Source organism: Macrotis lagotis, chromosome 6 (assembly GCF_037893015.1).
Source record: "Macrotis lagotis isolate mMagLag1 chromosome 6, bilby.v1.9.chrom.fasta, whole genome shotgun sequence".
Lineage (NCBI taxonomy): Eukaryota > Metazoa > Chordata > Mammalia > Peramelemorphia > Peramelidae > Macrotis > Macrotis lagotis.
The window spans coordinates 96,567,560-96,789,376 of NC_133663.1; the positions used below are offsets into that span (position 1 = coordinate 96,567,560).

Here is a 221,817-nt window from a genome sequence, read left to right on the forward strand (position 1 = left end):
ACACCGCTAGGTAATTATTAAGTGTCTGAGGCTGGATTGAACTCAGATCCTCCTGACTCCAGGGCCAGTGCTCTAACCACCTGACTGCCCTTCCATTCACTTTTTGTCCCACTTTGAGTCACCTACAATTTTGGTTCTTCTGAGATTGTGGTTCTCTCTGATTTGCAATGATATAGCATCACTAAAAGAATATCGGTGTTAAAAGATGCAGAAGTGAAAAGTCTGGGATCAAGAAACCCCCTGCCTATTTTCCCAATGCTATACAGTCTAATTTACTCTCATTATTCAATTCTTGTCCTAATTTTTTTTTATCAGTCTTTAGCAATGTTATGGCTATATCTATCAGTAAATAAGCATTTATACCACACACTATACAAAGCACCATATAAAGACAAGAACCAAATCACTGGTCTCATGGAACTTGAATTCTGTTGGCTAAAACAACAGGTACATGGATATGTAAATATAGAATATATATATATGTATACATGAAACAAATATGTAATAATTTTTGTGAGAGGAAAGGCTCAAGGGACTGGAGGGCATCTGGGATAGGAATGGCTACTTGAATTAAGGTTCAAAAGAAGCTAAGGAATTCTAAGAGATAGAAGCGAGAAGGGAGGATGTTTTAGGGATTTAAAGATAAATTGTGCAAAGCGCTCTCTCTCTCTCTCTCTCTCTCTCTCTCTCTCTCTGTCTCGTGTGTCTCTCCTATGTATAATATATTTATGTCTATATTCTATATACTAGTGGATAAATATAACGGGATGCTCATAATCCAATCAATATATGTTTACTTTTGAATGGATATGGATTTAGTTGAGGAGGTTTTGTAGTATTTCAGAGTTCGGTGAAATTAGTATGATTATCTGTAAGTATGTTAGGAGTTTGGGATACTTCAGGGCTGATAGAGGGAGGGACAAAGGTCTTTTCACTGATTTCCATATCCAATACCTTTATTTGCCCTTTTATTCTTTGGTGGGGGCAGGTACAAGGGGAATAAGTGGTTGCAAATTGTTAGGGGGTATTTAGAAGCATTAAGGATTAGCCTGAACATTAGTATATGTTGCAATGAACTCTTGGAAGCCAGTCTACCCAACAATATCATGACATTAAACATACTATTAAAATTATTTCTATGATCAAAGCAGAATGGTATGATGGATTGCATGCTGGACTTAGAATTTTGAAGATGAGTTCAAATCCTATCTCTGACTCTCATTTAGTTGTGTGATCATAGATGAGTTGCTTAATTTCTCTGATGTACAGATTACTTTTTTTTTTAGGTTTTTGCTAGGCAATGGGGTTAAGTGGCTTGCCCAAGGCCACACAGCTAGGTAATTATTAAGTGTCTGAGACTAGATTTGAACCCAGGTACTCCTGACTCCAGGGCCGGTGCTCTATCCACTGCGCCACCTAGCCACCCCCAGATTACTTTTAAGTTTCAAAATGATGAGGTTAAAGATTCTTGACCACTGATGTACATGTTTCTATGATTGTATCTTTCAAGGAATCCCATAGAATTATCTCATAAAATTAATCCATATGCATAGGAGATAACTTGTTTGTAGTCATTTAGTCATATTTTGTACGATGGTTAATTAAAAAAATTAATAAGCAATAGAAGTAGGGATATCTAACATTATATATACATCTCAATCACTTGTGTAATTGTGAAGTCTGCTGGTTTCTTTCTTACATTTTCATCAAGTTTAACTTTTATAGATAATTTTTCATTAAAGTAGACATTTCATTAAAGTAGACAGAAGAAAGCAGGTTGGCAATTGTATTTCCTTTCCTTTCTTTTTTCTTTCCTTTCTCTTTTCTTTCCTTTTCATTTTTTCTTTTTGTAAAAGTGCATCTGTGTTTTCATCCTTCCTTTTGTAGCCTTCTTCTCTTTGTGCTGCTTTGAAAATTGATCTTTGAGTGACTTGAAAATTGTATCAGTTACTGCAAGGATTTTTTTTTTTTTTTGGTGTACATTTTGGTCAGGTTCAGTTACCCTTCATCACTTCCTCATTTTAAGTGCCATTGTGACTTCTTCAAATAGTAGATGGGTATTGAGTTAATAGAATCAAAATGTGACAGTTCCATTTTTGTTATCAATGAGAATAGAACAGGATATGTGAGTCTATTCCATGTTAAACATTGTTTCCTTCCAATTTCATTTACAAATGCTCTCATTAAGTTCTAGCTTAGTTGGGTTTCTTGTCAAGTTCTGGTAATTTTTCATCCACCTCTTTTCCTTTCTCAGGTATTACTACTCATAATCGTCTGCAATTTTCCTTTGTATTTTTGAATTCTCAACCAGTATCATCCTTTGGCTGCGATATCTCTGGCATATCAAGATTTTTTCTGACAGAAAAGAGTCTCTTCACTATGGTAACTGTTTTGTGTCAGTTAAACTTAGTTAAGCAATTATGTTAGAGTCAAATTCTTTTGTCCTGTTCCCATTTTTTAAGGTCAACAGTTGGCTTAAATAAGTTGGATTGGAATTGATGTGACAGCTCACAGTATTTTCTCATTTTTATTCTTTCTTCTAACTTGATGCTGATTTTTACCTTTTCTCTGACCATCCAAGATCTGATCTCATGCAATATAGAGTTAGTTTGATTTTTTTGTGATGTTATTCAATTGTCTAGAGCCTTCTAATTCTATACAGGAATAGTTTATTTAATATAAAAGTCAGAATATGCTAGACATGGTGAACATTGAAAAACAACAAATAAAAACATTAAATTGATTTCTTAGACAAAATGATTTTATATGATTATAGGAACAACTTCGGAATCAGCTGCCTACATCAGAAAAATGATAAAATTATAATACTTAGAGTTAGGGAGAGAGAGTTATTTATCATGTCATTCCAGCTCTGTCTCTGTTAGCAGGCCGCTTTTTTCATTGAGCTCTTAACTGTGAACATTTCCCAAGAATTATTCTTTAACCTTCACCTTATATGTTTCCAGCTTCTATCTTCTAGGGAAATTTGGTTCAATGAGTTTTTTTAAACAAGAAAGACTTTTATTTATTTTAAATTATTTTTTCAATGAACAAATATTTATTTTCTCTGAATACCAAATATAAGCCGAGATTTATACTAGGAGCTAAGAGGGATATACCAAAAAAAAATTAGCTACAGCCCTTGCCTTCAAGGAACTTATCATCTACTAGTGGGGACTGATATATGCCCACAAATAAATGTAGTTCAAAATAGGATTATCTGGAGCACAGACTATGTGAACTTACTATCATAGGCTTATTTCAGGGACTGGAAAGGCTGACAGAAGGCAGATTGTGTTGGATTTTGGAATGATAAACTAAGATGATTGGACTTCATTAGATAGTCAATGGAGCATCATGGAAGATTTTTAATGATCAGATTTGAGCATTAGGAATTGCTGACAGTGGTGTGAGTATGGATTGGAAGGAGGCAGTCTATAAGTAGGAAGATTAGAGAGAAGGCTAGTGATTATGATAGTTCAGATGAGAAATGAGTATCTAAACTCAGGTGATGGCCAAAATGTAGAATATGTCAGAGGTATTGTGGAATAGTTAATTCTTATGGTTTCAATTGTCCCCCCATGCAGATAATTCCCAAATATCACTCTGACTGATCTCTTTAATCCCACACTCTTATCTCTAACTGCTTTTTGGATAGAGTAATTTGGACGTTTTCAAACCTATAGAGAACCAAACTGGGGCATTTGACCTGGAGTCAGGAAGACTTGAGTGCAAATCAGACTTCAGATACTTGCTACACATGTGACCAAGGGCAAATCATTTTATTGCTGTTTGCCTCCATTTTTATCCGATAAATGAGGATATCATCCCATCTCCCAGAGTTTTTGTGAGAATCAAATGATATGTTTGTAAAACTGCTTAACATAATGCCTGACATATAATAAATGCTATGCATATATTAGTTGTATTGCCTTTATCGTTATAATTTATTACTGCTACTGCTATTGTTATTACCCTAACAAACTGGATTCCTTTTCTGATTTCTCTATCCTTTCAGCAGGCCTTCTTTCTCCTTGTAGGGATTCTAAACTTCGGTGTTTCAAAGGCTGGATCACTTTTAGAGATATTTTAAAAATATTCTCAGCCTAGTATATGTTGAATTAGTTGACCTCTGTGACTTTTTTCCAATTCTGGAATTCTTAAATTCCTTGTTTCATACTTTTTCCTTTCCACCTTTTAGTAAATTAATCACCATGACCTTCTTATATTATTCTATACTTATCAAATACTAAAAAAAGAGAGATGAGCATTTCTATCCATTTACAAAGTAAAAAAGAAAAAAGAATTATACATGAAAATCTCCATTATATATAACTTGTCCTATTAAAAGTATTTAATAAATTCAACATGTTACTTTGTTACTCTGTCTTGAACTTTATTTCTCTTCTCTATTTGCCTTTTTGCCCCTCCAAAAGTTGTGGCATATTTTTAAAAGCTTATAACTTTTATTTTATTGCATTTTAAAATTAACACACATTATATTCTCTCTCTTTAACCTTCCCTTCCCCACTAAGAAAAAAAAAGAACTCTCTTGTAATGAATATGTATAAATCAAGCAAAACAAATCCCATCCTGTCATTTCCATGTCAAAAATGTATCTCATTCTATGTGTAAAATTCATCACTTCTCTGTCATGAGATGAGTGACAGAGATCATCATTAGTCCTCTAATATGATGATTGGAGTTTTCAAGTCTTTCAAGTTTCTTTGTCTTTTGTTGTTGTTTTGAGTACATTCAGTTGTGTCCAACTCTTCATTAGTCCATATGGGATTTTCTTGGCAAAGATAATGAAGTGAGCTGTCAATTCCTTCTCCAGTTCATTTTACAGATGAAAAAACTGAGACAAATGGGGTTTTGACTTGTTCAGAGTCACACAGTTAGTAAGTGGCTGAGGTCATATTTGAACTCAGGTCCTCCAGATCTGGCATTTGATCCATTGTCCCACCTACTTGTCCTTTTTTTGTCTTAACAATGTTGTTATCGTATAGCTTATTCTCTGGTTCTGTTCACTCCACATTAAGATTTTTCCTGAAATTGTCTCTTTTGTCATCTCTTACAGCTCATTTATTTTACATTACATTCATGACCACAATTTGTTTAGTCATCTCCAAATGATGGGAAACAACTCCTTGAAAACAGGGGATTTCCCACCTTTTTTCTTTTGTATTTCCAGTGCTTAATATATTACCTAGTAGTAGGTGCTTAGTAAATGCTTATTGACTGGACTTTCCAGGTTTTTTTGCCACTACATAAAAGAACTACTATACACAGTTTTGTACAGATGGGTCCTTTTTCTCTATTTTGATCTCTTGAAGTATGAGTTTTATAGTGATTTCTTGGTTAAAGAATATGCAGTTTGGTGATTTTTTTTTTGGAGGAGCACTGACCCTTGAGTCACAATGACCTGCATACAAATCTAGCCTCAGCAGCTAGACACTTACTAGCTATGTGACCCTGGGCAAGTGACTTAGCCTTGCCTTTTATTTGGGATCATCTCCAGTAGTCCCAATTCATATCTGGCCACTGGAACTAGATAGCTCTGGGGGAGAAAGTGAGACTGATGACTTTGTACAGCACCCCCTCACTGAAATCCAATTCATATACTTGTCATGGAACCACCTCCCTGATATCATGGTCTTTTTCAAGAATGAAGGACAAACATCTGGAGTCCCCTCATTTTCATCCCTCATTGTGAACAGTTTAGTTTTAGGTCCTCATCACTTTTGTACTTAGCAAATGGCATTACTTTTTCATATTTATTTATTTAAATTTTTATTTTTTATTTTTTTAAAGATTTTATTTATTTTGAGTTTTGCAATTTCTCCCTAATCTTACTTGCCCCCCCGCACCCCCCACAGAAGACAATTTGTCAGTCTTTACATTATTTCCATGGTATATATTGATCCAAATTGAATGTGATGAGAGAGAAATCATATCCTTAAGGAAGAAACACAAAATATGAGACAGCAAGATCAGACAATAAGGTATCAGTTTTCCCCTAAATTAAAGGTAATAGTCCTTGGTCTTTGTGCAAACTCCACAGTTCTTTCTCTGGATACAGATGGTATTCTCCATTGCAGAGAGCTCCAAATTGTCCCTGATTGTTACACTGATGGAATGAGCAAGTCTATCAAGGTTGATCATCGTCCCCACGTTGCTGTTAAGGTGTACAGTGTTTTTCTGGTTCTGCTCATCTCACTCAGCATCACTTCATGCAAATCCCTCCAGGCTTCCCTGAATTCCAGTCCCTCCTGGTTTCTAATAGAACAATAGTGTTCCATGACATATATATATATATATATATATATATATATATATATATATATATATGTATGTATACCATAGTAGTGTTCCATGACATATATTATATATATATAATATATATATACATATATATATTATATATATATATATATATATATATATATATATATACACACCACAGTTTGCTAAGCCATTCCCCAATTGAAGGACATTTACTTGATTTCCAATTCTTTGCCACCACAAACAGGGCTGCCATGAATATTTTTGTACAAGTGATGCTTTTACCCTTTTTCATCAACTCTTCAGGACTGAGTAGTGGTATTGCTGGGTCGAAAGGTATGCACATTTTTGTTGCCCTTTGGGCGTAGTTCCAAATAGCTCTCCAGAAGGGTTGGATGAGTTCACAGCTCCACCAACAATGTAACAGTGCCCCAGATTTCCCATAACCCTTCCAACAATGATCATTATCTTTTCTGGTCATATTGGCCAGTCTGAGAAGTGTGAGGTGGTACCTCAGAGAAGCTTTAGTTTGCATTTCTCTAATAAATAATGATTTGGAGAAGAAAATGGTATTATTCTTAATGCTGGTGCCTGTTTTTTCTCTGATTCTATCGTGCTCCCTGCCTCAATGGCCACCCTTCACAGAGCTCCCAGATTACTTCTCAACCAGTAATGAATGACTCAAACTTTTCCACATTTAATGATGAGAATTTTCCAGTAGGCTAAATAGGATATAGGGAACTTAAAGTGAATTATTGGTTGGGTTAACCTGAAACTCAATCATAAACTCAAACTAGTGAAAACACCTGTCAGGGAAGATTTAAGCCACAAGATCTTTGGGGTTAGTCTTCGTTTTAATAAACAGAGTAGATGAGATGATACATAGAAAACCAGACAGAGCAGTAGTTAGTTCTCTTGGGTCTGCTTGTGGCTTATATGGTTGACAGAGCCTCTGGGTTTGTCCACAGCAGTAGTGCTCATTCCTTCTAACTTCACGCACTGGTACCAGTGGGCATTTCTGACACATGCTAATGAGTTTTTTGAGGTGTAAATGCAAGTGCATTGAATTTTAGCAACTTTTTTTTTAATTCCCTGGCAATCTGAACCTTTCCCTGGAGTTTGAGTCCAATCAGAAGATCCGGTGGAATCTCTGGTGATTTGCTTTCATTGGGTTTGAAGAAGGGACTTTTAACCCATTTGTAGAAATCCTTATGGAAATCCTGATGTCCAGTCCAAAGTCATTTAGTGCTTTTATAACAACAGAGGAAATGATGGGTTAAGTGTAAAATATGAAGACATGGGAAGTCACTGAATCTTCAAAAAGGCTAGTCTGCATGGTTGCTAGAATATTACAAATGACTGGAGTATTTTGACATTTTGCTTCAGATCTGTGACCACTGGGGAGTGATACTTCAATAGCTTTTGTGTATATGAATATGTGGTGTACTTCATATAAAAGAAAAAATTGAGAATATAGTATAATAATAATTTATAAGAATTTTTTTCTTCGGGGAATTAAAAATAATTCTTATGTGCGAGATTACAAATGGCCCCTTTTATGTATATATTATATGTATATATTAAGAGATAAGTTTAAAGAAATTGGGATTGTTGAGCCTGGAGAAGAAAAAGCAAAGTGGTGACTTGATAAATGTCTTCAATTATATGGGTTGCTATGGCCAAAGAATTCATTACCTATGGGTTGGTTCACTGATGATAAGCTTTTTTGTACTTAGTCTGACCCTTGGACAGGAGACCAGAACATATTGTTGCCAGGACACATTGGGTATGACCCAAAATCTTTCCGGCTTGGTAGGATGTGCAAACAGCACACTACCCTTTAAATCTCTATTTAATAAACAAAGTAGATGGAAGTAATATGCAGAAAACCAGGCAGTGCACTTACTCTTCTTGAATCTTGGTAATGCTTGGCACAAAATAAGGGTCTAATAATAAATATTATTTCATTTCCTTCCTTCCTTCCTTCCTTCCTTCCTTCCTTCCTTCCTTCCTTCCTTCCTTCCTTCCTTCCTTCCTTCCTTCCTTCCCTCCCTCCCTCCCTCCCTCCCTCCCTCCCTTCCTTCCTTCCTTCCTTCCTTCCTTCCTTCCTTCCTTCCTTCCTTCCTTCCTTCCTTCCTTCCTTCCTTCCTTCCTTCCTTCCTTCCTTCCTTCCTTCCTTCCCTTCTTTCTTTCCTTCCTTTCTCCCTCCCCCCCTCCCCCAGGTTCTGATAACTTTTTGAGAAAAAAAAAGGTCACCTCCATGCCACTATGAGACGTTGGAATAGGACTTAAGATGATTATTGTTCTTTATGACTAAAGAAGATAAAATCAACTATGCCCACAGAGCTATAAAACCATGCATGTCCTTTGACCTAGCAATGCCACTACTAGGTCTTTATCCCAGAGGAGAGGAAAAACAAAAATGAAAAGAACCTACATGTACAAAGACATTTGTGACAGCTCTTTTCTTTTGGCAAGGAATTGGAAATCGAGGAGATGCCCATCAGTTGGAGAATAACTGAACAAATTATGGTAGATTATGACAGAATGCTATTATACTATAAGAGATTATGAGCAGGATGCTCTTAGAAAAATGTGGAAAGACTTACATGCGTTAGTACAAAGTGAAATACACTTTGTGCAGAATAACAGCAATATTGTAGGATGATCAACTGTGAATCATTTAGTTTAATTTTTTTTTTATTTAAGGCATTGGGCCCAAGGTCACACAGGCAATTATTAAATATCTGAGAACGTATTTGAATCAGGTCCTCCTGACTCCAGGGCCGGTGCTCTATCTACTGCGCCACCTAGCTGCCCCCTCATTTATGACCCAAGAAGACTCTGAAGGACTTATGATAAAGAATGCTATCCATTCCCAGAGAAAGAGCTGTTAGTTTTTTAGAATCAAAGTGAAGCATTTTTTAAAATTTATTTTTCTTGAGGTTTCTTTTTTTAGGGGAGCAGTTTATGTTTTCTTTCACAACATGATTATTATGGAAATTTTTTGTATGACTACACATTTATAACATACTACATATTTATAATATATAACATACTTGCTTTCTCAATGAGGGGTGGTATGTGGGGAGAGAGAAATGGAGAGAATTTAGAAAGTTTTAAAAATGAAGGTTAGGGCAGCTAGGTGGTACAGTAGATGGAACACTGACCCTGGAGTTGAGAGGACCTGAGTTCAAATTTGACCTTAGACACTTAACAATTATCTAGCTGTGTGACCTTGGGCAAGTCACTTAATTCCATTGTCCTAAATAAATAAAAAAATGAAGATTAAAATTGTTTTTACATGTAACTGGGGAAAATACTAAATAAATAAATTTAAAAAAGACCAAATCATCGAATTGAAACTATTTGAGAGCAGTGCCTGAATTCTTGTTTTCCTTTCAATATGCCTGATACATAGAAGACACTTAAAAAAAAAAAGCTTTTGAGTTGAGTTGAAATAGGTTTATTTTAACACAAATTATTATTTTATACCTTGAAGAATATTTTGACATTAGGCTGATAAAACTCTGGAACTGAATATTAAGGGAGGTTGTAGAATCTCTTCAATTCAGTAGATATTAGAAAAGAAGATAGACAACTATCTGACTGGTGAGTTTAGACTTCACGAGAGGCAGTGTTAGCATGGGGACTAGAAAGCCCTGCCTCTGACATATACTGATTCTATGATGCTGGGTAAGTGACTTATTCTCTGAATGTCTTTAGATAATTCAGACTTTTATGTTGTTTGGGGGAAAAGGAAGTGCCTCATAGTGAGCCTTCTATACCAGTCCTTATCTCTATCCCCATCCCTCTCCCCAACAGGGCTATATGAATGGGGAGATTACCTTGTAAACCTTTAAGTGATGGAGAGTTGGAGCTGGATTGCATGAGCCTTTCTGGATTCTGAGTCTCCATGGTCCTCTAAGTGACAATGAAGGGTTCTACTCTGAAATGTTCTACTATGTTTACTCCTTGTAAAAGAATAATTTCCTTGATTCAGAGCTTTTTTTTATCTTCTCAGTAAAACTTTGTATATATATATATATATATATGTGCATTTTTATATATGTATATGCATATACAAATGTATGTATATTTGCCTTCATATCCTTAGGATTTTTCTTTTCCTTGAAGCCTTTTCAAACTACTTAATTTTTTATTTCAAGGAGTATGGGTCATGAAGCCAGGAGAGCCAAGTTGGATTTAGGAAAACTAAAGGGATCCTGTACCCACTTAGTTGCTTGTTCTGAAAGGTGTCAGTTTTTTTTTTCTATAAAGGTGTTGAACCAAGATTCTAGTTCAAACTATCTCTGATCCTAAGAATTTTGGTTTCCAATGGACTCCACCTTAATTCAACCTCAATTTCAGTAAGAGTTGAATGAAATTCTCTCAGTAGGCAGGAGATTTTTCTTTCTCTGCAAAATAACTGGGTTGGATGAAATTCTTCCTAAGTGCCCTCCAAACTTTAACATGACACTTTTCTTGTCTTTCTACCATTTTTAGCTCTTTCTCTTAAAAGCATCCAGATTGCACTTTAAGAGTTACAATCCCATCTTAACTCTTTATTGAATGGGAAGTCATAATTGATCTGATGAAGGCAACTTGCTTGACTTTAAAGAACATTAACTCTGGAGTCAGAGAATCTGGGTTCAAATCCTGTCCCTGAAGCTTGTGACCTTGGGCACATTAAATTAATTTCCTTGGATCCCTTTCCTCATTTGTAAAATAAGTAGTTTGGATCAGATGACATCTGAAATCCTGACATCTCTGAGTCTGTGCTCTTAGGATACTGATCTCTTTGTCAAGGATAATAATTTTACTTGTTCTATGACTCTTCATGACCCCATCTGGGGTTTTCTTAACAAAGATCCTGGAGTGATTTGCCATTTCTGTCTCCAGTTCCTTTTACAGACTAGAAAACTGAGGCAAACAGCATTAAATGACTTGTCTGAGGTCAGATTTGAAGTCATAAAGATGAGTCTTCCTAACTCCAGGGTCAACACTCTATCACTGTGCACATAAAAATTTATCTAGGAAGCTATCAAATGGTTCAATTCTCCAGGGGTGGGGCAAGCTCTCCATCATTAACCATTTGCTTATAACCATTTGGTATCCTTGAAGCTTTGTTTTGCTCCTTATCAGCTGGGTGATATCCTTTCCTAACCCTCCCCCTCCACCTCAATAAGAACTAAATGTATGCTGCCTTACCTGGGTGTGGTGTTTAGTACTTGTCTCAGGTGTGACAATTATTAGTTACAGATTTGGTAGTAGCACATCTTCTACCAGACACTTTCGTACCTGGGAATGATGATGGTGAAGGGAGGATGGGGAATATAAAGATATTGTTCAATCATCTGTGAACCCTGGCAAATGTTGTAACTGGGAAGACTTCTGACTTGGCAGACTATGATTACCAGAATCAGCAGTCCCCTGGATAATCAGAATTTCAAAGGGCACTTTTAAAGATGAGAGGGTTATATGTGAGACAGCTATTAGTGAGGTGTTAAAGCCATTTATCCCCTAAGTGAGGAGTCTAGGAGTTTGGCAGAGAACCAAGGGTTTCACATTTTTCTTTCATTCCTCACAGAAAACAGTAAAACCTAATTTCTTACAGGTAAGGGCAGAAACCCACAGTCCACTTAAGGGTCTAGAGTTCCATACAAAGTTGAATTTTTAAATGTCTAAAATCATAGGATTTAGAGCTGAAAGGGTCTTTAGGGATCATATAATGCATCCCATCACACTGAGAAATAAGAGGCAGCTGGGTGTAGTGGTATTCTAATTGCTGCTACCAGGGAACCTGAGTCTGGTGGATGTCTTGAGTTCAGGTGTTCTGAGCTGCATTTGGCCAAGCCAATTGTGTCTCCAGCTAAGTTCAATATTGCTATGATGAGTCCCAGGAGGGAGAGGAGTAGCAGGTTGTCTAAGAAAGTGCAAATTTACCTGAGTTGGAAAAAGAGTAGGTCAGAGTTCCTGTTAATAAGACTGTGTGATCCCTATATTTCAACCTAGGTAAGATAGGGAGAGAAAGGAAGGAAGAGGGGGCAAGGAAGGAAAGAAGAAAGAAAGAAAGAAAGAAAGAAAGAAAAAGTAAGAAAGCAGGCAGAGGAAAGGAAGAAAAAAGAAATGGAAGAAAGACAAAGAAGACAGAGAAAAGGAAGGAAGAAGGAAAGAGAAAGAAAACAAGACTCAGAAGTTGAAGTCATTTGTTCAAAGCTCCAAAGTTGTAAATGAGCTTGAATTCAAACTGTAGACATCCAAATTAATTTTTCTTTGCATGATGCCTTTTTACAATGGGGTGCAAGTGCTGATTCTGTTAACTTGCTACTACCTCTGGAATCTTGACAAACCACTTAAATTCTTTGGACCTCAATCAAAGATTGTGGGTATGTGTTCACATGTGTGCAAGTGTTAGTGTGTATCCCTAAGGTACTGCTCTGATTTTTATCCCCTGATCCTTTATACTGGAACCTTGATTTTTCATTCCAGCTGTTCTGAAGACTCGTTGCTATTATTTACAAAAGCTCTGCGAAGCAGAGATTTAACTTTCTCCCCATATCCCAGAAGAAAATTCCTAATATGGTAGAAGCAATAATTAATAACTTCTAAATAATATATATATATATGCATAGACTTAGGGTTTTGTACATAAATATTAAATATACAATTCTGAGTTTGTGCCTACCAGAGTGATTTTAGAGTTGGAGGTAAACTTGGAGCTCATTTATTCTGCTCCTTTCTTCAATTTCTCCAAGGTGGACAGATAGCACATATCAGAGCTGAACTTTGAACCTTCTGGCTCAGTCTTATGATATCTTCACAGATTTAGAATGTTATTCTTAATAATGGTTTATTTTTCTCAAACCAAAAAATTTTTATGGAGAGTGGAAAATGGAGAAAATAGTGGCTATATACACAAGTTGAAACTATGAGAGGAAATAAGGCATTTGAAGAACTCTGCACAGCTTTACTTGGAGCAGATGGTAGACTCTTCAAAGACATGTCTTCTTTCTTGAAAATAGTTGAGAATACATATGAAGAGGTATTTGATATTGGATTTTACTATTTCTGGGATGAGTTATATACAGTTGTACTGACCATTGTTTTAGAACCTAGAATAGACACCATATACCTGCTAAATTTAGACAATGAGGTCCTGATATTTAGTATGTATTCCATATGCCCAGGAAAAGATGGGAATATACTGCAACTGCCCAAGTTATATTGGTCATTACTATTTGCAGAATGTATTATGATCACTTCTGTGAATTTTCTTTTACTTCTGGCTTCTTGAAGCCAATAGAAAAGACCAAGGGCAAGAAAATGATTTTTATGAAGTCATGGAACTAGGTATTGATGACACCTTGTAAGAAATTCTTACATCTCTAGGAACGCCTACATGACTTGTAATACAGGTCCTTTACCTCACCCCCTCTCCACTTCTCTTCCCACCTGTAAGTCTTTGTTTTCTCTTTTGAAAATCAACATCTTGGAGAAACTCATCAAAATTTAATGGCAAATATGGAAAGGGAATGATGTATTTTTGGGCCCATTTGATGAGCATTCTAAAAAAACTGTACCTGGGCATAACATCTGAGAAATAGCTTTAGTTACTCTCAGTGTGTATGAGCCCCAAATGGTGCGAATGGTATTTAAAACCACTTAGTCCCCATGCTGTGCCTTCTGTCGAGTGCAATTGCATTATCTAATGAGTAATCAATGTGCAAGTGACACCTGAGGGTACAAATAGCTAATTTTGAACTAAATTTACCTAGTTGTCTATTTCCATAATTTCTCCATTGTGCTTATTCTTCCATAATGATGAAGCAGTGTGAAGCTGTTCTTTTGGAACCCACCTCCACCCCTCCAGTCCCTCCCACTATATGGCATTTTTGGGGACACCAGGTTCTAGGGTTCAGCCCAAACTATAGTATAGTCCAGGTGGAGTTATTTTCCATAGAAGATCATGCTGGATGTCTTAATATAGGCCAATTCAATTCCTTTCAATGCTTTTCTTGGATAGTAGTACATCATTCATCATTGATCCTTGGCTCTTCTTACTTGTACATGAGAATTCTATGTGATGAAAACAAAGGGGAGAGAGTGTGATGTAGTGGACTGAGAACTGGAATCGGTCAGGAAGAACTGGGTTCAAATTTTAACCCTATTATACTGACTGGTAGTTCTAGGTGGGTCTCATCTCTCAGTACTTTAAGCAACTTTCCCAAACTGGAAGTTGCCAACTATAAACTGATTTATACTAGTTGAATTACCACTAATTCTTTATACCAATGAGATCACAACTCTAGTTCAAAAAAACAAAGATTGACAACAGTATATGCAACCTATGAGGAGGGATTTTTTTTAAATCAATATTTCATGGATTGACAAGGCTCAGGAAGGGGACCTGTGATTATTTATCCCTCAAATAGGAGGGTGGGTGGAGAATGAGGATGGCTGTACTTGCTAGAATCAAAGGTTCAATAGATTTTGACTCAGGCTGAAATTGTATCATAAGTTCTGATAAAATATATGGGCAATGGCATACTTTATAATAGGAGTTTTTTATACCCAGAACCTATCAGAAACAGAACAGACATCATTTGGAATAAGAAGTTAAAGGTTTTGAAAGGAAAGGAGGACCATCACCCATGTTCTTGCACAGTTAAATCAAGATTCTGTTGTCTCAAAAATTCAAAAAATTTAAGTTTTCTGGTGTGATCTACTTCCTCAATTACAAATCTTGAATTTCTTCATGGGGATGCAGGAATCAGGGAAAGGATAGGGGATACTACCAGATGGCAAATTCAGTTAGAGAATTTATAGACCTTAAAGTGAATAATGTTGAGTTTGGTCATCAATTAGAAACCACTTTAGAATGCAAGCTCCTTGAAACCAGCCTGCCTTTTCTATTTGCATCCCCAGGCTTTAGCAAAGTGCTTTGCTCATAGGAAATGCTTAATAAATCATTCATTCCATTGGCAAGCTGTCTCATATCTAATTAGCTGCTATGTCACACTGCTTCTACCTCCACAGCATCTTCAACATCTCCCACAGGAAGCAGCTAGGTAGTGTCATAGCGCAGAGTCTGTAAGTTAGGATTCTGAGTTCAAATTCATTTCATGTACTTATTAGTTGTGTGAAATTTGGGTAACTTAACCTCTATATGCCTCACATTCTATAAAATGTGAATAATAGCATCTACTTTGCAATAGTTGTTATAAGGTTAAAATAAAGTATTTATAAAAAACCTTAAAACAATATAAATTTGCTAGATTCTATTCTTATTATTTTCTTATTACCTTCCCCCTTACTGAAGCTCACACATAGCTTGCATCCCACTGCAGGCCAAAATCACTTCTTTTAAGAACCATTGTTAATAGCTTCTTGAATGGTCCCCCTGCTCCTAATCTCCTCTGTCTCTAATCCATTCTTTACAAAGCAGATAAAAAATTTTTTTTTCTTTAGGTACTGAATGCTTTGATCATGGGACTACCCATGTGGATTCCATTGCCTGTCCCTACTAAAAACTCCAGAATAAAACCCAAACTCCTTGGCCTGGTATTTAGGATCCTCCATAATCTGACTCAATTTATGATTTTAGCCACATTTCATATTCATTGCTATTCATGCTGCTATGGAGGGAAAATTAGGCATTTGAGTTTTGTAGTATTGTTGTGAGGGCCATATGAGATAATGTATATAAAGTGCTTTGTAAACCTTAAATGCTATCTAATAGTGAAATTTTATTATTATCTCAGTCTCTGTGCTCTCTTATAGCTCTTAGGACAAGCTGGAGGCTCCTGAAACCATTTTCCATGGAAGATCCATAATTTGCAGAATTTTCATTTCTCACTTGACCAATAATTATCCAGTCTATTGACTTTTAGAGGAAGCTAAAAGGAGCAAAAGAACATAATTGCTCCTTTAGTTTTTCAAATCAGACAAGACCTTGGCAACTGTGATAAAGACAAGTTGCTTTCAGATATGTCTAGCAAGGACTCCAATGATTGAGTCCAGCCAAACACAATGACTGCTGGTCTCCAAATCTGAATTTCTATTTTCTGCATTCATACATTTGAAAAGTCGTACCCCTTGCCTAGAATATACTTCTGTCTCATCTGAACTTTTCAGAATCCTTATTTTCTTAAAAGAGTAGGGCAGTCACTCAGTCAACATGCATTAGTTTAGAATTTACTATGTGCTTAGCACCATGTAAATAATTACTGGGAATACAAAGAAGGGTAAAAACAGTTCCTGCCCTCCAGGAGTTCATATTCTAATAATGGAGAAAACATGCAAAATAGGTGTATCTATTATCTATCTATATCTATCTATCTATCAATCTATATCTATCTATCTATCTATCTATCTATCTATCTATCTATCTATCTATCTATCTGTCTATCTCTCTACCTAGCTACCGAGTTATCTATCTATCTATCTATCTATCTATCTATCTATCTATCTATCTATCTATCTATCTATCCATCTATCCATTCACACACATATGTATATACTTTTTATAGACACATAAACATACAGAGAGTTGTTGAAAGACAATGTCAGAAAGAAAGGCACTAGCTGCTAGTGGGAATAGGGAAGGTCTTCTGTAGAAGGTGAGATTTGACTGAGTCAAAGTAGAAGGTAGAGGCAAAGAGGGAAAACATTCCAGGTATGATTATTAGCCAGTTCAAATGTACAGAGGCTAAAAAGTAGTGTTATCTGTAAGGAAGAGCATGTAGTTCATTGTGACTATTTGTAGAGTGGAAGTCTAGGCTATGAAAAACTTTAAAAGCCAAACAGATAATGTTAGATTTGATCCTGGAGGTAATAGGGAACCACTAGACATGAACTAGACATACACTTTAGAAAAATCACTTTGGCTTAGTGGATGATGGATTGAAGTGAAGAGAAAATTGAAGTAGAAATTAGAAGGTCATTGTAATGATTCAGATAAAAGGTGATGAGGGCCTGAACTAGGGTGGTGTCTGGGAGAGATAGATACTAGAGATGCTGAGAAAAAAGATAGTAAAAGATTCAGCAAATTATTGATATGTGATTGAGTGAGAAAAGGAAATAATGATACTGGGGCTATAAGCCTTGGTGACTGGAAAGATGGAGACAACCTTGACAATAATAGGGAAGTTCAGTTAAGGGGTTGATTTTGGAGGATGGGAAGATAATAACATTTTTTGGACATATTGAGTTTTAGATGCCTATAGGAATTCATTCTGAAATATCCAAAAGACTCTGTGTTGCAGGACTGGATACATAGATCTGGGAATTATTTGCAGAGAAGAGATAATTAAACCTATGGGAACTGATGAGATCACATGAGAATCTGTCCCAGGATAATGCCTCAGGGGATGCCTGAAGTTAGTGGATGTAAACTGGATCCAGCAAAGGATACTGGGGTAGAAGGAGAACCAGAAGAGTAGTACTGTGCAAATCTAGAGAAGAGAAAATTTCCAGGAGGAGATGATAAACAATGCAGAATACTGCAGAGAAGAGGAGAAGAATCAAGTTTGAGAAATAGATATTGATCTGACAATTAAGATATCAGTATTATTGTTGTTGGAGAAGGCAGTTTAGGTTGAATGGTGAGGTCAGAAGCCAGATTGCAGAGGGTGCTACTTTCTCATTGAAACCTTCCCTGATCCATCTAATTAGTTAATTTATCTTCTTTCCTGAAATCCTATTATCTGTGCACATGTTGTGTCCTTTTGATGGAATGTAACTTGACTTTAGGCAGTATCTTATTTATTCCTTTTTATTCCTAGAACTTGGCATAGTATCTTTTAATAGTAGGTGCTCCAAATGAAAAAACAAAAACAACATAGGGAAAGGGTTAGTGTTTCTGTGAAGAAAGGGCACATCTCTCCTCTTTCTATCTGTCTTCCTCTCTTATGTGTATATAAAACCTGGAGGCTAGGGGGTGGACTGTCTTCCCCTCCCATCTCCATCACCTTGAATTCTGTCTTCTCTGAGTTTCCTCAGAAATCTCAGAATATAGATTTCAACTAAACTTCTACTGATTTTGGTATGTGCCTCTCTAGTTGCTGTGTAAGCATATGGAAGCAATATTTATTGGGCATAGGAAAAGTCTCACTGAGAGAGTGTAGGATGCCCAAAGGACTTAGTAGTTCCTAAACAATTAGTATACTCCCCCCTCTCTCTAGTGAGCCCCACCTCTACAGCAATAGCAGATGGCAGGTGGTAAAAGGCTTCGAAGTCATTTGGTCTGGTCCTGCCATAGCAACTGCCGGAGGGAGTCAAAATTCAATAAATCTAGGAGTTTTTTAGAGTTGAACTAATTGAATGTTTGACCAAATATTAGCAAGCTAATTTTTCAGCTGATAATTTTGTATGGCTCACGAATGTTGTTATAAATATTCAATTGGTTCTTCCCTTCTTTAGTGTAACCAATTCAAAACTCCACCCACCCAATGACTAGGACTCTATCCTAGAAGGGACATGAATTTGGGCTTTCTAGAGAAGCAACCCTTCCTCCATTTTATCTTAGTTTTAGGAATCCATATGAGTAGATCTTCAGTTTTATTGTATTATTCTAAGAACTTGAATTGCCACAGATGGATACAAACTTGGGGTTGCTAGGGGGATATCATGGGGATAGCTTTATTATGATTCAAGTCAGTCCCTTGTTGCTTCTCCAGCCCCCCACCCCAGCCTTGTGTACAATATTCTTTTCTGCAAAGGATGATGATGTCCAGTGACTTTATTTTTTAGCTCTAGAAAGTTGGATTCTGGGAAGCTTGACATCTTTCCAAAGGCCAGGGTTCCTCCTTTATGTACAGATGTTGCCAACACTTAGCCCCAGGGGTCCTTTCTCCACAACTACCATCTCTTGCCCCGAAATGTTGCTGCTGCTGCTTCTTGATTTGGTCCAGAAGCTTGAAGTCCAAGGACTTTGCCTACATTTCCTTCTCAGTTCATTTTATAGATGAATAAACTCAGGTAGACAGAGTTAAATGACTTGCCCAGGGTCATACCACTAGTAAGTGTCTGAGGCTAGATTTGAATTCAAGAAGATGTGTCTAGGGCTGACATTCTATTTACTGTTCCACCAGTTGTACCACTCCGTAAAACTCCCCTGATCAACTTTGTTCAAACACAGCTAGAGAAGAGACATCATGAGAAATGTAAAGTTCTAAGTCAAAGGGAAATATAGAACAAAAGGACATAATTACTCCTTCGATTATTCAAATCAGACAAGGTCCTAATGAAGAATAGTTGCTGGTGAATATGTCACATAATGACTCCAGTGATTTATTAGAGACAGAATAGAGCCAGGGAAAAAGAGTCCTGTTTGCAGTCAGGGCATCTGTAAGAAATCTGACTCTTCTCCTTCTGTCTTACTTGTCTACTTAGAGTGGTACAGTGGATAAAGTTCTGGGTCTGGAGTCTGGAATATCTGAGTTCAAATCTAGCCTTGGATACTTGCTGTGTGACCCTGGGAAAATTATTTAACTTCTGTGTGTTTTTTCAATTCTACAATGAGGATGATAACAGCACTTTACCTTCCAGGTATTGTTGTGAGGATCAAGTGAGAAAATATTTATAAAATGCAAAAAAAAAAATGCTTGTTTCTTTTTCCTCGAATCTCCAAACTTAGGGAAGTCACTTCTCTGCTCTGGGCCTCAATTTCCCAATCAGTAAAGTGATGAGTTGGATCATCTTTCAAGTCCCTTCTAATTCAAGTTAGAGGCTGTACTAATTGAATTCCTTAATCACAAAAGGAGTCAAGTAATATTACCACTAGAAGAAGTTTAAAAAAATGGCAAAGCATGAGGTCTAGACTACACTCTCTGATTCCTGTTTTTCCCAAAGCTTATGTTTGTGTTCTAAACTGATAGCAAATTCCATCCATCAAAACTTTATTCTCTCTGGCATTCTGACTTTTGGAGAAATGAAGAAACTAGAAAAGCAAAATAGTCTATTTATTAAATGCAACCACAGTTGGCCAATTAAAACAACAATAGCTATATAAAAACAACTAAAGCCATTGTTAGGGTGAATAACTCAAATATTACAGAATAGCAATGCATAACATGATTTCTTAATTAGAATAGATAGTTTTCCAAGATTCATGAAATTATGATGCAATGTGTGAGTGTATGTGTGATTTATAAGTTTGTATTGGACAGATCCAACAAAATGATGTTTGGGGCACGATTGAGAACCTGAGGTACAAATTTGTAAGGGACCAATAAAAATGATGTTTGTGCAGTATTAGGCTATAACAAAGAAAGAGAATAGGTAAGTTAGTGAGGTGGGTATAAAAAAAATTGGTCAAGGGACCTCATTGACAAGTAGTCAAAATTATAAGTGATTAATCAGAAGGAGGAGAAGATGAAATTATATGGGGTGGGTGATGATTGTAGTTTCTATGTATAGGATGGATGTAAGCACAGAGTTCCCAGAGTTAGGCATACTAGATAGGAGGCAATTTTAGTTGAAGCATGAAATAAGAACTGAGATCCTGGTCCTGTCTTTGGAAACAGAAAGGAAGGAATGTATGTGAGGGGAATTATGGGAAAATAATCAGTAGGACTTAGTGAAAGATTACAATTGGAGGTGAAGAAGCCGAATTACTTCAAAGTGACAAGCCTGAGGGAGTGGCAGGATGGAGCTACGGTTAATGAGGAAATTGGGAGAGGTTGCTGGTTTGGAGGCAAGGAAGTTAAAAACACCAACAATATAAGGGCAGAAACTTATGTTCAAGTCAATTTTTCTGCAAGCACTGGGCTAAAGGAGGCCTTTTCTGTTTATTTGGAAGCTCTGTTAAGAGTAGAATGCATTTCCTTAGAGGTGTAACCAAATCACCCTGAATCAATGTTATGGGACTGATGGTGATTTTTTAAAAATCTGATTCTGGGTTCAACTAATGAAGTTTATAATAGTCTGTAAAATCCAGAGTGGCTTAGATCCAGATTCTGTTAGAAAAGACTTGGTTAAGCTTTGGTCCATGTATCCCTCAGTGAGACCTGAAACAGTTTCTACATCTCCTACCATCTGCAATTTCAACTATCTCCCACCAGCTGAACATGCCTGAAGCCTCCTTCAGTCTTCCTTGAGCTCATCAGCCTCCTTCCAACCCAACTATGGAATTCATAATTGAGCCCAAGAGAGTATAACTTGTTCTCACAGCCTAAGGAGTTAGTACCAGAGACAATCTAATCTATCTGTGGGTAAAAATAAATCTAACTTGTCTTCTTTGCATCCTTAATAGCACCTTGCCTGTTTAACATTACTATGTTAATATGCTTATTGAAGGACCTTTCTCTCTCCTCTTTCTACTTGTCTTTTCTTTCTTACCTCTATTCTCTCTTTCTCTTTCCATTGTTATATCATTTGCTTCCTTCCATATTGATCTTGACTGCTAATTCTGTGGGCACAACTTGGCTTTTTTTTTTAGCAGTCAAAGCTACAGAGGTTGTTTCCTACCAATTGTGTAACCTTGATCTTTTTTTTTTTTTTTTTAGGTTTTTGCAAGGCAAATGGGGTTAAGTGGCTTGTCCAAAGCCACACAGCTAGGTAATCAAGTGTCTGAGGCTGGATTTGAACTCAGGTACTCCTGACTCCAGGGCCGGTGCTCTATCCACTGTGCCACCTAGCTGCCCCTTGATCTTTCTTGAGTCCCAGTTTTGTTACCTATAAAATGGGCATAACTTGAGTTTTGTAGACTATTAAATTATTTGGCTTAATTTTGATTCAGTTTAATTTTATTTCATTTACTTAAAAGTAGTTGAATTGAATAATTGGGTCAAAAACCTAATTTTACTAAATTTTCATATTTCAGTTTATTGTCTTGCCTATTAAAATATGGTTATCATACCCTTTGCTATGCCACATCTGATCAGGAGTGTTTTGGGCAATTATAAACATGCAGATATAGTTTGAGATCCTATCTAGAACCCAGTATCCAGTATTTTCTACCAATAGGCAGGAATCACAAATCAGATATGTAGGATTTTTTAAAAAAATTTGGGCCAGACAGCAAAAATAACAAGTAAAAACCAAATAGTAGAATCATTCTTTGTACTCCATAAACACGAGGGCTACAACTATCCACAGAATGGGAGAAAGACCACAACCCAGACACCTCATGGTCCTAGAAATGGATTGAATCTGTATTTCTCACACAGCTCCATCTCCTGACAACAGACTACATGTAGTTCATTGCTAATCCTTCCTGCCTCAACAACTGCTTTTTGTTTTCTACCTCCTAAGCTGTCCTTTTAGCATTTTTGCTGCTATCATCTTTTACTGGGGCTTCATCTTCAACAGTAGTTACTTTCAAATGTGCCATTGACCTGGCCAACATGCTAGGGGTCTACTCAAGACATTTTTGTTAGCCAGAATCACTGTCACACTAGGCTGGAACTCAAAAGGCAGCTATGAGGCAGCGATAGAACCCTCTCTGGGCTTGATCAGGAAGATCTGACTTCAAATCTCACTTTCAGACACTAGCTGATTCTGAGCAAGTTATTTAATTTCTTCCTCAGTTTCTTCAACTATAAAATGAAGCAAACATTACCTATATCTCTTGGTTGTTATGAGGACCAAATGAGATAAATTTGTAAAGTGCTTTGCAAATCTTAAAGTACTATATAATGTAGATCTTTTTCAACTTTTCTCAGGCTAGAGTGAGCGAATTCCTTTCAATTCTTTTCATGCCCATGATAGAGTAATGGCAGTCTCTTGAAACTTTGATAAGCCTGAAGGAAGCACTTAGGAATCCTTTATTCTTCATTCCTGTTGTTAGAGAGGGTGTTGGGGGGGAGGGGAACCTACCTCAAGTGCAAATAATAAAACTCCTGCTCCCTGTATACAGATACTATATGCAAAATATTTTTTAAAATGCAATACAGAAGTAAATTTTTATTATTGTATCAGACTCTGCTTTTTCTCACAGCTCTTAAGACAAGCCTGAGGCTCCTGAAACCATTTTCCATGGAAGATCCATAACTTGAGGAATTTTCATTTCTCACCTAGGTAATAATTATCCAGTCTACTGACTTTTAAAGAGCTGGGCCAGCTGTATCATTTAGTTTAGTCTGTCAAACAGAGGTACAGTGCCTTTCTTTAAAAGGTATATTTTTAAATAGTTTCACAACCTTTCTTAAAATTTAAATTGTCTTTGTTTTGACATTTGTCATTAAGCTCCAAAATCTATGGTTAGAGAACATAATAATAATAATAATAATAATAATAATAATAATAATAATAAACCCAAACAAATAACTCATATTATATTGGGCTCATTGCTTTCTTAAGGCATTATTTTATTATTTTCACACATGGTATGTTTCTTTTAAAAAATAAGGTGATCAATGTCAGAAACATTTAGTAAGTCTCACCTATCTGCTTTGACTCATGGTGGTTTTTTTTTTTTCCAAAAATTGTTACATATAGTGACAAAGGAGAAACAAGTGTCTTTGTGTAAGTTTAGAAGTTGTAGTAGGAGAATGTTCATGTGTTTTGATTCAAGGGCTTGTCTGGACCCCTTCCACTATGAAAGACAAAAATGAAAAGCCGCTGTTTCCTTTGGTTGAGAACACTCATATTTTAATGGGTATGATGTCATGAATTATTAAACTAGCTTAACTTTAAAGCCTAGCAGAAAGAACACATAGTAAAGAATGACCTTCAGAATCCTGAAAAATGGCAATGTTGACTGTGTGCTAGCAGGCTCAAAGATGGATTTTTACTTTAGTTTATATTTATGCAACTGTGAAACTTGGTCCCCTGTTCCCTGAGAAATCCTTTGTGCAGCAATGTGGAGAAAGTTATTACATTTTAGTACAGAAGAGCTGTAAAGTTTCCTTCCTCACATCTCATGAAAACTATAGTACAAGCAATTTTTGTCCTAGGAGGTGAATGGGTTTTAGAAGTAATATGTAGATTTACACCAAAGACAAAAGGAAACAGTTCCCTTTTGCTTAAATGAAATCACTGCCGGGCTCCTTCATGGGATTCATTCAATAACCTATTTTTTTTGTTAGGACAATAACAGTGTCTGTATATTTCTGATTTAAGGTGAATCAAAGGGAAACTGTGTTCAGGAGGACAAAGATGTTCCGCCAAAGCCAATCTAGCATGACCACATGACGTGCCCAGAGATAACTTTAGGGTTATGAGAGCAGCTGCCTGTGGAGACTGCCAGAGAGGGAGGCAGATGATTCTGGAAGAATATCTTTCCTGATACATTCTCTGGCTACTGGGGTTGTAATTTGTTGCTGAGTAAAATCCTAGAAACCAAAAAAGGATGGATGTGGAGTAAACTGATTAGTTCTATACTATGGGTTGGTTTGATAGGGATCAGAGGAGAAGGTTCAGGTCCTGCTTAGCCACTTGCTACTTGTGGGAAACTCAGGAAAGTCATTTCATACCTTGGTTTTATTGTCTTTAAAATGAAGGGTTTGGACTAGATGACCTCTCGGGTTCATTCCAGCCTGAAATCTATTAAATTATGAGATTGTTGTATCTACCTTTGAAGATAGTAGTTTCTTATCAATTGTGGAACCTTGATCTTTGTTGAGTCCCAGTTTTGTCATCTATAAAATGGGCATAACTTGAGTCTCGTGTGACTATTAAACTATTTATTTTAATTTTTATTCAGTTTAATTTTTCCCATTTGTTTAAAAGAAGTTGAACTGAACAAACTTAAGTCAAAAAACTGTTTTCCTAAATTTTCATATTTAGGCTCATTGTTTTGCTTATTAAAGGCATAGTTACCATATTTTGGGTCAGTTATGTGGCACAGTGGCTACAGAGTTGGGCCTGAAGTCAGGAAGATGAGCCTTCCTAAGTTCAAATCTGGCCTCAGTTACTTACTAGGTATGTGACCCTGGGTAAATCACTTAACCTTGTTTGCCTCAGTTTCCTCATCTGTTGAATGACCTTGAGAAGAAAATAAGAAATCATTATGCTTTCTTTGCAGAGAAAACCCAAAAATAGAGCCATGAAGAGTCAGACATGACTGAAAAAAATGACTGACCCCTACCATGTTTGATTGAAGCATCACAGAATCACATAATCTCACAGATAGAAAGGATTTCAGAGACTATTTAAACAATGATTCTATTTACAATTTACCCAACATATCTAGTTTTTACTTGAAGATCTCCAGTAAAAAAATCCATCTTCTTTCTGTTTGAGAAGCAATCAGGATTAAATGATTTGCCCAAGGTCATATAGCTAATAAATATTTGAGATTAGATTTGAACTCAGGTCTTCCTTACTCCAGGGCTGTTGCTCTATTCACTGTGCTCTCTAACTGCACCAATTTCCCTTTTTCTTCAGGAATTCTATTCTACTTTTGTGTTGTTCTGTTAGGAAGTTCTTCCTTGTCTTAAATCTGTACTTTTTTTTTTTTTTTTGGTTTTTGAAGACAAATGGGGTAAAGTGGCTTGCTCAAGGCCACACAGCTAGGTAATTATTAAATGTCTGAGACCGGATTTGAACCCAGGTACTCCTGACTCCAGGGCTGGACCTTTATCCACTGTGCCACCTAGCTTCCCATTTTTTTCTATCTTTTGCTTCTAATTTCTGCTTTCTAGGACCAAGCAGAACATCTCTACTTCCCCTTCTGTGTGTTAGCTCTTCAAGTGCTTGAATGCCACTCTTAGGTCTTCTCTGAGTTGAACATTCCTGTTTTATCCATCTGACTCTTGAATGGCATGAAATGGGAGACTCTTCACAATCCTTTCCTGTTATTCTTTTTACTTCAATTCAACAAGCATTTGTTTTAAATTTTTTTAGGTGCTGCAGATACAGAGACAAAAATAGACTATCTTTGCCCTCAAGACGCTTATATTTAGCACTGGGGTGAGTGGGAGGGAAGTGCAGAGAACAATATTTATACACCTAAGTCAATTTAAAATAAATACAAATTAATTTTGGCAATGTGTGTGTGTGGGGAATCACTAACATCTAGGGGACTCTGGAAAGGCCTCTTGCGGTATTTGGAGCCCTGAATGGAGCTAGGGTTTCTAAGAGGTAGAAGTGAGGAGGGAAAATTTTGGGGAGACAGTTTGTGAAATGGTATGGTGGCATAAAGCTGGATTTTGTCTATGGGAAACAGCAGGATGTGAGATGTGAGAGAATGGGAGGAGGACTAATGTATAATCAGACCAGAAAGGTAGCCTGGAGCTAGGTGGTAAGGGCTTTTAAATGCCAAAAAGAAGAATTTGTCTATTAGGCAAGAGGTCAGTGAAGCTTCTTGGGAAGGGAGTGGTATGATCAAATTAAAGCCTTAGTTCTATTACTTTGATAGCTCTGTGGAGTGGGAATGAAAAGGGGAATAATTAGAAAGTGATTGCAATAACGATCAGGACCAGAACTAGAATGGTTAGTTATGAATAGAGGGAAGAGGGGTGTGAGGATTGTGGAAGTCAGTAGACTCTATAAGGCTCGTCAGCTTCTTGGATAAGGGGCTGGTGTAAGTGGGAGCAAAGCGTGGGGGATGAGTCATAACAACTTGTGAACTTGGAAGAATGGTGGTGTCTTTGATAAAAATAAGAAAATGAGGAGAATGGGTGGATTCAGTGGAAAAATAATGAGTTCTATTTTGGAAATGTTTTTCTTTTTCAGATTAATTGTCGTCTCACCACACCTCCCCATCTTGTCCTTGTGAGTCTGATTGTTTTGAACCCAAATGTAATTCTTTATATCTTTTCCCATTACACCTCATCTTGGCCCAATGTTCCATCCTGTTAAGATATTATTGCATCCTGACTCTGTCATACAGTGCATTAGTAATAACTTACAGCTTTGTATCATCTGTAAATTTGCTAAGTAAGCTGTCTATACTTTATCCAAGTCATTGATAAAAGTATTAAACAGTACAGGGTCTTAGGCAGATTACCAGTGGCACTTCATTGGAGACCTTTCAAATTGATATTGAGCCATTGATTACTGTTCTTTGGGTTCCAGGTCTAAAGCTAAATGATTACAATCTTATTTACCTCATATCACAAATGCTTGATTCTACTGGCAGAGAAATTCCTTCCTTCCATCTTTCTTTCCTTATCTCCTTCATTCCTTCCTTCTTCCTTCCTTGCCTTTTATCCTTCATTCTTTTCCTTTTTTTCTTCCCTTTTTTCTTTCCCTTTATTCCTTCCTTTTTAGCATCTTCATTTCTTCCTCTCTTTCCTCCTTCCTTCCATCCTTCCTTTTTTCCTTCCTGAGTCTTTCCATCTCAGTCTTTGCCTCTATCTTTCTCTCTTAAGAATCTCCCATTTGGAAGTTGTTGCTAAGGTGAATAGTTTTATTTCTCTTTTACCCTGCTTTTCTTTTATCATTTCTCCTACTGCCTTTTTTTTTTCATACAGAGAGTCTGCAAGAGCTGAGAAAACCGACTTCCTTTGTGATTTTCAAAGATTGAGTTGCTTTGGTCTCTAGGGTAGAGAATATTTTTGTACTAGCCTTTCTTTGCAAAATAATATGTTTGATTGTCTTGAGAAAACAATACCCATTTTCTAACCTTCTTGGGAATATCATTATTTCTTAGAAAAGGAAGTGAAATAATGAAAGTGTATGTAGCAAGTCAAACTGGAGACACTAAAGGAGGAAAATCAGGAGATTCAAAATCAAGGTCAGTCTCCTCTTTTGTTGGATTGCAGCAGGCGTTTAGTGGTAATAAAACCTTTTTTCTGTAGAATACATTTTATATTAAAACTGCAGCAATTTAAATGAGGGATTTTATGCCTGCACGGTCTTTATTGAGCATGAAGGATCCAAAAAAATGCTTTTGGGGATCTTAGAAAATTCTTGAGATTTAAAAAGTGTCTGTGAATGAATCCAGGGTCCTTGCCAGTGAGAGTAAGAAGGCACAGTGGCTAGAGCTATTCCAATGCTGGCAGGTGCAAGGCAGGCTTGCTCAAACAGTAACTTGGTCATGTCATTTAACCTTGGACCCCCCCTGTTATTCTAGTCTTCTGGGTCTCTTGAATAAACACTAAATCTTCCTTGATTGTGTGGCAGCTTTACGATGTGGATTCATGCCTATTTTCAGAGTAGCCTGATAGGCCCTTTAATTGGTGGCTTAAACTGGCTACTAAAAGACTAGTAGACCACTTTATCCCTATCACTGTGATCTAGTAAGCTTCCCTTTTTGTAGCTATACATGGGAGGGCTAAGGACAGACTTTGGTCAGGCAATCCCTTGGAAAATGCTAGGAAAAACAAGATGGCACAGAATAGTTTTGATAGATCACTTAGACATGAATTGATGATTGTGCCTTAGATTTATCGGTCCATATGTCCTTTTGGCCTGGTCACTCAAATCTCACAACTAGCCATGAAACCTCCTCCCTGTTCCTCTCATTCTACATGGAAACTGATATGTCTGAGATTCCAAACTCTAGAAGGCTTTGTTCTTCTGTCCTGCTGTCTTACAATGGGGGAAATGAATTTATGTAGCAGATTTATGAAAATGTGGCTATTTGGAAGAGAAGTTAGAAAAGAAATCTAGTAAGATTTTGAGACATGTTGAAATCAGTATACCAAGGAGGAAACTACTAGAGCTAATCAATCATTAAATATTTATTAAATGCCTACTATGCTAACACTATGCTCAGTATTGGCTTCATTTAGCAATTCCACACCTCTCTTCCCTCACCAGACTTGGATTAAATAAATGGGTCAACTGGTGAATTTAATTTATGTATAATCTGAATGGTTGGAAAAGATTTAGATTTGGATATATGAATTTACTGCTGTTGAAATACAAGATTGTAAAATCAAAGTACAAAATATACAATTTAACAAGAGTAACAATTGAAGCTCCCCAAAGAAATTCTTTGTCTATTATGGGTATTATGGAAAGATGCTGAATTTAGGTTCAGAGGATCTGGATTAGAATTCCAGCTTTATTACTTACTATTGTGTGAGTTTCCTCATTTGTAAAAAAGGAGGGAGTTAGAGTAGATGACCTCCAGGTCTCTTCCAGTTCTCTATCTCCAATGCTAGGAGAATGATTGATTGCATAGGGGGATTGAGTAAAGGTGACAATATGCACTTCAGGAGGTGATATAATAAAAATCTATGAATATTTGATTTTTTAGTTAAGAATTCACATTTATTTTAGAGTACTGGGAGAACTAAAACAGTTTTATTTTTCTTCCCAGGTACTTAATAGTGCCATCCTCTATGTACCCTCCAATTGAGTTTCTACTGCGCTAACCAATGATTTTTTTCCTTTTTTTAATCTTTAAGGCTGCCTAGCTGGAGCACATTAACTTAAATGACTATTTTTCTCCTCATAATGTTATGTAGATCTTAGTCTTTTCTGTATCTTTTTATGACAATGGCAGCATATGGCCCATTGTTACTATCAGATTTAAGTAAGAGGGATGAATTAGTAGTTGAAAGGATGCCATTGCTTCTGGCTCAGCGTCTGCTCTGAGTTCTGAAGCTGGAGGTCTTTGTGGTTTTATTTTTAAGCTAAAAAACTTTGAAATTTTGGTCAATACTTTCTCATTTTTATTTGCAGATTGCACAGACTAATGTTCACTTTGGACTTCTAGAAAACAGATTAGAAGAGCTTTCTCTTTGGTGAGGATAAGGGGACAGATGTTGCTAGCTAACATAATGCTGATGGTATTAGATGGTAAAGGAGAGCTACAAAGGATCCCCAGATGCTAAAGACATGGCCCTTGTGTTTTTGAGGTACATACTTGTGAAAATTTAGGGGAGAACTAGGAGAAATGTAGATAGAAGCAATTGAATTAAAAATAACTCAAATAACTCAAAAATAACTCAAAGAATCAAATTTCAAGACACAGAGGATGTTAGCCTTACCAGATGCAAAAGCTTTTATTTAAAAAATACTTCATGTTCCTTGGGAACAGAATAATGAAATATAATTTTACCAAATACATATACACATACAGGGAAGGAGAAATGCTGAAACAGGAACATGTCGGTATGTTTTATAATTCTGGATTTGTTTTTCAGGCTTTGAATTAATTAGCCACCATGTTGAATTCTAAATGTGATAATTAGGCAAATTAATGCTGCAGTGAAGTTATTAATGAGGCAAAATATGCTAATATGCTTTTGATAAAGAGCTCTTCTCCTGCCTTACCAAGAAACTGGCAAACATCTTTTATTTGGGGCCAGACAGCTTATCTCAAGTGATTTACTAAAAAGGATCTCTGCCTTATGCTTCGAACAAATGTTGTAAATAGGGGTTAATGTCTAAATTTTTGATATGTATAAAACCTTGCCGTGGTGAAGCAATGGCAATGAGGCTATTAGTGTAGCTGGGGCTGCAGCAGCATCAAGGAAGACCAAGGGCTCTTTGGTGACCTTTACCTCCACTATAATGATGGTAAAATGCTGCAGAGTAATACAGTTCCTATTGAAATGATCACTGACTTTTAAAATGCTCAGAACGGAGCCCCAACCTGGCCCACATGTGCCTTTCTTTTCAGCAGACTTAGTGTCTCTTATGGTTTTCAGTTGCTCAAAACTCCTTAGCCCAGAATCATTAGGGAGCCTATTTAGTGGTTTGAAAGTAACATGGCAGAATTCCTCTTTCCGATCTTAACTCTGACTTTTCATCTCTATTATGTATTTTGGAAGGCTCCTTAATGCCAAAGGAGAGACACCATACATCCTGGGATATTAAAGAAGAGATTTATGGTAATGAAAGAACTTTCTCTATGAACATGGGTATTTACTTTTTTTGCTATTGAATACATCACAAGAGTAATGATTAAGGAGTTTTGAATAGTCTGGAACAATATGTACCTGAAAAAATGGTACATTCACCAATCCCTTTCAGACAGATGTATAGAGACCACATGGGCTGAGTGTTTCCAAGCATGGTGGAATACCCCGAAATGAACATTCCATTGACCCTTTCTATTCATATCAGAACTCAACTGGAATTCTCATCTTGGGGTGGGCCTTACTCTATAAAGGTCTAGGATTTCAGATGATGATGATAATAGGTCAACATTTAATAAATTTTAAACTGATCAGAGACTGACTATGAATCAGTGATAAATCTAAAAAAGGGGAGGTGTTATCAACTCTTGCTTCAGGGAGAAGATTTTCTATTTGACCTCTAAATGAGATCATTGTTGCTGTTACTTACATTTGAATATTTAGTTTCTATGGTTAATTTGTCATCCTTAGCCCCATAAAACAGAATTTTCATTTATTGGAAATCAATTAATAGAAAGGTCCTTTCTTGGTCATGGATATAGTTAGGAAGGCATCTGTAACATCAGCTGGATAATTTTTCAGAAGGGAGAGTGGTGATAGGTAAGCATGATTGCTTAAAGGAATTCAAGAGTCAGAGATAGGGACTATTTAGTTTTTCTTATGTTCTCACTGGCTCATAGTAGGTGCTTAATGGAAGATTGCTGATTGATGGCTTAAGATTGCTGCTGTTACCCTTCAAAGTCAAAGAGGAGAACCAAATTTAAATTGTACAAACTCCAGGCTAGATGCTGTATTATCAGCATATACTACAAATGGTTAATTTCTATAGTTGTGAACATACACATGTCCCTTTCGTGAATGCACAAAACTTTTGGTTTTCATATTTGTCATAAAGATCTGGGCGTATTTCTATTAAATTCTAGCTGTGGTTGTCTTAGCTAACCTTTATTTGACCTTGTCCCATATTCCCCCATAGGAAACTTAGTCTTGGATCTCCCCAGTCCCTAACTTCTATCATTGCTGAGATTTTATGTTGTGGTATAGTGGAAAGATCACTGAGTTTAGAATGAGGGGAGATGAGTTTGAATCTGAATTCTATGATTTAAAATCTATTTCTTCTACATTACTACCATCATCTAGTGTTCACTGAAAGCTAACTTTCTCTCAAAGACTCCACAACCTTCAACATATAGAATCAATAGGAGAAACTGGCATTCTCTTTCCTCTTGTCTTCTAAACCTTCTTGGTAATTATCATTTAAAGTTCTCTTTATCTTGTACAGATATTTGGTGGCATCTTCTAAGTCAAATGGATCAACCCTCTTCCCTAGTAGTTTTAGTGATGGATTTATGGTCTTTTCCACCTCAGCCCCTAATCCCATTGTCCATGTAGAAGAATACCTTGTCCCCCACCTACATAGCTTTGGTCTCCATTCTCTCTCTGTCACACAGGGTGGTCATGCTGTAGACCAGAGGTGGGAGACAACTGGCCTGCAGGCTGTATAAAGCCCATGAAATCATTTGGTCCAGTGCTATCATGGCAACCACAGGTGGGATTTGAAATCAATAAATCTAGGACCTTTTTTGGGGGTGAATTATTATTTAAATGTTTGACCAAAGATAGCAGGCTAATTTTCAAGTTGATAATTTTGTATGGCCAGCGAATGATATAAATATCCAATGTTGGCAGAAAAAAAGACCTCTGTCCTAGATCATCCAATTCTTATCCTTACAGAGCCTTTAATTTCTCCAGTCATGTGATTATATTACCTTTTTCCTGTCTTTGTGGGTGTCATTTACTCTCCTACCTTTTCCAATGACCTTAGTACTTGTTTTTTTCACAATATAAATGCATATATCCTCTGGGGGTTGCTTCCTGAAGACTTTCAAAATTCCCACCCCCCATTTCATGGAGACTAGTATAGCCCTTGAGCTATCTCTATAGGGATAACAGCAACTTAATTTCCTATAATACAGTGATGAGGAAACATCTCCTGGTGGATTGTGAAAGAGGACTCTGAAGAGGAGATCCTTCAAAGCATGAGATTTAAAAAGTGGTGTTTAGCATCCGAAATTGGGGGTGAAGGTGAAGGATAAATGGATGAGAGCTGTCATCAGGCTGGAGAATGAGATAACCTGGGTTGGGGTTTATAGTCACAGTATCCTGAATCCCAGCATCTTGCCTGGATAATGGTGATTATAGAGCTAAAATGAGATTGACTCCCAAGTCTGCTTGGGTGACTCCAGGGAATGCTTCCAAGAAGTGGACAGTATTGGTTTCACCATACTTGAACTATAACTTTCAAAGTGACATTCTCCTCCTACTAGGTTGAGGCATCAGAGGAACTAAAGGGGAATTATATTGTAATTCCCCTAGAGGTGTGGGAGATTTGCATTTCTTTGTTTATGGATGCAGAGAACATTTTATTATTTAATTATCTTCCTTTTAATTTACATTCTTTATCATTTTAATTAAATGCTTTGCTTGTGGATTTATTTATAGTAATGGATATATTTATATTACTTTTAAGTTTGCTGAACAGTTTACATGTATTCTTTTGTTTGCAATAACAACATAAAAATAATTTTGTGAGGCAGGTACTACAGGCATTTGCATCTTAATTTTATAGATGAGATGGGACTAGAACCCAGGCCTTCTTGATTTCAAAACATGCCACATTGCCATTTATATGTCTCTAGTATGCCTAATAATGAAGTATCATATTGGATGGTGACTTAGAACATGGCTTATCATTTCTACAGTCCCTACTTAAAACAAGAATAACTAAGGTGAGTATGTATAAGAGAAGATAAGATACTTCTTGATCTCTTCTATCTCCCTTCCCATCTCCCTTCCCTTTCTGATCATACATTTTCTTGAAAGTCTTAATTTCTTAAAAGTGTGTTACAGTTTACTTGTTTCTACTAGATATCTCTCTATTGCCTTTGGGTGACCTGTGACTTTCATTTATTGACGTGTTCCAAGATATGCGACACTTGGTGAATAATTGTGCTAAATAGAAATTTTATTTTGGTGTGTGACTGGGAGCAGTTGAGATCACTAAAATCACTGGACAATTTTTGAAATGCAGTCTAGCATTTCTTTTTATCCTCCTCTTGAATTTCATGTTCAATTTATTGTCCTTATATGCTGTCCCAGATATAGAGCTAATGTGACAGCTCGACCTTTCAAATTCATATCATAATCTAGACAGCAGCAGTTTTCATCCATTTAGTTTTCTCTGTATGGATTGCTAGATTGATTTATTTTGAGTATTCTCAGATCTCAGTGAGGAAATGATCTGTTGTGTTCTAAGGATTGATACAATCTACATTTTATTAGGGCTTCTGGAGTACATCCTTTTTCCATGAGCATGCGGGGCAAGATAACTTTTCTTTCATAAGATATTTAACATCTAGATTTCACTTGCCATTAATAATCAAAGGATGTTCAGTTTAATTCAACAAGTATTTATAAAGTTATTACTCTGTGGTAAACATTGGGTTAGGTACTGGGGTATATAGCAAAACAGTTCCAAACCTCATTGAGTTTATATTATATTGAAAAATAATTATATTTTATTACATTTTATTGTTGACAGCAGTTTTATCTGTGTTCACATTTATCTGTGTATCTTGTATGATTTTACATTGTTGGAATGGAGCCTTTAAAGCTACATTTTGCTCTGAGACAAATGTGCTCGCACGCACACGTGTGTGTGTGTGTGTTCTTAACAAATGGTTGGATTTTGTGTGCTTTGCATTTTTTAAGGTTTTTTTTTTTTGCAAGGCAAATGGGGTTTAAGTGGCTTGCCCAAGGCCACACAGCTAGGTAATTATGAAGTGTCTGAGACCGGATTTGAACCCAGGTACTCCTGACTCCAAGGCCGGTGCTTTATCCACTACACCACCTAGCTTCCCCTTCCTTTGCATTTTTTAGTCAATAATAGGACTGTAAATATGAAGTTTCTAGTAAAAAATAATCTGTGAAAACCTACCTGTTCCCTTTTCATAGCTTCATCAAAGATACCCCTGATACCTGTAAATAAATTATTCTCATAAAGATTTTTCAGAGATGAAAAGGTAGTGATATGAATCAGTTCATCAATCAGTCTTCTTTTTTCCAGTATTAATATAGTTCATGATTTTTTTTTCAATTTTTGGTATTTTCCCTTCCCTGAGATATATTATAAAATAACCACTCCACATTCATGATTGTGTAGTTTGGTCTTATCAGTCTTCCCAACCTTATTTTCCTCAAAGTTTTTTCTATTTCCTTGTTTTGAATATTGAGGTTAGAGATGTTAGGTACAAATATGGTGGTTTTGCTGACATTAGGGATGAAAATAGGTTGTCATGAGCAAATGGACATTTCACTTATGTATATCCTTGGGATGATGTAGTTTTGTTTTCATTCAAGTGTTTTTCAGATATTTTCACCTCAACTGTTCTGTGAGGTAAAATTCACAATCTTTTGTTATCTTCTATTGATTTTGCAAATAAATTTGTATTCTAAATTGTTATTTCCTCTAGCAGATTTCTCTGTTTGATAGGGAGGTCAAATGTTTGTTGGTTAAAATACTTTCTGACTTTTTTGGGTTCCTTTTTGTGGTAACTGATTAATATCAGTTAAATTTTTGCAAGAAATGGTGATAATTAAGGTCAATATCTTTGCCTTTTTCCTTCTTTTTTTTAAATCAATATGTCACGTTGAAGCTGTTGAAATGACATGCATATCTTCTCATCTTTAGTCTTTTTTCTAGTTTGATCATAAGTTTAACCTTTGCTATAATTTCCTGCACATTGACAGCTGTGTCTGAAATTACTTCCATACCAGGCATCAGTTGCTTCCTATCTGTTAAACTATAAATTGATAAAATTTAATTTTATGTGATTTTTATTGCTCCTCAGACCTATTTCTTCTCCTCCTCCTCCCTCCTCCTTCTCCTCCTCCTCCCAAACCTCTTCCCCTCCCCCCTCCCCTTCTTCTACCCCTCCTCCTTTTTCTTCTCCACCTTCTCCTCCTCCTCTTCCTCTTCCTCCCTTTTCTCCCTCTTCTTATTTCTTTACTTCTTTCCTTCCTTCTTTTCTTTTTTTTCTGCCTTCCTTCTTTCCTTCCCTCTCCTCCTTTACCTTTTCTTCCATAAGAGTGATTTATTTTTGTATATCAGGATACATTTTTAAAAAATGATTTAAGATATATTTGTACATTTTGTTTAGATCCAACAGATTCCCAGTAGGCTTATATAAAAAAACTTCTTCCTCACCCTTAAAAAGCAGTTTGCTTAATGATTATTAGAAAGGAGGGATATGTCATTTAACCATGACAGTATGTTGCAAGTATTGACTATTATATTTAGAAGAATTGTATCTATATGGCAGAAACTTGGATTAGATCAACACCTCACACCCTATATACCAAAATAAGATCAAAATGAATACAGGATCTAGACATAAAAAACAATATTATAAGCAAGCTAGGAGATCAAGGAATAGTTTACATGCCAGATCTATGGAAAAGGAAGCAGTTTATGATCAATGAAGAGATGGAGAACACCATTAAAAATAAACTAGACAATCTTGATTACATTAAATTAAAAAGCTTTTGCACAAGGGGAGGCTAGGTGGCACAGTGGATAAAGCACTGGCCCTGGAGTCAGGAGTACCTGAGTTCAAATCGGTCTCAAACACTCAAACACTAGCTGTGTGGCCTTGGGCAAGCCACTTAACCCCATTTGCCTTGCAAAAACCTAAAAAAAAAAAAAGCTTTTGTACAGACAAAACCCTCTGTAACCAAGATAAAAAAAATGTAGTAAATTGGGAAATAATTTTTATGACTAGTATTTCTGACAAAGGACTCATTTCTAAAATAGAGAACTGAGTCATTTAAAAAAAAAGACAAGCCACGCCCCAATTGACAAATGGTCAAAGGATATGCAAAAGCAATTTACAGATGAGGAAATCAAAGTGATCTATAGTCATATGAAAAATTGCTCTGAATCACTAATTATTAGAGAAATGCAAATTAAAACATCTCTGAGATACCATTGCACACCTCTCAGATTGGCCAATATGACCAGAAAGGACAATGATCAGTGTTGAAAGGGATGTGGGAAATCTGGGACACTAATACATTGTTGGTGGGGCTATGAACTCATCCAACCTTTCTGGAGAGCAATTTGGAATTATGCCCAAAAGGCAAAAAAAAATGTGCATACCCTTTGATCCAACAATAAAACTACTGGGTCTATATACTGAAGAGATTATGAAAAAGGGTAAAAACATCACCTGTGCAAAAATATTCATTGCAGCTCTGTTTGTGGTTGGCAGAGAATTGGAAATTGAGTGAATGTCCACCAAATGTGGAATGGCTTAATAAACTGTGGTATATGTATATGATGGAACACAATTGTTCTATAGGAGTTCTATTGTACACCCTAACAGCAAGATGGGAGTGATGATCAACCTTAATGGACTTGCTCATACCAAGAGGGCAACAATCAGGCACAATTTTGGTATATCTGTGACGGAGATGCCATCTGTATCCTGAGAAAGAATTGTGGAGTTTAAACAAAGACTAAAGACTATTAACTTTAATTTTAAAAAAGTTATCTTATCATGTAATTCTGCTATATCTCGTACTTTATGTTTATTCCTTAAAGATATGATTTCTCTCTCATCACATTCAACTTAGATCAGTGCATACCACGGAAACACTATAAAGACTAACAAACTGCCTTCTGTGGGGGGGGAAAGAAGCAATATTAGGGGAAAAATTGTAAAATTCAAAATAAATAAAATCTTTCAAAATAGCCTAAAAAAGAAGTATTGTATCTAGAAGTCTTTATTTAACCTTTATATATTAAATTCACTAACATTATAGTCACTGCGTATTTCTTTTTGGGTTCCACTTTCTTCACTTTATCTCACTTGATGAGAATCTTGTTATGTTTTTCTGCTTCGGCATATTTTCCATTCCTTATGGTACAGTATTATTCAACTTCATTTGTATACCATAATTTATTCAGCCAACCTCCAATCTTTTGACAAATCCAACTTTATTACTGCAAGTAATGCTGTTACTACAAATACTTATGAGTCTTTTCTTACTGTCAATAACTTCTTTGAGGTCTCAGTAGTGGAATCTCTGGTTCAAATTGTATGAACAAATTGGTAACTTTCTTGCATAATCACAAATTCTTTCCCAGTACAGTTAAAACAATTCACAGCTCCATTAGCTGTGAATTTATGCATTTGTCTTCCCACAGTCTATCCAGTAATGACTCTTCTTTTCCTTTACCATCTTTGCTAGATGGGTGGATATGAGGTAATACCTCAGGGTTGTTTAAATTTTCATTTGTCTAATTATTAGTGATTTTGCATTTGTTTTAAAATAGCTCTTTATTGTCTGTATTTCTTTTGAAAATTCTTTTTTATATTCTTTGATCATTTCTTAGTCCACCTCAAAGTCTTCATTCTTCTTGACCTTTGCACTTTTTGATAATGCAAACCAACTCTTCCTCCTTAATGGTCTCTTCTTCAGTGGCTTACATAGTGCTTCCAAGTTTTACTATTTCATGTATGATGATTCTTTGTTAATATTCTTTGCTGGATCATTATCCATCTTTCTTCTCTAATTGGTGATGTTCTCAAAGCCCTGTCCTGGCCCTTGTATTTCCTCTCTCATGCCTTCTAGAAATTATATCTAGGAAGATGATACCCAAATCCATATATTCAGTATTTGTTTCTCTACTGAGCTCTAGCAAGTCCTGTGTTATTAAATGCTTGTTGGAAATCAGCCCAATATACTATCAGCATGTTGAACTCATTAAGTTCAAAATGGAAATAATTATCTTTCCTCCTAAACTTGCCCTACTTCCAGACTTCCTGTTTCTGTTGAAGGTACTATTATCCTTTTTGTCATCCAATTTTATAATGTCAGAGTCATTACAAATGCTGACAGTCAACCCACTCCCCTAATTTCCAAATATAATTAGTTGCCAAGTCTTCTTAATTCTACATCCTTAGCATCTCTCTCACAAGTCCTTTCTTCTTCTTCCTTCATACACCCACCATTCTAGTACAGGACTTCATTAATTGTTACCTGGACTAATGCAACTGATTTCTTTTTTTCTACTCTTTCTCTTCTCTATCTTATTTTATGCATAGCTTCCAAAGTCATCTTCCCCAAACACATTGGGCTATGTCAGTTGTTTATTCAATTGTCTATTCAACCTTTTGCCTCTAGTATATAAACTTCTTGGTTTGGCATTTAAAGTCTTTCAAAGTCTGGCTTTAGCCTATCTTTCCAGATTTAGTCTCACTATTTCCCTTCATATATTCCAGTCAAATTTGATTATTATTTCTCTATTTCATGCCTCTATACTTTTTTTTGGTAAGTTGCTTCTCATCTCATCTCTGCACCCAGGAGTCACTGACCCTCAACTCAAATGCCTCAACTTCTATGGGAAACCTTTTCTTATCACCTTAATTGTCAGTGACTTCTGTCTTCAAATTATCTTATATTTATTTATTCTTATCTGTGTTAGAGATCATCTAGAAGTCTCACAAATCTATTTCATTATTTTTTTCTTCCTAAAATTGGTAGGCATTGAATAATGATAAACCGCAAATGTCACCATAAAAATAAAATATATTTCGGCAGTTAGGTGGCACAATGACTAGAGCACCAGTCCTGGAATCAGGAGGACCTGAGTTCAAATCCAGCTTCAGACACTTAATAATTGCCTAGCTGTATGACCTTGGGCAAGTCTTGAATAAAATAAAATTAAAAAAATAAAATATATTTTAACTACTAAGAATATATGATTTAGGAATTATTCCTGAGTATTCTGTTTATTATGATTATATGATTAAAATGATATTATATTATCAGAGCTGAGATCAAAAATGGAAAAAATAAAAAAGAAAGAATAATGAGAAAAAGACAGAGTATGCAATTGAAATTACTCAATCCTGGATTATTTTCTCAAGTAATTGGCAATAAAAAGTGGGAAATGGACAACAGACATGACATTGAAACTATAATAATTTCCCCGCAGAAATGTAACCAACGTAGATTAATTACCATAAGGAAACCAAAAGAGTCCAGAGATAATCTTAGCAAACATCTGACAATTGCCAAAGAAAGAGAGATGGTTGCCAATGGCAACCCTGAGTTAGAATATAAACTAATTTGTAAATTTTAAAAAAGGATGATGGATGATTATAAGCAGTACTGTCTTATTATAAAGCGTAGAAAATCAGTGGAAGGTAAAACTCATTTGAAGAAAAACTTGGCAACGTATCTAGCTAATCAAAGCCATCCCAAGGGAATCATTCCAAGATGAAAATGAAAGGATTACAAATACAGGAAAAACAAGGAAAAAAAGATTTGCAAAACCATTTTTGCAATTGTTTTTCCATCATGTAATGCAGAACTATCACATTTGCTCAATAAAATCACTGTCCCATGTGTGCTTAAAGAAGAGGTAGAAATGGTAGCTAAAAGAACAAAAAAAGGAAGAGCAGCTAAATTAGACTATATATATATATATATATATATATATATATATATATATGTGTGTGTGTGTGTGTGTGTGTGTGTGTGTGTGTATATATATATATATATATATATATATATATGAAATTCATGATGGAGGATCAGAGTTCTAAAAACAAAGAAGAATCACTATACATGCTATCTAATAGCTGATAATAGATAGATAACATGAATATAGCATTTACCATATACCAGGTGCTTTGCAAATATGATTTCATTTGATCCTTACAATAACCATGGGAGGTGGGTATTATTATACAATTTACAGCTGAGGAAATTGAGGCAAACAAAAGTTAAGTTATTTACCCAAGATCATACAGCTACTAAATGTCTGAGGTCAAATTTGAACTCAGGTCTTCCTAACTTCAGACATGGTGCTCAATCCAATGTGCCACCTAGATACTAAAGACATGAAACAAAACTTAAGACTTTATTCATAATGAAACAAGGTGATTGAGAGAGCATTGACTTATATGCCTACTCTCCCATCTATTCAAAAATTTTATGAGTCATATATATGTATACACACACAAATAAAGGACATTATCAATGAGGGCATTAGTTGATAAAAAAGCAAGGTTTTGCAAGTGATAGTCATAATTAGGTGAAAGATGTGGTGAACACCACATGGTATATTATGGTACTTAACCCTAAGTTAAATTTAAAAAATTGACTTGGTAGAATGAAATTCTGCTTAACAGAGCATTAAAGAATTCTTGGAAAATATAACAGCAGAAATATCCCTATTCAATGACCCTCTGTTAATAAACATCAACCAAGGCATAAAAGGAAGAACATTGTGATAGAACAGATCCAGCACATAGTCCATGTTGATTGTGATGTCCTCTATTTTATTTTGTATATGTCAAACCCCCAAAGATTGCACAGCCTTCTTGGAAAAGATCTGTGATGCCTCAAAGGAATTTGGCCTGTCCACCCACACAGGAGAGACCAAGAAGATGAAGAATGTCTGTTGTCCAGATTTCAATGTGCCTTTGGATAGATATCCATATTGAGCTTGTTCAACAGTATGTATGTCTGGGACAAACAATGCCAATGGACAGTAAGGAGGATGAGAACTGATTCTATTGCTTTTGAGAAACTGTAAGGTTCTTTTATTGATCCCAAACTTCCCATGAAAGAAAAGGTTTGCCTTTTCAATATTAATATTCTAATGGTCCTGCTATATGGCAGTGAGACATCAAACAGTACTGCCTCCAATACTAACCTTATATGGAAAGGAATGGTGAGGTACATGGTGAGGTGTGAGCAACCCATGACAAAATGAACAAGAATAAATGACCTTATCAATGAATTTTCTCATAGGAAGAGAAAGTGGGTTGTAATGTGGAAGAACTCTGAGGAAGAACAGAGTAAAGGGCTTTATCAATGGATTGTATCATAGGAAGAGGAAATGGGTTGGTAATGTGACAAGAGTAAAGCATGACAAGTGGACAACCAAAGTTTTTTTTTTTGTTTTGTTTTTTTTTAGTTTTTGCAAGGCAATGGGGTCAAGTGACTTGCCCAAGGCCACACATCTAGGTCATTATTAAGTGTCTGAAGTCAGATTTGAACTCAGGTACTCCTGACTCCAGAACCTTTGCTCTATCCACTGTGCCACCTAGCCACCCCTACAACCAAAGTTTTTAGTATGCCTTTAACTAACTGTGAGGCAATGCTGAGTAGTGGATGGAGATCTGCCTTTCTCTTCCTCTGACACAATCAAGCCACTCACCCTGACTACTCATCTCTTTAAGTCTCTTTCAAAGAAAGGGCTAACTATTAGAGTGAGTTTTCTCATATGGAGGTTCCCTCTATTACTGAAAATACAAGGATCAATCCCTATGCTGACTATGATTTTATTAGTGGGCGTATTCCCTCCACTGACACAAATAACGAATTCTTTTGGGTACATAGAAACTCTTGAAAGCCAAGCCTATAATGTTTATAGATCTTATAGCTTTGTAATTGTTTCCATGTTATCTCCTTCATTAGAATGAGAACACAGATCATGCTTTGACTTTTTTGGGGAGGAGTGGCACAAAGTGCTTAGAAAATGTTTGCTGATTGAATGGCTGGTCTTCAAGAGTTGCGGTGGGGGCGGCTAGGTGGTGCAGTGGATACTAACACTGGCCCTGGAGTCAGGAGTACCTGAGTTCAAATCTCACCTTAGACACTTAATAATCACCTAGCTGTGTGGCCTTGGGCAAGCCACTTGACCCCATTGCTTAGCAAAAACTAAAAAAAAAAAAAAAAAAGAGTTGCTGTGGTCCAAAAACAATGCATTGTTTCCTGGCCAACCTTCTGGTAGTGAAGTTTTCTGAAGTTAGCTCTGCTGGTCCTGTGTGGACAAGTACACATTCTATCGTTAGGTCTGCCTTTGAAGACTTTCCAGTCAACTGGTTAACTAGCATCAATTAAGGGGCTACAATGTTCTAGATACTGTACTAAGCATTGGGGATGGAAAGGAAGACAAAACCAAAAACAAGTCCTTGCTCTCAAGGAGCTCTCAGTCTAGTTTTATTGGACTGTTCAGACTTCATTTATACTTTTTTGGGGGTACTTTGAAGAACTCAGGAACTCAATGAGTCATCAGAGTAAAACTTTACTGGAGATTGGACTAATATAACCAAATAAAAGCCATTATAAATATGAAGCCAAAGAGATAAGAATCAAAGAGGAAGAACTGCAGTGTTATACTAAGAGAAGATTGATACTTGAAGGAAGGGTTTAGCTAGAAAAGAGAGAGAGAGGGAAGGACACTTTGGGGATGTTGAGATGGAAAAAAAAGTAATATAAATTTTTGAGGTTTGGCTTGGGAAAAGAAATAGGGAATAAAAATCACATTAGGGTACTGACTGTGGTACATAGAGAAGAGGATTTAATATAGAAAATAAGGAATTTATTTCTAGATATGAAGATGATTAAACATTGAATATACAGTGTTTAAGTTGCAACCTTTAGAAAGCACTCCAAGGTCCCCGTGAGGAAGGAAACCGTAAGTTAACTGGAACATTGCTCCTTGTGGAAGAGAGAATGAGGAATAAGGGATTAAATGACTACATATAAATGGTTGTGTTTAGAACAAAATTCTTCCTTTAACTTACATCTGTTTCTTAAAAGATTATTTATTCAAGAGTTTGAAATAGCACTTTTCTTGCATCTGACAAGATAGTCCTATGGTACTGTCATCAGTTTCTGCAGACATGCTCCTTGATACTTCTAGAACTAAGAGCAAAGTATCCAGGAAATCATTGGTCACCTGAATAAGTGAAAAATAAATCAACTTTATATATAAAACATACATCAAATGGGAATTTTATATCTTTTTAATAATAAAAGCAACTTTCATTGTGTAAATGTTTGGGGTTTTCTTCGAAGTGCCCAACCTCCATGGTAAGCTAAGAAGTTACGAAAATGCATTATACCTTTCAGACTTACATTTTTTAAAGGTTTATTCTCTTTGTTTAGGCAATGTTGAAAATGTGTGGCTTAGTTCAAGCGGGACTCTAAGAGAATGTGACTATTTCAATGAAAATTTCTCAATACTTATAGAAAAAAAGAATTCAAAACATATAGCTTATAGAGTTTAGACCAGAAATGTCACCTTGACAGATAAAGGATCATACATATAATGTATTTTTGTTCCCTTCCCTTTCATTCCATTTTCTTTCCTTCTCTTCCCTTCCCTTCCCTTCCCTTCCCTTCTTTCCCTTCTCTTTCTTTCCTTCTTTCCCTTCCATTCTTTTTCCATCCCTTTCCTTTTCCCCTTCCCTTTCCTTTTGTCCCATCCCTTCTTTTCCCTTCCTTGCCATTTCTTTCCTTTCTTTCCTTCATTCTTCCTTCACTTTCTTGTTCTGAAAGTACATTTATATGGAGGAGGGGCTAAAAACTTGAACATTACTCAGGTATGCTGAACTATTGATTCTATTTTTCCTTCCTATACTCTATTGCTTATAATTATCCATTGCCTTCAAAAAGGAAGACACTTAACAAATCTCATTTGAATCAAGTGGAATTATTTTAGTTCTGCTCACTCCACAGTAGCTTCTCTCACCCATTCTTGCAGAGCAATTACCTCTCTTTAATTGGTGGTAAGAATGATAGGTGGCCATGATTCTGGTTCTCTAAGGCCTTACTCTGACGGTGATGTGACCTTGTGTTCTTGGAGGCCATGGCAATATGAGATCTGGTAGCATTTAGCAAACCATTTATCAAAGGTTTCGAGTACAAGTCTGGTGACATTCTGCCTGAGAAACAGCCTTAGCTATCTTTGGAATGGATAAGCACAAGCAGGTTTTTCATCAGGGGATGATTTTTTATGGTAGAAGAACTCTTAGAGGTTGAAAGTATGTCATCAAGTCATTAAAAATACCATCATAGGAGTGTATATTCCTATATGGGGAGAGATAGAATGACATTTTGGATAGAGATATCAATGACATTGGAATTCAGAAGATTCAAGTTCAAGTCTACTTCTGACACATATTTACTATTAGAAAAGTGTCTACTAGTTAGGTAGAACAGTGAACAGAGCTCTGGGCTTGAAGTCAAATCTGGTGTCAAACCTTTACTATCTGTGTGACCCTGGACAAGTCATTAGTTCCTATTTGCCTCAGTTTTTCATCTGTCAAATGAGCTGGAGAAGGAAATGACAAATCATTTCAATATCTCTAGCAGGAAAACCCCAAATGGGACACAAAAATTCTACATGACTGAAATACCTGAACACCAACATTCTACCTAGATGAGATCATGGGTCTGGAGAAGGAATCTTAGGATCAAATGAGTTGATGCATATAAAATACTTTGTAAATTTAAAAGTGCTATGTAAATAGTCAGTTATTAATATTTTCTACTGGAGCCAATGGTTCAAATACACCCTCAGACACTTGGCAGATGTTTGATTTTGAGCAAGCCATGTGACCCCCTTCACTTGTCATTTTCTCATCTGTAAAATGGGGATAAAAATAATAACCTCACAGGGTTTTTATGAGGATCAAAAGAGATAAAGTATATAAAGTGCTTTGCAAACGATAAAACACAATGTAAACGCTAGCTGTTATTAGACATGGCATTATAAACCTGTTAAGGGCTTGGTTGATATTTCTTGGATAATAGTAGTTAGTAGCTAATATTTATGTGGCACTTTAAAGTTTGCAAAGTACATTACATGATAAATCTATGAGATAAAATTTGATGAGATGGCTTAGGAGAGTTGCTTGCTATTGAAGGGGAAAAACATAGGATTTAGAATAGAAATGGAGCAGCCCCACACAAAGGATCATCTTCCTGAGGTAAGATGCAATGGTCAAATAAATGACAGACAAGTCCCAATGTTAAGTAGATGAGAATGGAATTAAATTACCCCAAAACAGTGAAGTGCAATAGAAAGCATTAGATATAGATGTCCAAGGTTTGAATCCTGGTTCTAGATATCCTACCTTTATGATTTTTGAATAAGTTACTTAGTTGCTCCAGGTTTCAGGATTCTTATCTATAAAATAAGGATTTTGTGTAGAATAGAATCTAGTTCAGGAGTGTTTAATTTGGGGTCCATGGGTGAATTTCAGGGGAAGTGTCTGTGAACTTGAATGGAAAAAATCAGCTCTTTATTTTCACAATTTTCACTCTGACTGAAATTTTGCATTTCCTTAAAATTTGAATGTAGACACCAAACCTCATTCAGAGAAGAGTCTATAAGCTTCAACAGATGATGATGATGTTTATCCTTCTCTCAAAGAAGACCATAACAACAGAGAGGAAGTACTGTAACAATATAGAAATTGGATTTGAATGAGGGGATGCTGTGGGAAATCACCAGTCTCACTTTCTTCTCCAGAATCATCTAGGTCTAGTGACTAGAGACTTCAATTGCCTGCCAAAGGGACCCATCTATGGCACAAAACAAGTCAAAAGTATCTGCTCTAGATGAATTCTAAGGTCCCTTTCAACTTCATATTTATGAACCTTTGATTGAAGATTCTTGTCCTCTGTAACTCAATCATTGTGCATCCTTAAAATTTGCTTTATCTCACTTTTTCCCCCTCCAAATACTGGTGAAGCCATTTGGATAACCATCCTCTATCCCCAGGGGAGCTTAGATGAAAGAAGTGGTATTTGTGTTTGGACAGCATCCATCACAGGCTCCTCACTGTAGTTGTGCAGAAATTTCTTCATATTACAAGGATGCCAAGAACCTTTCCATCTTGATGGAGAGAGGAGAAAAAAAACCGATGGTGTTAATGATCATGGTGCCACCTGGCTAATAGATCTCTATGGCCTGAACTCATAACACTGTCAGTGGTACGCTACTAGAATCACAGTGGCAGACTGCAGTGTGATAAGGTGGGCATCAGTTTTGTTGTGTGGTAGACAGCAGAGGGAAAAATACAGGGAACCCAATGAATCCATCTAGACAGTATTCATAGAGCATAGGGAAGTACAATCTATAGGATTGGACAGTAGCTGCTATTACTAGTTTGTCTACCCTGAGAAGTTCTCTGGGATCCTAAGGTTTTTCCTTGATAGTACATGCCAAACTGTATTAGAGCAGATGACTCACTCCTTGACCCATTCCCCAATCACTGATGCAGCAAAGTAAAGCTGTGTAATAGGTCCAGTCTTTCTCAATCTATTTTATGCAGGTGAGCTTTATAATGAAACAAGGCATTTGGAGCCTACTGTTAGGCTATGTTCTCATACTCTGGGAAGTTCTTTCAACTTAACAGGCAGCAGATATTATCAAAAACCCTTGAGATTGCCAGTTAGGAGCAACTGCATATCTATTTTAGATCAGGAAAATTTAACATCTTTATAAACAAACGGCAAGAGGTGATGAAATAACTCTTAAACACAAACTTGAGGATGCTTCCCTCTAAGCCAGGTAGAGACAGTCAGTGGACTCAGATGAAAGACACAGTTTATCTTGGTTAATGTATCTCTACCCCCCCCCCCCCCATGCACCATTTTACACAACTTTGAAAGGCAGATCTGCTCATTATTGTCATTCTGCCACCCGCCTTCGAGGCAATAAAGCCTTGTAAAACTCTGATCTGTCTTCTCTTTTTCAGAATCTTTGTCAGGCGCCTGGCCAAAGGATCTGCTTTGCAAAGTCTCTCCCATACAGTAGAAGAGACCAGATGGCCTGGGAGGCTGGCTGCAGGCCTATTGACTGAATGAGTGAGTTAAAAGTGCCATCCCCTTTGCCCTTACCAACACTCCTGCCCTGTTCCCATTTGTATTTTCATACAGGTGCACCTGATCTGCCAGTACTGTTGATTCCCATGGATTTCTTTGCTCCTTTGCCTATTCCTAACATCCTGTGCTTCCCCTCCCCCTCATGAATCCATGACCAAATGGTCAAACTTGTCTGCTCAAGGCTTTTGATTTTAAAGTGTATGTATTTGTGTTGCAAATCCTCATGGACTACATGGGAAAAGACTTCATTTCAGGGTTACTTGCCAAGTTGTAAAGAGTAAGGACTAAGTTATTTACAAATGATAGAAAAATTCTTATAATGATTGACTGCAAACCAAAAGAGCTTCATCTTGTAGGACTGAGATGGACCTATTTTACTCTCTCTACAGCCACAAGCAATCTTTCTATCCTAAACCACTCCCCTTCTTCCCAGATTTGTGCAATGCATGCTGATTCCTGAGCACAGTGTGAGCAAACAGCCTGGACCAGTCTTTAGGAAGATTTCTTTAGTGCCATCTGCCACCTTTGCAGAGGTCATTGGGATAAACCGATTTGCTAAACAAAATGGTTAACAACTCATGAATAAAACTTTTTTTTCCTCTTTAAATTCCAAAAGGGTTTGGGGCCCAACTTTCCTGAAACTGGGAGCTCTTACCTTCTCTCCCTCCTCCCTAACCACACAACTCACGTACTTTCCTCTTATTCCAGTGGGGGGCAGCTGTAACCTATGCTGGGGGTAGTGATGGGCACCTCTGTTCTGAGTTTCCTTGTGGTCCTGAGGAAGGGAGCCTTTCATCATTGGGTTCTTTTCTTCTTAGTCTCTGATCAGGTAACACTGTTTAGCCAGTCTTTTCAGGAGTGTCCCCAACTCATTTAATAGAATATATTAGAAGAACATTTCAGCAGATGTTCATGTTAAATTAATCGGGGTGGGGGGCAGATAGAGCACTGACCTTGAAGTCAGGAGGGTCCAAGTTCAAATTTGACCTCAAATCCTTGAACTTACTGGAAGTTTGACCTCAGGCAAGTCACTGATTACCTGCCATTTAGGGCCATCTCCAGGGGCCTGATTCATATCTGATCACTGGACCTAGGTGACTCTGAAGGAGAAAGTGAGACTGGTAACTTAGCACCTCCAACCTGACTCACTTGTATGTCATGGCATCTCTCCCTGATTCATTGATCTTCTTCAAGAACAAAGAACAAAACATCATCATCATCATCATCATCATCATCATCATCATCATCATCATCATCATCATCATGTTAACCTAGGACAGATGGACCATTCTGGAAAGGGAAGAAGAGAGGCTAGTTTCTCTTCTGCTTCATTTTTTTCTTCTCTTTCTCTGCACCATTAGGGGTAATCTTGACATTTACCATAATGCTTGGTGTCCTCTGGAGGGTTTTTGGCTGTTGCTGAAATGCCATCTGTTGGAGACTGCACAAGACTACTACTGTTCAAGATTGGTTCTGTATGCTTGAGGTAAACTCTGAAGAAAATCTATTCACTAACAAATTCCCTTCCTTAACACAAAGGTAAACTCTTAAAAACTCACTTTGGAGGCCTCTTAAAAAAAGACAAATTAATTGTTCTTAATCATAAGCCTTTAATCTGAAGAGACCTTCAAGATTTAGAATTGCCATTGAGTTTGCTTTCCCCTACTAAAATCCTGTTTTAGTGTCTTGGTTACACGTCAGGTTCTGAAGGGTTGTGGTGTGGAAGTACAAACTCTGGCAAATTCTGCTAAGGGAGGAAAGGTAATGAGTGTGAATAAACTGACACAACAACTCCCCATACAATGGGGAGAGCAGGGTTTGGAATGAGGAGAAACTTGGCTATAAATCTTAACCACTCAGAATAATAAGCAAATTGCTCAAATTCTTCCAGCCTTTGTTTCCTGATCTATAAAACCAGGTTAATGGTATCTTAAAAGAACTTTTGTAAGAATCAAAAGAGATAGCTTATAAATAAATCTTCAAGTGTTATAGAGATCCCAGCTATTATTATCCTCTGAGATCTAACCTAGCTGGGTCGACAGACAGAGACTCATCACCAGAAGGTGGGCCTCTGGGGAATGTTTTTTTTTTTTTTGGTCACAGAAATTAATGAAGAGCTTATAATAAGGCAAAGAGGAGTTGCCATCTGTGTTGGTAGAAGGAGTATCCATGCCAACAAAATCGCAGATCATTGAAATTTGGGAATAGAGTCAATAATTACTTACATGGTACTTGTTTGAAGATTGGTTTTTTGTTTTGGGGGATTTTTTTGCATTAATATGTGATTTTAAATTTTCAAAGGTACTTTTCCATAAGAAACCTGTGAAGTAGTACTATTTTTTCCTGTTTTATAGGAGAAGAAACTGAGGCCTAGAGAGTTTGGAGGCTTACTTAAGGTAACACAAGTTAAAGTCAGGTCTTGAAGTCAAGGTCTCTTGACTTCAAATTCAATGAACTTTCTATAAAATTGGAAGTTTGGATAGGAACATGTCTTCAGTTGTCAACAACCAAACAATAACAAGCAGATGTCATAGAGAAATGGAAATTGAATGCACTTTATTCTTAAGGAAGTACTGTAGTTTCATATATTATAATCTAACTTCCTCCTCTCCTTTTTTATAGAAATAGTTTTATACACTGAGGCATAGAGAAAAGAGCTTGTTCTTCAACCCTTTTAGTGTTCCAGCCAGAAATGATATATTTGAAAATGGGTTGATTATCTTTTTTTGCTTACCCACTTCCTTTTCTTCATTACTCTCTCTCATTTCTGTTTCATTCCCTTCAACAAACAACAATGCAACTGCAGAAGGCACCATGTTAAGCATTGGGATGCTTAACTGATATTTCTCTCCCCCATTTCCTAGAAGACACCACCTTTCTACTACTCAGTCTTCCCTGTTTTGGTAACCTAATCAGGATTATCTTTTTCTCTGCAGTGCCTCACATTTCAAATAAACCTCTCCTTCCCACCTCATTCCTCCCTTCTTCCCAAAAATACTTTTTCATTGAGTGTGTGTGTGTGTGTGTGGGGGGGTGATGGTCTTTTCACACAAAGCTGTAAATGACTGGCAACCCATTATAGGGTATTTGTATATTGTATATTTAAATAGACATTTATTAAGTACTTACAGTGACAATGTTTTGGAGATAAAATACAGAAATAATGATTTTACATTCTATTGGGGAACATAACTTTTCCATACATATTTCTAGGCTTTGGGTACCTCCTGTATACAGACAGACAACAGGGAACAGCTAGTTGGTTAGTCTGGTCAGCATAAAGAGTGCACAAAGGGTAGTCATTTAAAATAAGACTTGAAAAATTTATATGCATCCAAGTTTGTTAAAGTTTAGATCTACTTTGTATTTTTATGTTATCAACAATAGGGAGTTATTGAAGATTTCTGTTTATCAGGGCATGAATGGTCAGATTTCCTTTTAGAAATATCAGTTTGGCAGCTGTGGTGAAGGAGTTTTTGGAGAGGAGAGATCCTGGAAGCTAGGAGACCAATTAGAAGGCTATTGAAATGATCCCAGTGAGAGGTGATAAAGGCCGTTTGAGAAGAGGGAAGGGAATGGATGAAAGAGATGTTAGGGAAATAAAAGCAATAAAACTTGGCAACTGAATTTCTAATTGGTAGACTTTTAGGCAGTAGAATAAAGTAAAGAATTTTTGAAGTGTGCCTGAGAGTATTTTTCAGCAGGGAAGGCCTTCAACTCTCCAAATCATACAACTTAGGAGATCATCTATGCTGACTTTGCATGTCAAACATTTGTTCAGGCATTTGCCCAGGTTTATGAGGGGGAGGAAAGACTTGGTGCTCAAAGAATACTGTTTTCTTTACATAAAGAGAGGCAGAGAAGTGACCAGCATGCCCCTGAACAGTGATTGGTCTTCTTACAGGCTTCTTTCCCCAAGTTCTAGATCTATTAGTCTACCTGCCACTGCTTGCTAATGACCTTTCATTTACCATTTCTATGTCTCTGCACTTGAAATATTCTCCCTCCTCAATCCTACCTTAGAATTCCCTCTATAACACCCTCTGCTTAAGGTTGTTCCCAGATGCTCTCTTCTGGTCTATGGTTACCTTCCATCTACTCTGTGCATATCTTAGGTGGACATATTGTTAACCAGACCCAAATAGCCTCTAACCTGTGAGTGGCTGGGGTCAAACAGAGCAAGCAAGAGACAGGTTTAATTTCAAAGTGAGAGAAACAGCTTGCAAGCCAGGACTCATGTGCCAGAGTCCCACCCCTAGTGGGGGGACCAGCCTCACTGGATCAAATCTCAGTACTTATGCCAATGGCTACACAGTGAATTGTAGACCTGATAATGAAGGGTTACATGAGACGGGTTTGATTCTTAGCAGGGCTTCACGATCGGAACATGGTGCTTGTCCGATCTCAGAGAACACCTGGTACAGTGATTATGTGACTTTGGTCAAAGCAATGCAGTGATTATGTGATTTTGCCAAAGGATGAGATGATCCAGAGAATTGTTGTTATGCCAAATTCAGGGTACAGCTTGCTCACTTGGCCTCATTTCCTATTATCTTGACAATATTTATCTACATGTTGTTCTCTTTATTAGAATATAGGAAAGAGGGACTGTGTTATTACTTTCCTTTTTAATCTCACTTTCATCTTACTCACTTCTACCATTTTAGTCTTTGCTTCTGGGCTTCTCAGGGAATCAACCAACAAACCAATGAACAATTAAATTAATCAGCCAGCAGCTTTCAAACACTGACTAGGTAGGCACTGGGAAACTGAGGAAACTGAGGCAAATAGGTGACTTATGCTATGTTTGAAGTTAGCTTTGAACTCAAGTTTCCTGACTCCCAGGCCTGGCACTCTATAAACTGTGCCACTCAGTTGCCTTATGATTCCATTTAAGTAGGTACAAAATTTAGGGAAGAGGGATTATACTTGGAATTTCATTGGCCTGGGGTACAACTGAGTGAGTCAATTAACTCCTACAGATACAGTTGGATGGCTTCTTTGAAACATGTCTTCTTAAGGAGTTTCCCTGAGTTCTGAGAGGTTAAATAACTAGTTCAGGGTCACTCCTTCAGAAGGCACGATAGGAGGTCAAGAAGACCAACTCTTTATCCACCATGCCATATACTTTCCCATGTTCAAGATATATACAAAATCAGTTGAAGGCAACTGAGGGTTGGGAAGCACTAGCAGATGAAAGAATGAGGAAGGAAGGAGAACACCTAGTTTTGAAGGAAGTGAGGAATTCTGCCAGGGAGGAGGTAAAAGGAAATGCATTTGGATATCCTGGACAAAAGAATGGAGCTAGGTGTGGAACAGACAGAAGGCAACTTGATTAGGCCATGGATGGTGTCTGTAATAATTCTGGAAAGGTAGGTAGAAACCAAGTTGTCAAAGCCTTGAGCAACCATACGGTAGGTCCTGGAGGTGATGGGGAGCTCTGAAGCTTTTTTGAGCTGGAGAATGATATGATCAGATCTATGCTTTGAGGATGTTCCATTGGCAACTGTGAGGAGGAAGGAGGAAGGAGAACAATGAGAGACCCTAAATTAAAGTTTGCAAAAAGTGATGACCAAGTCAGATAACCTTCTCAGAAAAGGCCCAGGAAACCAGGCCATGCAGAAAAAAGTTGATAGAAGCAGGAAGTTTGAGTTATTTTCTTTCCCCAGTTTAAAGAAATACAGAAAATGAATGTTACCTTAGAGGCCAACAGGTAAATATCTCCTTTCTGCTTTGATAATCCAAATCTACTTAGATAAATATCATTTTCTTTTTTAGTGCAAATTTTCAATTTTACTAGAGTGTGTAACATTCACCAGTTATATAGGACAAACACACACACACATACACACACACATGATATTTATACACACATATATTTGCATATATACACCATTTAACCTCCAAAAATCAGGATGTTTGCAAATGAGTATTCATAATAGTGTTTAATGTACTTCTTTTAATACCCATTATTGACTATCCTATTCCAATTAAATACACATTGACACAGCCTGTGACATTACAATAGCTTGCTTCCTTTCATAATAATTATAGGTCACTATATATGAATTGATTTTATTTTATTTTCCATGGCACTTGGAACCTGCCTTATTTACTATTGAAAATATAAAATTGGAGGGTAGCATAAAGAGTAGAAGAAAGAGGCCCTCAGCTTCTAAGAATGTCTCTTCACTAGAGATTGCTTACCTATCTTGCAGGGAGCTTATTATGAGAAAGGATTTGAAGAATTGCAACTTTAAGCAAGGCAAAGCCCCTGAAAATGAAACACCCCCTGGGGATAATGGTTTGGTTTCCATGCAAATGTCCTAAGTCATAATAACAGCCAGAGATATGTAGAAAATATATGATCCTCCCTCAGACGGGTCTATGGATAGTTGTACTACTGATTTGTCTCCCGAGTTTCTATTATATACCATCTGAGTGGGGTGAAATATACCATATCAACTAAATGAAACACAGGTAGAAACATTATGAGAATTTTCTATTTTGCATAATATCTTTTCTTTTTCCCCAGACAAGATATAGTATATTAAAAAGCCAGCTGACAGATTGCCTATTTGCAAACTATTGCCTTTGTTTTACAGGCTCATTCCCATCTCTCTCCTCTGTTCCTTGTTATTACATAGGTCCAGAATTCTAGAATAAAGAAGGATCTTGAGAAGGGTTCCTCTAGCTAACAAGTAGGATCACAGGAATGGGCTTTATTTTTTGAGGGAAAAGAACAAATGCTATATTATCTGGTAGGGCATTTTATTGTTTTTGATGGGCCAAGTCTAATGCTTGTTTCTCAGATAGAAGCATCTTTAATTCCCAGTAGCTCTGTGTAAGTCTCTATGAAGCCAAAATAACTCAATGTTTAGATTTAAGAAGGAAAAAATCAGTCATATATTTGTTTAGTGTTGTGGGCTCTGTGGCATAAATGTAGTGGGACTTCTTGTTACAGGAAAAAGAAAACAGATGGTGGCATTTGGATAAGTTCCTGGACAGACCGTTATTGCCAATACCAAAGTTTCTCTGAAGCAAAGGGCAGGTTTCCACATTTGCATTTAATTTTCTCCCATAAGTGAAGCAGCACACCACGGCTGGCATGGACTATCCTAGAGAAACCTGATATAGTGGAAAGGGAGCCAGGAGACCCAGATTCTGGGTCTTGTTCTGCCAGTAACTCCCTGCGTGACACTGTGCAATTTGCTTCCACTCTCCAAGTGAAATGAAATGGTTGGACTAGAAGATCCCAGGGGTGCATTTCAACCCTAACATTCTGTGACTTCATGAATTGTGTATAGAACTAATATTGGAATATAACTTAACTACTGGCAGAGAAATTTGTGAAGATAGTAAGACTTGGGATGAGAGAATGGTGGAGAGGAAAGTGCTGGGGCTTCTTCTGTGCAAAGAATATCACATCTGTCAGAACTCTTTATCTACCTGAAAGTCTCAGGCCCATGCCCATTTTGCATTCAGAAGAATGAGGAGCAAGGCATTCTCATGTCATGGCTTGGGAGAGAGAATGTTATATAGAAACAATGTGCCTGTTTGATTTGGAAGGGGATGGAATACTTCCGCAAAGTATACTGGGGAAGCCTCCTCAGAATTAGGAGAAACGGGCCATTTGAGTGTCTCCCTTCATTGTTGATTGGTTAGAGAGAATAGTGCTTTGTAAGCAGAATAAAGTACAGGTGAAGTCTCATCCTAGCATAGGAGATTCTGTTGGGCTGTTCTTCATGGGACAAAGCCTGTAAAAACTAGTTGCTCCAGTGGCACCTGATGTTATACTTACAATTTTAAATTATTTCAATCTCTCTACAAATGCAGACCAAAACATGATTTCTTGGGATAATTCTCTATTCATGTGTACACTCTTACTGCATCTTGCCTTTATATCTTTCCTTTACATGTTATCTTTCCCTAAAAGAATGTAAGCTTCTTGAGGGCAGGACTGTGTTTTTGCACAAAGGACAGAGATAAGCATACAATAAACATTTAATAAATGATCTCTATCATCTATTTATTCATCCATCTTTGCATTTATCCACTTGTCTATCATCTATTTATTCATTTAGCTCTCCATTATCAGCTACCCATCATCTAGTAATTCATCTATCTATCTATCTATCTGTCTATCTCTCTACCTAGCTACTGAGTTATCTATCTATCTATCTATCTATCTATCTATCTATCTATCTATCTATCTATCTATCATCTATCTATCTATCCTGTTTGTTTATCCATTTGTCCATTTTTGATGATAGAATTTTCGTTGGCAGAGAATAAAGTGTATTCTGGAGTGTGATGAGTGGAGACAAAGCAATGTGGTGTGTGTGGCCATTTTGTCTTCAGTATTTGTTCAGGATCTCCTTTTCAAATGCTGTTGTGAATGCAAGTTGTTGTGGCTATCTGTGTTAGTCTGAATTTGGAATTTGTGCATCTCCAGAACTCCCCCACAGTGTTTATAAGAAATGAGAAAATAAGTGATGATGAGATTTGTGGTCAGAGACAGCCTAGAGCTGCCTTTCTAATTTAGAAAGCTGAGCTTATCCTTAATTTCCCATCCCTACAGGAAGATTTCACTTGACCTTTCAATTCTTGCAAGCTATTGCTATGTATTTCTTCAACCTTTCATTGCTAAATTTCAAGAAAGAGTCATCTCAATTCACTGCCTCTACTTCCTTACCACCAATTCACTTTTTAGCTTCTTGCCTGCTGGTTTCTATCTACTCAACTCAAATGTAACTGCTGTCTCAAAAAGATCTCTTAATTTCTAAATCCAATAGTTTTTTTTGGTTGTCCATATCCTCTTTGACTCTTGTAGTTTCTTAATAGTGATGATTAAAGCATTCGTCTGATCATGTTGCCTCCCTCTTCAAAAAAATTTCAGTGATTCATTCCTTCTAGGACAAAATACATGTTTGATATTCAAAAACTCTGTACAGTTTGACTCAATTTATCTTTTTAGGCTAATTATATATAACCTCTTTTTCCCTTCTCCCTCTATCCTCCTGCCCTGATATTTTATGTTGCAACCAGACAGATTTACTTGGTATTTCCCATAATTGATATTCTGTTTCCCACCTTCATATTTTTATTGGTAAGAAAAGTTAAGGACAATGGCAAGTTCTTTCTTAGGTTGTACTAGGGAAAAGAGATCAAAGAAGGGAGAGACTTGCTGTTGGGCCAAATGGAATGATGATTATCAGACAATGATTGGAGAGCCAGGAAAGCTGAGCAATTATTATTTTGTTTCTGTTTCTTTGCCAAGATAATGATCTTTGGATTGGAAAGGATAGAAAAGCTATTTCCCATTGAATGATTCAGGTCCTCAGTGTCTGATCTTTGAAAGATTGTGGAGGATGGAAGAGGTACCAAATTACTTGAGAAGGGCAAATGATATCCTGATTTTTAAAGAGGGAAAAGAATGTAAAGTCTTTAACTAGGTAAAAGAAGTTGTTCTTTGACTCAGTTCTTGCCTAACCTTAATCACTGAATGGGTCAAATTGAGACCTAGGAAAGACTTTAGCTTAAAAAGACCAAGGTCTTCCACTGCAAGTGGGCTATCTTTGGTCATCCTAATCCATATCTGGCCATCCAGATGACTACAGGATCAAAAAAAATGAGGCTGGTGACTTTGCACAGCCCCCCCCCTCACTTAAATCCAATTCACTTGTAAGTCATGGCATCACCTTCCTGATGTCACGTCCTCTTTGAGTATGAAGGACGAAAACAACAATCCCATATGTAGCTTATTTTATAGAGTTGTCTATGCATTTTCTCTCTCATTGGACTGGGAGTTCCTTGAGACTAGCTCTTTGCTTTGCTTTCTATCGCTGCAGTGCTTGGCAAGGGACTAACATATAATAGGCACTTAAATGCTAGTTGATTTATTGAACTGGATTTAAATGTTATCAAATGAGCTAACTTAAAAACACACACTCATATAGTTTTGCAAACAGTAAAATATTATTATTATTATTATTATCTTGTCATACCTGAAAATATGGTTATCCAGTCTTTGCTTGAAGACCTCTAAGGCAGGGGAGCTTACTGCCTTCCAGGGCAGGCCAATAGACTTCAATAGATTTTTTTGGCTTCCCTTACATTGAGCTTAAATTTTCCTTTTGCACCTTCCACACATTTCTCCTAGTTCTGCCTTCGCAATGAACAGACCTAATCCATTTTTGTCTGAATAGTCTTTCACATCCTTGAAGAAAACATTCATATTTCCTGCGTCTTTGCTTCTCCAGTCTGATCATTCATAGATCTTTCAAGAAATACTCACAATATGTCACTCCAACTTTTTGTAAGTTTGTTTTGAATATCATCTCCAAATCTGGTTCTCTGAAATTTTTACACATGAGATACCTTGGGTGGAGAAATTATAGGAAGAGAAAAAATTCAGGAGCTGGTAGCTTACGTTTCTTGGAGAAACCTAAATGATACAAAGAGGACCACTATCATTGTGGTCTTCTCATACAATCCAGTTCTCAGGAAGAGAGGCAGAGAATGGAAGAGAGATTCATTCAAAGAAGTTTCTGAGGGAAGCACTGAGACAAGCTAGGGAGGCTTTTTCTGGTGAAGATCCACCTGCTTATCAGAAAACAGTTGATTAATAGCTACTCAGAGTACTTGGCAGGTGATAATTGATTCTCCTCTAGAGTGCATGGAAACTGTTGTCTGTCCCTTGGAGAAGGAAGAGGGGTAAAGATGAGTCTTAGAGGGGGATACTGTTAATACAGTAGGAAGAATTGGGCTGGAAACAGTGGTAGAAGAGAGCACAGGTGGCATTTTGCTCCATGCATGATTCTGTTGGGATATTTCCCAAATGGGAAAGAGCATAATGGAGTGGCAGTGGGTTGTATTAGTACTTCTGCCAGGATATTTAAGGGAGCCAAATGATGGTCAGGGGGCTGTTGTATTCTTGGATTAAACAAACCAACTCTTGGCAATGAGGCAACATTTGCTGACAAAGCATGAAAACTGGGGTGTGACTAGTTGAGGCTGGAAAGATATAATGTAGTGGAAACATCTTGGTGGTGTAGGTTTCCTCCCATTGCATATTCATTGTGATGATGAGTAGCAGGGGTGTTCACAGATGTCTGAGCTGGCTTGGTTTACTCTTTGGATTTGGTCCTCATGCAGCAATTGCAGAATTGGTGAAGTAGGTGCTGATGGATGAAGACTGTATTCATATCTAGGCTACAATTGCCTATCTGAATAGTGTTGGTTAAGTCTACTCTCTCTTTACAACATGTAAAGAATTATATAAGACCAGTGGTAAGCATTGGAAGAACAAAGCACATATTCTAGTAAGGTATAAATGTTAAATAGTTTATAATCTATATGGCAAATATTCAGTTGCTTTCTATGGTCAACCTAACTCATATTTTTGGTGCTCTGTAACTGAGGGAGGGTTATTATCTAACTATTACTTCTGTTATTTACCAGCATCTTATCTAGTGGTTCTTTTAAAAAAAATTGTCTATTTATTTTCATCAATACACATATGTATATTTTTTAGTTACAAAATTTCCTTTCACCCTCCCTTCCTATCCTTCTCCCCTCAGCGACAAACAATCAGGTTAGTATTGTATATACATACTTTGATAAACATGTTTACAGATTAGTCATTTTCAGTATGAGGAATTAGGATTAAGGGAAAGAGATATATAAGAAAAAATTTTTATAAAGTGTTTATAAAGCTACATATGGGATTGTTGTTTTCGTCCTTCATACTCAAAGAGGACGTGACATCAGGAAGGTGATGCCATGACTTACAAGTGAATTGGATTTAAGTGGGGGGGGCTGTTCAAAGTCACCAGCCTCATTTTTTTTGATCCTGTAGTCATCTGGATGGCCAGATATGGATTAGGATGACCAAAGATAGCCCACTTGCAGTGGAAGACCTTGGTCTTTTTAAGCTAAAGTCTTTCCTAGGTCTCAATTTGACCCATTCAGTGATTAAGGTTAGGTAAGAACTGAGTCAAAGAACAACTTCTTTTTTTTTGGTGTGTTTTGTTTTGTTTTTCTTCCTCTGGATGGGGATAATATAGTCCATAGCCAGTCTAATATGGTTGTCCTAGCTCTCTGAATTGCTGAGAGGAGTTGCTCCCATCAAGGTTGTTCATCTCACAATGTTGTTTTTGTTATGTACATTGTTCTCTTGGTTCTATTCCCTTTGCTCTACATCAGATCCTGTAGGTCATTCCATGCTTCTCTAGAGTACGACCATTTATGATTTCTTATAGAACAATAGTATTTCATAATATTCATGTACCATAACTTGTTTAGTCATTCCCAAATTGATGGACTTCCCCCTCAATTGCCAATTCTTTGCCACTATGAAAAGGGCTGTTAGTGGTTCTTTGAGGAGTGGAACTACTTAGTTGATAGCACCCCTTCTTTCCCAGGGAATCTGAATTGAAAAGAAGAAATGAGGTTTTTTTTAGCTTTTATGGATGTCATTTGATTTTTATATCATCATAATTATCCCCAAATTGAGTCAGCTAGGTAGCATAATGGATAGAACGTTGGTTTTTTCCCATTTTTTTTCAAGGCAGTGGGGTTAAGTGACTTGCCCAAAGTCACACAGCTAGGTAATTATTAAGTGTCTGAGACCATATTTGAACTCAGGTTCTCCTGATTCCAAGGCCAGTGCTCTATCTACTGTGCCACCCAATTTCCCCTTAGAGCATTGGTTCTTGAGTCAGGAACACCTAAGTTCAAATTTGACCTCAGACACTTAATAGCTGTATTACCCTGGGCAAGTCACTTAACCCTGCTTGTTTCTGTGCCATAAAATGAGCTGGAGAAGGAAATGACAAGCCACTTCAGCATCTTTGCCAAGAAAACCCCAAATGGGGTCACAAAAATTGGATATGATTGAAAAAATGGCTGAACACAATTATTACCAGTACTCATCTCTCCCAGAGAGATTGAAAAATAATAACTGATCAATATGTTGAAAAAGCCCCCAAACATGTGAAATGTGAAATATATTGTGGACCTTCCATCTCCACAAAGGGATGCGTGTGGGGTATCCTGTTATATATGGAAGAGATGAATTTAAATAAGATTATAATCAATGCAAGAGGAATGGATTTTGCTTCAGTGCATCAACTCTGGTGGCGGGTGAGCACTTCTTCAAGCGGGTAAACACAACTTCTTTCTTTTTTTTAATTTTATTTTTAATTTTTTTAACACAACTTTCAAGGGGAAGGAATATGCTTCATATCTCTAGCAACTACCTTTCAATATTTACTTAATAGCCCTCTGTTGTTCCATGCTGCCATGTATAACCTTGATATTATGGTCCTCTCCAAGAATGAATGACAAACAACAGCAGCAACAATACTGGGGCTACGATGACAAGGGTTTCATCTCTGTGGAACATCTCATTCAGGGCTCACTTTCTCTATCCTCTAGGGGTAAAGTTGAGCTATCCTCTATCCCAATGCAATTGTCTTCCATGGTTTGATAGCTCTCAAAGCTTCCACCACATTGTTACCATATTCCACTATATCTCATCCCCACTTTCTTTTTTTTTTTATTTTAGTTTTATTTTTGTAAGGCAAATGGGGTTAAGTGGCTTGCCCAAGGCCACACAGCTAGGTAATTATTAAGTTTCTGAGACCGGATATGAACCCAGGTACTTCTGACTCCAGGGTTGGTACTTTATCCACCTAGCCATCCCCATCCCCACTTTCAAATGAATTTAACATGGGCTCAGGAACACTCAGAATGTAGAACTAGCCTATACCTAAAAAAAGGGGGGAAAATTTAACTATTGAGAGGATTCCTGGTCTCTGAACATTAGCAACTTCCTAAGACTTAATACAGAAGATTATGTGTCTTTTCTCATTTTCTCAAAGCACCACAAGAAAATAAAGTTTTAGTGGAATTGTACAGATCTCACTTTGGCCCTAATTCAAATAGTTACACTCTTGATTTGTTGATTTCTGAATCCCTATATCAGTCTTGGTAGGGCTCATATCATTTAGGGAATGGGAACTCCCCCATCATTCACCAATCCTTTTATTGGAACCTCTGTTAACTTGTCATTTGCTCCCAAATCTTTCTTGGGTGATCTAGCCAATGCTGTGGGGCCTTTGGTGGTCTGGGTTACATCTAGGGGTTTAATCCTGACTCCATTTTGAGGAAGAAAAGAACCAAGAGAGCCTTCAGGGCTGTGGCAAAGCACTCCAGATAAGTGTTTTTCCCCTTCTGTATTACTTATTTATTAAAGTCTGTGAAGCATAACTAAAAGGAAGAAAAAGGACCCAGCAAGTAGAGAATACAATGGCCTTCAGATTCTAATGGGTGATATGGCTGCAAGCAATTCCTAAATTATTAAATGTATCGATTTGATTCTCGAAGCCTTCCTCAAAGGTGTATTTGTCAGTGTCATTATCATTGTCTTCAGAGGGGCAAAAAAAGCCACTTATAGACAAAACCTCCTCCCTTTTAAGGGTTGCAATTCATGGCCCCTATCTAATTAAACCTGCACTTTACATAATGGGAACAGCGCTCCTTCATTTTTATTATGGCCCTCCTTTCCATTCCCCTTGTCTCCCAGGCCCAATGATGAGAAGCCAGATTGGGTCAGCGGTGGGGCAGACAGATACTTTAGCCAGTCTTGATCCCATTTCAATTATAGGACCTTTTGGTTACAGATGAATTCTGCTGTCATTTGTTCACACACCAGCATCCTGTCATTTAGCTGTTTACCTAACAGGATTCTACAAGTGTTAGAATAATAGATTGTGTTACCACAAGTGCTGAGAAAAACACGTGAACACACTTAAGAAAATAGCAGATTTTATTTTTAGGGCTGGATGGAGGTAGAAGGGTCCCAGTTCCCTTCTTATTCTTTTCCCTCTCTTCCTCTAAACACACACTGCCTCAAGCACCATGGTAAAAAATGCCTGAAATGTCTAAATTCTTTTTTTCTTAATTATCCTCTTGAGGAAAACAGACCCAGCACTGGGGTGCAAAAAAAATTTAAGCCATAAATAAAAAGCTGAAAGGAAATAAAAGAAATGACAATAGAATAAACTTGGCTATTAACTGAAGGCTCTGCATCACGTGGTCCCCTGGGACTGAAAAATCTCAGGGAAGGTGGTTTGGTATTTATTTTTCAGAGAATGCTGTTGCAATCTATAGCAATTAAAAATGAATTGGGGAGAGGTTTTCCCCATAGTCTTTGGCCCAACCCTTGCGTTTGGGCATTGAAGCATAAAAACAATATTGGGGAACCAATTTACCTTTAATTGGAAGGAGTACTGCTCTGGTCCAGGTAATCCTGAAGTCTTCTGACTTGGATTTGGGTTGGAACAGAGGGGCAGAGAAAGGTCAGCAAGAAAAATTCATAGATAGTGGTTGAACACTTTCCAAGATGAATTTTCTCAGTCTCGCTATAAAATTGTCTCTTCTAGCTTATTATATAGTGAAAGAAACTCCATCCACACCTGCAAATATCTCTGGCATCCAGCTTGGGTCTCAATTCCCCTGTCATTGGAAGGTCACATATCACATTTAGTGTGAGAGTGAGTCCTTTTCTAATCTAGATACAGGGAGAGGAGAAATCCACTCTTCTCTTCCTGAATTCTTGAGGTGGTCAAAAAACTTAATTTCTCAGGGTCTCACTTAATCAACAAAGTGATAGGGAGGGGATTTGAACTGGATAATCTCTAGGATCTCAATCATTATAAAATATCTAACAAGGGGAATTGCTCCATTATTGCCATAGTTAATCCCTTTTCTTAACTTTGTGGTAGTCATAGAAGCCTTCACAGGCTGAAAATGTCTTATTGGAATGTAGGGTCCATACATAACTCTGTCCAATGGGCAGCTAGTTGGCACAGTGAATATGACCTTGGCGTCAGAAGGACTGGAGTTTGAATCCAGCCTCAGACACTTGAAAATTTCTTGGGCAAATCACTTGACCCTGAGTGCCTTATATCCAGGGCCATCTCCAGTTACCCTGATTCATATCTGGCCACTGGATCCTTCTGGAGGGGAAAGTGAGACTGGTGACTTAGCACAGCACCCCTCACTCAAATCCAATTCATGTGCTTGGCATAGCCTCACCTCCCTGGCGTTGTGATCTTCGAGAATGAGGGACAAACATTTATTATTATTATTATTATTATTATTATTATTATTATTACTCTGCCCAGTCATATTTCCACATGAGATTTTACTTGGGGGGGGGGGCTTAAATAAGTATTACTGTGGTAGGGTTGGTTCTCAAAGATTCTACTCTGATGCCTCAGCATAGTGTGTAAGGGACCCCGTTTTTCTGAAACCATGCCATGTTACAGAGAGTCTCCCACCTGCGGACAAATTATGCTTTCTAAGGACCAGCTTAAGTAAGTATGGAGTGACTCTTCATGAGCAGACTGGGACTGGCCACCGGGCACAGAAGCCCATGTAATCCATGAAACATACAAACAAAAAAATACAATTGCTTTCAGTGTGATCCTCTTCTACTACTGCAAGGATGGTGGCAGGAACATGGGTAAGGATGGGAAGAACCACCCGGTTTTCCTACTGTCTATAATGGATAACTTAGCTATTGATAATTTAAATGAGACATATTTGTCCATGATTGACAAACTGACATATTATTAGAGAAATTCTGTTGATAAAGACATTCTTGCTATAGACAGAACAAGAAAATATAATTGTTTGTGAATGAAGGAGGGTGCCTTACAGGTTTTTCTCAAAGAGAAAAATGAAGAAGTTGGATGAAGTGGTTTCCTTATACATTCAAAAGCCCTTAGTCATCTCTGGTGCAGTTCACACACCTCTATTCTATTCATTCCGGAACCTGCCTGGGAAGTCTTGCATCAATCCCAGATCTAGGCCACCTGCCTCCCAGCATCTTTCTACACCTCAGGGCCTCTTCTGTTGCTCCAGAGAATATTCTGGGACCAGACCTGCTTTAAACTGCCAATTCCTGCCTCTTGTCTGGATTCATTAAGGTCATACTTTTGTCTGCTCTTTCTATTGGCTTTGAGTTGGACTGGGTCACCCGTGCCATGAGGCTGGCCCTCAAGGGAGGTCTTTGAACAGTTTAATCACCTTATTTCTTCCTCTCCAGCCACCGAATCTCAGAATAGACTCCCACCCTCTCATACTTATCCCATCCCACTGGGGGTATGTGAGGAAGCAGAAACAGAATGAAGAGAAACAATGATGAAAAGAACAGCTGGAACAAAAGATTACACAAAGAAAGTCCATATAAGATACCACATGATTTTGAGGGCAGTGAGGGATCAATCCTCAAGAAATCTGAAAAAGGGGAAGATACCTAAAAACGGGAAAAAATTATGGATGTTAGTACTACTGAAAAAGAGAAGAAATCAATGACTATTGATCCATATGCCTACTTTCTGAGCTCTACAAATTCTTTGTGAAGATAATCTACAGATGTACCAAGGGCATACTTGGTGAAGGTATGAGGAAGCAAAGCAAGCTTTTGCAAATGATGTTCTGCAGAAGACCACATCTTTACAGATACAAGCTTGACTAAAAAGTTAAAAAAAAAAGCTCCAATTTGGAGCTTGTTGATGATCAAAAAGCCTTCATTTTATAGTAGGCTCAAATAGTACCTTAAAGGTCCTTCTCCAATCAGTGATTTCAAAGCAAAAGTTAAAATCATACCCTAAAGACCAAAAAATAGAGATAACTTAGTTCAATTATCCTATGACTATTATAAACGGAGTATGCTTGACAAAAATATCATTGTCATGGAGCACATTCTACTCAGTCTAAATTAAAGAGGAATTTTTTATAAGGGAAGTTTTCTTCGACCAAGCTTTGTGGTCAATCCAACCCACCAAATTGAGTTCAATTTTGGAAGAGTAGCTTACAAGTGGTGTGATATTGTGTTTTAGTGGTTAGATCCCCAGGGGATGGTTGCACCAGATAGCCCACAAGTCTCTACAGTAATCAGCCAGGAGACACAGGTCAAGAGCAAGGGCATTTACTATATTAATGAAGTAAAAATGGGCATGCTGGGTGGTGCAGTGGATAGAATGTCAAACTCAGAGTCAGGAAGGCTCATCTTCATGAGTTCAAATCTGACCTCAGACACTTACTAGCTGTATGACCCTGGGCAAGTCACTAAACTCTGTTGGTTTCAGTTCCTCATCTGTAAAATGATCTAGAGAAAGAAATGGCAAACCATTCCAGGATCTCCATCAAGAAAACTGCCAACCAGGATCACAAAAAGTTGGATGTGACTCAGAACAACTGAACAACAATGAAAACTCTTCCTCATATCCCATAAATTTGAGGTGTACAGTCTTACAAAATGTCTGTAGGAGGAGTGGGAACAAATTTGGAATAGAATAGTAGTGAGGGAAATGAAGACTGTGTATGGCCAAGCCAATTCAAAGTTCCTGGTGCTGAGGGTCTGGGAATCTTTTCTCTTCTAAGTGATCCTTTCTGCATTCCAACTCTTGATTGATGAGGCTAGTTATCTCTTGAGTCCATAGCTAGGTCTTTTCTCTATTAACAGAGGTCATAGACACACACACACATACACACAAATACACCCCTATTACACCTATGTCTGTGTGTATATATCGGTTTTCTGATAGACATAAGATCTCCTCCTGATTGAGTAGTTTTGCTTCTTAAGGGAAAGTTCCTCTCCCCTTTGACCTTCCCTTTGAGCCATCTCTTCCATAGGCAGTTACTGGTTTGTATCCTTTGAATTCTGTCCCTAGAACTTAACCAGGGTTTGGCAAAGTTGTGTCTAAGTTCTGTTCATCCAGTGAGGTAGCCTCCTTTCACTCTGAAAGATATTTGAATCTCATAAAGATATGGTTAAGTGTAGTCAGATTTTTAGGGTTAATTTTAGTACCTCATTAACACTTTGTTATTCTATTATTATGGGTCTCTGGTCTGAGAGTTTGGTCACAAATCAATATTTCTGCAGACATCCTTCCAACTCTTCTGTTCTTTTCCCTTCTCTCTTGAACCATAGGGACATGAAGTGGATATGGAACTTTCTTTTGACCCTGACCCAACTTAAAACATTTGACTTTTCATCTGGAATATGATACAGAATTTATAGGAAAAGCATTTATGATTTTATTGCTTTGCTTATCTGCTCAGGAGTTCAGGAAACTGGTTTTGTAATTCCCCTCAGATGGAACCCCAGAAAAGTGCTTTCCCATTGCATAGATTGCTATCAGTTGTGCTGTTAGGAAATATATGGTTTCCTGATAGTACCAGTCCAAGTGTAAGAACTTTCTATCCTCTATATTTTGGAAGATAATTCACTCTTGGGAATGGAAGGTAGAATTGGACTTATGATGCAAAAACAATTATAGGTCTACCAAAATATGGATTTGAAAGACAAAATTTGTGGTTAGGGTAGTATCTCCCATTCAATAGAGTCTCCCATTCTATAGAAATGCTAACAATTATTTTAGCCTCCTTGGACCACATATTCTTTGTAGAAACTTTTTTCTTTTAAACTATATGAATACATGTTTATGTATATATTCATGCCCTCAGTATTTTAGCTTTATCTGTCATACATATAAAGTAAGGAGTAGATATTCTTTGTTATTACAGTAACAGGTGTAGAAATAGAATTGGCGAGTTCAGGTAGACATAGGTATGATCTATGTAAGGAAGAACTTTATAATAATTAGAGCTCTCTGAAAATGGATTGGATTCTCTTGTGGTGGTAGTGAGTACCTTGTTTCTGGAAGTGTTTAGATAGGGGCTCAATGCTGTTTCTCAGGAATTTAGCACAAGGGAATCATGTAATGACTGGAATTTTGAGCTTTTGGACTTCTCAAATTTCCTACTCTTTTAAGTCCTGTGATTCTACAGGGCTGTTTGACCTTATCTCCATTGCAAGTGCTGATCTTACCTATTGGATAGTGAGCTCCATACGTGAATGGAAAAGTTTAATATAATTTCTGCAAGTGATATATTCTAGAGATCTTATTAACTTTCAGGAAGACAGATGTGCCTGTAGTATACACTTCACAGGTTGGTTGTGAGGATCCAAGGAAATAATGAATGCAAAGTACTTTGTATACAAGCATCAGTGATGATTTTGTCTTCTTTGTACTCCAGATATTCCTGTAATAATGGACATTCAATAAATGTTGAGTGATGGGGATGGAGATGATTGTTATGTTACTACTTCAGAGGCATTTTATAGTGCTTTGGGATCCTTTGGTGAAGGATTTATCTGGTTTTTAATTATAATGTATAAAATTGTGATGGGGAACTAATAATGAATAAGCCATCCCTCTTTGAAAATAGAATATGGAGCTTGATATACAGGTAGAGAATGCCAACTTTGATTTTCTGTCTTTCTCAAGGACTTAAAAAGTAGAATAAAAACTGTTCCTAGCTTTTTATCATTAAAACACAGCCTCAGAAAAGCATGGTAACAGTGGTAGACTCTAAATTAAGCAATAAGATATGCACTTTCAGTTTCCCTAATTACCCACCAATGAAAGTAGGTTGAAGCAAAAATAAACATGTTGCCTTGAAATCTGAATTAATATGTGCTAGTGCTTCTGGGGAAAGCCCTATTAAACAATTGGGTTGGGGAATATTTTGCTTTGTCAAAAAACCCAAAGGCATCCTTCCCCTTGGAATTGAATCTTCATTTAGTTTTTTTCTTTAATTACTTCTTCCATGTATTTTACAAAGTGCCTTTATCAAGCTATTATGACATTTTGTTCATTATGTATTGCACCTTGTCATAGCCTATGAAGGGAATAACAGTTCTTCTTTCTCCTTGAGAACCAAAAAAGTAAATAATGGAACCTGTCCCCCAGGGAAGAACTGTAACAACTGGACAGCTCTTGTTAAAAAAAAAAAACTTGGAGAAGGCATTTCAGTTGTAGCTTAGTCAGAGGCACAGTGGGATTGATAGGGAGAGGATCAGGCAGGGGTGGAGGTAGGGGGAAGGAGAGAGAGTTACCATGTGATGGGGATTACTCATTTCATCTAAGATTGATTAGGTCAAGTACCAGAAGGTAGATAGGTCAGCCCAGGGAAGGAGGGTGAGGTTGAGAGAAGTGAATAAGGTAAGGGGGATAGGAGGGAAGCTACAATTAGGTTCTGTGCTAGAAGCATTAGTTGTGCAGAAGGAAGCCTTCTGGACAGGTGCACTGGTAATCCCTGCTACTAGGGAAATTGAGGCTGTTGGATAGTTTGAGCTTGGGATTTAAATAGTAGACTAAATTGATTGTTTAATTCAAACCAACTCAACAAGCATTCTTAATCAAATGAAAGACAGAGGCAATTACAATAGATAAAGTAGGTAATTTTGATGCCTTAAAAATTGAAAAATTTTCAAATAAAAAGTATATCTAGGATAAGAAGGGAAAGAATTGAATTAGAAAAAAAATCTTTGTATTACATTTCTCAGATAAGGTTTTGGTATACAAGATAGGAGACAATTAGTAGAACTATATCACAAAAAAATCATTCCTCAGTAGCCAATCAAAGATTATGATATGTCTCAAAAGAAGAATTACTATTATAACTCAAGTGAAGGAATTCTCCAAATAACTGATATTAAGAAATGTACAAATCAAAACAACTCTAAGGTTTCACTTCACACCTTGCAAACTGGCAAAGATGGCAAAAACTGTGAAGTGTTGGGAGGACTGTGGGAAGATAGACACACTAGCTTATGTTGGGTAGAAATGTGAATTGGTACAATTAATTCAGAAAGCAATTCAGAATTATGAAAATAAATTGCTAGCATGCCATATTCTTTGACTCAGAAATTCATGTATCCCAAGAGGTCACTGATGAATAAATATATATTTATAGCAGCATTTTTTTGTGATAGTAAAGAAGATGCCCATCAAATTTAGAATGGTTAAGCAAATTATGGAACATATATATAATGGAGTTTTTTGATGTAAGAAAAAAATGAATATGATGAATATAGAGAAACATAGAAATAGCGATAACAACAACATCCCTATTAAGTCTAGTACCAATATGGTGAGGCTCTGGGAGTTGGGGGTGGGTGGTATCAGACTGTCTAAGGAAGTCAGCAACTGAGCAAGTCAATGTTTCTTTGACAATATTAATGGAAGCTATCAGTGGTGTCTGTAATTCCAACTTGGGCATGGTAGGGAGAACCAGTCTCAAAAAAAAGAAGGAAAAAAAAAAGAAAATAAATAAGAAAAATCAAAAAGGAAGCATTTGATGAATTCAGTCTTTTAATTGCAGCCTTTGACCTTTCTAGCAGCCAAGTCCTATAGGAGCTTATGGTGGTGGGGAGGGGAGAAAGGAGGGATAGTCCATCTGGGTCTTAAGGGCCCTATTCACCCAGAGCAAAATTGTCTCTCTTAGGGTTATAGCCTCCTCTCCAGTCATCCATGTACAATTCATTGCTTTGGGTCTGTGCTGAGAGGCCAGTAAAGGGACAATGGCTGAAGGCACTAATACAGGGATTTAAAACCAGATGTCACTGGAATTCCAAAATCCAAGCCTTTTGGTCAATTTGGGTTTTGCAAGGGGCTATTGATCTTGGATCATATGTTTTTCAAATTAAGGTTAGATTCTAAGTCTTTGTTTAAGAATGATGTCCTTGGTTGAGAATAGCCCAAAATAAAGGATATTCTAAAGAGAGGAAGAGGTTGCTGACATGAATGAATTTCTTAATACTAGCTCAAGTCTGTACTCAGGCTAAGGGCAATATGAATCAGGCAGTAAGAAAGCATTGTGTTTGTATAGCCACAAAAAGGTACTTTAAAACACTACCTTTTAAACTGAAATGTTGAACAACTTATTTTGTAATGGCATCAGGATAAGGGAAATCTCTTTTTTAAACAAATGAAAAGTAAAACCCCCTTCATAGGTTACCTGGGGCAAAGTAATATATAGGGCAGTGGTGTCAAACTCAAAAGACATAGGGACCACTAAACCATATGTAAAGATTGCTGTGGGTTTATGTTGACTTAGGAACCATATATTAACATTACTTATATTTCACTGTATTTTTATATATTTTATTTAATCTTTCCAAATAACATTTTAATGGATCTGACCACTCTGGAGTTGTTGGGGAATTCAGTCTGTGGATAGTACTTTTAACTCCTCTGATATGGTGAATGAGGAGCAGAGTTTAGTGTTGGGAAGTTTGGTGTCCAATCCTACTTTGGAACACTTTCTAGCTGTGTGACCCTAGACAAATCATTTGACTTTTCTGTGCCTCAGTTTCCTTCTATATAAAATGAAGGAATTGGACTTGGTGCTCTTGAAGGTCTCTTGTAACTATAAATCTTAAACTAATGAATCAAATCATTCAATTTGCAAATGTCCTCTGTGTTCATAGTCTTTCACATTGGGATTAATATTGCTTCTTAACATCATTAAAAGGGACTTTTTAACTATACTCTACAAACATGGAGGATGAAAAGGACATTGGTTATATTCTCCCATTTGGTTAAAATATCCTTTGAAACAGATTTTGAATACTTCAAGGGTCTGCTTTCCTTAGATGCAGATTGGAATCTTCTATAACTTGTTTATGGCTCTTTGAGAATTGTGGTGGCTGAAAAAATGTACTACCTTATATGTGGCCTGATGATAAGCATCTCCAAGCTTACCCTGAGAAGATGACAGACCTATAATCTAGCCCTTCCTGCTAGGTAGTACCCTCTAGAGTTTGGGTCTCATTGGTATAACCTCAAAGAATACCATACTACCATGAGGCATCAAAGGAGGACTTCAATGACTACTTCCTGAGAAACTGGTATCTATTATTTAAAATCTCACAAATATTGCTCACAAAAACATTTTATAGGTTAATAAATATCTAACTTAAATCTCTCTTGCTTCAGTGAAAGTCCAATGACCTTTGGTACTGTCTGTTTTTGGAAATAGGGAATGGTTATACATCACTGCGTTCTATGTAAAATTTCTTCCTGTTCTTGAAATTGTCTAGCTCAGTCCTACCTTCATTTTTGATTATGCACAGTTCAAAAATGGTATCCAGGTCATTAAAACAACTTAGGGTTAATTGGTACTCATGGGAAAACAGGATTTAGACTTGGAGGATACAATAGATGTCATCTTGTCCAGCCCTCTCATCATACTCATTCTATCCAGATGTGTCCATTGGAAATTAAATTTGTTATTATTAAATTCTATGTACATATTTAGATATTGGAATCATGGAAGAAGACTTTGGAATCATGTAGAACAACCTCCTTTAAAAATATCTTAGTAGTATTTTATTTTTTCTAATTACATGCAAAGATATTTTTTCAACATTTTCAAAATTTTGATTTCCAAATTTTTCTCCCTCCCTTCTCTTATCCTTTCCTAAGACAGCAAGGAATCTGAAATAGGTTATACAATACATACAGAATTCATATTTAGTCATGCTGTAAAAGAAGAATCAGAGCCAAAGGGAAAAACCAGGAGAAAGAAAAAACAAAAAAAAATTTAAAAAGAGAAAATAATATGCTTTGATCTGAATTTAGACTACATGGTTATTTCGCTGAATGTGGATAGCATTGTTCATTACAATTCTTTTAGAATTGACTTTGATCATTGTATAGCGAGAAGAGCTATGGTAGTTAATCGTCACACAATGTGATTAACCTTCTTCTTGGAGCTAGGTGGTTCATTGAATAGAGTACTGGACTTGGAGTCAGTAAGACATGACTTTGAATCCTGTCTCAGCCTCTTATTAGCTGTGTGACTGGGGTACCTGTTTCCCAGGGTTATTGTATCAAATGAGACAAAATATGTAAAACATTTTGCAAACCTTAAAGCATTATAAATATTATGATGATGATGATGGTGGTGGTGGTGGTGATGATGGTGATGGTGATGGTGGTAGTAGTAATAACAATCTCAGTGACAATTGCTTGATTGCTCTGCCCCACTATCCTCATATGAGCATAATGGAAACTTTCTAGTCTCTCAACGGTTTCCACATTTGAACCCACTTCCTCCCTTCACCCACCGGCAGATAATAGAGCTGAGTGAGAAGAAAATCAGACTGGCAGCCTATGGCTCTTTTGCTAATGAGCTCTGTGAATTTTTGAAAGATGTAAGCTTCTCTGGGCCTCAGTCTCCTAATTTGTAAAGGAGGAAGTTGGACTTGCAGATTTCAAGGTTTCTTTTTAGCTTAGAGACATATGACTAATTCTATTACCTGCACTCCTCGGAGTTCCATGTTTGATCTATAGATAGGGAGTCCTTGTTTTCTCTGAAGATTTTCCTCCTCTTCAGGTCCAATTTTCTATGGAATTGATCAGCAAGGTCCCCTCCCAGGGCTTTGCTCTCTTCCAGATTATGAGGTTTAGAATTTGATGAGACTTTAGAGGTAGTATACTTCTGTATGTATCTTCCATGACTTTCTCAAATGCTCTCCTCTTAGCCATTTAGATTTTTAATTTTCATAAGAAAAAATGATCTTAAACATGATCCCTTTAATGATGAATGATCATGCCTTTCTGGTCTCCCCAGTTGCTAGTTTTTTCTACTCCCAAATTAATATGTTTATTTTTGAGTAGATTAAATATAGACTTAAATGTATACAAGTTGGTTTCCTATAGAATGTATTGGCTGATTAAATTTTTCAAAAATTGGTGATGTGGTTATGGAAGCTATTTCCATCTCTTCAGATTCAAAATCATGCCCATGTCTCAGTAGATGATCTTGATCCAAGTCTGTCTATGACCAAATCAATTAGTCCTCATTAAGTCTCAGAGTAGAATTTTCAAAAGGATATAGGGATTAAAGGGATATAGTAAATGTCAAATACCTTCCTCCCTCCTATAAGGTAAAAGCATGCAAAGTTATATAGGACAGGTGATGGAAGAAACAAGAATAAGAAAGTTGGGAATTGAAAATTTAAAAAGTAGAAGTCTGTGCAAATAGGTGACAGTGGAGACAAGTTGTCATATGATCAGGATGCCTATTTGGGGAACCACTTTTTTTTTTTGTCAGGGAGCTGGTGCATGATGAATAGAACTAACCTTGAATAGGAAATTAAAGTGCTAGTCATAGCCTTATCTTTCACTACTCATTCTGAAATGCTCCATGTTATAGCCAAAGTGGTTGACTTGCCTTTTTCCATATATGTTCTGGACTTTTTCTGTCTTTGAGTCTTTTGTTTTACTGTACCCTATACATGGATAGCTCCACTCACCATAAACCCTTCACCAACTTACCCATCTAATAATATTCCCCTACTTTTTTCCTCCCTTACTCCCAGGTATGTTCAATGGCAGATACCCACATATTCTCAAAAATGATTTTTCCTTGCTGGGAACTTGTATTATGCTATGTTATATTGTATAATTTCATTTTCATGAATAAATTCTTTCATTTTGTACTTTATTTCTTTATTCACATATTTTATCTTGTCTAGTAAGAGGAAGTTTGACATAGTGGGTAGAGAGGCATTATCCAAACCAGGAAAATATGGTTTCAAGCCTTCCCTCTGATACATCCTGGCAGAGTGGTTATGGGAAAATCACTTCACCTCTGTGTTCTAGTCAAGTTGACAACCTACATTGGTAGAAGGATTTTCCTCATCTGGAGGTTCTTCATACTGGTGAAATCACTAGTGAAATCTTGCCTTTTTTTCTTAACATCTTCAAAGGAAGAGATCATATCTAATTTAGCTTTTGTCTTTCCCTTGTTGTACTGTATCTAGTTTTGTGGTTTGATCTTGTTTTTACTGAATCTATGATTTCTCATTTGGAAACTTTCTCCACTAACGTAGGTCAGCAAGGTCAGTAAGGCATTGAGAGGCTATATCACTTGCCATTTGTCTACTGAGAGTATATGATCAAGAATTTGAATTTAGGTCTTCCTGATTCCAAAGCTGACCTTCTGCCTACCTTGCTATAAGACTTTGCCACCATGCTGCAGTTGTCTTCTCTTTTATACCAAAGCCCTCCTTTTCCCATTAATAAATTTTTCTCAGGACCTCCATTTTGAGGAAGAGTCTAGATTTGTCATGATTCTCTCTTTAGATTTCACCCCTTCCCCACATTTGTTTTGAGTTCCCTTTTATACATTGTCTTCCTCATTAAAATGTAAACTTCTTGAGTCAAAGAATAGTTTTTCTTTTTATTTATATTTAACCTTAACTGCTTAATACAGTGCCTAGAAATAAGAAATACTGAATAAATGCTTGCTTAATAAATGTTTGGTGACTTATAGAATCTGAAAAGAATAAATCCTAGGGACACTAGATTTCCTACTTTTTCACCATTATAGGAAATGAAGAGATGACCAAATCCTAGGGCAGAAAAGAACCTTAGTACATTCAACTTAAGCATCACTGCCAGATTTTTCAAGATTTTACAAGAGACAATGTGGACTTCGAAAGAGCAAGACCATCTTACTCCCTGCCCCACCTCCTCCTGCCTGGAGGCTGTCAAGAACACAAAGGTCCCTTTGAAGTCAATAGAAAATCCATGCTTCCATCAGCCTTCGGAAATAGGTCTTATATTGCCAAGAAGAGCTGCTATTTTTAAGCCAGGAGAGGAGGCATTGCTGTGGAGGAAAAAAAGCCTTTTAAGGTTCCATTGCTGCCTCTTAGAAGGAAATCCTTTCATGTTGAATCTATTGATACAAATTCAGGTTTAGAACTATTTCCCCACACCTCCCCCCCCAAAAAAGCTTTTTCAAAGTCTTCATTTTCTCCCATTCTTCATATACTTATAACCTCTCAGGAAAAGTGACATGGAGGGTCAATAGCAGTCATTGGGCAGTTGTTATGAGAATGGAACTCTGTAATGACAATCAACAGTCAGGTGTCTCTGCTCAGGTTGCCAATGCCCAGTCAGACCAATTTCCCCTCTCATTGACCCTCTGATGTTAAGTAATGTACTGATAGAGCACAGTTTTATCATTTAAAAAATGATACTTCTCTCTGAGAGACAGAATAGTAAGTAAAGGGTCTATAGAACCAGTTACAACTGAAATTAGCAGTACATGGATTCAAGACCTGGATTTGTCAGCCTGTGTTATCATGGATAAATTGCTTTAACTCTCAGTTTCCCAGGTACATTCACTAAGATCTGAAATTGCGGAGAAGGTATGGATGTACCTTGGTAGATCTGATCTGCATTGGTAGAGGAATTCTCCTCATCTGGGTGATCCCTATATTTATGAAATCACAGATGATCCAGGACATATCCCTGAGGATCTTAAAGCATCAAATGATTTGTCACACTTAACATATACAACCTCAGATAATACAGGGTTGTTGTTGTTACCAGGGATGTGAAAATAAATGAGTCTTGGGGAAAATACAATTAAAAAAATTAATCTGTAACATTAACATTTTTCCATTACTTTCTTAAATCTAGGCAATCAACAAAATAATAAATTAAATCTTGATTCATAGAGTTTTCTGATTTCTGAGGTATAAATGCTCACACTGAAAAATTTAACAATCAGCTATTCCTAGCCAGAGGTAGCTGACTCTAACACATCTGTGACTGTCTCTAAGACTGGTGCTTTGTTATAAGTCAAAGAAATCTATATATTCTCGGGACTGCAGGACTTCATGGAAGGCATTATAGCTAGCATGTGCTTACATCTCTCTTTCTCTATCTCCTTCTTCCCCCCCCCCCATGCTTGCCCATTGGACTGATTAGAAGTCTGAAGACAAATATAGCAGATAAAAGAATGACTTTGGGTTGCAGAGTGAGCACAAGGTGCTATGTGGTAATAGCCAGAGACATGTTATTTACTGGTAGGTAAAGAGAGTGATTCACATCCAAGCCAAGACTGAAAGTGGATTTGAACTCCCTTTCCTCATTTCAGGTCTAGGGCTCTATTCACCGAGTGACCTGTCTGCCTCTTGTTCCTAAGTTATGTGCATGTACTACCTTGTTAATCATTATATACATTAAAAATACAAAAATAAAAGAAATTTCTAAAGAATGAGATAAAGATGTAGTAGTATTTAATTACAGAATCAATAAGAGGTTGTTGGAATTATTGAGTGAAGGAATGGCATGGGCTCGTCTGTAATTTTGATAAATCTTTTAGTAGCTGTCTGGAGAATGGATTGGAAAGAGAAGAGACTTCTGGCAAAGAGGCCAATAAGGAGGCTATTGCAATTGCCCAGGTGAGATGTGAAGTGGGTAGTGGTGAACTAAGTGAACAGAGAGAAAGGGAAAGATCTAAAAGACAAGAAATGACAGGGTTTGATATGATACCAAAGATGAAAACCTGGGAACTCTAAGGATGGTGCTGGCATGGATAAGTAATAGGGATGTTTGGAAAAAGGATTGCTTTTTGGGGAAGATGATAATGAGGTCTATGATGAAGTAAAAACTTACCCACATCTGCTCATCCTATGTAACTCCACACTGTCCCAGCCAAAATAAGGAGAGTACACGATCATAGACTTAGAGCTAAAAGGGACCTTAGAGATCATTAAATTCAGGTTTAACATTTTATAAAGGGGGAAACAGAGAGCAGGAGAAGTTAAGAGATTTGTCTAGGATCACATAGCTAATAAATACATAACTTGTCCAGGTGTTCTGATACTAAGTCTAGCACTCACACTTGGGACTCTTAATGGTCATTGTTCTTGAGTATAGGATACTTCTTCAAGACTTGTGCCACAGATAAGAGCTGATTGGGAGAGTGGGTATGTATGTTTTCCCAATGGCATCTGAGAAACCATAGTCATGTCATGATTGCCTTGAGGGACCAGGGAGATTACCCAGTGGGGATGGGTACCTGAGGTGGAGGGTAAAGGCAAGCAGGGTTGTATTGGAGATAAATTTTATTGTGATTGGCTATGGTGGGGAATGTGGTGTGAGATGCATTTTTCCATTCTCTGATCTTTGGAGGCAAATGATGACTCAACTAACAATCTTGGAGACCATTGGGTTAAAAGGGAAAGCATAAAAATAATAGTAGCTTCAGGGAGTACAAAGACTTCAGAGGGGAAGATTAGAGAGCAGCTGACCTAAAAGTAGCCTCCCATTCTGTCATAATAGGAAAACCCCATTCAATAATTTGCTTCTATGCAAAATTGCAAGCCCATGACTTCTCTTGGGAGAAGAGAAGTGGAGGTCATCAAAGAGATGCTATAACTATTTCCTTGCTAAAGAGACTCAGAGATGAGTCCTCTTTCAATATTTTATTGTTTTTTTATTTGGTTAATGTTTTTATTGACCTCTTCACTTGCAGAGGGCTTGGAGACCACTGCAACAAAACAAGACAGATTCTCATGTTCTCATGGTTATTACCATGACCTGTAGGGCAGTTTCTGTGGGGAAGTATGGTGGAAGGTCTGAGAGAAAAGGTTGCACTGATAATTGAGAGACAGGCTTGGATTAACCATGTTATCACAGCCTGACATTGCTGAAATATTGTGGTTCCTCATATACTGTGTGTTGCTATTTCAATGCCAAATATCACAGGCTGATCCTTTGCCTGGCATTGCTGACCCACCCAGGTGCCTTGCTAATAAGGGAATATTAATCATACTCAAAGCTGAAGGATTCCTGAAGCACCTAACCCATCACCAGAAGTTTCTGTTTCCTATCAAATCAGACCATGGGTGAAATGGTTCCTGAAAAGATAAGTGAGAAGGAACTCTCTATAATAACCATAATGTGCAAGTCATCACACTATGAATGTGGTTGGTATGATCTTCTCTGAAATCAAAGGCCAACTATTGCTATTCACTCATGGTTTGGAGCTAGAGTGTGAGAGTTGAATCAGAGTCCAATCATAGAACCCCAGGTCCTATCTTTAAGAGCAAGGTAATATTCCCACCATTAGAATATGCTGGTTCTCTTTGCAAGGTCAAAGCTAAAGAGCCCATTATTTGAAACCATAGTGCCCTATGAATTTAACTACAGATGGTGCCTCAGTGATTTTTCCAGGTTTGGGGCTACCATGTACTTTGATCTAGTCAAATTACCTCTCGGAACCTTAGTTTCCATCCTTTGATTAGGAGGATTGGAAGGGCTTATTTGTCAAATGGCATACACATAGGTCCTTTGGTGACAACCATCTTCTTGACAGATCCCTCCTCTTCTCTATGCCTCATACCTGCTTGTAGAATCATGATTAAACTAATTCTATCTTTACTCCTGAAAGATTATTGTGCCAAATTCATTCTCCTATGGCCCCATTCACCATCTTTGTAACTTTCCTAACTAAAGTACTCTTCCTTTGAATGTTGTCTCAATCTCTCTATTAGAATGAAAGCTTCCTAGAGGTAGGAATTGTGTTTGCTTTTGTATTTGTTTTTGCAGTAATTAGACTGATACATAATAAGGATAAATGCTTTTTTCATTTATTCATCATATTTAGCCAAAAGAATCCAGCTAGACATTTGATGACACTGTTGAACCAGAGACAGATGTAAAACTTTTACTCTGTTCAATTAGGAGCATTTTTTCTTATTTTTCTGGGAATAAAGGACATACATATTTATATGTACATATATATACATATATGGAGAGAAAGAGAGGCAGGGGAGAGAGGGGAGAGAGAGAGACAGAGAGAGACAGAGAGACAGAGAGATTGTAGAGGGGTGCTTTGGATTTGGAACTACAAGACTTGGTTTTGTGTCCTGAATGCCACTTCCTAGTCCTGTGACCTATGAATCTCAGTTTCTTAATTTGCAAAATGAGTCTAATGAACCATATACAGGTTTTTGTATTAAATGAGATACGTAAAAATACATTGAAAATCATAAAGTCCCCTATGACTGCAACTTATAGAAGACTATTAATGTAGTAGATGCAGGGATATTTCTCCTTTTTTTCCTTTTCTCTCATTTCAGTGAATTGGGAAAGAAAAAAAGTGTCTGCCTGCAGGCATAAATGATTGATGATCAGTGGGTTCTTAACTGGTGAAGGTTGGGGGGGAAAGAAAAAAAGAAAGCCAGGGAGAGAAAAGCTGGGACAATTAGGGAGAGGACAAAGATAATGGGAAATTTCTCCTCTTTCTCCATTATGGTAGATAGCACTAAATGATAGAATCTAGAGAGATACATTCTAGTCTGTGTGGATGACAGAATTAGTGAGAAAGTTGTTGAGAACCTTGAGGGATGGTAGGAAGTTGGAAGGAGTGAGAAACTTTGTTCTTCCCTATTCTTTCCCCCCTTATTATTTGCCAAGCTAATGCTTCCCTCACTGGCAGAGTCAGGTCTTTTTTGGAAGGATGGAAGCTTTAAATGAGGACTTTAAATGTTTCCAGGGCTTTCTACACATCTAATGGTAATGTAGTGCAGAGGGCTGACCTTGTAGCCAGGAAGACCTGGACTTGTCTTTTCTCTGACTAATACTGGCTGAGTGTGCATAAACAAGTTTCTCTGCCTGGGTAGGGTGGCTGCCTTGTTAGGAACTGTCTTCTCTGAAGAAATAACAGGTTCTGACCAAAACAAAATGCTTTTTCTAACACAAACTTTATTCTAAGGTTTTTGGGTAGGAACTGTGAGCCAAGAAAATCCTTCCAGGTGTTACTTGCACTCAGGGAAACCTGAACTCAAACCCTGCCTCAGATGCTTGCTAGCTGTGTGCTCCATTCAACCTCAGTTTCTTCATCTGTTAAGTGAGGAGAAGAGCACTTTCCTCCTGAGTTATCACGACAATAGCATGGGCATGAGATACAGTATGTAAAGTACTTTGCAAACCTTAAGATACTGTATTAATAATTTGGAACAGCTAAGAGGTATGGTGAATGGAGTGCTGGACCTGGATCAGGAAGATTCATCTTTTAGAGTTCAAATCTGGCCTCAGACACTATTAGCTGTGTGATCCTGGTCAAATCACTTCATCCTGTTGCCTCAGTTTCCTCATCTGTAAAATGAGCTGAAGAAGGAATGACAAATCACTCCAGTATCTTTGCCAAGAAAGCCCCACAAAGAGATGAACAAGACTGGAAATGGCTGGAAACAATAACAATTTGAACTAATATTATGATTCATATTATGACAGTCTCTCATACAAATGTTCCACTTGCATCTAGGTTCTGTTATCTACTTGAATTTTATCTTCACCTCACTTTAGTGTCTCAGGCTGCTGAATGAATCCTTATCTAATCAGAAACAGTAGTATTGATGGAAAGGTTTTGTTTTCTACTGGTTCTTTTTGAATGAAGTTTCCCAAGTATGATTTGAGGATTGGTTATACAAAGTTTCAAGTTCTTTTTCCTTTTAGAATAATCTAAGAAAGTAGGCTAGTGATAAGCATTTTAAGGTCTAGCAAACAGGCACAGAGAAATCAAGGTACTAACTTGGGGTTGTGCTGCAGGGCCACAGGAGAAATGGGCTGGGAAGAGCCAGGTCATAAAACTTGACCCCAGAGAAGAGATACAAAAGATGTTTTGTTCTCTTTTGCAGAGGGGAAGGAGGAGGACTATATGCATGAAACATTTCATATACTTTCAGATTCAGGTGAAGAGTTAGTTTTGCTGAACTGCTTTGTTTTTCTCTTTTATATTCTTTGTTATTAAGGATGACTTGCTGAGTAAGGGAGAGGGAAGGGATATATTCAGAAATGAAGGTTATGTAAAAACAAAAGATATAAATAAAAAGTTTTACAAAGAAAAAATGGAACACCATAGTAGGTCTTCCTTGCTTAGGAACTGTGCTTGGGGCTGGGACTGGGCAATGGGAGGGGACAGTCAGAAGTGGCTAATGCATTAGAGGAAGGGTATTGGCACTGGAGGAGCATTGGCACTACCCCAAGCTGCTCTATAGCAGTTGTTCTTTGCCAACTCAGGTGACTGCTCTGTCTTTTTCTGCTTGCCAGCTTACTCTTTCGGTGGGCAAGGATTCACTTGCAGCTGCAACAACCAGTTTTTCTGTTCTGGAGTCTACTCTCATTAACCAAATCCCATAGATGCAAGTGCAATATACTGTCATTAGTCACTGTAGCAATCCAAGGACCTTATTTATGTATAGGAGACTCTGAATGGGTACTTCTAGCAACCCCATGGTTCCTAAGGTGCTTAGTCCTCTCAGAGCAGGTGAGGTGGCTCCGCAGGTTTCTTGGAGTTTCTGTAGCTGAAGGGTGGGAGGGAGAACATCCAGGTGTCTGGGATGTAGCAAGAGGGCCTTGGAAGAGGGCAGAGAAGTTGATAAAACTAACAGCCTCAGGATGTAAACCAATGAGATTTTAAGAGTGAAAAGCAATCACTTCATGAAGTTTGAAATAGGACTCTGCTGTGTGACATTCCATTTATATATATATATATATATATATATATATACACACATAAATATATGTATATATATATAAGTCAGAATGTGTCCCTATGAGACAGTAATTCCAGCTACCTCTGGTAGGAGCTACCTCTCTGCTCATCCCTTCTATGGCCACATTACCCTGTGGTTCCTTTATAATGTTCTAGGTTACCTGGGGGGATTAAGAAGAAGGAAATGGTCAAATCAGGAAGAAGCAATTAAATTCAGGACAAAAAAAATGGTGGAAGAGGAGGGTGAATTCAAAGACAATGAGGGGAAAACTATAGAAAAGCAGTTAATTGTCTTTGGACAAATCTATCCAATGAAGTTTCTGAAGCTTTGGCCCAGAAGCTATGCTTTGGCCTCCTCTCTATTACTGGGGCTTTCTGCATTATTGGAATGTTTCATCCCATATCAAAGATGACAGCCCTTCTCTGCACTCCCTCCCCCCAGACATTATCATTGGAATAGCCTAGCACTGAATTCCCAGAAGCACATAATGTTAGAATTGGAAGAGAGTAGAAAGACTATCTAATTTAGCTTTTAGGTTTTACTCATGAGGAAACTGAGGTATAGACAGAAATGATTTATCTTTCTGTCCTAACCCATTTCTTACACTGTTTCCCATTTCTCCATTTATCTGGGACCTAAGATCTGAGAGGCAGATTTCTGATCTAACATTTCTGAATTTTTTTACATTGGAATCATTAAGATCCCCAAACTAAAAAATTACTCCCTTTGTCCCTACTTCCCATAGAAATCAGATACAGTAAATTCATACAGATTACAATCTCTTTTTTTTGGTAAAAGAAATCAATAAAACTGGGATGGGAGTTTGTGGAAATTTAGCATCATCTCTTATGAGCTGGTTCGGATGTCCCCATCACCAATACCCTGCATAGTACATTCTCATAAAGGTCCCTCTGAGTCAATCCCAGCTCATCTACTGCTGTCTCATCCTTATCTAAGCCTTGAGAAATTTTGAATTGCTCAAAATTCACAAAAGAGAGCATGGGACAGTGGTTAGAGAATTTGCCTTGAGCCATTTAAACTTGGACTTCAGGTCTGCCGTGGTGGTAGAAACCATTAAGGTAAATGGACATCCAACCAGTCTGCTGGCTGCCCCAATATGGCAGCCCTCATGTTGGAAATTCTCAAAGGCCCAGTATTTTTTGTGTTGTATCATTCAAAGGTGGATGAGCAAAATCTGGGACAGCAGCTGCAGTGCCAGTCAGGTGATCCTGCTTTGAGTTGGCAGCCCTGAGTTTTGAGGAACGGTCGACAATGGCAATAATACACAGTTGGAAAGGAAAACCCAAACGTGTTCAGAAAGCCGCAGCTGGCGCTGGCTCAGCGGTGGCATAGCTTCCTTCATCAGTCAGTTCATCTGGAGGCTAATAGCCTAGGCAACAAGGGGTGGCCCCAGCCAAGGAAGCTGGTGTGTGATCTCTGCATGCTCCCCTCTAGCAAGAAGATGAAATTTTCCTTACAACTTCCTTCCTATCATTCTACTCAGCAGTTCCTGATGCAACTTTAACCTCTTTTCCTTCGAGCTATTTCTTCCCTGATGTTTGGCTTGGGACAGCAAAGGACTCTTGGCAGAAATAGGCATCTCAGTGATATATTGGATAAAATATTGAAATTGTAGTCAGGAAGATCTTAGTTCAAATCCTGTCTCATTTACTTACTGACTACATGTGACCCTGGACAAGTCATCACTTAACCTTTTTCTCAGTCTCAATTTCCTCATTTATAAAATGAAGATAAAATGTACGCACCTCAAAGGGTTGCTTTGGATCAAATGAGATTATAATTCTAATGTACTTTACAAACCATAAAGCACTATATAAATAATAATGAAGATTAATGGGATCAGGGGACTCTGATTCAGAAAGGCTCCCAACGATGCCCTAAAGATAATGGTACCCCATAGTTCCAAGTATGTTGGTAAATATTTAACAACCATATATTTTAAAAAAATGTACCTTTTTAAAGTTGAAGTTTTTAGCATTTTTCCAATAATTTTTTAAAATCTAATCAACAGAATAATAAACCAAACCCTGTCTTATAGCATTTACCAGTTTTAGAAGTGTAAATGTTCCAAATAAATATACAAACAAAAAAAATCCCCTTTGTCCTTATTTTCCTTACATATCAGATTCAATAATGGATTAAAATATTTATTTAAAAACATCAATAAAATTGGAGGACAATTGGGTGGTGAAGGCCATTCAGATGAATGGACAGCCAGCCAGTGATGCCCCAATATGGCAGCACTGAAGCCAGAAACTTAGCATCATCTCTTATGAGCTGGTTCGGATGTCCCCATCACCAATACCCTGCATAGTACATTCTCATAAAGGTCCCTCTGAGTCAATCCCAGCTCATCTACTGCTGTCTCACCATTATTCGTATCTAAGCCTTGAGAAATTTTGAATTGCTCAAAATTCACAAAAGAGAGCATGGGACAGTGGTTAGAGAATATGCCTTGAGCCATTTAGACTTGGACTTCAGGTCTGCTGTAGACACATACAAACTCTATGACTGTGGGCAAAATCTCTTAGCCTCTTAGTGCCTTCAGGCTAGACTTTCTAGAATGTAGAATTCTCTCCTTGATTTCCACTTAATGGAAGTACATTGGAAACTGCCAGTTTTCTATAATAAAGAAATCACAGTCTGAGACTGAAAAAAACCCAAACCAAATCAAACCAACTGTTGACATAGGTTTTGGGTTTTTCTTTTTCGTTGTTGTTCAGTAAAGTTTTGACTCTTCCTGACTCCATTTGGGGTTTTCTTAGCAAAGATATGGGAGTGGCTTGGCATTTCCTTTTCCAGCTCATTTTACAGATGAAGAAAATAGGACCAACAGGGTTTAGTGACTTGCTTGTCCAGGATTATACAGCTGGCATGTATCTTAGACCAGATTTGAACTTGGAAATTCAAGTCTTCCTGACTCTGGGCCTGGCATTCTATTCACTTGCCCTTTCTCTTTATTTACCCCAGTCCTATCTGACAGCGACTTTCCTCTTCTTCCTCCTTTATCCACTTTACCAATTACTTGAGTGATGTTTCTCAAAGATTTTATTTATTTTGAGTTTTACAATTTTCCCCCATCTCACTTCCCTCCCTCCAACCCCCCCCCCAGAAAGCAATTTGTCAGTCTTTACATTGTTTCCATGTTGTTCCATTGATCCAAATTGAGTGTGATGAGAAAGAAATCACATCCCCAAAGAAGAAACATAAAGTACAAGAGATAACAAGACCAGACAATAAGATAGCAGTTTTTTTTCTAAATTAAAGGGAATAGTCTTTGAACTTTGTTCAAACTCTGTGGTTCTTTATTTGGACACAGACAGCATTCACCATTGCAGACAGCCCCAAACTGTCCCTGATTATTGCACTGATGAAATAAGCATGTCCATCAAAGTTAATCATCACCCACATGTCACCGCCAGGGTATATGTACAGTGTTCTTCTGTTTCTGCTCATTTCACTCAGCATCAGTTCATGCAAATCCCTCCAGGCTTCCCTGAATTCTCATCCCTCCTGGTTTCTAATAGAACAATAGTGTTCCATGACATACATATACCACAGTTTGCTAAGCCATTCCCCAATTGAAGGACATTTTCTTGATTTCCAATTCTTTGCCACCACAAACAGGGCTGCTATGAATATTTTTGTACAAGTGATGTTTTTTACCCTTTTTCATCATCTCTTCAGGGTATAGACCCAGTAGTGGTATTTCTGGATCAAAGGGTATACACATTTTTGTTGCCCTTTGGGCATAGTTCCAAATTTCTCTCCAGAAAGGTTGGATGAGTTCACAGCTCCCACCAACAATGTAATAGTGTCCCAGATTTCCCACAACCCTTCCAACAATGATCGTTATCCTTTCTGGTCACATTGGCCAGTCTGAGAGGTGTGAGGTGGTACCTCAGAGAAGCTTTAATTTGCATTTCTCTAATAAGTAATGATTTAGAGCAATTTTTCATATGACTATGGATTGATTGATCTCCTTATCTGTAAATTGCCTTTGCATATCTTTTGACCATTTGTCAATTGGGGAATGTCTTTTTTTTTTAAATTTGACTCAGTTTTCTGTATATTTTAGAAATGAGTCCTTTGTCAGAAATATTAGTTGTAAAGAATGTTTCCCAGTTTACTGCATTTCTTTTTGATCTTGGTTGCAGTGGTTTTATCTGTGCAAAAGCTTTTTAATTTAATGTAATCAAAATCATCTAGTTTGTTTTCAGTGATTTTCTCCATCTCTTCCTTAGTCATAAACTGCTCCCCTTTCCATAGATCTGACAGGTAAACTAGTCCTTGATCTTCTAATTTGCTTATGGTATTGTTTTTTATGTCTAAATCCTGTATCCATTTGGATCTTATCTTGGTAAAGGGTGTGAGGTGTTGGTCTAATCTAAGTTTCTTCCATACTAACTTCCAATTTTCCCAGAAGTTTTTATCAGAGAGAGAGTTTTTATCCCAATGGCTGGACTCTTTGGGTTTATCAAACACCAGATTACTATAATCTACTATAATCGTTTTCTGCTATTGCACCTAGTCTATTCCACTGGTCCACCTTGAGTGATGTTTCTTACTGAAGCACTGAAATATTCAGGTAGCCACTGTACATACCTGTTCATTGAAAAACAATTTCAAGTGGAAAACTGCATGTATTACAATATTGACCATTGCATGTATGACATCCAGTGAGGGAGCCCTGTTTCATTTCTTCTTCAGATACATAGTGTGGGTGGTGGTGCTATTACCCATATTTATCCTCAAGATGAAGACTTGGTTGACTGATGGCCTATTTGAATCTGTTCTTTACTTTTCTCCTAACTCTGACTAAAGCTTTTGTTTGAATAAAAGAGTGATATTGGATAACTTCTGGAATCAACATTGTAAATCTCCATCATAGTTATTTCACCATTTTCAAATGGTGTTCATTTTTCAGTGCTACCTGTTAGTCAACCATTTTACAATGACCATCATGGTTTTGCTTGGACTTTTATTTTTGAATTTTATTGTTTTAAAGGTTTTTTTCCTTTTGACATTAACTGTTGACTTGGTCTGTGGGCAGGTTTTTAATATTTAAGAACCCTAGGATAAAATTGCTCCAAAGGGCAGTTGTTTTGGAGGTCTCTTTTGGGAGGTAGGAAATGGGAGCAATTTTTATCGAAGGGCTCAAGGGAACACCTTAATTGGATTCTCTTCTTTCTTTTCCTCTTCTCCAGTTTGATTCAGTCCAAACGTCCTACTTCAGGCAAACTTCACACTTTGGGGTTGGCAACATTGCTAAGGGCTCAACAAAACTTATAGTTTCCAGAGACATTGAAGGCTTATTGATTTAGAACTGGGCTTTAGGGACAGACTGTTTCCAGGGGTTCTTAATCTGGGATCCATGAAGCTTGTTTTATTTTTAAAAATATTTCCATAATTATATTTCAGTTGATTTCCTTTATAACCCTATGTAGTTTACTTTATACACCTAAGAACTTTATTCTGAAAACAGGGTTCTGTAAACTTTGCCAGAATGCCAAAGGTTTCTGCAACCTGAAAAAAAATTTAAGAATCCTTGACCCTCACTACCTTGTAGAGGTCAATAACTTGCCCAATATCAAATAGGTAAAGTTATGAATTGAACTGAAATTTGAATCCATATCCTTAGACACTAAATTCATCTATTTTACTAGTGTGTCATGCCTTGATGGTTTTCTACCTTCTACCTTCAGTTTTGTTTCTTTTCCTTTACTGTTCCAATGATTTCTTGTGTTTTAGAGAGGTGGCTTAGAGCTAAAATGGAAAAAAAAACATTCAGCTCCCCTGACTTTTATCTGAGTAATGAAGTATATAGGCTCATCCACTAGATATTAGAATTCATCAATTCTGATTTCCTTATTTTACCAATAAGATCCAGACTAATAAAACTTGTTGCCCAAGGTCATATAGGTAGTAAGGAGCATGGAGGGCAATGATTGAACTTTGCTCCCTTGAGTCCAGATCCAGTGTGTTTTCTGCTACATAATGGGATTCTTTTTTCATCCAACTTTTTCCAAATATTTGTTGCTGTGTAAATTGCTCTTTATGTATGGAATGAACAGGATTGAGACCAAAAAGGGATGAAATCCACTTTTCTTTGGTGAGACTAAGACATATCTCCAAAGACTCATATTCTGCATCACTAGCAGGAGCTCCCATGGCCAAGAGCAGCGAGGGCTTTGTTTGCTTCTATTTCCAGCCTTACCCATTTGTCACTTTAGATGATGTCCCTTACACCTGCTCTAGGAGGTGGGCCTGTTAATTGCTAGGATGCCAAGCCTTGGTGTGCTGTGGTATGGAACACAAATACCATTTCCTCCACTTTCTGGATTTCACAGGGCCTTGCCCAATCACATTTCCGCTGTGTCTCCAAACCCAGCACTTGAGAACAAATGAAGAAGCCCCCTGAATGACAAACACCAGGCTCCTAGTGGGAGTGCCATTTGCAGGGAAATGGTTGCAAGGAGAATCGGGACTTTATGAATATTCACTGAAGTGTAAACCTGCACATTGCTCATACGCTTTTCTGAATTCTAATTTGCCCATGAATGCAAATGAGTTCTCTTTAAAATAGAGAGGGGATAGGTGGGGGAGCAAGGCTCGGAGCAGAACTCCTAATTGAAAGATGTTTGTACATCGTGTCTGATATTTAGTAAACAGAGAGACAAATCCAATCGTTTTCCAAATGAGACCCTGGAAACAATAAAAAATAATGATAGCAAAAACCTGGAGAGTCAGAATATGTGGAACTAACTGCTTTCCTAAAAAGAGGGACATAATTACTCTGTCTTAGGGTGTAATTAGTGTCCTAATTATAGGAAGGTGTATTTTGCTTATCTCTTCATTAAACCTTCTGTCAAGATTTAGCTGGCCTCGAGGAGCCCTACAACCAAGGAGCTGGGTCCTCCAGTTCCCTCCTGAGAAGACGATGGATGGGTCTGTAGAGGGAGAAGAGTAGATAGAGAGATACTTTGGGAAGCACCTTCATCTTTCTTTTAGACTGACAGATGGTTTAAGTCAGGGTTGGACTGCCTGCTGTTGTTTTCAATGCAAGAGTGTTACCTTTTTGGATTCATGAAAGCCTCTCAATCAAAGATAAAAAGGCAGGCCAGTGTGGGGAATCAATAAAATCTCTACTTTCAGCTGGAGTGTCTAATAGTAATTCTTCTCGTGTCACTGCCTGGTTAAACAGTCATACTCCTGCTAAAAGCCCTAGAAGACATAATAGATTCATGTGGCTTTGGTCTATTGTATTGCATTTACCCAGGAAAAGGGAGAAAGGTTACTGTTTCACTAAAACAAACCAGACACTGATGTATTGTGCATCAAAATGCATTCACCCATTGCAATTTGCCTCCTCAGAGTAGAAAGAACTTTCTTTTCATGACTCTTGTGGAGCAATTTCCAGTCCCCAGATCTATTCATTCTCCGTCCTCTGGGGACTTTTTAATACCAATTGCTGGCTATGCCCCATCCATCTGAATGTATGCTTTTGTCACTATTCAACATAAAAAGGTGAGTTTTTCAATTCTAAACTGTCCTTAGCTCTACTAAACATCCTAAATTCTTAGGATATGTTCCCAAGAAGTCAGCAGAACATTTCACCTGTCTCCTTTAAGACTGAACTCCCTGAGCAACTTAATTATAGAAGAGATGATGTCTGATCTGGGCCTCTGCTGCTGGACTTCTCAGAGTTTTTCACTCAAAAGTTAATCTTGATGAGCATGCGTGATTTTCCCTTAAAGAGCTTCCATGGAACAAAGGATAGTCAAAATAGGGAATTAAAAATCTAATTGGGAAAGAACATCACACTCCCACACATGCTCAACACACATATGTGCCCTCTGGTCACAGCCTAGCAGAATGTATTGAAAAGAGGATGGCAATAAATAAATGAATCATGTGCTGTGTTGTTGGTACTGTCCCCACCCCCCTTTTTCCCTTTCCCTTTTTTCTTTTCCTTTTTGTTCTCTCTCTCTCTCTCTCTCTCCTCCCCCTCTCCTCCTTTCTTGTGATGAAAATTGGAGTGTTTGTTCTCAGATTCAGTGGCATCAAGTGGAGTTGGCTGCAGTTACCATTCACAGATGACATGCAAGGATTTTTTTACTTCATGAGAATCATATTCCATGTTATTTTGCCATCTGGGGATGATCAAGAAATGATGGAACAAGTGCCACTTTGTTGGCCATGGCCATTCCACAAGACCCTTTGATCAGCTGCCCCTCTGCTCCTTTGTAGATGGCATTACTCCTTCCCCCTCCCCCCATTTACATTTTATGTTCCAGAATCAGACAATTTCCCGCCATTCCAATCTCTTTAAAGGGTTGCCTATACTGCCGGGTCAAGCTCAAGCACCCCCTCCCTTTTTTTTTCTTCTAACCAAGGCAGATTGCAGAACAGAGAAAAATATTGAGTATTGTCCACTCTCCATCCCCCCTTGCCCCCATCCCCCTATCCTCCCCCAGCCCAGGAAAACTTCAACAGATGTAGACAAGATTTTAATAGCTACATAAAGAGAAATGCATGACAACCTCATTAGGGGCACCATAATAGCCTGTCAGAATATCTCCAAGAGGACAATGTATCAATGTCTAGTTCCAAGCAGCATCGCTTAACTGTGGTCGTTTGCCCGGCTCATCATCTTTCATTCATCCCCTATTGACCCGGTTTCCAATAATACTTTGCCACCACATGCATCAGTCTCCTTCTCGGTCCCTTTACAATTGCTGACATAACTCTTTAAGTTTAGGAGAATCAGAGCTGATAAGTGACAGTAATAAAGTAGTTAGTGGGCCACCCCATGGCTTGCCTGGCCATGGTGCATTAAGGGATTTTCTTCTCTTTCTCCGGACGGCCTTAGGACCATTCCACCCCTATCCCAACATCTGCAGGAGGTCAAAGCACTGGAGAGTCCAGGGATTTTCAACCATCTGCCATCAGAAAAGGAAGTTGGAGGGGGGAGGGGGCCAGAGGGCTGCTTGGGGAGAAGACCAATTCAAAATGATGTTCTGAAGAGCCCTTTAAAGTTATTTATCAAACCAATGGCAAAAAAAATCATTATGAATTGTAGCAGTCCATTGTCTTTCCTGCGTACAGCCGAGGCTGGCAGACATAATTAAAGTCCAGAACCGAGTTCATTTTTTTCCCCTTGGAGGCTTAAAAGTCCTACAGCGATTTCCCATTCTTTGCCCCCTCCTTGCTCCGGTGGCTCCCGCACTGCTGAAAAATTCAACATTCCTATAAACTCCAGCCTTTGTAAAGGTCACGCGCCAGTTAATCTGAACCCTGGGTCTGGAGCCTGGCTCCCTGGAGCTCCAGGGCTGCCTCCCTGGGGTTGGCAGGGGGCAGCGTGGGGGCTTGCCTGCTGGAGAGTGGTGGAGAGGGGAGAGTGAGGCAGACCCGTGAAACTCTTTAAATATTGCCCATCGTTCTCTGGATCAGCATGATATTTAAAGATTTTTGTTCCACCTGCCTGCAAAATGTAGAGCCCAGCCGAAAGGCAAGAAAATGAATATGGATTTCTTGCCCTTTCAATGTATTCACTCCAGAAAATAGCCGTTTCTCTCCCAGAGCCAGCGATGGCGGCTTTCAGGCATCCACGATTACAATCATGCATCATGAATGAAATGTGCCATTTGGAGAAAATCAACCACTCATTCCATTTAACCCTCCCTTCCCAGAAGATCAATAGAACTAGCAGAGTTTCAGGGAGGCTGAAATGATATACTTGAATTGAAAATCCTGTTCTGAGGCAGTTTCCAGCTAAAAGAAACAACCAAAGGATGATTGGCTTCTGCCCAAGGCTTCAAGATGAAGATAATAAAGGGCAGGATGCTCCTGGTAACGTGTTACTCGTTTATCTGGGAAGGTGGATTGGAATCCTTGCACAACCCTAATCCATTACCCATCCAGAAGTCCCTAGGGAGTAGTAATGTGAAGTGCTGTGAGTCTGTGAAGAGTGCACACTCCTGCGACCCTCAAGAAGCTTATAGCTCAGTTGGGAGGATTAAAAACCCTGGAGAAGTGAAATGTAGGACAAATGCTCAGTAGAGGGAGTGAAGGTTTGGGAACTCCAGATAAAAGAGGAATGACTAAAAGACTGATTAATGCCTTCTGGTTCTGATTGGGGAATAGATATCTAGGAAGATAGGGACAAATTTCCCCAAGGCATTTCATTCTAACTGGATGTATCTCAATTCCCAAGCCAGGTATTGAAATCAAAGTAGTCCTTTTCTGGATAAGCATTTATTGTCAGGAGAAAATATTGTATAAAATTGTTCCAAAAATGGCTAACTTGGGGTAATTTTTTTAAACACTAAAATGTCATTCAAAAATAATTTCCTTTTCCAAAGATGTTAGCAAGAACCAGGGGACTGAATGAATTTGTCCAACCCTAAAGGGAATCAGACTAGGAAAATAGGGAATTTAATAAAAATGAAAAAAACCCCACATAAATACTGTTCTTCCTTAGACTTTTTATTTCCTGTTATAAATGGACCACAACTATTTTTGACGTTGGCAAGTATGAGGAAGGATGATTTAAAAAAAAAACTAGGTGTCTCAAAGGATAGACTTGGAGTAAGAAGGATTCGATTTTGAATCTTGCCTGTGAGATCCTGGTCAACTCAGCTTCTTTCCCTCTTCTAGAAAATGAATATAATAACACCTATCTTCCAGGGGTTGCTATGAGTATCAAATGGAGTAAAGATAAATTAAGCGTTTTGCAAACAGTACTAGATTTATTATTATTATTATTATTAGTTTCTTTTGTTATTTTTATGAATTAAATCTTGAGGACTGGTAAATGTGTTTCCAGCCTGGGTCTGTTTAGGCAAAGAATGCAGGGGATTTGTGTGTGTGTGTGTGTGTGTGTGTGTGTGTGTGTGTGTGTGTGTGTGTGTTTGTGTTATGGGTGGGAGGCAAATCACAATTTGTGATCAAGGGATATCCCTGATCCAAAACATTTTTTCCCTACAGATTAACATCTAGTTATGATTAATCACTAAAGACAGCCTTGGTCAATGGAATTCAATGGAACTGTGTTCTAGCCCTGTTTTACCACTCAAACCAGAGGTGGGATTTAGAACAAGTTGACTTGGATAAGCCTTGATTTCCTCATCTGTAAAAGGAGAGGACTGGATCAGTTTTTTGTTGAAGTGTTTTCTACCTCTACAATCCTAGGTTTTGAGTAGTTTATAATCACATTGATTTCCGCCTAGTGTTTGTGTACAAGAAGACAAGAGTGGGGGATAATATTAGAAAAACTGGGAGGTCAGGTCTAAATGGAATGTATTCATAGGGAAAGGGGTAGCAGGAGAGCATTTCAAGGAACAGGGTGTGGTGAGACAATAGGAGGAAGAAATAAGAGAGGGGTGGGTATTAGATACTAATATATGTATCTGCTGTGGCTAAAGTAATTGTGTGCTAGATGAATATAGATGATTTGTATAAGGCTTTGCTTATTTCAGCAGGTATCTCAAGGATGAGGATAGATTTCTTTTTTATTTTTATAATGAGATCTTTGCCTTAAACCAGACAAGTGCTTTCTAAGTGGAAGTTAAAGGCAGAGGAAGGAATCTGATGAGTGTCTTTTTCAATAACTTGTTTTCAGGTTCTGTCTGATTACATGTCAACAATTTACAGAATTCAATGGGAAAACACAGCTCTGAATTTCACAGTGATGGGTATTTGAATATAAATGACATCTTTTTAATGAGACAAAGATGAACAGTATCTGTGGGAACTAACTCAGTCCTTACATGTAAGGAGCAGGAATCAAGATTTCAAATGTTAGAGCATGGGCCCTGAGAGGTTAAGGTCATGGGAAGAATAGTTTTATTCTCTTTTCTGGTCTTGAAGGCCTTTCTCCATAGTCAGGCATACTAGTTGTCACAAAGGGAACTAGATGAAAGTGTGTGAATGAATAAACATCAGTCTATTCCTGCTTATCCAAGACTAATATTAGTCTAACAGTGGTTGGGAGTTGGAGAAAAAGTTTGGCTGAAGTGGCATAGCATCTACTGCTTTCTCATCTCTGATCCCATCTAGACACTTTTTCCCACATTCTCCCTACAGGTATCCCAATGGGCATGACTGACCCCATTCTATCTGTAAGGGGTAGCAGGAAGGAAGGAACTCTTTCATTTGTTGTGGGTTAGTTAGGTGGCAGCTAGCAGATAGAACATCCCTGAAGTCAGAAAAATCTGAGTTCAAATATAGCCTCTAACATTGCTAGCTGAGTGATCCCAGGCAAGTCACTTAAGCCTGTTTGTTTCAGTTTTCTCATCTGGAAAGTGAGCTAGAGAAGGAAATGGCAAATCATTCTCGTATCTATGCCAAGAAAACCTCCAAAAGGGGCTTGAAGAGTTGGACATGACAGAAAAAATGACCCAACAACAGCAGCTGCAGCAATCACAGTAACAACCGAGAGTTTCTTGCTTTGGGGGAGTTTTGATTATATAGATTTATCTATATATCTCAATAGTATATTTTTGGTTTGCCTCAAGTCCCCAGATGATAATCCTACCAATTAGAAATAGAATCTCTCCCTCTCTCTGGGTCCTTGAACAACCAAGCCCTGCTCAATTGTGTATTTGCTCAAGGACACTCATGTGTACAATGAACAATATCTTATATAAACTTGTTTCTTTTGAAAAATGAATGTCAGAACAGATGGTGAACAAACTTTTAATGGAAATAAGGAGTGGAAAAAAGAAAAACAGACATCTTTTCTTTGAGATCTCTGTTCTGAGAAGGCAGTAGAGGCAAAAGAGAAGCAGGATGAGAGTAGGTATGGCCAATTCTGCTCTCTGCAGTTCTATAGGTATGCTTCCTTGCATTCTATCAGTCTACCTTCTTTTGATCCTGGTCAATAGTTTTGTTATTTGAGGTGTCTCACTTTGCTTTCCTAGAGTGGCATTCACAGTTCTGACTAGGGCATTCAGGTTGTAGCAGGGACAACAGCTCCTCCCTCCTTTCTCCCTCCTAGAAGAGGCATTGATCCAACTCACTCTCATTATGGAAATCATATCTCACTCTAAGAACTCCTTACCACCCCTTAGTGCTCTTAGGCATTCCTTCTTCCAAATTCTAGAGTTTCCCCACTTTCCTAGAATTAGGAAGGATATCTTATCAGTCATAGTTCCATGGCTCCCAAAGTGTTCAAGGAAGAGGACTCTAGAAGCCTTTGTTCATCAGTGAACATTTTTCAATTGTTTCCCTGGAATATAAGTTAGTTCTGGAAGCTGGAATGCTACTGATTTGTTGACTACTTATCTTTCTAAGTACTCTCTCCTTACTGTTTTTTTGTGACACTTCTTTCTATTTGTCTTTTGTCTTCTTTTTAGACTCCTTTGCTGAGTCATTATCCATACCATATCATACTCCATTAACTGTTAGTATACCCCAAGACTCTATTCAGAATCCTCTTTTATTTCTATACCCTCTCTTGGTAACCCCATCAGCTCCCATTGGTTTAATTATCATTTCTCTGAAGATAATTCACAAATCTATATCTTTAGTCCCTATTTTTCTCCTGAGTTCTAGTTCTGTATCACTAATTTCAAATTATAATATTTCAAAAATGGATGTTCCAAAGACTTCTCAAACTCAATTTATCTAAAACAAAATATATTGTCTTTCTCTCCAAGCTTAACCTTTTAATGAAACTTTCCTTTTATTACTGGGGGCACCATCATTCTTCCATATTCATAATCTCAATGATATCTTTGACTCCTCACTCTCTCTAGTCCCATATATTCAATCAGTTGCTAAATTTTATTATTTGTACTTTTATAGTATCTCTTGTGTCCATCCTCTTCTCTCTTCTCATATAGCCCCTACCTTAGCCCAGTACACTTATTTCTCATCTGGACTATTCCGGTGACCTCCTAAATGATGTCCTATCTCAAATATCTCTCCATTCCAATTTATCTTCCACATTTCTTTTTGTTGTCCTTAACATTTAACACAAGCTAAAATTCAATCTGTACTTTGATCTTCTGGATGTCATTTTTAGAGGACTCATATTTATCTTGTTATTTTCTCTTTTGCTTCTATTTTTCATATATATATATATATATATATATATATATATATAAATTTAAATTTGTTGACAGGTTCCTTTTGCAAATACTTTGTCTCTTTAGACCAAGAGCAGGAAATCTCTGGCCTTCTAATTACATTGGTTTGATGCTGTCAAGGCAATCACAGATAGGGACTCAAAAATTCTATAAATCTAGGAGCTTTTTAGGGGTGAATTAGTCAAATATTGGCCACATCCAGCATGCGAATGATGTTACAATTATCCAAATACCCCTCGACAGTGAAAAAAGGCCCCCAACCCTGCTTTAGACCTTTTTTTCCCTTTAATTCTCTGATAGAGTCATGAACATTTGTTTTACCAGGTTTAGAAAACCTACTGTTATGAATTGATTCTTTTGTAGACCTCTGGTCCATGAGAGGTCATCTATCCTTCCTTTGAACTCTTTTTAAATCTGTTCTCAGAAAATCTATGGTTCATGTCACACTATACATTGTATTTCCTTCCCTTATTTGTTGAGAAATCTAAGGTCACAGGGAAATTTACCTTGAGGAATTCAATTGTTTCTACCTCCTCTTAATGGTCAAAATTAGATCCAAAATTATTTTTGGTCATCTTTTCTACCTTCTGATAGATGAAAAAAATATTTTTAAAGAATTTAAAAATATTTTTATTTATTTAAGGCAATGGGGTTAAAGTGACTTGCCCAAAGTCACACAGCTAGGCAATTATTAAGTGTATGAGTTCAGATTTGAACTTAGGTCCTCCTGACTCCAGGAATGGTGCTCCATCCACTGTGCCACCTAGCTGCCCCAAAAAATGAAATTATTTTTTTTAGGTTTTTGCAAGGCAAACGGAGTTAAGTGGCTTGCCCAAGGCCACACAGCTAGGTAATTATTAAGTGTCTGAGACCGGATTTGAACCCAGGTACTCCTGACTCCAGGGCTGGTGCTTTATCCACTGTGCCACCTGGCTGCCCCAAAAGATGAAATTATTAAGAAGAATTTATCAACTGTTCTAATACAGGACAATAAGACTTTTATTTGATATATATGTATGAAGATAAAATTCCCTGTCATAACTGACTCTATTTGCCTTTCTTCTAATTTGGTGATCTACAACAGGAATTTATTACACATTCCCTCCTTACAGCTTAGAGATCTGTAGTTTTCTCTCACTACTCTTGTTCTCTGTTTCTCCGTATTTTCATCTTCATCCAAATGTTCTTTACCATGCTTCCCCACTCAGATTCATGGACTTCTTCAAAGGTTTCTAATATATTTTTTTGATAAACAATGCTATTCTGCCATTCCTTTTATCCAATTTGTTGCTTTCCCATAAAGTTATACCTTTGCATTGATGCATTTGAATCATGATTTTCATTTCAGTAGGTCTCAGTAACTCATGAAGATTTTATGTGACTAGCTCCCTTGGTTCCCTCTACCTGCCTGTTCTTGGTCATATCTGACTGGTCTTTTTTGCCTGTTTCTGTTCTACGGTTTACACTTAATACATTTATCTTGGGTGACTTGTGACAGGAAATGATAATGCAGATAATATGGGGTGACATATAGGGTCCTATAGAGTGAGGTCAATGAGGTCTAGTTTTTTCCATTGCCTTTATGTTCTGTTTCTTTTTGTCAATCATGGTGTGACCATTGTAATAATTCAAATCCAGATTTGAGCCACTGGGGTTAAATTCACAACTGGACAAAATCTAAGGACAAATGACTTTCATTTTTTCTTCTTTAGTCATATTTGGCCCAGAGACCATAATGAGAATGCTCCATCAATAAATACCCTAAAAGTGCTTTGAGATCTTCTTTTGCAAGCAAAATAATTATTTTACAAACAACAAAATCCAGAAATGTGGAGAGCCTCAGGGGAGCCTCAAAACCAGTCTGCTGCTACAAGATATAAATAGTTGTAGAGAAATCTTCAGATACCAATTAGACAAGTGCATAATTAACTATCTGAAATAATGGAATATATATGGTAAGTTCACAGCCCAAAATAATGAGCTCTAAATTAGTCACTCAGACAATTATTAATATATAAACAGGTTACAGACTCTCATGGAAGCTGGAGTTATATTTCTGACCATTGTTAAATTGTCAGTATGAGTAGGTATTGTAATTATCCAAATCAGCTTGTTTGAACCATGGCATTGATGATGGATGGGTTTTTTCACACCTTCATGATCATTTACCTGGCACCATTTTACTAATATAAGCAGCCTGGTATGTTGGGAAGCACCCTGACTTTGGTTTAAGGGCTTGGGTTCAAATTCCATTTTTTTTTTTGCTTATTGACCATGGACGAATCATTTAATCTCTGCAGCTTCAGTTTTCTTATCCTTCAAAATGAAAAAGTTGAATTGGAGTGTTTCTACTTTCTCTAGATCCATGATTTTATGGTCATGTTTATGTCACATTCATTCAACTAGTACTTACTAAGCTACTGTGAGGATGCTGCACCATCTTCATTAGGGGAATAGGAAGGAATTGAAAGATATGCCAACACCTTCACAAGCTAAAATCTTGAAATCACAGATTAGAAGAACTAGAAATGATCTCAAAAAAGAAGTTAATTTAATTCTCCTATTTTTCCTAGATGAGTAGTAATTGGTGGTGCAGAGAGGTAAGTCTTGCACAAAGTTTAATGAAAGAGCTTGGTCTTTTGACTCTCTATACAATGGTCTTTTTGCTACCTTTATTAACTCATGTGTACATGAGATAATTAGAGGACTATCTAAGGCAAAGTATGAATGAACATGTAGTTCTATGCTTAAGTGCTAAAGGAATCCAGATTAGAGGAAAAAATTGGAGTAAATCAGGAAAAGGTTTTTTTTTTTTGTTTTGAAAGGTCTAAGTATAGAATTTGGATTGCTAGAAGGAAAAAAAGCATGTTAGGCATGGAATAAATAATAGTACAGATGAGACAATAAGCAGAAATTTTTCAGGCTATGATAGAAAAGATCTGTTTCTCAACAATTACAAGCAAGCAATCAGTCAAGTTATTTCCATCTCCTAGAATCCTTTTCTTCCTTCAAGACTCAACTCAGTTGTTACTTCATTTGAGTTTTCTTTGAGCTCCCCTTTCCCCAACCCCCAGTTATATTATTGCTGTTGGAAATAGGAATTGCTGCTTCCTATACTGACATATGCATTCTAGTTGTGTGACCCTGTGCAAATCACTTAACTTGACTCAGTTTCTTCATTTCAAATGGTTTAATTGAAAGTCAAACTAGATAATTTAAGTAGTCATTTGCAAACCTTAGTATTATTTTTAGTTATCATTAGTGTTCTTTTTCCCTCTTGAATTTTCTTGTCCTATATTTATTTATACAAGTCTGATATTGTCCCTCTTTCTATTTCCTTCCCCTCCAATGTGTTCTCCTTAAAGGCAGACTGCTTCATGTTTGTCTTTGCATCTTGTACATAATAGGTTCTTAACAAATGTTTGTTAATTTAATTCAATTAAATTCATTAGAATAAACCTTTATGGGGGGGCAATAATACCTTATGCTCCTTGATCCTATATCCTTGGGATATGCTGAAGTAGAAGATATGGCCTCTTTCCTCAAGGAGTCTCTACTCTAAAACCTCAATGGGAAGAGATGAACAAGCAGAAAACAACTCATGGACAAGCTAAGATAGCATCTAAATTTAGCCTTAAGTTGTTTGGAGTATTGTAGGAGTCTAAAGGATCCTAGAATCCAAGGGACTGTATTTTCTAGTTCATGGGCTGAGGAGAACATTTCACTTTGTCAACTGTTTTTGGTATGGCATCCTGAAAAGCAAACAAACAATTAAAAAACCTAATTCAGCATCTTCTACACCACATAGGACCAAATATTCACCTTCTATGGCAAAGTGTTAATGATATTTTTAAGTTGACCAAAGGAAAAAAACCTGTGTACATGATAGTTCTTTTATTCCTTTCACTAGATCTGTGTGAGATTAGAGAGAGAGAAACCACTTTGTGTCTCCTTGAAAGATAAGTGGACCAAGGCCCTTCTTTGGAGAGGCAGGTAAGTGGTACAGTGGATAGAATGATGGACTAGGAGTCAGGAAGGCTGGAATTGAAATCTAGCCTCAGACACTTATTAGCTGTATGACAAGTCACTTAAGCTCTGTTTGCCTCAGTTTCCTCAACTGTGAAACAAGAATCATAATACTACCTTCTCCCATTATAGTGAGAATCAAATGAGATATTTATAAAGAGCTTAGATGCCTAATAATTGTTTAATCCCCCCCAATACCTTATGACATATTTATGAAAGAAAATAAGACACAGTAGATAGGAAGACTTTGGTTCAAATCCTACCTTTGACACATTGGCTGTCAAGGAATCTCTCAGGACTCTAAATAGTTTTCTAAGACTATAAATGACAGTAAGGAAAACTTGGATTGGTAGACAGAGTGGCCCCATCTTGGACCTCAATGAAATCTTAGGTCTAATCTTAGTTTCTATATCTTGTTGTATATCAGTTATACTAAAACCCTGGTACAATGCATGCTGGGGCAACCAAGTGTTGCCATAGTGCTGGGTTTGAAGTCAGGAAGACACCTTCCTGAGTTCAAATCTGAATTCAGACAATAACTATGTGGCCCTTGGGCAGATCATTCAATCCTCTTTGCCTCAGTTTCTGCATCTGTAAAATGAACTGGAGCAGAAAATGGCAAACCACTCCATAATCTTTGCCCAGAAAACCCCAAATAAGATTATGACAAGTAAAACACAAATGTATAACACTAAAAAATAGTGAATATCAGGATAAGATATCTTTTTTTTTGTTTTCAGAGAATTCTAGCAATCTTTTCTTGACCTTATAATCCCCTTGAACTCTTGTTCTATATCTCTTCTTATATCACATCCACTTATTTTTTCAATCCCTGTCTTCTAATCTGATTACTGAAATAACTCTCTCCAATTATTATTTTTTAAACCTTTTTTAAATATGAACTTGACATATTCCAACTGATATGAACAAAAAATGATTACATGTGAAGTCAGGATTATAAATTACATCAGATTGTTTCCTTTTAAAAAGTATATATTATATTCATCATGGTAGTTTCAAAACCATCCTGCTTGTCTATGTCTCACTGAAGTACCTTATTTGCTTTCTTTTAAGTGTTTAAGGTTTAAATTGATTCTTTTTTTGGCATCACTTTTATTTCCCTCCCCAATAAACACAAAAGACACATATCAGACAAGTTTGAAAATATGTTTCATTCTGTATCTTTAATCTCTTTGATGTGAGACAGGGAGTTCATTTTGCCATCTTTTCTGATAAGGTAGTCAAGATCAGAATTCTCTAGACTTTAAAAGTTGCTTTTATTTACAATTTACAACATAAGTTATTCTTTTTCTGCAAGCCATATTTTGAATTAATTTATCCAAATCTTCTTCACTTGGCATCCCTTTTGTCATTTTGTGGCACAGTAATATTATATTATGCTCACATATCATAATCTGTGCATTCATTACTAAAGTGAGACATTCTCTTTACCTTTAGTTTCCAGTTCTTTACCACAGCAGTGGAACAAATAGGTCCTTTCCTTCTTTGTTTTCTTTGGTATATCTGCCTATTAGTTTTATCACTGGTTCTCAAGGGGTATGAGACATAGTTCCAAAATACTTTCCTGAATGACTGGATCAATTCATAATTCCACCAACAGGACATCAGTATGCCTTCATCTCACCTTTTCTCCAATTGTTATTTTCCTTTCTGTCATCCTTGAAAATCTTATAGGTATGAATTGGATCCCCAGAATTTCTGAAATTGTCATTTCACTTTTATTAATAATTTGGAGTGTTTTTTCATATGATTGTTGATAACTTTCTTTTCTTCTTTGAGGTACTTTTTAAACATTTTACTATTGGGAAATGGCTCTTGTTCTTATATATTTAAATTAATTACATATATATATTTATCTTGGATATAAAACCTTTATCAGAGAAATTTCCTACAAAGATTTTTTTTTTAACTTGCTGTCTTCTAATTTTATTTGTGTTAAATTTGTTGGTACAAAAGCTTTTGCTTTTATTTTTTCTTAATAGTATTTTTATTTTTTCCAATTTATTTTTGTAAAAAACTTTTCTCCTTCTCCTCCCCCCCAAGACAGAAAACAATCTGATATGGATTTTATATATATATATATACAATCATGTTAAAACATTTCCATTTTGGTCATGTTTTGAATGAAGAATCAGAACAAAAGGGGAAAAACCATATGAAAGAGAAAACAAAAACAAATTTAAAAATGAAAATAGTATGCTTCGATCTGCATTCACACCCCATAATTCTTTCTCTGTATGTGAACGGCATTCTTATCATAATTTTTTTAATTGTCTTGTATCACTACATCTCTGAGAAGAATCAAGCTTATCATAGTTGATCATCACTATGTGCTACTGTGCACAATGTTCTGATTCCACTTACTTCCTTCAGCATCAGTTCTTGTAAGTTTTTTTCTGAAATCTGCCTGCTCATAATTTATTATAAAAATAGTATTTCATTACATCCATATGCCATGTTTGTTCAGCCATTCCTCAATTGATGAGCATGCTCTCAATTTCCAATTCTTTGCCACGAGAAAAAAAAGCTGCTATAAATATTTTTGTGTATTTGAGTCATTTCCCATTTTTAATGATTTCTTTGGGATAGAGGCCTAGTAGTGGTATTGTTGGATGAAAGGGTATGCAGTTTTATTGCCCTTTGTGCATAGTTCCAAATTGCTCTCCAGAATGGTTGGATCAGTTCACAACTCCACCAACCATACATTAATGTTGCACTTTTCCACACTCCATCCAACATTTACCACTTTTCCATTTTATATAATAAAAATTATCCATTCATTCTATCACCTGCCTTATTTATTCCTTGTTAATAAAGAACTTTCTTCCTGTATTTCCTTATTGGGAGCTTATTATGGTATATAATATAAACATTGATATAAACCTAATTTCTGGAAAACTGTTTTCCAACTTTTCAATTGGTACTTGTTATAATAAGATCTTACTCTAATAGATGGGAATCCCTGAGCCTTGTAGGCTCAGCACTTAATCAAGGATATTGAAAGTAGTTGGGGGGGTGGCGTGGTTAATAAATGTTTGTTAAATTAAATTGTTTAATTTGGCCTCTCATGATTATTGACACCAGAAAACTATTCAAAACATGATTTGAGTCATGATGAAACTTTGGTTTATGAGACCCCACCCAATGCTTCTTTTTTAATTTTAGAAAGGTTTTATTTATTTTGAGTTTTGCAATTTTTCTCCCAATCTTGCTTCCCCCCTCCCCTCAGAAGGTAGTTTGTTAGTCTTTGCATCATTCCCATAGTCCCTAAAGAGATTATGAAAAAGGGTAAAAGCTTCACCTCTAGAAAAATGTTCATAGCAGCTCTGTTTGTGGTGGTAAAGAAATGGAAAATGAGGTAATGTCCATCAATCGGGGAATGGCTTAACAAACTGTGATATATGTATGTGATGGAACACTATTGTTCTATTAGAAACCAGGAGGGATTTCCCATCCCTCTTGCTGAGCAAGATGAGCAGAACCAGAAGAACATCGCACACCCTAACAGCAACATGGGAATGATGATCAACCTTAATGGATGTGCTCATACCAACAGGGCAACAATCAGGCACAATCTTGGAATATCTGCGAAGGAGAATGCCATCTGTATCCTGAGAAAGAATTGTGGGATTTGAACAAAGACCAAAGACTATTACCTTTAATTAAAAAATGCTATCTTATTATGTAATTCTGCCATATTACATACTATATGTTTCTTCCTTAAGGATATGATTTCTCTCTCATCACATTCAACTTAGATCAATGCTTTTTTAAAATCCAGCATTTTATTAAATATAGTAGCAATGTAAATATCAATAAATTCCCATTATACACACAGGAACATACTTTTTTCTTTTCACACATTTCTATATTGATGAGAGAGGGAACAGAGAGGTTCCAGCTCCTGCTGGAACACCGGTCTTCTTCCCAAGTTAATGTTTTTAGTTTTCTCACAGAACTGCCATTGTCATCTCCTAACTCTGCTCTGAGCTGCCATCTGCTGGCTCTCTTTTGAATGGTTCATGATATCTGCTGGTTCTCCAAAAACCTACACTTCCTAAATAGTCACTTCTCTGAAGGAGAATGCTCATAACTTTTTGCAAGCATAGCATGTAACTTCAAGGCTATTTTAGCTCTGTTGTGAATCAGACCTACAGCTGTACCCAGCCAACATAACAAGAGTTACTTTGGTAATATATATCTTTTGAATTATTTTTCTTGTCTTTTAGTAACAACTTTTTGAGGTCCACTTGATATTTGTCTATTAACACACATTTACTTTCAACTAAATAACAAAATGCAGTCTAGTTTTTCCTCTGGTCATTTTTGTTTTTACATAATTCTTCTTGACAACTGATACTAGAGTTATGCCAGATTACCTTGGATTTTCACTTAGTAAAATTAGATTAGAATGGAAGGGATCTGAATTCTTACACCTGCTTCCAAATTGCTATCCCTTAAAATGGAAAAAATGAATCGATAGAAATAAACTATTTGCAAAGAAAATTCCTTTTTTTGACAATTTGAAGACTCTGGTTGGTGATTTTGAACTTTGGCTATATTTCTAGAAATCAAAGGAACCAATACAAGTCGTGTGGTCAGGAAACTTGAGCACAACTTGAGCCAACTTCATAGGGACACAAACAAATATTTTAATGTTAGCTATTTGACATCAGTTTTGTGTCATATTATCCCATGACATTTACTTTACTTCAAATTCAGAAACAACGTATCTCAAATTTGTCAGGTTTTACCTTTAAAATCCTTGAATTTATACAAATGACATTTTTCATGAGTATTTTCAATATTGATTTCTCTGTAAACCCCAAAGGAAAATGTAGCATACCTAGTCCTAGCTGATGAGATTGGGAAGTGTTAATGTTAAAGTTAATAAATTATCCTGGTTAGTAGAGGAAAATCATATATGTATCATTTGTGCAATAAAATTTCCCAAACGGCATTCAATAAAATATACTTCAAAATGAAAACCATCCTTAATATTAATTTTTCTTTGAGATTCAGAAGTCTTCTGGAAGGATTTCATGAATTTACATAAAAACTATCATCTATGGAACATCATACCCCTAAAAATCTTTTGGTGGAGGGGAAATAGTCTTTGGATAAACACTGTTGAAATCTTGTATGCAAAGTATTAAAAATCCTTCTTTGGAGTTGTCAGCACAGACTTGTTGAAAATCTCTCCTTTCTCTAGTTTTTAATTGTAGCAAAACAGCGATTACTTTCTTTTCTGGGCCAACAATCCAACAGAGAAACAGGACCTCCTTTTGCATATCAGCAGGTGTCCTGCCGACCAAGAACCATCAGTTTTAGCAGTGCTGACAACTCTGAGTAGGTGAGGTTTTGATTTTATCCAATCCAGTCAATCTCACCAGCATTTATTAAGAATCTATTATGTCTACATCACTATATTAGGTTCTGGTGATACAAAATCAGAGTCATTGACCTTAGAGATCTTGTATTCTTTTGAGAAAAGGGTGAGGAAGAGTCAAGAACAAAATGTAAATTGTTAAATATATACATGATTATTTGAAGGAAGTAAATATGCTCATAACTAAAGGGAGAAGAAAAGACTTCCTACAGTAGTGGGTAGCACATAAATTGAACCTTGAAGGGAAGTTAGCATTCTTAGAGGTAGAGGTTAGGGAGAAGTGTATTCCAGTGTTCTGAGTTGGACTGGAAAGTAGAATTTGAGGAGGGCTGATTAGGAAGGTTGGAATTAGAATAAATTTAGGGATGTATCTTTTGTCACCTCAGTCTGACCTTTCCTAGTCCTAAAACCTCCTGTTTCTTTCTTAGCTCCTCAGAGGTTATCCTGATTGCTTGTTAAACTGGAGAAAGAAGGAATACCCATTGTTACTCACGCCTCTGCTTTTCACACAGTCAACCCAATTAGAATACTATCAACTCAGGTATGGTAAGTGTTGATTTTCCTATACTAACTCTTTACCTATTTGTGGGGGTCTTTCAAATTGTCTTAAATTAGAGAAGAGAAGTGCTGTCTCTCAGTGGGACCCAGAAATACAAACAAAATACACATAGAAGTTTGGAAGAGTATTACTTAAACATATAAAATCAAATCATAGTGATCTAATGTAATACCCATGAAACTTGGTGGCTCTCAAGGGAGTTTTCATTTTAATTCAAGATTATAGGTTTTTCTAATTGGAGATAATGGCTTTATTTTATATATTAGGAAAATGAGTCACAGAGAGGTCAGTTTATTTTATCAACCTCTAATAGGCATGAAAATAGTGAATCTAGGATTTGAATTCATGATTTTTAGATTTTAAATCCAGTGCTCTCTGGGCTAGAATAGAGTCATTCAGTAGAAACCTCTTTCTGTAGAGCTTTATTTTCTTTTCACAGTAAAAACACACTCCATTTTAAACAGAAGCATCTTTTTTTGATGAATGCAATTCAAAGGCCTCATAAATGGCTGTTGGCTCAGTTGGATTAGGTTTTATTGCTGGCTCCTACTGGAATGTGAGGTCCCACTGCACATGCCATAGTGTTGAAAGGGAGTTCTCCAGGCAGCACTCCTTCTTCCCAGACAGATGGGTGTCGATCCTGTTCTTAAAGATCTCCTGGGAAGGCGTGATTGGGAACATCTTTCCTAAATGGGATGACTGTGCCTTCTGAGGGCCTTTATTGCTCAGAGCATCTGGATATGTTGTGATAAACAGTATGATAGATTATTTCAATGCCATGAAATGTGTGGCTCAGAGAGAAGCAGCAGAATGGATAACATTTGCCTCCTTTTTTGAAAATGTTCCCCTTCCCTTCTCACCAAGGCTTCCTGACCACATGGCTCTTTCATCTTCCCCACTGCTGCTATTTCAGCACCATGGATAGGAGGAGAGCCTGGAGGAAGGGGTAAGTAGGTAGATGCATTTGACTTTTGGGGAAGTGTGTCCTCCACATCATAGACATTTTGAGCTGTATGAGGTAGGAGGTTTTGTGTGGTATATATACATATAAGAAGAATGAGCATCTTTCAAGATTTTTGAACCTTTCTTCCTTCTCACTTTGTCTCAAAAGGGATGCTTGGGCTTATTTCCTCAAGTTGACTCAGCAGGTTGTGGGTAGTCTAAAATCTTCATACTATTCTTGGATAATATTGTTGCATGATAGTTTGTGACTATTAACAAGAATAATAGTATACAATCATATAGTGAGAATTGCAAATCACTTTCCCTGAGGTCATTTTCCCTATTGAAAAGAGCAATACTTTGGAATCATTGGACCTGCTTTTAAATCCCAACTCTGATGTTTATAACTTGTCTGAGTAGATTCCCTCTGAGGTCCTTTTCAGTTCTAAGTCCAAGTTTCATCCTATGAAGTTAGTAGAGTCAGAGAAATGAAACTCAGAGAGGTCAAGTGACAATTTAAAGGTCACATAGCTGCTTAATGTTAGACCTGTAGAATTTTCCCATGCTTTTATTCTAAGAAGGCCCCCTGTCAGCTTGGTGCCATAACCATCCTCATCTTAGAACCTCTAAGGCTTGCAAGGACCCCCAAATACCAGTGTTCTTGCTTTCTGGGTTCCAGATTGAAAAAAGAAACAGCAATCCTAGTAGAGCTACTGAGGAGTCTATCATGCATACAAATCATTCTGCCTTTTGTGACAAGTACCAAGAACCAACTACCAAGCATTTCTGACATCTGAGCAACAAGGTTTGCTACAAATTTTAAAGGGGGGGGGTCTTGTGGTGGAGTGAAAAGGGAAAGTAATCTGGAATCAGAATATGTGGGACTAAAACCCTAGTTCTATTTACTACCTAGGTAATGTAGGACAGACGTGTTACATACACACACACACACACACACACACACACACACACACACACACACACCAACATCCCACAGCACTCCTGAAAGCTGTCCAAGTCAGAATAAAATGCAGCTGGGAAAATTTAAGAAAATAAATAAAATACAATAAATCACAGATAATGGTAGTGTGCTTTTATAAATCAATTATTTTTATGTGTAGTTCCTACATAATTTTTTTTCCATTTGAGTCTAACACTACTAATATAGGCCAAGTCTTGTAATCCTTTTAGATCTCAGTTTCCTCATCTATAAAATGAAGAGATTATAGTAGATTTCAAATCTCATCCCTCCTAAATCCTATGATCTCAAGAACTGGGAATAAGTAAATATAGGAGAAAGGGAAGGGGAGGCAGGGCTGGATGTAAGGGAAATTCCTCCCTATGTAAGTGAGATTCCTCAATGTGACTATATAATATCCTCTTGTAATGTACTCAGGGAGCCTTTCACTCACTGAGTTTGGGAAGCCTAGACTGATTGGGGAATTCATCTCTGATGTAAATCCCAGGGGATAATTGTCCATCTTATATCTTTTGTTCCCAAAGGCTCTTAGGGCATAGGTCTAGAGATGAGATTCAGAAATTTACATTTAGAAGGGGCCTTAGAGATTATAAAATCATCAATTCAGAACTGAAAGAAATTGTTCTTCCCTATACAGCCACTCAATAGGCTTTATTTTTTCCACTTACATGCAGAAAAAGTTTTCAGTACTCATCCTTTTACAGACTTTTAAGTTCTACATTTGTCTACCACCCTTCCTTCCCTTCTTGCTCCCTATGGCAGTAAGCAGTCTGATGTAGGCTATACATGCACAATGTTTACATTTTAATCATGCTGTGAAAGAAGAATTACAACTAAGGAGGAAGAAGCATGAGAAAGAAAGAAAAAACATAAATGAAACTTTAAAAAGTGAACAAAATATACTTTGCTCTGCAATCAGACTTCATAGGTTTTTTTTCTCTGGTTGTGGATAACATGTTTCATAACAGGTTGCTCAAGATTGTCCTTGATCACTTAATTGCTGAGAGGAGCTCCATCATAGTTGATCATCTCATAATGTTGATGTTAAGGTGCATAGTGTTCCCCTGGTTCTGCTCACTTCACTCAGCATCAGTTCATGAAAGTCTTTTTAGACTTTTTTGGAGTCCAACCCCTCATGATTTCTTACAAAACAATAGGACTCCATCACATTCATACACCATACCTTGTTCAGCTACTCTCCAACTGATAGACATTCACTCAATTTCCCATTCTTTGCCACTGTCAAAAAACTGCTATAAATATTTTTGTACTTGTGAGTCTTTTCCCCTTTTATGATTTGAAAGAGAGCTTTCTTAAAGAATATTATATCTAGCTCCTTTTATTTTAAACTATGGACAACTAGGTAGAGCATCTTCCTGAGTTCAAATCTGGACTCAGATACTTTCTAGCCATATGACCCTGGGCAAATCCCTTAACCCTGTACTTCTTCATCTGTAAAATGAGTTAGAGAAGGAAACGACAAACTACTCCAGGATCTTTGCTAAGATCCTGCCCTCCCCAAAGAAAGAACACAAACAGATAAAATGCAAAACAAAACAACAAGGGAAACTGACTCTTGACAAAACTTGTTCAAGTTACTTAAGCAATAGGTTTTTCAAATTGAATCCAGGACCTTTGCCTCTAAATCAGAGATTCTTAATTTTGTTTTGCTGTTTTTGTGGAACCTTTGGCAGTCTGGTGAAAATGATAGATCATTTAAAAATAATGCATAAAATACATACAAAAGTAGCTAATTATGTTGAAAATATCATTATCTAAATTTTTAAAAAAATTCATAGTGCCAAGGTAAAGAACTTCTGCTCTAAATCAAGTATTCTTTTCACTGTCCCATAAACCAAGTAATAAGTCATCTCTTCAAACCATCTCTCTCAAACTTTGACAGAGGACATGGCTTGTTCAAGGTTGAACAGCCACAAGACTCCTGACTTCAAATCCAATGCTCTTGCCATTATACCACACTGCTCATCTGAAAATGAGGAATTGTGGGTATGCTGAGAGAGACAGCTCCAAAGGATTCTCTCAACTTTCATCTTTACAGAGAAGTCAGTTTGAGAAGTTGCTGCTAGAACAGTTCGGGGAAGGGCAAATAGTCCCTCAAGGGGGGAAGAATTGGTTGGCTGTGGGAGCTCAGTTGCCAGCAATTATTAATTTGCTCCTTTCTGGATCTGTCTTGGGGCTTTCCTGTGCACGGTAGCATTAGGAGTGTTGGCAGATGTGGAGAGAGCCCCAACTCCCCTCTGCTGAGCAGTAAGGTGTGACTCTTTGCAACAGTGCTACTCTATCTTCCCCTCCTCCTCCTCCCATCTTCCCATCCAAGTAATCATCGCTCTTTGGCTTGAGAAGAAAGCTGGGACACATTGTTCTTTGGGACCATAGTGTTTATTGCAAAAGAGACAGAAGACTGAGAAAAGACAAGGGTTTATGCAAATCAGTACTCAGAATGGTACCTGGAGGGAGTAGGCAGCTCTCCAAAAGACATCAGCCCTCCAGCTCATCCTCCACCTCCCTGCTTTGACTCTCTGGAAGGGACTGGGATAACTTTAGAAAAAGAAAAGAGAAATCCTGGAAATTGCTTTCTATTCAAACCCTAATCTTGATCTTGAGTAAAAATACACTTACTTTACTTTTGTATCATCTCATGTTAAATAAGCTTACTTGTCAAATGTATCTTAATCTAGTCAGATGTCCTATAGTTTAGTGGGTAGTTTAGTACATAGTAGGATTTGAGGCTAGGTTTTTGGTTTTAAGCAATATAGTGTTGTAAAATTGAGGGCTGGCCTCAGAGCCTGGAAGATCTGAGTTCAAATATTCTCTTTTGACATGGGACAGTCACTTAATCTCTAAGTCCTTCAGACAACTTTTAAGTTGAAGAAAGGTGTTGATTACTATTAATTGTGGAGTTCCATAAATTAATAAAGTCATAGATCTAGTTCATCTTTTCTCTGTCTTGTTTTCTTATCTTGGGAACTTAGAACTACCATTGATTCAATCCAAAGAGAAGACATGTAGATTCACTGTGAGTCCAAGGACAATGCTTTAGCATTCTTATGTGTGATAGGCTGTGCATATTTAGGGAATATCTGCACAATTTAACCAAAATGATCAGAACATTTTTGTTTCAATATTACTAGTTATGAAGGTGATGAGTGACTGAACAGTCAATGCGTTGGTGACATGGTCAATTTGTCTGACTATGAGTTTAATGATGGCTTAAAAACTCTGAATTTTGACCCTTTGGATGTCATTCAACTGAATGAATAAGTTGGTAATTTGACACAATGTTTTATACAGAGTAGGCACAATAGATTTATTGAATGAATAAATATCTTGTTAAATCAATCAACTTTTATTAGACAGCTTGTGGTGTGATTATTGTTTCCTCCAGATCCTGCCTTTAACTGGGGAAGAACAATAGGTTGGATGGTAAGACTAGTGAATTGTTAGAGAAGTGAAATTCAGATGTGGGCTCTAAAGTTATCATGAGAATTAATTTCTCTTCTTCAGATGTCTATGAGCATTACTTCCTTTCTTCTATTCCTCTCCAGTGAACCTAATAACCAACTTTTTCAAGTAAATCCTTGGTCTAAAGTTAAGTTCAAAGATTAATTATACAGATCATAATTTGATTATTAGCCTCCAGAGGAATAAAATGCATGCATATCTCTTTTAGGCGTTGACCTAGCAACCTCCCGATGAGGTAATTTTGCTTAGAAGTAAAAAAAGAATAAGGTTTTAGAGGTTGGCATTGATCAACCATAAAAATAAACCTGGGGGCAGCTAGGTTGCACAGTGGATAGAGCACGGGCCCTGGAGTTAGGAGTACCTGGGTTCGAATCCGGTCTCAGACACTTAATAATTACCTAGCTGTGTGGCTTTGGGCAAGCCACTTAACCCCATTGCCTTGCAAAAACCTAAAAAAAAAACTAACCTGAGCCCCGTCTCCTAAAAGACAAAAGAAGTTAATTCATCCATCCATCAAGACTTTATCAAGTGACCTGGCATTGTGCTAGACCCTGAGGATCAAGACAAAGATCAAACAGCTCTTCCTCAAGCAGTTTATATTCTGGATATATATACAAAATAAAGACAAAGTAATGGTCGAGGGTTGGGAGAAGTTGGTAAGTCTCCCTTTAAAGAAATCCATTGAAGAATACAAAATTTGGATTACAATGGAGCCTTCAAAACACCTATATTCCAGAAATTCATTTATCACTCTGGCTCTGGGTATTTTGAAAAGTCTGATTTAGACTTTTGAGGGGGGGGTAGATCCCCTCTATGGGAGCTACTTCTCCATGGGTGCTTGGAATGCAAAAGAGACTGACTTGTATCACAGAAATATCAGGGGCTGTTATTAGGAAAGTGAAATCCATTGCTATTGTCTATGCTGGATTTTGTTATTTATGTCATGCTGTTTGTTTATTGAATAGGTATTTGACAGAAGTACACTCAGCAGAGCACATCAGCAGGAATGATATTTTACCAGAAAAGAATGAGCTCCTCCCATTAGCCTAGGCATAACTAAGGAGAGGGCATAAATATCCCTTATTGCTATTCATGGAGCCTCTTAACATGTATCCATTAAGTCTTTAAATATGTTGGTAATGGTCTCTTATTTTAGGTCTTTAGTCCAAAGATCTCCAAGAATTTTAATTTAAAATCATCAAAATAAGTGGATACTCATGAGAGTACTCAAATCCAACAGGCCATTTTTTTTTTACCTTCCTGATGTTGGCATCAGACAGAATCACCCAATACACTCTGACCTTCCTTCTTCTTCCTCCTGATCTGCTTTTCCTTCAGTTGAGCCAGTGAGTGAGGCCCAGAGAAGAGGCCAAAGGTTCCATTCATGGAGAGGAAGGGGGAAAGGGAAGACAAGAGACAAGACACTGGGAACCAACTGGGACATGTGAGGAGAATGAGGTGCTGGGAGCAGCATAGTCCTGGAAGTCAAAAGCAAACATTTCCCAAGTGTTCCTGAATGACACTTCAATTCCCTATTCCCTCAGAGAAAGCTTTCTTTTTAAGGCTTGGAGCTGAAAAAATTGTTGCCTCCCCCACCCTTTACCCCAGCTTTTCTTTTCTTGAAGGGAAGAAAGGGTGTATGTGGTGGGGAGGGGGGAAGAGAAAGGGAGGAAACCTAAGAAACTGAAGAAAAGAAAGAGAATGTCAGTGCCCCTAACATCAGCTATCAATCATTGGTGCAGGGGCAGAGTGTAGAGGGGTATAAATGGGAGGGGAAGGGGTTGAGTGGTAGGGATGGGGGCAGGGTCCCAAGCTGCTCACTAAAGAGCTGAAAAGTTTCCTTTTCTATTCAAATATTATTAATGCAATGGGAAAGGGTCATTTTCACAAGCTTTCTTATGAATAATTTTCAGGCTGAATGCAACTCACATGGCCCACATCCTCCTCCTCTCTCTCTTCTCACATCCAGATTTGCCCCAACATCCTTTACCCCACCTGTACTATATATATATACATATATATATATATGTATATATATTTGTATATATATACATATATATATATATATATTTATATATACCTTGTCACTGGCAATCTCAGAAAGCTGGAGTTATGATTTTTTTCCTTTGACCAACTTAAAACAATTGGTGATTCATAAAATATGTTAAATGGTTTAGATATCCAGACTCTTATTGCCATATCTGTGAAGTTATGCTTGAAAGAACTTTTTGTAGAAGCTCCAGGGTTGAAGATGCCATTTTACTATTTGTCCCTGAGATTTATCCTGCATAAATTCCTCACTTTTTTCCAGTTCAGGAAAAAAATCAACCTCCCAGAAATCACCTCTAACTATGCCATAATCTTTTGCTCTTCTCCAGAACCTGAGATAGACTTTCTTTTAAAGGAGGGGACAAGAAGCAAAACAAAGTAGCAGAATGTTTAATGATTGTTTGGATTGAATTTAGGAAGGCTTGTCAGAATGTTGTCCAGTAGATGAGCAATTGTTTGGGGGCACATATTCCCACAGCTTTTGAGGAGACACATATCTCCAAATACTGAAGGGTAAATGTTGTATTCTTAGGGAGATCCTTGGTGACAACAAAACTAGCCGTAACCACTTAGACTTCTAAGTAGAAATGACCAGAGAGAGCATGTTGAATCAGCATGTCATGGTGGATAGTTAGTCTCCAGAACAGGAAGACTTGAGTTCAAATCCTGACTCGCATACCTTGAAGCTGTGTAACCCTAGACAAGTCATTTCTCAAGGCTCTAGGCAGCTCTTTAAAATGCTAAGTTTCCAAGAAGGTACAGATCAACTTTGGTAGAAGGGGTTTTCTTATGCAGGAATTCCCAGTACCAATGAAATCACAAGTCCGCTCCACAGCATGAAGATCCAAATTCAAATCTAGATTCAGATACATATGAGCTGCATGACCTTGGGGAAATCATTTAATTACTGTTTGCTTCAGTTTTCTAATCTGTAAAGTAGGGCTAATAATAATCCTTCCTCCCTTCCTTCTCCCCTTCCCTCCCCATCCCTTCCCTCCCTCCTTCCCCCTCCTATCCCTCCTTCCCTTCCTCCTTCTTCCTCCCTCCTTCCCTCCCTCCCTCCCTCCCTCCCTCCCTCCCTCCCTCCCTTCCTTCCTTCCTTCCTTCCTTCCTTCCTTCCTTCCTTCCTTCCTTCCTTCCTTCCTTCCTTCCTTCCTTCCTTCCTCCCTCCCTTCCTTCCTTGTCACATAAAAGAGATATCATGGTAGAGTAGAAAAATGGCTGACTGGAGTTAGAAGACCTGGGTTCAAAGCTATTGTGTGACCTTGGGTAAATTGCTTAACCTCTCTGATTGTTCGTTTCTCATATATAAAGTGGAAGATTTGGACTAGTCAGGTAGATTATCTGTTAAAGTGAAAAAATATGGTAATTTGTCAGTGGAGGGAGTATCTACATCAATGAAAACATGGGTCTGTGAAAAATTTAAGTTTAAGAGAATATAGAAGAGTGACCTAATATGCATCGAATTTTTCACTATACTTCATTACTTGTTGAATCTGCTTATTGGGTAAGTTCAGAATATTTATACAATGATCAGTAGGAAAAAAAAGTTAACTAGGGTCTTGTTATTCCTGAGAGAAAGAAAGGTTGTAAAGATAATAGCTTCCTGTCACTGGAAAAACTTAGAATGGGATAACTTTGGTCACTGAAAAAGAGTATTGACCTTTCAGTCAATTTGAGCTCAAATCTTGCCCATGTCACTTACAATCCTTGTGATGTTGGTCATTCTCCTCTCTGGTCTCAGTTTTGTTCTCTGTAAAATGAAGGGGTTACATTAGAATGGTCTTTGAGGTACCTTCTAATGTTTCCCAATAAAGTTTTATTGAATAGAAGGGGGTTCTATGGACTATTGGTTGTGACCTCTGTTTTTTACATTTCTATCAACTTAAATGTCTTTTCCATGTCAAAAGGAGAGAAAAATGGATTAAAAAAACACCCAGTAGTGTTGTTTTTTTTCCAATTCAGCTTAATAACATCCATCTGAATATCATGGACTATCAGGAACCTGTTTTTGTGATGAGGTCAGAACCATTATTGAGAGAGGTTGGGAAAGAAGGAACATGAGGAGGAGAGTTTGAGAAGGGGAGGAAATATGTAAATGCATGCTGACTATGGTGGTCTAAGGAATAAGGTCTAGGGAGATTTTTCAAGCTTTTTCGACTTGACTGCATTGAAGACCCTCTCATTTTCTCTTGCACAATCTAATCACTTTCCATTTTGAATCTATGCTGCCTGGAGAGTCAGGGAAGAGGGCTGGGTGGTATTCAGATTTCTTTACTATTTACTGTCCTCATTAAAGGTCAGGGGGCTGAGAGATGGCTGTCAGGTTGTGGGGACACAGTGTATTTTCATCTCAAATTCCTCTGGGGTTATGGGGAGTTGCCTCTTTTTGGTAGTTGGGGTGGTCCTGCCACCAACACAGTTTACAAATTGCCATGAATCCAATTTCAGTGTAAATCATTGAACTTTGGGGGGGGGGTTCACTTGCCGCTAGCTTGATCCAGTGACCTCCTAGTGCATTGTGATGCTGAGAGTGGGCACTGAAGCAAAGAAAGGACAAAAGTCGCTGATTCTCGTACTGCTGTTGGGAGATTGTATGTGTGCATCTTGGTGGATGCATGTGGGGGGGAACAGAGCCGAAATCCTTTACAACTCCTAGGGCACAAAAACCTCTTAAATCATCATTGAAAGGTCATTAGAAATCTGGCAGAGGAGCAGAGCCCAGATTGCCAGAAGAGAACACAAAACTCTTATTTTCTCTCTACAATACCTGTAATGAACTGGAAGGGCTAGGGTGGAGCTGGAAAACAGATTTCCTGCTGTAACTAAAGTCTCTTTTCAGACTAGTTTGCAACAGTTTTACGATGTGTTAGAATTTACATTCACTCGTTTGTTAACCATTCTTCATTGCAATGAAACGTTTTATCTATCTGACCTCAACCTTTGCCATATGGCTTGCAAACTGTTCAATTAAGCTCTGAGGAGGGAGGGAAAGGGTAACTGGGAGTCTGTATTCACTGCAGGGCTCCCTAGACCTTGGATGATGGGAGTTCCAGCCTTGCCTTATGTGAGCACATTCTCCTTCATCAAGTCATGGAAAAGAAATACAAATTTCCACATGCATCCTCCTATAGCTTCTCTCAAAGACTTATCTTTTTCATGTGACAAATGTTTTGACATATATGGAATCTTTCTTCATTGACTTCTCCCCCAAATGTTTGATAGGAAAAAAATAGAAATCTTGGGGAAATGGAAGAATGTGTGGGCTATTAGTAGCAGATGTTAAACCTGCAAGTTGATGGGACTCTTAAAGGGCCAGATGCTTAGCAAGTGAGCTCTCTAAGCACCTAGAGTTTCGTTCTCAAAGCAATTGAAGTTCAAAAGCAATTCCCTGAAAGCTTAGTTAAAAGATAAATAGAATGATGAGAGCACAAGTCTGAAGTTGGATTTAGTTCTGCCTAAGTCTATGCTGTTCTAAATAGGAGATGGGTTTTTAGGGGTCATTTCTCAAAAGATATCTTTAGGATTGATAGTTTGGTATTATTTTGGATGGAAAAAAGGCAAATAATGAAAGTAAAATTTTCCTTGGAATTGTACTGGGGTTAGAAGGAGACCACCCAAAATTTATTTGAGACCCAGAATGAAACTTCATGAGATGGAAACCTATTATGGTTCAAAAATATCAAAACTGATGAGTCTCTTTGGCACACAGGACTTGTTTGTCTTAGACACTTAGTCTACCTCTTCCTTGTGTCCTTTCCTGGAAAGTTTCATTACACCATGACTATATTACCTTTTTTGATTCAGCTAGGAGCCCCCTGTCTAATTAGTGATATTAGTAATGAGAAATAAACATGATACAAGACTTGTCTATCTTATTCTTTCATCAAATACCCTCTGAGTCTTGTAACTCTAGCTAGGTGGCAGTGGATAGAACATTGACCTTGAAGTCAGGAGGATGGGAGTCTAGTCTCAGATTCTTGAATCTTCCTAGCTATGTGACTTTGGGCAAGTCACTTAACAGTGATTGTCTCTCATCCATGACCATCTCCAGCCATCCTGATTCCTATCTGGCTATTGGACCCAGATGGTTCTGGAGGAGAAAGTGAGGCTGGTGGTTTAGTATAGCATCCCCCTCACTCAAATCCAATTCATATGCTTATCAAGGTATCACCTCCCCAATGTCATTGCCTTCTTTGAGAATGAAGGACAAGCATTAGTTGTTTTAATTATGTTGGACTCTTTGTGACTCTATTTGGATTTTCTTGGAAAAGATATTGGAAAGGGCTGCCATTTCCTTCATCAACTCATTTTACAAATTAGGACAGACTGAGGCAAATTGAAGTGATTAGCCCAGGGTCGCACAGTGAGTTAGTATCTGAGGCTGATTCTGAATGCTTCCTGACTCCAAGTCCAGCTCTCCATTGTAACATCAAACTTTTTTTTAATTATCACATAATTTGAGAGTTGGGAAAGACCTCAATTAGCATCTAATCAAACTCACAATCCAAAAGAATTGCCATTATGTTCAACGACAAGTGATAATTCAGTCTTTTCTTGAAGACCTCCAAAGAAGATCCACCACTTCTTCAGGCAGCCCTTTCCCCTTTTTGACAGCTCTAATTGTTAGTAATGTTTTTCCTAAAATCAAGTCTAAATTTGTCTCCTTTCAATTTCCCCTATTGCTCCTGGTTCTTCATCCTAGAGTCAAACAGAGTAAGTTTAATACCTCTTACACACAGCCCTCAGCTACTTGAAGCAACTATCATGTAAGGGATTATTAGCTGGGAGAGGATTAGATTAGAGGGTCTATGAGATCCTTTCTAGTACTTAGATGCTATTATAAAAGTCCCTCCTTTCAAAGTAAAAATAAGCCTGGAGAGAGAAGCTTTTGTGCATGTGATGTGGGTATGTATATGTAGTGTATAGTGTGTGGTCTCTGTTTATTAGCTTCATCTTTTTCTTACCTAACCTTAGTCATTGAATGGGCAATGTCTTAGTTAAATTGAGAAATGGGAAAGATCTTAGCTTAAAAAGACCAAAGTCTCACACTGCATCCAGGGCCATCACCAGTTTTCCTGATCCATATTTGGCCACTGAACTCAGAGGACTCCAGAGCAGAAAGTGAGGTTGGTGACTTTGAATAGCCTCTCCTCACTTAAATCCAGTTCACTTGCATCTCCTGGCATCACCTCCCTGTTGTCATGGACCTCTTTGAGAAGGAAGGATGAAAAACAACAACAAAAATGACATAGGTCATTAATCCATTTTCCAGACCCTTAGAGGTCATCTAGTCTTTCATTGTATATATATCTATATATCAGAAATCTGAAATCTAGGGGTTATATGACTTGCCCAAGATAAGGGATCATAAGACCATGGATTTAAAGGTAGAAGGGATCTTAAGAATTCATCAAGTTTATTCCCTTCCTTACCCCTATTTTACAGATGAGAAAACTGAGACTGGGATTATATAGCTAGTCAGGGTCTGAGGCAGGATTTGGATTCAGATCTTCCTGGTATCAGGCCTAGTATTTTGTCTATTACAGTAATCAGCTGGTAGTGGCTGAACAGCTAAACCAGGTAAAGCAGGGTTTAAACTCAGGTTTCCCTGTCTCCATGTGCAGAAATCGTTTCATTATTACCATATTGCCCTTTGCACAATATTTTTCAATATTCTTAAAGATCTCCTGGGAAAAATATATTCCTTCCCTCGATTGTTCTTTCTCCTTGTCCTCATTCTCTATTGACCTTTCTCATGTCTTTTTCTTAGTTTACGTATTAGATGCATGTGTTCTTTTCTTCTTATTCCAGGTTCAGTAATCTTTCTGGTACAACAAATTGCCTTTTAATAGGCACTCAATATGATGTTTGTCCTTCCTTTTTGAAGAGAACATGACATCAGGGGGGTGAGGCCATGACAGAAACATGAACTGGATTTGAGTGAGTGGAGTGTTGTGCCAAGTCATGAACCTCATTATCTCCTCCAGAGTCATCTGAGTTCAGTGGCCGGATATAAATCAGGATGACTGGAGATGGCCCTGGATATGAGGCAATCAGTGTTAAGTGACTTGCCCAAGGTCATATAGCTGGTAAGTGGTAAGTATCTGAGGTTGTATTTGAACTTGTTCCTTTTGACTTCAGGGCCAGTGCTCTATGCACTGTACTATCTAGCTGCCTAGCTTTCAATAAATGTTTGTTGAATGAATGAGTGAATGAATAAATGGATAGAAAAGGGATTTATTTACCCATCTTTAATATTTAAGATTTGCTAGCCACCTGAGTCTCTTTTGGAAATTATACAAATCAAATGAAATGTTGGTAATGACTATGGGGGAGGAATCTAAGTAAATGTCATTTGATCATATTTTTCCAAACACAGCTATTCAGGACATACATTGCTCTAGACAAAGACAACAAAATTTAGAAAAGTGTGCCTTCAAGAAGCTTACATTCTGTGGGGAGGAGGAAAATAACATAAATACAGATAATAAAATTAAAATTATTTATAAAAGTATTACAAATTAATTTGGAGGGAAGACATTAACCATAGGGAATCCCAGGAAAGGACTCTTAGAGGCTACAACTTGAAGGAAACCAGGGATTCTACCTTGAAGACGTGAGGAGAGAATTAACAGTCTACAGAGAATCCAACACATCAATTTTATTTGATTTAATCATTTCAGTTCAACTTGATTTTATTCAATTCAATTCATCCTAACCCAATTGAATTAAATTCCATCCAGTTTAAGCCCATTCCAAAAAGCATTTATTAGGTGGAAATGTGCTGGGTATTATACAAACCAAATTAAATACTGGGAGTATCTCTGGGCTGGCAATCTAAGACACTAATGACATTCATTTATTCATTCAGTTATCAATTCTTAAGTTCTTACCATGTTCAAGGAACTGTTGTAGGTGCCAGTGATATAAGGGCAGACACTTCAGAGAGCTACCCTGCACTCAAAGAAAGTTTATTGGCTAAGTAAATTCAATACCTCTGTTTGCTTAGTCCTGTATCCAAAATGTTCTTAGCTTTGCTTCCACTGAGGCGAACACGACTCTCATGGCCTCCAATTTTGACTCTAACTTTGAGTGTTTAGCTTTCATTAGCTCCCAGTAGGAGCAATGCCTGCAGCTCTTCTGCAGTGCTTGGCTCTGCAAACCTCTTTTTCTCTTAATTGATCAATTTTCCTGCTCAGAAATAGACATAATCAGATATATTGCTTGGTAGCCTCTCTGAGAAAACATTAGATCCGTCTGCTTAGACTGGTATTAGACTCTGTACCCTAGAGGCTTTCCTTTGCTTTCTCTCTCTCTCTCCCCCTTTCACTCTTTTTTTTCCTCCAAGAAAAATGAAATGACTAAATAAGAGGGTGTTAAAACAAAGTTGTATTACTGCCTGGCATTTAATTGGGAAACTTGCTAATGTGTCCTTTGAACTTTTGGTTTTTCCCTCTCCCGGAGGAATCACTAATACTTTGCTTTAATGGCAGCATAAAAATCTCGGTTTGACTCCATGTGGCATTATTTGGCACTTTGCGGATGCAAATTGTTGTTTTTACTGCATTCATTGGTCTAGTGACTCTGGCAGTCACCACATCCAAGCACTGTAATCAAGTAGCTCAGTACTCAAAGTGTATTTCTGATCTGGAAGACTCCTTTGGCCCAGAATCTCATGCTCCTCAACAATGGGAGAGGTAGAAGTATTATGGAAATTGACTCTTCTTCCACATGAAAGGGGAAGGGAAAGCATTTTACTGAGACTCATAACAGATGTTGGTTGGAGAAACTATTGGCATAATGGAAAGCGTACTGGATGGTGAATCAGAGGACCTGAGCTCTCTCCTTGGTTCTGGTCTACTACTATGGATTTGTGGAAATCATGTGAACTCTCTAGGACTCAGTTTACTCAACAGTCAACTGAAGAGATTTTCCTAGATGATGCCTGAGGTAATTTCTAGCATTACCTTCTATGATCTTGTGACATAAAATGCGAGAGAATTATCTCTTGCTATGAAGGAATTTAAAAAATGCTAAAATAAAGCAAAACAGAAGCTCCTGCTTTACCTGCCCTCATTGGGTATTGTTATGTGATTGTCTAGGTGCTAGTCAATACTAGCCTCATCCTGGACAACCCTCTTTTGAGCATTTGTAGTAGGAATATTGAAGAGGGTCTTTAATGTAGTAGAAAGAGCAGTTTGAGGTATCTGTAGTTACAAAGGGGCTTTAATCAGGAAAATTCCAAAATCAGCAATACATTTTAGGAAGACCAACTCAATAGTGATCCACAGAATAGATCATACAGATTAGAAATAGGAAGCAGGAAGACCAGTTACAAAACTTTTTATATTCACATCAGTCTTATTTTTTTTCTCTTCCAAGAGTATTATTTGTTCTAAGGGCCAAGGCAATGTTTTCTTCTGCCATCTTTTTGCTTTTAGGGTTCTGTCAGGAAGAGGAAATTGCCAGTTTCTATCGCTTCTTTTCTTGAGACCTCACTGGGATTGGACCTAGACTGGGATTTAAAAGCCCCCTCCTCCTTGCCCTTGTGGGCCTAGTCCTTTGATATTTCGTCCCAATGGAAGATTCTTTCTCTGGGTTACCTCAAGATTCCAACTACTTTAGGGGGATCTTTGGTGCTACTGAAGATTTGACTTTCCAAAGTAGAAAAATATTGAAGTGAACTCTAGTTGAGACTTTCCTGCTTTAATTCTTCTGACATGACCCAGTTAGATTGAACCTCTGACTAGTCATGTTACTAGAATGGCTTCCTGTCATACTGACCTTCATTTAAAGGGTTCCTTGAGTACTTTGATAATGAAAAATAATCCCTGGAGAACTTTATATAACTTCACTGGTAAACGTTGGAAACTATAATTCTCAGAAACTATAATTACACAGCACCTATGAGAGAAAATCGACTTCAGAGGTCATTTAGGATGACTTCTATTTGAAAAAGAAAATCTTCTACAACATATCCCAAAAGATGTAATTCAGCTTTTGCTTGCCATTCTCCATCAAGGGGAACGTGTTGACACTACTCCCAGAGACAACACATCCTTATTTTAGAGAACTCTAATTGTTAGGAAACCTTTCCATATATTAAACCTCATTATTTCTCTCTGCAACTCCCAACTATTTCTCCTAACTTTGCTCTTTGGTGCCAAATGGAATTTATTTAATCCTTTTTTTTCACTTTTTACTATGCCCTAGTGAGGCTAAATCTAGTAATTTGCTGTGAATTCCCCCTTCTCCCCTTCTTTCCACCTCAAAACTCTTTGACATTCTTCATTCTCTCTCTCTCTTCCTTTATGCCAGACTGATAATGAGATATTCTTCCTACTTGTATTCTTGTTCTCATCTCTCTTATTCCCCATCCCCAACAGTTTCTCTCTGTCATGTCCTTTCTCTCTAAGCTTTAGCCTCTTTCTATCTACCATTCCTTTCTCATTGTCATCAACTTAATCAAAACTTCTCAATTTTTTGAATTTCCTTTGTAAATGTTTTATCCTATATATTAAGAAAATGAACACTAGTCTTTTATCTCAAATTCCAAATTCTTTCCCTATTTAGTTCCTTCCCCACCCATTGAGAAGGCAAGCAGTATGATACCCATTATGATGATATTCATCCTTTGTTCATGAAGAAGACAATGACAAGCAAGTGGCCTGCTGTTGACTGGACCTAACCTGTAGATGGCTAGAAATGATGACAGCAGATTAGAATCAGGAATCAAACAGAAGTTTAATTTCAAAGTGAGGGAGATGCTTTGTAAGCAGAGAGAAATTAGAAACATATGCCAGAGCCCTACCCATACCATGGGGACTGGAAGAAGTGTGGGCAGATCTCAATAGTTATACCAATGACTGCATAGTAAGCTATATTCCTGGCAATGAAGGAACAATGAGATAAGTTTGATTCTTAGTAGGGTTTCATGACTAGAATATGGCTATTTGTCCAAGGTTACCTGCTGCTTGTTCAGTCTCAGAAAACACCTGGTGATGGTCAAAGTAATATAATAATCATATGATTTTGTCAGAGGGTGAGATGATCCAGAGGGTGAGTGTAAAGGATTTTGTTATGACAAGTTCATTTTGCTTGCTGGGTCTCAGCTCTGGAAAACACAGTGTCTCATGTTGACAATGTAGTCGTGTAAAACATATTTCCATATTAGCCATCAATTTCACTTTCTCTGCCAAACTCTTAGGAAAAAAATCTATCTATACTCATTTCTATACTCTCCTGTAACTGACTTGCCAACTTTTTCAGTTTGATTTTTGATCTCATCACTCAAATGTTGCCACTCTAAAGAATCCTGAGTTATTTTACAAAAAAAAGTAAGAAAAATAAAATGAAAAAATATGGTTCAATCTGCCTTCATAGTTCATCAATTCTCTCTCTCAGAAGATGGATAGCATTTTTCATCATGAGACTTTTGGAATGGTTGCAGATCATTGTATTGATCAGAGTAATTAAGCCTTTCACAGTTCTTTATCATTATAATATTACTTTTAGTGTGTACAATATTTTCCTGTTTCTTCTTACTTCAGTAAAAGTAAGAAGCTCATCTAGGTGGCACAGAATTGGGCCTGGAGTCAGGAAGACTCATTTTCCTGAATGTAAATTTGTCTCAGATACTTACTAATTGTGTGATCCTGGGTAAGTCACTTAACTCTCTTTGCTTCAGTTTTCTCATCTATAAAATAAGCCAGAGAAGGAAATGGCAAATCAACCTAGTATCTTTGTCAAGATAATCAATGATGAGTTATGAAGAATACATGAGTGCAAATGATTGAATGACAACATCTGCTCACTTAAAAACAATAAAGTTTTCTCAGGTTTTCCTAAAGCCATCCACTCTGTCATTTCTTATAGAACAGTGGTATTCCCTTACAATCATATACCAGAACTTGTTCAGCCACTCCCCCAATTGTTGGACATCCCTTCTCAATTTCCATTCTTTAACACTATGAAGAGAACTACAATAAATATTTTTGTACATATCAGTTCTTTTCCTCATTCTCTGATTTCTTTAGGGAGACAGACATTGTAGCAGTATTGCTACAACTATTACTAGAATAAAGGGTATTCACAGTTTAATAGTTCAAGGCTTCTCCATTCTTATAAAAAAAACCAAACCCAGTCCTTTACTGAACACTCCCATTTCCTCAAGTTATCATCTCAAATCTCTCCTCACTCTCCCAGACTCAAGTCCTCCTGACTCCAGGGTTGCTATTCTATTCACTGACCACCTATCCACAGCACCCTTAATGATCTCTTAATGGCCAGATCACATGGTATTTTCTCAGTTCTCATCCTTTATAATCTCCCTGCAGAATTTGACACTCTTGTCGATCGTTTTTTCTCAGAATATGTTCTCCTTTCTGGATCTGTCTACATACATAATTCAGACATCTGCCTATCTACCAAGTTCAAGTCTGCCCAAACCCAGGTCCTTGTTTCCAATTTCTTATTAGAAATCTCAAACTGGATATATTAGAGATTCAAAATCAACATGTCCAAAATTGAACTTGTTTTATTTCCTCTAAAATCCATCTCTCTACAAATTTTCTTATTTTTGATGAAGTTCCTACCATTCTTTTACTCTAAGTCCATAATTTGGCATTATCCTTGAGTTATTATTCTTTCTCAATCAATAAATCTATTTGTCAAATCTTGACTTTTCTACCTCTGCAATATCTCTGTTCTTTAATTCATTCTCTTTCTCTATTCATACAGTTTCCTATTAGATTTAGTTCAAACTTTCATCATCACTATTGCAATATGACTTCCTAATTTGTCTCCCTGCTTCAAGTTTCTCTTATCTATATTCTCTATCCTGGTGCCAAAGTAAATTTTCTTAAGCGCAACCATGACCAAGTCATTCTCCTTCTCTAGAGGCATCCTATTGTTTCTGGGACAAAATATAAAGTACTCTGTTTGACTTTTAAAGCCCTTTATGACCCAACCTTAACTTATTATTCTATCTTCCCCTCTTACACTTTTCAATTCAGCCACAATGTTTTTTTTTTTTTTCCCCAAACATCTCCCATGTGCCTGGAATTCATTTTTCTTTCACTTCAACCTTCTAGAAACTCTAACTTCCTTTGTTGCTGTTTGTCTTTCATTCCTGAAGAGGACCAAGGACATCAGGAGGGTGGTGTCTTGATTTGAAATTGGATTGTATTTAAGTGAGGCAAGGCTGTGCAAAGTCATCTGCTTCACTCTCTCCTACAGAGTCCCAGTAGCAAGACAAGTGAACCCCCTAACTTCTTTTAAGACACAGTTCAAGTACTACCTTCCACAAGAAACCTTTTCTGATACCCCAACTTTTAATTCCTTCATTCCAAACTACCTTATATTTATTTTCTTTATATTTATTCTCATTATATATATACACATATATGTATATATACATATATATGTCTTCTTCCCCATTAGAATGTGGTAAGATCTTTGTAAACAGGGATTATTTAATTTTTTTGTGTTTATATTCCCAGAACCTAGCACAGTGCCCTACACATTGTAGACATTGAATAAATGCTTGTTCATTGATTGTGCATTCTTTTACTTCCTTTACCTCTCCCTCCCTCCTGCAGATGTTAATTTATCCTCTAATCACTCATTTGGAGAGTCCTTTGCCACCAAATGGAGGGATTGAAGTGTATTGAAGACTGATTAAGTCTCCTTATTCCACAACTGGAACTCAGAAATAACCCTCTTTAAAATTGCTACCATGAGTGTCCCTGATTCAAGTGGGTCCAAGAGAGGGGTCCCTTTAGTGAGGCTAATTTAACATTAGAACTACAGCTGTGACCTAATTAGGTCATAGTATAAGTGCAACTCTAGTTCTCATTCTGAGACTTTGCCTCTCAACCAAGAACAATGATTTTTTTTTTATTTTAATTTTTTAGGGAGAGGGTTGGTCATGCCACACTGTTGACTAATATCAAGCTTTCAATCAATTCACAGCTCTAGATCTTTTTCATAAGAATTACCTTTTTAGTACCTTTTTGGAGACAGACTATTACCAGAATAAGGGATATTCACGGTTTTATAGTTCAAGGCTTCTCCATTCTTAAAAACAAACCCAACCCTTTACTGAACACTACCATTTCCTCATGTTATCTCAAATCTCTCCTCACTCTCCCAGATAAACTCTTAGGGAAAAAAGTGAAATGATTTTTGGGAAAATGATTCTTTGAACTTAACTCTACATTATGTTTATATTTAAGCCTATGAAAATCTATCCTATTCGATTTAGACCTTCATTCTATTTTGTCAAGGACTTTTTGGATTTGTACTCTTATCTTTGTGTGAGCAATCTCTTCAACCTTTGTTTCCTCTGTAAGTTTAGAAAGCATGCCATCTATCCAAGTCACTGATAAAAATGTTGACCGATGCAGGGTATTTCTCTGGGGGTATTCCACTAGACATTTCCCTCCAGGTTGATACCGATCCAGTCATAATTGCTATTTGGATTTCAGCTGGTATCAAATCTGCCCAAACCTACTACCCTAATATCTAACCTGTCTCCTGTTTAATAAAGCATAAGAAGATTTTTTCAAGTATTTTCCTAAAATCTAATTATACCATAGCTAATGTGTTTTCTTCATCTATCTGTCTGGTTATTGTATAGAATAAAAAATGAAGTTAAATTTCTATTCTTGATAAAGTATGATGGCTTTTAGAAATTACTACTTCTAGGGGTGGCTAGGTGGTGTAGTGGATAGAGCACTGGCCTTGGAGTCAGGAGTACCTGAGTTCCAATCTGACCTCAGACAATTAATAATTACCTAGCCCTGTGGCCTTGGGCAAGCCACTTAATCCCATTGCCTTGCAAAAACTAAAAAAAAACCAATTACTACTTCTTTTTAGAAGCACTCACAAACTACCACTTTAATCATGTTTTCTAGAATTTTGGGAAGGACAGAAATCAAGCTTGTTGGTCTGTATTTTGCAACCTCTATAGTATTTATTTTTTTACTATTAGGATCTTTGCCCTTCTTCAATTCAGTGATATCTTTTCTCTTCTCCATAATCTTTTTAAAGATCATGGATAGTGAGTGGATCAGTAACTACAGTTTCTCCTATTTTCAAAATCCTTGAAAGTTTTTCATTTGATCCAGGTAACTTGAACTCATTGAAGATAGCTAGATGGGTATAGATGGTTAATCAGGATATATACCATCTGTTATGTTTTGTCCACTGGTTCAAAGGAAAGTAATTCCTCACATGTAACTGGTATTCATACTTTCTCTATACTACCAGAATCTCTATTCCACTCCATTGTTTGCTACCTGCACTGCTGGGTTAGATAACCAAGTTCCCCACAGTGTGGGACTAGTATAGCTGCACCTTGGTAGATTGTCTCTAGCTGATATCTCTTTTCATGGTGACCAGCCTTCTATAATCCCAATCTCTGACCCCTGGTACTACTAGCTCACATGAACAAGGACACAACACAAGAAGATTCTACCTCTTGGCAGATTTCAATCTCAGTCTGACCAACAGCAGCATGGCTCAGGGCTCTCCTGCTACCCCAGTGTCTCTCTACTTAATATTCTTGGCCCTGTTCTTTCCGCCTCTTCTGGTCTTAGAGGCAGTTATTTAACTGTACAGTTTTATCAGTTGTCTTCCAAATTCCTTGACATAGAATGCCTTGCAAAGAAGTCTTTAAAATTCTCATTTTAAGCTCTTTCAAAACACTTTACCAGCATTGTCTCCTTTAAACTCAAGATGGCTCTTAGCTGATGAAATTAATTTATATTGGCTATAAAAGTCCATATTACTTGTACGAGTTCCAGCACAACAGTGACAATGACCTGTTTGTGATAGAGGGACTTTCAAATGGCCAGAATTCCTGCTTTAAACAGATGATGCTTCCCTATCAGGGGTTTCCTCTTGTCCAAAAAATGAACTGACCAACCTGGGTTGACTTTGTGCAATATGCCCACAATAAAAGACATCTTTGCCAAGTATATTAAAAAGGTCCATGACTGGTATTTAAGGATAAATCCACATTGGCCTAGGTAATGCCCTAGAGAGCAGGATTGCACAGCAGTGGTGTCACCATAATTAGGGATATGGTGAAGGCTTCACACTTCTGGGACACTTGGCTGTGCAAATTCTTTTAACTCTATTTACCTTGCCAATGCTCAAAGCCCATTAACTCTTTTCCAATTACCAAGAGTATTAGGGATAGAGTCCATAATCATGGTGTTACTTGCCAGATTGCCTTGCCAGAGTTATTCAGGACAACTAATTACATTATCATTGTGTCAGGGTTATGGAATCAAAGATTCAGCAAGGAACTTAGAAGTTTTCTTGTTCAAACCATACTTGCATAGAGACCCTTCTACAATATCCTCAACAAGTGAAATCCAGCTTTCATTTGAAGACTTTCAGTGATGAGGAGCTCAGTAACTATTATGGTAGTGTACTTCACTTATGATCAACTCTAATTGTTAAAAGGAAACCTTTTTACATTGGCCCCAATCTATTTCTTGGCATTGTCTACCACTGTAGCTAGTTCAAGCCTTTGGGAACAAAGTGAACAAATCTCATCCATCTTCCATATGAATGTCCTCTTCAAATACTTGAAGATAGCTACCATGTTCCCACTAAGTATTCTCTTGCTTAGGCTAATCATTCCCAGTTCTTCAACTAATTCTTTTATGAACAGCTGCTTTTACCACCCTGATCATTCTCCTCTGGACCTAATTAATTTTGTCAAAGTTCTTTTTAAAATGAGGTGCTCAGAACTGAATGTCATTCTCTACATATAGTCTGACCAGGACATAATGCAATAGGATGATTTTCCCTGTTATTTGGACCAATATGTCTCTATTAATACATCCTGAAGTTGTTTTTGTTTTGCCTGCAAGATCATAATATCAACTCATATTAAATCTGAGCTAAAATCACCACACTTTTTCTCATGAATTTTTGACCAACCATAACTATCTGATCTTATAATATATGGATTTTTAAAACCTATTTGGAGGAAATTTATCCTTATATGTTGTATGCAAGATAGTGAGGTACAGTGGAAAGAGTGCTAGCTCAGAAGTCAAGTGATCTGAGTTAAAATCTCACCTCTGACACTTATTATCTGTATTACCCCGTGCAAGTCATTTAACATCCCTGGGACCTAGTTTCTTCAAAGGAGCAAGGGTTGGAATAGATGACCATTGAGATCTTTCCTAAATTTAGCTCTATGCTTCCATGTTCCAATAAATGGAAAATGAAGGAAGAGGGAAGAGGGAAGCAACTGTCTATTTTTCATCTACTAAGTTAGATACCTTGGAGAGTAGCTTCAATGTGGGAAGAAGCATGAAAGAAGTTGAAATTAATAGGAGATAATTACAAGAAAGGAACCAGAAATACATGGACTCATATATGTCTCTATATTCCTATATATTCACAACAGCATTAATTATGAATTAGAAAGAGAGGGAGCTAGATTCAAGGAGACAATACTTCTAGGCATTACTGAGACTTGGAAGGTTGAGATTCATGATAGGGATATGATTCCATAGGCAAAAGGAATGAGACTGACGATGGGAGTAACATATTAAATGAGACATGATACAAATGCAAAGAAATTCATGAACTCAAAAGGCAAAGCTTGGTGGAGAGAACTTGGGTAAGCATTAATAGAGGTGAAAACAGAAGTGGCATATAGACAGGGAAGTAAGGTGTGGTAGTGGATAGAGTGCTGGTCCTGGAGTCAGGAAGATTCATCTTCCTAGTCTTGTGACCTTGAACAAGTTATTTAACCTGTTTGCCTCAGTTTCCTCAACTGTAAATTGAGTTGAAGAAGGAAATGACAAATTATTCCAGTATTTTTGCAAATAAAACTCAAATGAAAAGAATCAGACACAATTGAAAAATGACTGAACAAAAATAGTATAGAGCATCTGGATAAAAAAAAGAAATAGATGAGGAATTTTGGAAAGAGATCACAAGCCTAACATGATGACATGATGGCATGATATACTAGTTATAGGTAACTTCAATTTTCTGGATATATTATTATAGGATCATAGGGTAATTGATGGAAAAACCTTGGAGGTCAAGTTCAATTCCTTATTTTGTAATTGAAGAAACAATTGGATGAGAGAAGTTAAGTGATTTGACTAAGGTCACAAAGTAGTAAGTGGCAGAGTCAGGATTTAATACCAGAGCCTCTGACTCTTGAGTTCTCTCTCTGTCAAAAAAGGAGAATAACTAATAACTTCCTGACTTGCCTTAATGATAATTTTATCTTTTAAATGAACTCCTTTACATTTTTGAGTGGAATAGCAACATTCAGTTTGAGGTGAAAGCAAGCTATACAGATGAAAGTATATGGCAAGTTGAAGCTTGTAATTGAAAAGAAATATAGGAACAAGATCCATGGGACATAGAAACTGATGAGGTCTAGGTACTAAATAGAGGGTTAGTTAACATCAGAGATGAAGGATGAAACCTTTTTCTTTGAATTGGAGGGATGAATGAAAGCAGAAGCAGATACAAAGATATGTTGACAGTGAGAAGAAGATAAATGATGGAATATATACCAGATAATTTTGCCACAGTAAAGCAGAAATTAGTTGTAGTGCTAATATATGTGTGAAATGGTGGCACTGTTGTGACGGTGAATTGGCTTGGATGTTTGAGGATAGAAGGGCTAGAATAGGTACTGGGTATATTTCAATCAAAATCAATGAAATGAGTTCAAGGATGACCAATCAATGGAGAGGGACCAGTTGAAGTTATACAAAGAGAGTGAGTCACAAAATGCTAGAAATAGGAGTGCTATGTGTGAATCCCTATTCTTACATACTCTGATCTAGAAATGAGACATTATTTGCCTGAATTATACATTAAAAAGAGCTTTGGGCTTAGCGTCAGAAAATCTGTATTTGAGCCCCAACTCTACAACTTGTCACCTGTGTAAGTTTGAGCTAGATATACTCTTTGAAGCTTAGTTTCATATTTCTAAAATGGTTATAACAATGCTTGTCCTTTGTTTTCTATGAGGACTAATGATATTACAGGTAATATCTTGACTTGCATGTGAATTGGATTTAAGCGAGGTGAAATTGCACAAAGTCATCTGTCTCACACTTCCTTCTTGAGCTATTGAAGTTCATTGGCAGGACAAACATCAAGACAACTGATTATGGCCTAAGATGCAGTGGATGACCTTGGTGTCTTTGATGTCCAACCAACCTCCAAGCATTCATCTATGCCTGCTTTCAGTAGCTTTCATGGCTGTTGGGACAAATTGTTTCCAGTCACTGGGGGAAACCTTTACATGCTTGAGTTAGTCATTGCCCTAACTCAACGACAAACTTGAGTTCTGTTGGTTACTCTCAACTTGAATTAGTCCATTCGTTGAGTTAATTTTTCCAAGGTGTGGACCACTGCACATGCCACAGGTGGAGATTTGAATGAAAGTAGATTCCAAATGTGGATAAGCAGCCTTGAAAAGAACCCAACAAGCCTTCACACTAGAGGTGCTAGTCCTCCCTCAAAAATCCTATACATGTCAACTCTTACAGAATCACGAGGAAAAGACTTAGCTATAAATTGTTATGTGTCATCAGAACTGGGATCAGAACCCAAATTTTTGACTCTGAGTGCACTTTGTTTTCATTGTAATGGTCAGAGTGTAAGAAATTATAGTAGGTTTGGTTCCCATGTTTCTGTACCTTCTTCCATTAGCACTTTGCCATTTCATAGCAAGGAACAGAGAAAATGAATGTTAGTTGGGATCCTGGACTGAGAACTATTGTTGTGGGTACATTAGAAGGTAAAGAAAGCAAGGAAATATTGAGTTATGGGAGGACAACTTTCAGGTAGTGGAGCATAGAATCCTTGTTGTGTAGGGAGGTAAGCAAATTCAGGACTGGGCACTGGTGTTCCCAATGAAGGTAAAGAATGGCTTTGGTGGGAATGAGGAGATGGTAAAAGTGACAGATGAAGTGATTGCAGTTGGTGACTGGGAATACTGATATTGAGATTTTGAAGTACAAATAATGAATGATGGAGAACTAAATGTGAGGTGTGTGTGTGTGAAAATAGATACTGAATTTGCTGAGGAACATAATGGGAGAGAGTGGAGAGGAAAAATGTGAGCCAAGTACTGAAGTCCTATAGAAAGGTGGAAATGGATCTTGGGGCTTGGCAGGCTTACAATAGTAGTGATTTGGAAATGGCATGTCATGCACTACGAATGAATAGATATAATAGGAGGCTGTTAATCAGTGGTTTAAAATTGGCTGACCCCATAGTGGGAGGCAAGACTTTCAGAGGAAAGGGTAGAGAAGATGTTTCATTTGAGGGCAGTCAAGCTACATATATAATAAGGATATGGAGAGAAGTAAGAAAAGAAGGAAAATAGAGAGTTTGCCATGAATAGAATGGAGGTTTCACAGGAAATAGAGAAAGATAGTGTTAGAAGAGGAAATTGTGGATGAGTAAAGATAGAAATGAAATAGGAGGAACTAGAGAGGCCTGAAAGATTGAACAAGTATAGGAATAGTGCAGTGGAAAGATTCTGAGTTTAAATCTCTTCTCTGATAGCTTATTACCTGGGTATTTTGAATAAACTTCTCTGGGTCTCAGTTTCCTCATCTGTAAAATGAAAAGTTTTATCTGGGTAGCTGGTGAGTTTTTTTCCAGGTCTCTATGTACAAACCTATCATCTTATGAGTCAGGGAAAAAAGTGGGCTTAGAATCTTAAGATAAAAATTTTGGTTCCACATCTGCCCCTAATTTGTATGTGCCCATTTCATCATCTATAAAACACAACTAATCATTATCTGGTTTGCCTCCTTAACAGGGGTCTATAGACCAAATTAGATAATGTGAGTGATTTTAATAAAATACACATGTTTGCATATTGATAAGACCTTTACAAATGCAGATAAATGGGATGATTTATATATTGGAATAAAAATACCACTGTTGGTATTGGATCAGATTATTGGATCAGTTATGGATCAGATTATCATAATGATTTCAATATGAGAAAAAAGTAAAAATTGAAAATGATGGCATGGCAGCTTTTTCATTGAATTAATACTGCTTGGTGTACTGAGAAACACATAGAGACTTTTTATAAGTTAACCAGTTTGCCTATTACATTCATTTTACTTAAAGAGAAACTGAGGTATAGAGATAGACACTTTTTTGTAAACTATTCAGTCATTTAGTAATGCCACCTTGGCACTACCAGCCTGATGACCAAACTGTTATTTTCATTCTGCTGACTCCTTTACCCCTGATCCTATTGATATCTCTTAGTTAATGGAGTGACAGATATATCACACTATAGATCGGACCATTTGAGGCAGTCATGTAAAGTGTGGAAAATGTTTTTTCTGAGGTTTTTCCCTTTCTTTCCCCAGGGATAAATGTAAGCTACTGTCTCCTCCATAGGTCCATAGCCTACTTTTGGGTTTGATTTTGGAAGGTCAATAATTTTTGTAGGTATGAACTGCTGACCTATGATAAAACCTCATTAAATCAATATTACTTTATTCAAAACCATTCTTGATTAGAGCTAACTGCTCTTTCCCAGATGCCTTGATGCCCCAATATTCTATAATTAAAAAAATCAGGTAATCTGAAATGAGTTGATTCACTCATTTTCCTTCCCTCCCTTGCATTCAAATTAATGAAACAGAATAGAAGACAGTACTAAATAAAACACAATGCCAAATATTGATTATCCCATGCCACAGCACATTCATGCATATTAGGAGAAGCAAAAACATGTCTGTCTCAGCACAAAAAGACATATCTAACTTTCTGCCCATTTATATATTTGTACAGTGTCTGCTAATGGAAAAAAGCAAACTCTGGAGGTCTCTGGGCAGGTAGATGCTATGCTCAATTATACATGGCAATGGGAGACTGGAATAGCTTAGATCAATAAGATCCAAGAAATAAAACTTGTTTTTTAAGCCAACAATGTCCTCCTGTCTTCTCTCTGCACAAACAGCAGCACTGGCTAATGAGCTTTAGTAGTGAATAGCCAGATGTCCAAGAGGGAGAAGTTAGAAGCCTGGATATCTCTGAATTAACACAAACTGAATAGCCCAGTGCTGCATAACCATCTTCTTTATTGCCTTCATCAAATATTGATTGAGTTTCCAAAAGATACACAGGATGTATAGTATATGCTGGGGTTAGTTTCCATGGAGGGTTTAAATTAGGGAGAATTTCAGATTTCTTATTTTCCTACATTCTATTCTCATCCTCTTTCCCCTTCCTCCTTCCCTCACTAACAGTGAAGTAATGTATCTTTCTTTCTCCTCTATAACACTCCTCTCTCAGTTCAGAGGTGACCTCAGCAGATGGAGATTAGGGGTGGGTGGTAGTGGGGAAGCAGACTTTTGGGTAGAGACAGCTTTAGATTGAGGTTGGGGGGAAGGCCACTTGCTGAAGCCATTATGGGAGGTATTCTGGTAGTCCCCCCAAATTCCTTGAGCATTAGCCAGAGTGTACAGTGGGAATCTCTGTCTTGGTGCTTCCTAGGGCTCTGGTCCTAACATTATAGAATCATACATTTAAAACTTGATGGTGTCATAGAAGATCATGTATTCTATCCTCTCATTTCCAAGATGAATCTTTCATTTGAATTAGTACTTGAACAGCTAATCCTCTTACCTTGTATAAGAAGTAGAATCCAAGCTTCTTGAGGTGAGAGATTTTTTTGTTTTTGTTTTGTTTTCATATCCTAAGTACCTAGGACACAATCACTTAGTAAATGGTTTTGGAATTGATTTGGAAACTTTCATAATGGAAGGAACTCTGGAGCTCTAGAATTCCAGGACCTGGGTTAATATTCTGCCTTTGATACTCTCTACTTGTTTGACCTTAAGCAAATCTCTTCCATTCCTTGGGGGGCAGCTAGGTGACAGTGTAGTACTGGGCTTGAAGTGAGGAAGACTCATCTTCTTCTTCAGTTCAGATTGGTTTTTAGATACTTGCTAGCTTTGTGACCCTGGTCAAGTCACTTCACCCTGTTTACCACAGTTTCCTTTTCTGTAAAATAAGGTGGAGGAAAAAAAAGCAAATCATTTCAGTATCTTTGCCAAGTAAACTTCCAATGGGGTCATGAAGAGTCTGACACAACTGAAATGACATAACAATAACGACAAAATGAAGACAGATTGCACTATATAACCCTGAAGACTATCAACTCTATCAACTCCTACGATTTTATGCTATTCATTGACTTTAGGTGTTACTTCCTTTAAGACAGCATGTGATATGTATATGGGAAATTACAAAATCAGGACACAAGTAGATGGTTATTTGCATGACAAAGGAATTCTTCATTTTATAAAAGAATTCCTTGAAATGTTCTACTGTGAAAAGCAAGGTGGATTTTTTAGACAGTCTGAGAGGGGGTAGTTTTAATAGAGCATTAAAACCCCAAGGGGAGAACTTACAGAGATTTAACTTGGGCAGAAAGCCTGTATTCTAGGAGTGCAGCTGAATCTGAGGGAGCAGCCAAGGACAGCCAGCAAATTAAAGACATTTCTCTTTTATCCACCTCTTGCCCTCATTAATTTTCCCCAGTGCATTGTTTTTCTAGGACTGCAATGAAATGAACCTTGTTCATGATTTGTCTAGTCATAATTAGAGTCTTCCTTTCTCTGGTTAGACAGTAATGCCAATAATGAGTGCAAACATTTTTTCCTCTTTTTAGGAAGGCAAGGAGCCAAAGTCATTATATCCATGAGCTGATGTCAGATTTATAGTGCAGAGATGCAAGTCCCACATACCATATATGTGCCAAAATTTCATTAAGTCTCTGAAAGGTTTAAACCTCCCCCTTTCCTGACAAGTAAGTTTTTTTTTGCTAATTTTTTTTGTACTGGAAACCTGAAGTTATATGTTTAGTATGATTCATTTTTTAGGGGAAATGAGTGGGAGGAGAGGGGAAAGTGTAGGCCAAGAGGGAGAGAGGCATAAGAAGAGAAGCACAGAAAAAATGGAGAGGAAAGAAGAAGAATTCAGGATGGAATAAGAATGAGAACATAAACAAAGAGATCAGGAGGAGGAAAAGTAAGAGAGAAAGGAATATGGCAAGGTGTGTTGTATGTGTGTGTGTGTGTGTGTGTGTGTGTGTGAGAGAGAGAGAGAGAGAGAGAGAGAGAGAGAGAGAGAGAGAGAGAGAGAGAGAGAGAGAAGGGGAAAAAAAAGAAATTGTTTATAAAGGAAGGAAGGAATTGCTTAGAATTTTCCTAATAGAGGAAAAAAGTTAACTTTACTGACTTGCTTTAGATGTGTCTTCACCTGTACTGATGCTCAGATATTTCAGAGACAATGGTTTAAAAATAGACTGAATTTATCACAAGCTGTTGAGCATATTGCTCCCAGGAGGGTGTTTTCCTAGGCCCAAATGGTAGGATCCCAACCATTTTGCACTCCAGAAAAGGTAATTTACCTCACACAAGTGAGCACTGTGTTCCCCTAGAGACTACTTCACTCACTCTTGCTCATGACAGAATTGGGTCCGATATTCTCAGTCATGTTAGTGGGAGTTACATATCCATAGACCAAGGAGAAGAGATAATTAATGAAGAACCATCTGTATGAGGAGTGAGTGAGAGAGAGAGAGAGAGAGAGAGAGAGACAGAGAGAGACAGAGAGTGAGACAGAGACAGTGAGACAGACAGAGAGAAAGAGAGAGAGAGCAGATGGAAAGAGGGAGAGAGGGGAGAGAATTAATAACATCCAAAGAGAGAGAATCAGATCAGAGAGAGAATGCGATCCAAAATGTCTACTTTGGTTTCTTTAGCCTATTCCTGAGGCTTCCAACTTGGAAAGCCAGAATTGTATTGGAAATAATGTTCCCCAAAGCAAGACAGAAACAAGACTAGTACAACCTTTCTCAGTTTTTGTGGTGGTGAAGATTGAAATCTTTAACCTCACAATATTAATTTACATGTGCAAATTTCTCAATTCTCTCCTTGGATGCTCTGGGAAATAGGTGTGGGTCCTGATGTGTACCCTGCCTTTGCCTCTCCTTTTTCTAGAGTTGAGACTTTCCAACAGCCAACTCCAGAGGTGCATTTTTCAACCACAAAGGAATGGCAATCAGAAAACCAGACAGCGGATAATTGTATTTTGTGCATTGACAGCGGAGCTGTTAGGTTTCAGCTGAGGTCCAAAGGCTGGGAGAAAATAGTTTGTGGGAGGGAATTCATTTTGTGTGTTCATTTTTACTGGAGGGAAGAGCAGTGTTTGGATGGGGCAAATATGTGTATTTGCAGTTATATGTTTGAAAAGCCTAGTCCGAGAAGTTCAAGATCCCTAGCAGCTCTGGCGACCTCTGCTGTAGGACAACAATAATAGTTTCTGTAAGGCCTGAGAGCTTCATTAGTATGGACTTCAACATTCATCCATCTTCCTGAACCTATTAGGTGAAATAACAAAAATATAAGTGCACATAAATAGCCTCCTGGCTGGCCAGCAAATACACTACAATTTTGCTCTCTGGATGTATTGATTCCATAAGCATCAAGCTGCAGATATCCTCCTTACAGACATTTAGAAGATGATGCCAAATTGCTTATTCTTGCCCCTCTTACCCCAGAGAAGAATGGAGATGGTTAAGAAGGAGTTCAATTAGTATTAACCTGAGAAAAGTCTATTCAGAACAGCAGCAGTGACAGCTACAGTGTGCCCTCTTGTTCTGTCCAAGCAATGGAAGCTGATGAAGGAGATAGGGTTTTCATTCTGGGAACCAGGATCTCTACTTTTGAGATGGAATGTCCTTGTATTGTCAGCACTTAACATAATGCCCAGAAGAGGGTGGGTTCTTTATAATTACTTGGTAATAGAGTGATTACTGTGGAAAATCAAAGGACAAAGTAACAATGCAGTTCAAATATAGGTAACGTTCTTGCATGTGCCTATTCTGTCTCTTGGGACTTTGATTATGGAGTGGAATATTCTTTCTTTTCCATTTATCTAAGACCTAGCATCACTTTTGAGGTTCAGCTCAAGTCTTCTAAGAATCTTTCTTTGATTATTAATCTCTCCCTTGTCTGAAGTTCATGATGAGGAATATATATATATATATATATATACATACATATACATATATACATACACACACACACACACACATATATATAAAACAAAACAAAACAAAACACTTAATGGCTCTCTATTTAAAATACAACACTATTTCATAAATATACTTAAGTAGCTAGTACAGAGCTGGACTTAAAAGAAGGATTGATTGAAATAATTCACCAAATGCAATTTGGATGTCTCTTGGAAATAAAAGTAGGGGAGACAAACAATTGTAAATGCAACTTGAGATCTCTCATATATAGTGTTTTTCCTAAGGAGATGTTTAGACTCAGAAATATAGTGCAAAGACCAAGGGAAAAAAATCACATGGTATATTTTATCTCTGCCTCCCTATCATTTGTGGGTATGTGAAATCAACTAAAAAAGATTATTAGAGTCCATTTTTGAAGAATTTTATAGCATGGGCTGATGTAGGCAGATCTGGTAGTTCAAGGTCAAGATGGAATACTTGCAGACCATCTAACTTTCTTTTTTTTCCATCTAACTTTCATTAACAGATGGGTGACCCTCTCTATTAGAATAGAGCACCAGCCCTAGAGTCATAAGGACCTGAGTTCAAATTTAACCTCAAACACTTGATACTTCCTAGCTGTGTGACCTTGGGCAAGTCACTTAACCCCGATTACCTCACATCCAGAGTCTAGTCACCTGATTCATATCTGGCCATTGAATCTATATGGATCCAGAGGAGAAAGTAAAGCCACTGACTTAACACAACCCCCCCCAAATCCCATTCATATGCTTGTCATGGCATCTGCTCCCTGATATCATCCTCTTCTTTGAGAAATGAAGGACAAACACCCTCATTAATATCAACTTTCACTAACTAACAAAAGGCGGTTTATTTAGCCATTTATATATCTAGGACAGAGCAAGAATATAACACTTAATCAGGTAGGTAGAGGTCTCTCATATAGAAACTCCTCTGGTTTGTTCAGTGGGACATTTACCAAATCTGAGGGAACATTGCTTCCTCTTGGGTGAACTTTTTTTTTTACCTTTCGACTAGGAGATCTTAGAGTCAGCTAAAACTGACTTGAGAGAGCCCATTGTTAAATTTAGAGGATTAGCATTTATAGATCTCACAAATTAGCTAAAAATCAGGGCTTGGTTTATTGTTTGATTGACTCTCTAGACTTAAGAAAGTGATGGAGAAAATTTCAGTAATGCATATCAAACCTAAAAGTGTTTCCTACACACACACACACACACACACACACACACACACACGAATGCACACATACATTTCCCCCCTTCCCCCACTTTAGTGATCTGCCTGCTAAACATTTACCAGCCTCCCCACCGCCAAACATCATAGAGATCTGGAGTCTTGGTACCTTGGTTCAATTCAGTTTTGAATCAGCTTTCTTGCCTTGTAGAGGAAGAACAAACCTATCCTGCCTGGTAGGAAGCCTGATAAATATTGCTGTTGTTGTGAAGGGGAAAAGAAGACAAAGAACAGGTAATAACTCAGTTGGATAGTACTTCACATTTATAATGTACTTTCCTTACCTGTTGAAAGATATGTAGTGTAAGAACTTTCCTTCTGATTTTACAGAGGAAGAAACTGAATATCAGGGAGCTTATAGAACTTAAAAATAAATAACCATAATGTCAGGACCAGGACTCCAATTCCAGTATCTTGACCTGCTCTTTCTTCTATCCTGCACTGATTCCTTGGGATCTAGACTAAGGGTAGTGGACTATGAGTGGATTAACATTTCTTTCCATACATTAATAGCTATGCTTCAGTTTCTCCATCTGTAAAATGAATGGGTTGCACTTGACAACCTTTAAGTCCCATTCCTTCCAAAGCTATGATTCCTAGCTAGTAGTGATTTTTGTCATGATAATGCTGGTGATAGGAACACTTAGGTTGGTGCATTCAGGTATAATCAGTCTCAGATAATTTTAAGAAATGACAGAGCCACCTCATTCCTATCCTAACGGCTGCTTCTATGGGCCATAACCACCTAGCTGGCAGGTTGAAGAAGGGTAGAGTTCCTCAATTTCTGCTTCAGTTACCTCCCGAATCTACTAGATCCCAAAGATAGCGCTATTCAAAGATTATAAGCATATTATTTCCTTTGCCTCTGTTTCTTGGAAGAAGTTTAAATTCATAGTCCTCAGTACACAGTCAGAAGGCCCAGAGTCAGGGTATGTATTTCTTTAGTGATTATAACCTACTAATAGCACCCTTCCCTCCTCACTCTATCATCACCTTTACTGAACCACCTCAGAGCACACAGAAAAAATATATATGTATTTCTAGTTATTGGGCAGCTGAGAGCCTGGAGGCAATAGTGACTGAGTGACTCTCTAGGGTGACCAGCTGTGAGCCTTGCAAGACTCAGAATTAGGAAGGGGAGGAGGAGGAGAGGGAATCTTTTCCATTTATGGCTCAGGAGGGCAGGCTGTAGTAAGAGACAACTCAAACCCAATGTGTTCTGATGTCAGCACATGTCTGCCAGAATTAAGATCCAAGTGGGCCACCTCCAGATGCTCTCTAAGGGAGTCATCGGCTCACCTGAATGCCTGCTTCCCCAACTGGGAACTGGGCACAGCAGTAGTTGGAGTTGTACCTCTGCATTGTCTTTCATTTTTTAGATCAGGAGGTTGTTCTGAGGTCTGATTTTTTGTCAGCATTGGTGCAGCCTCTGGGATTTGTGGGGAATTTATTCTATTTGGCAAGACTGCTCACTAGTTTTAGTCCCTTGAAGTTTTGTTTAAAATGTTCTGAAGGGAAACAAAAGAAGCAATTAGCTATAATCATAGAATGCATTCTATTTGGGCATTCTGGATACTATTTGATGAAAAATGATGAGGACAGAAGAGTTTGTCATGCTAAAGTCTTTGGGACACAGACACACAGTGTGATATGTTTATGTAAATGAATATTTACAAAGGGCTCACTAGGACCATTGTCCTGCCAGAGAGTTGGAAGAGAAGAGCTCCTAAGGAGTTTTAGGTTGTGTCTTTATGGACATATAAGGAAGGGACAAGGAGGAGAAATAGCTTCCTATTACCAAATCAATTGAATACTGAGTAATAGATTGAATCACTAATAATAGACTTGATTAGGTCACAGAGATGATCAAATACATTAACAGACCAAGTGGATAGTTTGATTATCCATTTTTATTGATTTTCTAGAAATGATTTATAGATCTAAAATGGGAAGAGTGCACAAAGTCATCTAGTCCAGCCCCCAGGGTAGGGCATGTTGCCCACTTAGGTTATCTAAATGAAGATTTCAGAGAGGCATGGATAAATATCTCTAGGTCTTTGCTCACCCCCTCCAAAGAAGACTGTGATTACTGCCTGGAGAAGGGCAGGAGAATGGGTCATGAGGCTTACTGTTGCTTTGACTTCCTTTAATAGAGAGGGACACCAGACTAGAGTGCAAGTATAAGACTCGAGTGAAATCTTTTTGTTCCTTTTGTACTTGTGTAGGACAACATTTTTTTTTGTTTTAGGTTCAAAACAACCCAAAAAACCTGTTATCTTCCCTGGTTGCTATCCCAAAGTTTATGCCTACAAGCTTGAACAGAATATGAGAGAATACAGAAAGAAAATAAAAATAAAATGCTACAATAATACAAAAGAATAAATGTTTTAGATAGGATGGAATGAAATTTTTCCTCAACCAAGAGAGAAGCTCCATTCTCACCCAAAAGGAAATTCTACATAGAAAGAAAGCAGGAAATAAGATACATGTTGAGAATTCAACTTTCTTTACAATTTTTGCCTTCCAAAGTCCCTGTCTCTTTGTCTCAAGATAATTTCCAAGGGAGTATGGAACCATGTGTATATCCCCTCTTAAGAAAGGAATGAAGAATGCTCCTCCTTCCCAAAACTTTGCACCAGCTTTGCCCACACACAATCATATGAGCTCATTTTCATTATCATTTAGAAGTGTGTGAAAGATATAGCAGGCTTGGCCAGAAACCAGGGTTAAATATGATAAAATGGAAAAAGTTACTTGCCTATATCACACAGGAAGAAAGAAGTAGGACCTGGATTTGAACCTGTATCCTTTTGATTCTAAATCCAATACTCTTTCCACTATGCCAGGCTACCACTGACCATAGTAGTTGAATTGATGCCCTGTAATGACTCAGTACTGATGGGTTCAGCATCCTGTAATCCAAATTTGTGATGAAGGAAAAAAAAACATGCACTCAATAGAAATCAACCACAGAAACTTGGATCCAACATCATTCATCAACATCATTCATCTAAATTGAAGCTTAACTTAATCCGTTATTAGTTGATTTTAGCATATCTTTCTTTCTGCTATTGAGCAAAATCTCCCTATTTATCCAGAAAGGTAAGCAGATTTAGAAACCAAAAGAACATTTTAAATAATCTATTCTACTCACAGATTAAATTAGTTTTGATCAGGAAAATGGCTTTAATTAGAGGACCAGAGGGATAATGATATACAACCCAGTTTATTTTGGCCAGTGACCACAAGAAAGACTGAGTTCCATATATTGGAAAAGAATATTCACATTATTAACTTGATAAAGGAATGAAAATGGTTATGTAGTTTGGGCTCTTGAATGATGAATCTCACAAGGTCAATCTAAGTGCTTAAATGAAATAGTCTATCATAGGATAATGCTGAAATTATTTCTAGTCATTCCATAATTGTTTTAAATCTGAAGATAATTTTGATATGTTATTTGTATGGCAAATGCTCAATAAAGTTTCCTAGATATATTAATATTTTATTTAAATTTAATTAAATTAATTCAAATTAAGAAAATGACCATTATTAATTTAACCACCCATTATCTCTTTAATGCTTTGGTAAATTGCATTCTAAACTTTCCCTTCAATGAACTGGATACATATTCATGTATTTCCAAAGAAAATATGATTCTGATCTTGATATGCTAATGCCATAGCAATGGCAACAATCAAGGAGCAACTAGGGAAAGAACTGCATTCTGATATTAATTATGAATCAGGCATTAAAAACTTGTAAATAATTAAAACTTCATGTGTCACAACATTAGTTAAGGATCAGTGTGTTTTTCCATTACAAAATGCATATTGGGAAGTTCAGAGCTATTTTCAAATCATATTCTTTTGGGGTTTGAACTTCTATTTAGATGCAGATGCAGGTATACTCTATTATAAGTAAAATTAATATTCATAATTTCTGAAATAATAGAACTGATAAAGAAAAGTGTTCATTTTAAGAATCACGAGCCTTAAAATTAGAGTATTCTTAGACTAGGCTAGTGTATTATCTGTTACCTATGGGTAAAAGGCAAGTTTACTTAAGGGAAATCTATTTGGTATCTTATGGTATAATGTATTATACCATATTAGACTTTATGAACACTCAGACACAAAGGAGGAGGGGAGCAAAGGTCTAGGACCTTGTAGTAGAGAAGCTGGGAAAGAGGTGGAGTATAAATGAGTGGGAAGGTATTGGAAAATAAAAGTGAGTTGTTAAATGGCAATTATATTTCCAATATCCAAAATTTGTGGGAGAAATAGGATGGACTTACAATTCTAAAATGTTATCTTTTATCCCCACTGAAAGAATGCATATATAATTTTATAATGGAGGTCAATGTGGAAGATAGAATTTACTTTCAATACTCAAAGAGGTCTGTGATTTCAGAGTCCCTTCCAAAGATGCAAATCAGCACCTGTTTATGCCTGTCCATCTGTGTGATTCTCTTCTATGTCCTCTTGAAATTTCTCCACAGGGGGTTCACTCAATGTGCTGGAGTCCTTCATTGCTTTCTTCCAACATGCCTATAGTATCAGTGGAGCATTCTGGTCATCCATCTGTCAGCTCTCTCTACTTGACCAACCCATTCTCTGTTATTCATTTTTTTTGATAACATTCTTTACTTTCATTATTCTTTGGAGCTCCTCATTATACCATTTGCTTTTTTGTTGTCTTATGTATGGAACTCATCCTTATTACTTTAGAGATAGTGATGTTTCACTATCACATAACAATAGTAGCAACAGTTTGTATTGAAAATATGTGTTTTTCCATTTAGAAAAAGATTGAAGTTAGTAAGAGTGCTTTAGAACTTCCTGAAACAATCTAGCCAATTCTCTTCTTCCTTTCTCACTATGTCCAACTTGTTACCTATCTATTCAAAAATTCCAGACATAGATACTGCTGGATAAACTCTAATGGATGTTCATTTGGAAACATTGAAATCTGGGTTATATATATTTTTATTCCATTTGGTTTTCCCTATGTGGATGGATGAGCCAATCTTCTTTAAAGTATAAGTATCTTCCAGGAGGACCTACAATGTCTTGGAGTTTGATAGAACCAATACAATGTCATACATAAAATTAATTTTACATGCAAATTTGACAGATTATATTCCTTTGAAATTCATTACATATGTACCTGCTGTCCATATAACACCAAATTAAACTAAGTATTGTGGAAAATTAAATAGATTGAATGTTCTCTCTCTCTTCAAGAAACTTAAAATGCTTCTGTAAAACATATGATCACAAAATTTAAGAGTTTAAATCTTCAGAGACCATCTATTTCAAATTAAACCTGAATAGGAATTCCTTCTATACCATTCTGAAAAGGAATCATTAAGTCTCCTTTTGAAGCCTTCCAATGATGAAATATTGGGAGGGTTTTCCTTTTCACTGAGCAAAATTAAAATGTAGATCAAATATAAAACTGAGACAAGCCCTGTCCTCTGGAAAGGTGCACATTATTGGCAAGATATAACATGTTCACAGAGAAATAATATAGTATCTATACAAAATAAATTAAAATACTTTTAGGGATAGAGAACTAACAACTTGGGGAATTAGGAAAGGCCTCATGAAGATAATGGCACTTGAGATGAACCGTGAAGGTAGGTAGGAGAAATTCCTAGATTTGGATGTAAGGAGAGAAAATATTCAAGATATGATAGAGTGTTCCTAGACATGGAAATAGGAGTTGGAATCTCATGTATGGGGAATAGCTAATAAACCAGTTGGAACAGTAGAGTATGTGAATTGGAGTGATGTCTAAACAGCCTGGAGATATAGACTAAAATTTTCTTATGAAGGACTTTTAAACACAAATAGAAGAATTTGTATTTGACATTTGAGGTAGTGAGTAGACATTGAAGTTATTTGAGCAGAGTTATTATCTAGGCTATAGGAATATCAGCTGGTAACTTGTACAGGATGGTGGCATAATGAATAGTATGATGGCCCTTGAATCAGTAAAACTCCTCTTTGTGAGTTCAAATCTGAACTCAGATAATTACTAGGTGTGCATCCCTAGGCAAGTTACTCTGTTTGCCTTAGTTTCTCATCTGCATACTGAGTTGTATAAGAAAATGGCAAATTACTCAAGTATTTTTTGTTAAGAAACCCTAAAAGAGGTCACAAAGAGTAGGACATGACTGAAAAATGATTCAACAATAGCAACAAAAATAGGATGGTTTGGAGAAAGGAGAGTTCTGAGTTAGGGAGAGAGTTAGGCTATCCAGGCAAGAGGCAATGAGGTCCTGAACCAGTAGGTTGTAGTGTCAACCATACTACAGAAGGTAGAATTGATAGTCTTGGAAACTTACTGGATGCCTGAGCTGTCATGAACATGGTTGATTGGAAAGATGGTGATGTGCTTATAGAAATAGGAAAGTTAGGAAGATGAACTATTTTAGTGAGAAAGCTTTTGAGTTGGATTTTAAATATGTTGAGTTTAATATATCCCTTAGGCATCTAGACAGTGATATCCAGCATGAAGTTGGAAGTGCAGGATTGAGAGATTAGTTCTAGACACCTGCCTTTGGAAGTCATTTGCAAAGAAATGGTATTTGAGCTCATGGGGTTTGATGAGATTTCTAAGACAAAGATAGTGTGTAAAAAGAACAAAGATAAATCCTGGGGAAGAGTCATTCCTAATGGTATAGGAGATCATTGATAAGACAGTAAAAGGAAGTAAGGAGCAGTCAGAAAAGGGGGAAAATCAAGGGGGAACAATGTCAAGAAGTCAAGGGAAGAGAGTGTGCTTAGGAGAAGAGATTTTTCAGCAGATTTTAAAATTTCAGAGAGATAGAAAAGGATGAATACTGAGAAAAGACCATCAGACTGAAGTTAAGAGAACCATGGTAACCTTGGAGATAGTAATTTTAATAGAGTGGTAGAGTCAGAAAACAGATAGCAAAGGATTAATAAAGTAGGTGGTGAGAAAGAAGCTACTAGTATAGATGATTCTTGGAATTTGACAGTGAAGGCAAGGAGAGATGATATATTCTGAAATAAGTTTTTATATAAATATCACCTAATATTTATTATTTTCGTTGTAAAATGTCATTTTTGTTAGATTCAAATAATATTAAATTTATTAGAGTGGAGAGATAGACAGACACAGACAGAACCCAAAGACACATTTCTTTTGTCCCTCACTATTACAATCTCTCAACTTTGTTTACTTTTTTGAAGTCTCTATCACTTCATCATATCATTGTTTTTCCCTTCTTGTCTACAAACCTCCAAGATGTTTCTATCTCTCTCAATGATTATGGAATTTGTATTGCAGTCTTCCTTCTTGTCCTTATTTTAAATCATTATTCTTGGTGGTTTCAATATTCATTCATTTATTCACTCATACTTTTAACAGAGTGGCCTCAATATTTCTTGCTCTCCTCAATTCTTACTCTCCACAACTCTGCTTAAGTCAGTTAGTGCATATGACTGAACTTTAGGCTTCACCAACCATTTGAATCTACTTTGTCTCTAAGAAGATGAATTCTGAAATTAGTTTATCTGACCATGTCTGTGTCTTGTCTTCTATACTGAATTGTAAATTCATAGAAGTAGGGACCATCTCCAACTCAGCTTTGTTTTTCCCTCAACACTTTTCATAGTCTCTTGCACATGGTAGGCAGGCAATATATTTTATGGATTATATTTCAAACTTGGAGTTGAAAGCAAAGGCAATTCTTTCTCTGAAAAGATAGATTTTTTTTTATGCTGAAAATGGAGTAAAAGCAAATACTTAAGGTAGTAAAGAGGACAAAATGGAATTCAACTTGCTACTTTGAGGAGGCTCATGATAATGACTTTGGTTTTGCAGACCCCCTACTATAATTTTGTTTTTCCTCCACCAAAAGCACCAAAATACCTGAGAATTAAGTTCAAAATAAGTCTGATTCTTCACTGTAATGCCAAGCTTACCCCTTTCTCCATGTTACCCAACTCATTCCTATCCCAAGAAGTTGGACAATGGTATTTATTGCACTATTATATCTTGCTGGGATTTATTTTCATTGTCATTCAAAGATTCTAAGAGAAAAAGTTTAACAATAGAAATTTGATTTTTTATCTTTTTTTAAATCACAGGTTCCAGAGGAAGTTGTCTTTAAGTAGGTAGAAATATATGAATGCCAGCTATGAAGCTCTTTTATCTTCTTCTATTGGCATTATAGAATGGAATTGCCCAATAGGCACTTGAATTGTGTGATTTTATTGTTAAACTGATAATAGAAAAGAAAATCCTAACATAAAAAATAAATCTTAAATTATTATGATTTTAAACTTATAAATATCTAGGTAGCATTGGGGGGGGCTAGGCCCTCAGTTTTTTCTTGTTTTTCAAGGATTGATCACAGACTGTTCAGTGAGATGTTAAGCAAATTACTTAAAGTTTCTGTGCTTCAGTTTCCTCATCTACAAAATGGGAGGGACATGATGTACACTGCTTGATGGTGGGGTTGTGAGGCTTTAGAAACCTCCCTAGAATCTCCATTTGAGGTTCTATGCCACCTATGCCAAACATGATTACTTTCAAAACCACTCTAATCCATGAATTGCCTGACTACTTCCCTACCTCCACTCTAGTGGATTTCTTATATTGTCATCACCTTTATTGCTATGAATTTCTCCTCTGACTGTGAGTTCCTCCTTGGAACCTCCATTTGATGAAGCATCCATGCCAGCCATGCTTCAAACCTAGTCCAGTTCATGATGTCCAGCTACTTTACCTTTTCTTCTTTCACTCTACCTCCACCCCCTTTCAGATATCTTTCTCTTATAGAATATAAAGTACTTGATGTATATATATATATATATATATATATATATATATATATGTATATATATATGAAGTATCTTTTCTTGTATTTGTATTTTAGTGCTTTGAAAAGTGTGTGTCCTATAAGGAATATTTAATAAACTCTCTCTCTCTCTCTCTCTCTCTCTCTCTCTCTCTCTCTCTCTCTCTCTCTGCAATTGGGCTAAGTGACTTTCTCAAGATTACACAGCTACTTTACTTCCAGGGCCGGTGCTCTGTCCAATGTGCCACTTAGCTGCCCCTATTATTATTATTTTTTAAATTATAATTTTTTCCTCTTTACTTTATTGTTCATGAGGGTCTATATTTTTTTGGGGAAGGGAGTATTATATTTACTCTTAAACAAGAATATTTTAATAATATATAAAAACATCATTTGTACAAAAATAAAATAAATATAAAGAAAAGAAACTAGCAGGGATGGGAATTCAGAGAAGCCTGGAAGGATTTGCATGAATTGATGCTAAGCGAGATGAGCAGAACCAGAAGAACCTTGTAACATGGGGGTGATGATCAACCTTGATGGACTTGCTCATTTCATAAATGCAACAACCAGGAACAATTTTTGGGCTGTCTGCAATGGAGAATATTCAGAGAAAGAATTGTGGAGTTTGAACAAAGACCAAAGACTATTACCTTCAATTTAGGAAAAAAAAACCCATTATCTTATTATGTAATTTTGCTCTTATACTTTATTTTTCTTCCTTAAGGATATGATTTCTCTCTTATCACATTCAACTGAGATCAATGTATACCATGGAAACAATGTAAAGACTAACAGAATGCCTTCTGTGGGGGGTGGGGGGAAGGAAGTAAGAATGGGAGAAAAATTGTAAAACTCAAAATAAATAAAATTTTTCTTAAAAAAAAGAAAAAAGAGATTGCACTGCTGGTTAAAATCAAGTGTCTGAGACTATATTTGAATTCGGGTCCTCCTGATTCCAGGATCAGTGCTTTATCTATGGCATCTCTATCTGCCTCATTCTTTCTCATTCTTTTTCCTTTTCTCTCTCCTTATCTATCTATACCTAAAAGTATTAAAGAAAGATAAGTTGTTGCTGTGGTTATATATAGAAGGTAGTGAAGCTCTTAATGTTTTGTTTGTGGCACAGATATGAAATTTTACTTGCTTATCAAAGGAGAGCTTTATTTTACCTTTCAGGCTCCTTCCAGATATTGAAATATATTTAGATTATATCATTGACATGATTCAGTTCAATTCAATTCAATTCAGTTTAGTTTATTTCAATTTAATTCATTTAAGCCCCTTCAAAGTCAATGTCCTATGTTCTTGACCCAAAAGCTTGAGTCCCATGTTTTAGTGTCATTTAGGTTCAATTCAGCTTGTAATTTAATTTCAAACTTGGTTGCCTGTTCAGCCCTTCCAACGCAGAGTGGGTATTCTTTATCAGGGGCAATCCTTGGATGTTTTGAGGATGGAAATTTAGAGAACTTATTTCTAGTCCTATGTAACTCAGATAAGTGTCCTTGAAAAATTGCTTAGATTCTCTGGATATAGGTTTTCTTATTTGTGTGGTGGTTGGGAATAAGAGTAGGAGGTGTGTAGTCTAAATAAGTACTGAGGGGTTTTATCCTAATTATCACTTACACTGACATTGTGGTCCCAGAGAATGGTTGCATCTTAACCTGAGTGTTCTATGATGATATCCCAAGGAGGCAGATGAACTATTTTCTGATGATATTACTTAAGCTCCTATTCTGGGGTATTTTCCAGACTATTAGTTATTTCATCAGTTCTAGTTAGAGTTAATATCTTACTTAAGCCAATGACTGACTCAGTGATTATCACCACCCTAATATATCAGTGACCAGTTAAAATCAATCAACTTTTTCCTATATCTACTGAAAAGATGCAATAGAAACAGAAGCTGTAGAGATTTTTTGTGAGTTTTTTTTAATATATGGAACAAAATCCCTGTTCCATCACCTCTGTTCTTTAAAAAACTAAACTCAAACTTAAAGCAGTTCCTATAAAGCATTTTCCCCATCAAGTTCACTTTTGTTATGATGAATAACTAATAGAAAGAAAAATACCCTTGCTTATGTGACAAGACTTCTCACTCTCTATTCACTGCCAGGGCTTCTGGTCAGCTCTGGTATAAACTCTGGGTCCTGGAATTCTGGCTGGTCACTTTTTTGATAATTCAAAACTCATAATTTTGTAACTGAGTCCCTTTCCCTCTCCAATACTATGTCACCTAATAGAAAGAAAGAGTAAACATAAAAGAAAAGCAGCCACACCATGCTCATGCTCACATGTTGGCCTGAGTAGAGGAAGTCAGTCACTGACCTTAAATCTTACTTTCCACCTGGAACTTTATGACAATCCTTGCATCAGCTGCTTCTAGGATACAGAGAGATATTTATTTGACTGAGTAGTACCTATTATAAGCCTTAGTTACATCTTAGCATCCAATCAAAAAGTGTTTTTTCTCTATGCAATACTTAGGAAATAGTCATAGTATAATTTTGAATTAGGGAACCAGGATCCTTTATTTATATCATCAGACTTAGCTAGAATTAGGCTCATCCCATGGATCTTCTGTAAATCCTCTTAGGACCCATTGTTGGTCCTACATTAGAAGTATGGACATTGGATCAAAATTAGTCCTTTCATAGTCATTAGTGAGCAATACTGAAGAAAAGGAAGTTTCTATCTACCTAATTTCTTCTTCCCTACTGTTCTTTCTACTTTATATACTTAAGGAGGCAGAGTATAGTAGGTTATGAGAAGGGCACAAATATTTTCAAAATATCTCTTGCAACAAATGTATCCCAAGATCATACTTAATCTCTCTTCCTTCCCCTCCCCACTATATCCCTGGTACTTTTAAAGCAATTCATTTTTTCCTCAAGTCAGGTTGATATAGAAGAAGGAACAATGGACTAAGAAACAAGAAATTTATTAGCCTCAGTTAATGCTTTTAATTGGGTTTTCCTTAAAACAAAAGAGTAGTTTGGTTTGAGAATTTTAGTTACATGAATGAATTTAACATTGAACAAGTTGCAACCTCTCAGGCTAATTTTCCTGACTTGTAAGGTTTGAACATTTGAATGATATAATTTAGCAGGACTTTTTTGGTTCTTAAAATTCTTCAAAGATTGGTTCCAATATATCTTTCTATCATCATTAGAGATTCTTCTTCTTCTTCCCACAATGTGCAATTTAGCCAAACTGGTCTTCTCTCTGTTATCTTCCATGTACCAGCCATTCGCATTGGCTATCTCATATATCTGGAATGCTCTCTCTCTCCTTATTGTCAACTTTTAAAGTCCCTCTCCTTTCAGCTGCAGCTCAAACTATCATCTGCTGCCTTCTTTTAGCTCCTTTTTTCCTGATTCTCTGCATTTTAGACTTTTGTGTTTTGTCTTTTATAAGCAGTTTCTCACTTTAGCATCCCTTATTAACTTCTTCAAGTCTGACTTCTCAAGTACCTTCTTGAGTTGTGACTTCTTATCTTGCTTCTTGATGACTTCTGAAGTCAGGGCTTCCACATAGGAAGTGATCCATCTCTATCTTAGCTGAAAAACCACAAATCCCCATTTCTGTCACATATGATATAGGATCTGAGTCCTCCAAAACATAAGAAGTCCATTGGAGAGGAAACCTTTTATTCATTGGTGAAAATCCATGCTGTGCCTACATGATAGGGTTAGGATGGAGTTGGTGAGAGCTGGGAAAAAAGAGGAATCCTGTCTCTTTAAGCAGTCACTAGGCTCTCTTGAATCACTTCAGGCTCTTTTGACTTATAGCTGAGAGAAAATAGATGGTACCAACACTTTCAAGTTGCTGAAGGGAGTAAAAGACTGCAAAAGAACCAATAAGAAGAGCTAGTAACCTCTATTATCTCTTGCTTGCTACACTTCAGAGAATTTTCCCTGGGTAAGATCTGGTATTTTCTCTCTTGATTAAACTGAGAGATCTCTGAATCTCTCTCTCTCTCTCTCTCTCTCTCTCTCTCTCTCTCTCTCACACACACACACACACACACCACACACACAGACACACAGACACACACACACACACACACACACACACACACACACACACACGTTTTCTATGTATACTTCCTCTGATTTCCGTTTTGCTAAAACTTGGATTAATGGATTCCTTTACTAATTGCTATGAGTGTACATTGTGAAACTGGCATTTGATTGGAAGAGAGATGACTTGGATACAAAGCTTAGGTTTCTTCTTTCCCTGTTGAGAAACAGAAACCATGCATTTAGTTTGAACCTTAAAGTTAGATCCCATAAAATAATAATACTTAAGGAAGCAGATATAATTCTAACCTGTTATCCTCCCTTTTTTTCAGAAAAGAACAGAGGTATTGAGCCCTAGCCTCAATCTCTTTCTTATTCTAGTGAGAATTAATGTCTATCATGAAGAAGGGTGGAAGAGAAAGTGTTAGAGATGTCTATTCTGTCTCCTTTTGAACTATATAATGGCACCCCCATACTACATGTCAGGGTAGTTTTTGTCACTGAAACAATTATTTAATAAAATCTTCCACTGTGCTCAAACACTTCTTTGATTCAGAATTTCCCAGTAATAAACCCAAAAGTTTTGAAAGCAATCATATTCAAATTAATTACTGAAAAACAAAGTTTCAGCTTCCTCTAATATGAGTCTTTAGTCTTTGAGTTTTTCAATTCAAATTTTCTAAGTCCTTTTATTTGAAGGATGATTATCTCTCTCAAGTTTTCAGAACTGTTGGTGATTCTCCTTAAGCTGCTTTTCCCTGCATTTCTCACAAGAGTCATTTTTCCTGCTTCTTTCAATAAAAGTTCACATAAAAAGAGAGGTAATGTTTAACAAAACAAGTTGTTACTATTTCATTGAGTTGGAATTATTTCTTTTCCTCAAATGTTAGAGAATGAAAAAAAAATCTAGGGATATAAGTGGATTCAAGATCAAAATGAATCAGCAGTTAGAGGTGATCACCAAAAGATCTCTAATGTAATACCTGGTTCTGTTAATAAAAGTTTCCCAGTTGTATGGTGTTGATGGTAATTTCATTGCACCACAATATGCTTTCTTGGTTTCATACTTATTTATCTCTTCCAGAAATTTACCATACCTATTTTCTCTCTTTGGTCCCTTCCTTTTGAGTTGATTCTTCCTATCCACCTTCTCTATCTGCTGGAAAGAACACCAGAGAGGTTTTAGGAACCTTTGCTTCTAGTCTTGTCTCTGAAACTAGATAGTTATGTGATTTTGGTTAAGTAATATACTTTCTCTAGACCTCAGTTCCTACATTAAAAAATGAAATAATTGGATTAGATGAATTCTAATGTTCTTTCCAGCATCAACTCCTATGTTTATATACACAAACATTTCAAAGTCATATTATCATGGTTCTTCAGGGGTACCTATTTAAAACAGGTACTTGTGAGAGTCAAGTAATTCTAATATATATTCATGTATGTCACTTAAAAATCATTTGTAGAACTGGATTTCCAATAAAATAGTAGTGCATATGTGTTTACATGTTTGTTTATATGTATTGGATCATCAGATGGTTCATCTCAGTCACATAGAGCTGTTTTCTATATTCCCTGGCTCTAGGAGCTTCACAGGGGAGAGATTTATCATAAAGAGCTTTAATTCTTTAAAGAAAGGAAGGAAAAGATAGGTTAATGCTTGAATGGCTAATAGTCAGTACAGAACCCCTGAGAGTGACAAAGTCACTCACTCCTCTTTGGGAAATTTGTACATTCGGGTTGAATTTCTCTCCCAGAGCCTCTGTATGAAATGGTCATTTACCTTTGGGTGGCTTTAATATTTGTCATCCTTCTCACCAGCTTCCATCTATTCCTTTCCCTCAGGTTCTGAGAGTACTAATGGAAAGCTATTGATCAAGTTGAGTGAGATGTTGAAAAGGTTACTGAGAAGCTAGGGGCTCTTTGAGAGGTAGCTTGATAAGGACAGTCTGTGCTGTGAGGGGGCAGGCAGGCAACCAAAATTCTTTCTCAATCATTCATTTGTTATTTGTTGGCATCTCAAAGAAAAGAATCATTTAGTTGACAGGGCCCCAGTTTCCAATACTCTCAAATGGAAGTAAGCATGATTACCTTGCTCTTACCCAATGCCACAAGGGTCTCTGTGGAGATAGTCTCTAGTAAAAATATGTAAACTACTAGTTGCTCTCGGATGAGTGATCAGCAAATCTGAGATATTTCAAAAAAACACCCTCTGCCTTCAGGGGCCAGGAAAAAGAGAATATTGTGTTTTATCTTGAATAGAAAAAGAAAATCAATTGAAGAGAGGAACATGACTCAATTTTCTGTAACAGATGCATGAAATGGATCATTTTATCCAAGTTCTGGTTTATACTTCTTACCTAACAAAATTCCTTTGTGTTCCCAGGCCTTCAAAGGAGGTAGAATCGTTTCATGTTTTCTCCTTCCAGTCATTAGTCTATACTCAGCTGGGTGCATTCAAGAGAATCCTTAAATCCCTTTATAGTTTATAGGCAGATTCAATATTTCTTTTCATTCCTTTTTTTCATTAAACATTCATCAAGTGTCTATATATACATAACTCTATGCTAGGCACGTTGGGAAGTAAGAATAAGAGGGCATATTCTCTTGCTGTCAGGGAGCTTATAACATAGTAAGAGAGAACACATGCACACAAATAACTAACATGAGGCAAGTGATATAAAAGTACTACTGTCAGCACCTTGGTCAGAGGCAATGGCAAAGAGGAGAGCAATACACTCAGCTGGTTTTGTGCCAAGGTATAACACTGATCCACTTTCAAATGAGCCATTCTGTCTGCCAGAAAGTATATATATAGAAGACCAGAGTCAAAGCTCTAGCTTGTTGGAAAATTTCATTTGTATAGTGGGGCAATGTGTTAATGCATAACTGTTGCTATTTGTGGCTGAGGTAGAATGAAGAAAAGAAATTAAGAAGGTTGAGAAACTGGCAGGCCAGGTTGTTTGAAAAGAATAGGGGCTAGGGTAGATAGGAATTTGTTTTAAATGATACAGGCACTGAATCTACTTAGAAAGAGGAAGATTGATCAGTGAGGCTACAGATGATGAGAAGGAACTTGACAGGATAGAGTAAACTTTAATGGAGGAGAAGCAGCTATTCAATAATAATGGCAAAATGAGGATCTGAAATCATGCCATATCTTACTCCTGGCCCTTATAAGGAGCAACCATGCCTTGGAGAGAAATCCTTTTTTTTTTTGCCTTAAAGAAAGTCCTTAATAGCTGACCCCTTCTATATTTCCAGTTTCTCAGTTTACTCTTTTCCATCTACTTTTTGATTCATTAATACTGATTTTCTGCTGTTTCTTGAACAATATGGTTCATTTCCCAGCTCTGTACTTTCACTGGCCATTCCTCTCCCCTCCTCCCACCCCCATGCCTGCAATACCCTTCCACTTCTGCCTTTCTTTTTTAGAATTATTTTATTATTTATTTTCCATTTATAGGTGAAGATAGTTTTTTTTTAGGTTTTTGCAAGGCAGTGGGGTTAAGTGGCCTGCCCAAGACCACACAGTCAGATAATCACTAAGTGTCTGAGGCCGGATCCGACCTCAGGGACTCCTGACTCCAGGGCTGGTGCTCTATCCACTGTACCACCTAGCTGCCCCTGAAGATAATTTTCAACATTTATTTTTGTAAAGTTTTCTCTTTCCCACCCTTCCTACACTCACCCTAGGATGACAAGTAATCTTATATAGGTTATATATTCACAATCATGTTACAACCTATTTCCACATTAGTCATACTGTGAAAGAAGAATTAGAACAAAAAGGGAAAAAACCCAAGGAGATAAAGAGCAAAAAACAAATTTAAAAAGTTGAAAATAGTATGCTTTGATCTACATTCAGATTCCAGACTTCTTTTTCTGAATGTGGACGGCATTTTTTATAACAGTTCTTTTGGAATTTTTTGTTGAGAAGAGCCAAGATTATCATAGTTGATCATCTGTAAGAACAAAAGATGCCACTATACACAAGGTACTCCAAGTTCTGCTCACTTCACATAATATTAGTTCATGTAAGTCTTTACTGAAATCTACCTGCTTATCATTTCTTTATAGAGCAATAATATTCCTACAGTCATATATACCACAACTTGTTCAGTCATTCCCCAATTGGAGGACATCCCATCAATTTCCAAATCTTTGCCACCACAAAAAGAGCTGCTATGAATATTCTTGTACATGCAGGCCTTTTATCCCATTTTTTTGTTATTTCTTTGGGACACAGACCTAATAGTGGAATTGTTGGATGACAGGGTATGCAAAGTTTTATAGCCTTTTGAATTTAATTTTAATATTTGTCTTACATTTTTGAAGAAGACCATGACATCAAGGAGTTGATGCCATGTAAAGCTCATGAACTGGATTTGAGTGAGGAGGTGCTGTGCTATGTCACCAGCCTCACTTTCTCCTCCAGAGCCATCTGGGTTCATTAGCCAGATATGAGTCAGGGTGACTGGAGATGGCCCTGGATGTGAGGCAATCAGGGTTAAGTGACTTGCCCAAGGTCACACATAGGGAGGGCAGATTTGAACTCCCATTCTCCTGACTCCAAAACCAGTGCTCTATCCAGCGCACTACCATTGCTCTCTAGAATGACTGGCTCAGTTCACAATTCTACCAACAATGCAGTTTTTCCACATCCTTATCATTTCCCTTTTCTGTCATGTTAGTCAGTCTGATAGGTATAAGGTGCCTCAGAATTGTTTTAATTTGCATTTCTCTAATTAATAATGACTTGATGGGACAGATAGGTGGCACAATGGATAGAATGCCAGTCCAGGAGTCAGGAGGACCTGAGTTCAAATCCAGCCTCAGACATTTAATGACTGCCTAACTGTATGACCTTGGGCAAGTCGCTTAACCCCATTGCCTTAAATAAATAAAAATTAAAAAATTAATAATGACTTGGAGCATTTTTTCATATGACTATAGTTAGATTTAATTTTTTCATCTGAAGATTGTTTGTTGACATCCTTTGATCATTTATCAATTGGGAAATGAGTCATATTTTTATACATTGGATTCAGTTCTCTATTTTAGAGTGAGACCTTTATCAGAAACACTGACTGTAAAAATTTTTCCCCCAGTTTTCTGTTGACCTTCTAATATTGGTTGTTTTGTTTGTGAAGTTTTCAATTTAATATAATCAAAATTATACATTTTGCATTTCACCCATAGATCTGACAGGTAAATGATTCCTTGATCTTCTAATTGGCTTATGATATTACCCTTTTGTCTTTGTGTAGAATGTGAGATGGTGGTCTATACCTAGTTTCTGCCATACTATTTTCCACTTTTTCCAGCAGTTTTTGTTAAATAGTGAATTCTTATCTCAGAAACTAGAGTCTTCAGGTTTATCAAACAGTAGATTAGTATAGTTATACTCTTGGATCTTATGAATCTAACCTATTCCATTGATCTTCCACTCCATTTCTTAGTCAATATCAACAGTTTCGATAACTGCTGCTTTATGATATAGTTTAGCTCTAGTATGGCTGGGCCACCTTCTTTTGAATTTTTTCATTAATTCCCTTGATATTCTTGACCTTTTGTTCTTACAGATAAATTGTACTATTTTTTTTCTAACTCCATAAAATAATTTTTGGATAGATTTATTGGTATGACACTGAATAAGTAGCTTCATTTAGATAAAATTACCATTTTTTAACATTATTTAAGCCTGCTCATGAACAACTTATACTTTTCCAGTTGTTTCAATCTGAATTTATTTGTGTGAAAACTGTTTTGTAATTATATTCATATCGTACCTGAGTTTGTCATGGAAGGTAGACTCCCAATTATTTTATATTGTCTACAGTTATTTTGAATGGAATTTCTCTTTCTATCTCCTGCCGTTGGGCTTTGTTGGTAATATATAGAAATTCATTTCTACCTTTCTTGGTCCCCCTTAATTTCAGTGTCTTTTCTCTGAGATCACATAAAAGTTATTCCCCATATTTATTGTTTGTACATAATTGTTTACTCAGTCTCCCCATTAGAACTTTCTTAATATACTCAATTCTTATCACAATATCTGGAAAATAATGAGTGTACATCAAATGCTTGCTGATGTGTCAACATGTGGTTTCTTTAGGAGAAAGCTAGATTTCAGCAAGCACTAAAAAGGGGAAAGATTGAGAAGAAGAGATCCAGTATTAAAAAAGTCATATACTTAGAACTGACAGGGATTTTAAAAGATTTCTAGTCTGACCTCCTTCATTTTATTGTTGAGGGAACTGAGACACTCAGAGGTGCAGTGACTTGTCCAAGGTCATATAGGCAGTAATTAGCAGAATTAAAGTACATACTAAAGTCCTCTAATTCTAAATCCAGTCAGTTTTTCAACATTCCAAAACAGGAGAATGTTTTAAAAGGTGCAATCAAAAGTGATGACAGAGGATAGTGACTGCGGGGAAGACTAGTGCTATGGGAATATAGACAGTGTCTAGTGTAGCTAGTGGTGAATCTTACTCACTGCTCACACCCATGTGCTTATCTTTCACTAATCCTGGACTTCTTGGAAAATGTAGGTCCCCAGTCCATATAACTCATTGGGACTAAAGAGAATTCTCCAAGTCTTGGTGGGAAGGCTCTGTGGGAGAAGGGTATGGTGACATGGAACCCTGGGAGTGACCACGTACTCTCAGGTGATAGATCAAATCTAACTGGAAAAACCAGAACTGAGGACAAGATAGAAGTGGTGGTACTATGGGAAGAATATTAATAATATACCCTTCTAGGATATTGGAAGCTAGGGCAAATTTGTTTGTTTAATAGAATATTGTGAGGAAGAAGGAAAGAATTTGAAAATTTCGCTCATTATGACACTTTTTATTTAGTTACTCAGACCTTTTAGTACTGATGGCCCCATAATTCATCCTCAACCAAATAGTTGGTTACACCACCCCTTTGGAAGTGGAGTTGTTCATCCCAGAGCTATGGTAAATGTGAATTTATTCAATTAGAATATTAACTCAAGCCCCACATGCTAGGAGACTTTCCCTTCCTACTGCATTTCCATTCAATGTGTCATGTGAATGTGGTATAATGGAAATAACTTCAAAAGCTCAGTTTAATTGTATAAAGTATCTTTACTCATGATCAAACAAATAAAAGGAATAAAGTGAAATATATATTACCATAAGTATCAGGGAGTTTATTTATCTGTGGTACCTATGGACCATTAGGATGGTGCAAACTTTTGTTATGAAGGATTTTCTCATGTGAAATTATGGCGAAGCAGTTGTGAGAGGTTTCCCTCCTGATGGGCATCTTGTAAACTGTGGCTCAACTCTTTGGCTCCCCATTGTCCAGGAATCACTATTTCTGTATTATATAAGTCTGTGATCTAACAACCTTCTGAGGCAGATCAGGTTGGATTTTTGATATTGCATCTATCTGATATTCTGCTCCACCTGCCACAGGATGCTTTCAGCAACCAAGACATAAGAGTACTACTGGCATTGAGTTCTTTGCTTCTTTCTCCCCTTCTCTTATCTCACTGGAGGGTCTGGTAAGACTGTTTCAGGCTTGGAGAGCTATTTTTAAGGGTAGTGGAGCTTGATGGGTCAACTTCTGTCACTGTGCCTACCCCATCCAAAACTGTAAGTCACTGTAGCCTCAAAGTTCCTTTAGTCTTATTTTCCATCTTCAAGGCATAGTAAACCCAAGTATTTTGTACTCAGCGTCCCACTTTTGTAGCAGTTCAGATAGAGATGGATTTTGTGAAAGGAAAGTTAAGAGGAACTTTTCTTGATTGAATAATTCTTTCACTGAAAAGCAGAACCAAATATTGAGAGATTCTTGGGTAGACTCTTGGTGGTATTAAACTATCCTTTTTACAAACATGCTAAAGCAATTATAATTTAAAAAATACAATAAAAGGGGCAGTCATGCTTTTATTATGGCAGTAAATTTGGCAATTCCAGTTTTGGGTTGGGAAGAGACAATGATTATGAGAATATTTAGGAAAGAGTTCATTCCTGGTTATCAATGAGTTCTTTCCTTCTGCAAAATATACTTTCTCTTTAAGGTTCTTTTCATAAGCAGTTAAAAGGACAAGAAATGTGTTTTTCTGTAAGGGAAGAGATTTATGTTGAGTGTCAAAGAATATAAGATATTGTTGCTTTTATGGATGAACATCTTGATGCCTCACAAGAGAAGAAGAAATTTGTTTTAAACTGCTAATTTATGTGTATGAAAAAACAGCTTTGAAGTGAGATTTGGACAGTTTCAGAGAGTAAATGATCTGTGGTATATGTTTGAGGACTTGGCACTTGTCAGCAAGGTAGAGTGATACCTTGCTTTTGTGGGAATAGTTAAAAATTATAAAGAGGCAGAGGAAGATCTTTTATTTATTAAAAACTAGAGAACTGTGCTGGCAAAGAAATACAGTTCCAAGGGTATAAAAGAGATAAGACTGTCTTGTGAACTTCAGAGAACTGAAAAAGTATGATGGATTGTCAGCTAATTTGCATATACATTTTTTATGACTAAAATGGGTAAAACCAAGAAAATGAGAAATCATATAATCTTTCACTTAGAGACCAAGATATGATTAAAAAATAACTTTATATCTGAGAAGAAAAGTTAAGGGAGTTGTGACTTTTAAAAAAGCAGAGTTACAACAGACTGTAAAGCAACAGAATAAGAGGAACTGAGGAAGAGTTGAAGACACAGTAGGGAGGGCTGAAGAGCTATAATTCATGGGGCTATGATTGATTGAAGCAGTTTGAAGATAGAAGCCTCAGTTTGAATAATTCCTTATCAAAAAATAATAATTAAATTCATTGGCCAAAATTCCAATGATAGCTATTGCCTCTCAACTGAGAGTCTGAGAAAGGTGAAGCTTTTCATAATGCCTTTTAGTAACTGTGCATCTTCATGTTCTGAGTTGTATTTCTGTGAACTTTATTCTGATCAGACAACTCAACATCTGGGTGAATGAATGACTGGCTAAGCTGGTCAGAGATAGTTTGATGAATTTCTCTAACTTCATGAGAACTTCTGTTCACATACTCAATACTCTTTTTAAGGTTGTTGGTTAACTGAAAGAACTTGTAAAGTCTATATTCTAGCAAAGAGTGAAGAGTGCTAAAATTCAATAGTTAAGCAGAAGCCGGGAGGAAGAGCAGTTTTATGTTGTACAGATGTTTTTAAATGGACCAATAACATTGAAACCTAAAGTCTAGGATTGTGAATTATCCTAAGTACATAAGCTTTTCTCCCTCATCTGTTTCCTTTCTAGATGCCTATAAATGTGTACCCACTCTATAATATATCTATTGAGAGTATCGGTGAGGTAATAGAATCTATGTTCACAGTGTATTTTGATATGTTTACACTACTTTTTCTTATGTTATTTTAAAATAAATCATTATGCTTAAGATCCAAAAATGTCATTATAGTGATTGGCTTGCTGTATATTTAGAAAACACATTGGAAGGGTGCTCAAGAGCTAGGGTAGTTAGTAAGATTACCTCTAGGATCCTGAGAGAGTGAATGTAAGGTGATGGTTTATCTCTGGGAACTTAGAACTGCTAATGGGAACAGATTGGAGGAATGAGTCAAACTTACAGAGTAGGAGTTTTTGACGTGCCCCTTTGAAGCAATGATAAATAGATTTATCTTGTGTGGCATTTTTTACCTCACTTACCATGATAATATCATATTCTTTTTTATTATTGCTTCTCTCTCTCTCTCTCTCTCTCTCTCTCTCTCTCTCTCTCCCCCTTCTCTCTTTCCTAATCTTAACCATCGCCTCCCTTTTCTTTCTTCCCTCTCTCATTCCCTTCTCTTCCTTCCTTACTCTTCCTCTCCTCTTTCCTCACTCCCTCTCTTCCTCATTTTCTCCCATCCTTTCCTCCCTTCCTCCCTTCCCTCCCTTCTTCCTTCCCTCCATTTCTTCCTTCCTTCCTTCCTTCCTTCCTTCCTTCCTTCCTTCCTTCCTTCCTTCCTTCCTTCCTTCCTTCCTTCCTTCCTTCCTTTCCACCTCCCCCTCATTTCTTTTTTATTTCTCTTTAAAAAGGAAGCAACTTGCTTTTTTTTTTTCATTAACTGCTGGGACTTGATTATGCTCACCATCTATAACCATCATCCTCTGACCTCAGATAACTTGGCAAGGGTTCAGGAATCATGGGTCTACATTAAGTTGGAATTATATGTAGGTCTAGATTTATAGCTTGTGATGAGCAAAAGTCACAGTCTTCGACACTGTGTATATATTTGGTTATGCCCTTTGAGTTGGCTAATACACTTTCCAGCACTTGATTAATTAGGTGCTGGCAGATCTTTTTGACCAACACGTTGTGCCCTACTTAGATGACATTCCTACATTCTCCCCCAATGTGAAGAATGTATTAGATAAGTACTCTGCTGGTTGTAAGCCAAAGTCTTCCATCATCCAATCCATCTTTAACACAATTTCCAATATAATCTTCCTAATACATAGATATGTCAATTTTATACAGTTGTTAAAAAATCTTCAATGATTTTATTGGCTATCAAACAAAACACAAACTTTTAAACATGAAATTCAATGTCTTCCATAATCTGGATCCAAATTATCTTTCCAACTTTCTTTCATTCTTCCTCTGTATGAATTAAATAATCTAGTCCAAATAAGATGACTTTCCAGTCCTCAACTTTATTCTACCCTTTCCCATTTCCATGTGAAAATATATATACTGTCCTTCAAGGCTGGAATGAGTTTGTCCTGTATCTTCATTTCTTTAAGGCCCATTCAGGGTGCCTGCTCATAGGATCATGCTATTTTAGAGCTAGAAAGATTCTTTGCTATTATCTAACCCAACCCTATTATTTTAGAGATGAGTAAACTGTGACCCAGAGGTGTTAAGAGATGTACCCAAATTCACTTAGGTAGTAAGCAATAGAACAAGGATTTGAATTCAGATCAAATGGTTTCTGATTCAGTTTCTGTGAACTCATTCCCACTGGGTATGATCTCTCCTCTAACATACCATCTAAGTTGTATTATAATTATTTGTGTACATGCTCTATTTACTATATTCTAAACTTGTCAAGGGCAGACATGATGTCACTATTGCATCTCCAAAATAAAATAGTACCTGATCCATAATAGTACATAATATGAGGTTTGTTAAACAGAAATTAGTTTTACCTTGAGAATTATTGAGTAGGAAACACTTTGTTATGTGGATTTGGAAGTACCTATGCCTATGTAGTTTGTGTAGTTTTATGAGCTTTTGGGCAGGATTACCTGACCTCTGGATCATTTACTAAAGATAAATCTTTTCTTTTTCTTTTTTACAAAAAAAGATAGCAGCATCTTACATTGGGACTGATATTTTTGAAAACAAAATAACTTGCTTCATTTTGAATGATGTGGCAAAGACAAAAGAAAGTCCAATGTGTCCATCACCGGGCAAGACTAAACTGACAAGAAGAATAAGTACAGTGATCAATTATCTTCTAGTTAACAATATAACCATTGTTGCTTGTTTTCTTAAAATACCAAAGGTGAGATAGGGGACCACTGTTCATGAAAAGTTGCCATTATATTAGAAATTTGAAACAAAAAAAAAAAAAAGAAAAAGGTAAAATAACATTGAAAATTACCTTAATTAAAAAGAAATAGGGGCGGCTAGGTGGCGCAGTGGATAAAGCACTGGCCCTGGAGTCAGGAGTACCTGGGTTCAAATCCGGTCTCAGACACTTAATAATTACCTAGCTGTGTGGCCTTGGGCAAGCCACTTAACCCCATTTGCCTTGCAAAAACCTAAAAAAAGAAAAAAGAACAAAAAAGAAATAAATTATATTGTTTTTTTATGTCTAGAGCCTATATCCATTTGGATCTTATCTTGGTATAGGGTGTGAGGTGTTGGTCTAATCTAAGTTTCTTCCATACTAACTTCCAATTTTCCCAACAGTTTCTATCAAAGAGAGTTTTTATCCCAGTAGTTGAACTCTTTGGGTTTATCAAACAACAGATTACTATAATCATTTCCTGCTATTGCACCCAGTCTATTGCATTGATCTACCACTCTATTTCTTAGCCAATGCCAGACAGTTTTGATGACTGATTCTTTATAACATAATTTTAGATCTGGTAGGCCTAAGCCACCTTCTTTTGCACTTTTTTCATTAAATCTCTGGAGATTCTAGACTTTTTATTTCTCCATATGAATTTACTTACAATTTTTTTCTAACTCAGTGAAGTAATTTTTTTGGAATTTTGATTGGTAGGGCACTAAACAAGTAGTTTAATTTTGGTAGAATTATCATTTTTATTATATTTGCTTGGCCTATCCATGAGTAGTTGATATTTGACCAATTATTTAAGTCTGATTTTATTTGCATGAAAAGTGTTTTGTAATTGTTTTCAAAAAGTTTCTGAGTCTGCCTTGACAGGTAGACTCCCAGGTATTTTATATTGTCTGAAGTTACTTTGAATGGGATTTCTCGCTCTAGCTCTTTCTGCTGCATCTTGCTAGTCATATATAGAAATGCCGAGGATTTCTGAGAGTTTATTTTTTTATCCTACGACTTTACTAAAGTTGCTTATTATTTCCAGTAGTTTTTTAGATGATTTTTTGGGATTCTCTAGGTATACCATCATATCATCTGCAAAGAGTGAGAATTTTGTCTCTTCCTTCCCTATTCTAATTCCTTCAATATTATAAGCAAACTAGAAGATCAAGAAATAGCTTACCTGTCAGATCTATGGGAAAGAAAGCCATTTATGACCAAGGAGGAGATGGAGAACACCATTAAAAATAAACTAGATAATTTTGATTTCTTTAAATTAAAAAGCTTTTGCACAGACAAAACCACTTTAACCAAGATCAAAAGAAATGTAGTAAATTGGGAAACAATTTTTATAACTAGTGTTTCTGACAAAGGACTTATCTCTAAATATACAGAGAACTGAGTCAAATTTTTTAAAACAAGACAAACCATTTTCCAATTAACAAATGGTCAAAGGATATGCAAAGACAATTTACAGATGAGGAAATCAAAGTAATTCATAGTCATATGAAAACGTGCTCTAAATCACTAATTATTAGAGAAATGCAAATTAAAACATCTGTGAGGTACCACCTCACACCTCTCAGACTGTCCAATATGAACAAAAAGGACAATGATCAATGTTGGAAGGGATGTGGGAAATCTGGGACACTAATACATCGTTGTTGGAGATGTGAATTCATCCAACCTTTCTGGAGAGCAATTTGGAATTATGCCCAAAAACCAACAAAAATGTGCATACCCTTTGATCCAGCAATACTACTACTGGGTCTATACCCTGAAGAGATTATGAAAAAGGGTAAAAATATCACCTGTACAAAAATGTTCATAGCAGCACTCTTTGTGGTGGCAAAAAATGGAAACTGAGGGAATGTCCATCAATTGGAGAATGGCTTAACAAACTGTGGTATATGTGTGTGTGTGTGTGTGTGTGTGTGTGTGTGTGTGTGTGTGTGTGATTGAACACTATTGTTCGATTAGAAACCAGGAGGGATGGGAATTCAGGGAAGCCTGGAGGGATTTGCATGAACTGATGCTGAGCAAGATGAGCAGAACCAGAACACTGTACACCCTAACAGCAACATGGGAGTGATGAGCAACCTTAATGGATTTGCTCATACCAACAGGGCAATAATCAGGCACAATTTTGGGATATCTCTGATGGAGAATGCCATGTGTATCCTGAGAAAGAATTTTGGAGTTTGAACAAAGACAAAAGACTTTCTATGTACCTTTAACTTTAATTTTTAAAAATGTTGTCTTCTTTTGTAATTCTGCTATATCTCATACTATATGTTTCTTCCTTAAGGATATGATTTCTCTCTCATCACATTCAACTTGGATCAATGCATACTATGGGGATGATGTAAAGACTAACAAACTGCTTTCTGTGGGGGGGGTGGGGGGAGGGAAGCAAGATTAAGGTTAAAAATTGTAAGACTCAAATAAATAAAACCTTTCTAAAATTTAAGAAAAAGAGAAAGAAATGTCATGGCATTCCTCTACAGAACTAGTGCTTACTTAAGCACTATATGATGACCCATACAGTATTAGATATCTACTAATATTATTGCATTTCCAGTGAAATAAGACTGGGTCTTAAATTGATTTTTTTTAGATTTTTTTCAAGGCAGTGGGGTTAAGTGGCTTGCCCAAGGCCACACAGCTAGGTAATTATTAAGTGTCTGAGGCCAGACTTGAATTGAGGTATCCACTGCATCACCTAGCTGCCCCACTTATATTAATTTTTGCTAGAAAAGATGAATTGAGGCTTATTTTCAGGGGAGATCTTAGTTTTTTTAATGTATAACAATCTACATTCATTCATTTATTCATGTATAAAAATCTACATTTAATCATGTCCATTCATTATCAAGTGCAAACTTTATTTGTATAATATGACTATACTTCAATTGGTCATTTGGCAATAAGTTTTGAGTTCATCTATTTACATGGGCATTTATCTCTTGTCCAAAGTGTCCTATTTACAAATAATTATAGTTTATATTATCATTTATTTTTATTAATATCAATAACATTATTTATATTTAATTGCATATTAATATTATTATTTTATAATTCAATATGTCTGCCATGTTGCAACAGACATACTAAATGCATCTGTCCAGTTGATGATATTAACTGGGGTTTATTTTGGGGGTAGGATTTATATTATTGGCATTTTGAAAAAATCATGCCAGGGCTTATTTTTTGGGAAAGATGGACGTATTATACACATATAGCTAAATCAGTGTAATGAAGAATCTGACAAAAACCAAGGTCTTAGAGGATAATAGAATCATAAGTCATGACTTTGGAGACCCTCATCAATTGCCTCATTCTTAAAGATAAGGAAACTGAAAGATCTTAGAGATTAAGAGACTTATCCAAGGTCACAAAGATAGCATCAGCCTTGGGAATTGAAGTCAGTTCTTCTGACTCTAGGACCAATACTCTTTTCACTTTATCATGAACTATGAAGGCTAGATTCATTTTCTTCATTTTCCCATACTTGAAGTAGTCATTCTAGTTTCTCCTTTTCTTCATCAGTTGTATAAGTAGGCACTGACATATTACCAATATATTACTAATTGCATATAAGAAACTGAATGTGGGATATCATTAAGAAATGTATGATTGGAAAAAAGAGATGAGCCAGTAAGATTGAGAGATGTTAGATTGACAACTGAAGTGCTTGTATTCTCAAAAGACCTAGAAGAACCCTTCATTGGTAGATAATTATTGGGAAAAATGGGTAAGAATCACATAGAATGGGAAGCTGAGGATAAATTTCATTCTTCATTGGTGGAAAGACTAGCCTTGGTAATATATATATATATATATATATATATATATATATACACATATATATATATATATATATATATATATATATATATCCATCAAAGTTTAATAACCATTATGATTAATAGCAAAAAAAACACAAAGAATGAGTTTGAACTGCTAGATTGTAAATGCTTTGAGGGATCATGTATTCATTATATTCTAACTTCCCCAGGGCTAATTTTACACATAGTAAATATTTAATAAATTGATATTTAATAAATTATTACATTAGTGAGTCACAGAACCACAGATTTCAGAATTGAATGAGACTTCACAGGCCATCTAGTTTACTGTGTACTTTAACATGAGTTCCCTCTACAAAAATATCCAATGGATAGTTATCCAGATTTTGTTCATTGGAATTATTCAAACAAAATCTGGATATCTAAGGAGGTAGTTTATTTCACTGTTAGCTCTAATTAAGAAGTTTTCAAGAAAATTCATCCTTTTTCATAACATCATTTGTTCCTGGTTATCTACCCATTTGGGCTAAACACTCTCGGGCATTTTTTTTCTCTCTATTATCTTTCCTTGCTTCCATCATCTATTTTAAACAATCCAAATGGGTTGATGAGCTCCTTATCCATCCTTTTTCTCTTGTGACAGTTGTCCATTTTCTCTCTCTTTGTATTATTTGAGGGGTATGGGTAACTAAGCTATCAAGTATAGCTTTGGGAAGCCACTGAGTTAGACTTTAGAATTTTATGTATTACATGGAAAAAGAAATGATAAATTTGTTCATTGTTCCTGCAATGGGCATTAGTTGCAATTTATTTATTTTTTAACACTAACTTATAAATATGGTGTTTGTATGTGTGTGTGTAAAATATGTAGTTGACTAAATTGAAGTCAAGTTCAAACAAATCAGTTGGATCAAGTAAGTGATAGTCTACCTATTTAGGTCAAACTGACTCATCCTCCTGGTTTTGTTTTCCCTGAATGATTAAAGCAACATTTGTTATCTGGGTGACTCCAGAACCCCGACCAGCTGTCTGTCATTCCCGCGTGAGCCTGATGGCTCTTGGCTCTCCCCGGTGCGGTGTCTTCCATCAAATCAGACTTTTCTCCATGGGGGTATTTATTATGTGCCATTTTGAAAATAAAAATGACGCAGAGCAATCATCCAGCAGAATCATAAAACATTTTATTACCCGAGACTGCGAGAAGACAGGTTTGACGTACAACACTGGGAACAAGCGACGGACCTTACAATGTGGTCCTAAAGCGTGATTTAATGAAGCTTGGAGGATTTAGTTGAGTCGAAAAAGTTCAAAGCTGCTTGAGGTAGGGCGGGAGGGGAGCCAGCCTGTGTCCCTGGCCGAGCCGTTCTCCACCAAGGATGGAGGGGCCAGCAGTGCCCATTTGTCTTTCTGTCGCGGAGAGCCAATGACTGCGAGCATGTTTTACCACCGGAACTTTCCACCTGATTTAGCGAACCCTAAAGTTGGCACCGTATCCCAGCAGCTTCCGTTTTACAAGGCCAGCAGTTAATCCAACAAAAGGCTAGATTCATTTTCCTCTATACCCGCTGATTGCCAGCTGAGAGCTGGTTGCTGTAAACTGGCTTTTTTTTTATTTTTACATCCATTTTACTGGAATGAAGGTCTTTTGCCCCTCAATAAATGATGCTGTGCTATCTCCAGCAATGTTTCCAACTTTCTTCCTAGGGTTAGATGGTCCTTGAACTGATAACTAAATTGTCAAAGAGATTCCTTTCCTTTGACTTTATTCTCACTTAACTTTCTAGCCAAGTCCAGCCAATCCTATCCAAGTCCTTGGGTGCAATCTGAATTTAGAAAACCTTAAGAGCTTTGAGCAAAAGAGCATTTGAGGAGAGAATCTTATGTTTTCCTGTTATGTTGGCATCATCATCATAATTATATCATCATTATCATCATCATAAAATATGTAGAAAACAACTATGGTAGAGTGGAAAAAGTCCTAGACTAATATTAAAGAAGGTCAAAGTTTAGGTTTCCCCTTTGCCACTTACTAGTTATATGATCCAGGTAACATCTACGAGCCTCCATTTTCTCGTGAGTAAAAAGGGGATAATTATACTTAAACTGCCAACTTGACCAGGTTGTCAAGATATCAAGTGAAATAATATATGTAAAGCATTTTGCAAACTATTATCATCATCATCATTAATGACACAATAATAATAATAATAATCCCCTATTAAAAATCTACTTTGGGAGGTCATGGTGTTGGATACAAAGAAATGCAAAGCCACTCAATTTCATCATGGTGTAGTAGAAAGTACCCTAGATTTGGGGTCATATTTACCTAGGTTTTAAATCTTATTTCTGCTATTTACTACTCGTGAACTCCATGGTAAGCTACCCAAGTTATTCCTCATCAATAGAAATTGGATTTGTGATCCTTTCCAGTTCTAATTCCTATGATCACAAAATTAAATTTGCCAAATATATATTGAGAACTACAATGGGCAGAATACTAGCAGTAGTTGGTCAATCTCTATTTTGCTCTTGTTCAATTTTGATTATTTAGGCAAGGATGAATGAGAGTGAGGGACACTGTTAACTTAAACCTGGTCATTCTCTACAGATGAAGAGATAGAGGTAAAACCAAAAGAAAGGACCCCACAAAGCAACGTTAATGGAATCCAGAAATTCTGCCTCTGCCTCTTATTGTGCTGGATTTGGGTTCTGTAAGCAAGGTTTATATTCTTAAAAGCTTACAATTTAGTTAAGGAGTTAGGAAAAATGATTTGACTATTGCTATATCACTTGATCAATAATTCTCTTAATGGTCAGAACTTCATTTTCCTAATTCATTCATCTATTCAAATAGAAATTTGATAAGCATTAATTAAACACATCTCAGTGTTCCAGGAATTGTGAAAGCCTCTGGGAATACAAAGAGCAACACCTCCCAAGAGAAGAAAAACTCTCTGTCTTCAAGGAACTTAGAGTCTACTGAGGTGAAGAAACATGTTCACTAATAAGCAAATATATGCTATTTTTAGAATGTGTATATAATATGTAATGTATAACATATAGAATATAGTGTGCTTGCTGCATGTTTATAATTATGTTTTCTATATATTTATATATAGTATATACATTTGACACAATATAATGTTAATATAGTATTTTATAATTATGCCATATAAATGCATAATTCATATATATTTATAGTAAATTATAAATACATAGAATATGTAAGATAATATACAGTATCACATACACAATACATATAGGAGAAAAAAAATCATGCCTTAATGAAAGAGCAGCCAGGAACACCCAAAAAGATGTGTAGGTGGGACTAAAATGCTTGACAAGCTGTGTGACTGCTTGCCAGTCTAGTATATATAGCACTTACCACTCTTAGAAATCCTTGGCATTTTTTTTTCCTGAGAACAGGCCCTTAGACCAAGATCCTTTTTTTTCTCCTCCTTATTTCATAATTGATATGAAGAGTGGGGTTGTAGTATCCCTTTCTTGATTCAGTAATTCCAATTAAGAATTAGGTTCCATTTCAGTGTAAATGGACAGTTATCTTTGCTCTCCTCCCATCCATTTCTTTGTGTTCCTCTGGCCCAGTCCCTATGTAAGTCCAGTGAATGACAAATAGAGTCTCCCCTGTCTTGAATCTTGAGACCAACAATAGACTTGGGGTTTGGGAAGTTTCTGGAATACAACAAACTACCCCCTGGGTCTGTGACTGACCATTTGTGAAGCCAGCATGACTTTTTAATTTACTTTATACTATAAACACTTGTGGGAAATGACTCATAGTCTGGATCATGTTTTCCCTGTAGAGACTTCTCTTCTCTGCTCTAGGGGTCATCCAATGCTTTTCCATGACATGGTCTTTAATTAAGTATGCAATAAAGTTTTTTACTGATGTGAACCCTAAATCATAAGCTTTGGTTCTTTTTGATTGAATGGCTCTTCCCATGTCAGCAATATCTTATTCCTTTTCAGGCTGCATTGCAGACCTACTCTCTAAGTCTCTACTTAGAAGCTCATTCCAGCTTGGAATTCACACACTGAAAGTACCTTCTGCCTCTCTGACCTCTTCTCTCTGATTGAATGGCTTTTCCCCCAAAACTGAAACCAGTTTAAGGAGAATTTGAGAATGGCTGAGCCAACCATTGTTCATTTCTGTCTAGGCTGACTTTTTTTTTCCACAGCAATGGGGTTAAGTGGCTTGCCCAAGGCCACACAGCTAGGTAATTATTAAGTGTCCAAGGTCAAATTTGAACTCAGATCCTCCTGACTCCAGGGCTGGTGTTCTATCCACTGCACCACCTAGCCGTCCTTAGGCTGACTTTCTGTTCCATATCTAATCCTCCTCATCCCAGTTAGATTATCTTTGTTTCCCCAACTTTTTTCAGTTCCCTTTTGTGTCCTTCATTTCTCCATTAAAATGTAAGCCCCTCCAGGGCAAGGACTGTTTATTTTCTTTACTGGTATCTGTAGTCTATTCCTTAACACAGGGTTTGTTATAGTATTTGCTTTTAGAAATGCTAATTGATAAATTGATGACAATATTAAACTAGATAGATTTGGAAATTGAGGCAAACAGGGTCTAGTGATTTGTCAACAATCACACAGCTAGTGGGTGTCTGAAGCTGAATTTGAACTCATGAAGATGAACCTCCTAGGGCAACTAGGTGGCTAGAGTACCAGCCCTGGAGTTAGAAGCTCACGAATTCAAATCTGGCTTCAGATACCTGACCCTTACTAACTGTGTGACCTTGAGCAAATCACTTAATCCTGATAGCTTGCGCCAGGACCATTTCCAGTCATCCTGATCCATATTTAGTGGTCACTGGACTCCTGGAGAAAGAGAGACTGGTGACTTAGCTCAGCACTTCCTCAATCAAATCCCATTCACATACTTGTCATGGCATGGTGTCACATCACCTCTATGATATCATGGTCTTCGTTGAGAACAAAGGTCGAACAACAACAACAGATAGATTAGGACTAGTAGATAATATATAAATGATCCTTGTTTCTTCTAAGGGAATTGTAGGTGGGCAAATGAGGCAGTTTCAATTAAAATCATTCTCTAAAGCCCTATTGTGACATAGAGATAACTTGGATTATCAGACATTATGCTAGCGGAATGAAAAGTCTGGCAGGTCTATATCTGTTGTCCAAAGACTGATATAACTCAGTTTGGAGGGACTCAATCCCAGGTTGACTTCAGGGTAATGAGCTTTTCAGTCATTGAAACTCTGAATCACCATACTAAGACATAGAAGAGTTTTACTCTGTTAGGGAGCAATAAGAAAGTCATGAAGCTTTGAAATTTTGAGGAATATGACAAAGGCAATGCTAGTAAAGTGACTAATATTCCAAAAGTCCTGATTTCTTTTTTTAAGGCAATGGGGAAAAATGTCTTGGCCAAGGTCACACAGCTAGGCAATTATTAAGTGTCTGAGGTCAAATGTGAACTCAGGTCCTCTTGACTCCAGGGCTGGTGCTCTAACCACTCCACCATCTAGTTGCCCCTTTCTTTTTTCTCTTAATATTTGTTTTTCACAATTACATGTAAAAACAATTTTAACATTATTTTTTCTTCAAATTTCGAGTTCCAGATTTCCTTCATCCTTCCCCTCCATCCCATTGAGAAGGCAAGCAATTTGACATGGGTTATACATGTGTTTTCATACAAAACACATTTCCGTGTAAGTCATTCTGTTAAAGAAAACAAAGGAAAACCTCCCCAGTAATAATAAAGAAAATATATTTTTGATCTGTATTAATATTCTACTAGTTCTTTATCTGGAGATGGAAAGCATCTTTCACCCTAAGTCCTAAAGAATTATGTTGCATCATTGTACAGGCAATGCAACAGAATTCTGGCTTTGGTGCCAGCAAAGAGATCCCTTTAAATCTCCTGACTCATTGTCCAATCCCCTTATCATTTGTGGATCTGGAAACTGCCACTACTTGTCCCAAGGCCTGATTCTGGTTTGATGGGGCCAGGTCTGCACTGTTGCTGCTTGGGCTAGACTATGCTCCTTTCTCACCCATTGTGACTTTCCTGCCAACTTTCTAAGTTGTCCTGGACAGGAAAATTGAGTCACTCTGTCTTTGTGGGTTCTGCCAGTGTAGAATTTGTTTAGAGTTATTATTTAAAGTTTTTTGGAGGGTTTGGAGGAGTCCCTGACTTTACTCTTCTATCTTGGCTCTGCCAAGTGTTGATCACAGTTTCAGATCACAAACACATGGAGTTTTTAAAACTATTATGCACCCCAATGTATCTGGTGATATACCTTACTGAAGTTATCTCAGTTAGGCCAAAATGAGAGACAATCTGTTAGAGGCTGTTATCAAAGCCTTTACAGGTTGGAAAGTTCTACCAGACCTTGCCCATTGCTGTCATAGCCTTCAAGCACTAGAATTAGCTCTCCACCATGATGACACATTGGAGTAGAACTTGGGTGGAGGATAATGTCATTGACTTGAGTGTTTTTTTTTTTTAAGGAATGTGGCTCATAGTGACAAAACTTTGAAAAATCTGTGTTAGAGGACAAAAAAAAGAACTCCCCAAAAATTGAATCCCAAATCTATGCAGTGACTAGAAAGACTATGGACCAAAAGCTTCCTACTCACCCACAATTTGTTAGCACATCTTCTATGTTACTGATCTTCCCAACAAATGTATCCTTTTGGTTAAAACTCTTTTTTCCCCCCAGCTTAATTTCTGCCTTTGTTGAAACTGTCAAAATTGCAAGAATTCTTTATTAGGTTATTAGGGGTCTCTTTTCTAACCTTTCTCTCACTACTTAATTTTAAACAATAAATGAATGATCAAAAATTTTCTACTTCCAAATTAGTTCACCTGCATTGTATGTAACTCCTTTTATGAGTCTCTCCTTCATTTCTTAATTGCTAACCTTCAGTATGTTAAACATTAGTACCCAAAGTCCCAGTTAATATATTCCAAGTTACAGGAAAGCATCTGTTTCTTGGAAAACATTATAACCTCATAGGGGTTATAAGTTTTGTGCTGTGGATTTCTGAAATTCATCCTCATTTATTCAGTTAGCTTCTTTTTTTCCATGCCTTAGTCTTAATTATTGACCTTTGCAGAGGTAGGTCCAACTTTGACTTACTGTTAAATATGTGCTGCTAATGATAAAAGGATAGTACTATATATATCAACATAGAATACTTTCCTCTCTTGAGGTCGAAATATCTTTCTCATTTTCAGAGGGGGAAAACTATTGTCCAGAGAGGATGAGTGACTTTCAGGAGGTCAATAATAAATTCCCTTGTTTACCTAGCATGGAATAGTGTTAATAGCCATAATCATTATCTTTATATAGTGCTTATCATGTGTCAGGCACATGATAATAATTTACAATTATTATCTCATTTGACCCTCACAAAACCCTGGGAGGTAGGTGCTATTATCATTCCCAATTACAGATGAGGAATTTGAGTTAAATACTGGTTAAATCAAAGGTCAAATTTGAATTCAGGTCTTCCTTACTCCAGACCCAGCACTCTATTGACAATACCATGTAGCTGCCATATTTTCTCTTTTATTTCTTTGGGAGGCATCTATGAGGCAAGCTGATGATAGCAAACTAGAGTCAAGAGCAAAGTGAGTTAAGTGTTTCTTCCATCATTTTGGGGGGGGTTTATTTTATGCAAATTAGGGTCTCAGGTTTGAAGAATAGCTATGTAATGAAGAACTCACTTTTATAATGATAGTTGGAATCTAGTACAAGGTAAAGAAGACTGGATTTGGAATAAGAAGCGAAGAAAGCCCTGACTTTGAAATTAGAGTACTGGGGCAGCTAGGTGATACAGTGGAAAGAGCACTGGTCCTGGAGTCAGGAGGACCTGAGTTCAAATTTGATCTCAGGAACTTAGCTGGATGAACTTGGGCAAGTCCCTTAACCCCATTGTCTTGTTAAAAAAAAGAAATTAGAGGTCCAGTTCTGGCACTTACCATTTATGTATCTATAACTTAACTTCTCTGGGACTCATGTATAAAATGAGGGAGTTGAACTTAGATGACTCTTTCAGCTTTAAAATCCATGATCTGATAACTTGGCTTAGTATTTAAGCTCTGTAACTAGTACTAGCTCTGTGTCCTTGGACAAATCACTTTCCTGGACTTTGTTTTGCAGCAAAATGGCAGAGGTAAGTGGGGGGAGAGGTTGCACTTTCCATCTTTAAATCTGTATCTGTGCTTTGGGATCTAAGTAACTTTAGTAACTCTGAGATAAACTATAGGTTTAGTTTATATCCAGACCAGGATAGAAGCAGGGGTAGCGTTATTCCCGAACATTCCTGTGTTCTTATATGCATCATTAAAATAAGAAAAATCTGGATGTCAAATTCTGAATGCAAATGAATTTGAATCTCTGATAGAGAACTTCACTCTCCTTTGCAGCCACAGCTGGGCAGCCACTAGAGAGTTTTCAGGCTAGACATGTTTTTCCCCCAACATCTGTTAGCTTAGCTAATTCAGAGATCCAAATGAACAATGTAACACTCAAGATCATTATCTGGATTTGTGACTCTCCCCAGAGGATCTGGGATTCAGAATGACAAACAGGATTTGTGAGGCATCAGAAAAAGAATTTTCAGCTTTATTATGATCATCATTATTATTTGTCATTAGCAAAATAGCAAAATAATTTCATTATCATCATTCTGATAGTATTACAAATAAAGCACGAAAAAGCATAGCATCCCCAATTTTATGCCAATAAGTCCTGTTTGAGGTTCATTCAATACAAAGTAAGCCTATTTATTAAGTTTAGGTCTATGGGTTAAGTGCACACAGTTGCAATTTTCCCCCCTAAACTATTTACTAATTACCGATGGTCTTTACAATTAATGCTTTTTCAGAACAAAGGAAAAAAAAACCTACTATAATCCGTGCTCCTCTGTAGAAAATGGGAATTAATTCTCCTGTTACATCTAGTTAAATCAATAAGAATTGAGCACTATATTGTGACAAACAGCATCATCATGGTTGGAGACAGTCGAGAGTCTTCTAATTCATTGTTATATACATACACACACAAATACAAAACAATAGAGTACAAAACAAGACAATATTTTCACTGATACCATTGTGGTATCAAAGTGACTATGGGGTGCCTAAGTTTATGGCAGTAGAGCTTATGCTCTAGAAGTTTCCATCAAACTGTAAAAGACTTGAACATGCTCTAGTGACAATTTTCTCCTAATGACACTATTTAGGGATGAATCACAGAATACCACCATGATCTCACATAGTTGATTCAAAGCACAATGGAAAGATACATGGTATGTATATGTGTGTGTGTGTCTGTGAGCATGTGTGTATGTATGTTCATATATATGTTTGTATATATGTAGATATATGGGCTGCAACATAGTAGCAATAAGGATTTATGTGTTAAAAGAGCCATAAAAGTCAAAATAAAGGATGTGTTTGATGAGAAAAGGAGGGTGGAACTGGTTACACACTGTGTGAGAATGAATGTGCATAGAAGGGGTGAGATCTGCTGAAGGGAATGCTTGCTTTGATTGAGGTTGCAGATCTGGGTGACTATTTGAAAATATAAAATATAAAAATTGAGTGGTTAGTAATTGAATAAGTATCTGTTATATGGAAGGTATGGTACACAAGATAGGCCCTGTCCTCAAAGGTCTTAAGCATTTGACTGGTGGAAAAATGTACTCAGAGAGGTAAATATAAAGTGGGTTGGGTAGGGAAGGATTTTAACATCTTTTTTTCCATTTACAATGGATGAGGAAAATGAGGTTTAGAGAGACTGAAATACAAGTATATTGTCACATAGCTAGTTGGTGACAGAAGAGGGATGAGAAGTGTTTCAATACTTTTTTCATTGCATTACAATGGCTTCAGTTGTATGTGAAAAGTAGATAGGATTTGGATCATGCACACACATGTCACACAGATATAGACATGTATATATAATATATATTCTATAATGCATATGTTAAGTACTGTTTAGATAAACTATGTATATTTGAATATATTTGAGATTATTGTTTTTACGGATTTTATTTTTCACCCACTGGTTTGAGTTTTGTCCTTAGATCTATACAGAAATAGTCTAATCCCCTTTTTATATGACAACCCTTTAAATATTTTTTAAAAATTATTAACTTTCATTGAACTGTTATGTTCTTCAGGATAAACATCCCTGTTTCCCTAATCTGTTCCTTTTATGACTTGGATTCCAGACATAATCTTGGTCACTTCTCTAGAGGCCCTCTGATTTGCCAATGTCCTTTCCTTCAAAATGTGGCATCCAGAACTGATCATCAGGCTCCAGGTATGGTTGGACCTTAGAATGTTGGGACTACTTACTTTCCTTATTCCTCTTCTACCTCCACTGGAACCTAGTTTTATGCTTCAATGTTGTTGATGCGAACCAACAGGGCAAAAGCTTTGACAGGTGCCACTGAACTAGAAAGGTTTGATCCATGGAACATTCTAACAGACACAAATGATTATTTTTTTAGCTCCAGGAACTCAAAAATACCATTCACCAGGATGTGGAAGGACATCAGTGGTTAACACATCAAAACCAGAAAAAGGTTTATAAAGCACCTATTAAATTATAAATATTAGGCTAGGCACTGGGGACACAAAAATAAAAGTCCTTTCCCTCAAGAAGCCTACATCCTATTGGGCGATAATGTCTATATAAAACTTAACACATAATAATTACATGACTAGGGAGGATTGGGAAGGGGAAGAAGGAAAGGACTCAATGTTGAAAGTGATACTTGAACTGAGCCTTGAAGGATCTAAGACACTGTGTGAAGCAGAGATAAGGACAGAGTATATTCTGGGAATAAGGGATGGCTAGAACAAAGACATAGAGATGGGAGGTGTAGAATCATTTGTAAAAATATACCAAGGATGCCATTTTGGTGGTCAAATTCAAATAGAAATGTATCTCTGTAGACTAGATATTAACATAGAAAACCACAGATTAATATTATTTATGTTGAATTGTATTTTTACTTATTTTAATAAATATTTCTCAATTACATTTTAATCTGGTTTGACCACTCAGATATTTTGCAGACCTAAAGGACTTGTTTATTTGACTCTACCCCTCTGTGCTAGAATATAAAATGTAGGGCAAAATTAATATATAATGAGGGTTGAAAAGATGAGTTGGTGTCAGGTGTGAAGGACTTTTAAGTTAAATATAGGACTTTATATTTTATCCTAAAGGTGAGAAGGAGGCAATGGAGTTTATTGATAAAGTGAGTAGTGAGGATTATGTCAAAATTACTAAACTTGGACAGGAATGTCCTTGACTGGAGTAGGGAAATGAATTCTGTTTTGGACAATTTACGTTTGAGATATTTTATTGGAAAGAATCAGCTTCCTCATCTGGAAACCAAACAAGCTGGATCCTACAAATTATAAGATTCCTTCCAACTCTCAATCTATTATCCTATAGATCGTTCAAGTGTCCTCCTGCACATCTTTCCTTTTCTGAACTTTTTTAAGTGCTCTATTTTGGTACTCTTCCTGTCCATCTAATCACTCTTCAGTCTCTCTTGGGGGGGGGGTCATCTTTCATGTCCTCACCTCTAATTGTAGCTACATTGGATTCTCTTCTCTTTTTTTCTATACCCTCTTTCTTGGAGATTTGATCAGTAGCTATAGGTTCAATTTTCATTTCTTTTCAGATGATTTCCATAGATATGTATATATATATATATGTATGTTTATATTTTCAGCCCTAGTCTTCTTCCTGAACTCATCCTGTAACTTTAATTTGAAATATCTAGTAGTCATCTCAAACATAACATATATAGAATGGAATTCATTATTATACTTCCTAAGCCTCTTCCTCCAACGAAGTTCCCTATTTTTATTAAATGCACAACCATCCTTCCAGTCATCCAGGTTTTCAAGCTTAGAGTTATCCTCAACTATCTATTCTCCTTCTTGCCTCTGTCCAGTTGTTTGCTATGTCTTGCCAGTTCTGTGGTACCAATATCTTTTCTTTTCACTCATATGGTCACTGTCCTGTTCAAGTCTTCATACCTTCTTATCTGGTCTATTTTTTTAATTAATGTGAAAGTCAAATTCAAAAAAGAAAAGAAAACAATAACATTGCCATATACACAGCAGAACATAGGATTTAATATAAAATAACCAATTTCCATTTCAAGGAAATCAGTGTAGTAAATACTATTCATTAGATTCAAAGCTGTTACATGAATTATTGTTATTAATCTCAACTACTCTTCCTGTGACCAGCTTCTCCCTAGTTAATCCATTCTCTAATAGCTGATATCATATTCCTGAAGTACAGGTTTGTCTGACAATGTCATTATTCCACTTAAGAATTTTCATTATTGGGGCGGCTAGGTGGCGTAGTGGATAAAGCACTGGCCTTGGAGTCAGGAGTACTTGGGTTTTAAATCCTGTCTCAGACACTTAATAATTACCTAGCTGTGTGGCCTTGGGCAAGCCACTTAACCCCATTTGCCTTGCAAAAAAATAAAAACCTAAAAAAAAAAAGAATTTTCATTATTTCTCAATTACTCCTTGTATGAATTGTAAACTCCTCAACCTGTTCTTTAAACTCTAGATAGTTTGTCTCTACTTTACTATTTTTAGAAATGGTTCTTATTTTACTTCACTCTACATTCCAGTGAAACCCTCCTCCTTGCCATTTTCTCATTTCCAACCTCCAAAGCAAGAATATGTTTCCTTCTCATCTCTATCTCTTAGACCTTTAATTTCTTTCAAGTATCTTCTTCAGTTTTGCCCCTTATAGACTTTTCTGTTAGTCCACTTATCATATTTTCAACTCTTCATATTATCTTTTATTTAGTTTTCTGGGTATAAGTGTTTTTAATCTCTTTTGAGTCCATCATTTACAAATAATAGGTGCTTACTAAATTCTTGTTGGATTTAATTTACTGGAAGTACTGAAATTATGAAATATGTGTTCTGAACATTCATAGAATTTTGAGTTGAATTCAAATCTGCCTCAGATTTGACACTGGGAAAGTCATTTCACCTATATCTTCCTCAGATTCTTCTTCTTAAAATGTGGATAAGAGCTTCTACCTTCCAGGACTGTTGTGAGGATGAAATGAGAAAATATTTGGAAAGTGTTTTGTAAACTTTGAATTTTTTAATAAATATTGTTGCTGTTTTTATTATTATTATGTAATCTCAAATTGTATTCAAAATACTTCTTTTCATTTAATCATGGGAACTATCAGTATGACTTGGTGGCATTGTCATTGTATCAGAGTCAGAGTAAGAGATTCTAGATTCAAATTCTGGCTCTTCTCCTGGTTTGGAACATAACTTTTTTTGAGGCAATCAAGGTTAAGTGATTTGTCTAGGGTCACACAACTAGCAAGTGTTTGGGCTGGATTTGAAATCAGATTCTCCTGACCTCAGGACCAGTGCTTTATCCATTTCACTACCTCACTGCCCCTCTTATAATATAAATTTGAACAAATGACTCTGACTCTCTGGGTCTCAGTTTCCTCATCTGTAAAATGATGGTTTGCATCAGATAACTTCTATAGTTCCTCCCAACTCTAAATCTATGACCCAGTTTTCAATAAACAAAAACCTTCACATATAATTCTGCACATTAGCATTTTTAGTTGCAACATTACACTCTGTGATCATATTGACTTTACAGGTATCTAAAACTCCCTAGGTAGCTTTCATATCCTAATCCCAAACCTATGTAAATGATTGTTCCTAAATGTAGGGGTTTTTTTATGTCTCCCTATTAAATTTTAGCTTGGGAGTTTAAGCTTATGAATCCAGTCTGTGTTATCTTTGAATTTCTATTCTCTTATCCCCTGTATTAGTCATGTCTTCTAATTATATGTCATCTGTTAATTTGATAAGTATACCTTACACAACTTCATCTCAATCAATTGACAAAGGGCTTGAACTTTACCTCTAAATGTTACTTTCTTTAACTATCATGAGGAGATTCAACTTGATGGTCCCTAAGGCCCCTTCTTGCTCTGGAAGTCTAGGAACCCCTGTCAACTCCACATAAAGGCCTTTATCTTAGAGACATGCCTCAAGTTTGACACTAATCCATTAATCAATACTCTTCGTGTTTAATTCAGCTAGTTCTAAATCCTCTATCATGATACTTGTATCTCTCATGCTTGTTTGCAAAGATAGCATGATAGATTTACTGGGCAAACGAGTATAGAACAGGAGGAGATGGTAGAAATCAACTATTTTAACCTCATTATTTGACAGATGAGGGAACTGAGGCCCAGAGGAACTAAGGGATTTGACCAAGATTATAGGAAATTCATTAACAGGTCTGAGAGCTGAACAAAGGTTAGCCTTCTGATTCTAAATATAGTGCTTTCCAACATGAGACTTCCTCTCAAATTCCTTACTGAAAACAAGATATATTAAGGAATATGACTTTTCCTTTTTATTATCTAATAAACTATTCATATGAATATACACTTGAGTGTTTTCATCCTAAGGGTCCCCTACCCCAGATAGAAACTTGAGTCCTCCTAGCCTAGTGATCATGACCTTCTTCTTCTTCTTCAATAACCAGTGGTTTGTCCAAGAGTAATGTGTGGAACAAAAGGATAGAGGGCATCTTTGTGTGAACCTAGATGTTACTGCCTATAGAATCAAGAGCTGTTGCTGAGACTGATAAAAGTTTATAGAAAAGATTTAAAAACCCTTTCCTAAAGATTTTCTGGATGATTTTGGACTTCATGTCACTTCTCAGTTTCATCTGTCCATGGACAGTTTGGATTATATGACCTCACCTAAAGTCCCTTCTTGCTTTAAAATTCTATTTTCTAATCCCATAAATCTTGTTCAGGGATCTCCCCACCTCCCCAGTTCTCACCCACCCTCTACCCCTACTCCCAATTCAATTTTCTAGTCGGTGACTCAAAGGAGTAGCTTGTAGACAAAGAGGTTATGGTCCAGAGAACATAGTAGTTGGGAGTCCGACCTCCCCTTCCCTTGGCTTAGAGCCTTAAAACATCCTTTAAGCACTGTGACTACAGTGTTTTGTGACTAGAGAAGTGTGTGTGTGTGTGTGTGTGTGTGTGTATGACTGTGTGAGTGCATGTTTGTGTGTTTATATGAGGGTATGTGTATGAGTGTGTATATGAATGTATATATGCGTGTGTTTTTTGTGTGTATATGTGTATGAGTGTGTGTTTATGTGGGTGTTGTGACTGTATATGTATGTGAGTGTGTGTAAGTGTGTATGTGTGTGTACGTGAGTGTATATGTGTAAGTATGTGAGTGTGTATGAGTCTGTGCATGTGTGTGTGTGTGTAGGTGAGTGTATATATGAGTATGTGTGTGAGTGTGTGTGTGTATACATATGAAAGCACCTGGGGTGGGGGTGGGGATAGAAGAGCCCAGGCAGCAGAACAAAAGATTTATTAAAAAAAACCCAGCAGCACCACTCTGGGACTGCAGTCATTTATCCACACTTTTCCCTTGTAAAATGTTACTGACTGTTTTACACCAAGGGCAGTTTATCCTGAATGGGATGTACAGGCTTTCAGTTCACCTCTACTTTTTGCTAACTCGGCAATTTTCCTTCCTCAGAAGTTATATATGGTGCAGACAAAGGAAACCATTTTCTGGGGGGGGGGGGGGAGCTGACACTTTTAAAGAGAAATCTCCCCATCAGAGAGAGAGAGAGAAAGAAAAGAGAGAGAGAGACAGAGAGAGAGAGAGAGAGAGAGAGAGAGAGAGAGAGAGAGAGAGACAGAGAGACAGAGAGACAGAGAGACAGAGAGAGAGAGAGATGCATGGAGACAGAGACAGACAGAGAGATAGAGACAGAGAGAAAGAGAGAGAATACAACTTTTTTTTTTTAATGGCTCAAGTCTTCTATTGCTGGTTTAACTCTATTTTAATATAGCCTTTCTTTTTCAGAGAAACTCCATGAACTTTCCAAAGATGATAATATCATCTCATGAGTAGGGTATAGTGGAGGACAGATATAATCAGTTCCATCTTTCAGAAGGGACAATCGAAGCCCAGAGAGGTTAAGAAACTTGTCTAAGAACCCCAAAGCAAGGGGCGGCTAGGTGGTGTAGTGGATAAAGCACTGGCCTTGGAGTCAGGAGTACCTGGGTTCAAATCCAGTCTCAGACACTTAATAATTACCTAGCTGTGTGGCCTTGGGCAAGCCACTTAACCCCGTTTGCCTTACAAAAACCTAAAAAAAGAGAACCCCAAAGCAATTATTGACCAAGTGGACAATTGAGTCTCAGACAACTGACCAGTATCCAAAATGTTTTTACTAGGTAATGTGGACATTTTGTGGAGAATCTAAAAATAAGAGATCACTTCAGCAGCAAGTTTCATTTTTTAAAAAAGGGATTGGAAAGAGTAATGGGGCTTAGGTGACTACCATCATCACTATATTTCTTTTGGAACAAAGCTTATCTTTATTGTCATACAACTTCCCGTTAGTTCTAGCTAAAGTGTTCCCATAATGAGACATAAACCTAAACATGAGTTATTGATGGTAGCTTCAGGGACATGATAAGGATAAAACCAGACTGACAAGAAACTCCAGGGTGAAGAATTAACATTTATTGGGTTAGGGAAATGAATTAATGTTCCAATAAAAACCAGTTATACACCAGACAGTGATTTAATGACAGGGTGGTTCTTTTCTTCTGTAACTGCAGAGGTGAATTTAGGATCATAGGATTATAAGATTCAAAGTTGTGAGAAGGCTTAGTGGCCATCTAGTCATGGGGTGAGTTTGGATTTTCAAGGGCTTTCTTACTTGTCTTAAGGATTTATAAAAATCTTCAAGCTGTCAAATTTTACCAACTGCACAATTTGTATTTCAGCATTAGTACCCCAAGATAGTGTCTGAGAAGAATCGAGGGCTATTAAATCACAGGTCTCACCACTGGTGTGATCTTGGGGGGGGGCATCTAATCTCTGTTCAGGTTTCAGTTACCTCATCTGTAAAAAATGAAGAGTTTGGGTTAAATAAATTTTAAAGTTCCTTCCAGCTCTAAATTCATGATCTTATGAAATCTCAGACAGGAACAGACAGGATGAACAGAGATTTTCTTGCTAATCCCCAATGTGCTAATACTAATACAACTACTTTTACTAATAATAATGATAAATATTTGTAGAGTCCTTTAGATAGTATTTATGTAAAACTATTTCTTGAACCCATATCAAACTTTGCATTTATCTCCATTAAATATCCTAAAAAATTTAATCCATTGTTCTAGACTGCTGAAATATTTTTGCACCTTAATTCCGATTTGTTTTTTTTTACTATATTTCTAATCCTATTGTCTGTAAATTTCATCCACATATGGATGGAATTCATTAGCATCTTTGAAAAAATGCTGAGGGGCAGCTAGGTGGCGCAGTAGATAGATAGAGTACCAGCCCTGGAGTCAGGAGTACCTGGGTTCAAATCCAGTCTCAGACACTTAATAATTACCTAGCTGTGTGGCCTTGGGCAAGCCACTTAACCTCATTTGCCTTGCAAAAAAACCCCCAAAAAAACAAAACCTAAAAAAAATGTTGAGTAGTTTAATTTAAGGCCAAAAGAAGATACCTGAGATACTCTAATAGAAGCTTTCTTACAATTTGATATCAAGTAACCAATAATTACAGTTTTACAAGTTTCAAATCTACCAAACTTTATAATTTGCTAGTTCACATCTCTCCTCCTGTAACACTTGGAAAATCTCATGCCAGAATCCAGACAGTATGACATTTCTTGAGCCATCAATTTAGTAACCATTTAAAAAAGACATAGGTTTATATATAATGAAAACCTGTTTGTCTGTTTGTTTGTTTTTGACAAGACAGTGGGGATAAGTGACTTGCCCCAAGTCACACAACTAGGTGATTATAATCAAGTGTTTGAGGTCAGATTTGAACTCAGGTCCTCCTCACTCCAAGTGCTCTATTCACTATACCACCTAACTGCACCCCCCCCTTTTTGTGATAACCTGTTCTTGCTGAACTAATTCTATCTCTTAGCAATTACTACTTCCTTTTTTAAACATTAACAAAGCATTCCTCTAATAATACATTCTTGAATTTTGTTCCTAATCCAAGTAAAATTAACTGCTCATTAGTTTTATGACTTACATTCTCTCTTTACCTGACAAAAAAGATGGTGCAAAAGATAGAATTCCAGATCTGAAGTCAGGAAGACTCAACTTTATGAGTTCACATTTGACCTCAGATACTAACTGTGTGATCCTGGACAAGTCACTTAATTCTGTTTACCTCAGTTTCTTCATCTGTAAAATGAGCTGGAGAAGGAAATGGTGACTCTCTTCTGTATCTTTGTTAAGAAAATCCCAAATGGGATCACAGAGAGGCGGATGTGCCTGAAAAACAGTATCAACAAAACCAACAATCTTTGGCTTCTATTATGTAGGAATATCAGCAAAAGTTTTACAATCACATCTGACCTTCCACTTAATATAGAATTCATTTATAATTTTATTGTGGGTAGGTGGCTCCTTTCACAATGGTTGGCACATATTGGGTACTTAATACTTATTGATTGAAATCTCCCCACTTATCATGGATTTCCACTCAGTGACAACTTTTATAGTCTATTTTCTCTGTTCTGAAGTTCATTCTCTTAAATATTTATTTATTTTTAAGCCCCCCACCCCCAGTCCCCCAAGGGTGAAATCAGGGTTGAATGACTTGTCCAGGACCACACAGCTAATAAGTATCTGAGGTTGGATTTGAATTCAGGTCTTCCTAACTCCAGACTGGGTGCTCTATTCACTGTGCCACCTAGGTGCCCAGCTCATTCTCTTTGACCAAGAAACAGAAGCAAACCCAAAGTTGAATAGTTCTGACTACTTCAGTTATTTTGTTATCATTGCCCCATATATCCAAAGCATTAGTCACGTTAATTCTTTAGGGACAGGGTAGGGATCTTATGATTTCCATTTGTATAGGAAATTTCCATTACCATTAGTGTTTTCTTTGGAACTTAAAGTCCAGAATATTGAAAGATTAAGTGACTTTGTGCAGGGTCCCATAACCAGTCTGGGTCATGGACTTGAACTTAGGTTGTTTTTAGCTCCAAGGCTGACTTTTTATTCAGTATGGTATGCTTTTTCTGATATCAATTATTTATTATTATCAATTTTTATGTTCTGACCTCCAACAGAGCATACAAAGTTTGTTTTTATTGACTTTGGCATTTGTCTCCAGCCTCAGATAATTCTGATCTTTATTAGAATATTCCTGTCACTTTTTTAAAAACAAGATTGTTACTCTTTTGTAATTGATCTCAGTTACTGTGCTTATTTAATCATTTATATATAACCTGGCTGTGGCATTGACCTCTAACTCTCCCCATGCTTTTATCCTCGGACTAGGGCTGGCTTGATTACCCTACCCAGTATCATTTCTTCACTTTTAATATTTTTTTTTGCTTACCCTTCCCAAGATGTTTCTGTTGAATTATGTTTTGCAAGACTTCACATATATAATGGGTATTATTTTCTTCGCAATAGGTAGGGGAGGGAGAAAATGTAGAACTGAAAATAAAAATTAAAAAAAAAAATTTCCAAGTCCTTACTCTCTCTTATCCCATATGGCTAATGTTGACCATTCTTGTTATTACTTTTATGTCTGTCACATCTGAATCCTTCTTTCTATTTAACTAGCCACCAACTTAATACAGGCCCTTCACCTATTGTTTGGACTATTGTAATGGTCTACAAACTGATCTCCTTGCCTCAAGTGTCTCTGATCTAGAATTTGAGATTATGGGGATTTTTTCCCTTTGGGTTTTTTTTCAGTAAGTAATTAGTAGATTCTTTTTATTTTCATTTTGTCCTCTGTTTCTAAGAGATCAGGGCAATTTCCACTTATAATTTCTTGAAATTATGTTTTGGCTCTTTTCCCCCATATTTTTTTCATGGAGTCTATTGATTTTTAAATTATCCTTCAGTCCATATTCTAAATCATTTTTTTTTGATAGGTGATACCTTCTACTTTTTAATTTTTTTCATTCAAATTTTCCTTCTCATAAAGTAATTGCTTCTATTTGGTCTATTTTTTTGGAAATTTTTGTGAAGTCTATTATTTAGGAAAGCTTTATCATTTCCTGTTCTAAGCTATTTTTTTCCTATTTTTTCCCTCTAGAACCTAATTTTCTTCATTTCTTTCCATCTCTCCCTTTTTAAAGAATCAGGTTTTTTTCCTTTGAATCTCTACTTGATCTCTTCTTATAGTTTGCATTTTTGGGTATTTCTGGATTAAATTTGGGAATTTGTGCTGGGGTCAGACCTTATTCTCCTGTGTTTTTGGGTAGGGCTTGGTCAACCCTTCTTGGTCTATATCTGAGGCATCTAGATTGTTGGGTAGACTCCCACTTTCTGTGGGTGTCTAAACTAAGAGTGTTGTTGGGTTTTAGGCTAGTGAAGAACACTAGCTTTTCAGGGTGTTCTTGGCATTTCAGGACAAAGTACTGTGGACCTCAGTGTTACCAAGTCTGTATATATTGCCTAGACTGGAAAGTTGCTCTTAAGTACTACTCTGTAGGTTCCTGACCACCTCTGTTTTTCTTTTTTAATTTGCTGCCTCTTATACTCCACAGATGTACTTGGCTAAGGCTCTAAGGTCATATTGGTTATTCATGTTAGCACTGGCTCTTCTGGGGGTTCTCCTTTTCTATTGCCCATGGGTTTCTAACAGTTTTTCCAGTTCTAGCTCAATGAAATAACATACTGTGGTTTATTATTGGATTTCTTGATAATTATTTGATCTGTTGCCATTTTTAGTTTTTTGCTAGCATGGGCATAAGGGAGTTAGCTCACTGGCTTCTATTTAAGAAATCATTTTATGCAGAGGTGTTCACTTCTGATCTTTCTACTAGTTATTTTTTTTAAAAAAAAGTTTATTTATTTAAGGCAATGAGGTTAAGTGACTTGCCCAAGGTCACACAGTCGGGCAATTATTAAGTGTCTGAGGTCAGATTTGAACTCAGGTTCTCCTGACTCTAGTACTGGTGCTCTACCCACTGTGCTACCTAGCTGTCCCTTTCTACTTCTTCTAACCCATGCTCCACAAATAATTATCAAATTCTAAATAAAATCAAAATCCTAAATAAACATGAGTGACCATATCACTCCTTGACTTCAAAATCTTCAGTGGCTCCCTACTGATTTCAGTACCATATATATATATTGACTCTAGTATCACGTATTATTTTATCTTTATCTTCCTTTTGTCTTTATACAGATGTATGTATATATATATATATATATATATATATATATACACACACACACACACACACACACACACACACACACACACACACAATTATTGGTTCAGTATCAGACATAGCTAATTTATAACTAAGTAAATTTACACATATTAGATTATCTACATATGTGCTTTATATTCTTACCAGCTCTAGGAGTATAAGCTCAGATAAATCCCAAATAAACATAATTTAGTGTTGACTATTATTCTTTGCTTTCTATAAATGAGAATGTAATGAAAAGTTTTAATTCTGATAAGAAAAATATTCCAAATAGAAGACTGGATTGGGAATGAGAGAGTAGGCTGGAAGTAGAGGCTCAAGGGAAAAGATAAGGCCCAGTAGGAAAGGTCAGCTAATGTGTTAAATTATTAGTACTATCATCACCACCTTTTCCCTTCACAAGTTGACTGCACTAGGATGTCAGATAACTTTTTAGGACCAGAGATTAGGATTCTTCATGAGTTTTGTAATGCAGCTAGGAGGTAGAGTATGGAGTGGGGGTGGGCAACTCATATCACTATTTCCCCACCAAATAAGAGTATAATATAAATGATTTTTGTGTTAGTTCAAGCCTGTCTAGTTATAAAGATCATTTGACCTATGACATTAGAATCCATGCCAGAGGTCTAGCTAAATGCGTCAGAATCTGCTTTCTCTATTTCTCTTCATTTTCTGGTTTTTCTGCTGGGACTTAGTTCTGGAGAAATTATAATCTTGTTCAGTATCAATACCCATTTCTGGCTTTAGATGTATCTTTCACCTAATAAATTCAGCATTCAGTGAGTCTTATATTTAGAGTTCAGAGGAATTCTTTGGGAGCCTGGGAGTCATTAGATGAAATATTCTTCTTTCTCCTTCCCTTGGAGTGAGTCACTCTTCCTTTGGAGAACTGTACTGGCTACTTCTTCTTCTTCTGGGGATAATAGGTGATATAACTGCCTTTTTCCTTGTACAGGTAAATAAACAATGATCAAGATCAGGACTGAGAGCAGGGTGATGAAAACCATTGTGATAATTCTTTCAATGAATTAGTGTTGGCATTAGCTGTAGAAGTCAAAGAAAGTTTCAATGGTCTATAGGATTGGAGTGGACATCAACTCTTCTGTTTTTGGAGGGAGGTAGGATTAGGAAGTCTTTTATGATGGTAGTGGTACAAATGCAAGTAAAAGTCTTCATACTTTTTGACCTGAAGAGGAAAGGAGAGCCCAAGTAAAGTCAGATGGAATAAGGACCTGCCCATCCCAGGCCATCTCCTGGCTTGATTCTGGGGACCTTGGTGGAGAGAAGGGTTGCTGGATAAGAGAAGGGGATTGAGGAGGCTCATGCTTGGTGCTCCTTTCCCAGATATTAAAAGTTGTATTACCTTTCCAGTCCAACTGGTTTTTAAACTCATTTTTGATAGGTCAGGATGGTTTCCTAAAGAGTGGTGCCATATAACTACTATTTACTCTTGCTCTTAAAGCACTAAGGGCTTTTACATAGTAGAATGTGTTTTCTGCTACTTCCCACTGTAGGTCCTGAAGCATCATTGGTGTATTTTTGATTTACACAAAATCAGTCTCAATAATTATTGACTGTTAAACATTAAACATTAACTGAACTAGGAAGCAAAAGCAATAATCATTAAAGTTTTTCAATAGAAAAAAAGCAAAAGAATATATAACCAATATATTATAGTCTGCCCATAAACCTATTTCACACACTCTCTCTCACTAATACACACTGTGAACCTGGGAGAGAGTTGGCATACCATAAGACTACACATGTATAATCTATATCAAATAGCTTGCCTTCTCAACGAGAAGAAAGAGGAGGGAGGGAGGGAGAGAGAAAAAAATGTTAAAAATTGTTTATATATAGAATTAGATAAAACTATTTTTTAAAAAGGAACCTAACAGAAAAGATATGAGTAGGGAAACCCATATTTTCAGGTCAATTCACAATTCTAGAGCCAGGTTTTAACATCTTTCATCTCTTTAGAGAAGAGTCTATTCTATATGCTACTTTTTTTGGGTAAAACCATTTTCTAGCCACCTTCTCCTCTTTTGTCCTTAGAGTTCTCCTGGACAAATCTCCTTTGCTGCTCTCAGGCTACAGAAATAGTGTCACATTCTTTTAGAACATAGCCACTCTTAGCAGGGTTCTAAGAAAGTGTTACATTCTTTTAGAAAACTGTCTCCCTGTCACTCAAATTGGCTGTGAAAGATATCTTTTCATTTCTATTACCTCTCTTTCAGCCTAAAGACATCTCTTTCTACTTTCTTCCAGTCATTATTACTGAAAAATAACAATGGGACCTGCCTATCAGTTCATTTCTTGTCCATTCCTGCATTCTGTTTTCTCTAAGTACCTTTTCCTTTCCCTTTTTCCTTTTTTGTAATTTATTAATTTTTCCAACTACATACAAAGGCAGTTTTCAATGATCATTTTTGTAAGGTTTTGAATTTCACATTTTCCTTCTTCCCTCCCTTCTCTCCCCCTCTCTCTATCCTGTCATCTTCTTTATCTTTTTTTAAAAGAATTTTTATTTATTTAAGGCAATGGGGTTAAGTGACTTGCCCAAGGTCATATAGCTAGGTAATTGTTAAGTGACTGAGGCTGAATTTGAACTCAGGTACTCCTAGCTCCAGGGCCGGTGCTCTATCCATTGCACCACCTAGATGGCCCCTCTTTATCTTCTAACCTTGACTTCTGCACTCAGCTTCTTCTCCTGCTTTATTTATCTTTATTTGATGATCTTGTACCTTGGCCTCTAATGCCTTAATCAGGACCTCTTCAAGGAAGTGACCCATCTCTAACTTATTTTTGTAAAACTTAAAAAAAATTCAATATTATTTCAGGTAGAACCACATTAGTCCTTAGATAATCATTCCACAGCCTCCAAACAATTATTTGATTTGGAGCTTATCACCCTTACCTTTCAAAACTCTGAAAATAGTTATGTGTAAATGAGTTAATGGAAAACAGCAGCATGCAGATTCAGTCATCTTTCCCTCAATCAGTGCTCTGCTTTAAAAACAATTTCTCTCAGGACATTTATCTGGGTTGTAATTTTCACTCAGCTTGTCAGAATAGTCTATGTCTTTTCTCAGACATTTTATCTGAGGGATTGTGTTTCTTTTAAACCAATTTTATTAGTGTTCCTTACACAAATGTCCTTCTCAGCAATCCAAATGTCTATATAAAAAGGGAAGGGTTTTACATTTATATGTCTTTTAAAAATCTGTTTTACTTAGTGAATTTCTATGGAGCCATATAGGTCTTCCCCACTGCCTTTTTTTAGAATACTCTTTCTATTGTATATCGCTATCCTTGATTTTTGTCTTCAGAATTTGATTCTTGAGAACATCAAATTTCTCTTGGACTGATTTCCTCACAGAAATTTAGTCCATTGTGTTCTACCTCTGCTTTATATAGTCTCTGATATCTACTTGATCCAGATCTATAGTATGTATCAGACTGAGCTCAGCTTTTTTCCTTATCTTTTACAGACTCTTAAGACAAAGCAGACACATAATTCTTAAGATCTCACCATTTAGTGTTCATCTTTGTAGTTGAAAATCAGATTCAGAAAAAGGATTTATCTCTTGGTCACTTCATCTATATTTTGAAGAATATTAAAAAGAGAAGGCAAGAATTTATTAGCTGGGTAAGAAAGAGAGAGAGAGAGAGAGAGAGAGAGAGAGAGAGAGAGAGAGAGAGAGAGAGAATAGGAACCTTTTAAAACTATTTTATGCCTTTGTGGCAGTTTATATGATATATCTCCTGGATTTATCCATCCATCATCCATTCCTGTCATTTGATTGAGTGGAGGTATATTCTGTCAATGATCACTACTTCCTTCAGTGATCCTAACAGCACCTTAGTTTTTCCATTGCATTTTATGGATTTTATTGCATAAATAAACATTCTTAATGTACAACATTTTTCCATTTTCTATTTTTAATCTAAATTTTATCTTTGAATAAGACATACTCTCACAAGACATATTCTATTCATGAAATAATACCCCACCAAGTCCTCAATGACACCTAGGGAGCTAAATTTGCTTTCTTTTATTAAGGTATCTAGTTTAGCTTATTTATTATCCATACTTTGTAAATATATATATATATATATATATATATATATATATATATATATATATATATATATGTGTGTGTGTGTGAGAGGACATGGATTTTTTTTTGCTAATTTGCTTGAATGTTTTCTGATTTGAATTACTTCCTCTCTCCATTGATGTTCTTTTATTTAGATTAAACCTGCTTCTACCTGGCCCTAATAGATATGTTGTCAATTTCCTTCCTTCCTTCCTTCCTTCCTTCCTTCCTTCCTTCCTTCCTTCCTTCCTTCCTTCCTTCCTTCCCCTTCCTTCTTTCCTCCTTCCCCTTTCCTCCCTTCCACCCCTCCCTTCCTTCCCTTTCATTCCTTCCTCCCTTCCCCCTTCCTCCATTCCTTCCTCCCTCCCTCCCTTCCTCCCTCCCCTCCCTTCCTTCCTTCCTTCCTTCCTTCCTTCCCTCCCTCCCTCCCTTCTTCTTCTTCCTTGTCTTCTTCCTCCTTCTCTTTCTTTTCCTTTTTTATACTTTTTCTTCTCCTTTTTTCCTTCTAAGGGGCATTTTGGAGAGATGTTGCAAAGAGGAAATTGAAAGACTTTGGTAAGCAGATTGGATATAGGAGGAGAGTGAGAGATTATGAAGCATAGAGAATGATAATTAAGTTTCAAGTCTTGGGATTGGGGAGGATGCAGGCTGGTGTGTGGTTTGTCTGTGTGTGTGTAGTATTTCTTTAAAGGAGATTATGCCAGAGGTATATGAGATGAGAAGGAAAGGAGAAGGGGATTCTCTCTCTCAGGGAATTCCCCCAATTTGGGAATTTGGGGGTTAAAATATGAAACTAAATCCTCCATTGAGAAGATAGGGATATGGAAGTTTGAAGGAAGTGAAGATGCATCCCTGTAAATTGGGCAAATAGACAATTAGCTTTGTTTCATCAATTGGGAATAATGGAACCCAGAGAAATTTTGTGACTTGCCAAACACTACACAGGAAAGTGATTTCCCTTTGGTCATATGTCTGTACTCTAATGGGGGCAATTTAGGTGAAAAAACTCAATAATAATAGAAGGAAAATTCGTGTCATTGGATTTGTGTCATTAAAGCATATTAATAGGTTGAAACTTGTTTTAAAGAAGAACAACAATGGTGACTCTTGGTCAAAAACATTATGTCATGCTAAGTAGACTCCCTCATATATTCCAGAAAAGAATTCTTATATACTATCATCAAGCTAGAGGGCCATGAAAATGTCTTTTAGTCCAATTCTCTCTTTTATAGATGAAGAAACTGAGGCTCAGAGAGAGTATATGTGATTTGCTCCCAATCATAAGGGTAATAATAATTGTAATCACAAATTTACATAGATATAATTCTAGTTAATCAATAGCACATTCCTCTTTATTATATTCTACAGTACTGCATTTTTATAAGTTGTCTTCCATGCCTAGAGAATACCTTATTTCATTTCCCCTTCTTAGAATCCCTAGCTTTTTTTTAAGGCTTAGTTTAAATGTCCTGAAGCCTCTCTTGATTCCACTTGACCCTGATGGCAACTCAGAGTATCCAGTCCCAAAATTACCTTGTGCTTACTCTGTGCATATTTTGTATCTACTGAAATGTCTATATGTGAGCTCCTTGAAGGCAGGAACTATTTCATTTTTGCTTCTGTAAACATTTGGATCTGAAAGAGCTTGGAAAAATCATAAACAATCAGAAAATGCTTGTTGATTGACTAATCACTTGACTGTTTTAAGGTCTGCAAGCTATTTCTGCATATCAAACCTATGAGATAAATAGTGCAAATGTTATAATCCTTATCCCAGAGATGAGGAAAAAGAATCAGAGAAGTTATATACCTTAACCTCATTCACACAGGTGGTTTAATAGATGTCTAAGGTGGGTGTTGCATCCAAGGTACCTGCCTCTAGATCTAGAACTTATTTCACTATACCATGGATAGTAAGTAGCAGAAGCTGGATTTGAAATGAAGTCTCTTTCTCCTATACTATGACCTCCCCCTTCACTCCCCTTTCAATAAGATGTTAAAGTAGAAGTAGTGGATTTTGTACATCCCTGATTTTAATTCTTCTTCATTCCCTGATCCTATTTTCCTAAATTTCTACTCTAGCTTCCTGGGGTATTAGGGAGAAGACATAAGAGGTATAATTATTTATTCTCTAGACATAAATTCAGGAAGATTTGAGTTCAAATTCTGCCTTCATTATTTGCCAGCTATATGACCCTGAGACAAGTATAACCTCAGTTGCCTTCTCTATAAAACAGGCATAATAAGAACCTCTAACTTAGAGGTTATTAGGAAGATCAAATGGGGTTACATATATATTTGCAAACTTGAAAGAGCTATACAAATGTTACTTATTTTTAATTTTATTGCTTGCTTTGATATATATATATATATATATTTTAAACATCATCATTGCTCTTCTAGTGTCCATTTTTCTCCCTTTGAGAATTATTCTATATAACAAATCATAGATTTTTTTAAAGGCATTCAGTGTTAAGTGGCTTGCCCAAGGTCACAGCTATTAAATGTCTGAGACTGGGGGCAGCTAGGTGGCACAGTGAATAGAGCACTGGCCCGGAGCCAGGAAGACCTGTGGAGGATCTGGCCTCAAACACTTAATAATTGCCTAGCTGTGTGACCTTGGGCAAGCCACTTAACACCATTGCCTTAAATAATTAAAAAAAAGTCTCAGGCTGAATTTGAACTCAGGTTCTCCTGATTCCAGGGCTGGTACTCCATTCATTGTGTCTCCTAGAAAGAAATAGTATTCTAAGACAAGAGAAGGAGGAAAAAATCAGTATAACTGATCAGAACAATGGAAAAAGCCTGATAAGTGCAATATGTATTTGTGAATTTTTCACCTTTACAAATAGGTGGGGAGGGAACATCTCATAACTCTTCTTTTGAGGCATTCAACATTCACTTTTGATTTTTTTCTGTGTTGTTTTCTTTATGCATTGTTGTAGTTACTGTGTATTTTGCTTTCTTGGCTTTCTTTCTTTATCCTGCATCTGTTCATACAGATCTTTCCATGCTGCTCTATCATTTCTTCCAGCACAGTAACAATAATAGATTCATGTAGCACATTATTTGATCAGAAGATGGAAAAGTACATAGGGAGAGTCTTGCTTTGTATGTTGGGGCACAGAGTCATTATTCCTTCTTATCAGTCTTGCATCAGTGTTGACTTAGAGCTCTAGGTGAGGAAGCAATAAAAGAAAAAACCTCAGATATCAGTCACTAGTCTGGGTAGTGGTAACTTCTTTTTTCTTTTTGTTGCTTGTGGAGAAGGGGAAAATTTAGATGGAATATTCTGAGAACTACTACCAGTATCTCTTTATGGATATGTATGTAGAGATGATGCTAAGAAGGAAAAGTGGGCAGCAATACTTTTTTGGAAGGTTGGGAGAAGACATGTGAGCTCCAGACTTCCTAGTAAAGGTGATGAACCTTGATCGGTTGCCCCTTTGGAGACTGAACAGCATACTGATGGCACTTGATGTAGCATTTCCAACTCTCCATCCCATGATTCACTATAACCCAGGAATTTTTTTATTCATTATGCTCAGTGATATACCTCAAGTACATATTTATTATGCAAAAGGCAGTTCTGGAAGGAATCATGAAATAAAAAATATATTTTTATGTTTTTGAAGGCAATTTGAAGATAATCTAATTTAATCCCCTTATTTTATAGATGAGGAAAGTAAACCCAGGGGGTTGTTATATGTTTTGGTTAATGGTAGAACTGGGCCAAAAGCCAGGTTTCTATACTCCTAGTGTAGTACCCTTTCCATTACAATTCTGGCTTATTCAATATCTTTAATTCTCATTGTGTATGTGTGTGTGTGTGTGTGTGTGTGTGTGTGTGTGTGTGTGTGTGTGTGTGTAGTCTTGATTTTGTGTGGCTACATACAGTATACCAAAGCACATTGCAGTCAAATTTTTCCAAGGCTAAGTTTCTCATTGTTGGACAAAGACACTCCATATGGATGAAGCAGAATTTCTATCTGAGTAACTGGCATTTAAACCTAAGTTGGTGAGACAGATTTGGAAAAATAAGGAATTCAAATGAAGGAAAAACAGCATTAGGAGAAATGTACCCTCTATAATGTCATCATCACCATTGATTAAATATTTGGAGTGCCCACTGGGAAAAACATTGAATGTGTGGTGTACACATCTGTGCTGCTGTGACACCAGATGTTGCAGTTGTTGGATTTTTATCTCGTATTTCTAGACAGGCATGCTAACTCCTTGCATTTTAATTAACTTTGTCGGGAGCCATCAGCAAGTGGTAGATTTGGTCATCAGCAAATAAAGCAGAATCACCTAATTGTTTCTTCTTGTATTAATTCCACCAATGGATCTTACGATGAAATGTAGGAATTTTGGGCAAAAGCATGTAGAGCAACAAGAAGCTTGCAAGTTAGTGTAGGAAATATATTGCTAAAGCATGCAATCAGGGATGGAAGTCAACAGTCTCTTGCTAATATTCTTAGTGGAAAATATCTAAATTTGACTTCTATAGTATAGTTTGCCCTTAGAGGTAGCTCTTAATAAAACTGAATAATATATATTTGCATAGTGAGATAAAAGGGATAGGGGCTTAAAGACCATCCTGACCTCAGATATCTCTTTCACTGTCTTCAATCCAGGACATTCTTAGCAAAAGATAAATGGGTTAAAACTTTGTGTCCGCTAAAGGTCCTTCAACAAGACCTTTGGGAGGGATAACATATTAAACTCTCATGCTGCATGATCATGGTAATATAAAAAGGGAGAGAAGGCACCAAATATTTATTTAATGAAATAACTACTATCCTGCATGATCATGTTAATATAAAAAGGGAGAGAAGGGACCAAATATTTATTTAATGAAACAACTACTGCTTCACATATAAGCACTTTACAAATATTATCTTTTTTGATCCTTAAAAAACCCTGGAAGGTAATATTGCCCCCATTTCACAATTGAGAAAATAGAAGTAGACCAAGTGGCATGTCTAGAGTCCTACAGGTAGTAAGTTTCTGAGGGTGCATTTGAATTCAGGTCTTCCTGCCTCCAGGTCCTCTGAATCATCTATCCACCTAGTAGAGTGAAAGGACATAGTCAGAAGATGTGGCATTAAGTTGTAGCTTTTGTCTAGAACTAACTGGGCCACCTTGAGAAAGTCACTTAATCTCTATTGTTCTCCATTTCCTCTTGAAAGTGCACGAAAGTGTGGGAGCAGAGGGAAACAGAATTCTGAATAATAATGAGAGAGAAAACCGTCTTGACATCCAGAATCAGAGACTCTAAATAAAGAAAGATCCTTAATAGGACTTAGGAAGTTCCCCTTAGTACTCACCTAGCTGATTTCCAACTCAAAAACTGAGGTAGACTATAAGTTCTTTGAAGGCAGGCAAGGGACTGTTTGACTTCTGTCTTTGTATCACACAGCTCCTAGTACAGAGCAGATGTTCAATTAATACTTACTAATTGACCAATTCTAGGATCTGTAAAATGTAGATAATAATGAGAGCAATCCCTACTTCATTGGGTCATCGTGGGGAAAGAGCTGTGAAACCTTAGAAGTGTCTCATAAATGAGTGTTATTAGTTTGGTGGTTTAGTCGATTAACTTTGCTAGCTATTATCTATCAGGGAATTGGGCTTTGGGGAAGCAGAACAGAATAATCAATCAACAATCATTGACTCAGCAGTCACTGTGTAACAGACCCTGTCCTAGATGATGGGGTTACAAAATGACAAAAGTATATTTCCTGCCTTCAAGGAATTTACTTCTCACAGGGAAGAAAACATGTAAAAATATGTAAAAAAATTTTGGGGGGAATGGGCACCAGCAGTGGGTTGATTAGGAAAGAATTCATGTGGAAAGTGGTGCTTAAATTTTGAAATCAGGGATCCTAAGAAACTGAGGAAAGGAAAGTGAACATGTCAGATATGGATAAGGTTGAGATATGGGTCTCATGTTTAAGAACATGACTGGTCTGGAAACAGCATGGACATTAATAATGTGCCAAAGAATAAAAAAGTAGGAAGGGAACAGGCTGTGAAGAACTTTCAAAGCCAGATAGAAATCTAAATTTAATCTTTGAGGTAATAAGCATCCATTGGAGTTTATTGAGTAGGGTGTGATATTTCCTTATCTAGGCATTGTTAAAATAGCTTAGGCACATAGAATTGGCAATCACAGGGCATCGGGCAGTACATTCTCAAGGTAACTGGGGGGGAAGCTAGGTGGAGTTGTGAATAGAGCACCCACTCTGAAGTCAAATCCTGAGTTCAAATGAGGCCTCAGACGCTTAATAATTACCTTGGGCAAGTTACTTAGCCTCATTGCCTTGCAACCCCCCCCCCCCAACAAAAAAAAAGATAATTGGGAGATGATTAACAAAATAAATGCAAATACAATAGAATTGTAGATAATGTTAACATATGATTTTCTAAGTCAATAATATGCCACTATGGGAATCCTTTTCAATGGTTTTGAGGTCTAAGTTTCTATTTGAGTTTGATACAACTGATACAGTAGACAGATAGGAGTGAGTTGTTGAGAAATGAAACAAAGATTACCTAGGAGAATAATGCCAAAGTTCCAGGCTAGAGGTGGAGGGTCTGAACTAGGGTGGAGACTATATGATTAGAAAAAAGGGAATGAAAACAAGAAAGGCGTGATTTAGCTACTGAATGACTATGTGAAGTGAATGAAAGTGGGGAATTGAGAAATTGTGGATCTAGGTGACTGGGAGACTGGGAAATGGAGAATGGAGAGAAAGGGCATGCGACAGTGCCCAGATGTGGGGGTCTTGGTAGGAGTACCTTGGCAGCACCAGGACATTGTGTGCATTTTTGAGAGTGGTGAAGGAGGAGAACAAAACAGGAACCAGAGCTGGAATGGAGAGTAACTTTTAAGACTTTTTTTCCCCCAGCCATTTTGACTGTGACCAGCCCCAGCTACTTTCTGGCTGATCACTCTGTGAATAAGCATCTTTCCGGACACAGAGCTGGCCTCTTACTTTTTTTTTTTCTATGAGGTGGTGGTCATAAAGCCCCAGAAAGGAAAAGGGAGAAGGAGGGAGCTAGGAGATGGTTCCTCAATGAAAATAAACCACGTATGAGAGCAGGTCACAGCCTGGGCTGAATGGGGATCAGATGAAGGAAGTTAACCCAGGGAAGCAGAGCCACATAATTGGCTGTTAATATATGCATTTTAAAACGTAGTCTCCAAAAATTCAAATTTCCTAAGGAGATGAAAAAGAAACTTCCATCCTGGAAGCTCATTACATCTCAAAGAAATCACTGTTGTTTTTGTCAAGGACAGAGGGAGAAGGCAGATTCACAGGGGACTCACAGAAAGGCATGCCTTCTAGCAGGCCTTCTCTAAGTCACAGCTGGAGACCCTTTCAGAGTCATTTTCTCTCTCCCTTCCTCTTCCCCTTATCCCCCCCCTTCTCTGGAGCATCTGAAGATGGAGCGGGGTGGTTTGCTGGTCAACCCATAGGCCTTTGAGGCAGCAGGCCTGGTTCTGGTTGCATCTCTGCCACAGGAGAAACAGGGGAAAGTGCTGATTCTCAATGTTTTCTCTGCTGTTAAATGAGCATAATAAAAATTTGGTTCCTTACCTCCTAGGGACCCAGTTAAGATTAATTAGATTGTGACTATAAAGTGTTTCAAACAAAGGCAGAAAAAGGTAGTGAACATGTTTAGTAGGGTATAATCATTAAAAAGTTGACTTGGTTAACCCTTTCTATAAAAGTAATTGTGGCTTAACAGAATCATAAAAATTATAATTGGAAATTATAATTATAGAATTGTAAGGGAAGCTTGAGATAGCGGATAGAGAACTAATCTTATTCAGAAAAACCTAGATTCAAGTTCTATGCCCAACATGGGCTTGCTGTGTGACCCTGGTCAAGTCATTTACAGTAACTTCATAGTTTTAAGATTCCCTCTGAGACAGATGACCTCTAGTAGCTAGGTGGTACAGAGGAGTAAAACCTGGGACTTATAGCCAGTAAGCCCTGTGTTCAGATCCAACCTCAGACCTTCCTAGCTTAGAAATCCTGGGTGAGTCACTTGATCTCTGTCTGCCTTGGTTTTTTCATTTTTTTTAGTTTTTGGAAGGCAATGGGGTTAAGTGACTTGCCTAAGGCCACACAGCTAGGTAATTATTAAGTGTCTGAGGGCTGGATTTGAACTCAGGTACTCCTGACTCCAGGGTTGGTGCTTTATCCACTGTACCACCTAGCCACCCCCTGCCTTGGTTTTTTTCAACTGTAAAATGGAGATATTAAAAATACCTGCTTCCCAATTTTGCTATAATGTATGTAAAGAACTTAGCAAATAAATCTTGCTCCCTTTCAGCAAATCTCCCCTCCTATTAATCTCTCTGGGAACAGTTTAAAAGAATCTCATCCCTCCAGATCCAGGGACTGGAGTGAAGGGACAAGGGAAAGATCATACTGGAATTTTTGAAGGGTAGAGCTGGAAAGAAGGTAGAGGCCAGAGAGAGGGATCAAATTGTTTTATTATTAATCCATACATATTCCAACTGCAGTCACTGTTGAACATGATTATAGAAAGATCAAGGACCATATTCATATTGGATTCCAACTAAGGGAGGCTACTGAACTAATAGTTTATTCCACAAGTTATTCTACATGATTGAAATGCATTCAGTTTGGGAATATACAACCCACCTATGCTTGCTGTATGTAGAGGAAGGAGAATAAATTTTGTGTCTATACATATATATGTATATATTTACTATATTATATATATATATACACAAATATAATAATAATATTAATACTTATATTCCTGAGTTCAAATTTGGCGTAAGATACATAGTAGCTCTGTGACCTTGAGCAAGTCACTTAATTGTATTTGCCTCAGTTTCCTCATCTGTAAAAAGAGTTGGAGAAGGAAATAGCAATTCTCTCTAGTATCTCTACCAAGAAAATCTCAAATGAGATCAGAGTTGGACATGACTGAAATAACTGAATAGAGCAACAAATTACAAATTAAATAAACGATTTGGAAGGGATCTTAGAGTTTATCTGTTGCAACCCACTTACTATAAAATTGAAGAGTTAAAGCCTAGGATGTTAAGTTGTCTAAGGTCATAAAGTCAAGATTCAAGCCCAAAGATCTTATTTTCTAAATTCATCATGTTTCCCACTGCCTGACTCATGCAGGATCTTTTCTTGAATATTGTTTTTAATAGTACCTGCTAGCAACTTAAGAATCATAATAATATTACTTTGTATTTACATTATTATTACTATTATTAAATAATTGTCTACAAGATGTATATATGCATATATATATATATATATATATATATATATCCATGAAGTTTTAGAGCTAGAAGGTACCTTAGAGATGACTGAGACTATCCCTCTCCCACTTGCATTTTTCAGGCAGGGAAACTGAGGCCTAGAAAGATCAAGGCTACTCATTTAATTAGTGACTGAGTTGGGAATAGAACCCATGTATCTCAGCTTGTAGTCCAGTGTTCTCTCTAGTATAAAGTATATCTAGTACCTCTTTTCCAAAGTGGCTTACCTTTTTCCCTCCCTAAATTTATTGTTTTTAGGTCTATTTGGTTTATTTCCAACGATGATTAGGGAAAAAACCCTTATATGTTCTACAATATTTATTAGCAGCCCTCTTTGTAGTGACAAAGAACAACGAGGAATTATGGGGATGCCTGTCTATTGGGGAATGACTAAACAAGTTGTGGTGTAAGATTGCAATGGAATACTACTGTGTATAAGAAATGATGAGCTAAAACATTTTAGAAAAACAAGGATAGAGTTGCACAAAATAATGAAGAGTGAAACAAACAAAACCAAGAGAATGTTATATGCAGTACAAGTAATATTATTTTAAGAACAACTTTGGGTGAATAAGTCATTTTGATTATTTTAAATACCTAAATTAACTTCAAAAGGAAATATGAAGGAGGACATTATCTGTACCCAGAGAAAGAACCAATAAAAAGAAGTATGTACATAATAATTTTACATATAAATGCATACACATACTCATATAGATATGTATATATATATATATATATACATATTTATAACTAATGGTAGCCATCTTTAGGGCAGGATGGAAAGGGAAGAAAAAAGAAAAAAGACATTTACATGATAACTTTATTATATATTCAAAAGAAATAGGTTGTACATAATAGATTTGCAGTTTCATGTGCAATCATATTTTTTATTATGCTCCATTATGAAAGTGCTTGTTTTATTCCATATGCTAAAAATAAAATAAATACCATTTAAAACTAAGGTTTACAGAGGTTATACAACCAACCAAAGAGCCGACACTAGAAGTGAGATTTTCGGTCTCTGTCCCCCTTTACTTTGCTGCAAAACAAAGAGAACCTCTATTTGTCTAGTTTCTGTTTCTATGACTGAGAGATGGGGGAAAATATGAAGACAGGAGAATGAAGGATTTTGAAAAGATACTAAAGGTATATTTTCCTATCTCTGAAAAGTAAAGTTGGAGGGACATTTGATAACCATTACAAAGCAGATGACAGGTCCCTGTACATGAGAAATGGCCAACTCTTTTATTTTCCCAGTGAGGATGGTAACTGGTTCCTAGACAGAGACAAGGAACTTAATCTATAGCTGGAAGAATTTAGGTAAGAAATAGGGAAAAGAACATTCTGCTTGTAGGGGAACTAGCCCCAAATCACCAAGTAAAGGCAGTCTTTTGCTTTAGAGATTTCTAAGAGGAGAATTAATTCAATTTTTAAGTCATACAAGAAGCATTTTACCTCTGTGTCAGACACTATCTTAAGCACTGAGATTACAAAAGCAAAAGAAATTTTGTCTATTTGTCCTAACTTACATTCTAATTGGGAAATCAATAGATAAATAAATTCCTATAGGATCTACATACAATAGAAGAAAGATGGTTAGAGAGGAGAAGGGTAGGTATGGAGTCAAACAGAAAAATCCTCCAGAGTGCCAGATGTGCAGTGAATAGAGTGCCTGACCTGGAGTTAGGAAGGCTCATCTTCCTAAATTCAAAACTGACCTCAAAATCTAGCTGCGTGACCCTGGGAAAGTCCCTTAATCCTTGTGCCTCAGTTTCCTCATCTATAAAATGAGCTGGAGAAGGAAATGACCAACCATTCTAGAGTCTTTGCCAAGAAAGCCTCCAAAAATGGGATCATGAAGAATTGGTCACAACTAAAAGCCTTGACTAACCGGTTTGAAATGTTTAGGAGGCAATTTGTGATATATGACTATGGTATAACAATAAAGTAAGACTGGATAGGAATTATGTACATAGAGATGGCAATGGAACCCATGGGGATGATGAGATCACCAAGTGAGATAGTATAGAGGAAGAAGAGAAGCCCCAGGATAAAGCCTTGGAAGACCTGATGGTTAGTGGGCATTATATAAATGAAAAATTAGCAAAGTAGGCTGAGGAGTAGTTGAACAGATAGAAGAACTAGGTGAGAACAGTGTCAATGAAACTTAGAGAGGAGAGTTTAGTCTGATTGTTTAGTGAAGTGTCTTAGTAGGTGGATTATACTTTTGGTTATTGAAATTCATTTTAGAGCTATGATATAATAGAGTAGAAAGATCACTAGGTTTGGAGGTAGAAGACCTGATTTAAAAATTCTACCTTTGCCATCTAGGTCCTGGGAAAATCATAAAGCCTCTTTGAGAGTCAGTTTCTTTAACCAAAAGTGTGTGTGTGTGTGTGTGTGTGTGTGTGTGTGTGTGTGTGTAATAATTTCTGAGAGATGTAAAGATTAAAGGACACAAAATATGTGAAATTCTTAAGTTAATGAAAACCATTATTATTTTGGGCTCTGTATTCCTATAGTAGGAATAATTGTATTTACAGTTGATAAGGGTATGGAGGTTGGAGAAAATTTAAGTGTCTTGTCCAAAACCACAAAAATACCTGGAACTTGAACCCAGTACCTCTTACTATCAGATCCATTTTTCTTGAATGTCTCTTTCACATTTCTAGGTATGACTACATTGACCAATGACTCACTTCTTGATAAAGAAATGGGTTTATTAAAACAACAAGATCAGCCTCACTTAGGGAACGTGATATCATGCTAATCTATTAAAACAGTAAAATACCAGTTTTTGAATTTTTCCAATTAATATTCCCAGCCATAAATTCTGAAATTTACTATATATTTTTCCCATATTTAACAGTTATAGACTTTAACATCACATGTATACTTTAGATAGGAGTTTCTCTTTATTTCCACCTACATATGGCAGTAGGAAGATGACATGGTTTTGATTTATCTGTCTATTTAAATAAGCACTTAAATCAGTTTGGTTGCCTCCAAGTGAGTGGTCAGGTCCAGAAATTAGTCTTTAGCAGTTTTTTCTGAAATTGGCAGGTTCCCAACGACAGCCTTTCCCTTAAGATTAGAGAATCTTTCCCATAGTCATCCTCTGCTCATTCATCATCTCCTATTCTACAAGTTTAGTGGAGACAATGAGTTGATTGTGAAAGAGCCCTCTATTGTTTGTAGTTAACCTTCTATAAAGAAGTTGTTCAAACCCAATTATAAAGCATTAGTTGTACTTGTAAATCTGAAAAAAAAAAATCGGTATTCTACCAGGCTGACTGAGTGATTTTCCTGGTTTCTGGGTGAGTTGTCTAGTTAATAAGAGAGCCACACCTGAAAGATAACACCTGAAACATTTTACATTTTCCCCTATTAAATTTCATCCTGTTTGACTTGGCCCATGATTCAGCTTGTCGAGTCCTTTTGGATCTTGGTTTTGTTATCCTCCATATAAATGCCAAGATAAAATTACCAGCCACAAAGTCCTGGAATGCAGCCAATCCACCAGGGTTGAAGCACAGCTGACCACAACATAAATCCATTGGATTGGGACAATAGTTCTTGTGTAGGGAGGTGAAATGAGAAGACTGGCCAACCTTTCACAAGGGTACAGAGGACAGCAACTAATATGGTCTAATTTACAGGGGCTCCCAACATTTCTGCTTTCAACTCTTCTCTTCACATGCCTAGGTTACTACCTTCAGTTCATACCATTAGTTACTTTCCCCTTCCTTCAGTTAAGAGACCTAGGGCTTGTGATGAAATGCAAATTTTACACCCCAGTGGTGACCACTTAGAACAGTATAAGAGCATTATACCTGTAGTAATTTGTAACGTTAGCCCTGAGAGTGGACCCTGTGAGGATGGGTCAGAGGACTGGTGAGTTTTGATGAAACATTATGGTGTAGTCATTGATAGAGTGGAAAACCTGGGCTGAAATCCCAATGCAGTCATTTGCTCACTGTGCGTGTTCCTGGGCAAACCTTTTCATTCTTTTGTATTCAAGTTTCCTCATCTATAAAAGAGCTATGATAATAGCATTTGCCTCGTAGGGTTATTGTGAAGATTAAATGAGATAATGTATGCAAAGAGCTTTGCAAACCTCAGACTTCTACACATATGTGAACTAGTATTAGGAGGAAGGGAGAGTCTTGAAAGGGCATGAGATGCTTTTTGCAAGGGCAGAAGTGGAGTGGGTAGCTTTGGGGAGATGGGATAAAAGAGATCACTAGAATGAAGAATTTCAAAGGACCTTAGGGTCCTTGTCCTTAGAATATTTTAGTCTAACACTCTCATTTTACAGATGAAGAAACCAAGGTTCAGGGGGTTGTGATGTGCTTAAGGTCAAAGGATGTTCAGAGGATAATGGATCTAAACCTAGAAATGATCAATTACCTTATTAAAGGTGGAGAAACTGAGGCTGAGAGAGGTAGAATGACTCGCTTGAGATTACACAAGTATCAAGGAGGGAAAACAATGTAAAGACAGGTATTTTTTTTTACTCCAAATCCAGTGATTTTCCCATTGCAACACAATGTCAAAAAAGGAAAAAAGGAAGCACTGAAAGGGTGATGGATAGACACTAAAGACCAATGTTTTTTCTTCCCAGCTTTACCAACTGTGCAGATGTTAACTATTAGAGTGCTGGAGAAAAGAAAGATTTTAATGGCTCGGTTAAGTAGAATTTCAAGGCATGGACCTTAACCCAGAGCTGAAAGACATTTTAGTTTGCCATGAAGGACTTTTTATTGAGTTTAGTCAAGTAGCAATGGGGTATAATGGATAAGCCAATGACCCAGATTTAAATCCTGCCTTTGAAATACTGACTGGAGGCAGGTCACTTAACCTCTCACTGCCTCATGTAGCTCTCTAAGATTATATTAATAAGGCCACCATTTCCACAATATTAATAAGGCCACCATTTCTGCAATATTAATGAAATTATTGGGTCAGAAAAAAAACAAAATAAAAAGGGAAGGTTATGAGAAAAAGTCAAAAACATTACTAAGCTCCAGGAAAAAAAATGACCTTAGTTATTTAAAGATAATCCTTAGGTACATATTATTTCTCTAATGAATTAATGTTGCTTGAGAATGATTGAGTTTCAGCTTTTGTCTTTGTATCCCTGGAGCCTACCATAATGCCTTGCAACTGGTAAGAATATAATAAATGTTTAAATCTCTTGGCATTGACTAAGACTCACCTTTGCTAGACTAAGTTGACTGAGGCATTTATTCTTTCCTTGTTCTGAAAGGGAACCATTGCCTTCCATGCCAAGTTTACAATTGATTGCAAATTCTATGTTAAATTATAACTCCTGATAAAGTTGTCTATTGCTGTTCTTATCAATGAGTCTTTCATAGAAGTTGACTAGAAGTGATAAAGATTACTAAGGCATAAAGCATATTTGTTCTGAAGTTGGCAGGTTCCTTGAGAGTAAGGTATAATAAAGTCTGTCAAGGTCGGTAGACCTTGGGGGATTTGGGGGAAAGGTTTATAACACATGTTCACGAGGAGAATGATATATACTGATTCACCACTCCTCTCCTCAGTTTGATCTATGTTTAATAATATTTAAGAGTATTTTTAGGCAAAACTGAGATATGGGGGGGCAAAGTTTGATCTTTCCCCTTGGAACCTCTCTCTCTCTCTCTCTCTCTCTCTCTCTCTCTCTCTCTCTCTCTCTCTCTCTCTCACCATTACAAGTGTGAGTTATGATTGCTGAACTTGGAAAATGAGAAAGAATGGACAGGAGTAGGGAGGAACAAATATTTTATATGATTAGAGTTGGAAGGGATCTTAGAGTTCATCTGGTCTATTATCTTCAATTTTTTTATATGAGGAAACCAAAGCCCTGTCTAATGACTTGCCCAGGGTCACAGCAGTAATTATAATCAAAGTAAAGATTTGAGCCCAGGTCATCTGACTATAGAGGCAAGGGTTCCCCGCCCCCCAACTGATTCACATTTCCAAGTCTTAAAAAAGAATAGATAAGGATGCCAAATACCAGTCAAGGGAATCTTATGGCCATCCCTGGCAAAATTCAAGATTAGATCCCTGCTGCTAGAAAGGCCAAAACTTGAGATTTCTGAGATGCAATAGGGCTAAAGCTGGTCTTTAGGTACGTGTTATAGGGCTAAAACTAAATCTGCATCCAGCCTCAGCCTCTCTAGCTGAAGGGACTATAGGCATATGCTGCCAGAAATAGAAAGTGCCATATTCAGAGTCCAAGGGCAATTGGTAACAAAGCCAAGATTAGAATTCAGGTCCCTAACTTCACATTTTTTTCTCCATTAAATCCCACTTCCTGATAATGGAAAGTTAATAAAATTAGGAGCCTAACACATGGGTTTTTTAAGAGCTAAATGATGACCCAAACCTTGTAAAGTGGACAATAACAAAAAAATGTATAAAATTTTACATTTAGGTAAAAAAACATCATAGAAGAGAGGGGGTAAGGGACAGGGTTTTTGGGAAGGGTTTTTTTTGGTTGTTAAGTTATTTTTCAGTTGTTTCTTATTTTTCATGATCCCATTTTGGCCTTCTTGACAGAGCTACTAGAGAGGTTTGCCATTTCCTTTTCTGACTCATTTTACTGAAAAAGGAAACAGGCAAAAAGGTTCAAATAATTTGTTCAGAGTCACACAGGTGTCTGAGGCTGGATTTGAATTCATGAAGATAAGCCTTCCTGACTCCAGATATGGAGCTCTATCCACTGTACCACCTAGATATGTATATGAAAAATTCCTGGGGATTTTATCTGACTGAAAGCTTAATAAAAGTGGACAGTTGCACAGAAGTCAAAATGTTATGCAAACATGAATATAGAATCCAGAAAAAAGGAATGTAATATTTCCTTCTACTATATATATCCAGTCTTGGTTCAGGTTAGACCTAGAATATTTTGTTCAATCCTAGGGTAGTTATGTCCAAGGGAAAATGACTTATAATTGTAAAAGAATTTGAAAACATGTAATATAAAGATTTGAAAGGCTAGAGATGTTTGAATTGGAAATGAAAAGACTTGGTAGGGGTATATGATATTTTTATACTTTGGGGGATCATGAAAGTTGCCATAGAATATTTGAAGGACTGTCATATAAAAGAGGGATTAAATTTTTCCTTTGGCATTCCAGAGGGGGTATCAGATCCAAAAGATAGAATTTACACAAGACAGATTTAAAATCAGCATCAGGAAAAACTTCTATTTAGAACTTTTTCTGAAAATATAATGGAATGTTGTACTATGATAACTTCCCTATAACCAGAGGCTGTCAAGCTGAGGTTGGATAGTGACTTGTTCAGGATATATTATAAGGGCTTCATGCTTTTTGAAGGGGGTTAAAAAAGACAGCCTCTCATGTTTCTTTCAAATGCTGAGATTTTAAAATTCGGAGTCTCTTGTGGCTAAAAGAAAAGACTTGAGACTCATATATGTGGCCATTGAAATTGGGAAATGACTAGAAATGACCATATGAAGAACACTGGAGGACCCTGAGATGTTTATGTTGGAGAAGAAAGCACCAAGGAGCAGTGAATGCAACATAGCTTGTGTATTATATTCTGGTTTCCCCAAACATTCTCTCCCTGTGCCACCTCCTAGCTAAGCATATTTCCCCCTTTTCACCTTTCTATTTTCCTTCTCCCTTCCAAAAAGCCCCATTCTTTCAGTTAGGCTGATCTCAGCTAAATTCTGGAAGGAAAGCAATCCTATTCAACCAATTTGTACTGATGTGTGAATTATTGATATCCAGATTAAGAGAAATAGTCCCAAAGGGTGGCAATTATAGGAGACAGGTTTCAGCTGGAAGTGGGGGAAGGGCATCATATAAATTTTTTAAAAAGGATTTCTGATTAATTGAGACTTCTTCACTTGGTGGGATGGCAGGCAATGAGACAAAATAAATGCTTGTAGTTAGGGAATTAAGGTTTATAAAGCACTACATATATTATCCCATTTGATTGTCACCATTAACCCCATGAAGTCGAGGCTATTGTTATCTCCATTTTTCAGGTAAGATAATTGACCCTGAGAGAGGTTAAATAACTTAGGATCACCCATCTAAATGTCTGAGTCAGAATTCAAACTCAGGTCTCACTGACTACCACAGTTTACCCATGATGTCACCTAGCTTTCTTTTTCCAAAGGAATAATGCAGAATTTCAGGCAGAGTAGGATTAGAAAGAGAATGAGTGAGGTGGGGATCTCCCCAGTTACTTGGGGCTGATCTATTATTGATTATTGTTCTATTGCTCACCTGAAGTGAATGCATGGGGCTCCTGCCTCTGAATCTATCCACCTGTTGATTTTCCCCAAAGGAGAACACCACTATGGAGATTCTGTAGGCATAGTTATAAAGCTTTAGCTAGCTGTACCCAAACCTGATTTGTTTACAGGATTAAAACCTGGCCCACCATTATTATTTAGAATTTGCATAGCCAATTTTACTTTCAAAATGCTTTTTATTCATCAATTAGTTATTCATTTATTTAATGCAGTTTTTAATTGTGTGCTTGTTCCTTCCTGCAAAGGTGGAATTATTCAGAGGAACATTTAAAAGAAATTAACAGTATGACAGGGCTTATAATTGTGCTTTAATCTTAAATTAATATCCCTCCTGTTTTCCCGTTACCAGGACAATTATCCAGAACGGTACCAGAAGCAGGAAATTATGTATTGCCCTATATATGGCATTCCCTCCTGGAGAGCAAACCATTTATCACGGCTTTTTAATCTCCGCTGTGTGGAATAGGAGATAAAACATCTCAACAACATTTCAGTGTTTGGAGGAGATTAAAAGACTGCAAACATTTGTGTTTGTTTCACAGGGTCCCTCTGCTGCATCTAAACTGGGTCAGGGTTTGGGGGGTGGGGTGGGGTTGGATACCAAGTCAGAAATGCCATTGCTTATCCAGAGACTGAGATTTCTCTGAATGGCTTAAGTCTGTAAAATGTTAGCTACAACCCTCCACCCTCTACTCCCTATACCTACTGCAGGTTGTTTTTTTTTTTCTCTCAAGACTTCCTCCTTCTGTCATTTTACCTGTTTCAGATCTGGCTCTAGCTCAGTTTGGCTGAAACAATTTATTATTCTTGTGACTACTGACCCACGTTAGTTCAATTGTTCATGGTGAAAGAATCAAGACATGGCCAAAAGACTGTTGCCTAATGCAGGTCAGCTAGCTCTCCTCAGAAAAAAAGTATATTTTATGACTACTAACTATAAACCTGACTCAGGTTACACCGTCTACCTGCTGTTGACCACAAGGGAGAACAGGCAAGAAGGTGTGGATGCTTTAGTGCAAATCCATCGCAACAACTAGAGAAACAATTATAAACACATATTCTACTGCCACTGGGCTCCATGATGCTATATTCATCATGGAAAATAAAACATTGTGATCAGAGATGGACCAACTCACAGAGCAGGTTAATCACATTTCAAGGACACTGGAAAGGCTGAAAGTTTCTGGAAAGTGAAAGTTGGGTTAGCAATACCTATTCTACCTCTACCTCTTTATCCCTCTTGGAAGTCATCCTCAAGTTGTTTCCTTAATGCCTTTATATTAAGTCCCATAGAAGTAAGAGGTCACCACTTGTTACTTTTCTACAGGTAAAATCACATTAAAATGAAAATCAAGGTCATCTATTAAGATATTACTTTTAAGAGTTAGATGGGATATGATTTAGTAATCTTCCAAGCAAACAAGCTGTGTGATATCATTGGATCTGGAGACAGAAGACCCCTCTTCTGATAAAAGGTGACAAAGGGCAAGTCACTTAATTTTCCTGACCCTGTTTCCTTATATGTAAATGAAGAAGGTTGGAATACAAGAACATTGAGGTCCCTCCCAAATCTGCATTTATGATCCAATCAAGCAACTGTACCCCTGTTTTACAGATGAGAAAATTGAACTGGAGAGAAGAGATTAAAAACCAACCCAAGGTCACCCAGCTAATAAAAAACAGAGCTGGAATTGCAACCTAAGATATCTGAATTTATGTCCAGTGCCCCTCCTGCCAAATCATAATTCTTTCCTAAGGGGATTAGATGTCAGAAAATGGTAACACGCAGCCTTGGGGAGCATAGAGAAAGGGGAAAGAGGCCCCCATTTAATTGATTACAAGTCTACTTCTGGAGATCAACCTCTGATCTCTGATAGAGGAATTTTTAGCTTGGGTCTTCTCTCCACTTATAAATTCAATGGTTCATTTTATTCAAACCTAGAAATTTAGATCAAACCTAGAAATCAAACTTGAGTTTGGCTCTTGCCTCTCAAAGGACTCTTAGCCCTTTGCAAACAATGAGGCTAACAGAAGCATTAACCATCCTGAAGGCTTATTAAAGGTAGCAAAGATCAGGGAAGGGGTTAGTCTACTAGCTGTTTTAGCAAGGCAATCAATATGACTTTCTCTTCTGAAAAGCTCTTTTTTTTTCATTCACTCCAGAGGTTCAGTCTCAGTTCCTACAATACTTAAAACAATTTATTGATATGAATCATGAGAATGCAAGGATAGATGAAATGTTCCTTTTTAAGTATAGTCCCAAAGCTCAGTGGCATTCCACATTGCAACACCTTAAGGCAGAATTGTATGGCCCCTGAAAATTATCAATACTAGATAGCACCATGGTTGCTTACCCTAGTTGCCAGCTCCGTGTTCTCTATGACTGCTCTGCCCATAAACCTTGTCTTCCTTTCTTCAATCACTTAGGCTAATAAACAAGAAACCCCAGCTTCCCTGGAATTCCCTGCTTTTAATATATGGAAAATCTGGACAGCAGACTCAAAAGTGGAGATATTAACTTGTCAACAAAGGTCCATATTGTCAAAGCTATGATTTTTCTAGTAGAATTGTATGGCTGTGAGAGTTGGACTATAAGGGAAACTGAGCACTACAGAATTGATGCTTTTGAATTGTGGTGTTGGAGAAATCTTTTGTGAGTCCCTTGGATGATAAGGAGAGCAATCAATCAATACTTAAAGAAATCAATTCAGGCTGTTCACTGGGCGATCAAACACTACAGTTGAAGTTTAAATATTTTGGCCATATCATGAGAAGATTGGACTCTTTGGAAAAAATCTTATGTTGGGTAAGATTGAAAGCAAAAGGAAAAGGGGGTGGCAGAGGCTGAAATGGAATGATAATGTCATGGAAACATGAAAATGAACTTGGACAGATGTGGAGAGAAGAAGAAAGAAGGGTCACAAAGAGTTAGACATGACTGAATGTCTGAATAACAACAACAAAGTACATACAACCTCATTCATCTTACATAAAGGGATTCTGAATTCTTTCAGTCCTTTTAGCATGAGTACCTGCTTTCTGGTATCTGTCTACTATACTTATCAATCAATGAACAGGCATTAATTAAACAGCTACTACTAGGCACTAGGCAAAGCACAAGAAATACAAAGAAAAGCAAAAACAGTCCTTTGTTTCAAGATTTTTATATTCTATTAGACATATTTAAATATACAGATATTTGAGTCTCACTAATTTTTTTAAAACCAACTTGACGGCTCTATTTCTTTCCCTAATTTTTTGTTTCCTGGAGCTTCTGCCTTCAGTCAATTCTGAGCCCCCCATAGTGGATCCACACGACATCGTTCAGAACCTGGAGAAATCAGATTTTCCAAGTAAAAGGTAGCTCCCTAATTGGGGGAGTTGTATGTTCTTCTAATAGGACATCTAGAGCCTTTCCCCTTGTCCCAGTTTTCATCAATGACCCTTTTTATGGGTCTTTCCCCAGGGCCCTAGTTTCCTTAAATTACAATGAGCTAATCAACTCATTCAGGCTAAAATCTTTGGACTGATAACTGCTTAATGTGCTCTTTCTTCCAGATAAGCTAGTAGAATTTTAATAGAACCCTTCAATTACTTATTCAGTCTTCACATCTTCTCTCCTTCTTGCTATGAAAAGTCTGGTATACTCTGGAGGCTTCTCATTTTCTTTAGTTTCTTCTTTTCTACTCAGATGACCAGGGAATATGGGTATCCAAAATTTCCCCATAATAATCATCCCCTCAGGCTCACAAGGTTCAAAACATGAACAATTTTATTAGATAACTTGTAAAACATTTTGCAGATCTTAAAGGGCCATGCAAATGCTGACTATTATTTATAAGTTAGTGAAATTGTAAGAATTTGTACTGAGCTCTTACAAATAGTGATTCTTTCCAGATATCTGTAATCTCTATGATTTTTAGAATTTTTATGGGGATTTGCTCTCCTATATTGCTTCTCCACTTTATATCTCTTCTGCCTGGATAGCTCTGCTTGCTTCTCAACTTTTGCTGCTCTAAGCAAGTGGTCCAGAGGTCTCACTGACTTTTGTTGCTGTTCAAGTTGTGCCTGACTCTTCATGACCCCATTTGGGTTTTCTTGGCAAAGATCCTGGAGTGGTTTGTCATTTCCTTCTCCAGCTCATTTTACAGATGAGGTCAACTGGGGGTTAAGTGATTTATCCAGGGTTCACAAATTATAAATGTCTGAGGTCAGATTTGAACTCAGGGAGATGAGCCTTCGCCACTCCAGGTTCAATATATACTATACATTCTACCACTTACTATCCTTAACATCCTTAGTTGCTTCCATTTGCTATCCTCTTCTTGATATTCAGATCCCTCTCCATTTCTTGAAAAAATTGTTTAATGTATCCTGTTGAATTATTCAGACTTTGAGATTATGGAAATGGTTCACAGGATTACTGAATCTTAGCATTAGCATTAGAAGGGACCTCAGCAACTTTCTAGTCCAATCCATATCTAAGAATTAAAAAAAAAAGAGTCTCAGTTTCTTCATCTATAAATTTGAGGATTAGCGTGGATGGTTTCTGAGGTCCTTTCTGATTGTTTTGAGTACAAAAGATCACAAAGCATCCAACTGGTTCCTGAAACTTTGAAGTGGAAGACCAGCAGAAGGACTAACATGATCCAAGTCAGAAAACTGTACTTAACCGAATCAAAGGTATCATTGATGAATATCCCTTCTCTACTCTGACTAGCCAATCAAGCTTCTTTTGGCTGTTAGATGGCAACTCTTAGATGCTAGATACCAAGTGTCTCCATCCAAATTTCAAACCTGATCTATTGGATTGTCTTGGTCAATACTGGCTTTCTATAGCCTACCTAGTTTAGAACTCTAAGCCTTTCTCACTTCAGTAAAAGCTTTAGCCTTTCACACTGATGGCTTCTTTAGTATGAAGATTTTTTTCTAGGAAAAAACAATAAAACCAAATAAAGGAAAAACAACTAAAACTACCATCATGCCTTCCCTTGAAGAGCTAAATTTTCTAATTTCCTGTATTCCTATTCATTTTCATCATTTTTCATCTATTTATTGGTTTTCATTTCCAGATTTTTTTTTGGTAGAAGGAAGTGAAGGTAAATATCTAATTCTCTAGATAATTATATGGCAATATGAATGGAAGACTCTGAACCCACCATGCCATCAGTTAGTTTTCTGAGTATTTTTTGTCTGAGATTGGAAGAATGGATCAGTGATAGGATCAGAAAGCCAAGATGGATAAAGAAATCATTCTTATTGGGGACCATGAGGGGAGCAGATATAGAGGTGGAAATATCTTAGACTAGAGAGGATTTGGCGCCAGGCAAGTCCTATGCCAACTTTATATAGAATCATTTAAAAAAATTAAAGACCATGCGGGATAAGGTATGTTTCTTTTATATTAAATTTCAATTATTTTATACTTTGTGTTAATTGTAAATTTTTATATTCTCTGTTCCTTTGTAAATAAATTATAGAAAATAAACTCTTATGGCCTGGATTGTGGTGAGTCAGGAGAAAGGGAAGAAGAAACAAGAATTAGAAAAATGCCTTGGAATGAGAAAGGAACAGCAAAGGAAGGGGGCATGTATTTAGGGGTTGATTGGGGGCAATCTCTATGCTCTGGGAGTCACATAGGGTCAAGAATCTGGAAAGTCATGGATCATAAGAATAATTAATTCTGTGATAGCTTAGGCATTCAAGCAAATTTACTTTGGCTTTAGGGAGGGACATGTATCTTTAAAATATGTCCAAATACTGCTATCTCCTATCAACTCACTAATACTTTGTGGTCTGATAAAGTATTTAAGAAAATAAATGATTACATTTCTAATCAATTTAAAAGTGTAGACTTTAAAATTTGAGGATTTTACCACATTTATCCTAGATTTAGAATGCTAGCTAGTATAATAGATGGATCTCAGGTCAAGAGGACCTTAAGTTCTAGTCCCAGTTCAGATACTTACTAGCTGTGTGACCCTGGGTAAGTCACTTAAGCTGTATCTGTCTCAGACTTCTTAATTGTAAAATAAAGATAATAATAGCACTCACTTTCCATGGCTGTAGTATTAAATGAGAAGTTATTGGTAAAGTGCTTTGCAAACCTTTGAGTGCAATATATATATCTGATTTGGTTTTCTTTACTTGGTTAGTGCTAGCTATTATTACTTTGGGCTGTAAGAGATTGAGGTCCAGCAAGTCATAATAAAAGAACCTTGGGGCCAAAGGCAAGGAAAAAAGGATTTAATACCTTGGGAAACTGAGCAAGGGTCAGTTGGACCAAGGGTTGGATCTTTGCATCCCATTCCTTTCACTAGCTTATGGAACAGTGCCCATCTTTTAGTTTGCTGCCTCCTCTCTAATATCAGCTGCCTAAGTCAATCCAACTTTTTTTTTTTAGATTTTTCAAGGCAATGGGGTTAAGTGGCTTGCCCAAAGCCACATGGCTAGATAATTATTAAGTGTCTGAGGTCGGATTTGAACCCAGGTACTCCTGACTCCAAGGCTGGTGCTCTATTCACTGCGCCACCTAGCCACCCCCCAATCCAACTCTTACAGAGGGCAGGATATGACATTTCTGGTGATTGACAATTGGATTTCTCACTGGATGAATGGATTCGGCCCCTAGCACACTTTCTCCTGTCCCCTACACATTTCATACCTACACATATAATGCCTCTATGCTGTTCATCATTTAGTTTCTGAGACTTTTGTTTCTTTTTTTAACTGTGATGAGAGCAATTTCCTACTGTGTGTTCTTGTCAGAAATTCATCATGTCCTCTTTGTATAGCAATAGCTAATTTTTTTTTGATTCTATAAAGCTCTGGAAAACTGGCCAGTCAAATAATTCTTTCAGGTAACCTCTTAACTTGGGTATAGCAAGAATGTAATTGTTACCACTTTGATTCCTCTTCAAGGTTTATAGTTTCTTTGCAGTACTCTTGTCAGAAACGTATAGGTATTGGCATACCTATTCCTTAGATGAATTTTCGATGTTTTCCAGGAAGGTACACCTTGTTAATGAGGTTGACATTGTCAGAGCCAGTTCAGTATTTGAGAGGCTCCAAAAGAGTGAGAGAGAGGATGTATTAGACTGACTACCAAACTGAAGATCTACAGAGCTGTTGTGCTGACCTCATTGCTGTAGGCCTGTGAAACCTGGACAATCTGCCAGTGCCATGTCAGGAAACTGAATTGTTTTCATTTAAATTGTCTTAGGAAGATTCTGACTATCACCTGGCAGGAAAAGATACCAGACCCTTAGGTCCTTTATGAAGCCAAACAGCCAAGCATTCAAATGTTACTACAGAGAGCACAATGCCAATGAGTTGACCATGTTGTTCAAATGTCAAATATATGCTTGCCAAAAAGATTATTTTATGGAGGACTCACACAGGGAAAGCACTCACAAGGGGGTCAGAAAAAGCAATACAGGGACACTCTCAAGGTCTCTCTCTAAAGAACTTTGGAATTAATTGTGCAGCATGGGAGATATTGCTACAGGATGTGCCCATCAGAGAGAGTGCTGTGCTCTATGAGTAAAGCATAATTGAAGTAACTCAAAAGAAATATGAGATATCTAAGTTTAACAAATCTACCCAATGTTCACAAGGACTCTTTTTTTAAAATTTTTTTTAGGTTTTTACAAGGCAAATGGGGTTAAGTGGCTTGCCCAAGGCCACACAGCTAGGTAATTATTAAGTGTCTGAGACCGGGTTTGAACCCAGGTACTCCTGACTCCAGGGCCGGTGCTTTATCCACTACGCCACCTAGCTGCCCCACAAGGACTCTTTATGCATGATCTGTGGTAGAGTATTCCACACTCATATCAGTATGATCATTCACAGTCAGACACACTGTAACTTTTCTCTACATAGTAATGTTGCTTTTGTCTTCTTTTATAATGAAGGACAAAGATCTCCAAACTTTGATGAAGAAATAGAGGTATAGAAAGGTTGAGTGACTTGTCTAAAGTCACAGAACTAGTATTTTAACCAGGGATCATGCTTCCAAGACTAGTTCCTGACATGGCTAGATAGGGTCTAGAAACCTTTTAATAAGATCCAGGCTTGCCTTATAAATAATGCCTTTCAACGAGTTATAGTGCCACTGAAAGAATCAATAAAGCAATGAACAAATCAATATTATTACTTTCTTTGTGGAGAGCACTGAGTTAGGTTCTGGGAAAACAAAATTTAGATGACAAGGTGCCTGTCCTCAGAGAACTTACAGTCAAGTAGTAGGAAAAGTCATCAATAGATGATTCTGATACAAAATATTACATAACAAATACATTGTAAAATCTCAGAACAGATGCTAAGTTAAATCTTATTATGAGAGAGAGAGGAGGTAGAGAGATGAAGGATCACAGAAAGCTTCTGGGAAGTGGTGGTATTTGTGCTGACCTCAACCTAAATAAGTTGAATATGAATAGGATGAGTAGGAAGAGTGCAATAAGAGGAGACAGGGAGGAAAGGAATTCCAAGGATAATGCATCCAATGAGAAATTGTAGCGGTGTGAGAAAACACAGTGTTCAGAGATGAAGTTGTCAAATTCGGTTGGAATAGACTATATGGAGAGAAGTAAAATGACATCAAATTGGAAAGTTGGGTAATACCAGGTTATGGAAAGACTTGAAAGAAAGATGCAGAATGGGGGCGGCTAGGTGGCGTAGTGGATAAAGCACCGGCCCTGGAGTCAGGAGTACCTGGGTTCAAACCCGGTCTCAGACACTTAATAATTACCTAGCTGTGTGGCTTTAGGCAAGCCACTTAACCCCGTTTGCCTTACAAAAAAAAAACCTAAAGAAAAAAAAAAGAAAGATGAAGAAGTTTGAACTTTAATTGGGAAACAATAGAGAACCATTGAAGATTTTTCTGTATTTCTGTTGAGGAAATCACCATCTTTTCAGTTACCCAAGATTTGCATCCTTTGTATTATTCTAACTCTTCACTCTTACCCATGTATTTGACCGGTTGACACATATTAAGCATTTATACCTCTCAAGAATCTCTTGATTCTCTTCCCTTCTTTTATCTCAGACAACTATCACCCCTCCTCAGATTTTTATTATCGCCTAGGTGGACTATTGTAATATATTCTGAATTGGTATCCATATATCAAGTCCTTTCACACCCTGATCCATTCTCCACACATCCTCCAAAGTGATATTCCTAAAAATCAGATATGACCATGTTCACCCCTCCCTCACTCAATAAACTCCCAGGGGCTCTAAAATCAAGTAAAATCTTTGTCATTCAAAACTCTTGATCACCTTGTCCCATCCACCTTTCTAGCATTATTACATTATACTTATCTCTTCCATACACTTTTGGTTCAGCCAAATTGACTTTTTTTCTGTTTTTTTTACACCTGTCTCTCATGTCTGGACTTTTGCCCAGGCTGTCTCCCTTGCCTGGAATGCAATTTAGAATCTTTGACTTTCTTCAGGACTCAGCTCAAGAGCCCCTTCTACATAAAACCCCTCTCTAGTCCTTTTAGCTTCTAATGCCTTCCTCTTTACCCACAAAGTTACCTTACCTTGTATCTGTTGGGAGTGTATTTTACATATTTCTGTAAATGTACATGTAATTTTCCACTTTAAATTCTGTTCAGTCAGGCATCATATTGTTTTAGTCATCGGGTCTTGCTAAATGCTTATTAATTAACTGACTAATTTTTGAGCAGAAGAATTACATGGCCAGATCTAGATTTAATAAAAATTATTGTGGTGGTGGTACAAAGTTTGTGAGGAGAGAGTAGAGGAAAGAAGACATTAAAAGAAGCTATTATAAGAATAGATTGGTTGTGATGAAGACCTAGACCACTATCCCTGTCCTTACTGGTGGGAAGTTTGAGGATTCTAAGGCTCTGTTGGGTAAATTTTTCAACAACTTAGATCCAGTAGTGACTTCCTCCAACTCCAACCTCTCTTCCCATTCTAACTTCCCTCTGAAGTTTCTTGGTAACCACAGTTCATCTTCTGAATGGCGAGGACAAGTTTAAGGCACTAGCAGTTATCCAAAGATGGGAAGAGAGGGGTGGGTGGATATTAGGAGAGAAAATAAAGTTGATATTCAATGTTGCTCAGGATAATAAATCTCAAAATGTGAAATGGTTTGAGAAAGAAATGTATTAGTTCAATTGGCAGAGCTAGCCAGAAAGAAGGGGTGGTTTCCCTCCCTAGTTTTGAAAAGTTTATATTATATAGGAGTTTGAGAAAAATTTCCTTACACAAGTCATATCTGATAAAAAACATCATACAATCACACATGAATACATGAAGAGAATCTAAACTATAACCTTGAGTGAACTCAAAACATAGATTTAGGACTTGGGGAACCCAAAATTCCTTGTAGTTATCTCTGGTATTCCTGGAGAGTTACTGAAGTCAGGTGACATTCTGGGTGCAAACAATCTTTTATTACATTAAGTTGGATTAAAGAGTATAATCATTAGAAAGCTTTCTATAACCATATAACCATTTTCCAATAATAATAATAATAATAATGACAATTATTATTATTATAGTAATTATAATGATAACTAAGATTAACTAATAAATCATTAAGATTTATTAAGTTCTTTTAGACAGACCTGTGAAGTAGGCAGTCCAAGTATTATTATGCTCAACTTATATAGGTGAAGTGATGAAAAAAACCCAATACAGG

The 221,817-nt window shown here is 37.0% G+C and overlaps 3 long non-coding RNA genes across 5 annotated transcripts in view; 2 read left to right on the top strand and 1 right to left on the bottom strand.

Annotated features, from left to right (window-relative positions):
* Positions 1–34,232, top strand: part of LOC141491138 (uncharacterized) — a 117,287-nt gene extending 83,055 nt beyond the window's left edge. For all 3 annotated transcript variants that reach the window (XR_012469473.1, XR_012469471.1, XR_012469472.1), the window contains one exon: positions 33,619–34,232. This is a non-coding gene — a long non-coding RNA (uncharacterized LOC141491138). The remainder of the gene's footprint in view (positions 1–33,618) is intronic.
* Positions 34,233–47,542: 13,310 nt separating this feature from the next.
* On the top strand, positions 47,543–169,771 carry LOC141491137 (uncharacterized). Its single transcript, XR_012469470.1, has 8 exons — positions 47,543–47,732; positions 49,112–49,236; positions 100,012–100,094; positions 105,361–105,501; positions 105,966–106,083; positions 106,961–107,042; positions 107,718–107,843; positions 169,079–169,771. It is a non-coding gene; the product is annotated as an uncharacterized LOC141491137 (long non-coding RNA).
* On the bottom strand, positions 123,122–128,129 carry LOC141491754 (uncharacterized). The gene is made up of 3 exons (XR_012469747.1): positions 128,032–128,129; positions 124,195–124,248; positions 123,122–123,251 (listed from the first exon to the last, which is right to left on the bottom strand). It is a non-coding gene; the product is annotated as an uncharacterized LOC141491754 (long non-coding RNA).
* Positions 169,772–221,817: the final 52,046 nt, after the last annotated feature.